Here is a 235412-nt window from a genome sequence, read left to right on the forward strand (position 1 = left end):
GCATGTGCAAAGGCCCTGAGGCAGCACCAGCTTGTACATTCAAGGACTGGGCCGAAGACCAGGAAGGTTGGACCCGTGCACATGGCACCTTTGCACCCACTCAGAGGAAGGCACCTACACCTCAAGGTGGGCCGACCGGTGCCCTTTCAGAAATGACACGATGTAGGGTGTCATTGCTCAGTTTCCCCAGCCATCCGGAAGTCTCTCGAGATCCAGGAATCTGGGAACACACCCCGCTTTGGAATATGCCACAGGTCTAGTGGAAGGAAACCCAAATCTGAGGGTAACCACTGGAGCCCCCTAATTTTACACATAAAGAAACTGAGGCCCCGAGAAGAGGACGCTTTTGTCTTGCTTTTGTTCCCCAAATCAAGTAGTTGGCAGGTCGCCTGGCTCCCCGTCTGGCATCCACCATGCTGGCATCCTGCACACTGAGCTGGTCGCATCCCTCAGCGCTGAGCACAGGCCAGGCATTCAGCAAACGCTTATTGGCTGACTGGCGAGCTTTGTGGGTGAAGATGATGCCGCTGCTTCGCCATCTGTAGAACATAAGGTCTCAGTTGTCCGGCCATACATTGCCCTGGACTACCCGGACCGTTCTCTCTCCTCCCAGCCCCTCGTGACCAAGGGCACACGTGTGTCGGGAAATGGGGAAAGTGAGAGGAAGCATTTCATGTTGTCTGCAAGTAAAAGTTTTCATCGAGTTCAACAGTTTTCTTCTTTGAATTTGTTATAGTTGGTTTTAAAAAAAAAAAGAAAAAAAGTGGCTTTGCCCCGGCCGTTGTGGCTCAGTTGGTTGGGTGCTGTCCCGTGCACTGAAAGGTTTCCGATTCCGTTCCCAGTCAGGGCACGTGCCTGGGTTGCAGGCTGGATCCCTGGTAGGGGGTGTGCAGGAGGCAGCCGAACAGGCAGCTGAAAAAAATCCAAGGGGCTGGGTAGAGAGGGGTTAAGGGGGGAAATGGGGGGCATCTGTAATACTGTCAACAATAACAAATAGACATTTAGTAATTTTAAAAAGAATCTTGAAAAAATAGTCAATAACCCTGGCCGGTAGCTCAGTAGTTAGCGCATTGGCCTGCACAGTGAAGGGAGTGCATTCAATTCCCCGGCAAGGCATGTATCTGGGTTGTGGATTCGCTCCCCACCCCTGGTCAGGGCGCAGGCAGGAGGCAACCAATTGATGTCTCTCTCACATCCCTACCTCTCTCTCTCTCTCTCTCTCTCTCCTCCTCCTCCTCCTCCTCCTCCCTCCCTCCCTCCGTCCCTCCCTCCCTCTCTTTCACTCTCTCTCTGAAAAGCAATGGAAAAAATATCCTCTGGTGAGGATTAACAACAACAACAACAAAGGAATAAATTTTTTTTTTAATTTAAAAATGTGGCTTTGAGAAAGAAAAGCCACAAAAAAAAAAAAAAAAAGAGGAAGGGGAAGTAGAAATTCAAATTTATGGTCAGGATGCTAGCTCAGTTTTTTTTTTTTTTTCTTTTTTTCTCTCCAGGAAAGGATCGGACCTGCCAAATTGAGACGAATAGTTGTGTTTTCCAGAAAATTCTCACTTGTGAAGCTTGAGATGTGCAGAATTTCCTCCCAACCCTCACAGAAGGTGAGAGGAAGGCGTCAATGTCCCAGAACACAAAGGGACGAAGCGCCTTCGCCGAGAACACCCACCGAGACCACGCGGGGCTCCGCACGGCCCGCCTGGGTTCGGGTGCTCAGTGAACACGGGCCTCTCCTCTGGGCCCTGCCCAGCCCTCCTCCAAACCTGCACGCTGCACCGACCTCTCCGCGCCACACACCGCTTCCTTTGTCAAACAGGGCAAACCGCAGGCCACGCCGTGTTTGCTGCTGCGCTAGAGACGTCTCGGTGTTTCTCGCAAGTGGTCGGAAAGAGAAAAGACACAGCCAACCCTTGAACTGGCGTCAGACCTGCCGACTGAAGGTGCGGGTGGACGTGAACATTTCCTGCTTCCTCTTCCGGCTGATGCTGCCTCTGCGGCTGCCGGCCACCTCGGCGGGTGAACTAAGGTCTCGCTCTGGCAAATCAAGGGCAGAATGAGCATGTGCCAGGGCTTGCGTCTCAATGGAACCCTTGTTACCCCAGCAGGGACTCTCTTGTTACACAACACCGGGGACTGTTTGGAAAGCACCCTTCCAGAAAAAAAAAAAAAAGTACATAACCTTCTCATAGCTGCGCCTTAAAATCCTCTAGCCTTGAGATTAGAATTCTTTCTCTCTGAGGCAAGGCAGGAGGACTGTTCGTGAACGTTTTCCAGTTGGAAGGGCTGGGAGGAAACGTAGGTTGACCTGATGACCAGGTATCCATGGCAGAGGCTACGCAGCGGTGGGTGGGGCCGGGGCGGGACTACCACCCCCTGAGGCGGCAGGTGGAGCAGCCATGCCCCTCTCGGGAGGCACAGCCTGACGTGGCCGCCCTGGTCATTGTCGTCTGCGAATGTCTAAATGCCCAGCATTACCCAAGCACCAGTCATCAAGAAGGACAAGGAAATCATTTTAGGCACAGTCCCTGCTTTTGGAGAAAGGAGATATAAAAATACTAGAGGCCTGCTGCATGAAAATTCATGCACTGGAGGGGGGCGTCCCTCAGCCGGGCCTGCCCCCTCTCACAGTCCAGGAGCCCTCAGGGGCGGGAGGCAACCTGGTGATCAGGGGAAGGCGACGCCCCATCACACCTCTGCTGCTGCCACTGCCAGCAGCGCAAGCCTCGGCCGGCCCGGGTTACCTGAGCCTCGGGCAGCCCTGGGCGGCTGGGCAGCCGCCATCCGAGGCTTGCCTGCGCCTCGGGCCGGCCCTGGGCGGCTGGGGGGCTGAGGGGACTGGGGGACTCCGGAGGCAGGTGCGCGGAGCAGCTGGGCACCGCCATCTTTGAGGGGGTAGCAGTCAATCAGCATATTCCCTCCTTATTGGCTGTGGGTGCAGGAAGCTTGATTGTTTTGAGTTGCGGTTCGGCCCTTTTGGTTTTTGGATTTTTTTAAAACTTTTTGCTCCCCCGGGGGGTTTAATAAACAGTCTCAGGCACACGGAAAAAGAGGCGGAAGATAACAAGCACTCATGTGCTCGCCAGGTTAAAGAACACACATCACAGACACCATGGGAACACCTCCTCAGCCCCATGTCTTTTCTCCCTCTCCAGGGGGTAGCCACTATCCTACGTAACTCTTTTACCATAGATACCCATAAACGCAATAAGAATGATACCTACTGATGTCTTTCTGCTGCTTGCTTTTTTGTTCCAACATTACCTCTCTGAAATGTATCCTTGCTGATTCATTTAGTTTGGAAACATTTTTTTTTCATAGCTGTAAAGCCTTCTGCTTCATACAAGTACTAGAGGCCCAGTGCATGATTGAATCATGCACGTGTAGGGTCCCCTACACGCTTTCCCTTTCGATCACGGGGAGCTGGGTGCCTGTCCACTGGTGCACCAGCGATCGAAAGGAAAGTGTGGGAGCTTCTGAAAGGCCTGGTGCCTGAGCGGACAGGCACCCAGCTCCCACACTTTTGCTTTCGATTGCGGGGGAGCTGAGTGCCTGTCCGCTCAGGCACCCCCGCTTTTGATGGTCCGCGCGGCGGGATGTCAGCTCGCTGCCCCAGAGGCCCCTTCTGTGCCGCAGCACAGCCATGGCGCAGACGCTGAGCTCGTGCCGCTGCTGGCGATGCAGCTCAGCGTCCTGCCGGCCCAATCAGCTACCCCGGCCACCCCGAGTCCCGCCCCCCCGCACCTCCTGGCCAATCATGGGCATAGTGAAGGTACGGTCAATTTGCATATTTGTCTATTATTAGGTAGGATGATCATTTTTTTAAATCCTTCCATTGACGGAGGTCAGGGAGGTGTACACTTCAACTTGACTGGCTGTTGTGCTCCAAAGCCGTCCCACGGTCGTTTTTGGTTGTTTTGTTGTGAGAAAATATACACAATGTAACATGTACCGTGTAAACCATGTTTAAGGGCACAGCACAGGGGCATGAAGTACATACACGTGTGGGCAGCCATCACCGAACTGGACCTCTGCGCTAAATGAAGCAGTAACTTCCATCCCCTCCCCTGCCCCCCGCCCCCCGCCCCCCGTGACCACTGTTCTACTTTCTGTCTCTGTGAATCTGACTCCCCTCGGGACCTCACCTACGTGGAATCATCCAGTATTTGTCCCTTTGTGACGGCTTCTTTCACTTCCCCGTCTTTAAGGTTCATCCATATGGTAGCATGTGTCAGAACTTCCTTCCTTTGAGGCAGGGGTGGGGAGCGTCCGGCCCAGGGGGCGTATGAGGCCCGAGAAATCCTGTGGTCTGGCCCTGCCAAGGCATCAGGGCTGAGTTAACGAAATGTTTGACCACATGTAGCAGGCTGATGTTTAAGTTGATAATTCCGTAGGGCCCTCGAGTGATGTTACAAATATCCACATGGCCCCCTTGCTTCAAAGGGTGGGTAATGTTCCATTGTACGGACCACATCTTCTTTATCCGCCCACGGGCCGATGGGCACGTGGGCTGTCTCCAACTTTTGGCTGCGCTGAGCGGTGCCGCCGTGAACACTGGTGTGCAAAGAGCGGTCTGAGCCCCTGTGATCGCACGGGGGACCCGCACAGGCCGTCCCTCGAGGGGACCCACATGCTTTCAAATCCCAGAGCTGGGTCTTCACCACCAGCGTGGCCTCCCGAAGTGACCCTTCGCTATGCGGACCTGGGGCTGGCCTGACCCTGCGGCAGTGCGCGGTCTGTTCTGCAATATGCCCGACAACTTCAGGTCGATGACGTTCACGCACCAAGAAATGAACTCGGCTCTAGATTTCGCCTCCAGCCCTGGCGAGACTAGAGGAAGCTGACGTCTGAGCGGCGGTTACGATGCTGGAGCAGACTTACCCCTAGGGCCAGCGAGAGACGGGTTTCCAGGCACTGCTCACTCTCGGGTGGGGGGGAACTGAAACTGTCTCAAGGTGGTATTTTATTTTATTTATTTTTTAATATATTTTTATTGATTTCAGAGAGGAAGGAAGAAGGAGAGATAGAAACATCAATGATGAGAGGGAATCATTGATCGGCTGCCTTCTGCACGCCCCACACTGGGGATCGAGCCTGCAACCAGGCATGTGCCCTTGATCGGAATCGAAAACCCGGGACCCTTCAGTCTGCAGGCCGACGCTCTATCCACTGAGCAACACCGGCTAGGGGGTCAAGGTGGTATTTTAAAAAGAACCTTTCTAGGTCCTCGGTTTTTCTTTCTTTTTTTTTTCAGTTCTAGAAATAATTTGCATCTTTCGTTTCTTAACTGGGTGATATGGCTCTCTCTCGCTTTCGGGGAAACCTGGCGTCTTTCATGACCAAATACACAAAGGGACCCAGGTGCCCTTACATCAGATCCCGTCAGAGGCATTCGCACCGTCAGCGTGACCTCGCCTCCGTCACCTGGGAGGCGTGTTTCTCAGGTGTCTCCACTGCGAAGCCACCCTTTCCCCCGCTTCCCACTCTCTCCTCTGTGGCGGGAGGTCGCTGGGCACAGCCCACACCTAGCGGGTGGGGAGTTATGCTCCCGTGCTTCTCAGTTTTTAAAGTTATAACATGAGCCCGGCCGCGTGGCCCCGTGGTTGAGCATCGACCCATGAACCAGGAGGTCACGGTTCGATTCCCGGTCAGGGCACCTGCCTGGGTTGCAGCTCCATCCCCAGTGTGGGGCGTGCAGGAGACGGCCGATCAATGATTCTCTCTCATCATCGGTGCTTCTGTTTTTCTCCCTCTCCCTTCCTCTCTGGAATCAATAAAAACACATATTTTTAAAAAGGCATAAAATGATATTGAGTCAGATCCAAACAGCAAAGAAAGGGGTCAAGGCCGTTGTGAGCAGCCTCTGGTGTCTCCTTCTGGGGATGTTTGTCACCGCGGGGCCCAGCCCCTGCGTGGTATCCACCCTCCACCGCTGGCGCCCGGGGGAGCGTGTCCAACCTGCACAGCATCTGTCACAGGGAAGTCGTTCGCCAAAGACACACGGACTTTTATTAATGCGATTCCTCCAGCACGTTGCCCGCCCCAGGACGGTTCCCACAGCACCCGGCGGGCACTGCCCACGGTAACAGTCCTCCCGGAGCACAGGAGAGTTCGAGCGGGGTGTGTGTGCGCGCTCGTGTGTTTAATTCCCTGCAGCTTTTTTTTTTTAATGAAGATTTTTCTCAGCGGCAGGTGTTAATTCAGGCACTAAATCGGGGACGCTGTGATCACTGTGAAATTCTGCACGTCTCCTCCGCGACAGATGGGGGTTCATGTGCTCACGCCTCCTGTCCTGATGGCTCTGCACGTGCTGTCTGACGTCACCTCCCCGTCCTCACGGCTCTGTACGCGCTAACGGTCTGACGTCACCTCCCCATCCTCATGGCTGTGCACGCGCTAACGGTCTGACGTCACCTCCCCGTCCTCATGGCTCTGTACGCGCTAACGGTCTGACGTCACCTCCCCGTCCTGATGGCTCTGTACGCGCTAACGGTCTGACGTCACCTCCCCGTCCTCACGGCTCTGCACGCGCTAACGGTCTGACGTCACCTCCCCGTCCTGACGGCTCTGCACGCGCTAACGGTCTGACGTCACCTCCCTGTCCTGATGGCTCTGCACGCGCTAACGGTCTGACGTCACCTCGCCTTCGGGTCACCTCCACTCCTGACCCCAGCCTCCTGCTGCTGTGTTTCCTGGTCACGCTCTTTTTCTTTTCTTTGATTTTTTTTTTTTTTTTAATAGAGTGGAAGGGAGGCAGGAGGGAGAGAGAGAGACATTCATAGGAGACACATCGATTGGTTTTCTCCCATAAGCCCCGCACTGGGGCCGGGAATCAAACCTGCAACCGAGCTACGTGCCCTTGACGGGGAATTGAGGCCGAGACCCTTCGGTCCACAGGCAGACGCTCTAACCCCTGGGCCACACCAGCCAGGGCTCACTCTCTGCTCTGAAGAGGGGCTGCCTTGTCTGACCCCTCAAGTCTGCCGCCCCCTCCCCAGGCTCTTGCCTTTTAGTTTCATCATCCGAGTCATGTTCCACCGCACCCGAACCCTGTGCACCCGCGTCTGCGGCTCCTGCGGCTGCGCTCACCCGCCACCCGCTGGAGTGCGTGTATCTCTTCTCGTCCGGAATCCAGGAGCCCTCCGGTGCGGGTGCCGGCAGGACCGGCTCCTCTGGCGGCTGCTTCCTTGCCTTCCGGGAGCTTCTGGGGGGGGGGGGGGGCGGCTCTCCTTAGCGGGGAGGTGGCCCCTTCCGTTTTCAGGGCGCACCACACAGCCCTGCCCCGCCCCTGCCGCCCTCTCAGAAGGGCTCTGGCCCCCTGGCCCCCAGGAGGCTGTCCCGCCGCGGGTCCCTGACCGCCTGGCCCCTGCCAGGCCCATCTGCTCCAGGAGGCGACGTGGCAGGTGCTGGGGGGTAGGATGTGGGTTTTCTCGGGGGATTGCTACTCAGCGCCACACCGACCTCCTGGAAAAAGAAATGAACCCGAGCTCAGACCTCCCTGGACCGCCTCGCTCGGCTCTGCGTCCTTTCTGCCGGCCACTAGGGCCGCGACCGGGGTGTGTTTTCACAGACCGTTTTTATCCTTTAACGTGTGAACACGTAGCATATTTCGTATCCTTTCCGGGGGGATTTTTTAAAAATACTTTTTAAAATATATTTTTATTAATTTCAGAGAGGAAGGGGGAGGAAGAGAGAGAAACATCAATGATGAGCCCAGCTGGAGTGGCTCAGTGGTTGAGTGTTGGCCTATGAACCAGGAGGTCACGGTTCGATTCCCGATCAGGGCACATGCCCGGGTTGTGGGCTCGATCCCCAGTAGGGGGTGTGCAGGAGGCAGCCGATCAATGATTCTCTCTCATCATTGATATTTCTGTCTCTCTCTCCCTCTCCCTTCTCTCTGGAATCAATAAAAATATATTAAAAGAAAACAATAGTAAGAAATAGCCCTAGCCAGTTTGGCTCAGTGGATAGAGTGTCGGCCTGTGGACTGAAGGGTCCTGGGTTCGATTCTGGTCAAGGGCATGTACCTTGGTTGCAGGCTCCTCCCCAGCCCAGGCCCTGGTCGGGGCTCGTGCAGGAGGCAACCAATCGACGTGTTTCTCTCACATGGATATTTCTGTCTTTCCCTCCCTCTTCCACTCTCTCCAAAAAAAATCAATGGAAAAATAGCCTCAGGTGAGGATTTAAAAAAATGGTAAAAAATGAAACAGTCACTGTGGCTATGATGTGGAGGCGAGGTGGGGTGGGGTGAGGGTGCAGGACCAGGCAGGGGTACGGCTATGATGCAAACAGTGGTAGCAGGTGCAGGCGACAGGAAGTGGCCCGACAAGGGCATAGGTCAAAGGGAGAGGCAACAGGACTCTGCGGAGGATTCCACGTGGAGTGTAGACCCTCTGCACGTAGCCAAGCCCGTCTCCGCTCGCCTTCCCACTGCCTCGTTTAACTTCCATCGCAAAGCACAGTGGAAGCGTCAGGAGATGAAAGAGGAGGACCTTCTAGTTTGTTCCTATCTCTCCCCCTCTCCCTTCCATTCTGAAATCAATAGAAATATATTTAAAAAAAGAAAGAAAGAAAGAAACAAAGAAAGAAAGAAAGAAAGATCAATGATGAGAGAGAATCATTGATTGGCTGCCACTGGGGATCAAGCCCACAAACAGGGCAGGTGCCCTGACCGGGAATGGCACTGTGACCTCCTGGTTCATAGGTCAACGCTCAACCACTGAGCCACAGTGGCCGGGCTTGGTGGATTTTTTGTTGTTGTTGTTAAAAAACACACAAGCATCCTAAAAGCCCAAATGACATCATGTTATGCGATATTCTCCCTTCTCTGCCTTGAGATCCATCTATGTTAATACCTAGAGAACTACTTCAGCTACTTCACCCTTTTAGAAATAGTCCTGTATCGTAGAAAAGTACACCTAACGTAAAATGCCCCGCTGTAGGCAGCTTGAAGTCGGCAGCTCAGCGGCGTTAAGCCCATTCACGTGGCTGCGCACCCGCGGCCACCACCGTCTCCGGGACACTGCGTCACCCGGACTGACCCCGTGCCCACGCACCTACGCCCGGTCGCCTGGCCCCAGCCCCGCAGCCTCCATCCGACGGTCTGTCTGTGAACTTGCCCGTTTGGTATTTCACACGAGAGGGATCACACCGTCCTGTGCTCGCGTGGCCGGCTTCTTTCGCTTTGCGTCATCTGTTCAAGGTTCACGCGTGCTGGGGCGTGTGATCGTCCGGCGGGCCTCGGCTTCGGTCCCAGGACACCCCAACCAAGCCAGGGTCACCTCCTGGCCGGGGAGGGTCTGGCCTTCGGCCACCTCTGTGGAGCCCAGTAACGCGAAGGGCTAGGAAGCGTGTGCCTAACTCCGTGTGGGGACCCCCGGCTTCGTTTGCTCCGTCGACCTGTACGTTCCGTGTTCTCTCTTGGGAGCTGCCTGAAACCCTTCCACCGTGTGCCTGTCCTCGACAATGAACTAACGGCACACCCCTGGGGTCAGGAACACCGGGCGGCTGCCCCTGCAGAGCCTGGTGGCACATTTCAGACGCAGCAGGCGCCTGGTTGGAGGTGGTAGGCGAAGAAACAGCTGGTCTGGGAACCCGAGAACTTGGGTTCTGGCAACTGGCGAGAAAAGACAATGACTTTGCTCCCGGGACCTCCGTTTTCCCATCTGGAGAATGGGGCTAATTCCTGTCTCCGTTCCTTTGCTGCAGAAATAAGGCATTAATTCTATTTCTAGAAAAGCATGGCTCCTTGACAGGTCAGCTGGGGGTGGGAGGTGGGGGGTGGGAGTGGGGGCCCATGGTCTGGGTGGTGGGCGGGTCCCCTGAGCCACAACAGAGGGAATGACATCATCGCAAGCCCTTTCTAACCGCCTTCCCTCTGGCTGGAAGGGTACTTGGGTGGTTTTCCTGGTGAGAAATGCTTCCCTTTGTTCCGAGAAAGAAAGGCGGCCAAGGAGGGTTAGAGGTTCCTGTTCCCCGAGGGGCAAGTTCTGGGCTGCAGGCTGGGCCGGTCACAGCACGGTAGCTGGGCTGCATTCCTGTCTGTTTTAAACCCGACGGCAACCAGGAGGCGAGGCCGCGAGGGCCGAGCAGCAGCGGGTGAAGGGCATCTGGCACCAGAAGGCACGGAGCCGGCAGGCCTCAGGGCCACGGACTGGCTCCCCCGGGCACCCAGCGCGGAGAGGAGGTGGGGGGCTCCCCACCCACGGAGGCCCACATCGGAGGCCCACATCGGAGGCCCACATCGGAGGGCGAGGCGGGGGCAGGGCACACGAATCGTGGAATCTCCCCTCCACTTACTCACTCGGCAAATATTTGGCCTCCTCAGGTCTGTAGGTTGACATCTTTTCATCAGTTCTGGATCGTTCCCAGGCAATTATCTCTTCGCACGATTCCTCCGCCCCACGCTCTCGGCGATTCTGTCCGCGATTCCAGACTGATGTGTAGGGAACCGTCCGGAGCCCCGCGCTCCTTTCTCTCCCGCTGTTTCCATCTCGTCCGTCTGTGCTGCGCTCCGCTCCGAGGTGCTGTTTCCTTCCCTCTCAAACCCGCTGTGCTGCCCTTCCCGGCCTCTCCTCCTTGTGAGCATTTTCAAGCTTGATGATGACTTTTTAATTTTTTTCTAAATCCTCGCCCGAGGCTATTCTTGCCCTTCATTTATTTATGTACTTTTTTTGGCTTAAAACAACAAGACAATTATTTCTCACAGTCCTGGGGGCGGGAAGTGCAGGATGGAGGTGCCGGTGGCCTCAGTGACTGACTGTGAGAGCCCTCTTCCGGCCACAGCCAGCGCCCTCTCACCGGGTCCTCCCCGGGCCTGGCCTTGGTGACAGGCTTTCCCTGGATTTTTTTTAGAGGGAGTGGAAGGGAGGGAGGGACGTGGGGCCCAGGATCCAACCTGCAACCCAGGTGCGTGCCCTTGACCAGCAATCGAACCCGAGACCCTTCCTTCGGTGTGTGGGCCGACGCCCTACCCACTGAGCCACACCAGCCAGGGCCGGGCGGTCAGCTTCATCCCGAGGGCAGGAGACGCTGTCGCGGGGTTTGACCGGGAGGGGCTGGCCCACAGTGTTGGGTGCAGGACGGTATGGAAGTGGGGAAGGAGTGTCACATGCAGACACCTGACAGACACGCCCCAGCGTGACAAATCGCGTTGGCAGGGTGTCCCTCCGCCGTGACGTGGTGAGAGTGGCACTCTGCCCAGCGCCTTCTTCCCCATGACCCACAGCCCCAGTCACGAGAAAAACATCAAATTCCCGCCCTCGGAGGCCAAGCCTCCACGCCCCCGCCCAGGCCTCCTCCGGGCACATCACCAAGACAGGGGACGTCTGCGAGCTGTCACTGCCCTGAGGGGACACGAGGGCCACAGGTCGCGAGGTGTCCCAGACGGGCTCCCAGGACAGAAGGAAGACAGGGGGGTCCCCAGGAAATCCTGAATAATGTATGGAATTCTGTTGATAATAATGTGTGATTGGGTGGTGGGCTCGGTCCCCAGTAGCGGGTGTGTGGGAGGCAGCCGATCAATTACGTTTCTCTCTCATCATTGATGTTTCTGTCTCTCTTCCTCTCTCTGAAATCAATAAAAATATTCAATATATATATTTTAAAAATAAAAGCTCTCCATGGCTGCTGTGGGAATGGATTATAAGGATGAGGCTAGTTGGGACCTGGGAGATGTGGGTGCAGCTTGCCCGGGAGACAGGGTCTCAGTGGGGCGGAGGAGATGGAGAAGGAGGGTCCGACTCAGCAGGTCGAGCTGCAGCCCCGGGGGTCTCGCCAAGGGGTGCATTGCGGGGGAACGAGGAGAGGGAAGCGTCAGGCGTGAGCCCAGCTGTGCGGGCCTGAGCAGCTGGCCGGGGCTGTGGCGGACTGAGCCGGACGTGGCTGCGAGAAGAACAGGTTTGGGAGGAGACTCTCCGGAGGCTGTGTTTCTGCCTCGATGAGCCTGAGGTGACCTTCGGACACCAGAAGGGGCCTTCCAGGGAGGCGGGGAGCTGTACGAATTCATCTGGCGGTTTGGGTTCGAGTGCCTACTATGAGCAAGGAGCACACCTACTATGTGGGAGCCTACGTGTGAAAAGGCACAGGTCCTGCCTTTCAGAAGCTTCTACTATGTTCAGAGAGCAAGCCACATGCCAGGTGAAATAAATGAGGACGGAAGAGACCAGCTGGGGCAGTGAGAAATCAGGGGAGACTGCCTGGAGGCGGCGGGGCACACCTGATGTCCCCAAATGGGCCACCTTCCTGTTCTGGGAAAGCCCATCCTTGACCAGCGCTACCACTTATCAGCCCTGACTTCCAGCCAGGCTCCCACTTGGAAAATTAGGCCGGTGTCCAGAAAAGCTAGATCATCGAGGGTCAGAGGTCGGGGAACACGTGGCAGCAGACCAGGCCTTGGTTATGTAACCGCCATGAGTCAGTTCTCGGGCCCTGGAGTCCCTGGCTGCCCCTGTGCTGTGCGGCCTGGGCTCCGGGGCCAGGCGAGGTGAAGGGCCTCTGTTGCTTATCTGTTTGGGGCTTGTATTGCTGCTCCGAGGCGCCTTTTGGCTGCATGCAGAGCAGAAAATTCCTTGAAGTGTTTCTCAGCTCCCAGGGCCCTTCAGTTATAAATAACAGCTGGATATCCTGAGTAAGGGCTGCGGAAGGCCCGATGATGAAACAATACCCCCCTCTCCGAGGCTGACTTTCCCCATCCACAGGCCCCCAGAGTGAGGTGCCTGCTGCCTCGCTTGGCCCTGGCCAGTCCAGTGAGCTCTCCATGCACAGCCAGGCGATCGGTCACGCCTCACCCGGATCAAAACCTTCCCATGAACCCTAATCAGCCGGTTTGGCTCAGTGGATAGAGCCTCGGGCTTCAGACAGAAGGGTGCCGGGTTTGATTCCGGTCAAGGGCACATGCCCGGGTTGCCAGCTTGATCCCCAATGGGGGGCGTGCAGGAGGCAGCCGATCAATGATTCTCTCTCGTCATTGATGTTCCTCTCTCTCTCCCTCTCCCTTCCTCTCTGAAATCAATAAAAATATGTTAAAACAACAGCCACCCTCCAGTGCTCCCCAGTCCTCATGGAAGGAGTGACACCTTCTTAGACGCCACTGATCCGTCCCTGTCCAAGCTTCTGCCTGGGTGTGGGCTTTATACTTGCCACTCCTTTGCCTGGATCAATCCCCCCCCCCAACACACACACCTCTTCCCTTTTTTTAAAAAATGAGGTGAGCCCGGCCATTGTGAGCAGGAACCCATGTACCAAAAGGTCGCTGGTTCGATTCCGGGCTCTTGGGCTCCAACCCCAGTAGGGGGCGTGCAGGAGGCAGCGATTGATTTTTCTATCTCCCTTCTCCCTCTCCCTTCCTCTCTCTCTAAAAAATCAATAAACACGTTTTTAAAATGAGGTGAAATTCACAGAGCGTGCAACTGAGCGCTTCCCCGTGGACACAGTCGTGGGTCTTAGCGGATTCACAAGGTCACACACCCACCGGTCTCTTGAGTTTGAAAAGGTTCTCGTCACCCCGCCCAACGCCTGTCGCCCATCAGAGCAGTGCCTTCCCAGCATCCCCTCCCCACGCCGTGCGAGCCCTGCGCCTGCTCTCTGGCTGGCTATCTGTGGGGGTGCGGAGGGGGGCCCCAATCTGAGCACATCCCGTGAAAGGAACCCCACAACACGGAGCCTTTTGTGCCTGGGTCTTCCACGGCCGCCACGTGTCCGAGGTTCACCCGGGTTGCAGCACACGCCCGAGCCCTTCCTGCTTATGGGGCGTCGGGACCGCAGCCTGTTCATCCACTCGCTGAGGGCCATTTGGGGGGTTCCCACCTTCAGGCTCTTGTGAACAGCGATGTTATAAAAATCCGGGTCAGGTTTCTGCGTGGACGGACGTGCTTTCATTTTTCGGGGTCTCCCCCAGGAGTGGGGGCGCTGGGCCCTGCGGTCACCCCAAGTTCACCTTTCTGAGGAAGCACTGCCCTGGTCTGGCTCATTCTCCTCCCCGCTCAGGCCACCGCGGCTCAAACACCGCCGCTCCCAAATCACTCTCCCGTCTTTTTCACCTGTTTGGGGTTCAGGATCCGTTAGAACGTCCGTGACCCGTACCTCTTAGTTCCCGTGGCGACCCACAGCCTAGCACGGCGCCTGGCCGCCCCCGGCAGGGGCTGGATGGAATCTCCGCTGAAGGGCTGGTCTCAGGTAAGGAGCTGCAAGGAAGCGGCATCTTCGGTGCCGTGGGCCCGCCCTGGGGTGACTCAGAGCGGGACGGGGAGGAGGCCGGGCTGAGGTTCTGTTTCTCCCGCTGCCCAGCATGACTCAGCGTCTCGATCCTGCCCCGAGTGACTCAGCAATCCCCAGCTCCTTGGGCTGGAACAAGGAACCCTGAGCGACTCATTGCAAAGGAGGGAAAAAAAACACACCCACGAAGGTGGAAAAGAATGTGGGTGGGGCGTCGGATGCACATGGCAGCCGGCTGGTCAGCCAGGGGCACTGGCTAAGGGCTCTAGGGTGGGGTTCAGGTGGTCAGGCTGCTGGGGTTCGAGGCCCAGCTTTGCCACTTCGCTGTCTGACTTTTTGCCGGCTACTCAAGCTCATTTTTTTTTTTTTAAGAAAAAATAGGGTTAATCGTGGTAGCGGCCTCTCGAGTTTGTGAGGATTAAAAGAGTTAATATTTACAGTGCTGAGTGCTCACTGGCGCTGGGGGCATTGAAAATGCTTTTTTTTTTTTTTTTTACCAGAATAATCATCGTCAGCAGCAGCATCTGCCCATCTCAGTGCTCATCTCTGCAGGCTGGGCATTCAGACGAAGGAGAGAATAAATGTGCTTGTAAATTTTTAAAAAGTTGGTTTGAGAGAGAGAGAGAGAGAAGGGGAGAGAGGAAGGGAGAGGAAGGGGGTGAGAGAGAGAGAGAGACATGGATTTGTAGTCCCACTTACTGATGAATTCATTGGTTGATTCTTGCACGTGCTCCGTTGGGCGGTTGAGCCCGCAACCTTAGCGAACTGTGAGGATGCTCGAACCAACCGAGACACCTGGCCAGGGCCCATCGTTTAAGGAACAAAACCCCAAAAACAAATAGCCCCGGCCAGCGTGGCTCAGATGGTTGAGCGTCGCCCCAAACACTGAGAAGCCGCAGGTTTGATTCCTGGTCAGTGCACATGCCTGGGTTTTGGGTTCCATCCCCAGTAGGGGGCAGGCAGGAGGCAGCCGATCATTCACTCTCATCAACGTTTCTCTCTCCCTCTCCCTCTCCCTCTCCCTCTCCCTCTCCCTTTCCCTCTCCCTCTCCCTCTCCCTCTCCCTCTCCCTCTCCCTCTCCCTTCCTCCTAAATCAATAAGAACTTGGTGTGTGTGTGTGTGCGTGTGTGTGTGTGTGTGTTTTTTAAAGAATCAAGTCCTGACAGCTCAATCCGAGTGAACCTTGAAGGCATGACGCCTGGGGAAAGAAGCCAGGCACAGAGGACAGTGTAGGATTCCGCTTACAGGAAACGTCCAGAATGTGCAAATCCGTGGGGACAGGAAGCAGGTGGGTGGTTGTGGGGGCTGGGGCAGGAGGACTGGGAATGACTGTGATGGGCAGTGACTCCCTGTCGGGGTGACGAGAACGTTCCGGAACGAGATGCGATGGTAGCTTCGTGACGTTGGGAATGTTCTGGAAGCCACTGCAGCCTATGCTTTGGAAGCTCTAAAAGGCGCGTTTTCTCTCTAAAACCAGCCACTCCCCTTGCTCAGGGCAGAGCATGAGGACTTCCGCCCACACCCACCCAACGCTTCGCACCCAGAGAGAAATAATCGCGAGGAAGATTATTTCTTCCTATATTATATCAGTTGTGGGTCTAAACCAGTGGTCACCATCCAGGGGCCCGAGGACTTGCTGGGTCTGGCCAGTTTGTGTTTTTAAAAGTTGGAACTAGGTGCCTCCAGTGAAAATCGGGCGATTTCCCCATGTGGTTGGCCAACTTCCCTTGAAAAACTGGGGAACCAGGCCCCGTGTGGTACACATTTCCTTGTGGTGAAAGTGGGCACAGCTGAGCAGCCGGCGGCCCCTTGAAAGGGGGAACGAGGTCTCCATTTCACCATAGTCCCCACCGCTCCCCAACGTCTTACAGCTGTGCCCCCCTCTGGCCTGTGTTCTCCTCTGGGTGCATCTGCCCCTGGTGCAGAGGGGTGCAGGTGGGGGCTCCGCCTCACAGCTGGGCACCCTGTGCAGCCCACCTACCTGTTCGGCTGTGCCAGGCAGCCTGGTGAAGAGGAGGCGGACAGGTGGAATCCGAGCCCATTAGCTCTGGATGCTCCCGGAGGCAGGGAAGGTCTCAGCCAGACTCGGAGAGAAAAGCAGATTTGGGGGGTAGGTGTGGACTGAGCCCTGGCATGGCTCCCGTGCAATGGATTATGGGAACACGCCGCGGAGGGACCAGCATTCCTGCCGCCCAGGTGCGGGTGCTCGGCCCCAGGCGCCCACCTGCAGCGTCCTCCCCAGCTCTGCAGCTGGGGAGCAGCACCCCGAGGCCCTGGGTTTCTGTCCCTGGGCTGTCAGCTCTGACTGTGACCCCAAACCAGATGGACAGCCTCCTCCCAACACACACGCTCTGGGTCAGAGTCTGCCGCAACCAGCCATTTGGAACAACCCACCTGCTGCCGCCCGAGGCTCCAATTCAGCGTCAGGGACCAGCTGGGAAGAGGAGGGGGAGGGGAAGGGGAGGGCATGGCCTGAGGAAGGCCCAGGGTGAGGACCTGGGGGTGGGGGCCAGAGTGCTGGTTCTAGAACTCTCTAAGGCCCCTCCCCAGATGCCAAAGACACAGCTTCCCCAGGCCCCTGCCTCCAGCTGAGACCACTACCCAGGACCGGCTACACAGTTTGCAGGGCCCGGTGCAGAATGAAACCGCGGAGGCCTCTGCAAACCTCAGGAAGAACTTGCAGGCGGCGGCGGCGGCAGCTGCAGGGCGTTAAGCATTAAGCATCAGGCCCTTCTGAGCGCGGGCCCCGCGCACCTGCGTGGGCTGCACACCGTGAGGCTGGTCTGTCCCTCCCTGCCCCTGGGTCCTCACACCAGGGCCGAGTCTGCTCGGGGTCCCCACAGCCCGTCCCCCCACCCCCTGGCCGTGCTCTGACTACAGTGATTGCCTGGCACGGTGCCTAGGACCGAGGAAGACAGCCATATCTGCTACATTCATCCTGACAGAGAAAGTCAAGCCCGGCCGGTGTGGCTCAGTGGTTGAGCATCGACCTATGAACCAGGAGGTCACGGTTCGATTCCCAGTTATGGGCTCGATCCCCAGTAGGCGGCGTACAGGAGGCAGCTGATCAATGATTCTCTCTCATCATTGATGTTCCTATCTCTCTCCCTCTCCCTTCCTCTCTAAAATCAATAAAAGTATTTTTTTTAAAAAATGAACAACAAAAAAAGAAAGGCTGCAGAAATACAACAGGAGTGTGGGGTCTCGTTGCCAGTGGGCGCCAGGGCCGTGACGCATGTCCCTGGGCCACGGGAGATGCTAACGTAGGGGCGGCTGGGTGAAGGCACAGCTGCAGGACACCTCTGGCTTCCGCTGGGGCTGGGCTGTCCATCTGGAATTACTCCAGAATAACAGGGTGGGCGGAAGTCTGGAAAAAGTGGTTCCTTATGGAAAAACATGCAGGTTACGATGAGACAGTAGCTCTGTTCATTCAAAAGAATGCCACTCACAGCTGTAAGCCTACGTGGCCACCCCAGCATGGAAAATCCGACCTGCCTTCTAATGGGGAGGGGGCTAGCGTGGTCTCTGGAACCACCCGGGGTTCGGGTTTGCACATTGGGGGTCTGGAGCTGATGCTGGCATGGGACAGGGAGGAGAACCTGGAATTGCCAGCCCGGGAGGGGACGGGCGGGGCGAAGAGATGGGCAGACGGCAGGACCGGACCGACGTACAGGCTGCAGCTGGTGACTCGGCCGAACATGGCCTGGAGGTGTGGTTTAGCGACCCTTGGTTTTGTAAAAATAACTTGAGCCCATCTATAAAAAGCCGCTGATCTCATATTGGAACGGAAATTTCCGACTCCTCTGGAAACGTCCTGAGATCTGCGAGCCGGCCTTCCCGCGGGGCCGGAGGCTGAGAGGGGAGTGAGAAGGAACCCGCCGGGAACCGAGGGGAAGGAACAGCGTGTGGGGCAGAAGGAACAGCCAGTGTGACGGCTCAGAGGCGAGAACGAGCCACGCTTGCTCAGGAGCAGAAGGAAGAAGGCCGGTGTGGCTGGGGCAGAGCAACGAGGACCAACGCCGAGGCCGAGAGGGAGCCGGCCCGTGCCACCGGGAGGTGTTGGCGTTTGAAGCGCTGAGAGGCGGCGGGAGGGTTCTCAGCAGCCAGAGGAAGATGACGGACAAGGGAGCAGAGGGACCTGACCGCCGTCCCGCAGCTCCAGGGGCTGGCGAGGGCGCGGGGCCTGGTCCCCGACGGAAAAGAGCAGGAGGCAGCGCTGGGTCTCGGCCTCCCTGGGAGGCTCAGGAGCCTCGGGGACTCAGAGGAGACAGGTCGCCATTACCCAGCCCAGCCCCGTGGAGACAGACAGGGACTGAATGTCAGCACTGGAGGTCCTGAGGGCGCCCAGACACCGGGGGGGGGGGGGGGGGGCCGGGGGCCCGGGACCCCCAAAGTCTCTCCACAATTACCCCAGGCAGGGCCCGGAGGAGAGCTGGGTCTGAAGGACAGACCTAACCAGGAAATGGGGCAGATGCCCCAGGAAGAGGTCAGGAGTCAGGGGTCAGAGGTCAGAGGTAGTACACTTTATTGACTGGGTTCTCCCAACATTTTGCAACTTCCCTGCAAAGCCAGACCCTGGACTTTGCCCCCATCCCATCCGCTGATCAGGGCAGAGAACGGGCCTCCTAAACAGCAAAGGGCCTGGGAGCAGCAGAGTGGCAGGTGGGGGCAGGTGGGGGCGGCCAGCGGAGGGGAGTGGGGGAGGGGCTAAAGCTGGGTGCTGGGCTGGGGTCACCCGAGGCTTCGCCAGGCCTGGCCAGCCCCTCGCTCCCCCAGTTAAGGTTCGCAGTGGTTCACAGTGAGACGGGCAGGACTGGGCAGGCGGCGTGCATCCTCCCACCCGCCCTGGGCCTGACTCACGAAGCTGGGAAGAGGGAGAGACGGGGGCAAAGGGTAGAGGCCCAGCTCCCCCGTGACCTCCCCCCGGCTATGAGGAAGGTCACTCATTCCTGGCTCAGAAGTTTCTAGAACATCTCAGTGACCTTGCCCACCACGACGCCCAGTGAGAAACTGTTTTTGAAATCTGGGAGTTGACCGGGGCCCATCCAACCAGGCAGTGACATCCCGGTGAGATCCTGGTGTGAAGCGGTGCCGCTGCCTTCGCCTCGGAGACCAGGAGGAGACCCCGCGCGGCCGCACCGCCCGGACGGGAGGGAGCGGCTGGCCGCCTGGGGCTGGCGGTGGCCGGGACCACGGGGACCAGGACGAGAAGCAGGAAGCAGTGACACGGGGCGTGGCCGGCCGCCCGCCGGGGCCGTGGGCCTGGGCTCCGAGGGCCGCCCTCCGTGGGCACGTCTGACAGGTGGGCGCGGGGCCTCTGCCCCACGGGACAGGCAGGGCGGACGGTCAGGCCTTGTGGCCGCCGCCGCCCGGCTCGCTGTGGCCGGCCGAGCAGTCCGGGGCGGGCTCGAGCCCCAGCATCTGCCGCTGCACCAGCTTGGCGTAGAGGCCGCCCTGGGCCAGCAGCTGCTGGTGGGTGCCCTGCTGCACCACGCGGCCCTTGTCCAGCACCACGATGCGGTGCGCCCGCTCCACCGTGCTCAGGCGGTGCGCGATGACGAGCACCGTGTGCTGCTGCAGGGTGCCGTGGATGGCGCGCTGGATCTGGGGAGACAGGAGGCGGCTGGCGGGGCAGGCGGCCGGCCACCCACCACCGCCTCCTCCCTCCTCCCCGGACCCCGACCCCCCCACCCGCTGGTATCCCAGCTCTACCGCCTCCTCCTGAGCTGGGTTCCTCTGTGAAGCCAGGACTTGGTTAAGACCTGCTTCAGGGCTTCTGCTCCCCGGGGACAGGCTCAGCGCCCAGCAGCAGGGGGAGCCGGTGAGTGACAGGTGGGCCCCACCTGGCCTTCCTGCTCTGTCCTCCGACCTCCGGCCGTGGTGGGTGGTCTCACCATCCGCCCCAGAGCTCATGCCAAGGGCACCATCCCCCTCCGCTCCTCAACCTCCCTCGTGGCCCGAATCCAACTCAGAGTGAGTGCTGTGGCCGCTGTCTCCCCAGTTATCTCGCTCTGCCCCGTCCCTCCACCTCCACCGCACCCGGCCCCTGTTCCGTTCCCCACACTGGTGTAAAGCGTCCAGTCAGGTCTTGTTGAACTCCGGCTCCAAGCCCTCCGCTGGCTTCCTGTCCCACTTAGGATAAAACCCAAACTCCGTGTCCGTGATGGTAGACACACAACGTTCTCCATTTGTCAAAATCCACAACACAAAATCCATAGAATCCATAGATCTCCAATGCAAAACCACGGACCCTAGTCAGTAATAATGCACTAATATTGGCTTGCCAATTGTAACAAACGTGCCACAATAATATGGGAATTCTCTGTATTTTCTGCTCAATTTTCTTGAGACTTAAAACTGCTCTAAAATATCAAATCTATTAATTTTTTAAAAAATACGTTATTTTAAAAAATTGATAACAGAGAGAGGAAGGGAGGGGGAGAGAGATAGAAACATCAATGATGAGAGAGAATCATGGATCGGCTGCTTCCTGCATGCCCTCTATTGGGAATCGAGCCTGAAACCCTGGCATGTGCCCTGACCGGGGATTGAACCGTGACCTCCTGGTTCATAGGTCGATGCGAAACCACTGAGCCATGCTGGGAAGGCTATTAATTTTTTTTTTCAAAGTGTGAACTCTTGACTATGGCGCTGGCATCTCCCTCTGACTCTGTCCTCACCTCACCCACCAGACACACTGGCCTTTTTTTTTTTTCTTCTTTCTTTATTTTTATTGATTTCAGAGAGGAAGGGAGAGGGAGAGAGAGATAGAGAAACATCAATGATGAGAGAGAATCGTTGATCAGCTGCCTCCCTCATGCCCCCAGTAGGGACCGAACCCACAACCCGGGCATGTGCTCTTGATCAGAATCGAACCCGGGACCCTTCAGTCCACTGATGCTCTATGCACTGAATCAAACCAGCTAGGGTAGTGGTCGGCAAACCGCGGCTCGCGAGCCACATGCGGCTCTTTGGCCCCTTGAGTGTGGCTCTTCCACAAAATACCACGTGCGGGCGCACACGTACAGTGCGATCGAAACTTCGTGGCCCGTGCGCAGAAGTCGGTTTTCGGCCTGGCGAGTCTATTTTGAAGAAGTGGCGTTAGGACACTCAAGGGGCCAAAGAGCCGCATGTGGCTCCCGAGCCGCGGTTTGCCGACCACGGGGCTAAGGCGACACACTGGCCTTTGGGCTCGGCTGTGAACCTGCTCCGGCCTTTGCACCTGCGGCCCCTCTTCCCGGAATGCTCTTACCCCTGAACTGCCCCGGCTCCCTCCTTTCCTTTCGGGTCCCGGCCCAAGTGGTACCTGAGGACCCTGGTCCCAGCTGCGGGCTCGGCTGACTCGGCGCCCGTCGGCTCCGTCGGAAGCGGCACTCTCACACGTGCCCGGTGCCCCTGAGATGGGTCTGGGCGCACCCTAACCCCAGGAGCGTCTTTCTCAAGGACCGGAGGGTGGACAGGGCCTCGGTCCCCGGTCTCCGGGGGAGGACAGGATCCCAGTTTCGACAGCTGCCGGCGGCAGGCCCCGCTGGCCTGACCGCACCCACACTGACCAGCCCTTTGTGGGCTCTCCCTGGAGCCCGGCTCTTCCCTGCGGACGGAGTCACTGATGAGATCTGTGTCTCCCGCCTTAGCTAACGCCCGGCAGTTTCTCTTTGACAACGGTGACCCCTCCCGATCTCTGGGTCACGTGACTGTTTCGTTTTCTACGGAGCCTGGGCCACAGGGTAAACTCATGCTTGGGTCCTTGTTTAGTATCTGTCTCGCCCCCCAAAATGGAAACACCGTGGGGCCCGGGTGTTCGGCCGGCCGGTCAGTCCGCCACTGTCACCCCAGTGCCGGGCGCGGTGCCTGGCGCCCGGGAGGAGCAGAGTGAATGCCGGCCCGGCCCACTCCGGTTTGGCTCAGTGGATAGAGCGTCGGCTCCTGGACTGAGGGGTCCCAGGTTCGATTCTGGTCAAGGGCACGTACTCCGGGTGCAGACTCGACCCCCAGCCGTGGTTGGGGCGCATGCAGGAGGCAACCGATGGATGTGTTTCTCTCACATGGATGTTTCTCTCTCTCTGTCTCTCCTCCTTTCCACTCTCTCTAAAAATCAATGGAAAAATATCCTCAGGTGAGGATTAAAAAAATAAAGAAATACTGGCTTAACAAGTTAACCGACCCATGGGGAGATGAGGGTCAAGTACTTGGGGCTCTCAAAACCGAAACGGCCCTGGCTGGTGTGGCCCAGGTGGCTGGGCGTTGTCCCCGCACGGACAGGCCCCCGGTTCGGTCTGGGCCAGAGCACACGCCTGAGCTGTGGCCTCCGTCCCCGGAGGGGGCGTGCAGGAGGCAGCCGATCGGTTTCCCTCTCACATCCATGTTTCTCTCTCCCTCCCTCTCCATTCCTCTCTCTCTAAAAATAAATATAAACGTTAAACAAAAACGAAACAAAAAACCAAATGCCCCCGTCTAGGAAGCTGATGGTCTGGGGGAGCCCCTGGGCACCCGCAAGCCCTTCCTAGCATCGCCCGCACCCCCCTCCCCCAACTCACCAGGAACTCGCTCTCGGCGTCCAGGGCACTGGTGGCTTCGTCCAGGATGAGCACCGGCGGCTTCCGCACCAGGGCCCGGGCCATGGCCACCCGCTGCTTCTGGCCCCCCGACAGCTGGGCGCCCTTCTCCCCCGTCTCTGTGTGGCAGAGGCACAGGGACAGGCGGGCGGAGGTGAGGCCAGGCGGCCCTGCGGGGGAGCGGGAAGGCCGGGCCTCCGCTTCCCCTGCTGCCGCGGGACCACACTCTCCGGGAAGAGGGTGGTGGCCAGGGCCACCGGCTGGGACCACCCGCAGTTCAAACTCACAAAAGGGCCCTCGCCAGTTTGGCTCAGTGGATAGAGCGTTGGCCTGTGGACCACAAGGTCCTGGGTTCGATTCCGGTCAAGGGCACGTGCCTCGGTTGCAGGCTCCTCCCTGGCCCGGGCCCTGGTCGGGGCTCCTGCACGAGGCAACCAATTGATGTGTTTCTCTCACATCGATGTTTCTCTCTGTCTCTCTCTCTCTCTCCCACTCTCTCTAAAAATCAATGGAAAAATATCCTTGGGTGAAGATGAACAAAACAAAACAAAAAAACAAACACACAAACTCACAAAAGGGTGCTCTCCCTCCTGTTCGTGAGAGGCAGGCAAATTCCGATGGCATGCAAATGGTACCAAGATAATAATTTTCACCCATCAATTTGGCAAAAATCCAAATGTTTGCTAGACCACTGTGCTGGTGTGGCCGTGGGGAAACAGGCACCCCCCCATCTTCCTGGGGGACCCCTATCGCTCCAGCAATGAGGCTGCAGGGCACACGTCTCTGTCTATCAGTTGGTACAGAGCAGGTGTGTGAGTCCCAACTACAGTGCACAACCCTCCTGTCAGCGAACCCCCCGAGAGCAGCGTGCCCAGGCCCAGGGCGCGGGCGCGGGCGCAGGTTGTGCGAGATCCACAGCACATGACTGCAAAAAGCCCACAAGGACCAAAGACCTAACTCAGGTGTCCATCAATAGGAAACGGAATAAATTACGTATTAAGTAAAATATTATAAAACTCATACACCGGAATACTATGCAGCTGTTTAAATAAAAACAACACAAAATCCAAAGGAAGAAGAAAGAAGGAAATAATAAAGATCGGAGTGGAAATAAACGAAATGGAGACTTAAAAAACAACAACAGCCGAAACCGGTTTGGCTCAGTGGATAGAGCGTCCGCCTGCGGACTGAAGGGTCCCAGGTTCGATCCCGGCCAAGGGCATGTACCTTGGTTGCGGGCTCGATCCCCAGTGGGGGGTGTGCAGGAAGCAGCCGATCCATGATTCTCTCTCCTCATTGATGTTTCTAACTCTCTATCCCTCTCCCTTCCTCTCTGTAAAAAAATAATAAAATATATTAAAAAAAAAAAAAAACAACAACAGCCGAAACCGGTTTGGCTCAGTGGATAGAGCGTCGGCCTGCAGACTGAAGGGTCCCAGGTTCGATCCCGGTCAAGGGCATATACCTTGGTTGCAGGCACATCCCCAGTAGGGGGTGTGCAGGAGGCAGCTGATCGATGTTTCTCTCTCATCGATGTTTCTAACTCTCTATCTCTCTCCCTTCCTCTCTGTAAAAAATCAATAAATATATTTAAAATAAAAAAACAACAACAACAGACAAGGTCAATGACATTAAGAGGTAGTTCTTGGAAAAGATAAACAAAATTGATAACCCTTTAGCCAGACTCATAAAGAAAAAGAGAGAGTGAGCCCAAGTAAATAAAATCAGAAGCGAAAGAGAAGTTACAACTGACATCACAGAAAAATGCAAAGGATCATTAAAGAATACTAGGAACAACCAGAAACCAATACAGAATTTAAAAAAAACACTATGCCCGGCTGGCATGGCTCAGTGGTTGAGTGTTGACCTATGAACCAGGAGATCAGAGTTCGATTCCCATTCAGGGCACAGGCCTGGGTTGCGGGCTTGATCCCCAGTGCAGGGGGCAGCCGATTCTCTCTCATCACTGATGTATCTATCTCTCTCTCCCCTCTCCCTTCCTCTCTAAAATAAATAAAAACATATTTTTTTAAAAAAGAAAGTGGTGGCACGTATGTGATGTGAATCTCACCTGCAATAATAAAGACAGCTGGCAGGGGCCCTGGGTAGCTCAGGGGTCACGCCCCGGGGGAGCCCCGCACAGTGGAGGTACCTGTATTGTAGCCGTCCTGGAGCTCCATGATGAAGCCGTGGGCGTTCGCCTTCTGCGCAGCCTCCACCACCATCTCGAAGGGCACGGTGGGCAGGCCGTAGGAGATGTTCTCCGTGATAGAGCGGGCGAACAGCACCGGCTCCTGGCTCACCAGGGAGATCTGCAAAAGAGGAGGAAGAGGAGAGGGAGGAGGAAGAGGAGGAGGAGGAGGAGGAGAGGGAGGAGGAAGACGAGGAAGAGGAGGAGGAGGGGGGACAAGGAGGAGGGGGAGGAGGAGGTGGGGGGACAAGGAGAGGAGGGGGGCAAGGAGGAGGAGGAGGGAGAGGAGGAGGATGAGGAGAGGGAGGAGGAAGATGAGGAAGAGGAGGAGGGGGGCAAGGAGGAGGGGGGGGACAAGGAGGAGGAGGAGGAGGAGGAGGAAGAGAAGAAGGGGGGACAAGCAGGAGGGGGAGGAGGAGGAGGGGGACAAGGAGGAGGAGGGGGAGGAAGAGGAGAGGGAGGAGGAAGATGAGGAAGAGGAGGAGGGGGGACAAGGAGGAGGAGGGGAGACAAGGAGGAGGAGGAGGAGGAGGAGGAGGAGAGGGAGGAGGAAGATGAGGAAGAGGAGGAGGGGGGACAAGGAGGAGGGGGAGGAGGAGGAGGAGGAGGAGAGGGAGGAGGAAGACGAGGAAGAGGAGGAGGAGGGGGGACAAGGAGGAGGAGGAGGAGGAGGAGGAGGAGGGAGGGGCCTGAGAAGCCGGGACCTTGCAGCCAGCTGTCACCAGCAGCCTCGCCGGCCCGGCCAGCTGGCTGACGCCAGGGGTCTCGGGTCTGAAATCTGATCGGGGCCTGCCCTGGCTCTGCACCCAGCTGCCTCTCTTCCTTCCCAACCATGGAGTCTGCCTTCTGCACAGCCTGGGCCTCCCGGGACCCACAGCCTGGGGCCCGTGGAGCTTGACGCTCTGGGCTGAGCCAGCTCCCTGACCTCCGGCCCAGTGCGCTGTCTGCGCTGCCCTGGGAGAAAGAGGGGAAGAAGGCAGAGAGCAGCTCTGTGCTGAGCCTGTTCCTGCGGGGAGGAGGGGGCAGCACGCCGCGGCCGCAGACCTCCCTCCCTTCCAGCAGCTGCCGCCTCCTGGTCCTCGTTTAGGAATTTGGTCCACAAAAGCGATAGCATGGCCCGGCCGGCGTGGCTCAGCGGTTGAGCGTCGACCTATGATTCCCGGTCAGGGCACACGCCTGGGGTGTGGGCTCGATCCCCAGTGAAGGACGTGCAGGAAGCAGCAGATCAATGATTCTCTCTCATCATTGATGTTTCTATCTCTCTCTCCCTCTCCCTCCCTCTCTGAAATAAACACACACACACACACACACACACATATATATATATATAAGTATGTGTCTATCATTAAAAAAATGATAGTATGGAGGATAGCATTGCAACATTGTAAATAGCACAATAAAATAATTTTAAAATGTAGTTGTCCATAAATTGGGGATTAAATAATTACAGTGTGCCCATAAAATCAAATTGTCCTGCGCACACACACGGCAGAGTCTATTTTTCTTTAAAAAACTACACGTGGGCCTTTACCCATCGACATATTCGCAAACGGACGGGAAGCAGGCAGGAAGGGCCGTTCACTAAGCTGCGAGCACCGGCTGCGCCCACGGGGTGGAACGGGAAAGGTGAGGTGGGAGGGGACGCCCGTGACCGAATTACAAAATTTCCCGAATAATCGGGACTGTGGTTAGACGGTTGTACTTTCTTGTTTGGGATTTATGAGAATTAAGATGTTAAATTTAAAGGAAAGAAAAGGTATTCACAAAGGAGGAAATCCAAGTGGTGAATACCCATATCCACCCACCGGAGGGCAGCGATCGAGGACGGACCAGGACGCCGCGTGTCTGGCGTAGCCGCCCCTGCAGACCTGAACAGCTCTGCCCGGGGACCCTTCCACAGCGCCGGCGGGCAGCAGCTGGTGGCCACACGCCTGAGACCACTCCTCAGCCACCCACCCCAAGCTCTGTGCACACGGGTGGGCAGCCTCCACGACCGATGGCCCCTGCCACCATCCAGGGCCTCTGTGCGCACCGCAGACCCGCCCGTGACCTAGTGTATGTTGGTGATGTACACGGTGCGTCCTGGACAGTGGGTGTTTCTCGTGCAGGGCGTGCCTGCTGTATGTCAGCACAGCGTCAGGCACAGCGGGTTCACCACAGCCTCCGTGAAGGGCTGGAGGCGAGGTCAGTGTGGGACCCTGGGACTCTCGTCCCTGCTGGTGGGTGTGAAGGGGTACGACCAGCCCAGTGGCAGGAACGAGGGACGGCATGCCTGTGTGCACCGGGACACGGACACGGCTGTCCACGTCAGTGCTGCTGGTATCAGTCAAACCAGGAAATAACCCCAATATCCTCTAAAGGCAGAATGCAGAAACCGATTGTGACATGTTTACACACGGATTATCATCCAGCCACCATAATGAATGAACTACAACCAGAGCCTCAATCTGATGACTCCCCTTAGCGTCGAGGGAAGAAGCAATACACGGATGAATGCACGCGCTGTGATCCCGGCCCCTCCCTCTCTCAGCTCCAAGGGCCCTTCTGCTGCCGCCGTAACTTGTTTCCTGAGCCCACGCAGCCCAGCTGGCTCACTTTTCCTATCTGGGTGGCTTTCTTCTTCTTCTTCTTCTTTTTAATAAATACGTTTTTATTGATTTTTAGAGAGGAAAGGAGCAGGATAGATAGAAACATTAATGAAACTTCAATATAGATCAGCTGCCTTTTGCACACCCCCCCACTGGGGCTCGAGCTCATAACCTGGACATGTGCCCTGACTGGGAATCAAACCCTGACCTCCTGCTTCATAGGTCAATGCTCAACCACGGCGCCACGCTGGCCAGGGCCTCTGTGGTTTTCTAAATAAACTTCCGCTCGTGTTTGAAAAAAAGAAAGACAATTATGATCCTACAGGCGGTGAGGTGTTGCTCCAAGGGGCCCTCTGGAGGGCGGGGTGTCCTAGTCTTGCCCTGGGCAGTGTTACGTTGATTAGTCCTTGAGCTGCACCCGTCGCCTCTCTGCTCACGAGAAAGCAGCTGGGACCCGGGGAGGGCGGAGGGGCCAGCAGACCCACCACCTACCACGCGGTGCAGGAACTTGTGGTCGTAGGCGCTGATGGGCTTCCCGTCCAGCAGCACGCGGCCCCCCTCCAGGGGGTAGAAGTTCTCCAGGATGTGGACGCAGGAGCTCTTCCCGCTGCCCGAGGGCCCCACGAGCGCCGTCACCTTTCCTGGGGACAGGCTGAAGGAGACGTCCTGCAAGGAACACGCAGACGTGGCGTGGGGCCCCTGGCTCAGGTGCTCGCGCCCCTGTGCCATGGTTGGGCACCGCGGGCGCCCGGAACGCTCTCCTCCCCAGGGCCTGGCACCACTTTCATAGTTGTCTCCTCTGCCTGGAATGTTCTTTCTGCAGAGAGCAACCTGGACTGGCTCCTGCGTCTTGTTCAGGTTTCAGCTCCAATGTCACCTCCTCCGAGAAGCCCTCCTTGACTGTTATGTTACATCATCCCTGCACGACTCCTATCGCACCACCCTTCTGCGAATGCTCAGTCCTTCCTGACGAGAGCCCAAACCGCAGGGGCGCAGGGACTCTGCCTGTCGTACTCCTGGCTGCGCTGCCGAGGCCCGGAGGCCTGGTGTGGGGGAGGCATGAGAGACGGGGTGCAGGAAAGGATGATTGGGGCAGGCCTGCACCCCCCCGCCTCACCTGCAGGACTTTGGTGTGGGGCCGAGTGCGGTAGGTGAAGGTCACGTTCTCAAAGTCCACGCGGCCCTCCACGTGGTCAGGGGCCAAGTTCCCATCGTGCACCATGGTTGGCTGCCGGTCAATGAACTCGAAGACCTTCTCGGCGGCCCCCACTCCTTGCATCAGGCCGCTGTAGACGGAGCCCACGGACTGCGGGGGGAGGAGATGCGTCCTGTCCCGCGGACCCCGCTCCTGGGACCCCCCCCCCGCCCACCCACGGTGCCAGGAGATGAAGGGGGCGCGAGAGAAGAGCAAGGACGCAGCATCCATCCCAGAGGGGCTGGGGAGGCCCCCCTGCTGGTTCATGACAACGGACAGGAGTAACCGATACTGATTCGTGAGGAGCCAGGCTTACGGCGGAACCTCAGCGCCAGCCCGCGGGGCGGGTGTGACCACCCCCAGAGGAGGAAAGGGAAGCAGAGAAGTTAAAGGGACCAAACCGCCAGGATGTGGCGGGCCGGGAATGAACCCTTCCTCCTTCAGCTGCCTCAGCGTCAGGAAAATTTCAATTAAAAAAAGGGGGGTCTTAATTTATGCTATACATCTCCTTGGGTAAAAAAAAATTTTTTTAAATATATACACTGAGCCCTGGCTGGTTTGGTTCAGTGGATAGAGCATCAGCCTTCGGACTGAAGCGTTCCGGGTTCGATTCCAGTCAAGGGCACGTGCCCAGGTTGTAGGCTCGATCCCCAGTGTGGGGCATGCAGGAGGCAGCCAAGCAATGATTCTCTCTCATTATTGATGTTTCTATCTCTCTCTCCCTCCCTTCCTCTCTGAAATCACTAAAAATATATTAAAAAATAAAAAAATAAATAAATATATATATATATATACACACACACACACACACACACACACTGAGTGGCCAGATTATTATTATCTCTGAACACATAATAATCTGGCCACTCAGTGTATATACACACACATATAAATGTAAATAATAATGACACAGTTTGTGGGGTGCTTTGGATATGCTACCATTATCTCCTTTGTGCTGAGGAGGAAACTGAGGCACAGAGACCTCAAGGGACTTCCCCCAGGTCACACAGCCCTCTCTCCCCGCTGCACCCCGACCCCAAGCCGGCCCCTCACCTCCATACAGTCTCCCAGGACGAACTCGTAGATGATGAAGGAGATGAGGTTGCCGCTGGTCATCTGCCCCGAGATGACGAGGTGGCCCCCGTAGTAGAGGATGCTGACCTGGACCACCAGCAGCGTGAGCTGGGGGCAGAGGAGGGGCGTTGGTCACGGGCGGCTCGGCTCACACTTCCCACGGCCCCAGTCCCCAGGCCCAGGCTGCAGGGGGAGGTGAGGGGTGCCGTGGGCCCTGCACTCCCACCTACGCCGAACCCCAGCCAGCAGTGCCCTCCCACAGGCTGGTGCCCGCCTGTCACTCACGCCCTCCCCCTCCCCCCGTGGAGTTTTCCCTGCAAAGGTCCCCAGCTGGGGCTGGCCGTGGGCCCGGCGGAGAACAGGGCTTTCTTTGTGAGTTCCTGGCACACACGCCAGACCCCAACCCTCAGCTCGGCCAAGCGGGAGCCGTCAGTCCTCGTCCTCACTGGGAAGAGCCAGGATCCGAGAGGCTGAGTCCCCTGGCCAGGGTCACGTAGCGAGCCAGGCCGCGCAGGGCAGTGAGGTCTGTGTTTCCTCACCCCCAACAGGTTCCCCAAAGGAGCTGTGTCCCAGCACCCTTGCCCCCACCCCCGCCCCGCCCAGCGCCTGGGGCGGTTTCTGGGGGAGGAGTGGAGACAGCAGCCCTGACCACCCATTCAAGCCCCACGGGCACCCTACCTCGGGGAGGCTTGGCTGAGCTGAGTTTCAGGCCCTTCCCTTCCTGGCTGGACATCAGCTCCTCCTTCCCCCGAACCCCAAACCCTCATCTTCCCTAGCCCAGCTGTTTCCCAATGAGCCCGCCATCCAGATGTGGCCGCAGACAGGACAGAGTCCAGGTGCCCCCATCGCCCAGGGAGGGGCTGTGACCCCCATCCCTGGAAGTGAGCCAGACCCTCTACCAGGCCTGTCTAGTGGTGGCCTCGGTCCTGCCAGAAAGGGGCTTAGGCTGGGCCCTGGCTGGCCTTGGGGTGACTCCGGCCTTGACAGGGTGCTCCCCCAGCTGAGAAGAGAGCTCAGCCCTGGACCCCACGGGCAGGGGCAGTGAGATCCCTGTGGGGACATCACCCGGAGGCTGCGTTCCTTCCTAGAAAGCGCCTCGTGCACAGGCAGAGAGCAGGGATGGGGAAAGTCACCTGCAGATGGCCTGCCACCCCTGCAGGGACCCAGCTAATGTCTCGAGCAAGGGACCCCCATCTTCGCGTCCGTCCGTCCCCGTGGTCGGACCTGCCCGGGGCCAGGGCCACGTACCCCGCTGCCCCAGACGTAGTACGTGTAGGCGGCCGCCTCCTTCCTGTTCAGCTTGTACACCTGCTGCAGCTTCTGCGAGTACACCTCCGCCTCCTCCTCCTCGTTGGCGAAGCTGCGGACCGTCTTCATGGCACTGATGGTCTCCTCGGCCGTGTTGCTGGCTCGGGCCAGGGCGTTCTGGACCTCCTTGGAGAGCCTCTGTGGACAGGGTGGGGGGGGGGGCGTGGAGGAGACCCCACACGGACAGTGTCACTCCCGACCAGAGCCCCAGGACTCTCTGGGCTTCTCTTCCCTTAGTTGGCGTGAGCGCTCTGCAGGGCGTCCCGGGACCCGGGACAGAAGGGTAAGATAAGACCGAGATCCCTCTCCCCCCACCTTCCAGCCTGATTGGATGGACCTAGAGAATAGACTGTGGCCCGGCCTGCAGGCGGGCTCAGTGGCTGAGCATAGAACCAGGAACCAGGAACCAGGAGGTCAAGGTCAGGGCACATGTCTGGGTTGCAGGTTCGATCCCCAGTAGGGGGTGTGCAGGAGGCAGCCAATCAATGATTTTTCTCTCATTGATGTTTCTCTCATTGATGTTTCTACCTCTTTCTCCCTCTCCCTTCCTCTTCTGAAATCAATAAAAATACATACTTTTTAAAATATGGGAGGCGCCATTTACATCATCAACATACAGTGAATCGTGTGAGAGCCTGAGGGTGGGCACAGCGGTTCCAGAACTGCCCGTGTGGTGTGTGGAGGGGACAGATGGCTGAGACGCGGTCCCAGGTGCATGACCCTGGGCAGGGCTGCTCGGGCTTCTCACCACACGGGGCTTCTCAACCCAGCCGGGACCCCGCACGGGCCTGTCGCGTGACCTCTGAGTCACGCCCAGCGGTCGGAACCCTGCAGTGTATCAGCGCTGGCCGGCGGTGCCCGAGTCACGTCCGGCTGTGGGCGGTGCGTGTGGCTTGTGGCGATGACTCGGAGGCTGTACTCAGCACGTTCAGGTACGGGGAGAAGGCCACAGACAAAGAGCGTCCTTGAGGCTCCGCGGACTGAACTTGGGCGAGGCCTGAGGTGTGCACGGAGGCAGGCGGCTGGGCGGCAGGGGGTGCCGGCCCTGTCCTAGGGGCTGGGGCAGGCGGGGAGGCAGGAAGGGCGGGGTGGGGAGCGCAGGAAGCAGCTGGCTCCAGCTCCAACCAACGGGTGTATTTACTTTTTCTACTCAGCGAGGGAAACAGGGAGGCCGCGACCCAGAACCGCAGGCGAAATGACCCAGAACGGCGGGCGCCAGGGCCCTCCCGGGTGACGTGACGTGGGTTCCGGGGAATGGACTCATGGTGGAGCTGGCCTCGGGTCACAGACGCCAGGGGTTCCTGCGAGCTGATCCGGGTCAGAGCCCTCTGCTCAGGAGAACCCCGCCCGCTCAGGCCTGGGTCCCTGGGGCAGGGCCCTCTGCTGCTGTCTGATCCCAGCCTGGGTCCCTGAGGGCTCGGGGCACCCACCAATGTGGAAAGCAGAGGAGCGGGAGCCAGGAGCCTGGCCCCCAAGCCCACCCTCCTGGCAGAGGCAGTGCCAAGGGCCGGCGGGAAGGGACCGCCGCCTGCCCGTACCTGCAGCGTGGGCAAGGGCCTCACTCAGGGAACCACGCCACCCCCACGGGCACCGATGCTCTACAGAAAGAGAGCGACCTTTGCACTCCGAGCGAGAACCGGGGTCCTCACAGAGGCCCACGCCGCTGGCCCAGCCCCTCCCGGCCCTCATTTCCCTCTCTCTCCCTCACTCACGCTCCAGCCTCCCTGCGGCTCCTCAGATGCCTGCTCCCACCCCGGGGCCTTTGCACAGGCCGTGCCCTCAGATGGCCGACTCTCTCTTTTTAATATTTATTTTTATTGATGTCTGAGAGTAAAGGAGAGGGGGAGAGAGAGATAGAAGCATCCATGATGAGAGAGCATCATTGATCAGCTGCCTCCTGCACGCCCCACACTGGGGATGGAGCCCGCAACCCGGGCCTGTGCCCTGACCGGGAATCGAACTGTGACCTCCCGGTTCACAGGCCGACACTCACCACTGAGCCATGCGGCCGGGCGAGATGGCCGACGCTTGACTCAGATGTCACCTTCTCAGAAAGATCTCTTTAAAGCTGCAGCTGCCCCAGCCCCTCTCTCCTCACTTCGCCGTTCTGAGCACTCACCACCTGTCACCACGTTGCCTGTTATTATGATGGCGGTCACGTACCCTCGGGGCCTCCCACTAGACTATAAGCGCCCTGAGGGTGGGCCGCATGTGCTCACCGATGCGTGTTGGTGCCTGGGACGCCGTGGGTGCTGGTTAAATATTCACTGGCCGACAAGTCCTTCGCTAGCCCCACCCCGGCGCCGCCGCGGCCGCCTACCTTGTAGTACTTGCCGTAGATGTCGGACACCATCATGATGATGGGGAAGCCCATGAAGGTGACCAGGGAGAGCTGCCACGAGAGGCTGAACATGAAGACCACCACGCCCGTGATCTTGACCGCGTTCCGCAGGAACACGTTGATGTTCTGCGAGACCAGGTCGCTGACCATGGTGGTGTCCGAGGTGAGGCGGGAGATGAGGTCGCCTGCAACACAGGCAGTCGGCACCGCGCAGGCCAGGGGGCCACCGTGGGCGGGGGGGGGGGGGGACACTGAGGGCAGGCGCCGGGGAGTCTGGGGGGGGAAGATGAGTCGATGCCCCCTCGAGGGCTGCTCTGAGCCCAGCCCTTGCCACCAGCATTTTGTGCCGTCAGACCCATAGCACAGAGGAGGGACTGAGACTCGGGGGGGAGGACGCTTGCTCAGCGGCACACGCACTGCCAGTCAAACCCGTGCCTCTCCCGTCCCAGGAGAGGGGGTGACTCCCCGCTTCCCTCAGACACAGAACTAACAAGCGGGGCTGCGGAGGAAGGAGCGGGGCCTTGTACCAGTGGCTGGGCTAAGGGCTTCATAGCCCCACGGGGTGGCTACTCCTATTGTTCCCATGTTAGAGATGAGACTACAGAGGCCCAGAGGTTGTTAGCGAGCCGTGGAACCAGGTCTTGGTCGTGGGCCGGTCCGTCTCAGAGACGGTGATCTGGGCCGGACGCTGCACTGCTCTGCCCCGCACCCCCACCTCACTCACCCCCGAGGGTCTGGGCCCTTTAGGCCGCAGGCGTGGGTAGTAGTGGGAAGCCAGGCCTTGGCTGCCGCAGGGACCTCGGGTGGCCTGGCCGGGGTCCTACAGTGGCCACAGCTCACACCAAAGCCTCAGCCAGCAGGCCAGCTCCCCGGGGCCTGAGCCCGCCTCCCGGGACGATTCCACCCGGAACTGGGCGACGGGAAAAGCCAGCATCGCCGAGACCACAGACGTGCCGGTCTGCTTTCTCAGCAGGAGGCAAGCCCACCCGGCTGAGCCCGGCCCCAGGCCCCCCCGGCCCGGCCGGCCCCCCCGGCCCCCGAGACCCCCGAGGCAGCCCACCTGTGCGGTTCTCGTCAAAGAAGCTCGTCTCCTGAGACACCAGGGAGCGGAAGAGGCAGTTCCGGAGGCGAATGTTCAGTCTGGCAAATATGAGGGTAAAAATGCCGCCCCGAATACCTGCGGCAAATGAGCTAATTGCAGATAAGAGATGTTATACATGGCACGCCGTCCTTCCGGCAACCGACCCACCCGCCGCCCCCCTGCTGCTGGCAGGCCCGGCCACTCGCGGGGCGGGGGCGGGGCGGGGCCCAACCCTGACCCCACTCCCAGGGCTCCATCCCCAACAGGAGCCCCCAAGGTGAGAGCGAAGAGGGGGCTGTGTTTACTGGGGGCAAGGACCCGACTTCGCCAGCCGGACCCCTCAAGGGCGCACAAGGCTGGCCCTGGAAAACCCGACGGGGAGCCCTGGAGGAGGGTGTGGCTCAACCACATGGACATGGGTGCTGAGCCATTCAGTTGTTGGTTACTATGGTGACCAGCTGAGGGACGGGCCCACCAGCAGCATTCCTGGGGCCCCTCTGGCTCATTCCCCACCCGCCCCCCCAGGAGCTGCCCGACCTCTGCCCCCTGCTGTGGCCTGGGGCGGCGTGGCGGGAGGGCTACCTGCCAAGGGCCAGCAGGCACATGACCACGATGGCCGTGCTGAACTGCTCCATGCTCTTCTGGATGACGATGCCGTCGATGGCGCGGCCGGTGTAGTAGGGCAGGAACGTCTCTCCTGCGGGAGACGGGGCTCAGGGGGCGTCTGCAGCGGGGAGCCCACACCCTTCCTCCCGAGCCCCCCACAAACTCTCCTCTCCCCATGGCGGGGGCTGGAGGGCCGTACATGCCGAATGCCCCCACTTTTCAGAGAAGAGCCACGGGAGGCACGGGGACTTCAATCTGAACCGAGTGCGTGAGGATTAATCACAGCTACCAGGCACCAGCCACGGAGCCACGGAGCCATGGAGCCACGGGGCCACGGAATCACAGAGCCACAGAGCCACCGAGGCCAGGCGGCATTGCATTCCCTCCGTGCAGACTCTGAGGGTGGCCGCTGTCACCCCACACCTTACAGCTGAGGAAAGTGACGCTGAGGAGCTGAGATGGCGCTCGCTCAGGCTCAGGGACGTCAAAGCTCACGGCTTTCTTGCTGGCGGGGTTCAGAGTCTGCATTCTAGAGCCTCGGCGATGCTGGTATCCTGGCTGGGAACTGCCCCCCCCCCCCTCGGTGGGGTACTTTAGTTTGCCCATTATTTCCTACCCATTTGTCTTGTGTCCTCACAACAACCCTGGGTGGATGTGGGGAGCGGGGATGTCACAGAGCTGGAATGGGAGACTCAGAGGGGCTGAGTAATTTGCCAGAAGTCACACAGCAATTAAGAGGAAGGGCCAGGACACAAATCCAAACCAGCTTCCAATTTGGGGGGGGGGATGTCTTTCCTCGTCCCTTCCCTCCCCCAAATTCGGAGGCCCACTCGCATACTATGGGAGTGATGGACAGGGAGTGGAGCGTGGTCAGACCAGGCTGGGTCCCCTGTCTTCATGGCAGGTCTTTCCAGAGGCCACAGCCTGGCTCGGGGCTGGGCATACAGCAGGCGCTCAATAAAGGTCAGTGAATGAATCCTGGGCAGCTCTACAGGACTGGCTCGGGCGGGACTGTGAGGCCTTCTGTGGGGTTCTGGCGCCCTCTGCTGGTGGTGGGACAGGGACCATAAGGTGGCAGCCGCCACGGAGTCTCCAGCCGCTGTGGATGGAGTTCTGCCTCAGCTCACCCACCGGGGAGAACGGGCATCGGCGAGCTCCAGCCGCAGGGACCGCGGCCAGCACCAGTGAATGCCAGTGATAAGCACACGTGCTCCCTGAGCCCTTACCGGGGGCGGGCGCCGTGCTGAGCAAACCCCCTTGTCCAATCTGCACAAGAACCACACGGAACTCTCCAGTCAGCAAGCCCCGCGGCTCTGCCTTCAGAACATTTCCAGAATCCGACCACTTTTACTGCCCCTACTGCCCCGCCGTGTCCAAGCTGCCGGCCTTGCCTGGGCCCCCTCGGCAGCAAAACTGGTTCTCCCTGCTCCGCCCTCGCTCCCGTCAGCCTCTCCACTCGGTGGACAGCGGGAGCTGGTGAAACCGAAATAAAACCTTGTCGCCCCTCATCTCAAAACAGTCCAACGGCTCCCATCGCATCCAGGATAACGGTCAAAGTCCTTACGGTGGCCACGGCGCCCTGCGCTTCGGGCCCCTGTGCCTGACCCGACTTCATCTTCCACTCTCCCCGCTCACTCCCTGCTCCAGCTACGCGGGCCTCTTTGCTGTCCCTTTAACAACCAGGACCTTCCTGCCTCAGGACCTTTGTCCAGGCTGTTCCTGCCTGGAGCACTGTCACCCCACACATCTGCTCCCTCGTCTCTTTCAAGTCTCAAACGCCTCCCAATAATCCTACAGGTGTGGCATTCTTCTTCCCATTTTACAGATGAGGAAACTGAGGCTCAGAGAGGCTAAGTCACTTGTCCAAGTTTATGTTGTTGGGTTGCCATGAAATTCATCTTCAAGAATCTCAATTTAGCCCTAGCTGGTTTGACTCAGTGGATAGAGAGTCGGCCTGTGGACTGAAGGGTCCCGGGTTCGATTCCGGTCAAGGGCACATGCCCAGGTTATGGGTTCGATCCCCAGTTAGGGACGTGCAGGAGGCAGATGATCAATGATTCTCTCTCATCGTTGATGTTTCTATCTCTCTTTCCCTCTCTGAAATCAATAAAAAAATATTTTTTAAAAAAGAATCTCAATTTAATAGGAGATATTCAAACGAACCTTTTTTCCCCCAATAGGCAGTTTTTCTTTTAGAATATGAGGTATCAGAAAAAGCTGGGCCCTCCTGGATGCTTGCTGATTGAAACATAGTTAATAATAATCACAGCACCTAACTTTTATGAAGTACCCACTTTTCCCAGCCTTGCTTCATCTCACTGAATTCTCTTAATAACTCAGTGAACCCTCATTTCTGGATGAGACACTGGAGCTTGGCCAGGTCACGCAAACCTGCCTGAAGTTAACAGGGGTGTCAGGGGCCTGATCAAGTGCGAGCCTTCACCTCCACCCAGTCCTGCAGGTGCCCAAATCCGCTCAGCTGTCCGAGGACATCTGTGACCCCGAGGTCACACCAGCTGACAACAGGGCCCTGGCAGGTGCAGGAAACGAGGTCCTGGGGTGGCCTCTGCCCACACGGGCAGGGTGGTCATTTGTTCATTCAGTCAGCGAGCCTGCCTCTGGGCCGGGCATCGGGGCGTTCGGGGTGAGCCAGGCCCGGTTCCTGCCCCCGAGGGGCTCAGAGTCTGGAGGGGAGGCAGCAGGTGGACTCCTGATTCTCACGTCACCAAATGCTGCTACTAAGGCGCAAAGGGCCACGGTCGGTAAAATCTGGGAAGGCTTCTCAGAGGAGGGGACAGCTGGGCCTCGAAGCACGAGGAGAGAAAACGGTCATCCCGCCCCGCCGGCAGGGCTCCGTGGTGCAGCGTGGACCTATGAACCAGGAAGTCACGGTTCGATTCCCCGTCAAGGGCACATGCCTGGGGTGTGGGCTTGATCCCCAGTTGGTGGGGGGGGGTGCAAGAGGCAGCTGATCAATGATTCTCTCTCATCACTGATGTTTCCATCTCTCCCTCTCCCTTCCTCTCTGAAATCCACAAAAATATATTTTAAAGTAAAAAGGGTGGTCCCAATACTCACAGGTGCTGATATTTCCTGGGAGCTTTCTCTGTGTCAGGAGCTGTCCGAGGTGTCTTAATCTGTTAACTCGCTGACCCTCACAAGCCCCAGTGTGATGGGTGCTGTCACCCCATTTTACAGAGGACGAGTCTGAGACAGAGAGGTGAAGTAACTTGCCTGACATCACACAGCGGTTAAGGGGCCGGGACGGAGAGGACGGAGGGTGGACAGTAAGGGGAAGGGGGGCTGCAGGACCGCGCCACCTCTGGGGTGTGCCTGTCCTCTTTGAGAACAGTCTGGCTTGTGGCCACTCCCAGACTTTGTCCCTGTGAGTTAAATGGGTAACGACCCGTCACAGCCAACATTCCTGAGCGCTTACCATGCCATACTGGGCTTTGAACTTGACCTTTTCCTGTTTTTATTCCAGCTTTACAACATGGTGAAATAGGGACACTAACAATCCCTACTCCAAACAAGAAGAAGGAGGGGGCTCTGACGTTCGATACTGTGCCCACAATCACAAAGCCAGGGAAGGAGCAAGACTGGGTAGCTCACGCCCCTGGGTCCGGGTGAAGCCGGATCCCGGGCCCGGGTGAGGCCGTGCACCCCTGGGTCTGGGAGAGGCCACGCGCCCCTGGGTCCGGGTGAGGCCACGCGCCCCTGGGTCTGGGTGAAGCTAGATCCCGGGTCTGGGTGAGGCCGTGTGCCCCTGGATCCGGGTGAGGCTGGGTACCTGGTCCGGGTGAGGCCGCGCGCACCTAGGTCCAGGTGAGGCCACGCGCCCCTGGGTCGGGGAGAGGCCATGTGCCCCTGGGTCCGGGTGAGGCCTTGCGCCCCTGGATCCGGGTGAGGCTGGGTCCCGGGCCCGGGTGAGGCCACGCGCCCCCTGGGTCTGGGTGAGGCCACGTGCCCCTGAGTCCGGGTGAAGCCGTGCCCCTGGATCTGGCCGAGACCAAACCAGAGGGAGTCGGCCCTCCGTTACCACCATTTGTCCACCATCCAGAGCTGAGGGGTCAGTGCTGACATGTACACATAAGGAACTGGTGGACATTGAAATTGGGTCTCAAAAGAACTGTTGGTCCAGAAAGAAACTCACTACAGACTGATTCATTTGCCTGTCAGCATAACTATTATTGCTCGTCTCACATTCAGTTCTTATAAGTATATTTCTAGTGACACATGATCTCGCTCATCTAGGGGAAATGATGAACAACATAGACTGAGGAACAAGAACAGAACCAGAAACAAGGAGGCATCGATCAGACTATCGGGCCTCAGAGGGAGGATAGGGGAGGGTGGGGGGAGGGGGGAGAGATCAACCAAAGGACTTGTGTGCATGCATATGAGCCTATCCAACGGTTAAGTTCAACACGGGGTTGGGGCATCCGTGGGGAGGGGTGTGGGATGGGAATGGGGGGATGAGGACAAATATGTGACACCTTAATCAATAAAGAAATTAAAAAAGAAAAAAAAGACTGGGTAGCTCAGTTGGTTAGAGCATCATCGCAATACAACCCCGTTGTGGGTTCAGTCCCCGGTCAGGGCACAGACACGAATCAACCAATGAATGATAAGTAAGTGGAACAAGAAATCAGTGTCTCTCTCTCTCTCTCTCTAATCAGCAAATAAAAACTAAAAACACTGGGCTTGTACCAGGCCTTGCTGGAGTGTGGCTTTCGAGCCGTTTGGACCGACAGTAGCAAATACATGTTACACCACGCGGGCACGCATAACTGAAACAAAAGTTCCACGAAACAATGCTTAATCTTACCGCAGACAACACCCTCGAATGGCCTTTTTTTCTATTCTGCTTCCTTACAAAAAATGCTTGGACTCAGGGCTCCCACTTCCAGGAATTTATCCTATTTATACCCACGGCTATAGGAAATGTGTATGAACAGGGTTACTTATTGTAAGAGAAAAAGACTCACAACCGCCCAAGAGTCCAACCGCAGGAGACTGAACTAAGTAATCGACGGTGTAACCACACAGTGGACTATTATGCAGCCGAATCAAAGAACGAGACGGTGATTGGAAAATTCCAGAATATATTGTTAAGTGAGAAAAGCAGGACACAAAACCTTGTAAGAGGTGGAGCGAGGACCGGGTTGGTGTTCCTGTCTGTCTGTAGCTGCATAAGGAAACCCTGGGAGCATATATGGGAAATGAGTCTGAGTTTTTCCTGCCCGCTTGGAAGATTCCGGAACCCTTTCCTGTAGTTAGCTCTGGGGCTCAGGGTAGTCAGAGGCAGAATTAGGAATGAAGCTCTGTGTTTACCTTCTCATGTCAGTTGGATGTTTGAACCATGTAAGCAAATGCTGACATGTAAGAGGGAAGAGGAGGCGTTCCAGCCCTAAAAAGCCGACTTCCTGGGTGCCCGCCGGGCCCCGAGGGGGCGCACTTACCCAGAGCCGCGATGATGAGGAAGAAGGAGGCGGCCACGAGGAAGGCCAGGTCGGGCTTGGTGTAGGACAGCAGCTTCTGCAGCGTGGCCCCCGACGCCTGCTCAGACGCCGCCGGCTGGTCCTCCGCGGGGAAGCCCGCGGCCTCGGCCTCGGCGCCCGCCCCCGGCTCCAGGGCCTTGGCGCTCGGCCGCACGGTGGACAGCAGCCGCCAGAGCAGGAAGGAGGCCGCGAGCGAGATGTAGGTCCACACGAAGAGGGCCCAGAACCAGGGGTCCCGGACCGGCTTGCGGACCTCGGAGAAGAGCAGCAGCTTCACCATGGCGTAGATGCCCACGAGGAGGCACACCAGGGCGATGACCACCCGCGAGGCCCGCAGCCGCCGCGGCCCCAGGGCGCTGTTCTTGGCCACGCCGAGGGTGGCCCCCAGCAGCAGGCAGCTGCGGTACAGGCAGGCCGCCCACAGGTCGAGCACCGAGTCGAAGACGTTGAAGTGGCGGATGTCCTCCAGCAGGCTGCGGTCCGGGTGGCTGAAGACGTAGATGGCCGTGGTCACGCCGACGTCCGTGGTCATGAAGGCCAGGGTCGCCGCCACCGCCTTCCACAGCTGCATCCTGCTGGCTGGCGGTGGGCCGGCGCGGCGGGGAGGGGGGCGGGCTCTAGGTCATGGCGGGCAAAGCCATTGCCTGCGGGGGGGAGGCCAGACCTGTTGGGGCAAAAGGGCGAGGGGTTCGAGTTGGCTGCCTCCTGGCTGTGTGACCTTGAGCGAGTCACTCGGCCCCTCTGAGCCTCAGTTTCCTCATCTGTAAAATGACAAGAGAAGGGGCGTTGTGAAGATTCCGTTCATTCAAGGACTAGTTACTGAGCGCACCCTGTGGGCCAGACTCTGTTCTTTGTGTTGGGGATTCAACAATGAACAAAAATAACAAAGACCCCTGCGCATGCTAGAAACAGATAATAGAGGAAGTAGATGATTTAGTATGTCAGGGATAGGGCTGGGTGGGGGGAGGAAGTGGGGTAGGGGATGGAGGGCCATGGGGCTGAGGGTGATTTTATACAGGGGTGCCAGGGAGGGCTGAGCTGTGAAGGTAATACTTGAGCAAGACTGAAAGGTGAGGGAGTCCACCATGTGGCGATCTGGGGAAGAGCATTGTGGGCGGGTGGAACAGACAGGGTCGGAGGCCTGAGGTAGGCCTGTGCGAATGTGCTTGCGGGAGGCAAGGAGGCCCCACGAGGTCAGAGAGGTGAGGGCCCAGGGGGCTAGGACTTTTCGGATGAAGTTGAGATAAGCAGAGAGTACAGTAAATGGCTGCTGTTTGACTACAACTGTTACTGCTGTTAATGTCTCTGGACCTGTTTCCTCGTTTGTAAGACGTTAGCATGAACATCTGGGCAGTGCCTGGAACGTAATAATTGCGGCTGGTTGTTATCACCGTATACAGTGGGTGCTTAATAAATGTCTGTTCACTTCCCTCCTCCCCAAATAAACTTTTATCTTCTTAGACCAAGAGGGGGTGGCTGGAGGCCCTAGAGCAACCCAGGGACTTTGACATCGGCCCGGAAGTTTCCAGAATCTTGGCCCTCACCCCCAGCCCTAGAGCTTGATGTCTGCTTTGTCTAAAGCACCCCCGACAGTGAGCCCCACAGGACGCAGCCAGGGCCTGGGAGGCCCCAGGAGCTGCAGGGACACCGTGGGACGCGGGCCTGGTGGCGTGAGTTCGGGAGTGGGGCTGGGCTGGGATGTGCCTCTGAATGCTGCCTCTTGACTTGGCTCTGCCCCTTTCTCTTGGGGTTTTTATTAGCCCGTCTGCAAAACGGGATAAGTAAAGGGGTGAGGCATGGGGCAACAGGAGGGGTGACCAGAGTGACAGAAACACCAGGCCGGTGTTTCCACACCCCCATTTACAGCTGGGTAAACCGAGGCACAGAAAGGCAAAAGCATATGCGCCATATCGCTCTGCCGGTAGAGGCCCAAGCCAGGACCTGCGCCTGCAGGTGAGGGTCCCAGCAGCTGACTCCAGCCCCCTGCCGCCTGCCGGGCACACAGCCGGTGCGCAGTCACTGCAGAACGGGTGTGCGGCACAGCCAGCGGCTCCCACGAGCCCGCCCCCCGTGTCACCCTGCGCTTTACATGCGTTTGCCTGTTTAATCCTCCCAACGACTTTGCGAGACGTGGGCTGACATCACCCCCATTAGCAGGTGGGGAAACTGAGGCCCAGAGAAGTTACTAACTTGCCGAGTTCACACAGCTGGGGAGCTGCAGAGCTGGGATTTGAACCCAGAAACTGTCTGGCTCCCAACGTGGGCTCCAAACCGCTAAGCTAGGACGCTCGTCGATACAGCAAGTGCTTGCAGGGAGCGCTCCTCCGAGGAACAGAGTCTGCATGAGCGGGGTCCTGCCAGACGGAGCTGGTGACAGTAATGACGACCACGACGACGGATGGCACTCACGGAAGTCAGCGTGTGCCTGGCACCGTTCTGAGTGAAGTGCACGCATGAATGCTCACGAGAATCCTAAGAGGTAGGCTCTATGATCCCCATTTTATAGAAAACTGAGACCAGAGAGGTTAAGTGACCTGTCTCAGGTCACACAGCTAAGAAGCGGCAGATCTGGAGGCGAACCCAGGCTGTAGATTTCCAAAGTTCTAATCCTTCAAAACACCCTCTCCCCGTGACAGAGGAGGGGTCTGGGGTGCAGAGAGGACCCAGGGGCGTGTTGGTCCCCAAGCCTGGGCCCTGCCTACACACCAGCGCACCAGCCAGACTCCAGTCTGCCCCAGGGAAGGCGGTTGCCTTGTCAGCAGCTGCCCCTCCCAAGGAAGCCAGGGCAGAGCGGGGATCAAAGGTGTGGGGGCAGGGAGACACCCCCTGCCAGGCCCTTGCTCCGCCCCCAGCCCTAGTGGGGCTGCCAGTTCAGCTCCTGCCTGCTGCAATGCAGAGGCCCCGGAGTGGGTGAGCGCGAGTCGGAGCCCAGGGCGGGGTGCTGTGGGCCTGGTGCGGCGGAGGGCCTCCTGGCCAAGCCATTGCTGGCGGCCCCGGCCCTGCAGCCACGTTGCTGCTGCTCCCCTCCTGGTGGCACAGGGAGTCCCTCAGCCCCCAGAAAGATTCTGGGGTTCAGCAGTGGGACCGGAGGAGATCTGCCAGAGACCAGCCCGTGGGCTTGCTAGCTCTCCCTGCCCCCACCCCCACCCCCACCCCCGCCCCCTCAGTCACTGGGGAACTTCCTTCCTGACACCTCTCTGCTTTGGGTGATGTCAACCCCATTGGACAGCCACTGTGGAGGCCCGGTTGTTTATCCGACACAAACAACATTTTGCATTCCAGCATCACACACTATCTGAACGGGTTTGACAGATGGAGAAACTGAGCTCCAGACGGGGAGGCAGCGAGGCGTGTCTAGGGTCACCCAGCAAGCGGGAGGCAGAGCAGCGACAGCACCGTGGCCCCCAGTTCCCAAGTGCCCGGTCCTCCTAGTCCCGGCTCAGATGGGGCCGAATCCAGCTCGGGTCGGGTTACAGCCCTCAGTGGGAACAGGCCACTCGGTTATTTTTCAAGTTCCTGAACAGCACGGGGAAGGGGACCAGACCACGAGCCGTGACCGTGACCGTGACCATGACCGTGATGGTGAGGAGGGGAGAATGAGGGCCACAGGACCGCCTGGAGGCATGTCCCTTCTCCTGCCTGAGCTGGAGGACTCGGCCAGGGGAAGCTGGAGGGCAAAGCGTGTGTGTGGCCCAAGGGACAAGCACCAGGCAGTGGCCAGAGGCCAGAACAGACACTGCCCAGGGCCTGACCTGGCCCAGGAAGAGGGGGGCAACTGGCCTTGACCCCAAATATTGGATGAGCCAGGGACCCTACCCCACGGGGGTCCTGTCAGTCAAAGGCTTTTCTTCCCAGAAGAAATGGAGGTCGGGGCGCCTCCAGCTGTCAGGACAGAACAAAAGGAAAGTCTGGAACAGCCAGGAGATAATTAATAATAATAATAATTACACTCACAACAGCTGCCCTTTATGGGGTGCTACTAAGTGCTGAGTGCCTGGCACCTTGCATCTCCGTTAATCCTCACCACCACCCCAGGGCGGGCGGGCGGGCGGGCGGGCGAGCCGTCATTCCTCACAGTTATCATCCCCATTTTACAGATGGGCACAGAGGCCTGAGGAAGTTAAGTGACAGGCAGAGAGCAGGCAAAGGCAGGACTGAAACCCAACCCTTCCCTCTCTGGGGGAGGCGGGGGGAGGGGCTTGTCCAGGGACCAAAAGAACGGGATCCTGAAGGACCTGGTGGCCCAAGGCCAGGTTCGTCCCTAACCTGGTGAACTTCTCACCCCCGTGGCCATGCATCACCCAGTGCAGGGAAGGCTGTTCGTGCTCAAGGGACCCTGGCTGACCGAGGCCAGGTCTATGGGATCGTGTCACCGTGGGGTCTCCAGCCGCATGGCCAGGACGGACGGACGGAGCTGGGTCCACCATCCTGGTTCCATCCTGGCTGCCAGCACTGCTGACCCCCACCTCCCATGCTCTCGCGGCTCCAGTGAGGCAAACAGGAGCTGCCGTGGCCCTCCTACAACCGTCCTCTTGCCACCTGGCACTGGTCCCACCTGAGAGGGGGATGGAAGCCAGCCTACCTCCAGGGGGTGGGGCAGTGGGCAGAGGGCAGGGAATCTTGTCAGACCAGCTTAAAGCTGCCTTGATGAAGATTGGGACTGGGATGGGGCACCCTGTTCTAACAGAGCCCCGGGAATAAGCGGGGGTGGGGGGGGGCGGGAACCTACAGGCCTAACTGCCAGGGTGAATGCCTGAGGCCATTGGCAAGCTGGGGGGACTGAGGGAAGGGGTTTGCTAAGGTGGGCAGACTCCGGAGACCCCCCCCAGGTGCTTAGGATGTGTGGGCAGGCCCCGCTGTGGGGGGCAGGGAGCCCTCAGAAGACAAGTCAGCCCCACCCTGGGGCGAGGACAGACATCCCAGGATCCTTCCAAAGGCATTCCCACCATTTTCCAAGAGGTGGTGGCGCCTGAGGGGTTAAAAAAAATGCAACGTTTACCCTGCGGGCGTGGAAAGGATGCTGCAGGCGTGGGGGGCTTGGACCAGCGGCCGCGGGCGCGGGGCACCGGGGCGGCGGCCAGGAAGACTCTCAGGAGGCTCCCACCTTCAACGGAGATGCCTACTCCACCCCCGGGGAAGGGGGACCCAGACGCCCCCCAGCCTGCGCCCCGCTTGGTACCTTGGCCTGGAAAGGACCCAGGTCGGGGGTCCCGGGCGCCGCGCCCTTACCTGTTACCTTAACTGGCACCAGGTAAGCCGTGAGGAGGGGGCGCAGCGAACTCGGATCGTCGGGGGCGCCTCCGCGCCGCTCATTGGAGACTGCACCCCGCGCAGCGCTGGCTCCCCCGAGCTAGCTCCGCTCCTCCCGCCTCCCGCCCGGGCTGCGCGGCGGCAAGGTCGGAGCCCAGCGGGGCGGGCCCCGGGCCGGCTGACAGGTGGGGCGGGGCCTCCGGCGGGAGGGGCGGGGCCACCGCTGGCCGCCCGCCCACCTGCGACGGGCCCCGCCCCATCCGCGCAGTCAGGCCCTCCAACCCAGGGAAAGGGCCTCATCTGCGGGAGGCGCCGGCTCTGGAACCGGCCTTTTTCTCTGGAGGGCGGGGTTATGGTCCTCATTCATTCAACACACACACGTCCAGCACCTACTGTGTGCCTTGCAGCATCCTAAGCCCTTGAGATACAGCAGTGAAGAAACAAGGTCCCTGCCCTTCCGGAACTGGACATTCTAGTGCGGGACTCCGGCGATACATATAATGAACAAGCCAATCATATATGTTGGAAGGGAATGCACTTTGTGGAGAAAAATACGTGGCTCAGTGGTTGAGCCTCGATCTATGAACCAGGAGGTCATGGTTCGGTTCCCAATCAGGGCACATGCCGGGGGTGGTGGGCTCGATCCCCAGTGTGGAGCGTGCAGGAGGCAGCTGGTCACTGATTCTATTTCATCATTGACATATATATATATATATATCTCCCCTTCCTCTCTGAAATCAATAAAAATATATTTTAAAAAATTAAAAAGAAAAGAAAAATAGGGCAGAGCAGCAGGGGACTGGGAGAGGGGAGGCAGCACTAACGTACTGAGTGCTGGGTGCTGGGTGCTGGGTGCTTGGAATCCAACTGAGTGTGAAAAAGAGACACCCTCCCCCGTTCCCCCCCTCCTTTGGGAAGCGGGGAGACAGGAAATCAAATAAATACACAGGATGATTTCGGATACTTTATTTGAAGGAAATAAAACGGGGTGCAGCAGGGGCTACTGTAACTGGGAAGGGCTCCCGGAGAAGGGTGAAAGGTGAGAAGGGGCGAGCCTGGGAGGGTCTGGAGGAAGCGCATCCCAGGCGCAGCTGAAAGGCTCTGGTCTGCCTGCCTGGCCACTTGAGGGACAGGAAGGGATCCGTGTGGCCTGAACCAAGAGCCGGGGAGGGTAGGTCAAGGCCCAGAGGGGCAGCGGGTGGGGCAAGGTGTCTCCACAGCCCTCCTCCTTCAGCCAGAGGCTTAAAACGCCCTCTGATTTATTTAGTTGTATTTCTTAAATATATTTTTATTGATTTCAGAGAGGAAGGGAGAGGGGGAGAGAGATAGAAACATCAGTGATGAGAGAGAATCGTTGATTAGTTGCCTCCTGCACACCCCGCACTGGGATCGAGCCCGCAACCTGGGTATGTGCCCTGACCGGGAATCAAACTGTGACCTCCCGGTTCACAGGTCGACATTCAACCACTGAGCCATCCCGGCTGGGCAAGCGCCCTCTGATTTAAAACAGCCCCCGATAGCCGGGCTGGCATGGCTCAGTGGTTGAGCATCGACCTATGACCCAGGAGGTCGAGGATTATTGATGTTTCTATCTCACTCTCCCTTCCTCTCTGAAATAAATAAAAATATATTAAAAAAAAATAAAACAGCCTCCGCTAGTCACATGGGAGAGCCTCTTTCAAGGGGAATTTGGAGAAGTTCAGAATTTAAAACGCACTTTTTTTTTTTTTAAACCCAGTAGGAATTTCTTCTATAGATAGACTTGTAGAGGGGAGCAAAGATATTGGCTGTGGACAGTTACTGGAGTAGCAAAGTCTGGAAGTAACCTAAATATCCTCCCAGACCATAGGGAACTGGCCGGATAATTACACAGCATCGCTCAACGGAATACCGCACAGCAGTGGAGACAAATCTATGAACCTACCTATACGTAGTTACGTAAAGGTATGGAATGACCTAAATGTACTGAGTCAAAACAAGGGACAGAGCCCTGGCTGGGTAGCTCAGTTGGTTAGAGCGTCACCAACTGACACACCAAGGTTGCAAGTTCGATTCCTGGTCAGGGCACATACAAGAATCAACCAACAAATGCATACATGTAACAAGAAATCAATGTGTGTGTTTTTTTTCACTCTCTCTCTCCTTCCCTCTCTCTCTCTCAAAAAATATTTTAAAAAGGACAGAATACAGTTGAAGTATCTTACTGTTTGTGCAAAAACAAAAGCAAATAGCCGAAACCGGTTTGGCTCAGTGGATGGAGCATCAGTCTGCGGACTGGGGGGTCCCAGGTTCGATTCCGGTCAGGGGCATGTGCATTGGTTGCGGGCACATCCCTGGTGGGAGGTGTGCAGGAGGCAGCTGGTTTCTCATCGATGTTTCTGGCTCTCTATCCCTCTCTCTTCCTCTCTGTAAAAAATCAATAAAATATTTTTTTTAAAAAAAGCAAATATATGATTGCACCTGAGAGCCTATCTTGGATGGAATACCTAAAAGTTAGAGTGACTCGGATCTGGGTCCAAATCTAGGCTCTGTCATTCTTGCTGTGTGAAAACAGCCAGCGCGATATCGAAGGAGAATAACAAAGCCATAGGACTGACACTCCCCAACGTGAAGACTTACTGTAAAGCTACAGAAGTGAACGCAATGTGGTCTGGAGCAAAAAATAGACAGATCAATGGAACAGAACAGAGAGCCCAGAAATAGACCCACAAAAAAATAGTCAACTGATCTTTGACGAAGAACCAAAGGCAATACAAGGGAGCAAAGGTAGTTTTTTTTTCAACAAACGGTGAAGAAAGCAGGTGAACAGACAAACAGGGCTCCATCCAGACGATGGAACGTTAGTCCCCGCTAAAAAGAAATGGGCTGTCCAGCCATGAAAATACATGAATGAACCTCGAATGTTTATTTCCCCAGTGGAAGAAGCCAGACTGGAAAGGCTACATACTGTGGAGACGGTAAAAAAGGTCAGACTTACGAGGGGTTAGGAGGAGGGAGCGGTGACTAGACAGAGCACAGAGGAATTTTTAAAATCAAATTTATTGTTTAGGAGAGAGGATTTTCAGGGCAGTGAAACAATGCTGTATGATACTGCAATGGTGGCCACACGTCATTATACAGGGACACAAACCAGAGACTCTAAAACCCCAAGAGGGAACCCTAATGTATACCATGGACTTTGGGTGAGGATGTGTCAATGGGACTTCACTGACTGTAACCAATGTGCACTCTGGTTCAGGGTGTTGAGAGTGGGGGAGCCTCTGGATGTGTGTGTGTGTGGGGGGGAGGGAGCAGAGAGTATGTGGGAAATCTCTTTCTGCTCAATTTTGCTGTGAACCTAAAACTGCTCTAAAAAAAAAAGTCTATTAAAAATGGTTAAAATGATAAATGTTCATCATGTCTATTTTACTGCAAAAAAAAAAAAAAAGAATGTTTCCCAACTGGAAACAATGCAAATGCCCATTAGCTCTAGAATGGCTCAGGGAATGGAAGAATGCTCACCCCCATGGAATACTATGCAACCAGGAAAAAGAATGAACTGCTGCTACTCACCCCACAGAAGCATCTCTAGAACATAATGCTGAGCGAAAGAAGCAGTACACAAAATACTACTCCTATATGGTTTTCTTTGTAGCAAATTCAAGAACAGATCTTTGCTCTTGAGACCCTTGGGAGATGGGTAGTGAGTGAGATGAGGGGGCATGGGGAGGGGTTTTCTGTGAAGCTACGATGTTCTGTTTTGGATCTGGGTGCTGATTACATGGGTGTCTAGTTTGTGAAAATTCACCAAACCGTACACTTATGATATGTACCCTTTTTGTGTGGGTACTCCATGTTAATTCAAAAGCATGTGCTATATGTACATACATACACACACCTATGCATATGCATATATACACAGACATACACACGTGTATACGCGCACACACACCACCCATGCCACGCTGGAACCACACAGGATGGGTGTTCTAATGAGCACTGGACAGGCCCCTGCACTTCCCTGAGCCTCAGTTTCCTCATCTGTAAAATGGAGGGAGTGGAGATACCTGCTGCAGTTAATAAAACGCGTCGTTGCTGGCTGGGAGTCACACTGATTTGGTGCTTGCTGTTATAGTCTTCTCGCTGCGGTTCTCTTTCGCGATTGAGCCCGGGCTGGGGGCTGGGACACTGTCTCTGAGGAGGGCCAGTCTACGCTGACAGGCAGAGCAGGCTCATCTTGCAAACTGCTGCGAAAGGGAGAAACCTGACCGGGCGGGGGAGGCTGCTCGTGCCAGGCCAGCTCCAGGCCAGCGCGGTGGAGGCTGGGGAGCTGGCCTGCCCGGGGCCTGCTGGGGAGAAGGCCGTGAGGGGGGTGCTGAACACCGAGCTGGGGAAATAGATCCTTTGCTGGCGAGTAGGGCCCTTCACTATCGCTGGGCAATCAAGATGCCTGTGAAACTTTAAACACCTTCTCAGGCCACACAGCTCTGGGCCGGGAGGTTGGGTCCTTGAGGAAGACTGGTAGCTTCAGAAGGCTTGGGCTGGAACTAAGGTCCCCGTGGCCCAGGGACCTTGATTTTATGCCTGAGGGGGGAGGGGCGCCCGTGCAGACCTTCATAAACAACCCCGCAGTCAGATTTGAGTTCCGTTCCGGCCTCTACCACTTATGAGCTGTGTGACTTTGGGTGGCTCATTGGGCCTCTCTGAGCCTCCTTGTCTACATCTGTAAAGTGAGGACAGTTCCTGTCTCATAGGGTTTGCTGTGAGGATTAAACAGCTTCCCTTTGCATGCAGGGTCAAATTCAAAATGTTAACCGTGGCCTCCTAGGCCCAGTGATTCGGCCCCAATACCACCCTGGTCCCATTGCCTCTGGCTTGCCCTCTCGTGATCCTTGCTGTTCAAGTAAAGTTCAGCCCACAGCAGACGTTAAGTGACCTGCACTCTGTTCCCCTGCCTACGACCCTTTTCTGCCAGATCCTGCTGCCGCAGTCAGGGCTCGGCTGGAATGTCACTCTTGTGAGGGCCTCCCTGGCCACCTGTCCGAAGAGGCCACTTCCAGGCACTGGGCGTCCCAGCCCCTCCCACTTTGTCTCCTGGCACTCGAAACCAAGGGAGAAGAACTTGATCATGTGATTGTTTCCTCGCTGGCCCGTCTCCCCTCACTTGACTGAGACCTTCAGAAGCGCAAGGACCTTGTCTGTCACTCAAAACACACTTCCACATGCACAGCTCACACAGGCGCAGACACACACTCACGGACATACACACTCAGGAAGGTCTGAAAGCCCCTGCCCAGCCAGTGTGAAAACCACTCAGGCTGTTGGTATAGGCTTTGCCCGGAGAGCGGGCGCCCTCTCCTGGTCCCCGGAGGTACTGGGGAAAGGCGGGGACACTTTGCTGGCTGGAGCCTTGGATCCCCAAAGGCGCTGATGGAGACAGCGGGGGAGGAATGCCGACACACGGTATCACAGAATCTGAAGGTCTCCCTCTCCCTTTTGGGCCCTGGGGCTTCAGTAGGAGCAACGGTTGGGTCTTAGAGCTTAAGTTGCCAGAGAGAAGAAAGGAACCGGGTTGTGCTGCCTGTGTGAGTGTGAGCAGGTGTGTGTGAGATGTGACTGTGGGTGAGTAGGTGTGTGAGGGTGTGCACGAGTGTGCAACCATCACTGTATGTGGAATGTGTTCATGAGGGTGAGTGTGTTGATGGTAGGTGTGGTTGCGTGTAAATGTTAGCATGGACGTATGTGCTGGAGTGCATGTGTTTATGGTGGCTCACACACATGTGTAAGAACAGGGGAAAGGAAAGGGGACTCATTAAGAAAATGCCAACAAGCACAAAGAGAAAACTCAAATTCCCTCCTCATCTCACCCTCACCACTGAACCCCTGTCGCGGCGAACAGGGAAGACAGAGAGCAGACTGCTGGGTTCAAACCTCATGGGTATCCCTTACTGGTGAGTGACCCGGGGCCGGTCACTGCACTTCGGAGCCTCAGTTTCCCCATCTGTATAACAGGAAGATGTAACAGTACCTAGCTCAAGGGTTTGCTGTAGGGATGAAAGGCGGGTGAGAGATCCAGAGGTCCAGGAGAGAGGAAGCTGGGACAACAGGCGCTGTCACTTGTAGTCACCGGTTAATCTGGGGTCTGGGCGGAAGTCCTGAAGCCCAGACTCTTCCTCCCCAGCCCCATTCCCGCACAACGCTGTCCTGGAGGAAACTCTAGGGCGGGGGTCAGGGACCAATTCCAGGGGAAGGGACTTCCTCCCCTGCTCCACGCCTTAGTTCTCCCATCTCAGTAACAGGTTTGCTATCCAATCCAAGCCACTTCATCCAGTTCTGCAGACCTGGCCTGGGGGCGGGGGTTGCACGGCGGACCAGGACGGGGTCCGGGTGTGCGGCGATGGGTCTCCCGCAGGTTGGGTGGCACGCTAAGAGCGCTAGTACTCATCTCGCACAGCGGCTGCGCAGAACTGGAACCGGTTTGTGCGGGGTGTGGCCGCGGGCAGACCACGCCCTATTCCCCCGCCCCACACCTGACTGCTACGGGAGCGCCACCGGAAGTCACGCGGGACGGAACGTTTTTGTGGAGACACGGTTGCAACCAGCGGTGAATCCTAGGAGACAGCGGGGGCCACGGGAGAGCGGGGACAGGGACCCGGAAAAAAAAAATGCTAAACCCAAGCTCAAACGCACAGAACTGGGTGGTTCATAGCATTTGGAGGAGACGCGGTAGAAACTCAGGGCGCCTTTAACTGTCCCCGTGGAGTTGGCTGGTTCTTCAAAAGCTCCGAGCAGAAAAGGGAGGTGGCAAGAGGTCTTGGGGGCCCCGAGAACATCTTTCTACACCGCAGACCGTTTTCGGGGGGCGGAGTCTCCGTTCTTCTCTGCGCTTGGGAATTTAGACCGGATCCTTGGCTGCCGGAAGTGGGCGTATCCGGAAGTGCTCCTACGGAATCCGCCGGGGCCGCGCGCGCCAGTTCACCATGGCGACGGCGGGCGTCCCGCAGCGCTTCTGCCGCTGCGCCTGCTTCTGCTCCGAGAACTTGTACGTGGCGCGCTACGGGCTGCACGTGCGTTTCCGGGGCGAGCAGCAGCTGCGCACGGACTACGGCCCCGTGAGTGGCCTTCATCGGCTCCGCAGAGGAATGCGCGGGAGGCTGGCGGAGGGGGGACCTTTGTGCCCGAGGTCGCTGGCTTTGCCCGCGTGCTCAGATCTGACCGCCACAGCGGCTCGGCCTCTCGGTGCCCCAGTTTTCTCTCCTTAACTGGGGACAAGCGTAGCTCCCGAGTGAGGCTGTCGTGTGGATGAACCAACATATATGTGCTTAGGGCAGGGCCTGGCTCAGGGTGGTTTGTCGGTCTCGTGAGAGCAGCTGGGAGCCCCGCTCTGGACTTGGCGCTTACCGTGTACTTCATCCTCACGATGGTCCTGTGAGGTCCGGGCTCTCATCTCCATTTTAGGAGGGGATTCTGAGGCTCCAGAGATGTTAAGTGCCTTTGCCCAGGGTCATGTAGTCGTGTCCATTGACCTTTTTGCTCCTAGATCCTGCGCAGCCGAGGCTGTGTCACCCCCAAGGACTTCCAGCAGCTGTTAGAAGAGGTAACACTCACCACCCTCCAGCACCCCTACACACCCGGCCTAGACCTTCCATTTTAGATTTGTGTCGGCGGTTTGAAGGGGTGCCCCAGCCTCAGGCCTGCCAGTCCCAGATCTCTGAAGGGCTCCTTAACCTCCTTTCCCCCTTCCTGTGCCCACTCATTGCAGCAGCTGGGGCCTAGCACCAGGAAAAGAGAAAGAGGGAGGGCTGCCAGGTTGTCTTACTTCATGCTCTTTTGAGATGAAAAAATTGGGCTCAACCAGGGGAGTCACTTGCTCAAGGTTTCACAGCACCTGGGGCTGAGGTCCTGCCAGGGCTGCCAGGCTCCTTGCTGTTCCTCCTCCGACCCTGCTTCCCCTGCCACCAGGGCTGCTCCCCATCTCGCCCCTCCTCCCTCACCTGGGGGTAATGGTGGGAAGCTTCCCGGGAGAGCCCTCTGCAGCTTCTGCTGGGACTTTGCTTCCCTCCCTGCGTGGCCCCAGCTGGCTGAGGGGCATCTCAGGGCTGTCATAGCCCAGGGTGGGCTTGGCCCCCTTCTGGAAGGAATCCCCTTCAGCTAACAGGGTGGCGCCTGCAGTCAACCCTGTCAGAGTCAGGAGCACAGGAAGACTTGGCTCCTGGCCTGGGCCCCGCTCTGGCCTTTCCTGAGCCTCAGTTTCCTCACCTGTACAATGGCCTCGAGGGGATGAGAGGCCCTGTCCTGGTAACCAGGCCCTGTGCCACCCCAGCTGGAGCAGGAGGTGGAGCGGCGGAAGCGCCTAGGGCAGGAGTCGGCTACCAGGAAAGCCCTCATCGCCAGCTCCTACCGCCCGGCACGGCCTGAACTCTACAGCTCACTGCAGGTACCCAGCAGGGGCAGGTTACCGGGAGGAGGAGGCATCCAGGCTGGGGAGGCTGCCTGCCTCACAGCGGGTGTGTGTTCTCCCCCAGGATGTGGCCCTGGCCCCCGAGTTTCTGGCCGCAGCCGAGTACAGCGCATTGCCAGGTGCAGACCTCAAGGGCCTCCTCCAGCGGCTGGAGACAGTGTCGGGTGAGGTCTTGCCCCCATGACCTGGCAGGACTAGGGGGTGGAAGACTGGGGTCCCCTCTGTCCATTATGTGCGCCTCCAAAACCAAACCAGCGGGGCCTGGAAGGCACAGGAGCAGGGCATCTAGATTCATCCCTGCACTCACCCCAGAGACACAGCTGTTCAGTGTCTTATCAGGCATGAGCCCGCCGGGGGACTGGAGAGCTTAAGGAAGGGATAGTGGAGACGGTGCCGGGTGGGCTGGGTTACAGGATCAGCAAGGGAGGTGAAGGGCCCCGGCAGGGCCAGCAATAGGGGGAGCGTTTCTGTCTCTGGACCTGAAGGAGTGGGAGGGGCTTCCAGACAACCAGCAGGAGCACACAGCCCACCTCCCAAACGCCCCATCTCTCTTCCTGCCCTCCTCCTCCTGCTGGGGTCTCCCACTGGCCAAACCCAGCAGCAGTCCCAGGCCAGGGAGCCTCGCACGTTCCTTAATCTGTCTGCCTTGGTTTCCTCATTTGTGAAATGGGAACGATAATACCACCCATCTCGAAAGGTGCTGTGATGATCGGGTGAGAGGTAATGCACTTAGAGGCTTGAGCATGGCATGTGTACAGAATTCTCCGGGTCTGACGGTTACTGTTACCCTGGGTCTGGGGGATACAGTGGGGTGACAGGGGTAAAAGCCACTCCCCTCCGGGCACCTGCATCCTGTTGGGGCACAGGGTAGAATGAAACTCCCCTTCCAGGCTGGGAGGGGCCTCATGACCACCCACTCCACAGCAGCTGAAGTTGTAAGGAGGCTGTTTGGGTGGCGCTGGGGCTGCTTGTGAGTTGGCCAGAATGTGTGTGTCTCCCAAGAATGCGCCAATTTCCATTCTGAGCCGGGCCTCTTCCCCGCCAGGGCCCTACCAAAAAGCAGCCCCTCTCAGCCTTCCTGGTGGGGGACAGAAACTCCAAGAAACCTCTGAGTTGGGGTGCAGACTTTGGTGGTTCACTGGGGCGAGGGGTGCAGAGAGAGCCTGAGCAGGCTCTGTGTCCTGGCTTGGCTCCGTGGCTGGCCTGCTGGGTGTCCTTGGGCTAATCCCTCCCCATCTCGGGGTCTGAGTCTGAAGGCTAGACCATGGGCACCCTTGGAAGCAGGATGAGAGGCTCCAGGGATGAGTGTGGGGGAGGAAGTGAGTTGGAGAACAGACCCCCCCCCCCGCCCCCGAGCTGATACCACACATCATTTAATCCTCATAATAGCCCCGAGAAGGGTGTAGAGTACCCGAGTTATCCCCATTATACAGATGAGGAAACTGAGACTGGGGAAGCGAAAAGGCATGCCCAGGCTCACACAACTCGGGGAGACGGAAACGCATCCCGAAGCTCCCGGCCAACCGGCTGTCCTCCCTGCAGAGGAGAAGCGGATCTACCGGCTGCCGGTGTTCACGGCGCCGTTCTGCCAGGCGCTGCTGGAGGAGCTGGAGCACTTCGAGCAGTCGGACATGCCCAAGGGAAGACCCAACACCATGAACACCTCTGGGGTGGGTGCGGCTCTGCGGGTGGGCTGAGGAGGCAGGGACACGTGGGTCTGGGGAGACTGACCTGCAGCGCTGTGGGCCAGCTGTGTAGCCTCTCTGCTCCTTGGTCTCCGTCTGTAAGATGGAATGGCAGGATTATGAAGTTAAACAAGGGACACCGCAGGGTGGGGCCGCACCAGCTTCCCTGCTGATCCTTCCCCGTGTCAGGGCCTCATTGGGACCCTCCTCCCAGGTGCTGCTCCATGAGCTGGGCCTGGACGAGCCGCTGGTGACGCCGCTGCGGGAGCGCTTCCTCCAGCCACTGATGGCCCTCCTTTACCCGGACTGTGGCGGAGGCTGGCTCGACAGCCACCGAGCCTTCGTGGTCAAGTATGCACCAGGCCAGGACCGAGAGCTGGGCTGCCACTATGACAATGCCGAGCTGACCATCAATGTGTCCCTGGGCAAGGCCTTCACCGGGGGCGCCCTATACTTTGGGGACCTCTTCCAGGTTAGTGTGTGTGACCCCCGGGGCAGGGCCTGGGGTAGATGGGGGTGCCCAGGCCTGACCCCAGCTGTCTGCAGGCGCCTTCGGCCCTGGCCACGCCCCTGGAGGTGGAGCACGTGGTGGGTCAGGGTGTGCTGCATCGGGGTGGCCAGCTGCACGGGGCCCGGCCCCTGGGCACCGGCGAGCGGTGGAACCTCATCGTCTGGCTCCGGGCCTCCGCTGTGCGCAACCGCCTCTGCCCCATGTGCTGCCGCAAGCCCGACCTGGTGGACGATGAGGGCTTCGGTGACGGCTTCACCCGAGAGGAGCCCACCACAGTGGACGTGTGTACGATGACTTGAGCCTGGTTGGGACCTGTGCCGGGGGTGGCATGACAGCAGAGGGCTCTGCCACCTCGGCTTGGGTTGGGCAGGGCAGAATAAAGTCCCTGTAGCCCTTGGCACTTGTTGGTTCAAAAGGACAAGCAGGCTCTGGGTCATTCTTTCTGCAGATGGGCTGCCTTAGGTCAGGTCTCTTAGGAGCAGAACCTGAGATGGGGATTCCTGCTTATCGACGGAGTACCCTCAGGAGAAGGGAGTCCAAGAAGCAGGAAAGGCAGGAAGGAGCTGGGCCGAGGGGCAGGTTCACATGGCATCTAAACTCAGGCCAATCCCCTGGAGCTCTGGAGCATGAATCCACCAGTTTGCCTCACATCAGTTATTGGCTGCAGGGTGTGTTGGGAGAGGGCGTGGCGGGGGGAGGGGATGTGTGTGAATAAGTTCCCAGAGGACCCACTCCAGCACAAGTGGCTCCCAGTGGCCAAGGGAATCTCCCAGAGAAACGCCCAGGTGTGGCTGTCAGCATCGGGCAGGACAGCTGGGGTGAGTGCCCCCTCTAAAGGGGGTTTGGGTGGGTCACCAGTAGCACCTTCTAGATGGTGTGGAGGGGTTAAGAGCAGGGCCTCTGGAGCCAGACCTTCTGGGTTCAGATTCTGATTCTGCCACTGCCAGCTCTGTGACTGGGTAAGCCCCTTGACCTCTTTGTGCCTCGGTTTCCTCATCTGGAAAGTGCCTATGTCTTAGAGCTGTTGTGAGAGTCAAATGATATGTAAACTTTATAAAGTGCTTTATAACAGCCCCCTGCGTTTGCTGGTGTCGTTATTGAAGTTTGCAACTTGGTGGCCTCCAAATTGGGTGAGGAGTGCAGCTGTGCACACGGAGCAGCACGTCTGAAAACCAGGCATTTCCACATGGAAATCGGGAGTTCTGGCTTCCCTGGGAAGGTGGGAAGGTCTGGAGACACCAGACGCCATTCCCACACTGCAGAAATCAGCTGGAGCGGAGTCTCCGCTGCCCGTGGCAAACACACCCGTGGTGCACCCCTCAGAGGAGTCCCTTCCTCATTCACTGCCATGATCTCTCTGGCCCCATATAGACATTTGAGTTGACCATCTCCACATGGGGACGCTGGGAGGACCAGGGCGTCTCAGCCCTGGAGCTCACGGAGTGGACAGGTGGGCAGACAACCCAGGTTGGGAAGCGAGCGCAGGGCGGGGGGAGGGGGTGTCACTTTCTCTGGGACGTCAGGGAGACGGGTGCTGCGGGGGCCCTGGAAGGGCAATCTTGGAAGAGGGCACAACTTCAGCAAAGGGCCTGCGAGCTCGGGGAGTGGCGCCAAGCTGCGGAGCACGTCTCTCGGCTGGGAGCTGAGGGAGCAGGCACGGCCTCGCACCGGCCTGGAGGTGAAATCTGGATCCCAGCTCGCCTCTGAAACCGAGGTGGGCGCGCCAGACTCCCGTTTCCTGAGTCGCCCCCGAGACGGAACTCAAGGCGGCACAGCCCCGCTTCGCAGCCGGACGGCTTCTCACAGTACCCACCAGGCCGGAAGTCACCTCGCCGCCACCGCTTCCTCACACGAGGGCGTGGTGCGGGGGCTGGGCCCGGTGGTCAGTTAAGGAGGGAACGGGCCACCCGGGGGACCTTCCTTGAGGCGGAGGGCGCGAGGGTGCGGGTAGGCGCGCTTGGAGAGGGATTCAGAACGCACCTGGCGGGTGTGGTCTCGGCCGTTCCCTGGGACGCCGGAGCCGCCTGCGCAGGCGTGGAGCCTCCCGGCGGGGGGCGGACCCTTAAAGGGGCCGCGGCGGTGGACCCGGTGTCCCCAGCAGGTAGTGGGTGGTTGAGCATCGTGAGGTGGCTGCGGGGTGGCTCACATCCCTGCCCCGGGGTGGAATGGGGGACGGGCCCCGAGGGCCTGGGCGCCCAGTCTGCGGGCTGAGAGCCTCCGATTGATCGCGTCTCCCTGTCTGCAGAGCGCGGCGCTATGGCTCCCGGCGGCTCTCGCAAGCGCTCGAGGAGTCGCAGCCGCTCGCGGGGGCGAGGGTCGGAAAAGAGAAGGAAGAAGAGCAGCAAGGACGCCCGGGGGAGCTGTTCGGCTTCTAGGTCCCACGGCCGCAAGGCCAGCACCACCTCCTCGGGGGCGGAGGGTGAGGCCGCGGGGAGTGGGAAGGTCAGCTGGGCGGGCTTCCTGGGGACGGTTGCAGGGAAATCGCCGGGGGCGGTGGTCAGAGGGGTGCAGAGTACAGCGTGGATGTCCGGATTGAAAAGACACCCCGGGTCCAGGGGCAGGGCCGGCCCATTGAGCATGCATCGCTTCGTGCGAGCGCTTAGTCGCGCTTTCTGTGCAGCGGGGCCTGAGCTCGGGGGTTGGGGCGCCCTGCACCTGGTCAGACAGTGCCTCTGGGGAGAGTGCTGATCCCTGCAGGAGGTCTCACTCTTTTACCCAGAGCCAGGGGGGCGGTTTACTCCCCTCCCGACCTTCCAGCCTCACCTTCTCCCTGCATCACAGAGAGAAGCAAACACCAGGCCCGGAGGAGACCACGGTCCAGCTCCTCCTCCTCCTCTTCCAGTTCTCCCAGCTCCTCTTCCTCCTCATCCTCCTCGTCCTCCAGCCATGGCCGGAAGAAGCGGGAGAAGCACAAGGACAAGAAGAGGAAGAAGAAGAAGAAGAAAAGGAAGAAGAAGCTGAAGAAGAAAGACAAGGAGAAGGCGAAGGTGCCGCCGCCGGAGGCTCTGCCAGGCCCCTCGCTGGACCAGTGGCACCGATCTGCCGGGGAGGAGGAGGACGGCCCAGGTACGGTGCTGCCGGGTGTGCGTGCTGCCGGGTGTGCGGGCCCGGGAGGGTCCCCTCCCTGCGGTCCGACCACCACCTCCCTGCCGTCGCCCCTTCCAGTCCTGACAGATGAGCAGAAATCGCGCATCCAGGCCATGAAGCCCATGACCAAGGAGGAGTGGGACGCGCGGCAGAGCATCATCCGCAAGGTGGTGGACCCGGAGACCGGCCGCACCAGGTGGGGAGTGGGCGGCGAAGCCCAGCCCCTGGCCCGCACTTGCAGGAGGAGGGGAGGTGGCTGCTGCTATAAAAAGGCCAAGGATGGGAAAGTCACGTGTTGAGGGACTCCTGACGCCATTCCTCCCCCGAGCCCGAAGCAGCTGCAGGGTCATCAGAGCCACTGTTGGCTGATCTGATGGCAGAGCCCACCCGGCCTCCTCTATCCCTGTCCCGAGGGTGGGAGAGACGGAGGGCTGGGGCCCGAGGCCCGGCACCCCTCTGCCGGGCACTTGCGGTTCTGTTGCTCTGGCATTAGAGGCTCAGCCCGCTCCCCTCCTCCCCAGGCTCATTAAGGGAGACGGCGAGGTCTTAGAGGAAATCGTAACCAAGGAACGGCACCGGGAGATCAACAAGGTGGGTGTCACCCCGCCGCCCGGGGCCCAGCCTCCGCTCTGTTTGTGACGTGCCCCCTCCTCTGTGCTTTCTTACCTAGCAAGCCACCCGAGGGGACGGCCTGGCCTTCCAGATGCGAGCGGGGCTGTTGCCCTGAGGCCCTGGCGGACCAAGGTCTGTGGGCGGTGTTGGTGGCATGACAGGGTGGGCAGCAGGAGGCCACCTGGGTGCTGTCTGTCCTCTCTCCTGTGGACCGGCCTCTGGTGCAGCCGCCTCCCAGCCGCAGGGATGGAGGACCGGGTCACTGTCCTCCTCAGCTCCCTTCTCCCGAAGGAGCACCACCGCCCCGGCATTAAACGTCCCCTGGCTGAGACGTCTCGTGTGGGTGCTTCTTGTGGTGAGAGGGAGGGAAGGTGCCGCCGACTGCGGGGAAGTGGGTGTGCCCTGGTGGTCGTGCGCTCGTCCTCAGTGAGCCCGCCTGGGTCACCCCCACCCCAGCCGCTTCCCAAACTGGAGACTTGGCTCTTTAACCCGATGGCCTCAGGCTGGGAGGGACACTGCTGCCCTTTGCGTCCAGCCCGAAGGTGACAACAGCCGGAGTCCCTGTGCTGGGCCGGGTGGTCCAGTGCTGCCATGGGTGCAGTTGGCGCTGAGTACGGCACAAGCCCTGTGCGGGCCCCCCCCCCCCCCCCCCCCCACTGCTCTGGTGGCCGGTGCAGTAACGAGACCCAGAAGGAAGCCTCCGAGCTTCTTTAATTGGTGTGACGGACAATGGCACTGGGTACAGAGCACACTCAGGCCCGATGGCGCGGGGACAGCAAGGGTGGGGGCCGGGGGAGTCAGGACACGGCTCACACATGGCCTGGACAGACAGACAGACAGGAGGGGGCTGAGACGTAGACCAACGTGGCTGGCGGGTGGGCAGCTCAGACGGAGCTGGGCAGGGTGTGGGTCTCTGCGGACTCCCTCTTTGAAGATCCAGGAGAAGGCAGGTGGGGCGGTGTGGGCCGAGGCTGGCTGGGGCGGGGCTGGGAGTGGGGCGAAGGCGGCTACCCTAACAGGCCCCGGTGGGGGGCAGTCAGCAAGGCCCGCCTCACCCTTTGGTAATGACCGGTCAGGCCTGAGCCCTGCAGCTCAGCACCCGACGCTGTAAACATTTTTGGTATTTTTTGAAGGACTCTGCTCTCCCCGTTTCTGAGAAACTGGTGCTTCCTCAGAGGAGACTGTGCCTAAGGGAAGGGTCAGGGGGGCAGGAAGCACACCTGGACGCAGGAGACGGCGGCGGGGAGGCTGGGCTGCCCGCCGCACCATCTATGGCTAAGGAGAGGCCCGGGGCTATTGCTGTTGTCCTTGGCATGGCTGGCGGCTGGGCAGGAAGGCGGGGAGCGCAGAGCTGTGGGGGGCTGCCCGCTGGGAGAGGCCAGCCCCCTGCCCACACGGCCTCCCCCGGCCAAGGAGCCTCAGCCTTTATTGCAGGCGGGCCGAGCTCTTCCAGGCGCTTCTCCGATGGCTAGTCATCCAGGCGTGGGCCAGACGGGCCAGGTGGGGCCGGCGGAGGCGGCGGCACTGGCCACAGGGCCCCTCGCGGGGCTGATTGTCAGCCGAGCAATTCCCCGCTGGGGAGCAGGGGGTCAGATATTGCACTTCCACTGCAACAGTTACATTAGGACTCGGTCTATAAAATAATCGGTGCTTTATACAGAACGCCCAAAACAACAAAAAAAGCTACATCTTAAATACGGATAAACCTGAAGGTCCCATCCCTCCATTTTTCTCTGCACAAAATAAATAGCTTTCACTCTGTATGGGCCCCCCTCGCAGAACATTTACACGACCCTTTGACTGTACATATCTACACACGGGGAAATGTTAACGGCGGTTGGGGCACCTCCACACCCCAGCCCGTGAGGCCCCGAGGCCATATCCAGGTTGGCAGCAGCTTCTCAGATATGGAGCCTCGGGCTGGATGGCCAGGGGGCCAGGGGGCCAGGCAGGCTCCCCGGCCTTTAAGAAGGTGGAGCCGCAGAGGGGCTGCCGGAACCGAGCGCCACGGCTGAGATCACAGCCGGGCCTGGGGCGGGAGGGCTGGCGCGCAGACCCGTGCAGGACAGCGTGGTCTGGACCAGGGAGGATGGGAAGCCGCAGCTGCCTGCACTCAAGCTAATGACAGAAGTTGTGGCTTCTTAGACTCGGCATGGGAACGGAATTGGCATTAAGAAAAACCTAAGTGTGTGCCCCACCCATCCGAGTAGAAATTCGGTGGGATTAACAGGTCGGGTGGGGCAGGAGCCCACAGCCCTCCGCGGGGGCAGGAGGCTGGGCCTGGGCCCCAGAGCCAGGCTGGACTCGCTCACAGTGCTGGGTGTCTCCATGGGGAGGGGCTGCGCTTGGTACTGAGAGAGTTAAGAAAAGGAAGCAGCCCAGGATTGCTCATTTAAAAAAACCTCGTAGAAATCAGATCGGAGAAGTAGAAAGGTGTAGAAACGCGGGCGGGCCGGGCCGAGGCCGAGGTGAGGAGTGGGAGAGGCGGTCAGGGCTTCATGGGCCTTGCCGCCCGGGCTGTGCCAGAGCCGGCGGTGATGCCAGGCCCACGGCCTCCCTGGGCTCCAGGCGGAGCTGCAGAAATTAAGATATGGCCGCTCTCCTGCTTGCACAGGGTTTGCTGCCCTGGGGCCTTCCGTGTGGCACGAGGTCCTGGATCCGCAGAAGTTGACTGTTCATGTGGGTGAATGCGTCTGTAGCCACAGGAGAGGACAATGGGTCTCTGCTCGCAAAAACCAGTGCAAAACCAGTGAGGCTGGAGAGTGAACTCGCATTAACAAGCAGCAGCTGCGACCCGGTGGGAGGCGACGTGGGGGTCGGGGCAAGCTAGTGGCCAGGGAGGTGGCAGGCTGGGCCCAGGCCTGGCGTCAGAACGCTGCGAGGTCAACGCAGGGCAGTTGTCCAGGAGAACCTTCAAGGCTGGGCCACATGGGGGGTCCTGGTCCCTCTGTCGTCTTGGGGCTGGCTGTCCTGCCAGCTTCCAACAGGAACCCCTGAAGACCCTAGGACACGAGGCAGGGCTGGGAGGGCTGTGTGTGGCACGGCCGGTGTCCTCTGCTGGGCCCTGGGACAAGTCTGTCCCCAGCCGCCGCATGTGCCCCGGCCAGGCCTCCTGGTGGGCGGCCGCCTGGCCTAGCACCATGGAGACCACAGCACCTCTCGAAGGGTCCCCTACTTGGGGCCCGCGGCTGCCCCTGGCTCGAGCCGGCCGGCCATGGTTCGGCCCCAGCAGCCAGCCGCCACACTCATGCTGCGCTGGCCTCGCTGCTCGCCGTCCGGCTGGCTCTGCGTCCGCTCGTGCCTGAGGCCGGGCCCACTGGGCTGGGCCGAGATGGTTCGGAGCAGGTGGTTCCGGGAGCGCAGGAAGTCGCCCTGGCCGGGCAGGCCGAAACTGCCCTTGCGCAGCGCCATGCGGGTGGCCGTGTTGCGGGCCGGCCGCGCCCGGTGGTTGTACTTGAGCTGGGCCAGGTGGGCCGCGTAGCCGTCGGTGATGAACTGCAGGGGAGGGGCAGTGAGGGCGGGGGCTGCCGCAGGGCAGGGCTCTCGTGGCTGCCCCCCTGTGCTGCCCACCACCACCCGCCCACTCACCTGGCACTGCTGCTGCAGCTTCTTGGTGGGCCGGCCCACGATGTAGATCTGCATGGGGGACAGGCTGATGGAGCTGTAGACCACCACGTCCTTGGTGGAGCCATAGGCCGCGTGCGCGCGCAGGTGCAGCTGAGGGTGAGACGGTGTGGGCACAGGCACGGCCTTCTACTCCCCGCTCCCCCCACTCCCCCCCCTTCTGCCCAGGACCCACCTCGGAGATGAGCAGCTTCAGGAAGTTGGCCTTGTGCCGCAGCGGGTCGTGCACCAGGCCATCACAGAAGGACACCACGCCGTGGGGGAAGTTGTGCTGGGCCAGCCACGCCACCACCCGCTGCTTCTGCATGTCGGGCCGGCCCGTCACATAGATGATGAGGTAGCCCAGGTCCTGCCAGTGCCTGGGGAGCGAGGGGCAGGCCTGGGTGTCCCACAGCCACCCCGTCCCCCTTCCTGGGCGACCCTGTCACCTTGCCCAGCCAGCCCCGACTTGGGCCACAGAAGAGGGCACCTCTGGCCCGGCTCCAACAATAACAGTAGCAACAACACGGTGGCGGCCCTTGTGTAGCACCCACGCCTAAGCCACACCGTCCCACAGTGTGCCTGGTCTGTGAGGGCCACTTCCCAGCGAGGGGCCTGAAGCACCAACATCAAGAGGTCAAATGAGCCCTCACTGGTTTGGCTCAGGGGATAGAGCGTCAGCCTGTGGACTGAAGGGTCCCGGGTTTGATTCCGGCCAAGGGCATGGGCCCAGGTTGCAGGCTCCATCCCTAGTAGGAGCGTGTGGGAGGCAGCCAATCAATGATTCTCCTATCATTGATGTTTCTATCTCTCACTTCCTCTCTGAAATCAATAAAAGTATATTAAAAAAAAAAAAAAAAAAGGTCAAATGAAGCCGGCTGGTGTGGCTCAGTAGTTGAGCGTTGACCTATGAACCAGGAGGTCACGGTTCCTGGTCAGGGCACATACCCAGGTTTCGGGCTCAATCCCCAGGGTGGGGCATGCAGAAGGCAGCCAATCAATGATTCTCATCATTGATGTTTCTATCTCTGTCCCTCTCCCTTCCTCTCTGAAATCAATAAAAAAAATATTTTTTAAAAAAGAGGTCAAGTGAAGGTCACACAGCTAATAAGTGCTGGTGCTAACTTCAAGTTCCCTGCCAAATGTCCCCTACTCTGGCACCCGGGCCCACCCACCACGCGCCTCGGGACCACTCACCGCACCACGTCCACGGCCCCGGCCCGCACTTTGGGGTCACTGCCCATGATGGACACGCTGGCGGCAAAGGAGCCGTCAATACTGAAGACCACGAACTCCGTGCCCCTGGGCAGCACGGTGATGTAGCTATCGGCAAACGTGTGGTCTCCCCTGGGGGGGAGGGGCGGCTCATCAGAACTCACCAGAGTCCCTTCCTCCTGTCCCAGAGGAGGACCCCACCCGCCTGCCCGCCCCAATGAGGCGCATACCTGACCACCATCTTCACGGGGTAGACGCCCACGCCCAGGCGGTGCGTCTCGGGGATGGTATAGGACACGCGCCCGCTGCTGTTGGTCACCAGCGTGTCCAGGTACAGCCACTCACCCGAGGGCGGCTGCGTCATGATGTGCACGTCCACCTGGAGCCGGGCAGGCTGGTCACGAGTGGGCTGTGCCCCTGGCCTCCCACCCCCACACCCGGCCACAGGGAGGCAGGCAGGGCTCCCGCCGTCTCCCCGTGTCCTTACCTTCTCCCCTGTCAGGGTGACCATGTCCAGGGGCCCGTACATGAACCGGCCCGTCAGAACCTGCGGGCCATCCTCGTTGGCAACGGCGTCATTGATCCGGTGGTTGGCTGTCACGTTCTGGGAAGGGGAGGGGCGAGGCTGGGTCAGGGTGGGGGATGGAGGGGCGGTTGGGGTCTCCTGGGCTCAGCTCAGGCCTCCTGTGGGCCTGTGGGGGGAGCTGGGCTTAAGACCAGAAAGCCCAGGTTCAAGTCCAGCTCAGCCACGGAGCCACGTGGCCGTGGGGAAATGAGGGAGCCTGCTGCGCTTCCCTGTCTGTAAGTGGGGTCCTGGCTCCGGTCTCACAGACGGAGGATAAAAGAGACAGCACGCTTCCTGGGACTCAGTCATTGCATCTGTGAGATGGGTCTCCTTGTGGGGATTCCACAGGACAACACGCCTGGAGCCCAGGCACCCAGAGGACCCTCACCCGCAGCTTCACGTGGGTTCTCTTGCGCTGCCACTTCTCCCTCGGCTTCGAGGGGGTGAACACCGAGACCTCCTTGCCGTCCAGCTCCAAGATGCTGGAGTTGTCGTGCCTCATGACCTGGGAGCGAGAGGGGGAGAAGGCACATGGAGCAGGCTCGAGCCTGGGCCTCCTGTTCTAGGATCCGAAAATAGGAAGCTGTTGCCCAGCCGGTGTGGCTCAGTGACCCATGAACCAGGAGGTCACAGTTCAAATACTGGTCAGGGCACATGCCAGCGCTGCCGGCTTGATCCCCAGTAGAGGGCATGCAGCAGGCAACCAATCAATGATTGTCTCTCATCATTGATGCTTCCTTCTCTCTCTCTCTCCCTTCCTCTCTCTGAAATCAATTAAAAAACAACAACATTGCCCTAGCCAGTTTGGCTCAGTGGATAGAGTATCGGCCTGTGGACTGAAGGGTCCCGGGTTCGATAATGGTCAAGGACACTACTTCGGTTGCAGGCTCCCAGCCCTGGTCGAGGCAACCAATCGATGTGTCTCTCTCACATCGGTGTTTCTCTCCGCCTCTCCCTCTCCCTCTCCCTCTCCCTTCCACTCTCTCTAAAAATCAATGGAAAAATATCCTCGGGTGAGGATTATAAAAAAACAAAACATTAAAAAAATAGGAAGCTGTGAGGGTTTGGGGGGCACTATTCAACCCACTAGGGCCCACGCTCTGGGCCCCCCAATTTTACACGTGTCCCACGACTGCAAATGCATTCACCCCATCTCAACTTCCCCACAGGTTCTTCCATCCTGCTTGCTCTTGTCCCATGGGGTCAGAGGGCAGGGTCCCCACTGTCCTCCTCGTCAGCAGCCCCTCTGGGTGCCCGGCAGTGGCCCCCGGTACCTGTCTCAGCAGGAAGGAGACCACATCGGTGGATTCCCAGTAGCTGGCGTGGAAGAGGTGTGGCAGGGCCACGGTGGGGAAGGCCGTCAGGGCATCGGGGCAGTACAGGGCGTAGTCGATCCGCTTCTGGCCCCACCACTTCGCAGCAACTGCCAGGAGGAGGCAGGGGCGGTGACGGGGCTGGGACCCCCGAGGGTCCCCTGACCCCTCAGTCCGGGCTCAGTCCAAAGGCGGAGACCCTCCTCCAACCAGGGAAAGGGCAGCAGCCGAAGCGAGAGTCCCCCTGCCAGGCTGGGTAACGGGGGCAGGGGAAGGGCCAGGGGGCAGGACAGGGGCAAGCAGGCAGGGCGCCAGGGGCAGGTGGGGGTGTGGGCTCAGAGGGGGAGGGGAAGAGCCTTTGGAGGCAGGACGCGCTATCCCTGGTCCTGTCGCCGATCCTGGTGACCCTGCCCTGGGCCCCACTGCTGTGCTCCCCTGGCCCCCGTCCCCCCCAGGCCTCAGGCTGTGAAAGGCTTCCCATCAGAGGTTATTAGAACCCTGGGCCAAGGGAGGGCCTGCGTCCCACTCAGCGCCTGGGAGCTGGTGAGGTCAGACCGGCCGAGCGAATCTCCACTCCCACTCGGGGCTGGCGACCACCCGGGCTAGAGAGATGAGGCTCATGCAGGAAATGCCCAGGAAACTCATAAAGGGGGTCCCCCTGCCCTCTGCCGGCAGCCTGCCTGACCACAGTCCTGGCCCCCCACCCCCTCATTCCAGCTCCATGGGTCCCCCCCAACTCCAGCTGCTCCTGCCTCCTCCCTGGATGTCCGAGGGCGCCCAGCCCAGCCTCGGGCTCCCCGGTTAGGCCTCAGCGGGCAGGTGAGCAGAGCCCAGCAGTGACATGTGCCTGGAAACAGCGGTGACCCCGGTGAGGAGGCGGCGAGTGGGTGGAGGGCATGTGACGCCCGGTACCTTCTCGGATGTCCAAGTCGGGGAGGTGGGGGCTCACCCGCCTGGCCTGCGGGCGGGGACCCGGGGTGGAGGGGGGTGGGGGGGGCAGGGCGAGCAGGGACAGGCGCCTGACGCTGGGGGTATGGCTGAGCGGCACTGGGGCCTCTGAGAACAAGAACAAGGGAGAGGCCTCAGCGCTGCCATCGCGGGCCAGGGAGGATGCTGGGAGAGTGCCAGGCCCCTCGGCCCTCCTCACAGGAGAGCACCGTACCAGCCTCTGCCCGGTGCCACGGCTCTGACAGGCAGCCTGAGAACTGTCATGAGGGCAGGGGGGGATGGCAGGGCAGCGGCTGGGGGCGCTGAGAAGGGGTGACCCGCACCCCGCCCAGCTGCAGAGAATCTTCTGAGATGGGCAGGAGCCCCCGAGCAAAGGCCGCCATGTCCTCTGCCCCCTGGGGCGGCAGGAGTAGCAGGGGCCACAGTGAGGCCTCACCTCCCTGGCTCCCTCAGCCAACCCTCCGGCTTGTCCAGCTCCCCTCACTTGCCCAGAAACACCCCCTCAGGGAGCACCCCACACTCCACGCTCCCCCCCACCCACCCAGGGCTAGGACCAGGCCCACCGCCTCCCATCTTTCTGAGCGGTGCCGCCAATCTCCACCCCCGGGAACTGGCCCCCTGGGCCGGCCCTTCTACCACTCCTTCCCGCCAGCGTCCTCGTGGACACCTGGGGCCGGATCGCTCCGTTGTGGGGCGTCCTGAGCATTACAGGGTGTCGAGCAGCATCCCTGGTCTCTGCTCACCAGGTGCCAGTGGCGCCCCCTCCCCAGCTGTGTCCAGACATTGCCACCTATTCCCTGGGGCGCACACTGCCCCCTGCAGGACAGAGGGGAGAGTGCAGGGCGGGAACTCACTCTGGGCAATGCTGGATGCGGTGTAGCTCTCAGCCATGCCCGACACCTGGCTGGCGATGCTGATCTCACTGGCTCGGCGGAAACCCCGGGTGCTGGAGGCTGCGCCGGGCGAGGAGGGCGCCGTGTGCTCTTGGAAGAGTGCGTTGTGCGTCTGGAGCGCCTCCGCTGCAGGTGGACAGGGACCAGAGACCCGGGGGTAAGAGAGGCCTCGCCCCGCCTGCAGCCCTGAGCAGTGGGAGGGAGGGTCCAGCATGGGCTGGGGGGCCAGGCTATGCCAGGCGAGGCTGACACCTCTAGCGGCAGACCAGAGTTGGCAGCGAGGAGGGGCCCAAGTGTGCCAGGGCCTGCCTGCTCAGGGCTGAGAGGGCAGGCACGGAGCTGAGGCAGGAAGGGAGGATGGACAGGGGACCGACACAGACACAGTGGACAGGGAGTCAATGCAGCCAGGCTCACGCCCCGCCCCCCCGCCGGGCATCCTTCTTACCCCTCACCCCCACCCCCTGCCCCTGATGTGGTCTAGTCTAGCCTTCTTGCCTTCAGGGCCCAGCCCGGCCTCACCCACAGCCCATGGCAGCTGGGTTTGAGGGGCGCTAACAACAGGGGCCTGGGGTGGCTTTCCAGGGACGCCCTATGCTGAGGCCTCACATGCACCCCTCACACAAGGGCCACACTGACCGAGGCAGGAGCGGAGGGCTTGGACCAGGCTCACCTGGGCCCGGGCTGAGGGCAGGGCAGAGCTGGGATAAGGGGCTCGGCTAAAGGACCCATATCTGGATGGATGGGGTGCAGGAGGTGCCTGGACCTTCTCAGGGAGGGAAGGAGGCCTGAGAATCCGGCCCCTCACTGGGACTGAAGGCTTCTCCCGGGGGAACAGGTGAGTCCCGGGGGCTTGAGGCCTCACCCCGTCTCCTGGCTGCCCTGCCAGCCTCACGCTGGGGGAAAGAGAACTCGGACTGGCACCCGGGCTCGGTGACCCTGGACAGCTGCTCCCCCCTCGGGGCTCCTGGGCCCCCTTGGCTTTGGCCCCCTCCTGGCTCTGCCCCGGTGTGCAGAGGGCGGGCACTGGGACCTGCTCTGCTGGACCTGTCCCGCCTGGCCCCGCTTCCTTCCACCTCAGTCCCACAAACTCCGAGTGGCCAGGAGCACGGGAGGGGTCCCCGAGGCCAGCGTCAGCCAGTGAAGCAGACAGCATCACGAACGGGGGTTACACACACTCAGCACAGCCCGGGCCCGGGCTCGGGCGGGGCCCGTCTTGCCAGGTGAGCTCGGGAACGGGGATACTGGTTTCCAGGAAGCTGTCCCCGGGGAGCGGGGTCAGGGGGCCGCCCTCCAGGACCAGCTCGGGGTTTCTCTGCACGGTCTCGACTGGAGGCAGACGGGGAGAGAACAGAGGACAAGAACAGACACTCATGTGGACCGTCCGGACAGGCTCCGACACAAGACACACGGGGCTTGAGGACCAGGTGACAGGACGACTGGGACACACGCCGGGGTGGGCGGGGCAGGGCCGTTCCCTGGGAGGGCAGCTCGCACACTCACTCCCTGCCCAGACCTACTCTGTGCCCCCCCATCCTGCGCCCCCATATCTGGGTTGGGCACCGGGGGCTCAGCACAGAGCCCCTCGGGTCCTCAGCTCTGCCTCCGCGGGCAGTTGGGACGCAGTCATGGGGCTGAAGACCCTGTCCTCATTCCTAACTCTGGGACCAGTGGGACCAGTGCGCCCTCACCTAGACAGGTGCCCAGGGTCTCAGGTGTTCCGTGTAGGCTGCCCTTCCCGGCACAGCAGGCCCACCCCGGCCTGGAGCACCGAGGAGCGGCACCCACCCACCCACCTTCCCTCCCCCAGCACCCCGCCGCCCGCGGGGTTCTCACCCAGCAGCGTGGAGCACCCGTCCCCCAGCGGGTAGCGCTGGTAGCGGGGGATGCTGAAGGGCGGCAGGGCGTAGAATCGCCGCTCCAGCAGGGGCTCCAGACGCGAGGCCGACGGGTCCGCGGGGTGGAACAGGTTGTACACTTGCTGGCAGGCCGGCCGCAGCTGGAAAACTGGGGGCGGGAAGGGGGTGGAGTCGCCCGACGGCCAGCTCCGCCCCGAGAAGGCGGGGCCTATAACAGGGCGGGGCTTATGACTGGGCGGGGCCTGGAGCTGGGCGGGGCTTATGACTGGGCGGGGCCTGGAGCAGGGCGGGGCTTATGACTGGGCGGGGCCTAGAGCAGGGCGGGGCCTAGAACTGAGCAGGGCCTGGAGCAGGGCGGGGCTTATGACTGGGCGGGGCCTGGAGCAGGGCGGGGCCTAGAACTGAGCAGGGCCTACAGCAGGGCGGGTGCGGTGGTGGTCCGGATACGGAAAACCTGAAAGTGTGTCTATGAATTTGGGATCTGTTTGGACCATCTTCCTTTGATTAACCTTTTCCTTTTCATTGCAAAGTTAGCCCTGGCAGTTTTTTCTCAGTAATTAGAGCGTTGGCTCTTGGACATAAGGATCGCGGGTTCGATTCCCGGTCAAGGGCACGTAACTGGGTTGGGGGAGGCAACCAGTCCATGTGTCTCTCACACTGATGTTGCTCTCTCTCTCTCTCTCCCCCTCCCTCCCTTCCACACTCTCTAAAAAAAAAAGCAAAGGGAAAAAAATCCTCAGGTGAGGACTAACAACAACAACAACATTGAAAACAAAATTGAAACGTTGTAATAACCATGGTAAAAACCGTTTTTCAAATACAAGAGTACATGAGAAAAGACTTCAATGGAAGGCTGCCTTCCACCTCCGAGCCCCGTGGCTGGAGTCCCACCAGCATCTTTAGGGAGCCTCTCACGCATGCCTAGTGGAGCAGGGCGCCTGCCTGCTGGGGTTGGAAATGTCTCCTAGGTTGTCAGAATGGGCTGCAAGTCCAACCACTTCACATGGATGTAAGAATGTTAAGTACAGCCCTAACCGGTGTGGCTCAGTGGATAGAGCGTCGGCCTGCGGACTCAAGGGTCCCAGGTTCGATTCTGGTCAAGGGCATGTACCTTGGTTGCAGGCACATCCCCAGTAGGGCGTGTGCAAGAAGCAACTGATCGATGTTTCTCTCTCATAGATGTTTCTAACTCTCTATCCTTCTCCCTTCCTCTCTGTAAAAAAATCAATAAAATATATTTTTTTAAAAAAAGAATGTAAGTATACACACACACACACACACACACACAGAATGTAAGCACAGGTATCCATCCTCTGCTTTTAGGAAAGACCTATGTTAATACAGACGCTCCTCGACTTACGACTTATGATGAGATTAGGTCCCAATAAACGCACTGTAAGTGGAAAGCATCATCAGTCGAAAATGCATTTGCTACACCTAACCTGCCGAACATCATGGCTTAGCCCAGCCCCCCTCAAACATGCTCAGAACACTTAGTTTGGTCTACGGTTGAGCAAAATCGTCTCCATAAAGCTTGTTTCACAATGCGCGGCATCATGAGAGAGTATCACACCACATACTGCTAGCCTGGGAAGATATCAGAATTCAAAATTTGAAGTTCAGTTTGTACTGACTGGGTATCGCTTTTGCACCACTGCAAAGTTGAAAAATCGAAAGTCACACCCATCATCAGTTGGGGGGACCGTCTGTACCCAATTTCGCTAACGAAAAGAAACCCCAAGGGCACGGTCACTTTCACAAAGAAAAGTAAAAGGAGGGGTCAGCATCTGTTTGTAAATCCTCACCCGAGAACAGGTTTTTATTATTTTGGAGAAAGAGGAAGGGGGGGGGGGGGAAGAGAGAAACATCGACTGGCTGCCTCCCGCCCGTACCCTGGCCAGGGATCGAACCCGCAACCTTTGGGTGTACGGGACGACGCTCCAACCGACGGAACCACCTGCACAGGTTTCAGCGTTCGTTTTGCATGAGCTGCTGTAGAGGCAGCCGAGCGGCCCTGCCAAGCTCCCTCCCTGGAACCAACCACACCCGGCGTGGCAGCACCCAGCCGCCAGAGCTCTGAACTGTCGGTGAGCATCTGCGCTTTATCTCCGTTTATTTTGTGCAGCTGTTAGCAAGACGCGTCCTAAGCTGTCGGAAGGCTAGGAGACCTCGTAAGGGTGTTATGCTTATTGTAAAAACTGGATGTAATTAAGCGTATTTGGTATCATTTGGAAGGTTATTTTCGGGTCTGGGAGCGCTCAAAAAAATGTCCCACATAAATTAATGGTAATTGCCTCTCTGATTTATGCCACGTTGGCGTATGAAATGTTTCAGAGGGATGCTCCACTGTCGGAGGGCGGGGGGGAGGGCTGGGGGGGTGGAGAACCTGTATAAGCTGTCGGTAGTGTGTGTTCACTTTTAAATCACACACATGAGCCCTGGCCGGTGTGGCTCAGTGGATAGAGCATCGGCCTGCGGACTGAAAGGTCCCAGGTCCGATTCCGGTCAAGGGCATGTACCTTGGTTGCGGGCACATCCCCAGTAGGAGGTGTGCAGGAGGCAGCTCATCGATGTTTCTAACTCTCCCTCTCCCTTCCTCTCTGTAAAACATCAATATAATATATTAAAAAAATAAAAATAAAAATAAATCACACACATGGATAGGAACATATGCTATACTTTTTGAACTTTGCCTTTTTTTTTTTTTTTTCATTTAACACACAGAATTTTGGCGTCTTTTACATCAGCACGTGTAGTTCTGCCACATTACCCTCCACATAACACCACTGTCCCTACGTCAGGCCCTGTCCACTTGCTCTTGGGCCCGTGTCTAACGCTCGCTGAGCCTGTTTCCTCTGTTACCTGGGGACTGTGACATGGGCCCCGCAGTGAGGATGGCAGGGCCACACTGGCTGATCCTGGGGGGCACCGGGCAGGGACCGCTGCTGACAGACTGCTCAGCCCCTACATCTCGCCTCTGTCTGTGTAGACGTGAGGAGGGTCCCTGGAGCAGCGTGGCTGTGGCAGCTCCGGGGCTGCAAGGCCACTGAACCAGGAAGGCTTTGGGGGTGCCTGGCTGCATCCTTCTTCCTTTCGGGAAGACCTAGGGCCTGGGAGACTGCGTCTATCCCCATCTGACCCCAGAAGGCTCCCTTTCCTATCCGGACCACAGCTCCCAGAGGCGGGGGGCGGGGGGGCAGGGACTTGGAGAAGAAATGAAACAGCAGGTGTTGGGACACAGGGGCCAGGGGCTGAGCTGCTGAAGCAGGAGCATGGGAGAGGGATGGGCCCCTGGTGCGGAGGACAAAAAAGAGGCTGATATGGACGTGACCATGGCCTAGAAGGGTCCACAGAGACCCTACGCTCTGATCATGTATCACCCGCCCCACCCCACCCCGGCAGGGCTCTCACCATCCAGGCTGGGGATGACCGTCTTCCTCAAGGCCAGGACCAGCCCCAGCGGGCACCCGAAGAGGAAGAGGTCGGCGACCTCAAAGTCGAACCTGCCCAGGGCCCCCGTGCCGTCCAGCATGGTGGAGCTGCTCGAGCGGCGGGAGCCGGGCTCGTTCCTCAGCACGCTCGCATGGAGGCTGCAGGGGGGCGCGCGCCAGGTCACACCGAGGCCCTTCTCGGGGCTGGCCTGCCCTCCGCGGCCCCCGAAGGAGGCCCCTGAGGGGTCATCAGGCCCAAAGAGGCTGCACCCCTGTGCTGCCTTCCAGGTGCAGCTGCCCCAGGGCGGCCAGGACACCTCTGAGGACAGAGGGTCCCGCCTCTCTAGGGGGTCCATCGCCTTTGGGACCGACATGACCGGGACCAGGCTGCCCTGGTCAGTTCTGCCCCTGCTTCCCCCCGACAATCTGTCCCCTCTGGTTCAGGATGGCCCTCAGCATGGACAGGACCACACTGTACCCTGCAACCCTCCTTCTCCTGCTGAAGAGCTGGGGGCCCCCGGGACCCTGGCACTGGCCGTCCCTCCCTCTGGGAGGCCCCGTCCCCCCCTGGCGGTGGGCCTCCTGATCTGACCCCCAGCCCCCCGCCAGCCCCGCCCACCTGGACAGGAAGGCCTGGTGCTGCTGGATGGTGTCCAGCTCGTAGGTGGACGAGTCGCTCCTCTTCCGGGGCAGCTGCCTTTTGGGGTCCTCGGTGCCATTGCTGCGGGGGATGTCGATGTTGCTGCGGCTCAGGTGCCTACTGCTCTCCAGGCTGCCGCCGCCGCCGCCGCCGCCGCCGCCACCGGCACTGTGCGACGAATTCACCAGGATGCCCGGGGACAGCAGGTCCGTGTCCTGGAACAGCCCACGCAGGCTCACTGCCAGGAGGCGACTGGCCTGGCCCCTTCGGGGTCGTCCCTCCTGACTGCAGGCCCACTGCCCGGCCAGGCTCTCACCCAAGCCAGAGAGAGGACAAGCCTGCCCCCCATGCCCCACTGTCCCCCGTCCCCCCAGCCCACTGGCCAGGGACTGAGCTTCTATCCCTGGTACCTGCACGCTGGCCACGCTGCCCCTGCGGCTGCTGCTCTGGCTCTCAGACACCGGCTGGCTGCTGTAGCATAAGGCGTCAAACGCCAGGATGCCCCCCACGCAGTCCCCGATCAGGCACACCTGGAGGGAGAGGGGCCTCGGGGCTGAGCGCCAGCCCTGCTCGCCGGGACGCAGGCTGGGGTCCACCGAAGCGCCTGCCACGGCTGGGCCGGGGGTCCAGGCAGGCCCCCCACCGGGGTGTTCGGCCTTGCCTCCCCTGACCCCACGACTCACCTGCCCATTGAAAGTCACGCCCTCCTGGGACTTGATGAAGTCCCCGTAGGCGAGGTTGGCCCGCTGGATCACCGTGGCAACCGCCTCCTGGTACTGGGGTGAGGAGGTGGCCAGCAGAGGCAGGGCGGCCAGGGGGATGTGGTCCTGGCTGCTGGACAGACAGCCTTCGTCGTGGCTGTAGGGGCTGAGGCTGGGGGAGGGGGCCCGGTCAGGGCAGAGCCGTGGCCTCGGGTCAGCCCCGGAGCCTCAGGTCAGCCCCGGAGCCCCTCTCCCCTGCCCTGAGCAGCAGGCCTGGAGCGCCTCCACCCGGAGAGCCTCAGCCTTGACTCAGCAGACCCGGTGGGGACGGGCAGGCGTGGGACAGGGCTGGGGAGTAAGGCCCCGAGTCTGGGCGCCAGGTGAGCATCCCCACGTGGGGACACAGAGGCTCGGCCCCAGCCCCGGCCCTCCTGACTCTGGGCCCAGCCATCTGCATAGATTTTGCCACCTCTGGGCAGAACGGACTGGATGGCCTGTCTGGACGTCCAGACAGGTGTCCCAACACGGGGGGGGGGGTCAGGGGGGAGTCAGCAGAGGGACAGGCGGCCGCAGACCTGCGCACTCACTTGGAGACCAGGGCGAAGACATCGGCGCAGACGGGCGGGCAGGGCACCAGGCGGATGGCGAGGCGGCCCAGGGCGCTGGGGTAGTGCACGCGCATGACGGTGTCGAACACGGCGGCGATGGTGTTGGTGTCGCCCTGCTTGGAGCTGGGGTCCCCGGCGCCCGTGTCCAGGATGGTGCCCCCGTGCAGCACCAGCAGCAGCACGTGGATCTTGGAGGGCGGCATGGCCAGCGGCGGGCTGGCCTCGTCCTGCGTGGGCGAGGGGCGGGTGTCAACTCCCCCGGGAACGGAGCCCCTTGCTCCCTCTGAGGACCCGACTCCAGGTCTTCAGCGGGTGCTGCTGGCCTCGGTGCGTCCGTCCGTGTCCGGGCACGGGTCCGTCTCGGGCCCCGCAGGCAGGGCGACGGCCGCTCCGAGTCACAGGGCTGCTTAAGGGGCTGGGGGCTGGGCCTCGGCCCGGCCGCTCTGCCAGCAGCTATGAGCTCGCCCCCATCTACATGGGGCCCCTCCCCTGGCCCCACAGCCCCCAAACCCTGCCATTTCTTGACTTTCCACGAGACCAAGGGCCCAGGAGCAGAGACGCCTGGACCGGAACCAGATCTGCCGCCACCCCAGGCTAGGACGCCATCCCCAGGCCTCTCCGGGCCCCAGCTCCCAGTGTGACGGGGACGGGTGGCCGAGGAGCCACTTGTGTGTCCTATTATGTCAGGGGGCGTGGGGGTGGGGGAGGGAGTTGAATGAGGAGAGCAGCTTGTCCCCAAGGAGCCAGGGGCCAGAACAGGAGTTGAAGCACGAAGGGGCGCGTGAGCTGGGCCACCGATGGCAGGAGGCGGGGCAGCTGCAGGACCTACGTGTCAGCATGGAGCCTGGAGGAGGGTTGGGCCCTGGCCCTGGCGAGGCTGCCAGGAAGGGAGAGGGGGTGTCACAGGCCAGCACAGGGCTCCGGGTAAGTGAGGAAGGACGGCTGGGCTGCCTCACCCCCAAGAGGGGACTGATCCATCGGCCAGTGTGGGCCACGGGGCCTGGACACAGTTTGGGGGCAACACCTGTCCCCACACAAGGACGGCCTGCTGCTGCCCGCCGGTGGGGCAGGAATGAATTCATGGCCCAGGGCAGGGTGGGACCAGCAGCTGCCCAGACCACAGGCCAGGACGGGACCGCCGCGCTCGGCCACGGGGCTGGGCAGGGCTGGGCGGTGGGGAGCCGAGGAATCCTGCCTGTGTGCCCTCTGCTGGGACTGTTCGGGGACCCCTGGGGGTCAGTCTCAGACACAGCTTCTCCCACGTGGGCCTGCGTTCCGTGGGGCACGCCCTGCCGGCGCCGTGAGCCCCGTGGGAACAGAACCCACAGTATGGGGGCGACAGGCCCTGAGAACCCCGGGGACCCGTCCGCGTCCCCGTAAAGCCACCTCCTCCCGCGACCGGGCGAGGAGGCTCCGGTTTGGGGGCTTTTGCCGGCAAGGGGATCTGGCTTTGGGTGGTGGTGCCGGCACCGTGCTGGGCCACCAGGCACACCCTCGGCCGATCTCGAGCACGGCCCCCTCTGCCCGTCCCGGGGCGTCAGAGCTGTGTGCCACGTGGTGGGGAGGGGGCTCCGTCTGCTTTATCGCCATGGACCAGCAATTGGAAATCAACACCCCAGTAACGTTTCTGGAAAAACCCATCGGACCTAAGACCTCAGAGCAGAAAACCCCAAAAGCGGGGGAGGGTTAGCATGGACGCTCCTTCCCCCCCACAAATCCATCCAACCTCCCCAGGGGTCCCCGTCCCCAGGGGCCGTCTGCACCTTGGGCAGCTTGCGGCCAGAGCAGGGTGGTGGCCGCCGTGAGTGACAGCCCCGCTGGGCGGGGCCCCTGCCCCGAGTGCAAACAGCTCTGACCACCCACGGGTGCAGCAGGAGGGGCCTGAGCTCCGTGCAAAGAACCCCCAAAGCAGACACAGGCACTCTGCGGACACGGCTTTATTGGGCACCGAGAGCGCCGCCCGTCCCCCGCGGGGTGGCGGCCGCCGGCCACATCACTTCTGCCTAGCCGGCTTTTGCTTCCTCCCCTTCCATCTTTTTTTCTTCAGGAAATGCAGGAAGGCTGAGCACAGGGTGGTCTTATGTTTGGTCTGGAATTTACAAGTTTCTCATTTTACTTTCCAGGGGAGGAGCTGGGTCAGGTCCTTCCTCAGAGGCTGCCTACCATCCCTGCCAGTTCCCGGGGACGTCGGCGGGGGCGGGGGCCCAGGCCAGGGGGGGGGCGTGAGTGAGGCTATGGGTGCCAGGTCCTGCCTCCACTCCTCCGAGCCCTGCGCCCCCACTCCCCCCGGCAGCTCTGGGGACCACCAGCAGCAGAGCCCCCACCCTCTGCCACCTGGGCACCCACCTCGATGGTGTTCAGCTGCTCCACGCTGGAGGCCACCCTGAACTCGGGGGCGGCCTGACGGAACAGCCCATCTGCAACACAGAAGCAGGGGGTCCGCTGAGCAGAGGGGCAACTGGCCAGCCCCAGGCCCCCCAGACAGAGGCTGTGAGGGCAACAGGCGGGGCCCAGGTTTCCCTCACCCCACCTTGCCCCCAGGCCCCGGAGCTGGGCCAGAGAGGAGGGCCTCCCCCCACCCTCCCAGGCCCTGCAGCACGCCAGCCAGCTACCCTGCGTGTCCTCCAGCTCGGGGCTTTCCATCTTGTCCATGAGGTCATTGGAGTTCCACTTGGTGATGTCCTTGGGGAAGGTTTCCTCTGAGTCGGATAGGTCCTCTGGGGAGGAGAGGGGGGCTTCAGCATGCTGTTGGGGAACAGGGGCTGGGGGGCGGGTGCTGGGAGGCCTGTTCCCGCAGGTGGGGGGCCTGGAGTGTTGGCTCTGGGGTCTCTCATGTTTCTCTGGCCCATGTGCGGCTCCGTGCTGGGCTCCGCTCTCCCCCTTAACAGACGGACACATGGCCGCACGCCCATCATGGGGCTGCTGCCTGACCTTTTTTAAAAATATATTTTTTTTATTGATTTCAGAGAGGAAGGGAGGAGAGAGAGATAGAAACATCAATGATGAGAATCACTGATCAGTTGCCTCCTGCACGCCCCCTACTGGGGATCGAGCCTGCAACCCAGGCATGTGCCCTTGACCGGAATCGAACCCAGGATCCTTCAGTCTGCAGGCCGACACTCTATCCACTGAGCCAAGCCGGCTAGGGCTGCCTGACCTTTTAAAAAAAATTGTGGTCAGCAGGAGCGGACTGGGAGAGGTCAATGGGGGGAAAAGAAGACATATGTAATACTTGCAACAATAAAGAATTAAAAAAAAAATTGTAACATTCACATATCGTAAAAGTCACCATTTAAGCCATTTTAAAAGTAGCATTTCGTACATTCACAGTGCTGTGCAACCACCATCTCGATCTAGTTCTAAAACATGTTCTCTTCTTTCTTTTTTTTATAAGGTGAGACCTTCTATTTAATCGTTAGTATGTTTTTATTGTTTTTAGAGAGAGGAAGGGAAAGGGATAAAGAGATAGGAACACTGATCCGCTGCCTCCTGCACGCCCCACACTGGGGATCGAGCCTGCAATCAGGGCATGTGCTCTGACCGGGAACCGAACCAGCGACCTCCTGGTTCATAGGCTGACACTCAACCACTGAGCCACCCTGGCCGGGCACCAGAACATTTTCATCACCCGAAAGGAAACCCTGTCCCCATTAACAGTCATCCCCCACTTTCTCCCTCCTCCAGCCCCCGGCCACCACCACCCCGCTTTCTGTCTCTGCGGACCTGCCGGCTCTGGACGAATCCTACAGGCCTCCCAGCACCCCGCCCCCCAGTCCCTGTTCCCCGTGGAGTGTGTGGCCTTTCTAGGCTGGTCTTTCCCTCGGCTCCCTGCTCTCAGAGTCCATGCACTTCATGCCTGGACCCCGGGCGCCGTCGGGAAGGGCCACTTTGTTCCTCTGCCCATCCGCTGGCGCTCCTGCCCGTTCCCGACCTCCACACGACACAGCTTCGGGAGAAGCGCAGCTGTGAGCGGCTCCATCCGAGACCCCCGCTCTGCCTTTCGGAGGACTCCCGCCCTGACCCTCCCCCAGCCACGCGACGGGTCACGTGGGGCCGGCCTCCCCAGGGCACCGCCACGCTGGCTTCCCCCGGCTTGACTGCCTCCTCTCTTCTCGGGCTTTTTCTGAAGTTTCTGTCGGAGTTGGGTGCTTTCCTCTGTCGGGGCACAGCCAGGCCAGGCTCAGGGATGAGACTCCCAAACACCCTGCCCCCCCCCCCTCGGGAGACCCTAGGCATCTCTTCTCAGCCCCCTCCCCCAAGGCCAAACCACACCCCCACACCCCTGCCTTTTGCCTGGACACCCCCTCTCCCCTCTCCCCAAGTCCCTTCTCTCGAGGCCAGTTAACTAAGATACCATAATTAGTCCAGCCAGCGTGGCTCAGTGGTTGAGCGTCACCCTATGAACCAGGAGGTCACGGTTGGATTCCCAGTCAGGGCATGTGCTGGGGCTGTGGGCTCAATCCCCAGTGCGGGGCATGCAGGCGGCAGCCAATCAATGATTCTCTCTCACCATTGATGTTTCTCTCTCTCTCCCCCTCTCCCTTTCTCTTTGAAATCAATAAAAAAAATACTTTTAAAAAAAGATGCCATAGCTCAGCCGGGTGTAGCTCAGCAGTTGAGCGTCGACCCAGGAACCAAAAGGTCACTGGTTCGATTCCTGGTCAGGGCACATTCCCAGGTTGCGGGCTCGATCCCCAGTGTGGGGCATGCAGGCAGCAATCAATGATTCTCTCTAATCATTGATGTTTCTCTCTCTCTCTCTCTTTCTCTCCTTCTCTCCCTTCCTCTCTGAAATCAATAAAAAAGTATTTTTTTAAAAAAATGCCATAATCAGATGGCTCCTCTGCCCGCGTCAAGCTGTGGAGGCGGCTGCACAAGGCTCTGGTCCTGCCTCCGCCCTGCTGTGTGTCTGGAGGCAAGTCCCTGTCCCTCTCTGAGCCTGTGTCCTGCTTGTCACCTGCACACTGGAAACCCGCCTCCCACACCTGTCCGCAGGCCCCTCTCATTTCCTCGGGAGGAGGGGCCGGGGCCGAAGCACGCGAGGGCTTTGTCTTGGCTTCTCCTGGCCCGGGGGGCTGCGTGCTCGCTGGGCTTATTTTAGGATTCGTGGGGAAATGGGCATTTCCCGTATTTTCTGCTTGTCTGCATTTTCTAAAGTATTTACATCAGATGAAAAAAAAAATCATTGCAAAAAAAATATCAGAAAATTTTAAGAAGGTATGCTTTTATGAAACTTCTTGTGGAAACAAATTCACACAAGGAAAAAAGCCTCCTTCTGATCCTAGGTCCATTGCTGGGGGGTCTGAGAGCATGGTCCCCACCTGCCAGGCCGCGGTACATGCTGCCCTCCGGTTGGGGTGAGCCTGAGCCCGCGGGTGACTTCACTCGGCCTCTCGCCTCTGTCCCATGCTGCTCACCCAGGACTGTGCATAGGTAACTGCCACTTCGACCCCCCACACCCCAACACTTTGACCCCCACACCGCAACGCTTTACTTCGACCCCCCACACCCCAACGCTCTCAGACCCCCAGAGCTCTCGTGGGAAGGTCCCCTGAGCCATCCTGGATCCCACCTACCGTGCGCATCGAAGAACTCATCCTCCGAGCTCTCGTCCGAGTCCCGGGCGATACTCTGCATCCTCCACTCCGAGATGCTGTGGCGGGAAGGGCTGGCTGGAAGGCAAAACCCCCGACTGACCGACCACCCAGCGGACGGGGCTGGGGACAGAGGCAGGCGGGTGTGAGGTGCGGAGCGAGGGCAGGAGGGCTCGGAGGGGAAGGACGTGAGAGAGGAGGGGCCGGCGGCCCTGACTCCTCTTGGTGGAAGCTCCTGGGACTTTGAAAACCGCCCCCTCCCAGCCCACCTGCCGCAATGCAGCCACGTCCCGTCTGGGGGCGGACATGGCGGTGGGAGGGTATCGGGGGTACGGCCGGGCGGGCAGTCACACGGGCCTGGGCCTCTGCCCTGGGCCGGCCCCGGTGCCGCTCCTTAAATTCTCCGGAGGCAGAGCCGACAGACGGGTACCAGGGCGGTGGCAGGAGGGGAGGACATAAGGGTGTCCCCGTGCACATTTCCACGGACCTGTCTGCACAGGGACGGGACACCCTGGCGTGGGAAGAGCCGCTCTGCAGAGGGGACTCCTGGCTTTACAGGAGATGCCTTGTTTTTCAAAACCGCCTCGGTATGCCCACCGTTCAAGCTCAGGCCTTTCTCAGGTCTGGAGCCGTTTTCTCGCTCCTCGGCCTGGCTCAGAACGTGGGGTCTGGTCCCTCAGGAGCAGAGCGCCCCCCTCCCCCACTGCCGTGTGCTGTGTGGGGCTCACCCAGGCCCCCTGTCTTCCTGGTACCTGGCTCCTCAGAGCTGCAGCCGCTGGGTCCCGGGAGAGGCTGGGAGGGGGTTCCCACATAACCAGCCTGTCTTGCGGAGGTGAGCCTGGGGGAACTGCTGGAGGGGAGTGGGGCGCCCTGGGCGTCTCCTACCAGGGGGCCATTGGTCCTACCTCCGGGCAGCTGTGGCCCACAAGGTCCGAAAGCAGGAGTCCGTTCCCAGAGCGGGCACTCCCTGCCTCGGGGGGCTGAGGGCTGTCACGGGGCACCAGCGAGGGCCGGGCCCCGCACGGGGGCCGGGGCGGCTCACCTCCCCGCTTGGACGACCGCGACGACTTGGAGGACGTGGACCACTGCTTCTTCAGGCCGCGGCCGGCCAGGGGCTCCCCGCTGCTGCTGGGCTGGGGGGGCTCCCCGGGGGGGTGGTCCTGGCCGGCTTCGCCCTTGGACAGCTCCTCCGCCTCCTCCTCGTGCTCCTTGAACTGCGCCATCTTCCGGGACAGCATGAGCTGCGCCTCCTTCTCCAGCTCCCGGATGTTCTCCATGCTCAGCCCGTACCACTCGTCCTGCCAGCACCAGGCCTGCCGGTGCGCCCGGACCATCACCTTCCGCAGGCCTGCGGGCGGGAAGGGGCAGAGACGGAGGCGGGAGGGGGACAGAGACGGAGGTGAGAGGGGACAGAGACGGAGGTGAGAGGGGGACAGAGACAGAGGTGAGAGGGGGACAGAGACGGAGGCAAGAGGGGGACAGAGACGGAGGTGAGAGGGGGACAGAGACGGAGGCGGGAGGGGGACAGAGACGGAAGTGAGAGGGGGCAGAGACGGAGGTGAGAGGGGGACAGAGACGGAGGTGAGAGGGGGACAGAGACGGAGGTGAGAGGGGGACAGAGACGGAGGCAAGAGGGGGACAGAGACGGAGGTGAGAGGGGGACAGAGACGGAGGCAAGAGGGGGACAGAGACGGAGGCGAGAGGGGGACAGAGACGGAGGTGAGAGGGGGACAGAGACGGAGGCGAGAGGGGGACAGAGACGGAGGCAAGAGGGGGACAGAGACGGAGGTGAGAGGGGGACAGAGACGGAGGTGAGAGGGGGACAGAGACGGAGGTGAGAGGGGGACAGAGACGGAGGTGAGAGGGGGACAGAGACGGAGGTGAGAGGGGGACAGAGACAGAGGTGGCATCAGTTGGTCCTCAGAGGCCCCACGGGCCGGGCTTGGGGCTGGGAGGTGCCCCATGTTGCAGGTCACAGTGTAGCCTTCAGCAAATCACTGTCCCGTGCCTCAGTTTCCCCCTTGTGAGTGTGGGGGTTGGCTCACAGAGGGCCTCCCACAGTAATGTGTCTGCTCAGAAGCCACTCTGAATTTGGGGGGATTTCTGCCCTGGAGGGTGTGGGGAACACTGGAAGAGGCCTTCCCGAGAGTCCAGGCTCAGGCGGGGTTGCAGGTAGGGACAGAAATGGGGCTGCAGGCGGAGACACAGGTGGGGACACAGGCGGGGACACAGGTGGGGACACAGGTGGGGACACAGGTGGGATTGTAGGTGGGGTTGCAGGTGGGGACACAGGTGGGGCTGCAGGTGGGGACACAGGTGGGATTGTAGGTGGGGTTGCAGGTGGGGACACAGGTGGGGCTGCAGGCGGGGACACAGGTGGGATTGTAGGTGGGGTTGCAGGTGGGGACACAGGTGGGGCTGCAGGCGGGGACACAGGTGGGATTGTAGGTGGGGTTGCAGGTGAGGACACAGGCGGGTAGGAGGGCGGCCGGCGCCCGGCGCTCACCGGTGTCGTGGATGAACCTCTCGATCTTGGACTGCATGCCCCAGTAGCGGAACTCCACCTTGCACAGCTTGTAGGCGCACATGATGGGGAACACCTGCTGCTTGTACTCCTGGATCCAGTTGTCCGACAGGGGCCCCCGCTGGGTCTTGATCGAGTGGAACAGCTTGGGGTCCTCTTCCGTCCTATACTCGTTGGGGGGCACGGGATCCTTGACGATGTCGATGAAGTCTGGGGGGGAGACCCGGAGAGTCAGTGGACACTTCCACCCTGACCTCCACCCTCTCCCGTCCCGTCGCCTCCCCGTGTCCCTGCCGCCTGCGAATCCTGCGGGCGCCGGCCTCGGTGGGCCAGAGTGAGCACGCTGCTCGGGCCACTCCGGCCTCGGGCTCTCCTGACGGCAAGGCCTATGGCTTTCCTTGTGGCCTTTTCAAATCATTTCAGCAACCCCCACGTTTCATGTGCCTTCTGTGCCTTCTACCAACTACCCAAGATGCACAGGGTGTGGGGTGGGGTGGGGTGTGGGGTGGGTAGAGAGGAGGCCAGGTAAAGCCTCCCAGAAAGGGGCATTTCAGCCACAGGAGCCCCGTGAGGCGGAGCCTGTCCCAGCAGCACTGACTTGACCGAGTGAGGGGGTGGGGGAGACGGGGGGTCCACGTGGGGAGAGGTGATGAGGGCTCGGTTGGATCTGAAGCATTACTGGCCAGGCTACGTGCGTGGACGGTGCCCGGAGGGACAGGTGGCACTGTAGACAGTCTGGAGGCAGGCTGGCCCGCAGAAACCCTCCCGACCGGAGGGAGGAGACAGCAAGAGCCAATTCATGGGCCCAGGGCAGTCCTGACGGGGGTAGCAGATGCCACAGGGCTGGGCGTCTGAGAAGTGGGACTGGGGGCTGGAGGGTGACAAGAGGAAGGGCAGTGACTCTGGGAAGGACATGAGCCATGCCGCCGCCTGTCACCGCCTCCTCCCCCCAAATCAAAACCACCCGCTGTGCTGGCTCCTGAGGCTCGTGGGTTAGCAGGGCTGGGACACAGGTGCTGAGAGGGAGCCCGGGACAGGCTGTGTGGCTCAGAGACGCGTGGGGAGGACGGCACGCGGGGGGCTCTCCCTGGCACGTTGGCACCGGGTCTGGGCTGTGGGATGCAGATGCAGACGTGAGCTCCACCAAAAGCAGTGAGGGGTCAGGAGCGCCAAGTGCTACAGCACAGGGGCCGGGGGAAGGGGATGAACGTCCGGTCCGGCCGGCGCGGCTCCGTGGTTGAGCGTCGACCTATGAACCAGGAGGTCACAGTTCGATTCCCAGTCAGGGCTCAGGCCTGGGTTGCGGGCTCCATCCCCAGTGGGGGGCATGCAGGAGGCAGCCCATCAATGATTCTCTCTCATCACTGATGTTTCTATCTCTCTCTCCCTCTCCCATCCTCTCTGAAATCAATAAAAATATTTTTTAAATATACATATAAATATTAAGAAAACAGTAACACACACACACACACAACTCCTGCCTGGATCAGACCGTATGCCCAGCCGGCTCAGGCAGAAAGGCCACAGGAGAGGGCTGGGAGCAGGAGCCGTGTGGGGGGCCTCGGAGGGAGCCCGCGGAGCTGCCAGAGGGCCCGCGTCGTGCTGGGGCCTTCCCTCCTGTTATGGGTATTTCTGGGTAGAACGCGCTCCCGCCCTCTCCCCCTCAAGTTCATGTGTTAGAGTCCTGACCCCCAGGAGCTCAGAATGTGGCCTTATTTGGACACAGGGCCTCCAGAGATGTAACCAAATGAAAATGAGGTCATTAGGGTGGCCCTGGTCCAACAGGACCAGTGTCCCATAAAACAGGGGACATTGGGGCCTGCCGCGCCGCGGGGAGAACGCCGTGCACAGATGAGAGCGGAGATTGGGGCGATGCGTTTACAAGCCAGGAACACCGGGGCCGCCAGCGGCAGAGAGGGCCTGGCGCAGGGCCCTCCTCGCTGACCCCCGAGCAACCAACCCCGGGCACACCTCGACCGTGGGCTTCTGGCCTCCGGGACGCGGAGGCCATCAACTTCCGGTGTGAGCCGCCGAGGTGTGTTTGGCCAGCGTGAGTTTATTTACAGAGGCTTTTCACTAGTTGCCAACACTGAGGAACTGGGAGATGTCCCATGAAAATTCTGATTTCTGGCCCCTCTTGGTTTTTTTTTTTTTTTTTTTACAGAGAGCAAGGGAGAGGGATAGAGAGTTAGAAACATCGATCAGCTGCCTCCTGCACACCCCCTGCTGGGGATGTGCCCGCAACCAAGGTACATGCCCTTGACCGGAATCGAACCTGGGACCCTTTAGTCCCCAGGCCGACGCTCTATCCACTGAGCCAAACAGGTTAGGGCTCTGGCCCCTCTTGGAAAAACAGATTGAACAAACGGGGCCCTTCGCTGCGTGGCCCAGTCACCTGGAGGGGAGAGGGGGAGAGGCCGCCTGCCATGAAGGGGACACGGCCCCGCCCCGCCCACTGAGCACACACGGGTGGGGACCCCTCGAAGGGAAGGAGGGACGGGGCTCAGCGTGTAAAAGGCACTAAGCCTCAGTGTACCTGTCAGAAAAATGGGGCCGAGAAGGCCTACCCTGTCTCCCCTGGCGCCCCCTCCCATGCTTGCTCAAGACCCAGGACAGGAGCGGGTCGGGAGCCTGCCCGGCCTGGAGACGGGGGGCCCACGGACAGGGAACCCCAACACGGCCCAGCAGGGCGCCGGCCCCCCCCCTCCAGCGTGGGAGTGTCGTGGTGGACGTTACCGATCACCAGCTGGCTCCTTTCCACGGGAGACAGGCTGAACACGTTGGGGTTTTCTCCAGCATCGGTTTTATAATAGGTTTCAATGTCGATGGAGAATTTCTCCACGAAAGGGCACGTGAACCTGTGGGGGAAGAAAAGCATCCATCAGGACCCGGGGGTGGAGGGTGCGGGCGTGGGGTGGCCAGGCCAGGGCCTGCCGGACCCGCGGGGCAGGACACCCAGGTGGAAGGAGGCTGGAGTGTGGACGAGACTCATCTGATTGTCCACCTCCTGGACCTTCCCCTCGTCCCAAGGAGGGCCCAGGCCAGGCGGGGGAAGGGGCGGGTGTAGGGGAAGAGGGAGATGTGGCAGGAAGCTGCTGGAAGCCCTGTGTCCAGGTGCCCGTGTGTAAGGCACGGTACAGACGCAGGTACCACTACCGCAGCCTACTGCTGAGTGGGCGGAAAGGGACAAGCACTCCGAGCCACATGCCACCCCTGCCCGCTGCCCCACAAGGAGTCAGGTCTGGTAACAAGGGAACAGGCCCCCCCCTCATCCCCCCTGTCTCCTGCTCTCCCTTTTTTTAAATGTTTTTATTGATTTCAGAGAGAGGAAGGGAGAGGGAGAGAGAGAGAAAGAGAGAGAGAGAGAGAGAGAGAGAGAGAGAGAGAGAGAGAGAAACAACAATGATGAGAATCACTGATCAGCTGCCTCCTGCACGCCCCCTTACTGGGGACCCAGCCTGTAACCCGGGTATGTGCCCTGACTGGGAATCGAACCCTGACCTCCTAGTTCATGGGTTGACGCTCAACCACTGAGCCACACAGGCCAGGCCAGCCCTTCTCTCTCGGCTGGAGTTGAGCGCAGAGGAGAGTGCTGTTGGGAGGAGGAATGGCCTCCAGGGACCCTCGGGCAGGCTCTGGGTCCTCACCCAGGGTGGGGAAGGGAGCCCGGGAGACTCCTGGGGACCCTGTCTGCATAGCAGGTGGGCAGCCAGCTGGGCGCACCCCGTCTGGTTTAACCCAGTGGTGCTCAGCTGCACTGGGCGAGGTGGGGGCACAGAGTGAAGAACCTCCTACCAGGGGATCTAAAGGAAACCCCAGGTCAACATGGCATGTGTCTGAGGGTCTCAGGGTGGGAGGGAATCTGGGCCATCTGGTCTACCCTCAGGTCATGCTTCTTCCTAGCTGCTGACTGTCCCCAATTCTCAGGTGAAGGTCAAAGTTTAGTTTGTATCCCCTGAGCGCCCAGAGGGCAAGGTGGTCTCAGCCAGACCTTGCTGAACTCATGCCTTCCAGGCCTCCCTCCCTGACACCCCTCTCCTGCAGGGAACCCTAGGGGACCTTCAGGGCGCCCCTACCTGGAACAAAGGCTCAGCTCCCGGGAAGCCTGGGGTGCAGGGGCTGAGCCTACCTGGAGGGCCGCTCCCTCCCGGGATCTATCTCCCTGCTCACCTGGTTCGCGTGTAGGGGTAGGCGTTCCAGGACTCCTCCACCACCCGCAGGGCCGCCTTGGGCAGGATGGAGCGGAACCAGCTGGGAATGTGCCTGCCCACGTGGTACACCTTGTGTGTGTACTGTCCGGAGCCGCCGGGGCCGTCCGTGTAGGGCCGGTTCTCCAGGATCTCCACGCCGCTGCCTTCGCCATAGGTCTCGTTGCGGCTCTTCTTCTGTGGGGACAAAGGCACCGTCCATGTGTGGGGGCCACAGTGCTCTGCAGAAGGGAAGGGGCTCAGCTGACCACGCCCCGGAGAGCTGAGTGGGAGGAGGAGCCTAGGATAGGCAGATCTGTGTAGGAGAGGCAGGAGTCTAGAAGGAAACCCATGTACCAATATCTGCAAACTACGCATATTAATTTTCAACCAGGATGCCAAGACCACTCCATGGGGAAAGAATAGTCTTTTCCAATGGTGCTCGGACAGCCGGCTCTCCACATGGAAAAGAATGAAGCTGGACCCCTCCCTCACACCACACACAAAGATGAACTCAAACGGATCCAAGACCTAAAATGATAAGAGTTTTAGAAGAAGACAGAGGGGGGGCAAGTCTTCATCATCCTGGATGTGACAATGGTTTCTTAAGCGCAAGCAACCCAAGGGGAAATAGATGAAATGGGTTCCATCAAACACGTAAAACTTTCTGTGCATCACAGGACACTAAGAAGAAAGAGGAAGGCAACCCACCGAATGGGAGGACGTTTTTGTAAATAATATACCTGATAAGGAATGCGTATCCAAAAGGTATTAAAAACTCTTATGGCTCAACAACTAAGAAGGAAATAACCCAGTTCAAAAACGCACAAAGGGCTTGAATAGTCATTTCTCCAAAAAAAAAAAAAAAAAAAAAGATACGCAGATGGCCAACAAGCGCACAAGAAGATGTTTCAGCCGCCCTAGTCATCAGGGAACGCCAATCAAATCGACAATGAGAGGCCCCTTCACGCCCGTTCGGATGGCTAAGAAGTCAAACGGTTAGCAAGTGCTGGTGGGGATGCGGCGACCCTGGAACCGTCCTGCACTGCTGCTGGGAAGGCGAAACCGTATCGTCGTCGTGGAAAACAGTGTGGCGGCTCCTCTAAAAGGTGGACGCTGCCCTGGCCGGTCTGGCTCAGTGGATGGAGCGTCGGCCTGGGGACTGAAGGGTCCCAGGTTCGATTCCGGTCAAGGCCATGTACCTTGGTTGCGGGCACATCCCCAGTGGGGGGCGTGCAGGAGGCAGCTGGTCGATGCTTCTCTCTCATCGATGTTTCTAACTCTCTGTCCCTCTCCCTTCCTCTCTGTAAAAGATCAATAAAAAATATATTTTTTTAAAAAGGTGGACATAGCCGAAACCGGTTTGGCTCAGTGGATAGAGCGTCAGCCTGTGGACTGAAGGGTCCCGGGTTCGATTCTGGTCAAGGGCACGTACGTGGGTTGCGGGCACATCCCCAGTGGGGGGCGTGCAGGAGGCGGCTGATCGATGTTTCTCTCTCATCGATGTTTCTGGCTCTCTATTCCCTCTCCCTTCCTCTCTGTAAAAAATCAATAAAATATATTAAAAAAAAAAAAAAGGTGGACATAGAGTTCCCACATGGCTCAGCAGTTCCACTCCTAGGTATACTTCCGAGGACATGAAAACATAGGTCCGCACACGAACTTGTACACCCGTGTGCCGAGCAGCACTAGTCACAACAGCCAGGGGGCGGGACCAACCCAGATCTCCACGAACTGAAAAAAAGGGTCAACGGCTCTGGTCAGTGTGGTGCACCGAAGGGTCATGGGTTCGATTCCCAGTCAAGGGCACGTACCTGGGTTGCAGGTTTGATCCCTTGTTCCGGTCAGGGCACGTGCTGGAGGCAACCAATCGATGTGTCTCTCTCCCGTCGATGTTTCTCTCTCTCTCCCCCTTCCTCCCTTCCTTCCACTCACTCTTTCTAAAAATCAATGGGAAAAAAATATCCTCAGATGAGGATTAACAGCAACAACAAAAGGTAAACAGATTATATCCACACAATGGACTGTAATTCAGCCGTAAAAATGAAATACCGGCACCTGCGACAGCATGGAGGAACCTTGAAAACATGATGCCGAGTGAGAGAAGCCGGACACAAAAGGCCACATGCTGTGTGATCCTATTTCTGCGAAATATCCGGAATAGGCAAATCCACAGTCGGGAAGCAGATTATTGGTTGCCCAGGGATGAGGGGCTGGGAACGGAAAATGACTTCTTTTTGAGGAGATGAAAGTGCTCTCAATTGATTGTGGTTTCATAACATAATGAAAACCACTAAACTGTACACGGCAAACATGTGAATTGCTTGGTGCGTGACTTACATCTCAACGAAGCTAGTATATGACGAAACACACGCACACGCCAAAACCAATCCTGTCTCCTGCTCTCTCCCCCAGACTTCAGAAAGAAGATCAACTGTGGGGAGTGGGGAGTGGGGAGGGGCCCCGGGACCCCCCGCCTGGGCTGGGCAGGACGCCTGGGTCACCTCTGAGCGTCTCTCGGCCACCAACACCCTTGCCGGTGCTCAAACGCTCAGGTTTCTGCTTATGCAGAAAACCTCGCGGTTGAGATGCTGGTGACTTTAAGCCCAGCATCTGTTTCCATGGTGACGTGACGGCACCGCCAAGGCTACCTTCGGTCAGTTTCCTGAACAGCAGGTGTGCGCATGCTCACATGCACGCACCTGTGACCCCGGCCTGCTCTGCCGGAGCAGCTGGGTGGAGAAGCCTGCCCTCGCCCTCCCCGGGGCCTGAGGCCGCACAGGAGGGGCTGAGCCACGTGGGCCTGGTTCGGGCAAAGCTCAGACCCCAGGAGGCCAGGATCCTTCAGTGTTAAACGGGAGGCTCGCCGGTGGTGGCTAATGAAGGGGGTGGGAAGCTGCGAAGAGCAAGAAGCCCCCCAGGCAGCGGCTCCCGGCGCTGTCCAGGGTCCTGGCCGAGCGCCGCCCAGGGTTTGCTGGGAGCTAAGCCTTTGGCTGGCCTCTCCCAGGAGAGCAGTCTCTCTCCCAGACAGGCCAACGTTTCCTTTGTTTTCAAAACCTCCAACACGTGCCCGGCCGGCGTGGCTCAGTGGTTGAGGTCACGGTTCGATTCCCGGTCCAGGCACATGCCCCAGTTGTGGTCTCAATCCCCAGTACATCTCTGTCACCCAGCCTTCGGCCCAGGCTGGGCACAGAGAAGTCTAACGTATCTTGTTAACGGCTTTACTGAGGTCTGACTATGTTCACACCCGTGAAACCTGCACACAGTGGAGATAATGGCTTGTCTGTCTCCCCCATGGTGGATGGAGACCCTGGGGACTCGGGGCCTGATGCAGGTGAGACAAATGTGGGAGCAGGAGGAGTGGGGCTCGGAAGAGGGAGAGTGTGTGAGCAGCCCCCAGGCCATAGGAGACATCACATGGGAGGCAGAAGAATAGATGTTTCTGTCAGGCCAATGAGGCTCAGTGGTTGAGCACCGGCCTACGAACTGGGAGGTCCCAGTTCGATTCCCAGTCAGGGCACATGCCCAGTTTGTGAGCTCGATCCCCAGTGGGGGGCCTGCAGGAGGCAGCGATCAATGATTCTCTCCCATTGTTGATGTTTTTGTCTCTCTCTCTCTTTCCCTTCTTCTCTGAAATCCATTATATATATGTATAGTGATTTTTTTTTTAATCTCAAAAGAGGGGTGAAGATGGCAGGTGTTTTTGAGGGGCCCAGAGGCAGAGGGGGTTAAATGTGTGAAAGAGCTTTGGATATTCTAGAAGCTGAACGTCCGTCCCCAGGGGTCTGCATGCAGCAGGCCACACCGAGCCCGGGGTGGGGGCGGCTGTAGTCTGGGGCTCCCCTGGTGGGGGCGGGGATGACGGAGCCGCAGGACAAAGAGCGGCTGTGGCGGACCAGCCGGGGCCTTGCACAGGCTGAGCGATTTCCAGGGTACCCAGGACTGGGGTGCTGATGAGCCTCTTCCTCGCTCCCTGCTCTTGAGGAATAATTGCGGGGTAAGTGGCTCAAGAGGGAATTGAGTGGCGCGTCTGAAGCAGTTTGGAGCAAACAGCCCCCCAGAGAGGCCGAGTTCGCCTCTGTCTTCTTCCCAGTCAAGCTCCCCTCGCTGGGAGCCGCTCACACTCCCGCAGCCCCATCGAGCTCCTCCCAGGGGGGACCTGGGGGTCGGGCTCTGCAGGGAGCTCCTAACTAACTCCCCAGACCTGGGCTGAAGGGTGGGAGCCACCAAGCAAAGCCAGGGGTGGAGGTGGTGGCCCTGCCGGTCCGGGCTCCCCTCCCTGACTCCTGTATGATGGTTCTGTGACTGGGGGGTGGGGGGGGGAGGGCGGGGAGGAGGGGAACAGCATGGCCAGAGGCTGGACCGGAGGCATCCACACGCCCAGAGGAGCCCAGAGCTGGGCCCACAGCCGGTTTATAATCAGACCCTCAACTGGGAGGGAAGCTGTCGGCTGGGCCAAGAGGCTGGCAGGGATGCTGGGATGGGGACGGCCACAGAGCAGGACCCGTGAAAATGGGAGCTGTGGTCCCGTCTGGGCCGTGAGCGGCGGGTCCCGTGTTCCAGGTTGCTCAGGCGCCGAGGAGGGAGGCCAGAGCCGTCGGGGCTGGGGTGGCATTCTCTGGCTCGTCACAGGGAGCTGTCATCCTCACCCTCATTTGCGACTGTAAATCAGCCATGTGGCATCACCCCGGTTTCGCAGGCGGCCCAGGGGAGTAAGAAAAGCATGCACCTGGGAGGTGGGAGGTGGGGCCTTGTACCTTCCTGTCTGTCGAATGGGTTGCTTGGGACTGAATGTCTGTGCCCCGCCCCCTCAGAATTCATATGCTGAAGCTGACCCTCCAATGTGGCCAGGCTTTCGGGAGATGATTAGATCATCAGGGTGGCGTCCCCACTAGGGATTAGCGTTCATATAAAAAGAGGGGGTAGAGGTGAGGGATTAACGGGGGAATTTATATGCATATATGCATAGCCCATGGACAGAGACAATAACTTGGCGAAGGCCTGGGAGGGGCGGGTGTGGGGTGGAGGGGGGTCAATGGGAAAAAAACAACCACCACCACAACAAGGGGGGCATCTGTAATACTTTCAACAATAAAGTTTAACAAAAAAGCCTTCAGAGAGCCCCTCCCCTCTCTGCCATGTAAGGCACAGCAGGAAGGTGGCCGTCTGCAAGCCAAGAAGAGAGCCCTCCCCAGACACCCAGTCTGTCAGCACCTTGACCTTGGACGTCCCGGCCTCCAGAATGGTGACAAGTCAATGTTGCTTGTTCCAGCCCCCCAGTCTGGGGTCTTTTGTTCCAGCAGCTGAGCTGACTAAACGTGAGAATAATATCTGGGATCAGTGAGATGACGGGTGTTATATGTCGTGAATACAGCGCTGGCCAGACGATCCATGCCACAGGCATCCCATGGCACGCCGTGGTGTATCCGGCACCGTGCTTGGCGGCCAGACACTTACCAGGAGCCCAGCGGGCAGGCACGGTGCGCGAAGGCCACACCGCCACCCAGTGCCCAGGAGCGGGGGGCTGCGTGTGCGCCCCGCGTGGCCAGCCCTGGCCCCCGACCCACCTGTATCATGTAGAGCTGGGCGATGCGGTACTCCTCCACGGTCATCGGCAGAGGGATTCGATACTCCTTTATAATCATCTTGGAGGCCACGCCTTCCCGGCGACGGGGAACTGCGTGTTGGGACTTCTAGGTGACGAGGTTCCTTAAATCGCCATGACAGAGCTCACCAAGGACCCCTGAGGGAGAGAGAAAGGACGGGTGAGTCGCCTTCTGCCAAGACTGATGGGTACAAGAACACAGAGGAAGGGCGGGGCCTACGCCTGAGGCTGGGGTTCTGGTCCCCATTCTGCCGTGAGCCCACCACGTGACCTTGAACAAGTCCCCTGCCCCAGCCTCCAGTGGGGCTCAGTTGGCGGTGTGTCATTCCGTGTGCCAGGAGGTCGTTGATTCCTGGTCAGGGCATATGCCTGGGTTGCAGGCTTGATCCCCAGTAGGGGGCGAGCAGGAGGCAGCCAACTGATGTTTCTCTCTCATTGATGCTTCTCTCTCTCTCTCTCTCTCTCAAATCAATTTAAAAAAAAAAACACACATAAAAAAGAAATCATAGCCTTTGAGTCAGCCAATTCTTTCACCACCTCCCAGCTATGTCCGTGAGCAAATTCCCTAATCTCTTTGATCTTTCCTTTTATCTCCCACAAAGTTCTCCCATCCTGCCCATAATGCTCAGTCCAGTTCCGACCAGCCCTGGGCTGGCAGTCAGGGTCTGAGCAGGGGCTGGAAGGCAGGCGTCCAGGCCTGTGTGTGGCCCAGCTTCCGGCCTGCGCTGCCGACCTCAAACCACCGCCGTCAGGGAAACGCAGCCGAGCACTTGGGGCACGCACATCCCAAGGACACATGGCCCCTTGCCAGGCCCTGGTGGGCACAGTGGGGTCCCCTTGCTATCTTCCTGGCTGAGCCCGAAGCACGGGGCCCCGGGCAGACGGCAGCCCCCTCATGAAAGACGGCGGAGCGGCTTGTGTGTCTGCCCGTCCCCCGAGCCCTCCTCCCTGCCCGGCAGCTGAACCCTCAGACAATCTCATTACGCCTATTCCGCTGCCCGGGCGCACGAGGCAGACACACATTTCATCGTCCCCGCTGGAGTCGGGGTGGGCTAGACAGAACGATATTTTACTGCTTCGCACCGGGCAGCCTGGGGGCCTGGCACAGGGAGGGGAAGAAGGAAACGGGAAGTCTTTCGATGAGGGAAGCCAGGCAAGGAATCGGGGGGACCCGTGCGCACCCCGCCCCAGGAGCACGGCCCAGGCCCCTCCCTCGGAGGACGGGGACGGACGCTCCATGGAGCCTCAGTGACGGCCCCTGGCCCTCGGTCTCTAGGGGAGCCTGGGGCTCCCCGAAGCCCTGGCTTCATGACCCCAGGAAGGACCCCGGTTCATCAGTGTCTTTGAGGGAACAGCAGGGCCAGACAACGTCAGAGTGAAGGCCACTGGGCATGGCCACCAGGGCCGTCCTGGGGGGAGGGATCTGCCCTGGGCAAGGTGCATCTGGAGCCCTGGCCTGGATCTGGGGTGGGGGTCACCCTCCTGGTCCTCAGGCAGCCAGTGTGTCCAGCCAGAGCCCACACAGGGAGGAGAGGGGACAGGCCTGCAGCTGGCCGAGAACGCGGGGTGCCATCCACGGAATCGAGGGCAGGAGCCCAAGGCCGTCAGGGACCCTCCGGGCATCGTAGGAAAAAGGCGACGTCCAGCTCAGCTGGTGTGGCTCCGTGGTTAGGCGTGACCTATGAACCAGGAGGTTACGGTTCCATTCCTGCTCCCCACATGCCGGGACTGAGGGCTCGATCCCCAGTGGGGGGCGTGTAGGAGGCAGCCCATCAATGATTCTCTCTCATCATCGATGTCTCTTTCTCCCTCTCCCTTCCTCTCTGAAATCAACACAAATATATTTAACAAAAAAATATTTAAGAAAGAAAAAGGCAATGTCCAGGCAGCAGAAACAGCTTCGGGCTCAAAGGGGCGGGGGCCAGGCTGGCGGGGCTGCGGTGAAGACGGGTCGGTTACAGGGTGAGGCTCGAAGCGGGGCGCACGGAGCCGGCAGGAAGGGCGGACATGTCCTTCCAGGGGAGGCCACCGCGAGGCGCCCCACCTGGGAGGGAAGCACAGGAATCGAGGGCACAGAACCGAGTCCGTGAGCCGCGACCGGCGGGGTCTGACGTCACAGGCGGACTTTAGGAGGGAGGCTGTGCGGGGACAACGCGGGCAGAATGCTGCGTCCGAACGCGACTCGGCTGCGTTCTGCCCATTGGGTCTGGAGCGGCTCCAAGGCGGGCCAGCGGCTCCATGGCAGGGGGGGATGTGGGGGGGGAGGGCTGGCAGGGAAGCCGGGGCCACACGCAGCTCCTGGGGACCTGGGGCGCCTGGGACGCCTCTTCTGCCTTTCTGTGGTCTCTCCTCCGCTTCCCCCGGCCCCTGCTTCCAAAACCTGCTGGTCCCCAATCAGGGGCCAGAGTGGGTGATAGGAAAAGGACTTCACCTGCCCCCCTCCATCCAGGAGGCAGGGCTCCAGATGAACGAAGGGGGCCGCAGGTCCGTGGGAGGGGAAGGGGCAGTTTTTTGTACCCCGGGGCCCAGCTGCCAGGCCTGGGGTGGGGCAGGAGAGTGTGTGTATGAAGTTAACCCATCCGCCGCCTCTCTGTCCCCTGAGGGTACAAGCAGGACCAGGCATATCCCCAGAGAAAGTCTGAGCTGGGAGGAGCTGGGGATCCCTGCCCTCAGGGTAGCTTCACCCTCATCTTCTTTAAAAACATCTATTTTTATTGATTTTAGAGAAGAAGGAAGAGATAGAAACATCAATGGTGAGAGAGAATCATGGATCGCCTGCCTCCTGCACACCGTGCACTGGGGATCGAGCCCGCAACCCGGGCATGTGCCCTGACCTGGAATCAAACCGCGACCTCCTGGTTCATAGGTCGACGCTCAACCACTGAGCCACGCCGGCCAGGCTCACCTTTCTCTTTAAGACAGTGGACGTCCACCTGGCGGCTGGCTCCTGAGGACCCCACTCCAGTCCAAACATCAACTTATAAAGGAGGAGAAGACGCCTGGATTTCGCAGGTGTGATGAGCTGCAGGGTGTAGCGCCCCCTCCCCTCCTGCTGGGAACACCCCAACCAAACAGCACCAGGGAGGAGGGTGGGGGGCTTTTTATCGCTAAGGTGCAGAGAGCAAAGCATCCCATCCTGCTCCAGGGCGGCCTCGAGCCCAGGGCGATCGGCACCCCAATTTCGTGACTTGTACACCCGTATCAGGCTCGCCAGCTCTGGCCTCGCTTATCAGGGAAAGGGAGAGGAGATCTGTATGTGAGGCTCCACTCCATAACCAGGCAAATAAAGTCCTTAAATTACAGTCTGAACAAGAAATCTTATTATCCGGGTGCCGGATGTCGGGCGCTGGGGGGTCCCTGTGGCTCAAACGGCGCCTGGGCCCCTGGAATGACAGCCCAGTTGTCCGACTCCGAGTCCTCCTCAGCAGGCACCTGGGAGCGGGGACCTGGCACTGAGTAGGGACGCAGGAAGGTCTGCTTGGCAAACGGTCCCCAAGCCCATCTCCAGGCGAACGACGCCACCGAGCAGCCAGCGTGCTGACGGCAAACTGCTCCGTTAGCTGCTCCTCGGAGCAGAGGCGCCGCCAAGAACAGTGCACCCTCCCTGCCGCGTCCCCGGAACAACCGCCGGCTCCTTGACAGCGTCTGTGACTCAAACTGTTCGCAGAGCCAGACGGCCCCCCCGCTACTCCCCCCTCCCCCTGAGAGTGTGTGCAGGGGCACAAGCCCAGCCAGATAGACAGACAGACAGACAGACAGACAGAGGCTGTGCCCTGTTACCCACGGCGGGGCGGGGCCCTGATGAGATAGGGGCGTGCGCGGTGGCCCAGATGACCTTGGCGTGGCCGCCAGCCCCTCTCAGATGCTCACGGTTTACCGTGTATCGCACTTGGAAAGGCAGGACTGGGAAGCCGCGGGGCCAGGCGGGAGGAGAAGGCCGGAGGGGCTGAGTCACTGACAAAGCCACCCAGAGTCCAGGGCAGAAGGCAGACAGTGGGCGTTTTACGGCCTGCGATCCGGGCCTGATCGCTGCGCCCTGGGGTGAGCGGGTGCAGGTGGCTCAGGCCACCCACGTTAGGTCCAAATGCTCTACTCAGAAGGCAACACGCAGGCCAAGCTGCATCCTGGGCCAGAAGGCCGGGCCAGGGTCCCCAGGGGGCGGTGCGCACACGCATGTGTGCGCCCAAGCAAACGCGTGCCCGCCCAGCTCTGCCCGGGTCTCGCCCAACCCCAGCGAGCGAGCGAGCGGCCAGCGCGGCCTTTACGGCCAGGCTCCCAGGGTGGCCGAGAACACCGCATGCCTGGACCGTTTCCCAGGGAACTGGCTCTGCTTTTCAGAATTATTAGCGTCCCTTCAGTGCCCCGTAAAAACCCTCCCGCGGATGATGGATGCCAGCCTCGTCCAGGGCGGGAGCCGGGGGGCGGGGGGAGGGGAAGCACAGAGGAAAAACAAACACTGGTCAAGCCTGGAGGCCCCGTGGGCAGAACGTGGGAGCAGGAGGCACCAGAGGAGCTGGGCTGCCTATGAGCTGCACAGACTGGGCACTGCCCAGCGCCCAGCGGGGTCGTTCTCACGGACGACAATGGGACTGGCACTCCCTACAGCTGGGCAGTGCGGGCAAAGGGCCCCGCCCGCTCTGGGGCAATGTTTCCCATAGCCTCCAGGCCCGCCCCGCACGGTCACCTTATCCTGGCGTGAGGACCCCTCCCTTCTCAGGAGCTGCCCATCGGTACCTCGTGGGCAGGGGGACCTGACCAAGGCTGGACAGGAGTCCAGGGGAAGGGCTGGGCTCTCTCTCGGGGCCCTGTGGGGGCGGGGCAGGAATCTAGCACTCAGCCAGGGGACCCCAGAGAATCGGGCCTCTCTCATGAGCTGAATCGCAATGATTCAGCCCTCTCTCCCCTTCTCCAAACCACTCTCCATGCCTGCCTCTTGACTGATTGATTGATTTGAGAGAGAGGGAGAGACATCCATGTGTTGCTCCACTGATTCATGCATTCATCGGTTGCTTCTTGCACGTGTCCTGACCGGGGACCGAACCCACCACCTTGGTGTCTGGGGACGACGCTCTAACCAAGTGCGCTACCGGGCCAGGGCCCTGCCTCTGCCTTTCGCCAGGTCCGGCAAACTCCCAGCGACGATCTCTCCACACTCGGCCTCCGGCTTATCTGTCTCTTTCCTTTCCGGAAATCTCCTTAGAGGGATGCTCAGTACTGTCCTCGGTGCGGCCCGTCCTCTCTGCCGCCGCCCCGCCCCGCCCCCCTGTCTCCAGGGCTGAGTTCCAGGCGGCGTCCTCTCCGCTGGCTCCCAGTTACTGTCCTCTCTTCAGCTCTGACTGTTCTGTGAACAGCCTCGGCGCTTGTTTCTCAAATCTGCTTCGTCGTTTTCCATGCCTTTTTGGTTCCCTGCGTGTATTTGCAACCTTGCCTCTCATCAGTCTCAACGCAGCGAGCGTGGCTGTGGGGTCCACGGCGCCTACACGCGGCCGCACCCGAAGGCCCGCGGGCTGCCCCTGCCGTGGCCGTGCGGCCTGGCCCCGGGGGCTCGGGCCGCGGATCTGCTCCTCCGCCCACTTAGTTATTTTTGACTCGGAACGGCTCGTGTCCCGCGGAGGTTATTTGCAGAAATCCTGGGAGACGCAGGACAGGGTCTGTTTTTCTGAGAAAATCTCTCCTTGCTTCCCCGCAAGCCTGGTTCCCACCCCTCTGAGACCCTCGCGTCCCGGCTCGCGGTCCTCCGGCCACCTTTCTCGTGCCTGTTCTTCCTCCCAATCGGGGAGCGTGCACTTGCTCCCCGGGCTGCCCTCACCAAGCCCCACCCCCCCTCCCCCGCCCCCCGGGTGGCTTCACACAACACAAACGGGTCCTCTCGAAGTTCTGGGGCCAGGAGTGCAAATGCGGTGCCTTGGTGAGGTTGGCGCCTTGTGCCACGGCTGGGGGGGGGGGGGGGGGGCGCGGAGGGGCGGCAGGCAAGTCCTCGTGGCAGTTGGATCTGCAGCTCCGGCCGCTGCTGGGGCTGCTGCCCCGTCCCTCCTCCTATAGTGATACGAGCACCCGGGCGGGTCCCCTTCTCCCCAAGCACAGACAGGACGTCTGTCACTCACACCCCAGGACACTCTGACTACTTGTAGGGCGACGCCCCTTCCTTCCACCTTCTGCGTGCCGTTCCCTTGCTGAGCGAGCGTTTTTCTCCTAAAGGGCATGAAGATCAATGTCACTCGACCCCGAGATCACACACGGTGGAGAGGTTCCAATCCCAGGAGGTGATTTTCCTCTCGCTCGCTCGTCGTCCTGACACCCGACCGTCTGCCTTCTGAGACCACGGGCGCCGAGGGGAGTCGGTCCGGTCGGGGAAGGACGCGGCTGTGGAGGGCAGGCGCGGGTGGCACGAAGCCCAGGGTCCTGGACACACGCCATCCCTTTCCCACGCGGGGACTTTACCGTGACACACGGGCGCTTTCTGCGAATGTGGGGGGTGCCCCGGGCTTCCGGCCAACCTGAGTGCGCCTGCCGGGGGCCCGGAGCGACCGACCTCGAAGGCTTCTCCCGGCAGGAGGCGGGGACTCGCCGCTCGGCCCACCGGCCTGCACAGCGCCAGGCGGGCGGGGTGCTAAACAGACACCATCCTTGGGACAAAAATAAAAGCCGGCTCGGTGACATCTTGCCGCCGCTTCGCAGGAACAGCAGGCTCCTGTGTACACACTGTCCCGCGCTGCGCGCCTGTTTGCAAATCCATCACACACATCAGCCGGCTGCTCCGAGGGGAGCTCAGGCCACGGGGTCCTCTGATCAACCTCAAAACCAGACCGCCCCCTCCAGCAGGCCCCGGGCGGGGACTCCCCTCCTGCCAGACTCCTAAGCCCCCGCTTGCTGCCCTCCCCACAGAAACACTCAGGCCGGGGGGATGGGGCTGGTGCCAGGGGCTCCCCAGGTGCCTGTCCACAAGTGTCCCCAATATACTAGTAATACGATGGGGGTGTTTTTGTTGGTTTTAAAAATATATATATTTCCCTAACCGGTTTGGCTCAGTGGATAGAGCATCGGCCTGCAGACTGAAGGGTCCCAGGTTCGATTCCGGTCAAGGGCATGTACCTTGGTTGCGGGCACATCCCCAGTGGGGGGTGTGCAGGAGGCAGCTGATCGATGTTTCTCTCTCTCTCTCGTTGATATTTCTAACTCTCTATCCCTTTCCCTTCCTCTCTGTAAAAAATTAATAAAATATATTTTAAAAACATATATATATATTTTTATTGACTTCAGAGAGGAAGAGAGAGGGAGAGGGAGATAGAAACATCAACGATGAGAGAGAATCATTGATCGTCTGCCTCCTGCATGCCCCACACGGGGGATCGAGCCCGCAACCCGGGCATTTGCTCCGACCGGGAATCGAACCGGTGACGTCCCGGTTCATAGGTCGATGCTCAACCACTGAGCCAGGCCGGCCGGGCCATAGTACAAAGGTTTTAAGACAGATGCGCACACATTTGTAACACGTCAGTGGAAACTATGCGAAAGCAAAATGAAAAGAGATGTAGAGGAGGTCGAGAGTGATGCCTTTTAATTACAGGGTCACCCCCCCACCCCCAGCCACCGGCGCAGCCCCGCCTCTCTGGGGCTCTTCCTGAATATGTCCACCTCTCCCCACCTGCGCTCCCAGGTCCACCCGGCTCCTGGGACACTCCTGGTCCCAAGCCCCATGCAGCTTCATGAGCCAGCTCTGAGGGTCCCAGGACGGAGTCCCCGATCCCGGCCCTGAGCTCAGGGCGGAGGTGGAGGGTCAGTGGGAGACGCATCAGGCTGGGCTGGGCCACTTGTATGTCTCCTGGCTCTGGCCTCCGACGGGAGGGAGGGCGAACACCTGAACTTCGCGGGAGCTCTCAGGCAGCGCGGGCCCACGTGGAGGCGCGGGGGCTGAGAGCTCACGCTCACGTTGCCTGGGAGACAAACTCCTCTTCTATTTAGGGCCACCCCCCCAGAGCTCTGTGCCAGCTCCCCACTCCCCCCACCCCGCCCCGAAGGCTTCACCTGAGCAGACAGACGTGGGGACAGTGCCCCCTTGGCCACCACCCCGGAGGGTGCCTTGGCCGGCCTGGGCCAGGTTCTCGGTGTCAGCGCTCCTGACAACACCAGGAGGTGCTGCCTCCTTCCACAGACCTAATTGCACGGTCCTGCCTCCTCTTCCAGGAAGCCCCCCTGGGTTGACAGAGAAAGGCTCGCAGTCTTTCTGCTCTCTCCAGCCCTGTGTGATGGACACTGCCCTCCCCAGCCTGGGCCTGAGCCTGGGGATCTGGTTCTCTTCACATTCAGCCCAATTAGGGGGTCACCTGCCCTTGGCACTTCCCCAGGATTTCATTAAGAAGGAGGCCAATGCCCTAACTGGTTTGGCTCAGTGGATAGAGCATCGGGCTGCGGACCCAAGGGTCCAGGGTTTGATTCCAGTCAAGGGCATGTACCTTGGTTGCGGGCACATACCCAGTAGGGAGTGTGCAGGAGGCAGCTGATCCATGTTTCTCTCTCATCGATATTTCTAACTCTCTGTCCCTCTCCCTTCCTCTCTGTAAAAAATCAGTAAAGTATATATATATATAAAGAAGGAGGCCAATGAGGCCTGGCCGGGGTGGCTCAGTGGTTGAGCGTTGACCCATGAACCAGGAGGTCACGGTTCGATTCCCGGTTGGGGCACATGCCTGGGTTGTGGGCTTGATCGCCAGTAGGGGGCGTGCAGGAGGCAGCCGATCCATACCTATCGATGATTCTCCCTCATCATTGATGTTTCTACCTCTCCCTTCCTCTCTGAAATCAATGAAAGTCTGTGTGTTAGAGAAGAAGAAGGAAGAAGGAGGGCAATGGCCAGAGAGTGGAACACGCCCAGTTTCCCTGTCCACTGAGGTCCGGCCCTTGGCCTTGCCCGGGGAAGGGGCAGGTGTGCACTGAAGTCACTGCCCGCCTGGGCGCGTCGAGTGCTCTCAGCACCAGCTGCTGAGCGTGGACGAGGGCGGGATGACACGGGCGCTCATGCAGAAGGGACTGAGAGGCAGGAGCTACCGCGGGAGGTGGGCCCCAGGAGGCCCTGCAACGGGGAGGGCTCCCGCTTCCCTCCTCCCCGCCACGCTGCCCTCCCCGCGCACCTGGTGCCCACATGCTTCCTCCCGCCCGACTTCAGCGTGCAGAGCCTGCAGACCCAGGAGACAGGTCCCCGTGCCCCCAGAGCCGCCTCCTGGAGAGGCAGCAGGATGCACCTGCCCTGCTCGCCTCTCTGTCCTTAGAAAGAAAACGTAAAACCCTGAGCCTCAGTTTACTCATCTGTAAAGGGGGGCTGTCAATACATCCAACGAGGGGGGTCAGGCATGCGTGTGCAGGGCACCCCACGCTGTGCCTGGCAGCGGAGATGTGTTCTAGCGCCCACGGGGATATTAAAAATAGCCGACCGCTGGGTACTGCCAGGGGCTGGGGGCTGGAGGCCCTGTGGGTGGCATCGCCCCTTCAGCTCCCGGAGCCTCGGGGGAGGGGCGCTGGGGCGGGTGGGGGGCAGGTGCTATTGGTAACGGGTACAAAGCAGAGGCCTTCCCCTGGGGCCCAGCGGCGTTTAAGAATTCAGAACTCGCCCCACACTTTCGATGGCAATAGCGCATTTTCCAGCAGCATCCAGTCACCAAATTGGACATTTCTGCAGTGAAGTGTGTGAACGGAGAACGCGGAGAGGCTATAGATAGCCTCCCCGGCTATAAATAGCCTCACCTCGGTTCAGATGCGATTTGGCTGCCAAATGAGTTATGAAAAAGCGTTTGGTTTTCGGAGCTCGCCAGATTTTGGAAGCGAGGATCGGGGACCGGCCGTGGCTCGGCGCGTCAGCGGTTTTTCACCACAGACCGGGAAACAGCCGTGCGTCCGCCCCGGTTCACCCCACAGCCGGCGCGGTCCAGATGGGGGCATCACACACACCCGCCCTGACCCGGGGGACACAACAACGAGACCCATGGGTCCCGCAGCCGAACCCAGCAAAACACACACAGACGCAGACAGCAACGCGTGTGGATGCACTCACACCGGCCCGGGCACAGAGGCCGGCGGGGGCGGCGGCCCAGCTCTGGGGACGGAGCCCAGCCCCGTGCAGCCCCGGGGTACGGGGACACCTGCTCAGGTGGACTCCCGCCCTCATGCCCGCCCAGGCTGCACCCGGACGAGGACGGGACAGGAGTGAGGGGCGGGATGGGGCTCGGCAGCCAGTGGCTTCCTGCTTTCTGGACCCTGGAGGGGCCAGGAGAACGCCAGGCAGACAGGGACAGCGGCTGGCGCTGCCCTCAGGAGCTGGGGCCTCGGGCGCGTGGCCTGACCGCCTCGCGCAGCTTCGTCCCTTCCCCTCGAAGTCTGAATAACGTTAGTGAGGAGCGCGATCACGGCCCCTCACCAGGCCCGGAGCGTGGGAAACGCTGACGTCTGTGATGTTGTTTCAATGCACAATACAAAATGGGGGGGTTAGGGGTGGAAAGGGGCAGCCCCTTCCATCCCAGAAATGCCCTCCTGCCCCCAAGACTCCCTCCTGAGGCAGGGCCTTCCTGGGTCCTGAGCCGGGTCCCCCGTGAGCACGCAGACAGGATGCGGACAGAACCTCCCGCCGCTCTGGCTGCCACCGGCAGCTCCCAGGAGAACGGGTTCGGAGTCCGGAGGGAAGAGCCGAGAGCCGAGAGCGGAGACGGGCTCACCCTGGAGGCGGCGGCACGACAGGGAAGGCAGGGCGCGAGCTTGGAAGCGGGAACAGGTTCCACCCCGGCCTCGGTCCGGGCAAGTGACACTCTCGGAGCCTGAGTTCTGTGTGTGTAAAAGTAGGTCCCGCCCGGCTGGCATGGCTCCGGGATTGAGCGTCGACCTATGAACCAGGAGGTCACGTTTCGATTCCGGGTCAGGGCACAGGCCCCGGTTGTGGGCTCGATCCCCAGTGCGGGGCGTGCAGGAGGCAGCCGATCAATACTGATCGGTGATTCTCTCTCATCACGGATGCTTCTCTTTCTCTCTCCCTCTCCCTTCCTCTCTGAAATAAGTTAAAAACACATTTTTTAAAAGCAGGTCCAATGCCACATCAGGGTGCACCCCACAGGGTGTCCGGGGGACAAGTGAAGAGGCAATGAGCGTGTAACGTGCCCAGCAAACGAGACCCAAGAAACGGCCGCGCTGCCGTTACCATCGTGACGATGACGACGGGGATGGTGGCACAGCCCCGCCAACCGGCGTCCCTTGGAGCGGTATCCTCACACTCCGACCAGCCAGGGTTCGGAGAAATACCCCGGCGGTCCTGTTACCAACCTCCCCACCGCCCGTGTGGGACCTCTGTCCCCACCATCACACAAGGCAGACGCTGTTCCCGTCTCCAACTGGAACACAGAAGCCAAGAGAACAACAGGGCCTTGGTCAAGGTCACCGGGGCCTCCGTCAAGGTCGTCTGGTAAGTCAGTCCCAGGGAGGGAATGAGAACCCTTGATGCTGGGGCCAGGGCTACCCTAAACCCACCCCACAGCTGGCACCCGGAAGCCGGCAGCCCCAGGCACCCTCTTGGCATTCTCTGGGGCGTCAGGTGGGCCCGGCTGGGAGCAGCTCGGGCAGAAGAACTCGAGGGGAGGGCACGAGGAGGGGGTGGCTGGGGTGCGGGGAACTGAGTCATGCTCGAGGCCCCAGCCCACCGCGCACAGCCGGGCTCTCCTATCTCTGGCGGGGAGCCTGGGCTATTTCGGGAGGCTCTGCACACAGCCTGCCACTTCCCTGCCGGGCTGACGGTCAAAAACAAAACCAGCCCGGCAACAGCCCCGAGCAGGCGGGTGGGAAGCGAGCAGGCGCCGAGCAGCCCCGCTGAACAGCAGGATGGGGGCAGGCGGGGGCGGCAGGGGCACGCGCAATCCCCCACCCGGCACCCAACACAGAGAGGCCGTGAGACAAACAGAACCAGCGGAGGCCGCGAGGCGCCCTGGGAAAGACCCGCCTCAGAGCCAGACAGACCTACGTTCGCATTCACGCTTTTCTTGAGCGCATCACCTACCCACTCCGGGCCTCGGTTTACCCGTCTCCCACAGGTGCGGGGCATTCGGTGAGATAACCCCGAGGCCCTGGGCTCGTATACAAAGGGGGAGGCCTGTCCTTGGCCTCCAGCCACCTCTGTCCCCACCCGTGGGTGCCCTATGGGGACACAGGGCCCTGGGAGGGACAGAGACTCGCCCGGGGTCCCCAGCAGGTCACGGCAGGGCTGGGCTCCAGTCTGGTGTCGGTGTGACTGCGGAGGCCGAGGTCAGCGTCCCACGGAGGTGTGTTCAGGGACACGCAGACACAAAGGCTCTTGCAGGAGCCAAGTGTCGCGGGGACAACTCTAGCACGTGCCCCGGGGTGAAGCGTGCAGTGAGGCGGGGCAGAGCGGAGCAGGGGTGGGGTGCCCGGCCCCCCGGAAGGGTTCCTGGGCGAGGTGGGCAGGATGCCGAGCTATCAGACAGGCGAGGGGAGGAGACCCAGCTCCAGAGTCCGACAGGGCAGAGGGGCAGAGAAAGGGGTCGGGTTTGCTGACCTGCAACCCCAGGAGCCAGCCGGAGGGGGCGCTGGCGTCTGGGACCGGCCTTGCCATATCACCTAGGCTGCCCTGAGAGGAGGGTCCCCCAGCTCCTCGATGGCTGTCACAGGGGACCGTCCACCCCTGAGACAAGCACAGGCCCAGACCTCTCGGGGCTGGCAATGCTGTCTGCAACTCCGACCCTGCAAGGGCCGCTGGGCTACCTCCCAGGACGGGAGGCTCACTACCTACAAGGCCCTGCTAGGAAGTCCTCCCAGGAGTGGTCTGCCTCCCAGGGACTCAACCTGGGGTCGTGGCTGGCTCTGCTCCAGGTCCCCTTAAGGTAGAGTCCAAGTGAATCCCCCCCCCCACCCCCCCCGCCGCCCAAGGTGGCTGCCCCGGCACCCGCCGCCTCCTCTGCTCTGGGCGCGCTCAGCCTATTAACAGAGGCAAAGCCGCCCTCTCGGACGACAGAGCCTGAGGCTGCACAAGCCCCAGATCTGTCTCCTGGGGACCCACTGCCAGCCCCCTGCACCCCGGCCTGCCCTTCACATGGTGGCCTTCTGAGTGCTGGGTGTAGAAGGTGGAAGACTGTCCCCCATATTCCCTCCACCTGGAACCTCAGAATGTGCTCTTCATTGGAACAGGGTCTGTGCAGGTGTGATTAGCTAAGGCTCTAGAGACACCATCCTGGATCCAGGATGGACGTGAGCCCGTGACGGGCGTCCTGATAAGAGGAGCCACTCGGAGAGACACGCAGAGGGGACGGCCACGGGGAGACGGAGGCAGAGATCGGAGTGACGCAGCCCCGAGAAACCAGGACGTCGGGAGGCAGGACGTACCCCGCGCTGACCACCTGGATCTTACCCAGTGTCCCCTGCAGGGGCGCCTAAGGGAGAACAGCCTGCTGGCCGGGAAGGGGACACTGGGACCCGGGCAGGACGGAGCAAGCCTGTCACAGGGCCGCAGCCCAGCTGGCCCAGGGAGGTCCGCTATGAAGACACTCGAGGGGACGTGGCCACTGGGCCTGCCCTCCCCACGCCCTCCCCACGCCCAGCGGCCAGCCCAGCCCTGCAGGTCCTCGGGGCTGAAACACTCCCTGGGTAAGGTCCTAACCCAGGGTCTTCAGGTCTCCCTGATGAGAAATGTTTGACCCCACCCCGACCTCTGCCTCAGCATCCTCCCCCCCGCCACCCCCCTCCGCGTCGGAGAACCTTTCCCTGGCGAAGGAGAGCTGGCCAAGGCACCTGGAAACGGCGGGACTGACACCAGGGTCTCCCGGTCCCTGCAGCTCCGACAGCTCAGCATCTGCAAACCCTGGCGCTCCCCGGCCCGGCTCCGCAGGCGCTGCCGCACCAAGGGACGAGGCTAGGGGCGTGGGAGGTGACGCTGGAGCGCCGAGGTCTCACACAGGCACAGAAACGAGCGGCTTCAGAATCGCCCAGTGAGCTTCTTCTAGGGCAGGCTCCTGGCCCTGCCTCCCCGGGCTCCGGAAGAGAGGAGGCCCAGGTCCCCGTGCTTCACATGCACTCCCTAACCCCAGGAAGTCCCCCAGAGAGGGCGAACAATGGCCTGGATCAACCCCTCCCTGCAGGTGGAGAACTCGGACGGCTTGCTGAGGTCGCACGCCCGGTGGAGCCAAGACTGGAATCTCCGTCTCCTGGCCCTGCTGGTGGGGGCGGCTGGAGTCAGGTGACGGAGACCCCTTTGCTCCAAGAGCCCTGCTCCCAGGTAAAGCTTCTCCCAGGTAAAGCTTCTCCCAGGTAAACCTTCTCCCACGTACACCTTCGCTGTGGGCCCGGCCAGCCCCCGCCCCTGGCCGACGGTTCTCCAGGCCTCCCCCAGACCGCGATGTCGCCGCGGGCTCGCCTTGGGGCGTCCTATGCCCGGTGGCTCCGCAGGGCCGGCCCTAGTGGTTGCTCCACAAAGACAGGCTCCTGGCCAATATTTGTTTTAAATGATGGACGTCCACACTCCGGCCCAGAGCAGCCGCCTGACCTTGGACAGCTCGCTCAAGTCCTCTACGTGGAAAAGATCCGGGCCCTCCCTGACATTCCACAGGGCCACGGGGAGACCGCCACGCAGCCGGACCCCGGGCGTGAGCTCTGAGCCGGTGCTAACACCACCCCCACGTTTGCACCGAGGGCTGGGAGTGAGCAGGAGACCATCCCTGGGCTGGGCGGGGCCAGGGAGGCCCCTCGGTGAGGCAGGCGGGTCCCAGAGGCTCCGCCCGCCTCCTCCTCTGTACGGGGCCCGGCTGGGGGGAGGGGGTAACAAATCCTGCCCCAGTGCCAACTGACAGCCCAGAGGAGCCCTGGGAGCGAGCGCCTGGGCCGTCTCTGTGCGTCTTCCGCCCTCAGGGGCACACCCGCCCGCTGGGGAGAGGAGAGGAGGAAGCCGGCTAGTTGTGGGGGACGCCCCTCCAGGCCCTGAATCGACATGCCCCTTCATGTGCCGGCCCAACCCGGGCGGAGTGTGGGTGAGAGCCGGCCCCGAGAATGCCGAGGCCGTGCCAGCGCTGCCGGGCGGGACGTCCCAATGCCAGGAGGGCCCCTCCCCAGCAGAAAATGGGGGGCAGAGGGGCAGGGGAGACCCACATAAATCCTGGCCCTGCTCTCTTTCTGGGTCCAGGGGACGCCCCTCCTTGGCGCCTGGGCCCCACCCCGCTCTGACAGTGAGACACGCCCTGTGCCTCCCTTTCCCCACCAGCACCACGGCCACGTGCCCGCGGGCGGCCGGCGGAGCCGCAGGCAGCTCAGTGACCCTGCCTCCTGACAGGAGGTCCCCCGAGCACCTGGGGATGAGGAGCCGCAGCCGGCCTGGCCCTGAGGCTAGGACAGCAGGGTACGCGGTGGCCATTTGAAACCAACCCTTTGTTTAAAGTCCTACACTGGACGAGAGCCCCGTAGAGCGACCGCCCTGGCACCTTGCTCTTCCTGGGGCCAGGCGAGGGACCCAGGCTCACGGCTGACAGCCAGCGCCCCGAGCGGGAGGACGGCCCCCCATTCCACGCCAGGAAACGCAGGCTCCTGGATTAAGCGACTTCTGCAGGTCCCGTGGCTGGGACTCGAACCCGGGTCCTGTGGCGGACAAGGTCTGTTTTTCCTGCCACCCCGGAGCTCCCCCTTTCTCCTCCCCCCTTTTCTCCCCTCCCCCCGCCTCCCCATCTCCCATCCCAGGAGCCCACAGTCCTGGAGAAGGACCGGCCGGCCATCCAGGGCCCAGCAGGCCCAGCAGGTCCCCCGGCAGGGCTTTCGCAGGAGCTCCCGGCCCCGTCTGCGCAGCCTGACAGCCACTGGCAGTCGCAGGCGGTGCTCGCGCCGTGCCCACACCTAGAAAGCTGTGAAGTGCTTCGCCAGGCGCCAGGCGAGGTGAGGGCGCCGGGCGAACAAATGTGCTGCACGCACTGCACCGTCCCCTCTGTCCCCCGAGGTACCCTCCTTAACCCTGTTGTGCAAACCGGGAACCTGAGGTTCCGAGAGGCCCGGGAATGCTCCGAGGGCTCACACCGCCGCTGACGGCAGAGGGGGGCGAGGACGAGGTCCCCACTGCCTTTCGCCCTCTGCTCTCCCAAGCGGGTGGGTGCCCCCGAGGGTGTGAGGCGGACAGAGGCGGCACAGGCGCTCCCAGCATGCCTCTGGGGTGTCACCTCTGTCCTCCCGGCCGCCCCCGAGCTGCTTCAGGGAGGCCATGGGACCTGGTGAGGAACGTTCCCCTCGCTGTGGCAACAAAGGGGGGACACTGAGGCACAGGGTGGGCAGCGGCTGCAAGGTCGGACGGAACAGAGCACGTTGGGGTGTGCGGTCCGGTCCGTTCCTTCCCACCGAGCTCGGCTCTGCTCGGGGAGGTCTGCACGGGGCTGAGCGGGCTGGGTCCGGCCCTCCCTCCAACCACTGCTCAGGGACCAGGGCTGGCCACGCACCGGAGGGGCTCTCAGGCCCGGCCGCCGTGGCTCAGTGGCTGAGCATCAACCTACGAACCCGGTCAGGACACATGCCCAGGCTGCGGGCTCAATCCCCGGGGCGGGGGGCCGTGCAGGAGGCAGCTGATCCACGATTCTCTCTCATCATGGATGCTTCTATCTCTCTCTCCCTCTTCCTTCCTCTCCAAAATCAATAAAAATATATTTTTTAAAATCATATTTAAAAAAAGAAAGAAAGAAAACGATTTTGCCAAACCGAAGGCCAAGCTGAGTGTCTGAGCCCGTGGAAGGGGGCTGGCCTCAGCTATGGCGTCGGGCGGTTCGGTGCAGCAAATGCACTTCCACTCACGACACTGAACTCAGGAAGGGTTTGTGGGGACGTAACCCGCCGTCACTCAGGAGCCTCTGGGCGACGCTAAATGCTTAACGACAATCCTATCATGGCCCCCCTCCCCGTGCCAATCATGGGGTTCGCTGCCAAGCGCCCTCACACCTGCTTCCTTCACGCTGAGGGGTGTGAAGCAGGCGGTGCTGTCGGCAGGTTACAGACGTGGAAACTGAGGCCGGGCCTACGACGGGACCTCCCGCTGCACCCAGCCACCACCCCGAAGTCCTCGGCTCAGAACAGAGAGCCCCGCTCTGCAGGCTGTCTTTCTGATGACAGGACGCTGTCGTAACAAGTTTTAAAACGAAGAGAGCCAGGCTGCCTCCCCGCCACCCCCAGCAGAAGGAGCAGATCGGACCCAGGCGATCGAGATTCTACAGAGCAGCGCTGACTCACACCCCCCGGGCTGCAGCAGTGGGCTGGGGGGGCCACGAGGGGCTCCCCCTCAGGCCCGGGCTGCCCCCTCGTCTCGGCCTGCTTTACTTTTCTCTCCTCAGACAACTGGATGGAGGGACTCCTCCCTGGGCCCAGTGCAGAGCAGGCTGCATGTCTGATAGATAGATAGTGAGTGAGTGAATGAATGAATGAATGAATGAGTCAGCGATCTGAGTTCTGGCTCTGCCTTCCCAGGGTGGCCACTCAACCATTCAGAGACTCAGTTTGCTCATATGCAAAACGGGACAACAGCAAGCACTTCCAGGTGGCTGCAGACTGACAAATGAGGTGATGTGTACGAAGGTGCCTATGAGGTGAGTGTTAAGATCCTGGTTCAGCCCTAGCCGGTTTGGCTCAGTGGATAGAGCGTCGGCCTGTGGACCAAAGGGTCCCGGGTTCGATGCTGGTCAAGGGCACATACCTTGGTGGCAGGTTCCTCCCCGGCCTGGGCCTTGTCGGGGCTCGTGCAGGAGACAACCAATCGATGTGTTTCTCTCACATTGATGTTTCTCTCTGTCTTTCCCTCTCTCCCACTCTCCCTAAAAATCAATGGAAAAATGTCCTCGGGTGAGGATTAACAAAAAAAAAAGAAGAAGATGATGATGATGATCCTGCTTCAGTGTTTGCTAAGCCTTGCTCTGGGCAATAAGCCAAAAAATGGGGAGAAATGGAGAGCAAAGTGAAGATGCCGAACTATGCACAATGTGGGGAGGGTGGACATACACACACACTCCCAGGCACATGGCCTTGTCGCTCAGCACATCTTTCTTTTTTATTGACTTCAGAGAGGAAGGGAGAGGGAGAGAGAGAAACATCCATGATGAGAGAGAATCATGGATCAGCTGCCTCCTGCACGCCCCACACTGGGGATTGAGCCCACAACCTGGGCATGTTCCCTTGACCAGAATCGAACCCGGGACCCTTCAGTCCGCAGGCCTTCGCTCTATCCACCGAATCAGCTAGGGCGTCAGGCCATCTTAAGCTCAGCCTCTCTGGGATCTGACAACGCCCCTTCCTTTTGCCCCGAGGCCCTCGGAGGCCAGGCTGCTGAGCTGGCGTCCCCCGAAGTCACAGACACAGACACAGACGTGCAGATCTCCGTGACACACCTGAGAGCTCAGCATGCCCGGGGGACGTGGAAGAGAGAAAGAGAGAGAGGCCGCTCTTTCCAGAGCCAACGGGAACGGTCTGTGTTACTCAGGTAAGACACGGAGCTGAAAGCAACCGACAGAAAGGGCAGGCGTGAGGTCTCATCAGCACCGAGAGCCGTTTGTGGGGGACGGAGCCGTCAGGAGCCGAATGCAACTGGTGCGTGTGGCCAATGGCGGGAGGGAAACGTGTGTGTGTGTGCGTGTGTGTGTGTGTGTGTGAGAGAGAGAGAGAGAGAGAGAGAGAGAAAGCACATGTGTGTGGCTGCGTGCATGTGTGTGTTCAGGGACATCCCAGGACAGACCGGGGAGAGTTGGATGCTCATGAGCATCCTCCTCCTGCACACTCTCCTAGCCATTCCCGTAGGACACTGACGGACCACCTCTCACAGGTTTCCTCAAAGCCGGGCATGGGCCGGGCGGGCACTGGGCACTGGCTGGGCCTCCCGGGGAGGTGGTTCCGGGCCCTGCAATCCCTGTCCCGCCCGGCACAGCCTGGGAGGTGGACTCCGCGCAGGGCCCGCCAGCACGCAGGGGGCAAGAAGCCACTTCCCCGCGGAGCTGCCCGAACCCCGTGCGGTCTGTCGGAACCACAGGCTGCCCCCCTCACCGTCCCTGAACCCCAGAGCTCCTCCGAGGGAACGCACAGAACCACTCACCGCCTGGAAGCCGCCAACACGGCGATGACCCCCCTTTTCCTGGAATGAGCTGCCCACTCGGAGCCAGGAGCAGCCGGCCCACCTCTGACCTGCTCTCGCACCCTCGCAGCTGCGGGCGAGGCTTCCAGGTGAGTCCCGCTCTGGGGGATCCCCCGAGGAAGGACGGGGAGGGCGGGGCTGCACGGAGCACCCGCAGTCAGTCCCGGGATGGAAGCAGGAAGGTTGTGGCGCGAGCCTCCCTCCCCCTCCAAGGCCAGCCTCGCTCTGCCTTCCTTCCGACTTCAGGTCTGCTGCCGGAACGCACAGGGGTGTCATCCAAGCCACCCCTCCCGGCCGCCCAGGAGAGACTCCGGAGCAGAGGAACCCCAGCAGCGGGGGGTGGGGGGGGGGGCACGGGGCTAGCCCCCCACGGAGGCTGCGAGCCCCGGGCACAGAGCGCCACCACTCACGGGACTGACCTTTTCCGTGTCACATCAGATTTTCCGTTCGCCAGCAAACCAAACAAAACCGGCACACCGCCTTCCCCACCCACCGCGGCGCGTAAACCCGTCAGAATTTACGGCGGGCGGGCCGGCAGGCCAGACGCGGGTAATGTCATTAAGAAGCCTGCACAGCGTCCGGATGCCGGGAGGGTCTGGGTGACGACTCCAGGCTCCCGGCGGAGGGAAAACAAGCCCTCCCGCCCCGCCCAACAGGAACTGGCCGCTTATCGGAGGGAAGCAGGGAGAATCCCCGGGTCCGGGTCCGGGTCCGAGGAGGCGGCTTCAGGGACGGAACAAACCCAGTTTAAAGAGGCGCGGCCACAGCAGCCGCGGGGAGCCCCCTGGGGCCCCGCTCCTGCCGTTCTGTTATCAGAGCGACCCGATCCGGCAGAGGCCACGCCCAGGCGGCCCCCCAGCAGCCTGACTCCGGGACACACACCTGAGTGTCCAGAACCCACCCCCCGCCCCCCGTCATTTCTGTCCCCCAGGCTGGGTCCGCGCTCGGCGCTGAGAGCCGTTTCTGACAACCTGTGAGTCAGACGGGCCGCTCGCGCGCTCTGTTTAAAGACCACACAGGCTTCCTCTCTCACCGAGCAAACCTCGGCTTCTAAGAAGTGGATGCTCACCCTTCCCTTCGGGCCTCACTTTCCGTCTGCACGGGGGTGCTTTTTCCATCCTCGCCGCCGCCGCCGCCGCTGCACACGGGGCAGAGGTAACGGGGAGAGAATGCGCCCCCCTCCCCCTGGGAGGGGCACCCAGTTAACTTCATCAGTTCCCTCCTGAGCGCCGGCCTTGCTGGGAGACAGGGAGGAGGCGATGGGCAATGTCGACCCACTGGGCAGCGGCCTTCAAATCCTGCCTGAACCAGCTCCGCGGAGGGCCTGTCCCCAGCAGACCCTGCTGGCAGGACCGCCCCCCCCCCCCCCCCCCACTCAGCCCGCCCGAGACTCTCCTGCACCATCTGCTCGGAAAGTCGTGGTTACGAGACCAAACATTCTCCCCCCCCCTCGCCCCCCGAACTGCACCGTCAGGTGAGGGAGGATGAACAGGGAGCCCTGCGCCCCCGTGGCCCCAGGTGGGGTGCACCCCCCCTCCCCGCAGAGCGCGGTCCCGGAAGGCAGACGGTCCTCACAGAGTAGCAATGACATGGGGAAACGCACAGCACAGACACCAGGAGGCCAGAGCCCAGCTATTCACACTGCCTGGAGGGGTCCCTGGGCCCCCAAACTCAGCCTCCCCCCGCTGCCTCTCCCTGCATCCCAGCTCCTCGGAGGAGACAAGCAGCCACGTGACCAGGAGAGAGCTGCCTGCCGGATCAGCGGTGAGAGGTGACAGCGAGGGCGGAATATTACCTTCAGGAAGGAAACGCACGTGGGGGACGAGGTGGACGCTGTTAGAGCCGCTGGGAGCCCCACGCCGCGGGAGCCAGGCCGCCCCCCAGGCCCCTGGAGGTCCTCCGCCGCCGCGCTCCCCATGCCCACGGCCTCAGGGCGCCGCCCATGCTGGAGCGGGAGGGCGCCTCGAAGCCCAGAGGTCCCCGGGCCGGACTGACGGACAGCCAGCGGCGGACGGGAGAGCCTGGAGCAGGGCTGAGGGAGGAAGGGCCCAGAGGAAGGGTGGGGAGGCGGAGGGAGGGAGGGAAGAGGGAGAATTGATTCTGTCTCCTCCACTGGGACCACTGCGCTAAGTTGCCATGGAGAAGGGGGAGCCGCTGGCACCGCCTGAGGCGGGCGGAGGAGCCATATGCCAGGGGGAAGGCGGCAGAAGAGCGGGTCCCCACCCTCAGTGCAGCTTCCCCCAGACCAGGCCTCCGGGCCAGGGCCAGGCTGGGTAAAGAGCAGCTCCCTGCCCCGGGGAGGGGAGGGGGGGAGAGGGCAGGAACCGCAGGGCTGTGCCCCTGGCTGGGATGCTCCCTCCATCGCCTCCCGGAGGCAGCCTGAGACCAGAGCCCCTCCCGGAGGCGGCATGCAGCCGGGCCCGTGTCCGTGTCCGTGTCCGTGTCCGGGGGCAGGCATCTCTGACGTCCACCTGCCTCCCCACGTCTGACCATCAGCGTGGCCAAACCCTGAGTCCCAATTCCCCACGAGGCTCAGCCACACCTGCCACCTCGGGAGTGCGGGGTGTCCACCCACACGAGGGCTTCATGCCCAGAGCCGCCCCTGCAGGGTGCGGGGGAGGGTGGCGTGAGCTCTCCGGGCCACACCCGGTCCCCCAGGTGGATGGCGCCCCAGGCTGCTATGGGCCAGGCCTCCGGGCAGTCCCACCTGCTGCAGAGGCTGCTGACTGGGCTGTGCCACCAGGCCCCGCCCACATGCCAAGCAGCGCGGGGGGCGGGGGGTGGAGGGGGGGAGGGGGGGAGCTGGGAAGAGAGCCAGTGGCCTGGGTTGGGGCCTCCGTTTCTCCTCTCAGAGGGGCAGGTCGGATCACATCTCTGCACCCCCACTGCTCATCTGGGGTAAACCCGTCTCCCAGCCGGCACCCGGGCACGGACATTGAAACAGCCAGGCACAGGAGGGCACGGGCACAGGAGGGCACGGGCACAGGAGGGCACGGGGACAGGAGGGCACGGGCACAGGAGGGCACGGGCACAGGAGGGCACGGGCACAGGAGGGCACGGGGACAGGAGGGCACGGGCACAGGAGGGCACGGGCACAGGAGGGCACGGGCACAGGAGGGCACGGGACCAGGAGGGCACGGGCACAGGAGGGCACGGGCACAGGAGGGCACGGGGACAGGAGGGCACGGGCACAGGAAGGCACGGGCACAGGAGGGCACGGGGCCAGGAGGGCACGGGGACAGGAGGGCACGGGGACAGGAGGGCACGGGCACAGGAGGGCACGGGCACAGGAGGGCACGGGGACAGGAGGGCACGGGCACAGGAAGGCACGGGGACAGGAGGGCACGGGGACAGGAGGGCACGGGCACAGGAGGGCATGGGGACAGGAGGGCACGGGGACAGGAGGGCACGGGCACAGGAGGGCACGGGCACAGGAAGGCACGGGCACAGGAAGGCACGGGGACAGGAGGGCACGGGCACAGGAGGGCACGGGCACAGGAGGGCACGGGCACAGGAGGGCACGGGCACAGGAGGGCACGGGGACAGGAAGGCACGGGGACAGGAAGGGACGGGGACGGACGGGCGTGGATGTGGGCGCGCTGTCTCCCTCGGGACAGAGCACAGCGGGCAGCGCCGCCCAGCTCCCGCCCCTCCTGCCTGGCTCACCCAGCACCAGGGCAGAGGCTCGGGGCCTGAAGCCGGCGGCTGCGGCGAGGGGGCCCTGGCCGAATCCCGTCTCCCACGGCCTTGGGAACACGGTCACCACAGGCCTCTCCCTCGCTCCCCTCACACGTCACGGCGAAAACGCGCAGGCACGTGGCCAACGTGAAGACACTGTGAGGAACATCCCTCCGCGCTCACCTGGACGGCAGCTCCCTCTCGCGTTCTCCGTGCGGCAAACTCGGGCACGAAACCTGCTGCTGCCACCGTGTCGAGGCGCACCATGCGGCGGCAGGCGGTACAGCCGCAAGGCCACGCCACCGGCACCTCGACCTGGTTCCAGTTCATCACCCCAGGAGCCCCGTCCCGTGAGCAGCCACTCCCACACCACCCATCTGCCCGTTTCTATGGATGTGCCTCCTCTGGGCACTTCCTGTCGATGGGATCTCCCACCGCGTGGCCTGTGGGTCTGGCTTCTCCCACCCAGCACCCCGCACCGGAGGCTCACGCACACGGGAGCAGGTGCCAGCGCTTCCGCCTTTCTGTGGCCGAAGAACGTGCCATCGCGGGGACAGGCCACATGCACTCCCCGCTGATGGACATGTGGGCTGTTCCTACCTGTTCGCTCTCTCTCTCTCACTTTTCTTTTTTTAAAAAATATATTTTATTGATTTTTTACAGAGAGGAAGGGAGAGGGACATAGAGCTAGAAACATCGACGAGAGAGAAATACCTGGGACCCTTCAGTCCGCAGGCCGACGCTCTATCCACTGAGCCACACCGGTCTCGGCTCACTCTCTCACTTTTAAAATGAGTGTCTCAGCGGCCGGCGTGGCTCAGTGGTTGAACAACGACCTATGAACCAGGAGGTCACAGTTCGATTCCCGGCCAGGGCATAAGCCTGGGTTGCGGGCTCCGAGCAATGATTCTCTCTCCTCATTGATGTTTCTCTCTCCCTCTCCCTTCCTCTCTGAAGTCCATAAAAATATGGTCTTAATAATAATAATAAGCCCTATCCGGTTTGGCTCAGTGGATAGAGCATCGGCCTGCGGACTCAAGGGTCCCAGGTTCGATTCTGGTCAAGGGCATGTACCTTGGTTGCGGGCACATCCCCAGTGGGGGGTGTGCAGGAGGCAGCTGAACGATGTTTCTCTCTCATCGATGTTTCTAACTCTCTATCCCTCTCCCTTCCGCTCTGTAAAAAATCAATAAAATATATTTAATAATAATAATAATAAGATGGGTGTTTCAGAGCACGGTGACGTTTCCCAGAGCCCCTCCCTTCGAAGGGATTTGGTCTCCAAGGTGCAGGTCCCGGAGGCCCCAAATGGAATGTGAACCCCAGTTCTGCCTTTCCCCTAAAGCGTCGCTCCCCACGGGGTGCCCGAGCACAGGAGGGCTCCAGAAGGAGGCAGAGGCCCCAGAGCGTGTGTGTGGCCAACGACTGGGCCTCGGTCCCCCTGGCCCTCAGAAGCAGCCCGCTGGCCGCCGGACACGTGTGCACGCCAGCCCCACGTCCACGCTCTGAGGCCCACCCGACCTGCGTCCTCGCGCCTTCTGACACTCACTGGCTGCATGACGAGCCAGCCGTTTCCAGCTCTCTGAGCCTCAGAGCCTCAGCTTGTTCATCTGTAAAATGGGGCAACAGTCTCAGCCCCGTGGGGCTGCTCGAGAGCGAGGACCAACGCGACCCAATAGAACTTGGTGAGACGACAGACGTTTCTACGCCTGCTCTGCCCAGCGCGGCCACGGAGCCCCTGAAAGGGGACTGGTGTGACTGGGAGACCCAATTATTAACTTTATTCCGCTTTGATTTAAAAGTAAACAGTCGTGTGGGGTTAGTGGTGATCGACCCGGCCAGAGCAGCTCTGAGGACTGGATGAGACGGGAACGTAGGACGCAGGCCCCGGCCACGTACCAAGCGCCTCCGTCCTCTTCCCTCCCCCTTCCTCTCCCCACTTACCCCCCGGTGTCCGCGTGGTGGAGCAGCCTGGCCTCCAGGCCCCTTTCTAAGAGGACAGAGGGCAGGGGGCCGGGCTCTCGGGGAACAGAGCCAGCTCCAGCTGGGGAGTGGGCTCAGCGGACGCCATGATGACGGGGTCCCCAAACCGCTGACCGCTCCTCCCGCCCCGACCGGCCCCCGGCACCCGTTCTAGAACCCCATCTCTTGCCGTTTCCCCCAGCAACTCCTGAGGTCACCCCTGGAATGTCTGGGCGGGAGCTACAGGGTTGGAACAGACCCTCCCCACCTTTCTGAAGTGGCACTGGGCCCGGCGTGGCCCAGTGGTTGAGGTCGACCTATGAACCAGGAGGTCACAGTTCGATTCCCGGTGAGGGCACATGCCCGGGTTGTGGGCTCGATCCCCAGTGTGGGGTGTGCAGGAGGCGGCCGATCGATGATTCTCTCTCATCATTGATGTTTCTAGCCCTCTCTCCCTCTCCCTTCCTCTCCGAAAGCAATAAAAATATGTTTAAAAAAGAAATAGATGAAGTGGCAGCAGGGGTGGGAGTGGGGGACGTGCAGAGGGCCATCGGGCCCAGGCTGGGTTGTGGGAGGCACACAGGGCGACCTTCACTCACACACACGCACGCACACACGTGTACACACACACGCACACACGCACACACATGCACATGCTCCGGCAGAGGGTCTGCACTGGAGCCGGGACCAGGGGCTGCCCCCCGCCCTGCAGGTGCACAGGCAGCAGACACAGGTGGGGCTGAAGCCGGCCTGACCCCGCCTGGCCTGCTGGGGCCCTGGAAGCCACTCTGGGACAGGCCCAGGTGGGGGTGGGGGGGACGCCTCAGCACCCAACCCCCGGCCAGGGCGGGCCAGGGCCCAGCGACGGCTTCGTGCTTCCAGGCAGCTGTGTGGCTTCCGAGCACGCATGGCAGGAACCGAATCCTGGCCCAGCCTCGCCGCCCAGTCACGCCCCCACCCCCGAGTGGCAGAGGGCGAAGTGACAGCTGTAGCCTCGGGGAGTGGCAGCCGAGGCCTCCAGAAAAACTGACACCACCGACCACAGAGAGCCGCCCCGTCGGCTCTGCGCTGAAGAACAGGTGGGGGCACCCCCGCGGGAGCTGCGCCCAGCCCCGGACCCGCCCCACCCTGCACCGCTCGTCCTCGTTTCCCGTGGCCCCTGCCGCCCTCCACGGAGCGGCCGGAGGGGCCCTCGCACACCCACGAGGTGTCCTGCCTTGCTCGGCTCGGAGCCCCCAGGAGGCCTGGTCGCACCCACTCAGCGTGAAGGCCCGGAAGCCCGCCCCGCCCGCCTGGGCATCTGTCCCCGCGTCCCCTCTGCCCGGAGGCACCTCCCCTTCCCGCAGCCGGGCCCCTTCTCACGGCCCCTTCCTCCCGCCCTGACCTCAGGCTTCACCCCAGCCCTGCCCTCCCAGACCCTCTCATCCTCTCACGACACGGAGCTTGAGACGCTGCGTGCTTTTCTTTCTCCTTCTGTGTTTTTTATTTTAAAAGTGGGGGTACAGGACACTCAACAGCCAACGTGCCGCCGTGGCCATGGGTAAGGGCCCCGCCTGGAGGCGCGGAGCACTTTCCCGCTGTTGTGCAACCCCAGCCAGCGCGGGCGAGGGCACCCGTCCCTGTCCAGGCGGCTTCCTCTTCCCACACGGCGGCTCTGCCCGCGTCAGACACCAGCCCCCGGGCCCCCCGGCCCCCCGCACCCGCCACTCCATCCTCCGCCTCTACGACCTGCCCTCCGGGATCCTCGTGGGAGTGGCATCACACAGTGCCTGTCTGTCTGAGTTTGGCTTAACTCACGCGGCCTGATGTCTTCCAGGTTCATCCATGGTTTTTATTTGGGTGTTTTTTTAAGTGTCTCTCCCACGGGAATGGGGTTCTGTGTAGGCAGGGGTCTGGGTTGGTGGTATTCACTGCTGTATCCCCAGGGGCCGGGAGAGCTCCTGGCACCCAGCAGACACGGAAAGCCATCTTTTGAATGAATGAATGAACATATGAAGGAACGAATGAATCTATACTAATAAAAGGGTAATATGCTAATTAGACCAAACATCTTCCAGACGTCCTTCTGGACAAAGCCACGGTAGCGGGGGCTGAGGCAGAGGTGGTTAGGGGAGATCAGGCCGGCAGGGGAGGGCAGTTAGGGGTGATCAGGCTGGCAGGCAGGTGAGCAGTTAGGAGCCAGCAATCCCTGTGGGATCGGGCCTAAACCGGCAGTCAGACATCCCCTGAGGGGTCCCAGATTGGAGAGTGTGCAGCCCGGGCTGAGGGATGCCCCTCCTCGGTGCACGAATTTCGTGCACCGGGCCTCTAGTGAACTCATAAATGAAGAGTCTGTAGAGGTTAGTATCCCAGGGTCTGGGCCTGCACCTCCCAAAGATGGTGGTGATGGTCCCCCAATGCTTTAGAAGCCTGCCCTGGAGTCCCAGGCCCACCGTCCGGAGGGGTGACCACACTCAGCCCCCCACTTGGTGGTGGACGTCCCCCCCAAGACGTGGCGCATCCGTGGAAGGATTATCACATGGACACAGAGTCCCCAGCAGTGACGTAGCAGCGTGCCCAGGAGCCTCGGGGTGGCCCGGCACAGGGCATGGCCGGGAGGACAGCCTAGGGGGACCCAGGGCTCTGCCTGCGGAGTGGGGCGACCAGCACCCAGCAGGCGGGGTGGGTCCCGGGGCGGCCCCTGCTCAAGCGGGCCCACAACCTTGGCGGTCCCCTGCCTGTCACCTCTCCACATCCTGCCTGGCTATTTATAGCCTCCTCCTCTCCGAAGCTCCTTTACTCATGTTTCTGGGCCAGATGCGCTTGGAAAATCAAAGTGAGGCGGGCCCTCGGCACACACAGCGGGCCTGAAGGGGCGCCGGCACCCCAGCCCGGCCACCCCGCCCGAGTCAGGGGCACTCGGGGCCACCCGGGGTGCCCTGGGGCAGGAGGCGTCCCCGGAGAGGGCAGAAACCCAGCCAGACCTCCGCTGGGGTGCCGGACGACGGTGACCCCAGAAGAGCCCAGGTCACCCCGGGCCCCTCCCGGCTCCGGGAAAACGGGCTGGGGCAGTGGGGAGGACAGCTGCACCTTTAAGGAGCGTGGCCTATAGATTCGAAAACCATTTGCGTGTCGGGGCTGTTTGCGAGTTTGGTTATTTTTAGGGTGAACCCAGTTGCCTCCTCTTGGAACCGGATGAAGTCCAAGAGGCACGTAGTCCGTTTTCCCAGACCGGGCCTGGTCCCGTGTCCCTGTGTCCCTGGGAATGAGGGCTCGTGCGTGAGATCCCGGCTCCTGGGCAGCAGGGCCCCCCCAGCGCGCCCCCCCCCCCAGGGGCCACGGCAGGTCTGCTGGCTTCTCTAAGCTGCTGCTGACATCACGGCGGCCGCCCCGCTGGGTCCAGAAAGAGCCCCCCGCCCCCACCCGGCTCCCCGGGCTGCCTCCTCCCATGCCAGGCCCGGCTAATGGGACGCTCTGGCTGACATATTTCTAGAACGAGCGAGCGGCAATTAGAGCCGGCGTTCGCTTCCCCTCCCCCGCCCCCTCCCCCAAACAGGAATAAATCAGTTCTACCAATTTCCCAGCTAATGATTTCCTCCATTAAATTAAAAAGAAGAAGAAAATGTTTTTTTAAATGGATTACCAGCCCTGTGCTTTCGGAGACCATGTGACCTGTCAGCTCCTCTAGCGTCCTGATACATCAACGTCTCGTAGTTAATGAATAAATAAAAAGTCACAGGCTGAGAGCCGCTCCCTCCCTCCCACACCCCCGCCCCCGCGGGGCTGGCACAAGGTGCATAAGCCAGCCTGGCGGGGCCGGAGGGAGCCTGAGAGTCCGTGTGTGAGATCCATCCCACAGGTGAGCAAACCGAGGCTGAGAGGGGACGCACCTAAGCACGCAGCCCAGGACCCTCGGGGGACCTGTGTCGGAGAGGACTGGATGGGGCGGGGCCTGGATGGGAAGGGAAGGCGCGCCCACCTGGAGAAACGCAAGCCGGTGAAGCCAGGTGGGCAGCCCAGCCCCAGGACACAGGGAGGGCTGAGGTCCCGCCGCCAGGAACCGGGCTCCTCTCCCTCTTTTTTTTTTTTTTATAATTTTTTATTTTTTAAATATATTTTATTGATTTTTTACAGAGAGGAAGAGAGAGGGATAGAGAGTTAGAAACATCGATGAGAGAGAAACATCGATCAGCTGCCTCTTGCACACCCCCTACTGGGGATGTGCCTGCAACCCAGGTACATGCCCTTTACCGGAATCGAACCCGGGACCCTTGAGTCCGCAGGCCGACGCTCTATCCACTGAGCCAAACCGGTTTCGGCTCCTCTCCCTCTTTGTTCCCCGTGCAGCTCCGGGGACGGGGACCGGCCTGCAGGGCTAACACCCAGCGTTTCTAAAATGTCCACACCCCTCCCCCCGCCATTGGCAGACACTGTCACACGTTGAAGAGACGTATTCCTAAAAGCGTAACCGTGTCAAGCGTATTTTCTAGCTTTTCTGCAGTAAAAGGCCCAAAGGAGGTGGACGTGAGACCTGTCTAGCAATCAGTGTTGAACGGCTGAAATGCGTTCACGTGACCCTCTCACCTCGCTAAGGTTTTTCTCCTTTCAATAAGCGTTACCTCCCAGAAAGTGGCATTTTAAAAGATGGCCGACAGGAGAGTTTTCGAAGACGACCGGGTACTTGTATTTTAAACAAATAATAAAATAAAGCAATAAAATAAAAACAAACTTAAAAAATAAAAATAATGAAATGTCCACCCCGCTGCCCGGCTGTGGTGGGTCAGTGGTTGAGCATCAGCCTATGAACCAGGAGATGCTGGTTCGATTCCCGGTCAGGGCACATGCCAGGGATGCAGGCTCGATCCCCGGTGGGGGGATGTGCAGGAGGCAGCTAATCGATGTTTCTCTCTCGTCAATGATGTTTCTCTCTCTCTCTCCCTCTCCCTTCCTCTCTGAAATCAATAAAATCGTATTTTTTTTTAAATGTTAATGTCCACCCCCCACAGCAGGAAGGAACCTGGAAAGCATGATGCTGAGAGAAGGCAGGCACAAAAGGACCCATGTTGTGTGAGTCCACTCACACGTGGTCCCCAGAACAGGCAAATCCAGAGACAGAAAGAGCAGAGGTTCCCAGAGATGGGGGAGGGGCAATGGGAATTTGTTATTAATGGGAAGGGGAGGGGGGGAGTCCATTCTGCAAAAGGCTAGTTGAAACTCCAGGAAGGGCTGGCAACATCCCAGACACACCGGTTCCTGACGGGCAGCGCAGGAGCCCGCGGCCCCGCGTGCAGGAACGCCAGGGGCCTCTGCACCGGCTGTTACAGGACGCTTCCTCCATTTAAGTTCCTCTGACCACCCCACAGTCAGGAACATGCAGGGAGGCCGTGTGTAGTCATGGTAAGCCAGCACCTCCCTGCCGTTCTGGGCTGCAGAGAGGCAGCTCGTGGGAGGGCGGACAGAGCCCGGCTCCGTCATTATCAGAGGGGGCGAGGGGGGGGGCCTGGGCAAGTCCCCTCACCCCTCCAAGCCCCAGTTCTCCCCCACAAAACGGGGGTGACATAGGCTCTTTGGAGGATGGTATGAGACGAGGAACGTACGGGGTGAGCGTGTGGCTGGGACGCGGTCAAAGTGGCCAAAGGCTAACGAATGGACTTAATCGTCCCCCAAACACGCAGGCACATTCCTCCAAAGAGGACCCGCGGTCAGTGATCCCCGGCCGCTCCCCGAAGGACAGGCAGCCCCAATCACCGCCCAGGCCCCAAGGTCCCGGGAAGAGGCCGGGCATCAGGCCTGCAGGCTGAGAGGGAATTAACCGAGTTCAGCCTTTTTGTCCCTAATGTGCATATGAGGAAACTGAAGCACAGAGAGGTAGGTGACTTGCTCCAGGTCACACAGCCCCGAGGGGACTCAAACCTTGGTCATGTGGCTCCAGGGTCTGAGCCTGTCCTCACTGTTTCATAAAGTGTCTCAACAGAAATGAGGAAAGAAGGAAGGAAGGAAGGAAGAGGGAGGGAGGGAGGTGGGGAGGAAGTCAGGCACGGAGAGGGCCATGAGCACGCACTGGGAAGGGCAGATCCCCAGCTTCTGCAGCTCCAACATCTGGATGACGTGAGCCTCTGGAAGCCGGGGGGAGGCTCGGAGCAGGGCCCCGGGGAAGCCCACGGCACAGCTGGATCTGCCGGTTCCTCTCAAAAGCCTCGAGGTCAGGCCCGAGATCTCAGTTCCGTTCAGCCCAGCTGTGCTGGTCAGCACCCGCGTGTGCAGTTAACTCCCTCAGAGTCGGAACCGGGCTGGGGTGCAGGAGGGGGTACAACGCCTTCCCAGGGGACACCTGGAGGCCACACCCACCCAGGGTCAGACCTGGGGATTCTGTGTGACGGCTAAAGAGCTAGTGACCCCGCCCTAGCCCATTTGGCTCAGTGGATAGAGCGTCGGCCTGCAGACCGAAGGGTCCCGGGTTCGATTCCGGTCCAGGGCACGTACCTCGGTTGCAGGCTCCTGCCTGGTCCAGGTCCTGGGTTAGGCTCATGCAGGAGGCAACCAATCAATGTTTTCTCTCACATCGATGCTTCTCTCTGTCTTCCCCTCTCTCTTCCACTCTCTCTAAAAATCAACGGAAAAATATCCTCTGGTGATAAAAAGAGTAAGCGACTCCCTCTCAAGGACGACCATCTCTCTCTACACGAGCACCTGAGGAAATCTACAAAGCTCCTAATTAACGACCCTCTGAGACCACTGCACACAGATTTCTAACCGGCTGTCTGCTTCCACGCCAGCCCCCGCGGGCAGACAGGGGGCATTTAAAATGTAAATGCAGCCCGGCAGGTGTGGCTCAGTGTGGGACATCGACCTACAAACCAGGTCACGGTTCGATTCCTAGTCGGGACCTGATCCCCAGTGTGGGGTGTGCAGGAGGCAGCTGATCAATGATTCTCATTGTTGATGTTTCTCTCTCTCTCTCTCTCTCTCCTCTCTCCCTCCCTCCTTCTGCCTTCCTCTCTGAAATCAATAAAAATGTGTGTTTTTTAAAAAAGATAGCTGGTGGGTGTCCACAGAGAACTGGAGACTGGCTGTGGGGCTGGGGGGGGGAACCCCGGCTTTGGGTCAGCGTGTTCTGTGAGTGGAGAAACGGTTCCCTTTATTCCCCACCGAGAACGGAAGGACTTGGGCCTGAAGGCCTTTATGGGGCTCCTGGCTCCGACCCTCTCAGCGATGCAGCGCCCCAACTTGAGAGCCGTGTTGGACTTCTCACTCACATGATTCTTGTTTTTATGTTTTGTTAATCCTCGCCGAGGATATTTTTCCATTGATTTTTAGATAGAGTGGAAGGGAGAGGGAGAGGAAGAGAGAGAGAGAGAGAGAGAGAGAGAGAGAGAGAGAGAGAGAGAGAGAGAGATCAACCTGAGAGAGACACATCCATCAGTTGCCTCCCCCATGCGCCCCACCAGGTAGGGCTGGGGGTTGAACCTGCACCCAGGTTCAGTGCTCTTGACCTGGAATCGAACCCTGGACCCTTCAGTCCGTGGGCCAACACTCTAACTACTGAGATACACAGGTTAGAGGGTGATTTACATAATTCTTTTTTTTATATATATTTTTATTGATTTCTGAGAGGAAGGGAGAGGGACAGAGATAGAAGCATCAATGATGAGAGAGAATCATCGATTGGCACCTCCTGCACACCCCACGCTGGGGATGGAGCCCACAACCCGGGCATGTGCCCTGACCTGGAATCGAACCGTGACCTCCTGGTTCATAGGTTGATGCTCAACCACTGAGCCACACCAGCCGGGCAATCCTTTCCCGGAAGGCATGATCAGGGCCACGCACTCTCCCTTCGTTCTAGTTACCAATACACCCCACAGACGTGTCCGCACATGACAATGCTCACGTGGCCAGGTTAGCTCCTGTGCGTCACGTGACAAACGTGGCTCATCTTTCATCACAGGACACGTTCCCAGTCACGTCTTTTTCGGGTCTGGAGCTCACAGCACCAGCATTGGGGTGAGGCGGGGGAGCAGCTGAGAACAACACAGCCACCCCTTTCGCAGCCTGCTGGTTCGGGGGCTTGGAGAGGGAACCCCGGGTCACGGGCTAAGCCCCTTGGGAGTCAGTTATCTCCACTGCAGACCCCGCTACCCCCCTGGCCAAGCTTGCTGGACAAGGTCGCCCCTCTGGTGACCAGGGGAACCGAGCCGGTCAGAAGCCCTGCCAGGCACTGCCATCCAGCAGCTCCCAGGCTCAGTGAGGAACAAAGAACACCCTCAGGTGCTCAACCCAGCAAGACCCGCGATGCCGCCGCCAGCCGGCCCCTCCGCCTGCCTCCGGCCTGCCCTCCGCACTGAGACGCACGTCCCAGCCCTGACATCGCTCTGATTAAAGGCCCCTCGTGCTCTCCCCATCCCCCGGCTCCCAAGACGTCATCCACGCTCCTTCAGGGGCGCACAGGGCACCCCCAACCTGGCTCCTGGCCTGGGCTCCGCCTGTCCCCCCAGCTCAGCCCCTAACCTGGCGGACAGGATCCTCCCGCCTCTGTGCCTTTGCACGGGCTGTTCCCCACGCCCGGAAGGCCCCTCCCCTTTAACCCCATCCCCACCGCTCCGCCGAGTGAACTGGGCGTTCTACAGGGTCCAGCTCAACTGTCAGGCCCCTGAGACCTCCCTCCATGGGCTCCTGGCCCCGGAGACGTCCGCCCCCCTCCCCATCCCCCAGGGCTTGGCACGTGCCTTGGGCACCACAACTGCCTACTGACTCTGTCCCCTCCGGGACCAACGAGATCCTGAGAGCGGGGCCGGCTGCTGGGGGGGGGGGGGGGAGCGGGGGGGGAGCGCTGAGTGACGACCCCCACACGGGCCGCCTGCTCCAGGAGCCGAGGTTCCCTTTGTCCCTGCAGCCCCAAAGCCTACGTCCGAGGGGCTGGCCGAGTTCCCACAGCACGGCTGCCGCTCCCGCCCGCCCGCAGACGGCAGGCGCCCAGGCATCGCTCGTGCAGGCGATACGAGTGAGTGTCTCTCCCTGCCCGGCCGTGCACGCTCCAGTCCTGGCCTTTGTTAATGAGGCTGCGGGAGGGACCGCAGGGACACGCTTCCCGCGACACGACGGCGACAATGATTCGCGGGGAGGTTCTCGCCAGCTCAGACTTCTATCCTTTTCCTCCAAACAGGCCCTCGCTCCACGCCAGCCCAGGTGTCCGCTCCCGCCGGGGAGGAGGCAGTCGGGCAGGAAGGGGTGAGAGGGAAAGGCAGGCACGGAGAAGGTTCCGGAAGGCAAGGCTCCCTCCCTGCCGCTCCGGCCTAAACAAGGGCCACTCTGCAGCCCGCCTTGCTGAGCAGTGAGGACCGGGGACCCGCAGGTAAATTCAGCTGCGCTTTGGCCCGGGGTGGATCCGGGCAGCGTGGGAGCAGAACAAGGAGACAGGCGTGGACACAGCTGCCCGCAGGCCGAGGCCTGGGCCCCCCACCATCACCCCGGCCCCGCCCTTGTCTGCGGCCCCCTCTGCAGCAGAAGCCCGGCCTGGGGGGGCTGGGCGCTGAGGATGGTGGACGGGGGCCATGGTCTCGACACGGGACGCCGTCCCTCCGCGCAGCTGCCCCCAGGACTCCGGCTGGGGCCATGGGTGTCCCCTTTAAAAACTGCTCACAGGGCAACGGGGGAGTCCCTCCCAGCATCCTGTGCAAGGTCCGACGGCTCAGCTTCCTCCGTCCCCCTCTCTCCGCAGCCCCTGCTCGGCCAGCCGCCCCCAGGCACGGCGCGTGGCGAGGAAATCTGTCCTTCTGCACTCGGCATGGCTGGGCAGACTTTTTCAGGCCACACGCCCGTCCGGTGCTGCCCGCCTGCTGCCCCTGGGGCTTCTCAATCGTGTCTATATTTATCCCCGAAGCCGCACGGATCACGGCGAGGCCAGAAATAGCCTTGGAGACATTTCACGTGAGGATGACGGACAGGCCCCCAGCGCCTGGCAGGCCTCACCCCTGCACCTGCCGCCTGGCAGTGGGTAACGGGGAACAGCTGGATGGGGCCGGGAAGGCGCCGGAGCCAGATGGGAACAACATAATCCCTCTCCCCCCACTGGCCGCGGCCTCTGCAGTGACGCAGCTGACAAGTCCCGGACACGTGTGCCAGCTGCCGGCTGCGGGGACGCCGAGGGGACATGGCCGCCTGAGGGCGTCGGCGTGCTAGCCAGCTGGGAGACAGAGCAGAGACTCAAAGGGAGCGGGCACGAGGGCTCCCCGATTCCCGGGGACACGCTCACACAAAGCAGGTCGCTGGCCCCAAGGCTGAGCCCCTGGGGGAGGGGGAGGTGCAGGCGCGGCGGAGTGCACACTCGGTCTCAGCTTACCCGGCCACGTCCCACCTCCTGGAAGGACGGACGACCCGGCGGTCACCTGGCTGGTCAGGGACCTTGGGGAGCGGGTGCCGCTCCCGCTCCTCAGTGGCCTGGACGGGAGCTCACCGTCGGGGACGGGGCAGACAATTAGAGCACCTAGTGCATTCGTAGAGGGAGGCACGGGGTGCGGCTGGAGCCGGGAGAAGGCAGCAGCCGACTGCCTGATGGGGAAGATTTCACAGAAAATGGGCCATTTATATTGGGCTTTGAAGGATGTGTAGGAGTTTACCAGGAGAGAAGCAGGGCGGGGCGGGGGAGCTCTGGACACTGTCTCCAGGAACCAAAGGGCTGTTCTGGGCAGGCTTATGGCTCAGGAAGTGTGAGGAGGAGCCGAGCAATCAAGCAATGAAATGACCCAGGGACACTAATGGGCTGGGCTGTTCATTAGAAAAGGCAGACATGGGGGCAGAGGGAGCTGAAGGCGGGGTGGGGGGAGGGGTGGTAGACCTGCCAGTGGGCAGAGCTCCAGAGGAGCCCCGCCCAACCACCCTGGCTGAGACAGCGCCGCCCCCTTGCGGCCTCACAGAGCTCCACCCCGCCAAGCCCGGAGTGTGCAAGCTGGGCACCGTGGAGCCACGTGTGCGAACCCCAACAAGTGCCCAGGGCAGGGACCAGAAACAAGGGCAGAGACACACAGCTCCCGCCACCGGATGAAAACCAGGGACGAGGGCGCCACCTAAGCCAACGCGCAAGTCCAGGGCGTGGGCACGGGGGCTCCTGAGAAGGGAGACAGAAGGGCCGGGGTTCCTCAGAGGGAGGCCCTGAGGCTCCCGTCATCAGAGAGGTCACAGGGGCCGGGGCACCGCAGGGGACCAGCTCCACGCAGGACGGCCCCGCGCGTGTGCGCCCTGGGCTGGCTGCGGGGTGTAGCCTGCGCGTCATCACAGGTCGGAGCCCAGAGGGGACCGCCGGCCGCTCTGCCCCGGGCCCAGCGCCCGAGGAGGGAGTCGGGCTTCGGCAGGGGAAGGAGGCCCCACAGACAAGGGGCTGGGTGGAAAGTGTGTGTCAGCGGCTGCTGTGGTCTGAGGTCCCGCCCGAGCCGCCGGCGCTTCCTCCCTGGGAGACAGTGACCTTGAGGAGGCAGTGACCTTGAGGAGGCCGCCCGCGGAGACAATGGCAGGAAATGCCCCTTCCTGCGAGGGCTGGGAAGTCAGGAAGGGAATGACCCCTCTGAGCCTCGGACCCTCCCCACGGCAAAGCTGGACGCTCTGCTCACCCACCCACTCAGAAAGCAACCCTCTCCGACGGCGGGAGCCAGAACCCCTCTTTGTGGCAGACCCTCTCTGCGCTGGGCTGGCCATGCCTCTCACAGAGCAACTGCGGGGAAGCCGGACGGAGCTGAGAAAGGAACCCCAGCGTCCGGCCCTGCACCCCCGCCCCCCCTCCCCCCGCGGGAAGGAAGGGCTCTGAGCTGCATTGGAGCAAGAACCCCTTAAAAATAAACCCGCTCCTTCCGCCGTCTCCTCCCTCAGCCCTGCAGAGGCGATGGTGGGATAATCCCACGCTCAGCCTCTCTGCGCTGCGTGAGTCTCGCCATCGGGGCCCTGCGCGGCCCCCACCTCCTAGGAGGAGCTCAGAGGCATTTCGGGGTGACCCTGACTTCCCCACTGGGGCCCGCAGTGCTCCGGGGCTGGGCAGAGGTGAGAAGAGGGAAGCGGGGGCTCTGGAACGGCCTAGGCCAAGCGCAGAGGTGAGAGGAGGTGGAGAGAGCGCCAGGACTTCCGTCTGTCGGGTCCACAGCTGCGTCCCAGCTCCTGGGACCCGCCCGGCAGGGACTGAGGGGTCCGTGAACATCTGCTGGGTCAGCGCGTGCAGCTGAGGAATGCTGGGGGAGGACCCCTCCGTCCCCCAGGAAGATGGGTAGCCAGGCCCCCCTCTGTGCCCCCCGGACCCCCGATCCCGGGAGGCAGCTGCGAGGGAGGAAAGAACCTCCCCCACAGAAGAGGGAGCCGGAAGCAAAGGCTCGGCAGGAGGAGGGCCCTCGGAGCAACACGCTGGTGCCGGGCTCGGGCCGGGGCTCGGGCCGTGGGCAGAGCGGTGCTCCCCGCCCAGCAGGTGCCCTCGGAGGGGCTGAGGCTCGGGCCCAGCCGCCGCCCCCACACCGCCCCTCTCCGCCGAGACACCGCCTTGGAGAGCAGATGAAAACAAAACGCAAAAGTACCGGCAGCCCCGTCCCTCCTTCGCACCCGGAGGCCTTTTTGTGGCGACTGAAGAGAATGAGCAATCAGACGAAGGCAGCCTTCCGTGCCAGCGGGAAGCAAGGCGGTGAGCAGGGCGGAGAGGCCCAGGTGCCAGCTGACTCCCGGGAGGGAGGGAGGGAGGGAGGGAAGGAGGGAGGGGAGGCCGGAGCAGGCACCGGACCCCCCTGGAGCCCGACCACCAGGAGGCTGGGCCCGCCCTCCCCCCCCCACGGGGAAGTCCACGCTGGGTCAGTAAACCAGGCCACGCGCATCTGCGTCCAGTTCTGGGGGCCAGTCCCCAGCCCAGCACTGACCCGCCTGTGACCCCGAGCCAGGTCCTTGGCATCTCTGAGCCTCGGCTCCCTCGTGTGGAACGGGACCGTCATGGCTCCCACCCGGGGTGCTGCGCGCTCAGCCCAGCCGGCGCGTCCCCACCCCCGCCTCGGCGCCCTGCTGGCTCGTTTCCCAGGTGGATCCCCCTCCTGGGTCCCCACAGCTCAGTCTAGCCCGTCAGCCACAGGGAGAGGTTCCTCGGGGTTTGGGAAGAAAAAGCATCACCCGCGCTGCTCTACCCGCCCGAGGCCCTGGTGACGCGGGCCAGGGCGCGGCCTGGGCCTGAGACGCGGGAGGTGAGATGGACCGGGATGGACGAGGGGGGCCCGGGGCTCCCGCTCTTCCCTCGGGGCAGAGGGAGAGAAAGAGCAAATAAGCCCCCGAGATCCCACCTCTAGTCCTCGAGGCCCCGGGACCCCCCCAAGGACCTCCGCCTCGTCCCCTCAGCTCCTCCTCTGGGGAGCGGGTCACATGAAAACACGCACGGCCTTTCCGTGTCGCCGAGCACGCCTGCCACGCTCGGTCACAGCCAGCTCCCGCCCACGGCGGAGGTTGGGGAGCCCCCACTCCTGTCCTGCCCCGTTGGCTGGGGTGGGGAGGCGAGGCTGAGCCAGGGGAGCCGAGATGAGGGAGGCCCCGGGCGCCCTGGACAGAGCAGAGACGGAACGTGGGAGCGACCACTGCCGGACGGAACGTCCGACCCCCCTGCTTCATGAGGAGCCGCCAGCATCTGCCAGAAGGCGGATGGACGAACCCGCTCCACCCCGCGGTAACCAGAGGAAGTCAGACGGAGGAAGGAAGCACACGGCAACAGGGCCCGTGCGCCCCCAAACTCCAAAGCCGGGGCGGTCCTTACCTGCAGGTCTGCGTGAGAAGGCTCCCTCGACGTCCCCCGCAGGACGGCTCGCTGACGAGGCCCACAGAAGCGTGTCGGGGACCGGGACGCACGGCCAGCATCCTGCAGGGAGAAGCCCGAGGGGAGGGGGTGAGACTCCTGGTCGCTCTGACCACGTGGCGCCAACCCCACCCGGAAACCGCCGAAGCCGGGCCTCGTCCTGAGCAACGCCAGGGCCTGGGGACACGGATGTGCCCAGAGCACAGGGCAGGGGACCCCAGGCCCACACCTCCGACACCCGGCGCAGGCGGGAGGTGTCTGACGGCAAGAGGCCCAGCTCCCAGCGCTCGGCCTCAACCCGAGGCTCCCCCATCGCCCCTCGGGGACTGCAGGGCTCGGGCTGCCTCGGGGAGGCAGGTGGAAGAGGGGGGGAAGCAGCCCAGCGTGGGGGTCAGCAGCTGGGGTGCCCAGGGCAGGTCACGGTCAGCATCGTGGGGTGAAGCAAATGACGGACTCCCGCCTTCCCATCGACCCCTGCACCCAGGCAGTGCGCGCCTGCAGACCCGGAGCCAGAGGAGCACCCACAACCGAGGAAAAGGTCCAGGCGTGGGTCTCCAGGGAGTCCCGGGTGGATCAGCCTCAGACGGCAGGAGGCCCGCCGCCCCGGGCTCCCACAGAGACGCCCGGGCCCACGTCGGCAGCTCCACACACATCCTTGTCTGTCTGACCATGTGCGAGCCCCTGTTCCTGTCCCGGGAAGCAGGCAGCCACCCGGGAGGCCCTTCCAGGGACCAGGACCAGAAGGCAGCCCCTTCGAGCTGCAGGAGCAGGGATTGTTCCAGAAACTCCCAACTCCAGGGCGGAGGCCAGCTGCCGGGGTCCGGGGACCGGCCCGTGCCCGCCAGGGGCCAGCAGTCCCCACCGGGTGAAAGAGGAGGACCGACCGGTGGCTGCAGACTACAGCAGCGATGAACCGCGAGCGAGGACAGACGGCGCGAGTTCAGGGGAGGGAGCGTCTAATTGGGGAGGTGAGAAGGGAGGCCGTGGGAGGTGTGGCTGGAGCACCGCGCCGCGGAGCACAGGGACGGCTTTCACAGGCCGCCCACCACCCGGCGCAGCCCACGCGCCCACGCCCGGGAGTCACCGCCAATTCTGCAAACTCCTCGATGGGACGGGACAGGACGGGCCTGCAGGGATCCAGCCCCCACCTCGGCCCTGCACCTGCCCCTCCCGGCCACGGCCACGGCCACGGCCACGGCCGCAACAACAGCCCCGACACACGCGGATCCACATGAACAGAAAGTCCCGCGCCTCTCCCTCCACGCCGAAATCCACAGCTACACACACACACACACACACACACACACACACACACACACGCCCTGCTCTGCCCAGCTTCTCCAAGCGGTTTCTTAGCTTCGACACAACCCCCCGCTCCAGACCCCTCTGAGAGGCCCCTGCAAGTCTCCCCACGTTAGAGGTTAGGGTTGGCCCCGGTAACACACCAACCAAGGCGGCCCGCCGGCGCCGCTCCCGGGGTGAGAAGGTCCACGCTGACTCGCTGACTCGCTGACTCACGGCCGCAGAATGAGATGGGCAGGGCCGAGGGAAAAGGCAGACCCCTGCGGCGAGGTAGAGGTGCACACTGGGGAGCGATGGTTCTGATAAAAGCGTTTCCAGTACAAAAAGTGAGCGAGGAGCCCGCTGAGGGAGGGAGCAGCTCCCCGGGGGCAGGCGGGGGGCGGGCGGAACACGGCTGGAATAAAATAGGAGACACTGCCAGGTGACCCCACACACAAGGGGCCAGAAGCAAATCAGCCGCTCCCTGCAGGGGACGTGAGACAAAGCAGAACACGGTTCTGTACTGAGGTTTGTGCTCGCTGGGGAGTCGTGGGGGGGGGGGGGGGTGTCCTGATACTAAATAACACACGTGTTTTGCTGTTTACTGGGAACCAAAAAAAAAACACCACATTTTATTCCTTCACGCCCCCCCCCCATTGTATTGAAGTATAATTGTAATATTGTACTATCTATAAGAATGAAAGCATGATATGCTAATTAGACCAGGCGTCCTTCCGGATGACCTTCCGATGAAGCCGGGGCTGCGAGGGAAGCCTGGGTCCCGGTGCCAGAGGGAAGCCGGTGCCGGCAGCCGTGGGAAGGAAGGCCTACTCGAAGAAATGTCATGCATCGGGCCTCTGGTATTGTAATAAAATCATAATAGATAGGGTGTCCCAGAAAATGTTTACACTACTTCGAGGAATCTCAAAGGCAGTGTTCATTAAAACGAATTTCAGCCCTAACCGGTTTGGCTCGGTGGATAGAGCGTCGGCCTGCGGACTCAAGGGTCCCGGGTTCGATTCCAGTCAAGGGCATGTGCCTTGGTTGCAGGCACATCCCCAGTGGGGGGTGTGCAGGAGGCAGCTGATCCATGTTTCTCTCTCATCGATGTTTCTAACTCTCTCTCCTTCCCCCTTCCTCTCTGTAAAAAGTCAATAAAATATTTTTTAAAAAAAAAAAACCAACGCATTTCATTGTCAGAATTGGGCTGTCAGCTGTTCCAGTGTGCGTGCATTCCGGGGGGACGCCCTGCAGTTTGACGTGCCTCCTGTGACCACTTGCCATCCATACACGTCCTGAAGAGACTCCTCTGATCCTGAGCAGCACATCCATCACCCCCATATTTACCTTTTGTGGGGGGCAAGGAAGGGTTGAGGCAAGTTCTGCCATCGGCAAATTTCACTTCCCCAGCACAGCGCCCCCACTGGAGTTACGTCACACACGAGACCCTCTCCTTCGAGCTTCCAGCCTCCATCTTGCACGTGGATTGGGAAACGGCAGGGCGCAAACCAACCACCCGACGGCGACAAAAATCCAACGGACCTCTGGCGACGGGACGCCGACTTCCTTCCCGAGGATCCTGCCGCGACTCTGTTCCGACCGGCAGACGTGAGCGGGTCCAGGGCGTCTGTTTCTCGTGCCGCTTCCATGAATAGGATATCGGCCTCTGCCCAGCCCCCCTAAATAAACGCCAAACGCACCCTGAGTGAATGCCGTCCTGACGGGGCGCCAGTCCCCTGGCGTGCCCAGACGTGCGCGCGTCTCAGGCTGGTGGAAGGCCCGCGTTCCAAGCGAGCGGGTGGTGTGCCCGCAGTCAGACGTTTGTTTCCTTCTCCGTTGGCATGGAGACCGGGAGGCAGGTGGCGAAAGCCTGGGCAGAGAGGGACGGAGGCCAATGCCCGTGGTCACCCCGCCAGCAACCGTAGGGCTGCTGCCGACAGCGGGGGGGGGGGGGGGGGGGGGGGGAGGGGAGCCGGCCGTACCGCCCGGAAGGCCCGGCTCCTCGCTGTTTGACGGCGATGTTTCGTGTCATGCCGTTCACCGTCCTGCAGGCTGCTGTTCAGAGGCATTTCGTCCATTCGTCAAGTCGTCCAGCCATCACCACCATCCAGTCCCAGCCCATGTCCCTCACCCCCGAAAAGAAACCCCACCCCCATCAGCACCATTAGGCAGTCCCTTCCCACGCCCCCTGCCCCCACGCCCCTGGCGACCCCTAACCTGCTTTCTGTCTCTGAGGGTTACCTGTTCTAGACATTTTTTAAAAATATATTTTTTATTGACTTTTAACAGAGAGGAAAGGGGAGGAATAGAGTTAGAAACATCGATGAGAGAGAAACATCGATCAGCTGCCTCCTGCACACACCTCCTACTGGGGATGCGCCCGCAACCAAGGTACATGCCCTTGACCGGAATCGAACCTGGGACCTTTCAGTCCGCAGTCCGACGCTCTATCCCAGGCGTCCTCAAACTACGGCCCGCGGGCCACATGCGGGTGTTTTTGCCGTTTTGTTTTTTACTTCAAAATAAGATATGTGCAGTGTGCATAGGAATTTGTTCATAGTTTCTTTTAAACTATAGTCCAGCCCTCCAACGGTCTGAGGGACAGTGAACTGGCCCCCTGTTTAAAAAGTTTGAGGACCCCTGCTCTACCCACTGAGCCACACCGGTGAGGGCTGGACGTTTCTCATCAATGGGATCAGACACGTGTCCGCTCTGCGTCCGGCGTCTCTCACTCAGCATCATGTCCTCAAGGTTCATCCACGCCGAAGCCGGGGTCAGGGTCCCGTTCCTTTTCACGGCTGCGTCGTCCTCCTCTGTGTGGACGGACCCCCTTATCGCGTCATCCGTGGGTGCAGACGGGGGCTGTTTCCACTTGGGGCTGTTGTGGATAATGCTGCTGTAAACGTGTATGTGCAAGGCCCGTGTGTCCTTATTCACCCTCACCCAAGGATACTGTTTCCGCTGATTTTCAGAGAGTGGAAGGGAGGAGGCCAGAGAAAGAGGAACATGGATGTGATAGAGACGCGTCGATGGGCTGCCTCCCACGCGCACCCGGACTGGGGCCAGGGATCGACCCTGCCACCCAGGTAAGTGCCCTTGACCAGGAATTGAACCCAAGACCCTTCGGTGCACGGGCCGGCGCGCTAACCACTGAGCACACCGGCCAGGGCTGTGGACACATTTTTTTGTGTGGACGTAATGCTTTCAATTACTTGGGGTACAGACCTAGGCGTTCCTAATTTTTCAATGAGATAACAGACGAGTAATACACCTGTATTTTTAAAAAGGCGAAAGGGCGCACACACCACACACACAGCAACAGCCACACCTGCTTTATCCTGAGACAGCCTGCGGGAGGAGGCCGGGAGCAGGGGCCTGGGGGTGGACAGGGTTTGACGTGTGCTGTGGCCTCGGGCAACGTCCCGTGTGCTGGGACTCCGTTTCCTGTCCTGTCACAGAGCACGGTCACGCATCCCTGCTCCACGGAAGGGCCACGGAGAGCCCACGAGCCGGTGGGCGTGAGCGCCCGCACCCGGCCAGGTGCACGGTGAGCACTCAATGGTTGCTGCTGCCTCGGCCCTCGGTTTCCCCCCAGGTGCGGCGGAGAACACCGGGGACCCCTGGGTGACACCCCGAGGGCTACCATTTCTGAGCAGCTGGGAGGAAGGGGGAATGGCTGCTCCAGGCCCCCCACCCCCACCCCACGGAGAGGCCAGATCTCTGCACTCCGCCCGCAGCCCGGAGTCCCCTGCACCTGCCCCCCACGGGCATCTTGGACCCCACGCCGTGGGCTGGCTGGCTGCATTTATTTCTTGTTCCTTTCCTGCCAACGCGTCGTCCCCCCCCCCCCCCCCCGCCCCTTCCAGATCCTTCTCTCTGCTTTCTCGACAGACACTCTCCACGGACTCGCTCCTGCTCTCTCGGAGCCGGCTGGAGGCAGCGGGAAGCCCAGGAGACCAGCGTGGAGAGCCGCTGGCGAGGAAGGCAGCATTAGCCGGGCCATTAGAGGCTGCCACAGCGAAGTTTCCTCCCCGCGGGCTGGCGAGCGGCAAAGCAGAGCCCGAGGGAGCTGACGGCCCGGCCTCGGCGCGCGGGACGGGAAGCGAACGGAGCCACGCTCCCCTGTGCGGGCAGCAGTTCCCGGGGGAGACACCCCCCACACAGGCACACACACGCCTAACAGCACGGAGAAACGCGCCGCCCGCAGCAGTTGGTAGCATTATGTAAAACCCTAAGCGCACAAAAATATCATTTGGATGATAAAAAGTTAAATTTAGCCGAGTACAGAGTGACTAATACTATGAGGGAGAGGCAGGCCCCCACCCCCCAGTTGCCTGGAGCTCCTACAGCTGGCTTCCAGAAACTTCTGACAAGTGACGGGCCTGGTGCGGCGCAGAATAACAGATTATGTAACGGGAGGCGCAGCCCGCCATCGCGCAGCCTCCCCCAGGGAGGGCCCGGGGCGCTGGATGGGGCTGGTCCCGGGGGCCCTGGCGTCCCGGGCACCCGGAGGCGGGGCCGGGCCTCGGATGGGCTGGTGCGAGGGTCCGCCCGGGCGCGGCTGCGGAGATCTCCCGGCCTGGCTGGCCGCGTTTTGTGGAATTTCTCCGCCTCAGGTGACACGGACCGAGAACTTGCACACGCCCCGTGCGAGCCACCAAGCGAAGGCGGTGCCCGAGTGAGCCCGAAGCATCGTCTTCCGCACCCCAAATCCCGGCGGAATAAACGCCGACATCAAGCCTTGTGTCCTGAAGGCTGGGGGCGTTTCTCCCCGACCCAACCGGGCCATCGGGGGACGGACCCGAGCTGTCAATCACTGGACTTGCCATCGTCCCCTCCAGGGTGGGGCGTGGACGCGTGGGCGCGGGTGCCCCCGGGGCTCCGCGTGCGGTGAGACGATCCAGGTGTGGGGCCGAGGCCGGGGCTCCAGCCGGCTGACGCTGAGCAGGCTCGCCTCTCGGGCCTCAGTGTCCCCACCTGTACACGGAGGTCGGCCTTCCGAGAGCCTCGGCAGTCACCGCCGACACCCTGCAATCCTGTGGTTTTGAACGACGTCCGAATGCCGTGCTGCAGAGCCACGAGGCAGACCCACACCTGGGATCCCCCACCTTTGTCCCTTGGGAGCCCCCTCTCCTCTCCCTGTCCTTCCTACACTGTCCACTCGTTCCTCACCTGCCCTGGGGCGGTCTGGCTTGGTCTAAGGTCCTCTTCCTACATGACACGTGAGCCCCCGGGTTCCGGGAGGGGCTGTGTGACCAGTGCACACCCCTTCCAGGCCTGGCCCCTCCCTAAACGCCCCAAATAACCCTCCACAGCCCAGATCCAGTGCGGGACCCCGAGGGAGCCCCAGGGAGGGCAGATCCACGAAAGGAAAGGATCCGGGATCCGTGAGTCACCGTGTGGAGGCCACGGCCGGAGCACCCAATGACAAGAGTGACAACAAGTCTTCATTGCCATGAGCCACTGCGAAGAGGGGACTGTTTGTTACAGCAGCTAGCACTGCCTGTCCTAACACATTCACCAAACTGTTACTACGTGCCGGGTGTTGAGGGAACACATGGGAGAATTAGGCCTAGACCTAATCTTGGCCCTGCTAGCACCCTGTCTACGTGGTAATTCCAGGACGTCGGCTAGAGACCAGTCCTGCATCCTGCAATCACACACGAAGCTCATGATAGGAGCTTCTTCATGTCATTCACCCTACCTGCTTCCAGAAACCTTACAACACAGCTTCACCTCCCAAGAAGCGAGATGAGTAAAGAAAGAACGAACCCACAAAGGCAGATGGAAGCCTAGACAACGCTCCTGAGGACAATCGACAAGCAAATGAGTTTAAAAAATTACATGTGAAAGTCTCAGCTGTGTGCTTCCTGGTAGGCAAAGCAAAAAGGGAAATATGGGGGGCGGGCGGCAAAGAGCTCTCACCAAGAGTGGAAAACATCACCTTGGTTCATGACGAGCAGCACATGCTGTCCTTGCTAAGAGCTCGCGGGAATGCTCTCCGGGGTCACTGTGTGAGGGAGGCCGTGTCCAGGCGGGAGGCCGTGTCCAGGCAGGAGGCGGTGTCCGGGCAGGAGGCGGCCAACCGTGCCCCGAACACTGTCCCCTCCACGACGCAGGGCCAGCTTTGCAGCCCTGCCTGCGCCCCGACTGGCTCTTGATGGCGAGATGCTCCGAGTAATTCCTCATCCTCGTTCATGTCAACACGGCAGCACCGTGATAATGACGGGAAATATTTGCATACCATACCGCTGACGGGTTGTTTAGACCATCTGCTGACTGGATGCGGGGAGGACTGTCAGACACATGGCCCGTCCACAAACTCTGTGCCTCGGCGCCGATGGGGGCAGCGCCCTCGGCCCGTCTCTGTCATGCTCTGGACCACGGGGACCCCGAGAGCCCATCGGCTGCCCGTGGCTCCGCCGGCCTGGGCGCCGCGTCAGCATCGGGCCCCTGCCGGTGGGAGCAGAGCTTCCGCCTCCCACCTCTGCTCTGAGCGGGCTGCGCATCCGTGATAACAGCCTCACCCTCCTCGACCGAGGACCTCTTCGGGACGGAGTTCGGAGCACGACTCCACCCCGTGAGGCGGCTCCGAGTCCCCGGGGCCTGGGATGTCCCCGGTGAGCTCGCGGCACCGCTGGGAGTTCTCGGAGGCGCATTCAGCACCGTCCAAATATGTGGGAAGCCGCGTCCGCCCAGGCTCTGCCAGGGTCAGGAGGCGGCAAGACAAGGATCGGGTACCGGGTACCACAGCCCCTGGAAGATGGAGGACACCTGGCCTTGCCCAAGGGAGGTGCCGGCTTCCTCCTGTCCGCCTGGCGCTGCCGCATCCTGGTCCCAGGCTGGACACACAGACTTTGTGTGGGTTGATGTTAGACTCTTTTCCTTTAAGTAGCAATATTTTTTAATTTTATTGACTTGAGAGAGAGGGAGAGACAGAGAGAGAAACATCAATCTGTGGTTCCCCTTATTGATGCACTCATTGGTTGTGCCCTGACTGGGGATCGAACCCACAACCGTGGCACACTGGGACGGCGCTCTCACCGACTGAGCTACCCGGCCAGGGGTCCTTTCTTTCTTTCTTTTTTTTAAGTTGGGTGTTGGGTGTTGGGTGAGTTATTATTTTCTTAACTTTAGTGAAAGCAAGAAAGTTCCGTTCAGAGTCTGTTCAAAAGCAGCGGTTTCTTCGGGGGAAGCCCACGCCCGCCGCCCACGCAGGGAGCGGCACCGGCCCGGCGGTCGTGGTGCCCTGAGAACACGGCGGGTCCTGTCCCTTCTCGACAAAGTGAGTCAGATGGAAACTCTCCGCAGGCGCCGGCCGGCTGGCGCTGTGACCCGGCCCGCAGAGGCCCACACCTGGGGGCAGGTGGGCTGCGCCTCCCTCACCGGGAACCACAGCCAGGCCGTCTCTCTATCACTGAATGCCCCGACGGAGCGTCCGGCGCCCGGGCAGCACACGGGTCGGATGCCAGGGCGGGCCAGCCTCCTCGCCCCCGGAGCCTGGGTTCCGGCTGTGAAATGAGAGGGGAGAGGCCACGTGGCTGGACGCAGCTCCTAGCAGCCACAAGCTCCCGGGATGCTCTGGCCCAAGTCAGGGGTCTCCCTGGGGCCTCGGAACATCTTTCCTGAGACCAGTGTCTCTCTCTGCGAGCAGCGTGAGGACCACAGACCCTGCACGTGGCGGGGGGGGGGGGGGGGGGGGGGGGGGGGCGGGGGGGGGGCGGGGGGGCGGGCGGGGGGCGCGTGAGAAAGTCAGACCCAGGCAGACACCCCCGGGGCCTCCCGCCTGCACGAGGTGGGCGTGCGTGCACAGCCACCCCAGAGGCACCGACAGCGGCCTGGGGTTGCTGGCCACGGTTAGAGTTTGGGAAGCCGGGTGAGCGTGCAGGGGCCCAGGACGCACCTCCGGGCAGCCCTCCCTGGCCGGTCAGCCCCCGCAGCCGTACGGGCAGCGCGGTCCACGCCGAGGGCCTGTCAGACACCTGCTCCCTCACCCGCTTCCCGCCGGGGCGGGCAAAGGCTCCGCCTGCAGGCGTTATCCGATCACGGGGTCACAGGAACACAGAGACCCGCTCGTGTCACACGTGCCGGGCTCAGAAACATCCGGCCGGAGACGCGACTCTCGTTTCCACACGGAGAGGTGAGACGGCCAGGGCGGCCCGGCCGCTGGGACGGGGTCAGCCCGGCCTCCGGGGACAGAGACGGGACCTTTCCTGGGACCACGAGGCCCTGAAGGCCCAGCCCCAGCTCCTTCCTGGGAACCACTGCGCCACCAGCCCGCCGTCTCCCCCTCCCCCGTGAGCAGGTCACCGCCAGGCCCTCTCAGGTTCAAGGCGCAATGACAGCCACGTGGTGACTGGGGGCAGCCGTTCAACAGCCCCATTCATTCTCGTTTCATTCTTAGATGAGACCCTTCTTGCTTCTTAGGGTCGCTTTGTTCACGAGGGGATGGCTATCCTGAATGGCAGCCCTTCTGTGTGTGTGGTCAGGTAACACGTAACATAAATGTTCCTGACCATGTTTAAGGGCTCAGCTTGCACGCTGATGGGAACTCAGGTATGGCTGCCAGTCAGCTCTGTGGTGGGGGAGGTCCCAGCACAGGAACAATGACCCCTGCGAGCACCCCTGTCTGGGAGAAAGCGGCCCCCGAGTTCCTGCCCAGACGCCAGGCAATCCAGTTCCTCCCCCTAGGTCCCTGGATTCCCCCAAAGCCACTGCCCGGCGCCGGAGCTCAGAGGAAGTGAGGCTGTGTAAATTCATGGGCTGGCCCTTTAAGAGGAACACCTGGGACTCCAGCAGCCTGCGTGTCCCTCAGCCACCACCCCTGCTGGTTTTTACAGCCCGAAGCTACAGGGGGGACTTCTCTTCCCCGCTCTGGAACCCTGGGCGGGGGGGGGGGCTGGTGTGCGGCTGGGACCCCCTGCCTCTCATGGGAGGCCTTGGAGATATCGCTCCCGATTTAAAAAACCGTGGGTGGAGCCCGTTCCGCGCCTCCACCCCTCAAAAAAAAAAAAGTGCACAGCTCGGTGGCATGAAGCGCATTCACGCTGTTGTGCAACCATCAGCGCCCTCTGCGTGCAGAACTTCTTCATCTTCCCAAACTGCAACTCTGTCACCATGAAGCACGCCCGCCCCGCCCGCTCCGCCACCAGCCCCGGGAACATCTGTGAATGGTGACTCTTTAGAAATAACGTCCTCACTCGGCAACGTTATTTCCCAATTTTACAAGTCCTGGCGTAACGGTGATGGACAGGCGGGTGGCGGAGGGCAAGGCAGCGGCCACCCCCACCCCCACCAGCAAGGAATCTTCCAGCCGCATCGCAGCCTGGCGTCCTCACCCAGCTGTGCCAGGAACCGGCCGGAGCCAGCCGCCTTTGCGGTAGGAAAAGGCTCTCACAGGGTTTTCTCCTGATTTTCCTTTTACTTAAAAGCTCTCCCTTGCCTGGGGTTTTGAGGTTAAAAACCGCGGCCTCGCACTCACGTCCTAAGCGGGCGTGTGAACCGGCCCTACCTGGATGGAGATGGATTTAGCCGCAGCCGCTGACATCGAAGGAGAGCAGCCCTCGACCAGCGGCGCCAGTTCCGGGAACTATCCCACGGGTGCGAGAGCGTATTTGCACGGAAACCTACGTCCCAGGGTGCCCTCCACAGCACTGTTTGCTCCCAACGCTCTGCTGTTCAAATCAAAAACGCCAGGCAAAAGGGAGCCACTGGATAAGCGATGGGGCTTCCGGCAGCCGAATGCTAATAAGCCCATCGTGAAAGAGACCGGGCGAGCGACAGGGACCGACGGAGGACCCCCTCCGGGACTCGCGAATTCTTAAGTCAAAAAAGCAGACGCAGCCCCGGCCTGTGTGGCTCCGTGGCCGGAGCACCGGCCCTCGCCCTGCGGGTCTCTCTCGGGTTTGATTCCCAGTCGAGGGCATGGACCTGGGCTGCACACGTTTGTTCCCCGTCCTGGTTGAGGAGAATCGATGTGTGTGTGTCTCTCTCCCCCCTCCCCCCCCCGCCTCCCTTCCACTCTCTCTGAAAATCAATGGGAAAAAAAAAAAATCCTCGGGTGAGGATTAACGCCAACAGCAAAACAAGCAGGTGCACAAGGTGGCAGCTATTCACGGGTTTTCTTTGCAAGAATACAGGCTCGTCTCTGCAGAGAAGCGGAAGCACAGACAGACACAAACACCCGCAGCGGTGGTTGTCCGTAGGGAGCAGCGTGCAGACAAGGGTCTGCAAAGTGGGGTGTGTTTGCCGCCGACCCTGGGCCGCTCGGTACCAAGTGTGTGATCACACAAACGCTGCCGGTGCCATTACCCAAGCGGCGCGATCATTTTGTGTCCACAACTCACTCTGTATTTACAGCGTTTTCCTGGCTTACACGGCACATCTACCCGTAAAGCACACTTAACACTGAGATGCAATCTAGTGTCCATATTGTTGTCTGACGTTTTGCAGATAGTAGTGTCGAGAGATGCATTTTTAAAACGATGTTTCTATTGATCTCAGAGGGAGGATGGGAAAGGGAGAGAGAGACAGAAACATCAATGATGACAGAGAACCACGGACGGGCCGTTTTCCTGCACGCTCCGCGCTGGGGATCGAGACCGCAACCCGGGCACGTGCCCTGGCCGGGAATCGAACCGTGACCTCCTGGTTCACAGGTCGCTGCCCAACCAGGGAGGGACACCGGCCGGGCGAGAGGTGTATTTTTTTTAAAATATATTTTATTGATTTTTTACAGAGAGGAAGGGAGAGGGATAGAGAGTTAGAAACACCGATCAGCTGCCCCCTGCACACTCCCCACTGGGGATGTGCCCGCAACCAAGGTACATGCCCTTGACCGAATCGAACCTGGGACCCTTGAGTGCAGGCCGACGCTCTATCCACTGAGCCAAACCGGTTTCGGCGAGAGGTGTATTTTCAATCACTGTTTCATGTGAATCACCTCAGGTAAAAAAAATAAACCAACCACTTTAGGCCCGTGGTCGGCAAACTGCGGTTCGCGAGCCACATGCGGCTCTATGGCCGCTTGAGTGTGGCTCTTCCACAAAATACCACGGCCTGGGCGAGTCTATGTTGAAGAAGTGGCGTTAGAAGAAGTTTAAGTTTAAAAAATGTGGCTCTCAAAAGAAATCTCAATCGTTGTACTGCTGATCTTTGGCTCTGTTGACTAATGAGTTTGCCGACCACTGCCTCAGGCGCTCTCAACCTCTCACGGAGGTTTTCCAGTGCGCTCGCAGGAACGGTTCAGCAGTTACGACTTCCACGTCCACATCCTCTTGCAGTTTCCGGACGGCTGTGTGTTCTGGCGGCTTCCTTCGCAGAGGGGCCCGGAGGTGTGTGTTTGCTGGACTCGGACGCCCTGAGCTTTCTGTCGTTCTTTATCGTTCTCCCGCCTGCTCATCACACATTTAGCTCGACGCATTTAAATGAGCTCTCCACCGGGAGGGCTTCTGCGGCCGGGCTGCTCGAGGGCACGCGCCGGTCCGCCTGACCTCGCGCCTCTCCGTCAGGTTCCTCCCGGCACTTGGACGGACAGGACCTGAACGCCTTGCCATCCTTGGGGGCGAACCTCGTGCCGTGGCCGGGGTCCCCGGGCCCGAACAGAAATAACAGCTCTCCACCCGCATGTTGCACGCCATGTGGGGACCCCCCCCACCCCCCGCTTGTTACTTCTCAGGGCGCCTCTCTGGGAACCTAAGACGAACGCGATTCCACTTGAAGACGTTAGTGCGCGCCCTCCTTTCCGTGAGCCGTGCTCCGGCCCGGCCCGGCTCCTGCCCTCGCCGAGCGCTGCTTCACAGCGATGAGCGAGCGGTATCCTCGCCGAGCCGCCGGCATTAAAGGGAGGCCTCCCAGAGCCATGTCTTCCTGATGCTGTCGGATCCGTAATCCCTTTCTGACCGAGCCGCGGGAGCACGGGGCTCCGCAGACTCCCTTTGAAAGCCGCTGCTGGAGTGTTTCCCTGTGACACTAGGATGACGCCCCGCTGATGGGGGATGCTCGTTATCGGGTGACAGCCGAGCCTCGCCCTCCGTCGCTGGGTTTTTAAGAGAAATGGATGTGGGTTGGACTTTATCAAATGCTTTTCTGGCATCTGTTGAAAGAATACAGCCCTTTTTTTCTTTTTCTCTTTTTTCTTTTTTTGCTTTTAGTAGTTCGCCTGGTGTTTAATCCTCTGCTTATGTTTTTGAGGCTGGTCCACACCCGGTGTCATGAGCCCTGTGCTGGGTGCTGTACTGGGGGAGCACAGAGAGATACCCCAACCACGTAGCTCCTGCCTGTTCAGAAAGGGAGAGGAAAGGCAGACAGAGAAAACACACACACACACACACACACACACACGCACACCCCGGTCCCTGTCCTCCCCCCCACACACACATAACTATGCACCATCTGAACAGCAGGCTAGTATTTGTGAATTCATGTCACACCCAAGGCACAGTAAAGACGCAAGGAACCACACGATTCAGGTGAATCACAGAGGACTTCCTGCAGGAGGTGGCAGAGGCCTGACGGACAGGCTGGGAAGGTGGGCACCTGGATTTGAGTCCCGCCTCCGGGGCGCTTTCCCGGCCCCTCATTTTCTCAGCAGTAAATTGGAAATAATCTCGACCAACAGAGACCTGCAGGGCACCCCCTGGGCCTCCTTCACTGGCACACGGAGGCTAGGGTTCGACAAAGAGCTGACTTGCCCAAGGCCACCGAGCCACCTCCACCTCCTCTCCTGGCTCGAGGGAAGGGAGGAAGTGAAGGGAGCCCTGAGACCCTGGGCAGAAAGGAAGCAGAGAGCGCCCTGGCGTGACGTGGCTTTCCCTGAAGTCAACGTCACGTTGCCACCGAAAGCCGGCCGGGTCAGGAGATGGGCAGGGCGCGGGGCGCAGGCACAGAGGCCAGTGGCCTGGCAGGGAAGAGGAAATGACCCCAGAGCCCCCATGAGTCGTCCCCCCACCCCAGGTGTTCTGCACCCACACACAAGGATGGCTTTTCCCAGTCCTCGCTCCCTCCCTCATTCCCGCAGCAAGCATGGACGCTGACGGGGTGGAAGGCTGTGCCCCTCCCCACATTCAGGTCCTTCTTGGAACCTCAAAATGTGACCTGATTGGGAAACAGGTCTTTGCGGATGTAATGAGCGAAGATGAGGTCCTGCTGGCGTCGGGTGGGGCCTGGATCCAAGGCCTGGTGTCCGTTCGGAAGCGAGGAGACGCAGACGCGTGCACACAGAGAGGACAGAGGCGGGGCGGAGGCCGGCGCCCACACGTCTCCGCACGAGAGGGAGGCGGCCGCCACCAGAGCTGGGGAGGGCTGGTTCTCCCTCAGCCCCGGGAGGAGCGCCCCCTGAATGCGGGCTTCTGGCCTCCTGAACCTGAGAAAACACCACACCGGCCCAGGAGGCAGAATCCCTCCAATCACATCACCACCACCACCACCCCAGCCCCAGCCGTACCTTCCACGCTTCCGGGACCCTCGGGGAGCCCGGGGCCTCGCCACCGCCCACGGGCCAGAGGCAGATGAGTCTAAGCGTGGCATCAGCCCCTCGAGGCACCAGGGCCTTCACACTCGGTCTCCGTCAAACCTCAGGGCCGGGTGAGCAAGCAGGGGCTCCGGGAGGGTCCGCGACCTGCTGGCTCCCGCGACAGGACCCCGCTCCGAGCCCGTGCTGTGGGCGAGGCCCATCCTCTGGCAAACCCGGGCGCAGCACCTGCCCGCGGCAGAGCCGTCTCCCACGCGCCTCGCAGCTGTGAACGCCGGGACCCGGGGCAGTTGGCATCTGCTCTTTGAAAAGGTATTTATCTTTCCACCCGCCCAGAGCAGCGAGCGCCATAAAAGGACATGCCCCAGGTCAGGTGCACGGCGCTCCATAGAGACACACGGCCGCCCGCGTCGTTAACGGTCAGGAACGCCCTCCCCGTGAGCGAGAGCGGCGGGGTGCACGCAGGTGGCCTCGGCCGGGCCCGGGGGTGCGGGCGCCTCTCCCGAAGCCGGGGGCAGCCAGCCTCTCCCGAAGCCGGGGGCAGCCAGACGCTCTGCAGATGCACAGGCAACGGCCACCCGCCCAGACCCCCTGAGGTTCCAAGATGAGCCTGAGATTTTTTTTAATCTTCACCCAAGGAGTGAGGTTGTTTTTTTTTCATTTATGTTTTTTTTAGAGGAAGGGAGGGAGGGGGGAGAGAGAGAGAAACATCAGTGAGAGACACACACATTGATTGGGTCCCTCCTGCACGTGCCCTGACTGGGGGTGAGGATGGAACCTGCAACCCAGGTACGTGTCCTTGACCGGGAATCGAACCAGACACCCTCCAGTGTACAGGCTGATGCTCTAACCAATGAGCAACACTGGCCAGTGAGGGCCTGAGAGTTCTTTTCTCGCCATTTTTTTTAAGTGTACACTTCAGGGGCATGAAGGCTATTCTCGATGCTGTGCCACTATTTCCAGAACGTTTTCATCATCCCAAACAGAAGCTCTGTACCCGCCCCCCGCCCCCAGGCCCTGCTCACCCACCGCCCTCCCCTTTCTGTCTCTACGGGTTTCCCTTCCCCAGGCCCCTCGTCCACGTGGAATCACACAGCACTGTCCTTTGTGCCGGCTTTGTTCCCTCGGCACGTTTTTGAGGTTCACCCACGGCGTGGCCTGTGCCAGAACCCCCTTCCTTTTCGTGGCCGAATGATATTCCACGACAGGGACAGACCACATCCTGCTTCTCCATCAGGGTCCGTTGGTAACCCTGTCTTTAACCTGAGCTTCACATTCCCACCATCCGTGCACAAGGGCTGCCATTTCTCCACACCCTCGCCAACACTTGTCGTTTTCCGTTCTGGGGGTAACGGCCGTTTTGGAGATGTGAGAGGGAGGGTGGAGACAAGGGCCACGGGCAGTGGCTGACCCCTGGCGTCCACCCCTTCCCACCCCCATTCTGTACAGAGCCCCGGAAAAAGAATGCTGGCTGCAGAGTCTAGAAAGTTCCGTGTGGTCCCAGCTCCGGAGCGTACGGCTGGGCGGCCCTGGACGAATACCTGAACCGCTCTGAGCCTCAGCTGTGTCCGCTGCAGGAACGGGGCTACGGTGCCCAGGGCCGCTGCCTGCGGGGGTGGGGCAGTGAGTCCACTGCCTGCGGGGGTGGGGCAGTGAGTCCACAGCGGGGACGGAAGAGAGAGCATGTTCATCAGCCCCACGGGCGACACATGGGTGGTGGGAGGGAGGCCCTTTCCACCTCCCTGGATAATACCTTTCGTGATAATGTATGGCAAGGACTCGAACACGTTTCCCTCCAACCTCCTCGTTCGCTGCCTTCGAATGGAGAAGCCAAAATACAGGAAAAAGCAGCAAGACAAGAAGGAATGGAAAGTTCCTGAACGATCTACTGAGGGCCCCGCGGAGCAGAGTAACGCACGTGGGCGCGCACAGCACTCAAACCTCGCTGTAGACCCCAAGACTGCCCGAAGCAGCTGATCCAGAGAGGAGGTGGGGGAGGCAATGAAGGCAGGCCCAGAGAGGTGAAGCAACCTGCCCAAGGTCACACAGCACAGCTTCCATCAGCATCTCAGACTCTCTCTGACTCTGTTTCTCTTACACACACACACACACACACACACACACACACACACACACACACACACACACCCCGACTGAGGTCCTGGGCCCTAACCGAGACCCACTTCCCTCACCGGCAGGAAAAGCCTGGAGCCTGGTGGCCCCGAGCCTGGGATCTCCATAGAGACAGAATCACAGAGGCCGTGCGGCTAAAAATAAAACCTCTACCTCCCGAAGCCCCGTCTGTGCAGCTCCAGCTGTGCTGAGCCGGGCCGGGAGGACGGTGAAAACACACCCAGGCACCACCTGTGCCCGGCAGGGGAGCTGGCGGGACGGTCACCACGGGGCCTGGACCACGGGCTCCCGGCGGGTAAGTACCAACACGGGCGGGGCGCCCGGCCTCCGGGCACGGATGTTCCCGCACACGGAGCTCCTTGGCAAGGGGAGGCCGTTCTTCAGCCCGGAGGGGAGGAAGTGTCCCTTCTCCCGCTCCGCCCGGGGACACGCTTCCACACCGACAGGAGTTTTCCATAATGGGCTCTCAGAAGCCTCCTGGACTCCAAACCCGCCCTGCGTCAGGTGATCTGTCTGAAACAGCAGTTTCGCCTCCAGCTCCAGAGCCAGAGTCCGGGCCTGAAGCCACCCGTCGTCCCTTTCCGCTCAGTTTGTCCCCTCCGGGCCTCAGTTTTCTCTTCTGTAAAATGGGGTTGCTGCAGAGGGCAGGTGAGGGCCTGGCACAGAGTAAGGGCCCTAAAAGCTACTCCTTCAGCCGCCTGGTGGGTGTGTTTTGGGTGGTGGACTAGCCTGAGACCCTAGAGCGGACAGCCATGCCTCCGAAAATCACCAGCACTTTGCCCACGCCGAACCCCCCTTGCTCTCAATCCCCATGACCTTCTACAACTCTGCCCTCCGTCTCCGCTTATCTCCTCAGTAACCTACGGCCGACTTACACTCCTGGTACATACCAGTACATGTATGAACTGCATCACGGTTCACTTGGAGCGGCCTTAAATTTCGCAAATAAGGCACGAAGCATGCGACCCAGTATCCGCCACCCCGACCGGAGGTCGTAATTAGGCCCCTTCCTTGGTGGAGAGGAAGCGGCCCGACAGCCCCACGCGGCACTCGCCTGCCCGAGAAGGCGTTTCCCAGGCCGGCTCCCGGAGCCACTTCACAGCGAACGGTAATTAGCCTAATGAAGGCAAGTGTGACTTAGCGAATTGCGGATGACAACGTCCCGCTCTGACTCAGCCGCCCGCCTGGCTTCCAGTTCCCGGAGCATCGAGCCAACCAACCCGAGTCCGCGCAGCAGGAGGCCCTGTGCCCCCCGGCCCCTCCCCCGCAGCCACACGGGCTGGAAGTCAGCAAGTGCTCAGGCCCCCGAGAGGCAGGACACACGCCTGCCACCTTCTCCGGGAGCCGCACCTCGGAGAGAGGGGACCTGGCAGGTGGAAGTCACTCGGAGCCCCAGGCGGGTGGAAGGCCGGGTGCCCCCCCACACACACGCCTGCCTGTGAGTGGTGAAATCCCAGGCAGCCCCTGACCGCGGTGCAGGGCAGGCACAGACAGTTCCCACAGCCACCTCCCCCGGCCTCTTGCTGCATCTGCACAGCATCCCTGGAGTTAGGATGAACCACCCCTAATCTCTGCTGCTTGGACATGTTTTCTGAAATATATCCTATATAATAAAAGCCTAATATGCAAATCGACCAAACAGCAGAACGACCGGTCACTATGACGCTCACTGACCACCAGGGGGCAGGCGCTCAACGCAGGAGCTGCCCACAGCCCACAGGCCCCAGACCAGCCAAGGCGGGTGCCAGCGGGAGCCCCCTGATCACCCCGCCGGTCGCCCCACAGATGGGCCCTGATCGCTGGCCAGGCCTAGGGACCCTACCCGTGCACAAATTTCATGCACCGGGCCTCTAGTATTGTTATAAGGTCCCATAGCTTGGGGCAGACGGCCAGAGCCTGCAAAAGCAAGATAAGAAGAACTCCCCTCCGCCTGACCCACCCGTGCACTCTCCTCTGCTTGACCGGCTTGCGCACCCACACCCTGACCCTATATTGCACACTTCTACCCCACGTAAGGGGCCCTCACCACCCTCGGGGCTCACACCGACACACTGATCCCCTATGAGAGAGTGCAGTAACATTTCTTAAACGCTCACAACCTCTCCTGTCGGCGTGGACCAAACACCTGGGAGGGAGCACCGCTGCCCCTGCTGATGGATACAGAAACCAGGGCCCCAGAGGGACGCGGGAGTCCAGGGTCTCCTCACACCTGTGGACCCTACGCCCTCTCAGCCCAAGTTGTCTTTCACTGTCCCTAGGCAGAGGTAAGCCAAAGCGAGCAGAAGCACTGAGGGAGGGTTTCTACAAAAACTGGGGCCTTGCCAGTGTGGCTCAGGGGTTGAGCATTGACCTATGAACCAGGAGGTCACAGTTAGATTCCTAGTCAGAGCACATGCCCGGGTTGTGGGCTCGATCCCCAGTGTGGGGCGTGCAGGAGGCAGCTGACCAATGATTCTCTCTCATCATTGATGTTTCTCTCTCTCTCCCTCCCTCTCTCTTCCTCTCTGAAATCAATAAAAATATATTAAAAAAAAAAAAAAACTCTCTGGGGGTAAGTCCCAAACATTAGGGTTTTAAAATAAACAAATAAGTAAATACATAAGTAAATAATTATTTTTTTTAAAGCTGGGTAGACAAGACCCCTCCACCTCTGGGCCTCTGCCACTGCCTCCTCCAAATGGTCACCAGGCCACTGTGCTGGGCACCGGTGACTCAAAGACCCATCAGCCAGGGTCCCTCCGCGCACAGGGCCGCTGGGCCAGGCTCGGGCCCCCGAGGTCTGACGTGGGAAGAGCTGCCTTCTCCTAGAGCAGGAATCTCAGCAGCCGGAAAGGTCCAGCGTCAAGGTCACCTGCGTGGGTGACACGATGAGCCTAGAACCCTCCGAACGCCAGCCCTGCAGCCAGCAGGCCACCTGGACACCCAGAGTCTGGGAGCCAGCCTCCCGCTCACCGCCGGGGTCCGAGTCCTCGCGTCTCGTGCCCTCAGCGCACAGCCCCGGGATGGACGCTAAGCTTACAGGGAAACGGAAAGCCGTTCCTCTGGGTGGAAAGAAAGGTCACACCCTTGGACTTGGATTTTTCCAATGCTCCTTCCGGCTTGCCTTCGCCTAAGCTTCTGAATTCCTTTCTCTCCCCCCTGCTGGAAAGTCAGCCGGACACTCCTCAGGACCAGGCCCTTTCAGGGAGTGGGGGGTGAATAACAGAGGTGAAAAGAAAGAGGGGCCCAGCCCGTGTGGCTCAGTGGTTGAGCATCATCCCATGCCCCACAAGGTCACCAGTTCGATTCCCGGTCAGGGCACAAGTGTGGGTTGGAGGCTCCATCCCCAGGAGGGGATGAGCAGGAGGCAGCCGATCGGTGTTTCTCTCATCAATGTTTCTATCTCTGTCTCCCTCTCCTTTCTTCTCTAAAAGGAGAGGGGAGAGGGGAGAGGGGAGAGAAAGAAAGAGAAAAATAAATAAAAACATATTAAAAAAGAAAAGAAAAATGGATGTCATCGGGGCTCTGCACCTCGGCCCCCAGGAGGGCAGGACAGACTGTGCCCGTGAGCGGCCATTCGCGTGAACTCGGACGCTGCAGTGAGTCACCCCGGCTGGGAACCAAAATGAAAGCGGCCGTTCTCCTCGGACCAGGCGGGCACTCGGCCACATACTAATGCCCGCATCTGGCAACCAGGCCCTGGCGACTCCCGCCCCCCGCCCCCCCCCCCCCCCCCAGGACAAATGAATGAGCTCCCTCCCGAGCTGGGTTCGCACAGACCGTGGTCCCGACGGAAACACGGCTCGCTGGGGGAACTGTCCCAGGGAGGGGAAAACGGGGCCTCGGGGGGCCTGTCCAACGGGTGGCCAACACGGAGAGCTCCGGGCTCCCCAGGTCCTTACCCACGGGGTCTCCCTGTCGGGTTCTTAAGACACACCCAACAAGGCCCCGGACACCGCGGGGCCCACGGCTGCTGGGGGGAAGGCTGCAGGTCGCCCCGCTCCCCGGAGGCTCAGCCGCACCGTCACCTGGGGCGCGTCAGACACGCAGCACCCATCGGCCCGCAGCACCCATCGGCCCGCGGAAATGGGCTCCCAGGAGCAAACCCGAAGTAAAGGTGCCATCGCTGTGTCCTCGCCCCGCGGCCCCGCGGCCCCGGGGCCCCCGTGGGGGCCGGCCCTGCTGGCCGAATGCTCCCCCACCCGCGCGCCTCGCGTGTGTGCTTGTGTGTGGTTTCCAAAGGGCTTCGAAACGGAGCCATTGCGATTGCCCAAGAGGGAAATATTCTAATTGCACAAAGTGTTTGGTTTTTCTCCCTCTTTATGAAAAACACACACACACACAAAACCGCAAGTGAAAAGTTAACTCTCACAAAGTGCCGAGAAAAGCAATTACCGGGCCCTTCAGCCGGGCCCCAGGGGCCGGACGGGCTGGGCTGAGCCGGCCTTGATGCCTGCCAGGCCTGCCTCCGGGTGGACGGGTGGACGGGAGCTGTCCCCTGTTGAAATGGGAACGGTCATCTATTTCTACCCTAACACCCACACCCCTGTCCCTAGCCCCCCATCCCCCCACCCCCTTTCAGACGGCTTTTAAAGAGGCGGAAGGGGACAGTACCTGCTGAGCTGGCCCTTCCTCCACGGGCCTCACCCAGGACACTGGGGCCTGGTGGGCCTCCCCGGGGCCGGATCCCGCTGTGACCCGAGGGGAGGCCCGGTGAGGCCAGCAGGCTGCAGGCCCTGACTCCCACTCCCCAGGGCGGCAATGGGAAAGAGCTCACAGCCAGCCAGACCCTCAGGAGACCGAGGTGAGGTGGGGGCAGCCCAGCTGTCAGAAGAGAAAACGCCACCCTTGGCTGAGGAGGGCACCGGAGCCTGGGAGAGACCAGCGAGCAGGCCCGTGCCTTCTCCCGCAGCGGCTCCGCCCAGGGCACCGAGCACAGCGATTCTGGAAAGGTTCCCAGGAGGAAGGAGGCCAGGACTGGAGGCCCCAGGAAGCTGCAGGTTGGCCTGAAACGCCGCCTTCGGGGACCAGTGCTGTTGGAGGGGCCGATGCGGGTGGCGGACCCTCTGCCACGGGCACCTCCCGCCCGGGGCTCGTGGAGAGGAGAGGTGGCGGCCTTCCCGAGGGAGGGAGCGCATGCCTGGATGCTTCTCCTTTTCCTGGAACCTCCAGCCGAGCAAACCCGACCATCTGCAGCCCGGGGCCTCCACAGCATCAATGAGGTGCCCTGCTCTAGACGCCGGAGTTACCCGAAGGGGCAGACCCCAGACCCGAACACAAAGGAGGCAGCCGCGTCCCTGGCGCAAGGGGAGACAGGAGGAGGGAAGAATCTACCACAAGCGCGCTGCCGGGAGAGCTCAGGCGTTAGAGCCACGCCTGGAACCCACCAGCGACGGGGGCAAGTGGCTCGGCCCGGTCCCGGTGCCAGCGCAGGTCACTAAACCCCTCGGAGCTGCGCCCTGGCCTCCGCCTTAGGAGGGCTGCGTGCACGAGGGAGCTCTGTGTATGGCCAGTGCCCATGACTCAGATCCCAGTTACCAATTCGCTGACTCACTGAAACGGTCTGTAACCCCCAAGTCCAGGCTCCGGGCGCTTTTGAGGTCATCTGCGGACGCGTGCACAGAGGCAGAGATGTTGAGTCACCTCAGGTACATGTTCCCAGCTGAGGCAGGACCAGGGGACCCTGCTTGTTCCAGCTCAAACTGTCTGTTGAGTGCCACGATTTTCACACTTTTGTGGGTTTTTGCTGGTAGTTTCACAGTTTAAAATGGCCCTCATGCTCGGCCGGTGTGGCTCAGTGTTCGAGCGTTGACCCATGAACCAGGAGATCAGGGTTCAATTCCGGGTCAGCGTTGACCCATGAACCAGGAGATCAGGGTTCAATTCCGGGTCAGGGCACATGCCCAGGTTGCAGGCTCAATCCCCAGTCGGGGGCGTGCAGGAGGCAGCCGATCGATGCTTCTCTCTCATCATTGATGTTTCTCTCTCTCTCTCTCTCTCTTTCTCTCTCCCTTCCTCTGTCTGAAATCAATAAAAATAAATTTAAAATGGCCCCAAGTGCTATCGGGTGTCCCTGAGCACAGGATGGCTGTGCTGTGCCTTTTGGAGAAAACGTGCATGTGCGACGAGCTTCGCTCAGCTGCGTGAGTGATGGCGCTGTTGGCCGAGACCAATGTTTGTGAATCAACAGTGTCTATTAAGAAAGGCGTCTTTAAACAGGAACGCAGCACACGAGGTTAGGTAGCGACTGGCTGACAAACACGGTGTGCCGAAGCTCACAGGACCGCACCCCGAGTTCCCGCCGGGAGCGCGGGCTCAGTGTTCACTCATTCGGGGTTCGTGGCCCTTTTCGGAACAGAGCTGCCGTGAGTAACAAGGCTGGCTGTCCTACCTGGAGGTCTGCTCTGGGGGCCCCCGGCTGCCCGACTCCCGGCCCCTCCCACGGGGAAAGGCGGGGGGAAGGGTGCAGGACTCCGAGGGGGAGCCGGCTGGCGGACACTCTCCTCCAAGGCTGTGGCTAGCGCCTGGATTGTCTGTTACCGGAACCTGCCTGCCCGTGGGCTCATTTCCTTCCCGGCTCCTGGCGAAGGCTAACGTCAGTAACTGAGCAAACGCCAGCTCTCCTCCCGACAAGCAGGGGTTCGTCATCGTGTTTGCCGGGCTGAGCGTGAGGAAGTCAGGACCCCAAACCCATTTTACAGGGGGTTGGCGGTGGGGGGCAATGGACAGGGCTACTGCCCCCCTCGGCCTGAGCTGGCAATTAGGGACCCGGGTTCCAGGCCGAAGGGTGAGTCCCTCCTCCTCCGCTGGCCTCAGCTTCTCATCCTCCCCAACGGGGTGCAGCCCTCCCGCTCCAGTGCCTCCAGGCCCTCCCTCATGACAGCAGAGGATCCGAGAAGGCATCGCCAGGCCTCCCACTTTACCCCCCGGACCAGTTCTCTCCTTTCCCCAAAACAAGACCTGTTCTGATGGGGGGACTTGGCCATAAACTCAGACTTTAGACTCTAACTCCCACACCCTTTCCAGGAGCTCTGGCTGTCACAAGTCCACCCATTCCTCGAGGCCTCTTCAAATCCCACCTCTTCCAGGAAGTCAACCCTGACTGCCTTTCCCAGAAAGGGTGTCTCCTCTTCTGGACTCCGCCTGCCGTGGGAGCAACACTTTAGCGCACACACGCCGTGCCCGTCGCCGGTGGGGACGCACCTGCCTGACCACGCGGCGAGCCGGCCTGACTTGTCGGTGCAATGGTACTGGATTTAACGCGCGCGTCGGTCCAGTTTTCCAGAAATCTTCTGTGAGGACTTGTAAAGAATACAGGCAGGCAGATTTACACATAAGCACACACGCCCACACAGACAGACAGTGCAGGGAAGTAGCAATGGGCGGGCTGGCCATGAGGGTAAGTGAATACAGTTGCTAGATGGAATATTTGGCTGGACACTGAGCAGCCTGCCCGCCTGGGGGAGGAGGTGACCGAGAGGTCGGAAGAGAGCGTGGGGTGGGGCGGGGTAGGGTGGGGTGGGGTGGGGTGGGTACAAACCCAGACAGCTTTTGGGGGAATCAGTTCACCTCCCTGTGTGTCTCAACTTCCTTCTCGGGGAGCACGAGGGAAGACTCCTACCTACCCCGCAGGGCACGGGGGCAGGCCATACACGTATGCCATGTGCACAGGACACGCATAATACATGGTTTTCTTTCGTCCTCCCAGGAGGAAGCAGCCTAGCTCCCCTAAATTCCAAAGTAAGTTTTTCACAGGAGACTCTGGAAGAAGCCTCGCCCACAGGGGCCCAATGCCCAGGTGTCAGAGCAAACCCCGAGGACTGGTTCTCCTGATGGCATCCCCAGGTGCCCAGGAAGCACGTAACAAACGGCCCGGGACCACCACCACCACGGAGCCGCGGAGCAAACGCCACTTCGGGGGCGGGTGCCGTGGCAGGGGGTCCGATAGGCAGATTTCTGCAAAGGGCTGATGGCGGGGGAGCGAGGCTGAGACGTGGCGGGCCAGCGTGTGGCACTGACGGCCTCGCCTGCCCACGGCTACGCGGGAGCGAGAGGGCTGCCCCTGCCCCACAGGACGTGCGGCCCCGAAAGCAGGATCTTGAAGCAGCAGAAGCTTCCTCTTCTAATCTCCTCGAGGCCAAGTCAGGGGCCTCCCCGGATGCGAGGGTTCGGGGACCATCTGCCTGGTGTTAACACAGGCCCCCAGATCGGGAGGAAGGGAAGGGAGGGGGGCCCCGCCCTCCCACCATGTAGCTGGCAGACACTTTCCTGAGCGCCCACCACGGGCCAGGCCACAGCGGGTACAGAAAAACGTGACTCGGCGCCGACCCCCGGGGTCCCAGTCTCATGGCGTGGCCCCTAACTGCCATTCTGCTTGGAAATGGAATTAGGGGCAAAGGGTGGAGGGATGCACTCTCCCCGGGAAGGCCAGCCGGGTCTTGATGATGAAGCGCTGATAAGGGGGAGGAGGTGGGGCCCAGATCCTGAAGGGCCAACCAAGACCAAGAGAAACCAAGTGGCCTTGGCTGGCGTGCTCAGTGGTTAGGGCACTGCCCCAGGCACCAAAGGGTCATGGGTTCAATTCCCGGTCAAGGGCATGGACCAGGGTTGCAAGTTCATTCCCAGCCCTGGTCGGGGTGCGTGTGGGAAGCAACCAATCCATATGTCTCTCTCACATCAATGTTTCTCTCTCTCTCTCTCTCTCTCTCTCTCTCTCTCCCCCCTCCTCCTCCCTCCCTTTCACTCTCAGGTGAGGATTAACAACAAAAAAATAAAAAATAAAAAAGAGGAGAGAGAAAGCAAGTGACTTAGTTCAGCTTGTACAGATGTTATGGAACAGCCAGGCCTGGAACCCTGACTCCCACAGTCCAGGCCTCTCCCCTCCCGCCTCCCGCGCAGACAGTGCGGCCAGAGAGAAGGCCCGCTCCACACGCACCACCCTGGGGACCCAGGGCCTGTGCCTGCCTCCGCGCAGAGCATGTCCTGTCCCCGTCCTTCGGCAAGTGGCTCCCTACAGGAAAAACAGCCCTGCCCCACTCGCTGCCGTCCCCCTGCGAAGGGAGGGAGAGGGCTGCGCATCTTCCCAGCACAGCACCCAGGCTCCTCGCAGAACGACGGGGACAGCGTCTAAGCCGGGGAGGGGCCCCCCTCCATCTGGCCGCTGGCTGGGCACAGGGCGCTGGCCCAGGGCGGGGACGGGGATGAATGAAACACCTGGCCCGGGGGAGCTCACAGTCCATCCAGCAGGAAGACAAACCAGCCACCAAAGTCCCCATCAAACCAGGAGGGCGGGTGCCGATCAGAGAAACAATGGCCTGGGACACAGCCCGGAGGGAGTGAGGGCAGACAGGGGTTGAGGGGAGATGCAGACCCGAAGGGGAGCGTTTACCACCTTCCCCCCCTCCAGAAAAGGGCCGGTGACTCCCAGTGGGGGTGGGGAGAGTGGGGAGTGGGCCGAGGAAGATGCTCACAGGAGGCCCTGAGGAACCGGGGTGGGGAGAGGAAGCAGGCCGGAGGCTGGGGGACCGCCCAGCCCTCACCTCAGAGGAAGGGGCAGGGGTGCAGCGGAGGGGTGCAGCGGAGAGGCCCAGCACGCCTATGCAGGGAGCCCCATCGCTGAGAAGGGGCCAGAGCTGGGGAACTTGGGGAGCGAGGTGTGGGCAGCAAGCCCGCCGTGTTTACTGGGAGGTCCGGTGGGTGTCTCCGGGGATCAGCGCGCCTCGTGGGAGGGGGCGCCAAAGTCCCCCCCCCTGTCCCCCCCCCCGGGGGGGGGGGCCCGGGTAGGAAAGGGCGAGGGCTGGGTGGGCGAGCAGCAGGGGCTCTAGCAGCTCGGGTTCCAGCAGGGATGGGGATGGGGCACACTGTCCTCCAGCCCCGGGGGGAGGGGGTCCACGGGGGGGCGCTCAGCTAAGTCCAGGCCCCACACCACCCGCCGAGGCCCGGGCGGAAGGAGGGGGGAGCGGGGGAGCTGGGCGGGGGTTCTGCCCGCCGCTTCCTCCAGGCAGGCCCCGCGCTGCACGCACACCTGCCCCGGCCGCGGCGACACTCGTCGCTGGGGGAGGGGAGTCCTCGGCACCCCAGCCGCCCCCGACGGGAAGGGGCACAGGAGCCCGGGGGGGCCGGAATCCGGGGGGCCTGGCGACCCGCGGGCCGGGCTCGGGACGACGCGCTGAGCCGGGGTCCCCCGCGCCCGCCACACCCTCCCGCGCGGGCGGCCGGGCCGGGCCTCTCCCCGCGCAGCCGGCGCTCGGGGGTCCTCGCGGGCCGGGGACGCGCCTCCCTCCTGCTGGGCCGCGGAGACACTCACCCGCTCGGCCGGCGTCGCTCCGTCCTCTCCGGCCGCGCTGGGCCGCTCACGCCGCCGGGGAGGCGTCGGCCCCGCGGCCCCGGCCCCGGCCGGGCCGCCTGCGCCCCGCGGCCCCGCGCGCCTTCGCCGCCGCCAGCTGCCCCCGCGCGAGCGGCCGGGCCCCCGCGGGCATCTCCCGCCGGCGGGGCGGGGGCGGCGCACGTGCGGGCGGCCGGGGTCTGCGCGCTGCGGCCGGGCGGCTGGACAGCTCTCGGCGCGCCGCTCCCCGCGCGCCCCAGCGGCCGCTGTGCCCGAGCGCGCCCGGCCGCGGCGCATTCCCTCACTCGGCGGCGCTGCGCCTCCGTCAGGCCGCGCGGGGAGCGGCGCCGGGCCGGGCAGGGCCGCCTCCGCCGGAAGGACCCGGCCGCGTGGGCTCCCGCGCGGGCTAAGCCGGCGCTGCCCGCGGTCCCCGTCCCCAGGGCCCGGCTGGCGGGGACGCCTCGAGCGCAGGACTCACACCGTCAGCCGGGTCTGCCCGGGCCTTGCCAAGTGCACCGGGGAAGGAACAGATCTGCGGGCATTGTCACTCCATAGCTGGAATAACGAGGGTCATAGCAACCATGTTCCACCGGAGTAAAAGGACAAACCTAGGGGCACAAACGGCCCGGACTCCACAGGCAGCAGGGACGCTGCGGGCGAGCTAGATCGAAGCCGGGACCTAGAGGTGGGGCAGCTGTCAGCCGCAGACCCCACTTAGACAGGCATCAAGTGTGTTCCAGACCAAAGAAGGGAAAATGCAGGAGCAGCGGGGGGCCGGGGGCGGAGGGTAGCAGGAGGCTCAGCCCCGGCTCCAGAAGGAAATGGGAACGGATCAGAAATGGCTTCATCGCCAGGCTCCCTCCTGGTTGGACCCTCAATTGGAAAAGAAAACGCTGGGGAGGGGACCTGGTGGTGTGGGACTTGGCAGGGAGGGCCTGGTGGCCAAGAGCTGAGGTAATGGCATTGGGCAGGACACACCTACAGCCCAACAGCACGGGGCCTGCGTGGGGGCCTGCGTGGTGGCCTTGCAAACTCAGAGACCTAAAGTAACCACAAAGGATGGTGTGAGATTAAAACTTTTTAAAATATATATATATATAATTGATTTCGAAGAGGAAGGTGAGAGGGGTAGAAACATCAATGATGAGAATCATGGATCGGCTGCCTCCTGCACGACTCACACTGAGGATCGGCCCACAACCCGGGCATGTGCCCTGACAGGGAATTGAACAGTGACCTCCTGGTTCATAGGTTGACACAACCACTTTTTTAACTAAAAGCAGTTTATAGCCGAAACCGGTTTGGCTCGGTGGATAGAGTGTCGGCCTGCGGACTGAAGGGTCCCCGGTTCGATTCCCGGGCAAGGGCATGTACCTTGGTTGCGGGCACATTCCCACTGGGGGGTGTGCAGGAGGTGGCTGATTGATGTTTCTCTCTCACCGGTGTTTCTAACTCTCTATCCCTCTACCTTCCTCTCTGTAAAAAATCAATAAAATATGTTTAAAAAAAAACAAAACAGTTTATAGTTGTGTCCTAGGCCGGTATCTTCCCTGATGGTCTATCTTTACCTTATCTGAGCCTGACTGTTGTCTTTTTGCATCTACAGTAACATTTCGTTGGAATGTCAACGTAATTTTCCTTTTCCTGGACCCCTCCAAACACAGGCAATGCTCTGGGGAGACTCCAAAGCCCCTCACTGTCATTGAGTTCATCGTTGACTGTGAACTATCTTGCACCCACCTAGTAAAAGAAGTGTGTCTACCATTTTACTTTTTATCCAATCCCAGAGGTTTCACATTTTGCTTTCTCCCTCCTCCCTAATCTATCACCAATGGATTTCATGTAGCCCACATACGCCTCCTCTTTTGATTATAAAGTGTACAACAAGGTGCAAAACTACCCTTCTCCGGAGTATTATCTCAACCCGTTGCGTTTTTGCTTCCCAGCAGTTGTTGACAGGCCCAAATAAACTCACAAAAATCCTTCACAGGTTTGCATGTTTCTGACGTTGGCATCTGTCCCTATCAGGCTAGAGTTCAAGGAGGCCAAGGTGAGTTCGGATGAAGGCGGCCAGGGCAAACCAAGGCTCTTCATCCGCCCGGTGACTGCATTGGAATTGGAGACGAGCGGGCCAGGAAAGCCACTGTGACACAACGTGGCCCAAAACTCTGGGGTGAAGAAGACCAGAGACAAGTGAAGGTGTCCCAGCAAATCCTAAACCCTCAGCTCCTTCCGGCTACCAAGAGGGGCCCGGAGGCCCAGGAAGAGCTTCCGGAGCGCACACGGGTCTGCGTGAGGCCTCTGCCCGTCTGCCCGTCGGAACTGAGCACCGGGACAAGTGTCACCCTGACCCTGCCATGATTGCTCTCTCACCGGCAGTAACTCAGAGAACTTAACACCGTTAAAAACCAGACCTTGGGCTCAGCTGGTGTAGCCAAGTGGTTGAGTGTCAACCTACGAACCAGGAGGCCGGGGTTCGTATTCCCAGTCAGGGCACATGCCTGGGTTGCAGGAGGCAGCCAATCAATGATTCTCTCATCATTGATATTTCTCTTCCTCTTCCTCTCCCTCTCCCTTTCTCTCTGAAATCTATATTTTAAAAAACACCCTATAGCCGAAACCGGTTTGGCTCAGTGGATAGAGCGTCGGCCTGCGGACTCAAGGGTCCCAGGTTCGATTCCGGTCAAGGGCATGTACCTTGGTTGCGGGCACATCCCCAGTAGGGGGTGTGCAAGAGGCAGCTGATCGATGTTTCTCTCTCATCGATGTTTCTAACTCTCTATCCCTCTCTCTTCCTCTCAGTGAAAAATCAATAAAATATATTTAAAAAAAACAAAAACAAAAACAAAACACCCTATAGTTAGCTGATGTGAATAAATACAGTAATATCACCAGACAGTTCATTTCCACAAATATTTATTGAGTGCCTGTTTGCAAGAATGAAGAGATGGTGCCTGCTCTCGCGGAGCTTACAATTTCATCCCTCCAATGTTGGATGACATTTAACAGCAGCTACAATGAGCACTTGGCTTTGTCTGTCAGTGGCACTGTGTGAAGAGAGTCTTCCTCATTATTCATCACTGTTACAGTGAAATTGTGAGTAAAACATAATTGTCTCTGAAGTCTGCAGTCAAAGTGGTGACACGGTACATAATGTCCAGCCAGTGCAAACTTATGGCTTGATTCCTCCTCTTTGAGAGGGGTCTACTGAAATAAAAACACAAACCAGAAGGGAAGAGCTTGGAAACGCAGGGCCTACGGACACTGGTGTGGTTCAATGTGTTCTCAAACGCCTGCAAAACCTGTTTGCACAATCGGTTCCTTCGGATCCTGCGAATCTCACGACCCCTTGAGAGCCCCTGAGCGGGATTTACCTCTGACCCCTAAAGAGCTCTGGGTACACATTTATTTTTTAAAGCTTCTTAAAGACTCACAGCATGTCAAAATTTAATGAAAAATATTTCAAATATCTAAAATGTTGAATTTTATTACATACATCAGTGCAGAGTTCAGAATTCAAACAACATTCAGCAAAGCACCTGGCTTTTCTACTTTAAAAAGGGGAGTGTAAATAAATCTTCATTCATTCATCTGACGCGCAGTGGCCCTGCCTTACTGGCCATCACCTTGAGATGTCGCATTATGGAACACTCCAAGGACCGTGAGTTTCATTACATTGGCATTTTTTTTTTAAGAACAGCCTATATTTATATCAAATAACCCTCAAGGCACCAAAGAAAAAGTGCTTTCTTTAATCTTACACTCAACAGCTTATCAAGTTTTTTATTAGTCATTAAAAAAACATCACATACCAAAGGAAAGCTCATTTAAACTCCATGAAACCTCTTTTTTTTTTTTTTGCTAAGAGGTCGAAAGAACATCTTGGACCACCTCATGGAGATGTCAACCAATCCAAGGTAGTTTTTAAGTCAAATGCTTAGAACACAATCTACTTTCTATTTTAAAACGTACCCAATAGCCACTTGAAAGACCTATTTCATTCCGGACGAAGCTGAAATGTGCTATTTACTGAAAACACACTAAGCACCAGGCACTTGACAGAAATCTCCCGGAACGGAAGTTTCATTCCACCACCAGCTGCTGAGGCAAGCACCCGGGTGTGGCCCCGGTCTGCCAGGCTCCGTCCCCTGCTGCCCGGTCCTACAGCTACTGAAGGGATAGGAGGGGCGAGCCCACGTAGAGCTAATGATTTGCTTTTCAAAAGGCACTTGATTCTGTTACTGAGGGATTCTGAGTAGCTGGTCTTTACCTGGTGCAGGAGTGGGTGCTCAAAGGGAACTTGAGATCCTTGCCCGAGGGCAGCCATACACCCTAGCGGAGGGACGGCTGGCTTGGTGCTTTATAACTAATTGCTACCAAGAGCCACGTGAGGCGGAGAAGCTCAGAAGTAAACCAGAGTCTAATACCTGAGCATTTTAAGGGGACTCGACTGTGAAAGCTTGGAGTGAGTCTGTGTACAGACAAGAACCGAGTGTGAACATGTGGGCATGGGGTTGACTGGCCACCGAAAAGCGGGCAGCTGAGCAGCCTGGACTTGACCAGCCGTCAGGACGCCCAGTGCTCCTGGGCGCCAGGTCCTGCCTGGCGGAGCTGGAGCTATTCACACACTCCCTTCCGCTACCAGACGCTGCTCTGACTAGCCTGGCACCCTCACAGCAGCCACTAGGGGAGTCCTTTTTCTTTTTGGCAGGGATGGGGTGGAGGGGTCAAATCTATGCAGGATGACTGGCAGCTGCGCCCGGGGAATGGAGGAAAGGGGCTCCCTGTACAGCCTCACTGGGTGGTCCCTGAACTTCATCAAAGCTTATCTATCACTGACCGTCAAGGGCGGGACACAAGTTACATTCAGAATGATGGGCAGAGAGCTACAGCCCTCCAATTGTTTCACTTTCTCTGAAAAGCATTATATATGACAAAATGAGAAAATTACATCTCTGTTTTCTTTCCTTACAAATAATAGAGTTTAAGGGAAACAAAATGAGTGAGTTATCCATGCAGTTTTGAAAGCTTTCCAGCGTTCCATTATTGCTGATATTGCCGTTATGACTAATCTAATATTCACTCTAAGACAAATGTGTCAGACAGGAATTGCATTAGTGCTTTTAAAAGCTCAGAACAACTAAATCCAGGGTGTGCTGTAATTTTTTTGCATTCAGCGTGGATTAGCCTACCATGATGAAAACTGTTCTGAAGCATTTATTTAAAATTAAAAAAAGAATCATATTCACAATGTTGAACAAATTTACAAAACTGGTGCGCAGGTACCTGTGAAAGGATGAACACTATTTGTTTAGAGACCAGCTGCCTCCCACGGCCACACTTCCTTATTCCTGATATAAACTGGAGACATATACTATTTAAAAATAACACTTTTTAAATAGTAAAATATACAAGATTCCTGAGCATAACAAAAATATCTTGGGAATATGTGGCCATCAGAATATAAAAGAGCGAGTGTCATGATTGTAAAACTACGGTGGGCAGGGCTAGAAACAGTAGAAAACGCTCCGCCTTCCCGAGGACGTAATTACACGTCAATGCAATCGAAGCGGCTCGTTTAATGGCTACACGGGGCGGAGGTGCGCGGAGGAGCGCAGGACGTGGAACTTCTTCAGCGTCATGCGCACGGAGCCCAGCTCGCGGTTAATCCGCTCCAGACGGTCCTCTAGGGCTTCCTAGGCAGAAAGACGGGAAAAGTGTCATGAGAATCTACCCTAGGTTCACTGGCTCGTTACCATGAGATGGGCCTTCCTTTTGGCAAAAGAACAATCCTATATGATAAAAGGCTAATATGCAAATCAACCGAACAGCAGAACAACCGGTTGCTATGATGCACACTGACCACCAGGGGGCAGACGCTCAATGCAGGAGCTGCCCCCTGGTGGTCAGTGCGCTCCCACAGGGGCCTTACCACTCAGCCAGAAGCCGGGCTCAAGGCTGGCGAGCACAGCAGTGGTGGCAGCGGCAGTCGGACATCCCCCCGAGGGCTCCTGGACTGCAAGAGGGTGCAGGCCAGGCTGAGGGACCCCCCTGGAGTGCACGAATTTCATGCACTGAGCCTCTCGTATAAACATAAAACTGACTATTTTGTTAACATCTTTATGTCACTTTTTTTTTTAATATATTTTATTGATTTTTTAGAGAGAGGAAGAGAGAGGGATAGAGAGTTAGAAACATCGATGAGAAAGAAACATCGATCAGCTGCCTCCTGCACACGCCTCACTGGGGATGTGCCCGCAACCAAGGTACATGCCCTTGACCGGAATCGAACCTGGGACCCTTGAGTCCACAGGCCGACGCTCTATCCACTGAGCCAAACCGGTTTTGGCTGTCACTTCTTTTAAACTGCACAATGTGAATCAACTTTTCCACCACCCAAGTAACTTCGGCACCGTACCCTCAGCATGGTCACGAAGTGGGGGTTCTAGCAACAGTGACACAGGGACGGGAGGGAGCCCTAACCTAACCATGCTGAGCTGAGAAAGCACAGCCCTCCCCGAGTTAACAGACACCCGGCGGACGGGTGCCGGGTTCCAGGTGCTCACACAAACAGGTAACTTTCTTCTGACAAAAATGTCCAAGTTAAAAGGAAAAACAACATCTGGAGGAGACTTTTCCAAGGAACAGATTTCACAATGAGTCGATGAAACAACTGTGATTATTAAAAGTACCTGGAATATATAGGGTGTTCCCCCAAAATGTATCCACACTTTAGCAGTGGATAGCTCAATCCTGAAAAGGAAATATATTTTAATAAACACTGCCTTTAGAATTATTCAAAGTGTGGGTCTACATTTTGGGGGGGACACCTATGTACTTATTATTTTCAATACTTTATTCAGTATTAACTCCAATGGTATCCTGCAATAAAACTTTAGGATTTCCTCCTTAACGACTTTAATTATAAAAGGACCACATGTTCCTTATAGAGTATTTAGCAGACAGATGAGCAAAAAGCAAGAAGTGACTACTGTTCTCTTTACTCTTTTCCTGCAGATGTGCTCCCATCTTTAAGAAAATTTTAAAAAGAATTCATCTACTTCCAAATGTTTTTCAATCGAACTGGTCTTGTTATATCTTTCTACAACACTGTTTTAAATTAAGTGCAACATCCCATCAGATGGACCATATTTAACCTAGGATCTCTAGTAGAGATGTAGGTGGCTTCTAATTTTAGCTATCACAAATAAGGCTGCCGTAAATACCCTTAAGCACATCTCCTTGCGTGTACCTGTGAGTACTGCCTTAGGAACCATCCCCGACATAAAAGCGCGGGGTCCAAAGGGAGGCAGAGTCCTACCACGTGGGACAGCAGTCAGCCGGGCTCCGGGGAGGGTGGCGCCTCCACTGCACCTGCAGGGTGTGCCCACACGCTTTTCCCCCACCCAGGTACTGTTCTTAAAAAATACCTGCCAATGTTGATGCTTTGGTTTCAATGTGTGGTTTTTTATTCATTGCTGAGGCTGACTACTTTTCACATATTTTATTTTGTTGCCCAATTTAACTTTTTCACTTACGAATCAGATACAAGCACCCTCAGCCCCTTTTTGCTGCCATTTGCCTTCACATGGAACTGAAAGAGCTTTGACATACAGGGTGGGCAAAAGGAGGCTTACAGTTGCTCAAATGGAAAATACAATAATAATAATAATAGAATAAGCTGCTCCGCATACCACCCAGTATATGAACAGAAACTAGAGCCCTTCGAGTCTCACTTGAAGAGCTCACGACCATTGTATAAAAATATATTAAGCAAATGTTTCAGACAGATTTAGGATCAGAGCACCAACATTTCTCCTGCCTTCCCAGTAAACTATTTTAAGAAGAGTTTTGTGTGTTGCGTCTTACAAATTGTTTAATAAGAACTTTCAGAACAGCAAAACCAATAAAAAGACTTAAAAGACAGGTAAAAAGAGAAGTTAGGGCTCCAGGCCCTGGAAAGAGCCTGAGACTGTACTGTGTCCGATTTTCCTTCTGGTGTCGCAGTGCAATCTCGTGATGAGCTTCCCCTGAAGCCAAAGCCCGGAGAAGCCGACAGGCCGCTCCATAAGGGACACACGGTGCCGTTATCTTTAGATGTTACAACATGAACAGTTTGACTGTCCTGTGGCTTCATGCACTTCCATTCTTGGCCACGCGCCTGCCCCACCGCCTGCTCAGTGATGGAACCACACCTTCCTCTGCGGCTAGGCCATGTGCTCCCACATTCGTTTCTCAAAAACATACTTGTGTGTTTTTCTTTCTTTCTTTCTTTTTTTTTTTAAATATATTTCTTTATTGATTTCAGAGAGGAAGGGAGAGGGAGAGAGAGATAGAAACATCAATGGTGAGAGAGAATCACTGACCGGCTGCCTCCTGCACATCCCCTACTGGGGATCGAGCCTGCAACCCAGGCATGTGCCCCTGGCTGGAACCGAACCCGGGACCCTTCAGTCCGCAGGCTGATGCTCTATCCACTGAGCCAAACCAGCTAGGGCGCGTGTGTGTTTTTCTTGAAATGCAAAGGTAAAATCAGTTTTTAATACAGAAAGCTAGCATGCAGTTATGAAATATGCTATGATCACCAAACACTTCCTGCAGAGGCTGAGTTCTGACCACCTGTGCCCACGTGCCTAAAAGCAAGATTTACAACCATCTGGTCAATGGGGGGCCAGGCTCCGAAGCAGGCTTAAGCTGAGACACCTCACCTGATTTAATCTCGTCTGCAAAGTGACTCGTCCTCCCACCGAAGGCATCCGACTGAGGGCAGCCTCAATCTGTCAACACAAAAGGCTTAACTAAGACCAGGAGAACTCGCATTGCTGCAGGGGTTTATCACAGAGCGAAGGGCAAGACCTCAGGCTCCTACGTCCTTGTCCGTCTCTTCCCTAAGTCCCCCTGTCATGATGCGCAGCGTCAGCTCGGCTCACAGGTGTGGCTTTGGTGTGAAATGCCCAGCAACTTCCTGGGGTGGGTGTCACTCACCGACTCCTCTGACTAGACCTTAGCCACAAGCCTTAAGTTCAGAAAAAGAGGTAAACAATTTTTTGTTGCTTTTACCTGGTCTTTTTCTTTTGTAAGTTCATCAAAAAACCGTTCTGTTTCCGCCAGGGTCCTGATTTTCGCGGTGTACTCGAAGTCGTGGGTGCGCGCTCCGGCAGCCGGACACTGCGCACTACCCAACTCGCCGGAGGCCGCGGCGCTCCCCGAGGCGCCCTTCGCTCCGCTCGGCGGCAGTTCGGGGGAAGAGCTATGACTTGCATGGGTGCCGGTGGCTTTTTCTGAATATTTTTTTTCTGTCAGAGAGAAAAAGAAATGCCTTTGATTTCTTACCAAGTTTTCGAATAGCTCGTATACACACTAGATACGTTACCCCCTTCATTTTCTGGAAAGAGCTGCTACGGGGCCAAACAGCAATGAGGAACAAAACCCTCCACCATGGTTACTCAGAGCTGCTGCTCCACAGAAGCCAGAAGCTCTGCCCTCGGTGGGACAGGCCTCCCTGTAAACCTAATTAGCTTCAGTGCACTTCAGAAAAAGTGTAAAACTAAACAGCACATGTATGGCAACATGAAAGGGCTAACCTCTCAGGGGCCTACCCACGTGACTTCATCTACACTATCTTACACCTTTATTCCAAACTTAAGATATAAATGAGGAAAAGAAAAGGATCACCCAAAGCCAAAGCGGCCTTAAAAACCAGACTACACGTGGAGAGGAAGTGACGACAGTTAACAGCCCCGTCCCTCCGTTTCCCAGCTCCTCACAGAGGACAGACACCCACACGGACACAGCTGAGCGCTGGGAACGCTTCTCTTGACCACAATACTTAAAGGCAGGGTATTATCACATTTAGAACCTTGGGAAGATACCAGACACGCACAGGATGAATGGCTAAAACCAAAACTGAGAATTTTGTAGGAAAAGATACCTTCCGAGTCATCTAGAGGAAGAAACTGGAGTTGTTTTCTTGGATTGGTACGTGGTAACGTAGACACGGGAACAGTATCTAAATCATCCAAAAGTATATCAAATCTATTGAATGAAGCAAGTTACTTGTGAGAAAACACTGTCAACTGATGTTCCCTATCGCCACTAGAGAGACGAGCTGGCATCCAGGTAACTCACACACTGACATATTTTTAGAAAGAAACTGGTCATACAATTTTTCAAAACTGAAATCTAGTTTGTTTTCTAATACAAATCCTAGCTACATACTAGAGACTTCCAGTATGGGTCTCCTGTCTGATCTTTCTAACCCCCCACGGAACCAGCAGGGCAGCTATTACCATCCCTGTTCTACAGAAGAAGAAGCAGGCCCACTGCGCTCGAGGAATTTCTCCAGGAGCCTCTGGGGCTGGCTCAGCAGGAGCCAGTGGCCGCCCCCGGAGCGCACCTGCTGACCACATCAGTGAGGTCACTTCTCAGGGGCCCAGGTAAGCTGACGCCCAGTGCCAGGGCCACACCAGGACAGCCCACGATCTTGTACCATAAACCTTCTCAAGAAAACAAAGAAGTATCGTTCTACAGCCAAAGCCAGGAGGAAGGGGCTGTGAGACGGTGCTGAACTTAGGAGTAGCCAGTTCACACCGTTACCAACTGTTTTCATGTATTATAGTATTTTTAATTTTTAGTATGACATTCATTGATATGATTTAAAGCCAGAGAGTTCCCATTAACTGAAAAATTAATGATAGCTAGAGGTATAAGTTGACATTTAAAAAAAAATTAATAACATACATATTTTATGCTACAATTTTAGAGAACTTACCGAATTGGACTGCTTTCGGTTTTGCTAAGCAGATGGCTAAATCCTGGGGACAAATTTTCTTTAGGGGATCGCTTTGGACTATAAGCCACAGTCACTGGTGTTAACATAATCTCTCTTTTCGCTATAGAAGAAAACGAAGAGGAAATATTCTTTTCCTTCTCTATAATACATGTGTTATATTGGCAGAACATATTCTTCAAAGAAATATAATTTCACTGAAAGCTTTTTGAAAGACAAATAAGAGTACAAAGAATAAAAATAAAATAACTCCTAACCCTGACACCAAGAGGGGACCACAGCCAACATTTTATACAGCAGACTGTAGCTGCGGCACGGGCTCAGAACTGGTTTTTCAGGATTTTAGAAGTGGACTGGAAATAAGATGGAAACGCCAGAGCCCCAGTGGACTTCCCTATAGCATAGTCATATAGGACTCTTCTCAGCTGTTATGAAAGTGAAAATTGAGGACACAGAAATCCAGTGTTCAGACTTGAAAACCATCCCTGCCATTGGCTGAAGAGAAAGGTGACTAGTGTGAGTAACCTTAGGTAAGTGCACGCAAAGAAGCATCGCTCTGCAGGCTGGCTTCCGTTCATGTTTGAGCTAAAGTTTAATTAGATATTTATCAACTCTCTCAAACACTGTGCAGTGGTATTAGTTGCAAAAAATTTGCTGGACACACCAACAATCTCACGCAATAAACTTATCATTTTTTCAGTTACAGTCCGAGCATCTGTGCAGTCAGATCTGTTATTCTTGGAAAAGGTCACAGGTCATATTTAGGGACCTGTATTCAGAGATCTCCGGTGCAAGGGAGAGTGTAAAGGAGACGGGGAGTGTGTCTGAGTGTGCGGCTCGAGTGGCACCCGAGCCCGGAGGCGTGACGCTAGCTCTTACTTGGAGTGCTGGGCTTGCGGTTGGAAGGCGGCAGGGAGGACGACCTCTGCGCGGCACCGTGAAGCCTCCTGTGTCTCTGCTGGGCGCATTTCTCTGGGGACCGACTGGCACCGACAGTCGTTTCAGTTTGCCGAGGATTCGCTAGTTCTGAGACAAGTGTAAAAAAAATCAGCAAGACAAACCCAGCTTCACTCATCTGCCTTTATTAACAGATGTTCACCGGCAAGCAATTCTTCTCACTGTGTAGGTTACAATGATTATTTGCAAAAGCACCACGTTATTGATAACAATGCCTGATGAAGAAAAATGTGGGAGTTTATAATGCATTCATTCTGGTTCCCTGTTTACAATTCAAGGTGATTTTTCAAGAGTTTATTTTTAGAAAGCAGGTCACTAATTTATTTACAAGGAGATACAGTTTTGGATGCTACACCGAAGATGTCAATGATGTGGTTACCAGGCCTGACCAAGTGAGCAGAGAGGAAGTATGAGAGGAGCTGCAAGTACCTGGACCCATGAAAACCAGCATGAAGATGCTCTAGCCCCTCTGCTGGGTGCTCGGGAGCCTAGAAAGGCAGAGCAGGAATGGCCCCGCTCACTATGAACATCAGGCGTCTGTCACAGCTTCCTGACGTGTGCAAGTAAGACAAACTGATGCAGAAATTTTCCACATATCACTAAGAATGCCACAGAAATCTTTAATAATCAGAATGTAACACGTAATCTGCTTTTATAAAAGGCACATGTTATGCCATGACTGTGATAAATTATTCACTAGGGATTTGATTATCTATGAAATGGGGCTGAAGCAGCAATAAACTAAACCAGTGGTCGGCAAACTCATTAGTTAACAGAGCAGCAAACCGTGGCTCACGAGCCGCAGTTTGCCGACCACTGAACTAAACTAACCTTTTATTTCATCACTGGGGGAATTCCATTTTAAAGAGAAAGTAATATAGTTATTAGGAAAGGGAAAAATCCTATATCTCTACAATCCTATCTAATCTAATCTAATAATAGACAAATATGCAAATTGACCACACCTCCGACACACTCAGAAGCCACGCCCACAAGCCACACCCACCATCCAATCAGAGTGAGTATGCAAATTAACCCAAACCAAGATGGCTACAGTCACAGAGAGCAAGGTTCCCTAGGTAACAGGAAGCCAAGCTTTCTGCCAGCCGTTGCAGGCCTAAGCCTCCACTCAAGCTACAAAGTTTCAATTATAGAAGGTAAACAAATTCAAACAAATGGCAGCAGAATGGAGCTTGAGAGAGCAGGACAGGGTTGCCGCCAGCAACAGGGGTAGCAAAGCTTTCCGAACACCCTGGCCGGGCCCACCCGCTTAAGGCAACAAAGTTTCAATTATAACCCCAACACTAATGGATTCAGGCCTCGGAGGGAGCCCCAGGCTTGGCTCTGCTCCAGGCTACAAAGTTTCAATTGTAGAAGGAAAATAAATTCCAGATACCAGGGTCTCCGCTTGCATCCCAGGGGGCGTGGCCGGCCTGTAAACCACCACAGGCCCCTCGCTCAGGCTGCCCCACGCCCCAAGGGAACCCCACCCTGATCAGGGACACCCTTCAGGGCAAACCAGCTGGCCCCCACCCCTGTACCAGGCCTCTATCCTATCTAATAAAAGAGAACTATGCAGATTGATCATCACTGCAACACACAATATAGCTGCCCCCATGTGGTCAAAGATCCTGCCCCCATGTGGACACAAGATGGCCACCACAAGATGGCCAGCAGGAGAGGGCAGTTGGGAGGCACCCGGCCTGCAAGGGAGGGCAGTTGGGAGGCACCCTGCCTGCAAGGGAGGGCAGTTGAGAGGGACCAGGCTTGCAAGGGAGGGCAGTTGAGAGGGATCAGGCCTGCAAGGAAGGGCAGTTGGAGGTGATCAACCCTGCAGGAGAGGGCAGTTAGGGGTGACCAGGCCAGCAGAGGAGGGAAGTTGGGGGCAAACAGGCTGGCATGGGAGTGATTAGGGGGTGATCAGGCAGGCAGAAGCAGTTAGGGGCAATCAGGAAGGCAGGCAGGCAAGCAGTTGGGAGCCAGCAATCCTGGATTATGAGAGGGATGTCCGACTGCCCGTTTAGGCCCGATCCCAGGGATCGGGCCTAAACGGGCAGTCGGACATCCTTTGAGGGGGTCCGAGATTGGAGAGGGTACAGGCTGGGCTGAGGGACAACCCCCCTCCGTGCACGAATTTCGTGCACCGGGCCTCTAGTAAAAGAGTAATATGCAAATTAACCATCACTCTGCTATACCCACAAGCCATGCCCACAAGCCAATCAGGAGTGAGTATGCAAATTAAACCCAACCAAGATGGCTACGGCCATGGAGCAAGCAGGAGGCTTGGGTTTCCCCGGCAATGGAGGAACCCAAGCTTTCCACACACCCTGGCCGGCCTAAGCCTCCACTCAAGGCTACAAAGTTTCAATTATAGAAGATAAATAAATCCCAGATCCAAGGGACTCTGCTTGGGTCACTGGGGGGCGTGGCCAGCCTGCAAACCACCACAGGCCCCTCACCCAGGCCGCCCCATGCCCCAAGGGAACCCCCACCCTGATCGGGGACACACTTCAGGGCAAACCAGCTGACCCCCACCCGTGCACCAGGCCACTATCCTATCTAATAAAAGAGTAATATGCAAATTGACCATCACTCCAACACACAAGATGGCAGCCCCCATGTGGACACAAGATGGCCGCCACAAGATGGCCAGCAGGGGAGGGCAGTTGGGAGGGACCAGGCTTGCAAGGGAGGGCAGTTAGGGGTGACCAGGCCTGCAATAGAGGGCAGTTAGGGGCAAACAGGCTGGCAGGGGAGCAGTTAGGCATCAATCAGGATGGCAGGGGAGTGGTTAAGGGTGATCAGGCTGGCAGGCAGAAGTGGTTAGGGACAATCAGGAAGGCAGGCAGGCGAGCAGTTGGGAGCCAGCAGTCCTGGATTGTGAGAGGGATGTCCAATTGCCCGTTTAGGTCTGATCCTACTGGGATCGGGCCTAAATGGGCAGTCAGACATCCCTCGAGGGGTGCCAGATTGGAGAGGGTGCAGGCTGGGCTGAGGGACACCCCCCCCCCATGCACGAATTTCATGCACTGGGCCTCTAGTCTATCTATATATATAAAAGCCTAAGCAACCATTACGACCAGTCAACTGCTCAACTAATCGCTATGGTGATGCACTGACCACCAGGAGGCAGACACTCAATGCAGGAGCTGCCCCCTAGTGGTCAGTGTGCTCCCCCAGCCAACCTCCCATGGCCCACCAACCTCCTGCAGTCCCTCCCCCACACTGGCCAGCCCTGATCGGCCCCAATCACTGGCCAGGCCAAGGGACCCCACCCATGCACAAATTTGTGCTCTGGGCCTCTAGTATTAAATAAGAAATAAAATACTTACTATTTGAAGTGTCCTCTCTCTCTGTCTGTGTGCCCCAATTTTTAAATATTTTTTCTTCCTCAAGTTCTTTTAAAGCTCTCATGACTGGTGTGTCTGAAGTCTCTCTTTGTTTTTTTACCAGTATGTTTGTTGGTGAACTTCCAGGTGAAGAATCCTTTTCTGGAGGAGACTGGTACCTTAAATAATAATTATAAGACACATAGTGCTATGGACAGAATATTGTGCCCCTTCCCCCCAATTCATATAGAAGCCTCAGTCCTCAGTGTGATGCTATTTGGAGGTGGGGCCTTTGGGAGTTAACTGAGTTTAGATGAGACCAAGAGGGGGTTAGTGCCCCAATAAAAAGAGGAAGAGACAAAATCCCTCTCTCTCATGTGCCAGGAGCACAAGAGGGGAAGCTCTTCACAGCCTACAAAAATGAACTGTCCAGAGAGCACTAGTCTCTCAAAGTAAAATAAAAAATCAGGTCCTTAAAATTGAGACATTAGGAGACAAGGAGATAGCTCTAGGAAAACACCGCAGTCCCTAAACATGACCTTCGACAGTCATCTCACCCAGGAACGCCTGTTTCCTCCACTGCCGTCCTGTCAGGCACGTCCAGGGGCTGGCCGGTGAAGATCGAATACTCCGCCCCCGGGATCAGCCACTTCCGCCTGCTGACATCAGAGGTGGCGAGTGTGCTGTGAGGGTGAGGAGTGTTGTGGGCGTTACAAGGTTTGTGCTTCCATTTAAGCTGAGCACAGATGAAAACACCTGGCTTCAAAAGAGTACCCCCATGCTTCCATGGAAACTTAAAAACCGCAGGTAGCATCTCTCAATACGTGACTTCTACATCACGGTTCTAAGATCATTTCACGTTTCTGTTATTGCTGATCATAACTGAGCCTCAGTTGAGACTCAGGGACTGGTACACCCACACAGCTCCATACACCCCCAGCGGAGAGCGCCCTCTGCATCCCACCAGCCCCGGGACAGAATTTTCTGCTCATCACACACTGCTACTGAACACTCGAAACAGAGCTACTACGACTGAAGAACCAACTTTTAAATGTGTCTTCATTTTAATGAAGTAAGTGGTCTCCTTTTCTCCACACCTCCTCCGCCCTCGTGCTGGGAAGGCCACACGCACAGGCTGTCCTGGCCTCTCCGCGGACCTGCTCTGCTCCTCCAGCACCACCGGCCTGGTCTCAGCAGGAACCAATCCTCCAAAGACTCCTCTGGCGCCCTGCGCAAGCTCGGCCTCCCCTCTCCTGCGTCTCAACCCCTCCCAGATTCTCTAGTCCCGCTCTACCTACCCTGGGGTACACCCCGACTCCCTTCCCAGCTCGCCCTCAGTCACAGCTGACGGGCAGCCAGCACCTCGGCCTGGGCGACGACACTGACTTCTCGATACGTGATATGTCGCTACAAAATCACTCTCGCCATCTCAGCCGGACACCCAACACGGCTGGCAACAGAGCTCTCTGTAATGGGCGACTGTCTCCTGCCTTCTCCTCTCTCCTCTAACTGCTCAGCCCAGCCTAGACCACCAGAGAGAACCTCGCATGACACTCCAGAGAGAACCCGAAACCAGGAGACCACGCCTGCCTTCCCCTCTCTGCTCGCTTCCCTGCCAACACTTTTTAGGAGTTGCCTCTTCTACCTATTTACATTTTAACCCCAGTCACTCCTTTTCCTCAACTTTTTAATATAGATATTTTTTATTGATTTCAGAAAGAGAGGGGAACATCAAATGATGAGAGAGAATCATTGATCCGCTGCTTCCTGCACGCCCCACACTGGGGATCGAGCCCATAACCCGGGCATTTGTCCTGACTGGGAATCAAACTGTGTCCTCCTGGTTCATAGGTCCATGCTCAACCACTGAGCCATGCCAGCTGGGCATCAACTTTTAAAATAAAAAACATGTCAAACAGTCTTAGAAGATTACAAAGAATACTATAACAAGCACCCGCCCACACTCAGTTTTAACAAAAGCTAACATCTTACCCTACTTGTTTGTAGTTGTAAAACATAGATACATGGTATGCTTGTATTTTTTAGGTTACATCCAAGTTTTAATGCACACATCCCTGAGTGCTGCTGTTTCTACTCAGCATCACCTCTGAGGCTGATCCCTGTGATTCAGAAGGCACTACCGTCTTATTTACCCACGGTGTGAATGAACCACCAGTCACGCATCACCCTTCCTGGTGGTGGGTGCTTCCCTTCTAATGGGCTGCCCTTCAACAACGCTACAGTTAACAGGTGTAAGGATTCCTCTCGGGTAAGTCTGTAAGAGTGGAACGTGGAGTTGGGGGTATGTACACCCTCAGTCTCACTGGAGACTGACAAATCACCACCCCCTTCTGGCTGTACCAATGGTCAGCCCAGCCAGCAGTGTGGTTCCTATTTCTTCACATCTTGGCCCAACTTCGCCATGATTAGATCTGAAGGCTGGCTCGTCTGAGGGTGTGAGTGGCCTTCCATTGTTGTTCTCGTTTGCATTTTTCGGATTACCAGTGAAATGAGCACTTTTTAGTTTTTATTAGTCATTTAGGTTTCTTTTCTGTGAGCTGCTTGCTCATATTCTGTGATTGCTTTTCTACTGAGGAAGTTGTCTTTTTCCCATTGATTTGTAGGAGTTCTTTATATTCCGGATGCTAATCCTTCATTGGTTCCTATTCTCTTTAAAAACATAAACAATTTCCAGCCTGCAGACAGCACTCAGGCACCAACCATCCGCATTAGAAAACCTTGCTTCTTCACTTCATCTCGCTCAGATTTTCAGAGTGGACACTCCAGATACAAGTGGGGTCCTCTGGTGCCTCTTCCGTCTCACTCTCCCCAAAGCTACTGTTTGTTCTCTCTCAATGTTCAATTTCAGTTATTTACATAATTTTTCTTTGATAATTCACTATGTTCTACCAGCAAAGATCTAGGAAAAGTTTCTCATCTGACAATTGACTTAGGTTAAAATTCACAATTTAACAATCTTTTTCAAGTAACCATAGTTACAAAGTTATGATCTACTCATTAATACTCTTTATTTACCCCAAAATCATAAAAACCAATTCTAACATGGGAAGCGTATTCCGTAAATGTATCATCAAGACAATGCTGAGATGACAGCAAAGCTAATTTTGAAAAACAAAGAAGAAAAATTCACACAAGCTAATGAAAATCTACAGTCACAGGTCTCTCCACTAACGTGGGAAGAAAATACCTGGTCTTTTAGGGCTAAAAGACGGTTTGAGATACTTTAGTCCAATGTCCTTGTTTCTACAGATAATAAAACTGGGCTCCAAAAAAACTCAGAGATTTGCCTAAGGTAACGCAGCTGGGCAGAGTGAAAAACAAGAACACCCTCCTCTCCTCGCTCCCAGTCAGACTCTCCTCCTTCCTCCTTCCGGGAAATGCCTCTGCAGGCGCTTGTGCGCTGGCTGAGAACGAGATGTTTTTACACATCAAATTCTCTGTGACATTAGCCCCGACGTTCTCATGATTCAGACAGAGGAGCTTCTGAGTTTGACAGAAGGGCTCACCTGTTTCTAGCTTTGCGGAGATTAAACAAAGTCACTTACTTGGCACGTGAGGGTCCCATGGGAGCTCTAGAAGTGTGACGAAGACTTAACATATTTTCATGCTCCACTTGCTTGACCTGAGCTTCAAGTTTTGAGATCGTTCTGATTCAAAGCAATAAAATAAATGTAAGTACATTTCAACAAATTTAAACAGCTCAATTACAAATTACTGATTTAACAGATCCTTCTAGAAAAGGGAAGAAAAGGAGCTGCAAGTCCATAAACCTTTTCCCAGTAAAATTCCATTGTTTAACTTTACAAAGCTGACAAAGTAAGGAAGAGTAAGTAGAAAGGCAAGTGCATTCAACTCTACAGAGGAGCACTCATCCTACAACTGAAGGAAAAGGAACAAAATAGATGGACTTAATCTAGCAAGTTAAAAAAAATTATAAATTTGACTATAGATCAAAATATACAACATATAAATTAAATATAAATTCAAATGTTCAAATAAACTGCAATTCTAACATGTTTAATATGTACACATCCAAGCACATGAAATATAGATAGGTAACACTTCCACAGAAGAGGAAGCAGGCTTAATTCCCAATAACATAGGCACTAAAAAGAACTCCTAGTTTTAACTATGCACCTCATTGAATTTGTGCCATGTTCAGAATAAAAGCCCATTTTCTTGTGTGTTTTTTTTATATTTTATTGATTTTTTACAGAGAGGAAGAGAGAGGGATAGAGAGTTAGAAACATCGATGATAGAGAAACATCGATCAGCCGCCTCCTGCACAATCCCCACTGGGGATGTGCCCGCAACCAAGGTACATGCCCTTGACCGGAATCGAAGCTGGGACCCTTCAGTCCGCACGCTGATGCTCTATCCACTGAGCCAAACCGGTTTCGGCTTGTGTGTTTTTTTTTTAAATCGATTTTATTGATTTTTTACAGAGAGGAAGAGAGAGGGATAGAGAGTTAGAAACATCGATGAGAGAGAAACATCGATCAGCTGCTTCTTGCACACCCCCTAATGGGGATGTGCCCACAATCAAGGTACATGCCCTTTGACCGGAATCAAACCTGGGACCCTTAAGTCCGCAGGCCGACGTTCTATCCATTGAGCCAAACCGGTTTCGGCTAAAAGCCCATTTTCAAGTTACCACCAGAAAATAAGTACTGTGGCCAATTAATTGTTTTGAACATGTCTTGCAGTCTTTGTTCTTTTAAACTTTGCACATGTCCTCATCTAATCTTTTTTTAATCCTCACCCAAGGATATTTTTCCATTGATTTTTAGAGAGAATGGAAGAGAGGGAAAGACAGAGGGAAATATGTTTCTCTCACATCGATTGGTTGCCTCCTGCACATGCCCTGACCAGGGCCCGGGCCAGGGAGGAGCCTGCAACAGAGGTACGTGCCCTTGACCTGAATCAAGCATGGGATCCTTCAGTCCACAGGCCAACGCTCTTTTTTTTTTTCCCTTAAATAACAAATTTTGCTCAAGAGCTTTTATTTTATTTATTTTTATTGATTTTAGAGCGAAAGAGAGATGGAGAGATAGATAGAAACATCAATGATGAGACTCATTGATCAGCTGCCTTCTGCAAGCCCATTGGGGATCGAGCCCACAACCCAGGCATGTGCCCTTGACTGGAACCGAACCTCAGAACCTTTAGTCCGAAGGCGGACACTCTATCCACTGAGCCAAACCAGCTAGGGCTGATCTTTTTTTTGAAGGTAAGAGTTCCGTACTTTTTTAAAATGTTTTTTTATTGATTTTTAGAGATAGAGGAATGAGAGGGAGAGAGATAGAAACATCGATGATGAGAGAGAAACATCAATCACCTGCCTCCTGCACACCCCCTATTGGAGATCGAGCCCCAAACCCAGGCATGTGCCCTGACTGGGAATTAAACCAGCGACCTCTTGGTGCATGGGTCGAAGCTCAACCACTGAGCCACACCGCCCGGCCTCATCTCATCTTTTAAACTCAAATTCTTACCTTTCCCATTTCAAGGAAGGTTTGAAAAAATTTCAGATAAGGCTGCTAACACTGGAACTGAATGAGCAGAGAAAGTCAGCATTCCTGTCCTCCCTACGGGAAGTCCTGAAGAGTGCGGTAAAAATCTCCAAATGAGGGACATTACTATCCCCAAATATAGAAACATGCTTAAAAGCCAATTAGAAATATGGAATCATTTGCCACTGGGACAATTTGACTCTATTCCTACCTAATTAAGCAAATCAGATCATGAATATAGTCCTCAAGACAGGTCTCTAAGAAAGCAGAAGACCACAAACAGGTGGGAATGCTGTTTTGGGGGGAGCATAAAAATATTCAGAGAACTAGACTGCTTCTTAAAATTCTTTTCAATGTTTTAATATCATGTGGATGTTACCTATCCTGAGAAAATACATAATGTTTGGGGAAATGCGCCCTCTCAGGACCAACCACTGATATATTCTAATCATTTAAATATCTTCAGCTACCTCGGCCAGTGTGGCTTAGTGGTTGAGTGTTAACCTATGAACTAGGAGGTCACAGTTCGATTCCCAGTCTGGGCACGTGCCCAGGATGTGGGCTCCATCCCCGGTAGGGGGCGTGTAGGAGGCAGCCAATCCATGATTCTCTCTCCTCATTGATGTTTCTATCTCTCTCTCCATCTTTCTTCCTCTCTGAAATCAATTTTTTTTAAAAGTTTAAAAATCTTTGGCTAATATCAAATGTATTTCTATGTCAGAAAGATTAGGATAAGATCTAATCTCAAAATGTTTGCAAATCCTCAAGAAAAACTTTCTTTTCATCACTTTCAATATAGACACTTATTTAAGTGCTAAAAAACAATTAGAGGTGTTTGATTAGTAAGACAATGCATTTACCTTTTCAAATCAGAAATCTGAGTCTGTGCATCAAGCAATTTGTTCTCGGTTGTATTTAATGTATCCTATGAAAATAAAGGAAAAGTTCAGAAAACTGAAGTATTCAAATGTAGTCCTTTTATTTAAAAATGCAAAATACAAAACTAGCCTAAGGCTGCACCAGAGAGCTACAAAGAAAATCATGCAGATGCTCAGCACGTATGGCCTCCACCAAGCCACAGACAGAACTCCCGGAAGAGGATGGCTGAATGGATGCTGGTTCACAGACAGCTGTGGGGCCCGGAGGGCCATGTGCCCTGCTTGACTGGAAACGGTCCAGTGTTAAATGGACACATTTTAACCACAAACCTGACTGAAGTCTCAGTAAGTGGCAAAAAATCTCTGTGATGATGAGGTTTCCAAAGTAAGGCCTGGCCCCTGACCCCCAGAATTCCTGGTGGCCGGGCTGGGCAGGCCCTTTCACTAACCTTCAATAATCTCAAGCCGCACTTTACGCAGCAGAAATACTTGGCTCCCACTTACAGCATCATTGTGGGTTTCACTGCATGCAAAAGGTAGTTTCCCAGCAGAGCTTTAATCAAGAGTTCAAACATAATAAGTTCAACCCCACAAAAAGCCAATGCTTTGAGAAACAAAACTTTATATTTAAATAGTATTAATTATTTGCATCTGCATGGTCTCTTACTCTTCTAAAAATTTCATCTCACCTCAAATGCAACAGCCATTCAATAAATATTTGTTAAATGAACAAATCTACCAGACTGTGAGTTACAGGTAGATATCTAAAAATAAGCCTACTGACCCAGAGAGGGTAAGTCAGCGCCAACAGCTACGGGGGACAGGGCGAGGGGGCAGGGGGAGGCCAGGGCCCTCGGCTTCCAGCCCAGTGCTCTGCCTCCACCGCAGCCCAGAACATGAGCAACGAACCGCTATTACCTTCACTCTTTCGTGTTCTCTTCCCAGGGACTCATACTCTCCTAAGAGCTGCAGGAAAAAGAAAGAATTGCACCAGAAAATTAAACATAATATCCACCGAAGGATACGCTCTAACAGTGGCTCCCAATGTGGGATACACGCCCCACAGGGGGACAATTTGATTTTTAAGGGGGACAATTAGAGAATGAGTTATTAACAGTGATTTTTTTTGCATTTCTTATGATTCTAGGGGCCTCATATAGAGTATATCTCTATATATATACTAGTAAAAGGCTAAGCAACCATCTGACCGGTAGCTTTGACGTGCAATGACCACCAGGGGGCAGACGCTCAACACAGAAGCTACTGAGCTACGGTGCCTTGGCAGTGGTGGTTCTTGGGTGACGCACCCCAGAACCAGAGAGGAGGGAGCCTAATTCCGGAGGCGATACCCGAGAACCGCCCTCTCGCAATCCGGGACCCCTCAGGGGATGTCAGAGAGCCGGTTTCGGCCTGATCCCCAAAGGCCAGGGCAAGGGACCCCACCTGCCAGAGGGACCCCACTCACTCTGCAGACGCCCTTCGAGCCGCAGCACCGCCCCAGATGCCCATGGGAGGTTGGCTCCGGGGCCCATCTCTCCCGGTCCCACCCCGCCAGCCACCTTCTAATTAGTTTCCTTTCAATGTGCATGAATCCGTGCACCAGGGCACTAATAAATATATATTGTGACATATTTATGCATTTCAGTTCTCTATTATGTTTTGAAACTTCATTTGGTATTTTTTCATATCACTTCATATTATTGTTTAAATATGTGTTTATCGATTTCAGAGAGAGGAAGGGAGAGGGAGAGAGACAGAAACTTCAATGATGAGAATCACTGATCAGCTGCCTCCTGCACGCCCCAACCTGGGGATTGAGCCCACAACCCAGCCATGTGCCCTTGACCAGAATCAAACCCGGGACCCTTTGGTCTGCAGGCCGACGCTCTATCCACTGAGTCAAACTGGCCAGGGCCATATTACTATTGTTTTAACAATTTCTTAGTGATTTTTTCCTCAATACTTCAACTGTCCTTTCGTTCTTTTATTTCTCTCTTTCATGGATGCCGTGTTCTCTGGAAGCTTGGTTAGACCAAGTTAATGGCCTTTTAGGCTTCCTCCATGTGAATAGGAGTTCACTTTTTGAATAATAAGAATTATATGTCACAGGGGGGCACCAGGATTTTAGAGGTGCTTAGGTGGGGCATGGCAAAAAAAAAAAAAAAAAAGGTTGGGAACCACTGGTCTATAAAATAACTGCCCATACTCTTCAAAAATGACAAGTTACGCCCCAGCCAGTTTGGCTCAGTAGATAGAGGGTGGGCCTGCGGACTGAAGGATCCCAGGTTCGATTCTGGTCAAGGGCAGGAACCTCAATTGCAGGCTCCTCCCCAGCCTGGGCCCTGGTCGGGGCTTGTGCAGGAGGCAACCAATCAATGTATTTTTCTCACATTGATATTTCTCTCTGACTTTCCTTTCCCTCTCTCTTCCACTCTCCCTAAAAATCAATGGGAAAATGTCCTTGAGTGAGGGTTAAAAAAAAAAAAAAAAAGCCAAGTCACGACAGGAGAAGGTTAACACAAAGTTTCAGATCAAAGGCAAGTGAAAATCCAGGAGAAGTGAAGACAAGGCGTGGCCCTGGGCTGGGAAGAAGGCCATGAAGGAACAGTCGGACGCGCCTGCAGCATCTGGATTTCTGCGTTGTGATGACTGCTCTGTGGCTATGAATGAGAAGCCCTCATTCTCAGGAAATACACTCCAAAAGCTAGAGGCAAAGGGGCGTGATGTCTACGACCTACTCTCCAATGGCCTGAGAGAAAAAAGATTATGTGCGAATGGCAAAGTAGAAATGGAAACATGTTAACATCTGATCCTAGGTGAAAGGAATGACAGTTCTTGCAAGTTTTCTGTAAGCTTAAATTTATTTCAAAATAAAAAGTAAAAAAAAGTAGTATCAGTCAATACCCATTGATCAAAAGATTAAAGTGTATTTGTATTGTTCTGTCTCAAACTGCTGCATAGTATTCCTTGCTAAATTAGTTCCACAGAGTAAGGTACCATCCTGAAAGTATAATATAATTAGGTAACTTAAAAAATAGCTATGTGAGCCTCCTGGTTAAAGAAGACAGATTTGTCACAGTTTCCTTTTTATCCTGGTTCCACTATTAACAATGGAGCCAGTAAAGAGAACACAGAGGTAACAGCTCAGTGGAAGGTTCAAATGAAGCCGTAGCAGGGCCTGAATAAGAGAAGCAAATGGCAAGTAGGTGACCTCCTCACAACCCTGGGAGGAGCAGACTGAATCCCATGGGGGTCAGTGGTGGACAGGGCGGAAGCACAGGGCAGACACACGGACCTGGCCACAGTCCTCGGGTAGAGTGGTCAGAGTCCAGATCCCTGCACATCCCATACAGCGGCCGGCTGTCCAGCCTGGACACTGGACACAGGTGACAAGAACAGGAGAAAAATGCAACTCTGGAAACCCAAGTCTGACAGGGAAGGAGAGGCGACGGGGTGAAGAGAAAATGACTGAAGAAAAGTCTTTAAAAAACCCAACCTGACTCCTCCCCCCACTGCCCCGGAGCCCACTGCTCACAGTTTTTGGTAAATCCAGACTATTCTAAAAACTAAGTAAAATGTGACTAGAAACTGAAGTTTTCAGATACAGAAGGTCTCCAAAGGTATCTCACATGCATTTTCTTTCTCAGATGTGCTCTAGCAAAACAAGGATTTCACCCATGAGGGTCACGCAGGACCCATACAGCAGGGCGGATCCAAGGAAGGAAAGAAGCCAGGACCCGTCCCAGGAGGAGGCGGGGCCAGGCAGGAACCCTGCACTCAGACCTCACAGGCACCAGTTCAGTCTGAAGTGAGGGTTGTGTGTGTGCAAGTGGTAGGCATATGGAAAAGTGGGCAGACAGAAAAAGAGGGCAACTATCACTCCTAGGAAAAAGAAAGATTGTAAGAGAAAGGAAATGTAACCACTGCACACTGCAGCTTAGTTCTGAACAGTATTTACAAAGATGTAGAAATGCTGAATACTGATCTAACTACAAACAACACACATATTTCACATTGAAGACAGCTAACTAGAAACCATACCATCACTTTGTTTACTACAGGAGGAAAAATGCTGCTGCCGATTAAAATGCAACACTGAGGTGTAAAGCGGCCCCAATTCCAGAGCCGTTACAATGGGAAAGAGAAGGCGCCTTAGCATCAGTTCAATATGTGAACCACATTGGGAGCAAATGGTGTAAGAAAGCTAAACTTAACGGTGCACAGAAGGAAGTCATATACTGTCTGATTTGACAGGGGAAAAAGCAAGAATAATGTAACTTTCCTATTTAGAAACATGGAGGAAAGTGCTGGAAGAAACAGCTAAAAGAGCTGACGGTAATGGCCTCCAGGGGAGGGAACTCGAAGGTACAGAAAGGGGGGAGGACTTGTTTTTCATTTCCAATTTCGCTATTTAAACCATTTACCTGTGTTTCATGAAAATAAAATTTAAACCAATTTGCCACAGCATGGATGGACCTGGAGAGCATTATGCTAAGCGAAGTAAGTCAGTTGGAGAAAGATAAATATCACATGATCTCACTCATTTGTGGACTATAATGAACAACATAAACTGATCCAGAGACAGAGAAGCATCGATCAGACCGTCAAACCTCAGAGGGAAGGCAGGGGAGGGTGGGGGTAAGGGGGCGAGATCAACCAAAGGACTTGTATGCATGCATATAAGCCTAACCAATGGACACAGAGACCAGGGGGGTGAGGGCATGAACTGGGGGAGAGGGAGGGGAATGGGGAGATAAGGACACATATGTAATACTTCAATCAATAAAGAAAAAAAAAATTTTTTTAAACCAAAGCAACAAGCATCAAACCTAAAGCTACCAGGATGAAGCTTTCAACAGTCAAAATACTTTTAGCCGAAACCGGTTTGGCTCAGTGGATAGAGCATCGGTCTGCGGACTGAAAGGTCCCAGGTTCGATTCCGGTCAAGGGCATGTACATTGGTTGCGGGCACGTCCCCAGTGGAGGATGTGCAGGAGGCAGCTGGTCGATGTATCTCTCTCATCGATGTTTCTAACTTTCTATCCCTCTCCCTTTCTCTCTGTAAAAAATCAATAAAATATATTTAAAAAAAAATACTTTTAGATTTTTAGGAACCATGACAAGGGATATTAAGAAAAACTTAGGGGGGGGGGGGAAATACAACCTGAAACCTACTCCCACATCAGTGCCACACAAATCCAATTTTAAGTGAAATCAGAGTGAAGAAGTTTCAGCAAACCGGTTCTCAATCTTTACCCTGCTAGACAAACAGATGTTGGTTTCAGACCGCTCCCAAGTGGGCCTGCCAGAGACAAAGGCATGCGTGGGAGGGAGTGACAGCATGGTCTCAGAGCTTACTTCCTGCTTCAAGAAAGACCCACCCTATACCGTGGGAAGGTATATATTTGCAGCTACAGCAAAGTTATGTAAAATAAACTAAAATCAAAAGAGCTTGTAAAAGTACACAACCTAGTTACTTTAACTGAGCATATCACCAAGTCGCTTACATCTTGAAACATTTTGTTTTCCTGTTTCAGTCTGGAGTCTTTGTCATCTGAGAGTTTGTACGCATTCTCAAACGCTTCCTCCAGATCCTGCAGCCTACACTTCAGTCGAACAATGGTGTTGTCTTTTTCTCTGTTACTTGTTCTCATTTCCTCGATGCGTTCCTGCAGAATTTTAGAGGCACTGCTGGCTGCACTGAGGCGCTCTCTGAAATCACTCTACAAAACAGACAGGATAACCAATTGTCTTTAATAAGAAATAGATGTCTCACCCGCCGGCGTGGCTCAGTGGCTGAATGTCGACCTATGAACCAGGAGGTCACGGTTCCATTCCTGGTCAGGGCACATATGCCCAGGTTGTGGGCTCAATCCCCAGTGTGAGGCATACAGGAGGCAGCCGATCAATGATTCTCTTTCATCATTAATGCTTCTATCTCTCCCTCCCTCTTCCTTTTTCTCTGAAATATATATATATATATACACACACATACATACATATATATGTCACTAAAAGAAAAAGAAATAGATGTTTCACTAGCAGCTAATAAAACTGTGGGCATTAAAATATAATAAAGCAAAACATAAAATGGAAATCAGCAAATTTAATTTTTAAAATATTTTTATTAATTTTAGAGAGGAAGGGAGAGGGGAGAGAGATATAAACATTAATGAGAGAGAACCGTTGATCGGCTGCCTCCTGGATGCCCACCACTGGGGATCAAGCAAGCAACCTGGGCATGTGCCCTGACCGGGAATGGAACCTGACCCTCTGGTACACAGTTTGACGCTCAACCACTGAGCCACGCTGGCTGGGCAGTAAATTTACTATTTTGCTATAGCCTGGGGTGGAGACCAGAAAGAATTACGCTACCATGAGTTGATCATAAAATGTGAACTGAAAACCACTGTTCAAGGCATTCAGACTGTAGAACTCACCTGTGGATTGCTTTAGAGAAGAAAAATAACCATGGCTATAAGAGAAATGATTCTGAAAGTATAGCTTGAATTTGTTGCCCTACATTCACATTTAAAGGTTAAAAAAATGCATTCCTTAATAGGAAAATAAAATTCAAGATGTATGTTAATATTCACTCAATCATTTCTTAAATATCCACTAGGTACTTCGCACTAGCGTGGCTAGAAATGAAGATTAACATGAAGGACAAGTTCTGAGTGTAGGAGGAGACAAAGATGACTAAAAAACATCAAAAACAAAGAAACAGCATATAAAACATAACCGACACTTTCCACCAAAACATTGTTTATAAGGTTGTGTGCAGAAGAACAGAACTTGGCACTATATGAAAAAAAAATTTATATAGTTAAAAGCAAAAGTTTATGCATTTCTTATTATTTATATAAGAAAATGGAACCCTGGACGGGTGGCTCAGTTGGTTGGAGCATCGACCCTGTACATAAAAAAAAAAAAAAGGCTATGGATTTGATCTCGGGTCAGGGCACATACCCAGGTTGCAGGTTAGATCCCTGGTCGGGAGAGTACAGAACACAACCAATCGATGCTTCTCTCTCACACTGTCTGTCTGTCTGTCTGTGTGTCTGTCTCTGTCTTTCTCTCTCCCCACCCCTCCTCTAAGCATGTCCTTAGATGAGGATTAAAAAAAAACCAACAACAGCCCTAGCCTATTTGGCTTTGTGGATAGAGCATCAGCCTGCGGTTGCTCTGGTTTTGGGACTCAATCCCCAGTAGGGGGCGTGCAGGAGGCAGCCAATCAATGATTTTCTTTCATCATTGATGTTTCTATCTCTCTCTCCCTCTCCCTCCCTCTCTGAAAGCAATAAAAATATATTTTAAAAAAAAGACACGAGAACAACAAAAAATAGAATACTTACTTACCACTTCTCTTTCTAGTAGGTTATTCTTATTTTCAAGTGTCCTCACACGGCTAGTGGCTTCATTCAGAGCACCATCTAATTGACCGCATCTGAGACCATAAATTGAAATGGAACAATTGGAAGGTCAAGGCCGCTCCCTGACAAGTGTTCTATAACCCTAACCGACTCCCTAGTACAGCACGTAACAAACACCAGCTCTCCAAGACTCAGGATGCCGCTTTAGTAAAATGCATCTGGACCTGATGACAGCATAGTGTCAGAGAAAATAATGATGTAAAAAGACCCCTAAGAAATATTAAATCAACAAAGCAAGACATGAACAGATACCTCCTTGCACACCCCTGTTCACAGCAGCATCATTCACAGTACCAACAGGAGGAAGCAGCCCAAGTGTCCATCAGGGGACAGATGTAAAACTATCCCTAGTGCAGGGCCATTCTCCCCTGTGTTCCTACAGCAGTTTTAACAGGATAATTGTCTGCGTACAAAAATGGGTTGAGCACTGCCCAAGGGCACTAGTCATCCATCACATTCTCATCAGGGGTCCATGTGTAGCACTAATCTCCCATAGTGACATTCCTTGACACACACAAGGTCTGCTCAACTGTTTCAGCATTCAGCCCATAGGAAGCACCTGCGTGCATGTCAGTTATTAGTGTGTTCTAAGAGGATGGTTCAAATCTGTAAAAATAATTACTTAGGAAAACATGTTTTTGGTATTAAATTTTTTAAATCTGCCTGGCCAGTGTGGTTCAGTGGTTGAACGTTGACCCATGAACCAAGAGGTCACTGGTTTGATTCCAGGTCAGGGCACATGCCCGGTTGCGAGCTCAATCCCCAGTAAGGGGTGTGCAAGAGGCAGCCAATAGATGATTCTTTCTCATCAGTGATGTTTTGATCTCTCTCTCCCTCTCCCTTTTTCTCTGAAATCAATAAAAATAAATTATTTTCAAACCTGAGGCATATGATTTAGAAGTGCTTTATCATCACAATGTATTATACTTTGAGGAAAATAATATATCCAAGTTGGAGAAGCACTAACAGTTAAATTATATTTTTAAAACTATAGTTAAACTAAGTTTTACCTGTCTACAAGAATTTGATTGGATTTCTTCCAATCTTCAACTGCAGACATTTCTTTTGCCTCCAGCTTCTGTTTCAAGCTACTTATTTCTGATTCATAATAAGCTCGAAGATCTGCTATGTGCCGGGCCTGCTTTTCCTTCAGGTTCTGCCTGACGCTGTCGGCAGGAGGGAAAGGCTTGTTAGGAGAGTGTCTCCTCACTCTCTGTCCCAAAAGAGGAGCAAGAACAGTCATTCTCATGAGCAAAAACATAGCCTTTTCCCTTTGCACTCAGAAAATATAGACAATACACAAGTTGACCACTAACAAAGTAAAGAAGAAAACAGACATGGATTATTTAATTCTTAGATGGTCTACCTTAGAAATTCTATCTCTCTTTTTTTAACTTAAGATTTTATACATTACTGAAATTCAATAAAAGTCACTTTCATCATTTAAGCAGACACTACAGAAAATCGAGTAGCATTACAGGCCATCCACTGAAATACATACTTAGACAATAGCACAGGATCTTCCAGGGAAGCCAATGAAATGCATTCTGGGACACTGTTGGCTGTACCTGGAAGCTGGGACTGACTGACTGAGGCTGCAGTTACCATGACAGTGTTTTCTTCTTCCACGGTGTTGACCGAGAGGTCGTTACTAGTGACAGTATAGACTGAGGGGAACGTGGAGCTGGTCCTGCTTTCGTTTGGGAATGTGTGATTTTTCCAAGAGGCCACTGGCGAAGCTTTTGCACGTGAAGGGCATTTGGGGAACCCAGACAACTGAGAGGTGGCATTACTTGCTTGTGAGAACGAGTCTATGTCAGAGTGACTGGACACACTGGGCTCCAGAACAGAGTCTGGCGAGAAGGAGATCCTGTCCTGGAGGGCATTCAGAAAGCCCGGCGGCTGAGTCCCCGCCCTCTGCTCACTTGGCTTCATGTGTAACGTTGGGTCCAGAGTCAGCACCTGGAAATAGGCAGATAGATAGCGTGGTTCTCCCTCCGCACGGGCTGCTGTGGAGGTGAGCGGTCAGACCTCCCGGGGAAACGCACTAAAGCCCAGGCAGGGTCGGAAGCAGCTTCGCTCCACCCCGCAGAGTGCCGACCACGTTACCTCGGGCGGATGGTTTGGGCTGGAAGAAGTGAGATGCCTCTCGGGTAACTGCTTGTTTTCCCTTTGCTTTTTATGGTAAATATCCTTCAGTGACGGAAGCTTCATCTCATTACTAGCATTAGACTTAAAGACACGAAACAAAATTATTTCAATGCTATTAGCAAGGAAGGAAAAGTTTTCTGAAATCAAGATCAGCACCATATGAGATTTTTTAAAGATTGTCAATAAATTGAGCTTTGTGCCGTCAGATTTATAATAAAGGTTTGGAAGTCAAAACCTATTACAATGAGTCTCCCTCACAATGAGAAAGTTTTCCTATCCCCCCAACAATAAATATTAAGGGAATCATCTGAACCTAATTACTTAATGGCCTAGAATACTTTCAAAGAATAAAATCATTGGAAGTCCCCTCTCAAAATGAGAACGAGGTTCTGAGATAAGACAAGACTTCAGAAAGAAGGAATGAAGCAGGACAAGGACACTTCTCTCCAGACTGATTTCCTGTGACGCACGGGGACAGCTGTCAAGAGGTACAGCTCCTCATCTATGTGGTTATGTCACGTTAGGAGCTGGCAGACAAGAAAAGGGTGTTTCTACAGCTTGACATCGGGGCTCCGCTGCGCTGGAAATAATGCACTGCTGTCTAAGCTCCAAGTGGAAAAACTTGGCGCTCAAATTATTTTGAGGTGGGAGCTACTGTGGGGTGTGACAGGGGTACCATTTAACCTTGTCAAGTTTGAACTGTGGCCATTCTGTCAAATGAGACTAAATTCCAGGAGGGACACAATGCCAGGCAGTTCATCCTACAACCTTAACTCACATCCCATTTCCAGGCCCAACGTGGCTGCAAGGCACCATGAATTATATTTTTTAATCAACTCTGTTACTAGCTTGTGAAAAAGAATTCATTATACTGTTGTGTGTGTATTGAAGGTATTAATTTGTAAAACGTAAACCCTAAAAATTCCCCCTAATCCTGTTTTAAAACTTGATGGTTTATATACCAATGGCCTAGAGGCCCTCAATCATGCCTTGCAGCCCATGACAAGCAGCAGCGCTCTGGCTCCAGCCTGAGCCCTGCCCGGTGGCTGCAGCTATTCTACTCAGAGCTCACGGTGGTACAAGCTCCCATGTGCCACCACCTTGATGATTTCTCTTCTCTTCATATTGTAACATCTCTGATATGAGGTCTTGTAACTGGCATCTTGTAACTACTGCCAGTCAAGTAGCAGTTGTGATATGTCATTGCCTGCTCATAAGCAAATATCAAAGCCATCAACATGGCCACATAGGTGTGCTGAGACTACAAGGAAGCCTGGGAGCCACTATGAAGGGACGGGAGCAGGCGTGCACAGCAGCAGTGCCATCTGGGAGTCAGAAGCAGGCCAGCCCTCACAACTGCTAAGCCAGGTCCCCGCAACATCAAGGCCTCCCGCCCCCTTTTAAAGGAATGCCATGTCACGAAGGAAACGGTAGGTGGGAAAACAGAAACCATGCTGGGATGAAAAAGGAGGGTGAGCCTCTGCAGGTGAGGAAATTTGAATCAATTTATTTCCCTTACATTTCCTTTCTAAATATGTATAAGGCTTACATAATAAAAATCTATGTTTAGCCCTAACTGGTTTGGCTCAATGGATAGAGCGTTGGCCTGGGGACTGAAGGGTCCTGGGTTTGATTCCAGTCAAGGGCACATGCCCGGGTTGCAGGCTCGATCCCCAGTGGGGGGCGTGCAGGAGGCAGCTGATCAATGATTCTCTCTCATTACTGATGTTTCTAGCTCTCTCTCCCTCTCCCTTCCTCTCTGAAATCAATAAAAATATGTTTTTTTTTTAAATCTATGTTTAATCACAAGCTCTTTCTGTAAGAAAACAATAGAAATTCTAAGTGATAAGAAAGCATTGCAGCCCTGGCTTGTTTGGCTCAGTAGATAGAGTGTTGGCCTGCAGACTAAAGGTTCCCGGGTTCGATTCTGGTCAAGGGCACATGCCCAGGTTGTGGGCTCGATGCCCAGGATTCTGGCTCCATTCACAGTAGGGGGCATACAGGAAGCAGCCAATCAATAATTCTTTCTCATCTTTGATGTTTCTCTCTCTCTCCCCTCTCCCTTCCTCTCTGAAATCAATAAAAATATGTTTTTAAAAAAGAGTTGTTGTTTTTTTAAAAGAAAGCATTGCATCAGTCTAATTGATAAATTCTTTTCTTGATAGCCTATCACACAGAAAATCTTCAAATGGGTGGCATCTTAAAGAGTCAACAAATACAGTGTTAATTACTGAGGTTGCAGATCGAGGAACACACAGGCAGCCCTGTGAGCAGAGCCCACTCGGCCTCCCAGCCCCTCACAGTCACAAGTTCCCACCCTTCCTTCCTCCCTGGGGTATCTGGCTTTTTTGCTCCTTCCTCTGAAGATCCGGTCTGCCACAACTGTCTATGGCTGTCACTCAGGCTCACAGCTCTCCTGGTTACTTTATTGGTATCTCTCCTTTTCCCAACCTACTCTTCTCTCATCACCCAATCAAGACAAGAAGTGAGGTATGTACCTCGTTGTGCACATATTGGAGAGTTGTATTTCTTTGCTCTGAAATAAACAAAGTACTTACATTTCTTACTCAAAGAAAATTAATACCAATTAAATTGTTCAGAATTAGAATACAAATAGATTAGTGGGAGGATGTAATAGGGTACAAAGTCAAACCAGGCCTGAGAGCAGGAGAAGTTTATGGACCTACTGTATTTAAATAGGCACAAAACCACTTCATTTAATTTCACAAAGCACTCACTGGGCTTTTTTTTTTTTTTTAATCCTCACCTGAGGACATGTTTTATTGGTTTTGAGAGAGAGGAAGAGAGAGAGAAACATCAATTGGTTGCCTCCCACACGTGTCCCTACTAGGGATCAAACCCAAAACCTAGGTATATGCCCTGACCTGGAATTGAACCCAAGACCCTTTGGTGCACCTGATGATGCCCAACCAACTGAGCCACACCAACCCGGGTCACTGGGCATTTTTCATCCCACTCTTAAGTAACTTTCCTAAGATCACACAGGCAATGACAGACAGAATCTGAGAGCAGATGACTGTGATTTAATGCCCATGCTTTCTTCTCTGCATCGGACAGTGAAAAACACAAAGCGTATAATGAAACCGAGTACTTATCTACCATGTGACAATGCACACACACACGTTTTGACTTACCGGGCTGGCTGACACTTGGGGGGAGGAGGACGGGGCAAAGGGCTTGTCTGTGACCTCGGGCAGAGAGTGGTACGTGTCCTTCTCCTCCAGTCTCCAGTGCGTCAGGCCTGCGCAGGCACACAGAAGAGAAGCGAGAAGAGAGAGAACAAAAGTGTTTCTAGAGTAACATTTCTACCTCAAGAAAATGAAACGCGGGAAGTAACTAGCCTTTGACGGAAACGGTTCACATGAATGCCTTACCATGTGAGAGTCCTGCCTTCATGATCCAAGTATTTAAAGTTGAAATATATTACAAGTCAAGATCAACTAGCATAATTTTAAAAAATTAAAGACAACAATTTCTTTGTGACTAGTACAGGCTTATATGAAAGCAATGTAAAGAATTCAGTAACTTATGTATTTATTGAGCACCTACTGTGCCAGGCTGCGCACAGGGAGACTGAGACCCAAACAACAGGAAATCAAAGGAAGTTAGAGGGTGGTGAGCCTCTAACTGGAAAATTTAAAAATCAGATAGAAGGGAATATGCCATTGGGGGAAGGGCAGGTGCTGGTTTGGGACAGGGTAGTCAGGGTTGGCTCACTTCAGAGTAACAATTAAGAAGGAGTTGGCGCCGAGACCGGTTTGGCTCAGTGGATAGAGCGTCGGCCTGCGGACTGAGGGGTCCCGGGTTCGATTCCGGTCAGGGGCATGTACCTTGGTTGCGGCCACATCCCCGGTGGGGGGTGTGCAGGAGGCAGCTGGTCGATGTTTCTCTCTCATCGATGTTTCTGGCTCTCTGTCCCTCTCCCTTCCTCTCTGTAAAAAATCAATAAAATATATTTATTTTAAAAAAAAAAAAAAAAAAAAAAAAAAAGAAGGAGTTGGCCATTTTAGCCACATATGAGGCAGTTTCCTTACAGGGGGCAGAACATTCCAAGTTCAGGAAGCAGCCCATGCAAAAAGCCCTCCAATGAGAACTTTGTGGACCAACAGCCTCCCTGCCCAAACAGAGAAAGGCAAAGAGCGGCAGAGCGTGAGGTGAGGTCGGAGCGTGAGGTCAGAGTGTGCAGGACAGGCTCTCGCAGGCCTCCATAGGCCTCACAGACACTCCAAGGCCTAACAGAGGTTAGAGCCAAGGAGTCACGTGCTCTGACCCACCTCTAACAAGGAGCAGGTGGCTGGCTACTGTGCTGAGCAGATGGAAAGGTAAGTGCAGGGAGGCTGGGAAGAAGTTGCAGGAGCCCAGGTGACAGGTGATGGGGCTCCACTAGGGTGACAGCATGAAGGTGGTTGGGGTAGCACAATTTTCAGAAGACAAAGCTAATTCCTCCGATGAACTGATGTAGGAGTGTGGAAACGGAGCCACTGTGTAAAACCATTAGAACTAAAGTAAGGCTACCACAGCCAGTGGAGAATGGCTCCCAGAGAGTTCGCATTTCATTCATTTTGAGGCACCGGGAAAACACTGAGGTCATTTCTGCGCTATTTGCAATACCTGCAGGCACTTCCCCCGGCCCCAGGCACACATGGCGTGTGTGGGAGGCAACCAATCCATGTGTGTCTCTCCCCTTCCCTTCCACTCTCTCTGAAAATCAATGGAAAAATATCCTCTAGTTAGGATTAACAACAAAACAACAAAAGAAAGAAATACCTGCAGAAACACATCTATCCTAACAGCATGCAACCAAGTAAGGAAGCTACAGCTACCATGTGTTCACTTACAAAAACCACTCTAACCCACTGCACATGAGTCTCCCCGCCGGGAAATGCAGTTGTTATTAAAAAGAAAAGAAACTCTTTAAAGAGGGTGGGGAAGGGGGGAAGAGATCAACCAAAGGACTTGTGTGCATGCATATGAGCCTAACCAATGGTTAAGTTCAACAGGGGGTTGGGGCATCCGTGGGGAGGTGTGTGGGATGGGAATGGGGGGATGAGGACAAATATGTGACACCTTAATCAATAAAGAAATTAAAAAAAAAAAAACTCTTTAAAAATGTAAGTTTCATACCTGTTCCTGAATCAGACATCCAAAAATTTGGGCTCTCGTCTGGCTTACTGAGGTAAAAAGCACGAGGTGTTGTAGCAGCAGCGAACTCCAACTGCAATTCAAGAGGACAACTGTGAGCTGACAGCTAAACACCCCAGGCACACACTGCTGACCAAGGTCACAGGGCACAGAGACCTGCCAGGGGTCCGTGCACAACGCCTGGCTGGCCCTCTGGTTGCAAGAATGCAAAAAAATGAGAATTAAACAGCAAATAATTCTCTTTTCCTACATAATTTACAAACGTTAATTTGGGTTTTCTGTGGAGATGAGAGGAGAAAACTGGGAGCAGGTGTTATTCAATGAGTTTGGAACGAAAATGTGTTAATAATTTGCCGTCTACTTGCAAAAGAAATGTGAGGTGCCTAGAATTAAAGTCCTTTGGTATAAAAATGAATGTAAAAGCTATAATAATTTGTCTTATCATTCAAACTACATTAAATCAAATCAACTCTGAAAACCACAATAATTAATATGAACTTTAAATAGTAGACTACATCTTTTTTTAAAATATATTTTTATTTATTTCAGAGAGGAAGGGTGAGGGAAAGAGAGATAGAAACACCCCTACTGGGGGACTGAGCCCACCAACTAGGTATGTGCCCTGACAGGGAATCAAACCGTGACCTCCAGGTTCATAGGTCGACGCTCAACCACTGAGCTCACTGACCTGGCTAAGGGTTTTTGAAAAACAATTAAATGAATTACTCTCTGTTTAAATGTGACATTTGCAGTTGAAAAAGAATTAGGGCCTTTACAAAACAGTTCATTTTTTCTAGTATTTTCTCCCTCATTAGTTTTGATTTCTGGGAAAGAAGCAAGACTTGGGGCCAATCCCTGTTTCCACTCCTCTGTGCCACCAAAAGGCAGAGATGTCAATGGAACAAGCTGACCATGACATTTGTGCAGATGAACAGGTAGGAAACCTGGAGCGACGTGACGCGTCACCCACCTTCTCCACCGGCACTCTCTGGGGCTGCTCGGTTCCTTGCGTGGATCTGGGACACCCCTCTTCGGCATGGGCTCCCTTTGGGTGGTTCTGCTTCAGCTTCTGTGCCCATGATGTTATCGCTTTACTACTTAAAAAGAGAAAACCAAAATGACTCTTTAGATGTCGTCCTTCCCATGTGAAACTAAATACACGCCAACACCGCATCAGTGGAAAGGGCTTTGAGTTGTTTTCTAAGAGCAAAGAGCGGAGGGACATTATGGATTCACCTACATTTCTTTTTCCAGTTTCTCATTCCCAAAGGCAAAATGAACTAAAAGACCAACAGCAATCAGCAGTACGTACAGTCTACAGCCGTCAACCAAAGCAAAACCACGCAGCGACGCTTCAAGCTCTAAATCTATCTCTAGAGTGAGCACATTTATTCCCGTGGACTAATAACTAACTGTGTGTGCACAAGACTGGCTGCTATGGCTGCACACCTTACTTTGTGGCACATTTCAGACATACAAAACTGGAAATTGAGGGGAATCTACATAATTTTAAATGATTTTTTGTTTTACAAACACTCAGCTATAGTTTCCTTAACTAAAAAAAAAGTCCCTGGGTCGCCCTAACTGGTTTGGCTCAGTGGATAGAGCGTCGGCCTGCGGACTGAAGGGTCCCAGGTTCGATTCTCGTCAAGGGCATGTACCTTGGTTGCAGGCACTTCCCCCAAGGGGGTATGCAAGAGGCAACTGATCTATGTTTCTCTCTCATTGATGTTTCTAACTCTCTATCCCTCTCCCTTTCTCTCTGTAAAAAAACAATAAAATAAAGTTAATTAATTAATTAATTAATAAAAAGTCCCTGGGTCAATCAAAATGTTGTTAAAACTTACAAATCTCTTCTTATATATAAAAAGACACACAAAAGCAAGTACGCTTGTCTATAGTTTTTTTAATAAGATATAAACTTTATATCTTATATCATGCCTGGAAGCAAGATCTCAACAGACTGAGAAAAATGCTTCTTGCTTGTGTATAATTTCTGATTTCCAATTACATGAACACGTGTAACAAAATCCCACTGTGGACAGAGTCCTATCCTGCCATTCTGAGCAAGTTTATAGTGACTAGAAACCCTAGAAGGCATTTTTCTGGCAAGGCCTCCCTCCCACCTTAAGAGTTTAGTCGTCTTATAACATTGCAAATGGGAAGAGCCCAGCCCGGGTGGCTCAGTGGTTGAGCATCAACCTATGAACCAGGAGGTCAGGGTTCGGTTCCCAGTCAGGGCACATGCCTGGGTTGTGGGCTCAATCCCCAGTGTGGGGCGTGCAGGAGGCAGCCGATCAATGATTCTCTCTCATTATTGATGTTTCTATCTCTCTCTCTCCCTCTCCCTTCCTCTCTGAAAGCAATAAAAATATGCTTTAAAAAAAAAGGAAATCTTTAGTATATAGTATGCTTTGTTTATTCCAACTTCCACAGGCACTAAATGAAAGACTTTGGTAAAACAGATAAATGTTCAAATGCATCTCATTCTATTACAGTCCAATTAAAAGGAGCTTTATCTGCTAGATTCTAAGTGTATTAAACAAGTAAACGCCCCTCAAATGATGCAGAAACTCTACTTACCTATTTGTTTTTCCACTGTATACTTCCAAAATCTTACTTTCACCAAGAAACTTGTGTTCAAAATCACCAGGAAAAACGGAAATGTCTTCCTTCAACGGGTCACTGAACTCTTGGGGAGAATGGATGTAGAAACGCTTGTGTTTTCCAGCATCCACAGGAGACGAGGTCTGCAGGGCTGGCGCCCCGCACTGCCCCGCCGAAGCCTCCGTGTGCTCCATGAACTCCTGGGGGCCCTTAGACGTGTAGGTATTTAACTCGGAGACACAAAAGGTCCCATAGCCACTGCTCACTGAGCTGCTGTCCACATTGCAGTCTGGCTGTGACGGGGATGTTTCCTGCTGCATGTCAGGTTCTTTAGACTTGGGGTAAGTGAGGACAGACTCATTTCTGTCACTGTTTTCAGAAAAGAACCCCATCTGCCTTTCTGAAGGTCGGTGTTCACTTAGAGAACTTCTGCCATAGGAAGCCCACGAAGCACTGCTGCTCTGGAACTTGACTAAATTCTTTATTTCCTCCTGTACCCGCTAAAAATAAAAAGTAACAGGTTCAGGTAAGAAAGTATATTAAACATCGCACTTTTATAAACGGTATGAAAATAGTGTTCAAAATACGTTATTACTCTCAAGATAATCCATATGTTTTATCTTGTTTATAAACAAAGTTGATATAAAGTACTAATTGGTTCTATAGATCTTACATCTAACGGGACACCCGGTGTAAATAACAACTTACTTGGACTTGGTTGTGGAACTGTTCCTGCTGGGCCGCTATCTGTTCTTGGCACTGTTTTTCCACCAAGTTGAATAGTTGTAACCACCTGGCCTAATAATTACACAATATTTTAGTTAAAGATCATTTTTAACCTAATATTTCACAGAAGAATTCCTCCAGTAGGAAAGGGTCTTTTTTTTTAATGTAAAATTTGTAAGTGGAATTAAATAGTTGTAAAACCATATTTAATGCAAAAATACAAGTTCATAGGCTTGGGGACCCCTTTCTTATGGGGTAAACCTTAGTTTTCCAACTGGCATCTTAATCTGATGTTCTCTGTTATCATTTTGGATTAAACAAGAATGGGTAGGGGCACCTTACAGTTGTCTCATAACAACTACTGATTTTCTTAAACAGTGACTTATACCCCAAAAAATGAATCCAACATCTTAAAACAATAAATTGTTTGGTATTATGAGATTTTAACCCCTAATTTATTTGTTCTTAAAGTAAAAACACTTTCTTCAAGTCAGGTATTGAAGAGTTTAAAGCTGTACAGCTGAAACAGGACTAAAAACCCCCGAGCTGGCCTGCGACTCCTTCCCAGTCCTGACCCACCCACCTCCGCAAGCAATTAGTGCTCCTGTAACTGACCGGCCGCTGTGCTTTCAGTCACGGACGACACGCAATAACCTACAATGTCACAGGAGCGGCCATGAACGCGGCTGCCCTGGGTACAGCCTCCCAATGTCTTTCCTACCATTCCTTCCCGGCCCTGCACGATCTGGCTCTCACACCTGCAACCTCCTCTCCTCCTCTCTGCCCCTTGCTCAATACACACCAAAGTCGCTGGCTTTTCTGTCTAATCACGAATATGTTGTTAAGACACACTTCTGGCCCTAGCTGGTTTGGCTCAGTGGAGAGAGCATCGGCCTGCAGACTGAAGGGTCCCAGGTTCGATTCAGGTCAAGGGCATATGCCTGGGTTGTGGGCTCGATCCCCCGTGGGAGGCGTGCAGGAGGCAGCCGATCGATGATTCTCTCTCATCACTGATGTTTCTCTCTCTCTCTCTTCCTCTCTGAAATCAACAAAAATATATTTTAAAAAAAGACACATTTCTGACCATCTTTTTCACGTTCATTCAATATCCGGTTAATATGTCCAGTCACTTTACTTTAGCACTAACTTCAGTGTCATGCTCTACAGGATATCTATTTCTAACAATTCAGACTTAAGTAGAGGCATGTTTATAGTTATTTTAAATTTCCAAAAAATAAAACAAAACTAGATACCTCGCAGTTCTTCCAAAGTTCCGAATCAGTCCTGCTGTGCTGTAGCTCTTGCATGAAAGAGGTGAGGGCTTCAGCTGTGCCTTGAATTACAGCTGGTCTGGTCTTCCCTGAGAAAGAGGATACCCCATTTGTACTAAGGTGGGGGCTACTTCTGTTGAAACATAAATAATTCAAATGGTTTTCCTCATTCTACCAGAGTGTTGAATAATTCAGCAATTCAAGATTTAGCAGAGCAGTACAAACCACTGATATTTAATCCTTCTTAATGGCACTTCATTTGTTGCAAATCTGATCACAAGTTTGCCCATGAAAGAAAAATAGCAGTAAAAAGACAGACAGCATTTAATTTTTTTAAAAGAACACAACAAAAAAGCCTTTTTCAAAAGTGAGAGGATACTCGGAAGTCCCAGCAGAAAACAAAAGTTTCTGCTAAACAATAATAAGCAACACCTCCAGCCCCTCTGATCTAAATTATTGCAGAGGACGGTTTGCCCCCTTTAAGAACAGCCCTTTAGTGTAATGAAATTCTTTCCCCGCTGTCCAGAATGACAGTGGAGTCTTGTTCATTGGATCCTTCTAATTTGGCGTGATAAGCTGATGCTTATCTTTGCACATCTTTGAATAAAAGTTGTGCCAAGCAAATTAGCACCCAATATTGAGGACGAATTTAGCCTATTCAGTGTGTAAAATACCACTGATTCTCTTCCAGGAGGAATGCCTTTCCAAACTGGAGATGAGTTCATTTCAGATTTGTTTCAAACACAAAAAGCATAATTAAAGACATTAACATTTATTTAAATTCCAATCGCTGAAAGGCCATTTTCATTTCTTCATTGGTACTCTGCTTTGTTTCACAAGAATGTGTGAGAGAGAGGACACTAATGAAAATAACAGCAAAACAGAATTAGAAGCAGAGAAAATATTAATAAAAATTCAAAGGATAGAAGGACAGAATCTGCTGTCCATATATAGTAACCCAATTTAAATTTGGCCAGTTGAGCTGCAGTCACAGTGAAGAGAGGCAAGCGCGGCTGCGTAATTTTCACCAGAAAGGCACATGTAGGTTCCTGCAGCAAATCCAACACTAGGTTCTGGAAGGGGGCTTCCCAGGGCCCGGCGGCACAGGAAACCAGCACAGAGCCAGCTTTTGGCAGTGGGTCTAGATTATCAGGCAGACATCTCTCTGGACCACCTCCCACGCCTGGTCTGTTTCCTTTCGCCCTCCTTTAACTTATGCTTCCTCCTATTGTGCGTAAAGGCATTTGCCCCTTTAACAGCAGGCACCAGACTGCCTTTTACACTTTATTGTGCCTGCCTTTTATAGCTGACCTCCTCTAACAGTCCCTGCCTCTTTATTAGTTTTCAGCTACTGTGAATTTAGAAACCAAGTAATCAAGCTTGTCAGACTATGTACACAATCAGAGCGAACAGGCTCTGATTAAAAACAAACCAAACATGAGATTGTTTTAAAAATAAAATGCATTGTTTGACGGACTCTATTTTGTCAGCTTGGTATGAGGTGTTGGTTTTTTTTTTTTACTTCCTAGTATTCAACTTTAATTGCTATTTCCAGATTGGTGAGCTATTTCTGCAATATTAAACATTATTGATCATGTTAACTTAAAAATGTAGAAATAGCCCAGCCAGCATGGCTCAATGGTTTGAGCGTCAACCTATAAACCAGGAGATCACAGTTCGATTCCTGGTCCGGGCACATGCCTGGGTTGAGGGTTTGATTCCCAGTGGGGGTCGTGCAGAAGGCAGCTGATCAATGATTCTCTCTTGTCATTGATGTTTCTCTCTCTTCCTTCCTCTCTGAAATCAATTTTTTTTAAAAATTGAAATAATATTTAGGCAACTAAATTTTAAAGATATTCTTGTAATTTACTGAAAACCAAAAAACGGTATAAAGACCACTGCAACTAGCAAAAACAAGTTCTTTCTCACAGTTCCCCATGCAAAAGTACATACCTACCTCTGGCAAAAATAAAAAACATGGAAGTGCTAAAACTATTATCTGTCCCTGAACAGTTACTGATCATAATTTTATTTTTTAGTGCAAATCAGTAACTATGATACTGTTTGAATAAATTGATAATCTATGCAAATAAGTTTATTATTTGTTAATACATGTTTAAAAAATCTATCTATCCCATTCTTACCTATTAGTACTTAAGTTCAGTCCAAGAGAGTAGGGAGAATTTTTTATATCAGATTCTACAGAAGATGAAGTTTTTTGTAAGGGTTTCACCAGGTCAACATCTTCCATAGTGTACAGAAACTGTTATGCTCTCTCATTTGAAAGTGTAGGTTCTTTCACTGTCTGAAGAAACTGAATCCGGGTCATCTTCAGAAGCTTCATCGTCTACAGGCATTTTCAGTTGCTAACATTCAGAACTGTGAAATATCCTAAGTTCCCAAGACTCTGAAAATGAATGGGGGGAAAAATACTACTAAAAAGCCACTAAACCTATCAACTATCTCTTCATGACTTTGGCAACTGTGATCCTTTTATACAGTTCTACATTAAGGAGAGCAACATCATTTCCAATAGCCAAAATGCAGAAACAACTCAAATACCCGTCAACTGATGAATGCATAAACAAATGTGCTATATCCATATAAAGGAATCTTTGCAGCCATAAAAAGGAAGGAAGTACTAAAAAGAGGAATGAAGTATGGAGATATGCTACAATGTGGATGAACATGCTACAATGCAGATGAACATCCTACAATGTAAACAATGAAAACATTATGATAAGAAGCTCAGTAAAAGACCACATATTGTATGATTCCATTTATACAAAATATCTAGAATAGTCAAATCTACAGAGACAGAAAATAGATGAATGTTTGCCAGGAGCTGAGGAAAGAGGAGAATGGGAGTGACCAAAACAGGTATGGGTGTCTTTTGGGGGCAATGAAAAGTTCTGGGATTAGATAGTGGTGATAGTTACACAACTCTATGAATATACTAAAACCCAATGAATTGTATACTTTAAAAGAACAAACGTCATAATCTGAAGGTCGTGAGTTCGTTCCTCACACGGGGCACCAAAAAAAAAAAAAAAAAGAACAAACGTTATGGTATGTGAATTATATCTCAATAAAAATTTACAATAGGGGAGGATTTGCAAAATAGCATCATCTTTTCCAGGTAAAATTTCAGAATTGTATGTGTTTAATAATCAAGGTTCTAGACACAATGCTACTAGGTAACAACTTAACATGTCCATTTGTTTAATAAATTCTACAAAGTATCCATGTTTATTGATTTACACAATGAGTAGATGAAAAAGAACTGCTTAGTATGTGACTTGGTATTAAAAACAGCTGATTAAACGGCTCACCATGGTTGTTTCCCTCCAGCTGGAAGGTGAGGTGGAAGGAATGCATTTTGCACTCCACAGCCTCTTGTACCCTGTGCATGCATTACTTCTTTAAAAATAAACTAATTGCCGGGTCAACTAAAACTGAGCTGATACTAGGTATACAGAGTCAAACAATATGCCTCCTTCTTGGGAAATTCACCTATTTTAAAAACACACACACACAAGACAAAAAGAAAACCTTGCTGCTTACAAAAGGTTAAGTTGAGGGAGTGAAATAGAGAAAAATGATCTAGGACTCTGGTTCCTCTAGGTTCCCACTTCCTAGGGCCTAGTGTTTACAAAACATCATCTCATCGAGGAACCCTGTCCTTCAGGGACAGGTGGGGAAGCCAAGGGTAACCGGACCCAACTCGGTGGATTTCTCCCCAGTGGCTTCGGCCCATCACCAACGACAAATGGGGTATTGAAAACGTCAGGGGCCGCACCTTCCAACTGGCAACGAAAATACCTGGATTCAAATCACCTCGCTCTTCTACCAGGAAGAACCACAAGCTCTCTAGGGACGAGGACCTGCAACCCATCTATTCTTCCCCGGCTGAGATCATCCGGATGCAGGAGATCCAGATGGAAAACCACTTTAAATGCGACGATGCTTCGCCACCAGCGGGGTGAGGGGTGAAGGTTAAAAGGGGGGAGGGGGGGAGATACCCCGATATACAATGCAAAAAAAAAATTTTTTTTAAGAAAACGTCATGGGGAATAGATAGTACAAAGACAGTTTTATATTTCACAGCAACAAAATATCATGCTTTTGGTCCTCCCCCCGCCCCGACCCCTAAGCAAAAAAAAGGAAAAAAAAGAGTTGGGGGAGAAGCGAACGGCTGATGGGGGTCTGATGCTGCTATAAAAGTTAACGTGCAGTTTTGCTTTGCTGGGAGGCCGACGGGGGGAAGGAAGGGGTGATTACAGAGGTCGGGAGGCCAGACCCCCATGGCTGGTGCGGGCTCTCGGGTCAACGTGAGAAGGCGAGGGGGGACGCACGCAGTCAGTCGCCTGAATGCAAGACCATGGTCCCATCCGCTACGACCGTGATTCCTCAAGTGAGCGAAGCCAAGGAGAGGAGGAATTCCCCAAGCCCCCCGCCCCGCCCCTTGGGGAGAGGCACTCTGCAATTGGGTCGCGCGGGTGTCACTCAAGGGCACCGAAGCTAGAATGGGCGCCCGGCCGCAGGCAAAGCCCCCACACGCCCGAGGGCTGGGGAAAGGCTGCGGCGTGTGGCCGTCGTCTCCCTGGCCCCTAGCCCCTCAGCACGCGCAGGGCTCCTCTAAGGCTGTGTCTTCTAAGGCTCGTCCCCCCTGTCCCCCGAGACCGGCAGCTCCCTGCAGGCGGACGGCCGCTTACCTGGCCGCCGACTCAATTCAGCGTCGGGCGAGCGGCCTCTCGCGACCGTTAAACTTCAGGGAGCGTGCGCGCGCCCGGCGCCTCGCCGGCGATTGGCCGCTCGGGAGGGGGCGGAGACACGGCAGCTGCGCGCGCCGCGACCTCCCACTTCCCTTCCCGCAGCTCGCGCGGAAAGCGGTGGTCCAACGCCTGGGAACTGGTGCGGGGCGTGGTCGTCTTCAAGCCCTCTCGTCTGATTGGTTCTCTCGCAGCTTTACCGCGGCCTCAACTTCCCGCATGCGCAGTTGGTAAGAAGGCGGCTGGGAGCCTCGGCTGAAGCATGGCGCATGCGCAGACGCGAGATCGCCGTTGCGATCCTCTGCTCGGCGGTGACACTCGGGTTCCCACCAGAACTTTGGGGGCGGAGGCCAATCGTGGGGTCGGGTAAGTGTGCGCGGAGAAATCAGGCACCCACACGGTCACCCACGATTGTCAAGGGCTCTGGAAAGGGGACGGGGAGCCCGGACGCCTTGAGTTTTCCGGTTTGCGACCCTGAGTCGCGCAACCTGTTGACCTGAGGCCCTGCTGGCGGTGCGGTGGAGCCGGTCCAGACACCTGAGCTGTTTTCCCTGGACCTGGTGTACCCTGGGCTGCGGGGGGTCGGCCTTGGCGCTCTTCAAGGACCAGAGGCGGGGGAGGCGGGGGAGGAGAGGAGAGGAAAGCCCACGCCCTGGAGAAAACAGGACAAATGGACCGATCCCCGTGGACTTGTTCAGCAGAGCCTTATAGCGCCCGTAGCACGCAGCAGGGCTGTTTTAGGCCTGGCACATAGTAGGTGTCCGCGTCGCTCTTGTCTGATCTTTCAAAGGACTAGACTAAGATACCGCGTCCCTCGCCGTGGGCCCCAAGCCCCTCTCATTCGCTCTGCTCCGTCCATGTTCTTCAAGCTAGTTAACCTTTCAGGAACTTGCAGCTTTGAGATTTCCCTCCAGGTGTCCCGAGAACTGTACACAGTACAGGGACTTTGGCTGTCACTTAGAGGTGCCTGGAGCAGGCAGGACTTCGGAGATGTGCTTGCCCTTGGCATGGGGCAGCCCATCGCATCCGAGCCTCCCAAGAATCCCTAGCAATAATGTTTCAACTGTAAAAGCATCAGTCTCTCTCCAAGACCTCATGCGTGCCTGGAAGATGTCAAGCTTAAATAAATCGAGCCCACCCACCCCAAATTGTGTTAATCCACATGTCGATATTATGCTCATGTGATACCTAACCAAAGTCCAATTATTTTTTTAACTAGAGGCCTGTTGCACGATAATCGTGCAAGAATAGACCTTCCTTCCCCTAGCTTCACCGCCAGGGAGCCTGCAAGTCCTTGCTCCGGGTGGAGCACCACTCCTGTAGCTCCCTCCACCGCCTCCCCCTCCTCATAGCAGGCATCCAGCCCCTCCCGGCACCTCTGCGCCTGTATATGCAAATTAACCTGCCATCTTTGGTTAATTTGCATACTCACTCCTGATTGGCTGTAGGTATAGCACAGGTATGGTCAGTTTACATGTTTGTCTAATATGGTGCTTTTATTTCATTCTTTTTTTTTTTTTTTTTTTTTTTTTTAATATATTTTATTGACTTTTTACAGAGAGGAAAGGAGAGGGACAGAGAGCTAGAAACATCGATGAGAGAGAAACATCGACCAGCTGCCTCTTGCACACCCCCCACCGGGGATGTGCCCGCAACCAATGTACATGCCCTTGACCGGAATCGAACCTGGGACCCCTCAGTCCGCAGGCCGACGCTCTATCCACTGAGCCAAACCGGTTTCGGCTTATTTCATTCTTTTAACTATGTTTTTCTTGATTTGGGAGAGAGAGGAAGGGAAAGGGAGAGATAGAAACATCGAGAGAGTAACATGGATCAGCTGCCTCCTGCACACCCCCCAGATATGTGTGGGACTAGGAATGGAACCAGCAACCTCCTGCTTCATGGGCCCATGCTCAACCGCTGAGCCACACTGGCAGGGCGAAGTCTTTAAATTGACAGCTTTATAGCGGAGATCTTTCCATCTTTTACATTGACTGGGATAAGATCAGGCTATTCAGTAACAGTGGCTGCTAATAGCTTGAAAAACTTAGTGCCTGTTAACCAGGGGGTTATTTTGTGTCGTTGGTTTTTATATAGAGTTTGTCATCGGGGGACCAGTTCTCCACAGCAAAAGAGGAGGAACTCTAAAACTTTAAATCTAAAGTTTATCCATTAAATATGGAAGGAAGTGATAAGGTATACATTTAAATATGGATTTTTTTCATCTTTCCCGAGCTTTGTGACTTTTCTTACCATATTAGGCAATCCCTGAAGATCTCTAAGTTTGAAGCAGGACTTGTTTGATGAAGGTGGGTTTTTATCTTTCCATTTGAACCTGCTGGGAAGTCCAGCTGTGCTGTTGGCATCATAATTTGTTCCTTGGCACCTGCTTTCATAGACCACAATTATGACCTCACCAAACAGTATGTCTTTGGTACTTTCAAGGTTTCCAAGTACTTCTTGAATGGGACCATCCCCAGTAAAATAATTAGCAGGTCACTGTTCTAGAAGCCTTTTCACTCTGAGCTCTAATCAAATAAACGCCCATGAAATCGTAAGTTTGCAGAGTGGGTCTGAGCTCTGAGATCACAGTGTGTGTGGTGTGTCAGAGGTTCCTGAGCTCCGTAGTTTAGAGATCCGAAGTGCTCACTGCTTCACATATGTGGCAACATGGGATTTTTCTCACCCCAGCTGGTATTACTACCTCCGTTTTACAGATGAGCAAATGTGGCCAGAGTTGCATAGAGAGTTGAGACATTGACACAGGTCTCATTGACTACAAAGCAATATAGCCTTTCAGGGGCCAAAAAAATGAGAGGAAGAGTCAAGAAGAGAAAGTTGAGGAAAATGAGCTAACACTTTAAGGAGCTGGGGAAAGGACGGGTCTGCAGATGTTACGAAAGGTAAAGAAACAAGCTGTAGGAAGGACCGATTTAGTTTTAAAAATGGACCAGCTGCCCTGGCTGGTGTGCTCAGTGGTTAGAGTGTTGGCCTTCGAGCCCACTCAGGGTCGGGAGTTCGATTCCTGGTCAAGGGCAAGTACCTGGGTTGCAGGTTCGATCTCCAGCCCTAGTCAGGGTTTGTGCAGGAGGCAACCAATCAATGTGTTTCTCTCACATTGATGTTTCTCTCTCTCTCTTCCTCCTCCCTCCCTTCCACTCTCTCTACAAAATCAATGGGAAAAGTATCCTCAGGTGAGGATTGAAAAAAAAGGCGGGGGGGAGGAGGACCAGCTAATGTTCTTCCAAGATAAGTCTGAAATAACCCACATAGTAGGCATCACTTTATTGGTATCAAGTACACTCCTACTTGAAAGTGCTTTGAAGACATTTGAGTCCCAAACAGAAGCCATCATTATGGATGTTATGGGATGAATGGAAAGCTTTTCTCTTTATCTGCTTCATTGTTGCCTCTTGAACTGAGCAGCAAGAAGCCTATTAAGCTTCCACGGGACCTCTTTCCCCCCCAAATCCAAGATAACAACTCTGCATTTCCTGCTCAACCCATTATGCTTGTCTTCTTGGAGAACCGAGTCTCTGTGAGCACTTCCTGTGGGAGAGCTGCTTCATCCTCAGGGTAAGCCGAGCCGAGGACAGGCCAGGGTCTGTTTCGGGCCTGAGCCAGCCCAGTGGCTCCATTTGGGAGGGTTCGCTCTCAGAAGGGTTCCAGGCAACTAGAACAGGAGGATGAGCGCGGTGGGAAAGGCAGAGGGAGGCTCCCTTTCTGCAGGGAGCACAACACACCTTTGCCACATGAATGAGTATTAAGCATTTCTCAGAATCCTCCTCCTCTCACGGAGCCTCTGGTGCCATCAGCTGGCCGTTTTGACGTTTTAAAGCTGCAAGGTTGCAATCAGCCTTTTCAAGCTCACTGGGCTTGGTCTTTGCCCATTGTTCTGAGACCTGACTTCTTTTTCTTTTTTTTTTTTTTTCTTCTTCTTCATTGATTTCAGAGAGGAAGGGAGAGAAATAGAGCGATAGAAACGTCAATGATGAGAGAATCAATGATCGGCTGCCTCCTGCATGCCCCCTACTGGGGATTGAGCCTGCAACCTGGGTATGTGACCCAATGGGAAACCAAATGGCAACCTCCCAACTCGGGCTATTTTACTGTTTTTAATGGGACTACTAGAAAATTTAGAATTTCACACGTGGCTTGCATTCTGTTTGTATCAGGCAACGCTGTTCTAGCACATGAATGCAATGGGAGCCATCGGCCCTAATCCAGCTTCTTCATCCCCTTGTTCCCATTTCACCTTCTCTGTGAACTCAAATCAATATTTCATTTCTTTCTTTTCTCTAAGTAGCTTCACCCAGCTCTTTCCTTTCCACCTCCTCCATCTCTTTAACATCCTGATCCTGGGATTTGCACCCCGCAAGTGGGACACTCTGACAAGCCTTGCTCAAAGCCCTTAGCCGGGCCCTCGAAGTGGCCAGCAGTACAGCCTCCCCTGGGAGCTGGTTAGAAAGGCAGAGCCTCGCCCGGCCAGAGTGGCTCAGTAGTTGAGCATCAACCTATGAACCAAGAGATCACGGTTTGATTCCCAGTCAGGGTACATGCCCTGGCTGTGGACTCAGTCCCCACTGTGGGATCAATGATTATCTCTCATCGTTGATGTTTCTATCTCTCTCTCTCCCTCTCCTTTCCTCTCTGAAATCAAATTAAAAAAAATTTTTTTAATGCAGAGCCTCAAGCCCTGGTGACCAGCATCTCCTCTAACAAGGTCCCCGGGGAGTGTGTGCCCCCGACAGGTTGAGTGGTGAGAACCGTAACCACCGTCTTTCCTAAAGCTCCCGTCTTGGGTCCTCTCCACATCTGCTCCTCCAGTTCGATTTGAGGACACTTCTGTGAGGTCAGGCCAAGGGGCACCTAATAGAAGCAGGTTCCAAGGCCCCATCGCAGGCCCTGCAGGTGACTTGGGCCGTAGAAAACGCGTGAGAACCACAGCTCCGCAGCAGGTCATCCATTCCGGCCCACCCAGATGGACATCTTACCTTATCTTTTATGCTACAGGCCCCTTGGGCTCCCAGGCCCATGCCTGGCTCCTGGTAGACATTGAAACTATTATTGAACAAATTACCATTCCCTCTGTAAAGGCCCGGCACCTCTTGTCTCTAACTTGGCCAAGTGGGAAGGGGCTGGGACAATGAGAGGCTTTAACCTAAACTGCAATCAGCAGTTGTGCGCTGAAGCTGCCGGAAGTGAGGGTGGGCGCCAGCCCCGAACTGAAGCTGCCACTCCCAGGAAGGAATCGGAGCTAAGCTCTCCCCACCCTGGTGTCCCCTTACTGGCACTTCTGTCACCTTTTTTCTTCTTTTTTAATGTCACGATGAGCTCTAATTTCAGCTGCTCTTATTGTTCCCTGAAGATTGGGAGTTGCTCTGCGGTATCACAAACACTGAAACCCAATCCCTGATCGTCGCTGAGCTTTGGGGAAGTGGAACCATGGGTGTGTTTGTCATTTACAGCTGTCCTTGGAGCAGCGCCAGAGCCCCAGGAGATACCAGAAGGATTCGGGCTCGCCGATTGGCTGCTGGGATTGGCTGTTAGACAAAGCAGCCAGTCACCGGGCGCTGGGCACCTTCCTGAGCTCCAGTTGGTGGGAGCCTCCAGTGTGCGAGTCGGCTCTGAAAGTGGGACAGAAAGGTAGAGATGTGAACCACACTGCGTGACAAAGCAGCCCAGGAAAGCACCCCCCCCACACACCCCCCCTTTGTCTGGGGGTTTCGCCTCATCTCCCACTCGCTTCCTTTCTTTGTCATCGGCCCTACCCCAGTGCTGTCCCACCCGGTCACATTCACTCACTCACGGAAGAGAAACCCCAAGAGACGCGCTGGGCTCGTGTTCCGTGAGGAATCTAATCCAGGGACCAGCCGCTGTCTGAGGCACAAAGGAATCCTGTCCTGCGGGTTGAAAGCAGAAAGGAGGAAGGAAGGGGGAGTCTGGACAGGGACGTGGTCTCGAATCGTTTCTAGGAGGTGGGTTCTTTGTTCCGCGATGTCGGGCAGAGTGCCCGGTGTACGGTCTGTCGTGTTCGTTCCTGAGGAGACTCCTGAAATGTCGCACACGCGACAGACACAGGAGCATTTGGTGGGCACACTGCTTCTAAACAAACCTCTTCCCAGCTCTGGACCCTCACCACCACGCCTTCCTGTCCCCGACGGCGGACCGCACTGAGCGCAGGCTTCTCACACGGTTCGAGGTGGACCACGCACAGTCATGGAAGTGAAAACTAGCACTGGCCTAAGGCTTGCAAAGTGTTCTCTGTAGAAATAGTAGAGATAGAAAAGAAGACTATCCCCCAACACTGGCCGGGTAGCTCAGTTGGCTAGAGCATCATCCCGATGCACCAAGGTTGCGGGTTCGATCCCCAGTCAGTACGTAGAGGTATCAACAATGAATGCATCAGTAAGTGAACCACAATGGATGCTTCTCTGTGTGCGTCTCATCAGATTTTTTATTTGTTTTTTTTTCTTTTTCTACTCATCAATTTTTAAAATATATATTTTTTTATTGATTTCAGAGAGGAGGGGAGAGGGGGAGGTAGAAACATTAATGATGAGAGAGAACCACCGACCGGCTGCCCCCCACACGCCCCCAACCGGGGATCAAGCCCAAAACCCGGGCATGTGCCGCGATGGGGAACCAAACCTTGACCTCCCAGCTCATAGGTCAATGCTCAAACACTGAGCCATGCCGGTCAGGCTCAAATCAAGTGGCACAATCGTAGTTCTCATACTCCGCTGGGCAACAGGGGTTGTGCTAGAAACCAATCTCATGCCTTCAAAGGAACCACAAAAGCGCCCCCCCCCCCCCCGCCCCCAGCACTCTTCCTCTGGCTCTGCGCCTGCCTGGGCTGCCTGGATGGGGGCGAAGGCTTGTTCCCCCATTCTCCAGATGAGAAGGCCGCCCGCCCAGGTTGTGACTTGCCCCTGTCCACACGTAGATCTTTGAAGAGGTGACACCTTTCAGGTTCCTGCCTCCCTAGCCCTCGAAAGAAAAAGAAACCGGAGCCTGTGGGCTCACCGTCCTCAAATCTTACTCTCAGTACCGCTTTCTTTTTACTGCGTTCCCCCTCCAGCTAGACTGAGCTCCATGAAGACAGCCTAGCTCTTTTTCACCGCCCGTGGCTCACAGAGCACCTCGCGTGGTGTTTTGAACCTGCCAGGCGCCTTCATGCAAGTCGGCTGGTTCGGTTGGATCACGTCATTGGCCGTGCGTCTGAGGCACAGGTGTTCCTATTCAGACCCAAGAAACTGGAAACATTGAAAAACAACCACCATGACGTTGATGGATAGTGAGTTACTGTGTCCCACTGTCTAGGCTCAGCCATTCACAGGCGACTGCTCACTGTCCTATGTTTGGATTTCAGAGACTCCCCAACGTTGACATAATGTCACCAGACTCAGCTCCCACTTCTGCCTTGATGTGCTGGTTAACACTTCATCAAATCACAGCCCTGTTCTTCTGAGCTTCACACTCAAACCCTCTCCTTCCTGAGAAAACAGCACCTCTGGGGGCCTTGAAGATATTTCTGGTCCAGCCCGGCCGGCGTGGCTCAGTAGTTGAGCATCAACCTATAAACCAGGAGGTCACAGTTTTATTTCCAGTTAGGGCACCTGCCTGAGTTGTGGGCTCCATCCCCAGTGGGAGGTGTGCAGGAGGCACCTGATTGATGATTCTCATCACTGATGTTTCTCTTCCTCTCCTTTCCTCTCTAAAATCAATATATATGTTTATATGTATGTATGTGTATATATATATATATATATATATATGTATATATACACACACACACACACACACACACACTCTGAGTGGCCCAGATTATTATGATCTCTGAACACATAATAATCTGGCCACTCAGTGTATATCCTATATAATAAAAGACCATTATGCAAATTGTCCCCTCAACCAGGAGTTCAACCAGCAGGCAGGCCGGCCAACTGCCCATGTCGCTCCCCCTGGTCAGGCTGGCTGGACCCCACCCATGCACGAATTCATGCACCAGGCCTCTAATATATATATATATGTATACACACTGAGTGGCCAGATTATTATGCATTCAGAGATCATCATAATCTGGCCATTCGGGGTGTGTGTGTGTGTGTGTGTGTGTTTACGTCCATTAAAAGGTATTTCTGGTCTGTTACAAGAAATATTTACCGCTGGGCAGGGTACGGTCAAGTTGTGTGTCTTCACTCACTTCCTAATACCCTCCCTACGAGATGGGTGCTCATCGTCTGAACTGGTTTGTCAGAGTTGCCCTGGGACCTGAAGTGGACGTGGGAGCAGGGCCTCTCCCTGAAGGGCTGTCTCCTTGTCTGATCCAGGTCTTCGGCTGCCCATGGGCACCTTGGGATCATTTCGCTTTCCTGGCCCGCTGACCAGAATGTGCCCCATGCCTTGGGCACGCCAGCCCCGGGAGAAGCCGTCATTGCTGTCCCTGGTAGCAAGAGTCCCTCCGGTCCAGGTGGCGGGCAAGAAGGACCAGCCTGCCCAGCTCTCCCTGGAAGAGAGTGACCTTGAAGAGCAGTTTGTGAAAGGACATGGTCCAGGGGGCCAGGCAACCAACAAGACCAGCAACTGCGTGGTGCTGAAGCATGTGCCCTCGGGCCTAGTCGTCAAGGTAGGGGCAGAAGCGGGGTGGGGTTTTCTGAGTTCACTAGAGGGCCTTGCACATCTCCTCCCCTGCTCTGAGCCCTCCCTCCCCGAGGCAGAGCCTCCTGTGCAGCCTCAGCAGCCTCCTCCCAGCCCCTCTGGAGCCAGGTGCTTGCTGCCCTCCTTGAACTTGGCAGGCAGCAGAGTTCTCGTAAAGCCACGGCTGCCGATGGCTGCAGCACTGCTGTGGGCGCCACCTCCCTGAGCAGCCAGCAGGCCTGGAGGTCTGCGAGCATCCTCTGTCTTAGGGGCCCGGCTGCTGCCCTCCATCTCCTTGGAGGCCAGTGACGCCCACCCTTCTGAGCATGAGATCAGACCAGCCATTCTCGGCGCTCAGGAGCATGTACGGCTGCCTGTGGGAATCTCCCTTCCCTATAAAAACCAAGCTCCCGTATCCCCAGCTGTCAGCACACCTGACCTTCTAGTTCCGTGGTCGGCAGACTGTGGCTCGCGAGCCACATGCTGCTCTTTGGCCCCTTGAGTGTGGCTCTTCCACAAAATACCACGGCCTGGGCGAGTCTATTTTGAAGAAGTGGCGTTAGAAGAAGTTTAAGTTTAAAAAATTTGACTCTCAAAAGAAATTTCAATCGTTGTACTGTTGATATTTGGCTCTGTTGACTAATGAGTTTGCCGACCACTGTTCTAGGAAATGGTGGCCTCGGGGCAGGGGGACTCCACGCTGCGTGTCCAGAGGCCCGAAAGGCAGCCGAGCCTTGAGATACAGCCCAGCTGAGGGCCTCGCGTGCTTTAGCTCAGTCCTCACAAGCCCCTCCGCCCCTTCCTCCTGGCAGGACAGGTAAGGACGGGAGGCACGGAGAGGCTAATGCCCTGCCAGGCCCTGCCAGCTCTCCCCGCCGAGCACATGGCTTAGTCTTAATCACTTCTCTTCCCCCTTGACGACCTGTCATTCAGGAGCCACAGGGAACCTCCTGAAACCTGACATCGTTTTTGTTTAACCTGTTTTATATCACTTACTCCAAATCCTCTCCGTGCCATTCTCTCACCGACATCTCAGAATGCCTATCGGCAGCCTCGCCAGCCTGGCCCCACGCTCAGGCATCACGTGCGAATGCTGTGGCTGATGGTAAAGAGCCCTTTCCCTCTGGGACAGACGCTGACCTTTGCACACAAAGTGCTCGTGCCCTGCCCACAGCTAGACATTTCAGCTTGTCTTCAAAATTATTTTGGGACTGAAAGTTATTTAAAGGCTACCGTGGCTTCTAAACAAAACACTCCCAATATGAAACAGGCGCTGTGAAAGCCACCTCAGACATGGGTGTGGGCCAGGGACACGCCCTTGCTTTGTCACCCCTTCGCTGGGATTCTTGCCGGGTGTCCTTGCCCCCTGGGCCCGCCCCCTGTGCTGAGTCCTGGGGTCCCGAGAACCAGCCTGCGGGCCTCAGGTCACGAACCTCCTCTCCCTCCCGCAGTGCCATCAGACGAGGTCCGTCGAACAGAACAGGAAGCTGGCTCGGAAAATCATGCAAGAGAAACTGGACATTTTCTACCACGGGGAAGAGAGTCTCGCCTACAGAGAAAGACGCGCAGCAGAGAAGAAGAAGCAGGAAAGGAAAAAGAGAGCGAAGGAAACCCTGGAAAAGAAGAGACAGCTGAAGCAACTCTGGGAGTCAAGTAAGAACTCCATGGCGGAAACAGCAGGCTCTGAGTGAGGAGCCGCCGGAGCCTTTCAAGGAAGAACAGGGGGGTCCCTCCCCCGCGTGGCTACAGGGCTTCCAAAGCAGTGTTTGATGCGTTTAAAGTGTCAAATTGTTTTACGTGGCAGACTGAATAAACTGGATAGAGATGTTCTTAAATAAACCTGAGAGAAACGCAGGCGGTCCTTGCGGGAGGACAGTTGCTGTTTGGGGGAGCGATGGGGGGCGGGACTGCATCATCATCCTGAGAAGCAGCTCCGAGGGGCTGCAGGTGGCAGGCAGTTCAATTTCAGGGCCTGGGCTGGAGCAGGAAGGGTGTCGCCTTTTGTCTTTATGCTCTACATTTGGGTACCTTATTTATTATCAAAGGTTAGAAATATAAAGGAGGACTATTTTTTTAAAGTATGACTATTAAAAAGGTCCATTTCTATGGAAAACTGTGAAATTGAGACAAAGATTAATGACCTGTAGGGTAACCTCCTCATCCACTGGGAGGTCACTGCTCAGTGATACTTAGAGGTCAGCTTAATGTCAGTTAAGAGAATAAAAAACAAGACGGCGCCCTAGCCCAGTGGTCGGCAAACCGCAGCTCGCGAGCCACATGCGGCTCTTTGGCCCCTTGAGTGTGGCTCTTCCACAAAATACCACGTGTGGGCGCGCACATACAGTGCGATTGAAACTTCGTGGCCCATGCACAGAAGTCGGTTTTCAGCTCTCAAAAGAAATTTCAGTCGTTGTACTGTTGATATTTGGCTCTGTTGACTAATGAGTTTGCCGACCACTGCCATAGCCGGTTTGGCTCAGTGGATAGAGCGTCGGCCTGCAAACTGAAAGGTCCCAGGTTCGATTCCAGTCAAGGGCACATGCCCAGGTTGTGGGCTCGATCCCCAGTGGGGGACGTGCAGGAGGCAGATGATCAATGATTCTCTCTCATCATGGATGTTTCTATTTCTCTCCCTCTTCCTCTCTGAAGTCATTAAAAATATATTTTTTAAAAAAAGCAAGACTTCAGCCGAAACCGGTTTGGCTCAGTGGATAGAGCGTCGGCCTGTGGACTCAAGGGTCCCAGGTTCGATTCCGGTCAAGGGCATGTACCTTGGTTGCGGGCACATCCCCAGTAGGGGGTGTGCAAGAGGCAGCTGATCGATGTTTCTCTCTCATCGATGTTTCTAACTCTCTATCCCCCTCTCTTCCTCTCTGTAAGAAATCAATAAAATATATTTAAAAAAAAAAAAAAAAAGCAATACTTCAAAGATGTGCAGGTTAGTAAGTCACTGGCCCCACTCGCTGGTTACACCACGTGACCAAGTAACCTCCGATGTGGAAGTGGGCGCATCGTCCCGTGTGGATTTACAGGTAGGCCTATAAGGGATGAGCTTCCCGAAACCTGATTTGCTTGGGAGTTTGTTCGACACCATGAAACAGTCGCTATGAAAGCGACTTTGTCCTTTGCCCTTAACGTTGTTGGGGCTGTTCAGGCAGGTCCATAGCCTGGCTTGTTGGAACGCTTCTCAGGTTCCCGTAGAAAACTAGCAGGGGAAAGACCCGTGAGGGGAAAGACCCATCAGAGCCTCCCTCACTTCTGCATCCAAAGAAACTGACCTCTAAGGCAGTGACCTCGTGCAGAAGCTCAAGTGTCCTACACGAGGCTCTCTAGACCTCTGGGTGCAGTGGGCAGACCCTTCCCCACTCCAGCTTCCACCCAAAGGTCGCCAGGTCAGGCACGAACAGTGCACAAGAAGCCGTAAGGGCGGGAGCTGCAGACAGGAGCTTCCATTTCCATGGCCTGTCTCCTGGCATGTGCGAACAGAGGTGCAGACAACTCACTCCCCAAAACCCTTCCTAGGGCTCAGACCTGTAAGGGCCGGACTGCCTCGAGCCTGCAAAACTGCCCATACCCCTGGCCAAAGAGTGTGTTCCCCCCTCCCCCCGTGGGGATTCCTAGTTCAAACTGCCTCCACCACTCGGATTCTCACACGTCCAGCACCTCCTGGCACTCTCCCACATCAGAGCAGCATGTGAAGTGGCCACGGTGCATGGAAAACAGGTTCCTGTAGCACCCAGGAAATGCTCACAGGATTAGCACCTAAAAACAGAAAAGGTACTAATTGCAGGGACGGGAGGGTAAAGGGCAGAGTGAGGAACTGCTCTCACCGCTATTCATGCGTTCTCTCCTGGCACCGCCTGAAGTCCACTGCAGTTAAAATGCACCACAGCGCTGAAACTGGTGTGGCTCAGTGGATAGAGCGTCGGCCTGCGGACTGAGGGGTCCCGGGCTCGATTCCGGTTGAGGGCACGTACCTTGGTTTCGGGCACATTCCCAGTGGGGGGTGTGCAGGAGGCAGCTGATCGATGTTGATCTCTCATCGATGTTTCTAACTATCCCTCTCCCTTCCTCTCTGTAAAAAAACAATAAAATTTATTTTTTTAAAATAATAAAATCACCACAGCTCACCTGTGCAGCTTCACTGTGTCCCTGCCTTGTGACCACAGCAAACGCTCCCCCAGCCCACTGTGCTAATCATAGTCCCATCCGCCCGTGACGCTCTGGGTCAGGCGGGAAAATGCCACCTTTGGCAGGTCTCTCTCACCTCCCCTTGAGGAGCTGTTTTTAAAAATGCCACTTGAGCCTGGCTGGTGTGCTCAGTGGTTGAGCACTGACCTAGTAACCAGGAGGTCACAGTTCAATTCCCTCACAGGGCACATGCCCAGGTTGTGAGCTCGATCCCCAGCAGGGGGCGTGCAGAAGGCAGCTGAACCATGATTCTCTCTCATCATTGATGTTTCTCTATCCCTTCTCTGAAATCAATAAACAAAACGAAAACCCTTTTTTTAAATGCCACTTGATTCAAGGAACCCACATCTTGATACCAGTTGTTAATGAAAATAAGCTTTATTACATCAAGTAATAAATACATACAAAGATGCAAACAGTATTAGTCACTTTCTTCCAGATGTTTGGATCCACTGATGGGAAAGGCGGAATTGAAATCTACATACATCCTTAGGGAAAATTTCAGGGGTCCTTGTCAGGCGAGGTTCGAGGTTCAGTAAGTTGCTCTTTCTTCTGTATTTATAACTTGTGCATTTTAAAGATTGACTTCAAAGTACTAATAGTCATGCAAATGCTTAAGCAAAAAAAAAAAAAAAAAGTTACACTGAGCAGAATTTATACTCTGTGGCGAACGGGCACTGGCTACTAAAGCGCTGCCTTAGGACTCGCTGAAACAAACCCTCAGAGTTGGATCAGCTCAGAAGAGAAACAGAGAACCACGTGAGTAACAGAAATGTATCCAGAAGAGACACACCGGTATCCGGAGGCCAACTAGTTAGCTGTGATAGGTAACTGACGTGCATCATGTAAATCAATGCTTAGAAAAACACAAAACGCCCTGGGTAGTTCCTAACTAATATGTAAACCTAATAACTGCAAAACCTCTTCTCCATCTCAGCGACAGGAGGTTCGGAGCCTGACGAACCACGGGAGGGGCAGGGGGAGGAGAAACCAAGCTGTTACCATTTTGAAAACGAGTTTCATCTGAACGGGGGGCATGAGCTGTCACTTCTTGGCAGAAGATGGAAAGCCTTCCGCGCTGACTCGGAGGCTAGGACCTGGCGTTCCGCTCCGTCTCGGCCAAGCACTCCCGAACCAGCCCTCTCGCGTGGATGATGCCTGGAAGAGAAGAGGCAGGGGCTGGGACCGTCCGCCGGACCCGGTCCGGGAGAGGAATCCGGTCCAGGAGAGGAATCCGGTCCAGGAGAGGAATCCGGTCCGGGAGAGGAAGAGGACTTCCAAGGAGGAAGAGGGTCCTTTCACCACCAGCCAGAGAACCCTCGCACTGAACTGGGACCCGCATCCAACCACCCAGGCCTCCACATGGTTTAAAAGGCACTAACGCCCTAGCCAGTTTGGCTCAGTGGATAGAGGGTTGGCCTGCAGACCAAAGGGTCCTGGGTTCGATTCCAATTAAGGCACATACCTCGGTTGCTGCCTGAGCCCTGGTTGGGGTGCGTGCAGAAGGCAACCAATCGATGTGTTTCTCTCACATCAATGTTTCTCTGTCTTTCCCTCTCTCTTCCACTCTCTCTCTCTCAAAGATCAATAGGAAAATAACAAAAAAATGAAATATATATATAAGGCACTAACATTCCCTCCCCCCTCTCTTCTTTAATGTTTTCATTAATTTCAGAGAGGGAGAGAGAGATAGAAACATCAATGATGAGAAAGAATCATTGATCGGCTGCCTCCTACACGCCCCACGCGGGATCAAGCCTGCACCCCGGGCATGGCCCTGAACGGGAATTGAACTGTAACCTCCTGATTCATAGGTTGATGCTCAACCACTGAGCCACGCCTGCCCGGGCTCCTTCCTCCTCTCAAAGCCCTTCCCTACTGGGGTCTCCCTAACCCCTTCCTTCTCACTCAAGGTGCCGGCCAGCCAGCTCTTCAAGACGGGACTCCACACCACTGCGTTCCCTAGTGGCACAAGTACCATCTTTAAGCCTGACTCACTTTGAAGATCCCACACGTTAAAGTTGTTGTTTTTCTCTTCTTTTTTTTTTTTTTTAAATATATTGATCTTAGGAAGAGAGAAAGGGAGAGACATAGAAACATCAATGATGAGAGTCTTCATACATCAAAAGGTTTTGGGTTGGAATGCTGATCAGGGCACATACCTAGGTTGTAGATTCAATCCTCAGTTGGGGCGTGTATGGGAAGCAACCGATAGATGTTTTTCTCCCTCTCTCTCCCCCCTCCCTCCCCTTCCTCTGACAATTAATGAAAACATGTCCTTGGGTAAGGATTTTTAAAAATTCCATAAAACATTCTGGGCTCACTGGCTGTTGATCACCGACCTATGGACAGTGTGCCGCATTCCCTCGTACCCACTGTGGCCCTCTCACCTGCTCCCACATGAACTGGCCGCTGGGCAGGACCGCTGCTCGCCCAGGCTGTGCCCAGAGTGGTCACTGGGTGTGTCCACACCCTGACTTCACCACGGCTCCCGATTCTCGGCCAGAAGCTCAGGCCCAGCATTGTCCCGGGGATCCCCATTCAGGTAACCAGTGCCTCTGTCGGACTAACCGAGGCCCCAGGCTGGATCGGGGTTCAGCTCCACACCCGCCCAAACCCTCTCCGGTTCCAGCCTCTGACCGCCAGTCCCCTTCCCACAATGCCGTGCCTGTGCTCACCAGCCCGGCCCTGCCATCGGTCCTCACAAGGCTCCCAAGCACCAGGCGCCCTCAGCGGCCCTGCCTGTCCCCGCGGAGCCGCGACCCCGACAGTGGCCCCCGCGGATGCCTGTCCGTAACCCGGCTGCTCCTCTTTTCCTCCAAGGTGCTTCCCGAACCCTCTGAAGATCCCAAATCCCTCCTGAAATGAACTTCACTCCAGACCACTGGGCTCTGCCTGCCACCTTCTAAAACAGAAGTCCTCCCTCCTCTCACGTCACAGGGCCTCTTCCCTGTGCTGTTACCTCCGTCACAAAAGCACTCAATGCACTCCCGTCGCCTGCCCGGGACTTGCACAGACACACTCCGCCCCCCCCCTCCCCCCCGACTCCATGGCCGCAGGAGGGCAGCAGGGAGGAGGCAGAGCTCCCGAGTCCTTTTCAAAGCAGAGGGACCCTCCTGGCAGCCACAGGTGGGCAAGGCTCACGGCTGAGCTGCCCCTCTTAGAAGCCCCTTCCCATCAAACCCCAAGCCCACAACCCAGAGCCGCTCGCCCTGCCCGATGCCTCCCCATTCCCACGGCAACTCTAACAAACCAGGAGCCCCTGTGGCTCGGCGACCCCCCCCCACCCTCCCTTGAACCCCTAGAAAACTTTCACAGCAGTAATGGGCCGGTGCCTTGGGGTCCCCTGCTGGACGCACCTCGTTTTAGTCTCTCCATCGCGCTCTTGCTGCCCGCATACGTGGGTCGGATCTCTTTCCCCAGCTCTTCGATGATGGCCAGCAGCTCAGCATATTTGCTCTGGGGCACCTGGCTGTTCCCTGTTCCCTAGAATCAGAGAGCAGGTTCAGATGGACTGAAACCCACCTGGCTCCGGCGCCAGTCAGGGCCGCCACGTGCCTGCGGCAGTCAGGACCTTGCAGCAGCCAGGACGGGATGTGGAGGGCAGGCGGCGGGCCGGAGCGGCTGTCCCCGCTGAGGGACACCTAGAGAGCAGGGAGGTGGCCCGACTGGCCTCACACTCCAGGATCCCACCCGGCAGCGCCCAGAAAGCTTCCTACATCTCCACGGCCTGTCTCACAGCAAAGGCTTCACTGAGAACGTCCTAGGGCCCAGGGGGACGAGCAAGTATGACCCAGGGGCTGAGGGTGCAGAGCGAGTGGGCGAGACGGAGGCCACGCCTGGGGTGGGCAGGACCAGAAAAGTCACCAAGGCCATCCGGACGGAGCCCTCCTTCCCCACTGGCAGGGCTTGCCCCACAGAAACCCTTTTCTCCAGACACCTCAACAGCCCCAAGCAGCACCCAGACCATGAGGCTGGGTTCCCCATGGGCCTCTTCCTCCTCCTCCTCCTCCTCCTCCTCCATCTCCATCTCCTCCTCCTCCTCCATCTCCATCTCCTCCTCCTCCATCTCCATCTCCTCCTGCTCCATCTCCATCTCCTCCTGCTCCTCCTCCATCTCCATCTCCTCCTCCTCCTCCATCTCCATCTCCTCCTCCTCCTCCATCTCCATCTCCTCCTCCTCCATCTCCATCTCCTCCTCCATCTCCTCCTCCTCCTCCATCTCCATCTCCTCCATCTCCTCCTCCTCCTCCTCCTCCATCTCCTCCTCCTCCTCCTCCTCCTCCTCCATCTCCATCTCCTCCTCCTCCTCCATCTTCATCTCCTCCTGCTCCATCTCCATCTCCTCCTCCTCCTCCATCTTCATCTCCTCCTGCTCCATCTCCATCTCCTCCTCCTCCTTCATCTCCATATCCATCTCTTCCTCCTCCTCCTCCTCCTCCTCCATCTCCATCTCCTCCTCCTCCTGCACTTCCACCTCCTCCTCCCCAGTGGCACCAGGACCGGCCTTCCCTCCTGGAGGCCCTCGCCTGCTCCTCCCTCCTTCTCTGCTGCCTCTGCTGCTTAGTCTCGAGGTCCTTCCTCTTCTCCTGGTCCAGGTCCTCAGCATCCTGCCGGCGCCTCCTTGTGGCCCCGCACTCCTCCTTCCGCTGCTCCCGCCACCGCCTCATGGCCAGGGCGTTGCGCTGCCTCTCCAGGCTGCGCTTCAGCCCATCCTCCCGCCGCCGCCGCTTCTTCAGGCGGTCCCTTTCCCGAGCCCGGGCCCGCTTCTCCTCCTGGGACAGGACGGCCTGGCGGGGCATGGCCGGGGAGCCGCCACCTCATGCCCAAGGACAGTGTCCATGGCGACCTCAGAATGTGGCAAGTTCTGGCCATGAGAGAGAATCTTGCAGCTGGCAACCGTGGGTCCCTCCACAGGCCGCGTTTCCCTGGCAGGTGCCACGGTGGCTGCCTCCACTATGCTCCTACCAGCCCGGGGACCCCCACTTGACAGTGAGAATACCAAGTCTCAGCAAGATTGCCAGGTGGGGGTCCTGTTTTCAGAAGGCAGAACCAGAGCCCGGCCAGCATGGCTCAGTGGTTGAGTGTCGACCCATGAACCAGGTCATGGTTCAATTCTAGGTCAGGGCACATGCCCGGGTTGTGGGCTTGATCCCCAGTGTGGGGCGTGCAAGAGGCAGCCAATCAATGATTCTCTCTCATCATCGATATTCCTATCTCTCCTTCTCCCTTCCTCTCTGAAATCAATTAAATATATATATATTTTTTTTTTTATTAAAATATATTTTATTGATTTTTTACAGAGAGGAAGAGAGAGGGATAGTTAGAAACATCGATGAGAGAGAAACATCGATCAGCTGCCTCTTGCACACCCCGCACTGGGGATGTGCCCACAACCAAGGTACATGCCCTTGACCGGAATCGAACCTGGGACCCTTGAGTCCGAAGGCCGACGCTCTATCCACTGAGCCAAACCGGTTTCGGCTAAAAATATATATTTTTTAAAGTGGCAGAACCAGGTGTAAATCCAAGTAGCCTCGCTCAGGAGCCACCAGCTCCTCACCACATGCATCTCGAGTCCTCTTTGCTGGGGCTGCGACCTCGTGGGGTGGGCGTGGGCACCGGACCTCTCCTCTCTGTTCCAGGTCAGACCCAGAGTCAGGTCAGGCCTTCTTCCCCAGGCATCAGGCACAAGAAGACCCACTGGGGACATACATGGGGTGGCGGCCCCCCAACAGAACCGCAGCCCCCAGGGCTTCCATCTTTCCCTGCGCTCCCCATCGCCCATCCCAGCTCAGTGTCCCCATGAAACACCTTGCCACCCTCTGAGATGCCTCAGGTCCTGAACATGAGTCCAGAAGGGTCCTTGACCTGAGGAAGCTCTGATGACGTCCATCCATCCTTTCTCCTCCTTCGTCCCTCCCACCGAGTCCCCGGCCCCGCCCGCTGCGCATCACCCCCGCCGCCATACCTGCGTGTAGCCTAGAGATGGTGGTCCGTAGTCACTCAACAGCTGGCGGTACTGGGAGGACGTCGCCATGCTGGTGGAAGGCGGGTGGACGCTCCCAGCTAGGGCGGAGGAGAGAGCAATCGGAATCCCGTAGCTGTGACCAGCCGTCCCCGAGGCGAGGATCGGGGTCTGCCACAGGCCCCCTGCCCGGGACCCATGCTATCAACAGGGGCCTACCATCTCCGCAGGGCAGAGAACCCTGCTCCTGTCCTCTAGTTTGGCCTTGGCCGACCCCTGGCCTCGACAACTGATCGTAAAATGTAACTAACAGGCCGCTGGGCTTGGCACCCACCGCAGCAGCAGACACCGCTCCTGAGGTCCGTGACCTCCTTCCCATCCCTGCCGTCGGGAGTGGTACCAAAGACGACAGGTGCTGCGATGCTCAGCCTAGTCTCCCTGTTCCCCAGGGGCCGATCACCTCGAGCCACATCACGGCCACAACTGCCCTCTGCACCCGAGGCTGGCCCACACCTGGGCTGCGACATCCCCTGGGCAGGGAGACGGGGCAGGGTTTGGATCTGAGCCCCACCCCTGGCTGGAGATGGGTGCACGGGCCACCAAGTCAGGAATCTGGAGTGTACCACGGCCTGTGTGTCCTCAGACAAGCCCTCACCCTCTGAGCCCATCACCCCCTCCCCACAGAGGGGACAGGACTCTGGAGAGTCTGAGTCTACGCCCAGATGACTTGCACCCAAAGAAGGGAGGGGTGGCCCCACGTAGGGACTGCAACTCTCGGAGACACTGTCCCTCGGCAGCGAGGGGATCCCTGGGCCAGGGCCCAGCGCAGGAGGGCGTCTCCTGAGCGGGGTGGGCCGCCAGCGGGGAATTCCCCAGCTCCCGCTCAGGAGCCGGAAGCATGCAGACCTGTAATGGCGTCCGAGTGGCCATTAGCGGGGAAAGGATGTCCTGTGGAATTACAAACAGCGGTAACCATGGAGAATTTACCTAGCCCTCCTCGGCAGCTGCCCGCCTGCCTCCACGCCCGGCCAAGGAACAGCTCCCCCCGGCCTGCCGCCTGCAGAGCCAAACGGTCTCTCTCACACGCAACACGGCGGGCTCTGCAGACTTGGCCCCGGGGAGGGACAGCTGGTGCCAGGCTGGCCAAAGCGACCAGCTGCTCATCTAGTGTGGGCAAGGGGAGGGGCCGGGAGGGGGAAGTTCAGGAGCTCAGGCTGATGGGGCTGGAAGGGGCCCTCGAGAACCCGGGAGCTCCTCGCTGGAGAGAGAAACAGGCCAGAGAGGGTGGGCCCAGGCCACACAGCACAGGGGAGGCTGACCCCAATGCCGGTCCCTCTGTCCAGGAGCGAGGGACAGCTCTATACGTTCACGCTCAGGCCTGCCCTGGATTTACCCACCGGGAGCCCAGGATGATGCTCAAGCACGGGACACCGGGCTGCCGGCAGGCTCAGTGGTTGAGCGTTGACCCATGAACCAGGAGGTCACGGTTCGATTCCCAGTCAGGGCACATGCCTGGGTTGCGGGCTCGATCCCCAGTGTGGGGCATGCAGGAGGCAGCTGATCGACGATTCTCTCTCATCATTGGTGTTTCTCTCTGTCTCTCCCCCTTCCTCTAAAATCAATAAAAAGATTTTTTTAAAGCATGGGATGCCCAGTCAGGACCCATGGATACTGCCACTCCAAGAGGGCATCTGGGCACATCTGGGCAGCTCTGAGCCTCTAAAGCGGGGAGGATAACGCACTGTGGGACCGTGCTGCTCAGCAGGAGGGCTCCCTCCCAACCAGGGCCCAGGATTGGGGCAGGATGGCTGCCCTGAGCTCCCCTCACCCTATCAGCCAAACCCCAATTTCCTGCACTTTCTGATGTGGGCACCGAGTGTGGGCTGGTTAGCTCAGGCTCTGCAGCTCCAGAACTGGATTCTAAGCCCGGCCGCTACAGGTTGTGACACCTCCCAGGATGCTCAGGGTGAGGGTGAGGCTGGGGCTGGGCGTGGATCATCCCACAGCACTTGAAGGCATCCGGAAGATGCCAGCGCCCTGGCAGAGGTGGGCTGGCATCCCCGGGCATCCTCCTGGTCTTCTTTCCTGGCCAAGTTGCCAGCCCAGCTGTCCACACCTGGCTGTGTGACCTCAGACAAGCCTCTTCCCCCTCTAGGCCTCGGTTTCCCCATCTGTTTGAGGCAATGGTTCCCACCAGAAGGTCCAATGGCTCTAGGTTGGGTATTAGGGGCTGAGGGAGGAGGGAGGAGAAAGTGCTCGGTTTGGGTTGGGCGGGAGGGGAGTCAGGCAGCAGCTCAGGGCAGGTGACCCCCACTGGGTGCCGTGCACCCCTTTACTCTGTGTTGAAGAGGGGGGTGTCTGTGGCCCTGGGGAGTTGGCAAATGGCCCCGAGTTCCACTCATGCCCACTGCTTCCCGCAGACCCCCGGTGGGGCCGCACGAGGCCAGGGAGAAAAGCTGACTGGGTGTGAGCGCTGGTCTCGGAGCCGCAGACAATGCGCGCAGTGTGCGGGGACCAGGGAGGCCGAGGCGGGGAGGGACTCGGAGGCCAGCAGCTCCTGGGGCCAGGCGCGCCTCCCCGCCCCCACGCCAGACAAAGAGCGGCCTGGGCCTGGGGAGCTGGCGGCCTTCCCGCCACTTGGGGCGCCTGGGGGGGGGGGGGCTCTCCGGCGGGGAGGCGGAGGCTTTGTCTAACTCCGCCACTGCCACCGCGGGCCAGGCCGTGGCTTGGCAACCCGCGCGCAGGAGGCAGGGCTGGAGGGCATGAGGGATGATGACAAGGAAGCCAGAGGAGCGCCAGCGGAGAGTCCATCTTGGATGCGAATGGCAGGGGGAGATGGGGCTCCGTGAAGGGGTCCACGGGCAGGGGGTGGCCCCCACCGGAACCCCAGGGACCCGGGGACCTCGGCACTCCTCCTGGATCTCGCCAGAGAAGAAGAAAACCCGCGCACAGGTGCCGGCAGCCCAGCACCGGCTGCAGGGCTCCCGAGTGGGTGCCTGTCACTCATGACCCCAGACCCCAAAGGTCCCAGTGTAGGGTGAGCCCTCCCTCACCCTCCCCACCCCAGGATGACATGGGGGGGAGGGGAGGAGGGAGGGGGGGAGGGAGGAAGCCTGCCTGGCCCACAAAGCCTGTCTCTTTGAGGTTTGAGACCCCAGAGCAGGTGAGGACATTTGAGAAAATAGTACTGTTTGCTCTTGGGGCTCAGAACCCACATTCAACTACACCCCCCCCCCCCCCCAATCCATACCTGAATCTTAACCCTTGTTCATCCCCAAGTCTGTATCCAAAAAGTTAAATACAAATGTGTTCACCTGTATGTGTGTATGACTGCGTATTGCTGTTTGGGGTCCCTCTGCAGGTTTTTGGAGTTAAGGAGTCGACATTTGGAGACAAGGCCCGAACCTGCGGCCAACTGCCAGCGCCAGCGTGGCATTTCTGACCGGGAGGCCAATCCCCTCCCCGCGGGCCTCTGCCCCCGCCCCCGCCCCCCGAATGCGCCTAGCTTTTGGGGAAGTCCGTTTCCAACCAACTGTCTGAAGGAGAAGGACCGGGGGCGACGACACAGCCCGCCCCCTCCAGACTCCACCATTTCCCAGGCCCCCTCCCTGTCTCCCCCGGCCCCTGGGGCGAGGCCCTGGGCGCAGCCTCAAGCTGCCTGACAACTTCTGGAGGAGTTTCCTGGGACCTCCGGGCTGCGGCCCCAGGGGAGGGGAGAGGATGGCCCTTCCCGACTGGGGCTGGAGGAGGCCTTCTAGGTGCAGACTTGGGGCCCCCCCCGAGATGTGAAGCCCGGCTCCGATGCACCCCCCCCCCCCCCGAAACACACACACCGCCTGCAAGCACGCAGGGACGCCCGCTCCTCTCCAACTTCCTTCACACCGCGCACACCAGAGGGGACCTCCCACGTGCCCCGTTCTGAGGACCCTGCTCCCGCGCGCCAGGCTGAGCCCCCATTCATTGAGTCCCCTGCACCGCGGGGGACCCCCGCCCCTGCCCAGCTGCCCTGCGCCCTCCCGGGCGGCTGCACCTGGCACGCCGCCGCCCCCGGCCCTGCCCCAGCCCGGTCTGGCCTCGCACGTGCGCCTCTGCAGCCCGGGCCCCCCAGCCCCGGCCTGCAACCCCGCTCCCCACCGGCGGCCCGGGCCCCGCGCCCCGCGCCCCGCTCCCGAAGCGGCCCGGCCGCTCCCGACTCCCGCCGGCAGGGGCCCTCGCCGAGCCGCCCAAAAGCTGGAGGAAAAAGGAGCCGAGGAAGCTTCCCCCGCCCTCGCCCGCCACGCTCCCCGCGAGCCCTCGGCCGCCGGCGTGGGGGGGACCGCGGCGGCCGCCCGCGCCCCGAGCCCCAGCCCGGCCCCGGCCCGAGGCCCGGCCCCGCGCGGGGCGCACCCGCCAACTTTGGCAGCGCGGGCGCCGGAATCATGGCGGCGGCGGCGGCCGCGCTGCCCCGGGCCGGGACCCGGTGCCCGGTCGCCCCCGGCCTCGCGGGGCCCCGGGGACCGTGCCCGGGCGCGCGGGCCCCCAACTTGGCGGCACTTGGGGGCGCGGCGCGCGCGGCCCGCGGGGCGCACTCACCGGCGTTGAGGGAGGCGGCGGGCATGTGCGCGGCCAAGTTCGGTTTGTAAGACATCCCCCCGGGCGGCGGGGCGCGGCGGGGCCCGGCCCGCGAGGCGGCGGCGGCGGCGAGGCCGGGCGGCGGCGAGGCGGGCCCGGCGTCCGTGCGCCCGTCCGTGCGCCCGCCGAGCTCCCGCGCACTTTTTGTTGTTGACGGCTCGGGCCGCACCGGCAAATATGGCCGTCCCTCACCCTGACACCGCCGCAGTATATCACCCATACATCGGGCGGGCGCAGGGGCGGCCGCAAACTTTGAGCCGAGCCAGCGGGGCCGGCCCGGGCCGGGAGGGGGCGGCCCGGCGTCAGGGGGCGGCTCCGCCCGCGGCCGCGCCCCGCGCCTCCCCGCGCGCTCGGCGCCCGCAACTTGGCAAAGTTTGGGGGGCTGGGGTCCGGGCGGCGCCGGTGGCCCGCGTGGGTTCCTTTCTTCTTCTTCGCGTCCAGCGCCTGGAGGTTTCTTATTTTACCGCTTAAGGAGAAAAAAAAAAAAAAAAAAAACCCTTTCATTTTAAATAGCAAGGTTGGATTTCGGCATTACTTTTCGTCCCCTTGCCTGTGGGGGCAGGCATGGAAAATTACCTGGAGAAAATGGTGGCGAATGGTATTTTTAAAGCACGTAGGATCCTTCCAGACGCCGAGGTCTGGCTCTTCCCCAGAATCAGAACAACCGATTCTTGACATTGATTTCAAATAAATCCCGCATCCCTGTCTGTAGTAAGTGGTTTTTAACCCTTTGGGGGCCTGCGACTCCTTGACAAAAGCCAGGAATTTCCCCCCTGGAAGATTCACCCTTGCATTTACATAATTGTGCATCTGAACTCATTCAAATATTGCAGGAGCGCCTACTCCGCGCCGGACACGGTTCCAGGCGCCGAGGGTACAAGAATGAACGTGGCCACGTCTCTCCTCCCCTGGAGTTTACCTGACAGTTTGGGGCCCTCGGTGGACCCCAGCCCAGCCCAGCCCAGCCCATCCTCAAGTCTGCCGGCATCAGAGGTAGTTGAGATTAGGCGGTCAAGCTCTTGAAGGTGCTCTTTCCTAGGGTTGTGCTTCAATAGTGAAGCTCATCAAAACACACAACATGCCCATCCTTGGCCATCCCTGTGGGTAACAGTGGTTTGCAAATCTTTAAATTAGTCACAGACTTTCGGACATCTGGATCTGGTGAGGAAGGGTTATCACCCACGCCTGCCTTCCTCCCCAGCTTCACCTGCACCCCTTGTGTCCAGCCAAGGATGCTCTGCGCAATTTTATTTCATCAACCCATGAATGACACCTTCTCCTACCCTCCTTCCCGCCCCCCTTACAGGGATCCAATACTCAAAAGTAGCACAATCCATTCCTAGCCACAATTCAATTTGTTTCAGTAGTCACATTTTAGAAAGTAAGAAGAAACGGATGAAATGTGAATACATTTAATACATTTTAACACAATATATCCAGGACACTGTGTTTTCCATGTGTAATGAATGTAAAGAAGTTAAGATACTTTGTATCATTTTTATCATACAAAGTCTTCAAAACGCAGCAGTGTATTTTACACTCACAGTGTGTCAGAATTCAGACCGGCCCCATTTCAAGCTCGTGTTAACCACAAGGGCCGGCGGCTTTCCTATTTGGACGGCGGTGCGGGGTGAGAGGCTACAAGCAGAGGGCTCCTAGGGCAGGCACACCTGGGCAGAAATCCTGGCTCCACTGCCCGGGAGATGTTTGTGCCTCCAAGTCCTTGGGGCGAGAATCCAGATCTCAGGGCATGGCTCTGCTCTCTCCATATTGTTGTGTTTTTACTGGGATGCCCACCCCCTCACTCTAAATCCTGATCGATGGTCATCGAAAAATATTTCTTCCTTTTGTTTTTGAGATTCAATTCACTTAGCATAACATTCACCTGTTTTAAAAAATATATTTTATTGATTTTTTTACCGAGAGGAAGGGAGAGGGATAGAGAGTTAGAAACATCGATGAGAGAGAAACATCCATCAGCTGCCTCCTGCACACCCCCTACTGAGGATGTGCCCACAACCAAAGGTACATGCCCTTGACCAGAATCGAACCCGGGACCCTCCAGTCCGCAGGCCGACGCTCTATCCACGGAGCCAAACCAGTTAGGGTAAAATTCACCCTTTTAAAGCATACAACCTACTGGCTTTTAGTGCATTCACAGAGTTGTGCAAGCATCACCACCATCTGATTCTAGGTCAACCCAGACAGAACCTCCATACCCAATACCGTCACTGCCCTTTCCCCACTACCCTTACTTTACGCCACCTCCAACCCACTTTCTGTTTCTATGGATGTACCTGCTCTGGGCATTTCATATAAATGGAATGATGCAATATGTGACCTTCTGTGCAGCTTCTTTCATTTAGCATCATGTTTTGTTTTGGTGTTGTTGTTTTAGTCTTTTTACTTATTTTATTATGTGTTTTAAATTAATTTATTTGTTTTAGGGAGAGTGGAAGAGAAAGGGAGAGACAGAGAGAAATATCAGTGTGAGAGAAACACATCCATCGATTGGTTGCCTTCTGCTCACGCCCTGACCAGGGCCCGGGGCAGGGAGGAGCCTGCAACCCAGGTATGTGCCCTTGACTGGAATTGAACCCAGGACCCTTCAGTTCGCAGGCCAATGCTCTATCCACTAAGCCAAACCCGGTAGGGCTTTATTTATTTTTAGAGAAAGAAGGAGGGAGAAAGAGAAAAACATGGATGTGAAAGAGAAACATCCATCAAGTGGCTGCCTCCTGCACGCCCCTACCAGGGGTCTAGCCCGCAACCCAGGCATGTGCTCTGACCCGGAATCGAACCAGCAACCCTTCAGTGCATGGGAGGACATCCAACCATCTGAGCCACACCGGCCAGGGCCATTTAGTATCATATTTTCAAGGTTCATCCACATTGTAACATGTATCAGTATTTTGCTACTCTCTTAGTCATGGCAAATACTATTCCATTGGAGGGATGGGACACATCACATCACCAGTTGACGGATAGTTGGATTGTTTCCACTTTTTGGCTGTTATAAGTACGGCTGCTATAAACATTTGTATACAATTTTTTTCTATGGACAACAGCTTTCAATTCTTTGGGGTCTATACCCAGGAATGGAATGGCTGAGTCTTAGGTTTCACTTTTTGGGGAACCACCGAACTGCTTTCCATAGTGGCTTCACCATGGCACATTCCCACTAGCAATGCATGAGGCTTCCAGTTTCTCCATATCTTCACCGACACTTGCTATTATCTGACTTTTTTTATTTTCCTAATGGGTGTGAACTAGTATTTCCTGGTTTTGATTTGCATTTTCCTAATGAGCAGTGATGTTGAGCATCTTTTTATGTATTTACTGGTCATTAGCATATATTCTTTAGAGAAATATCTATTATAATGTTTGCCTACTTTTAAATTGATTTTTCTTTTTATATAAAATTGTGCGGGTTTTTTTTTATATATATATTCAGGATACTGGTTCCTTCTCAGATATATACAGGGTGTCCCAAAAAACTGTATATGGACTTTGAATGATTATAAAGTCAGTGTTTCTTAACACACAGTTAATTATTAAAATGTAGAAGAACCTACAGAAATGAGTAAATGTTTTGGTCAATGCCTGCTTTCAAACTGATGACTGTTCTGGTCCACGCACTGCTGTGGACTCCAGGCAATGGAATCGCGAACATCAAGGATCATTTCGCTCAGTATTTGTGTGCCCTCAATGCATCAACTGTTGGTTGCCGGTTCTGTGCCGTAAACTTTATCTTTTATGTGTCCCCATAAAAAGAAAGTCTAGTGGCACTTTAGGATAAATTTTCTTTGTTCAAAGCTTAGTCTGACTTCACTTATTATTCAAAGCAGTTAAACCTGAGAGGGAGTGAAAATTAAGTGAATTATCAGCTGTTACATCGTATATACGTTATTGGGGGACAACCTATTTTTTGCAAATAATTTCTCCCATTCTTTGATCTTTTCATTTTTATGATGGGGCACTTGGACACACCCAAGTTTTTAATTTTCACAAAGTCCAATATTTCTCTTTTTTTCTCTGATTTGCTGTGCTTTTGGTAGCATACATACCTAGTCCAAGGTCACGATAATTTTCACCTATGTTTTTGTTGAAGATTTTTTATTCTTACATTTAAGTCTTTGATTGGCTTTTCCTTAACTTTTGTGTATGATGTGAGGTAGGCCCAAATTCATTCTTTGCACATGGACGTCCAATTGTTGAAAAGACTATTCTTTCTCCATGTAATTGTCTTGACACCCTTGTTGAAAATCAATTGAGGATAAATATGAGGGTGTATTCCTGGACTCAGTTCTATTCCACTGATCTATATGTAGGTCCTTTGCCAATACCACACTGCTTTGATTACTGTAGCTTTGATTACTTTGTAGTAATAAACTTTGAAAGTAGGAAGTGTGAGTGCTCCAATTTTGTTTTTCTCTCTCAAGGTTGTTTTGGCTATTCTGGGTCCCATGAATTTCCATATGAGTTTTAGAATCTGCTTGTCCATTTTTAAATTTTATTTATTTATTTATTTATTTTAATATATTTTATTGATTTTCTACAGAGAGGAAGGGAGAGGGACAGAGAGCCAGAAACATCGATGAGAGAGAAACATCGATCAGCTGCCTCCTGCACACCTCCCACTGGGGATGTGCCCGCAATCAAGGTACATGTCCTTGACTGGAATCAAACCTGGGACCTCTCAGTCCGCAGGCTGACGCTCTATCCATTGAGCCAAACCAGTCAGGGCAAGTTTTATTTATATTTGGTCACACAAGAAAAGGCAATTGGGATTTTTTTTTATAGGATTTGTATTATATTTGTGTATCAATTTTAGGCTCCCCAATTCACGAACCCAGGATAGCTTTCAATTTATATAGGTTTTCGTGTGGGGTTTTTGTTGTTGGTTTTTTGTGTGTTTTTTTTTTTTTTTCTTAATCCTCACCCGAGGACATTTTTCCATTGATTTTTAGAAGACAGAGAAATATTGATGTGAGACACACTGATTGGTTGCCTCCAGCATGTGCCCCGACTGGGGCAGGTATCCAGCGTGCAACCCAGGTATGTGCCCTTGACTGGAATCGAACCCCGGACCCTTCAGTACACAGGCTGATGCTGTATCCAATGAACCAAACCAGCTAGGGCTAGGTCTTCTTTCTTTTTAAAAATATATATTTTTATTGATTTCAGAAAGGGAGAGAGAGAGAGAGAGAGAGAGGCAGAAACATCAATGATGAGAGAAAATATTGATCGTCTGCCTCCTACATGCCCCACACAGGCCCCATACTGGGATGGAGCCCGAAACCCAGGCATATACCCCGACCAGGAATCGAACCTTGACCTCCTGGTTCATAGGTTGACATTCAACCACTGAGCCACACCAGCTGGGCGGGCTAGTTCTTATTTCTTAAATTTCAACAACGTTTTCTAGTTTGCAGTGTGCAAGTCTTGTATTTCTTTTAGTTAAATTTATTCCTAAGCATTTCATTATCTTTGATGCTATTGTAAATAAAATTGTTTTCTTTTTAAATTTATTTATTGATTTTTAGAGAGAGAGAGAAAACATCAATTTGTTATTCCACTTGTTTTTGCATTCATTGGTTGATTCTTGTATGTGCCCTGACCGGGGATCAAACCCACAACCATAAAAAACATAAAAATGAAGTATTGCAAACTCCTGTAGCATCCACCCAGCTCTTTGCCTAACCCTCGCTGGTAATGCTTCACAACAGCGATTTGGGAGCGATAGTGTGTCACGTGCGTCTCCTAACCCAACGGTGCACTTGCCACCCAGGGTGGGCAGCTTTCGGAGGACAAAGCCAACTTCCCGAGAATTGGACTCTAAAAATAAGCATTTTTGCACATTTTTAAAGCCTCCTTTCTCTCCCTACAGGCCTCCCCAGATGGCTTCTTTACATCCTGCTCTCAAATGACTAGCTGATAAATATTCATATGTATGAAAATCGCACCCACTCCAAACCCCCAGCCAATTAACATTTGTGCTTTCCGCACCTCAGGGGTGGTGCCCCCTGTCCCCGGGCCGTGTCCTGTCTCACACACACACACACACACACACACACACACGTGTGTGCAGGGGCCCGTTCTTTGGCCGCTTTATGGCTAACTTGCCGAGGGCAGTGGTTCCGTACCAGGGGCGAGTTTGCTCCTTAGGAGAGAGTTGGTCCAGCTCGGGGGCGGTGTAGTGTGCCCTCCTGGCATCTTGTGGGCACAGGCCAGGGGTACTGCTAAATGCCCTCCAATGGCACCGGACGGACAGCCCCACCCTGCACAGAATGGCCCGGCCCAAGTGTCAATCGTGCGGGGATCCAGGGCACATGTGGCGGGGCTGACAGCAGACTTGAATACACAAAAAAAAAACAGGAACAGAACAACTCAGGATGTGCAGGGTCTACAGGAAGTCTGGTCTCTCGTGTCTTATTCAAATTACTACTCAACTTGTTAAAGTTATACATTTAAAAACAAGTTTCCCTTCAGTCTTCAAGCTCGAGGTACAAATATTTTAGTCAAAATGCAAAACACTCCCTTTTCACTTGCTCTTCAATTAATGCTCAATTATCTTATGTATTTGACAAGATTAAATCCCCCTAAACGTTAACACCATTTACAAATGTGATTAAATTCCCTTAAGTGTTGCGTGCTACAAATAGGATTCGCTGGAGCGTTTCAAACCCCGCAGAGAGGACTCATACACAAGCCAAACTCCGAACATTTCAGAAAACCCTCCCTCCCTCCCTCCCCCTG

The 235412-nt window shown here is 56.9% G+C and overlaps 7 protein-coding genes and 1 long non-coding RNA gene across 26 annotated transcripts; 4 read left to right on the forward strand and 4 right to left on the reverse strand.

Moving 5' to 3' along the window:
* Positions 1–18717: 18717 nt before the first annotated feature.
* On the reverse strand, positions 18718–46031 carry ABCB9 (ATP binding cassette subfamily B member 9). Its single transcript, XM_054712744.1, has 12 exons — positions 45879–46031; positions 40611–41410; positions 35125–35239; positions 34522–34601; positions 33441–33646; positions 31061–31258; positions 29792–29920; positions 28661–28849; positions 28036–28209; positions 24917–25076; positions 22747–22883; positions 18718–19813 (listed from the first exon to the last, which is right to left on the reverse strand). The coding sequence occupies exons 2-12, from the start codon at positions 41218–41220 to the stop codon at positions 19556–19558; spliced, it is 2256 nt and encodes a 751-aa protein (XP_054568719.1). The 5' UTR covers positions 41221–41410; positions 45879–46031; the 3' UTR covers positions 18718–19555.
* Positions 46032–52784: 6753 nt separating this feature from the next.
* On the forward strand, positions 52785–56976 carry OGFOD2 (2-oxoglutarate and iron dependent oxygenase domain containing 2). 2 transcript variants are annotated; one of them, XM_008142664.3, is made up of 7 exons: positions 52785–52990; positions 53419–53475; positions 54202–54315; positions 54404–54503; positions 55882–56009; positions 56239–56496; positions 56571–56976. In XM_008142664.3, the coding sequence occupies exons 1-7, from the start codon at positions 52859–52861 to the stop codon at positions 56832–56834; spliced, it is 1053 nt and encodes a 350-aa protein (XP_008140886.1). In that variant the 5' UTR covers positions 52785–52858; the 3' UTR covers positions 56835–56976. The 2 variants fall into 2 exon arrangements, with proteins under 2 accessions (XP_008140886.1, XP_054568764.1); XM_054712789.1 differs by lacking the exons at positions 52785–52990; positions 53419–53475 and having other exon boundaries at positions 54243–54315; positions 55773–56009.
* Positions 56977–58357: 1381 nt separating this feature from the next.
* Positions 58358–60565, forward strand: ARL6IP4 (ADP ribosylation factor like GTPase 6 interacting protein 4). Of its 7 annotated transcripts, none has more exons than XM_008142661.3 (6): positions 58358–58522; positions 58781–58954; positions 59317–59601; positions 59701–59818; positions 60144–60213; positions 60293–60565. In XM_008142661.3, the coding sequence occupies exons 2-6, from the start codon at positions 58792–58794 to the stop codon at positions 60347–60349; spliced, it is 693 nt and encodes a 230-aa protein (XP_008140883.2). In that variant the 5' UTR covers positions 58358–58522; positions 58781–58791; the 3' UTR covers positions 60350–60565. The 7 variants fall into 7 exon arrangements, with proteins under 7 accessions (XP_008140883.2, XP_054568483.1, XP_054568485.1 ...); XM_054712508.1 differs by having other exon boundaries at positions 58358–58482; XM_054712510.1 differs by having other exon boundaries at positions 58358–58476.
* A 362-nt stretch (positions 60566–60927) lies between these two features.
* PITPNM2 (phosphatidylinositol transfer protein membrane associated 2) lies at positions 60928–159884 on the reverse strand. Of its 2 annotated transcripts, XM_054712589.1 has the most exons (27): positions 159616–159884; positions 132407–132508; positions 93880–94055; positions 88296–88510; positions 86862–86983; positions 84108–84335; positions 82644–82949; positions 81584–81679; positions 78620–78724; positions 78354–78424; positions 75987–76234; positions 75382–75571; positions 75109–75228; positions 74678–74913; positions 74039–74217; positions 70605–70775; positions 69945–70097; positions 68733–68897; positions 67843–67986; positions 66892–67040; positions 66006–66122; positions 65540–65656; positions 65283–65431; positions 65035–65184; positions 64034–64217; positions 63823–63951; positions 60928–63729 (listed from the first exon to the last, which is right to left on the reverse strand). In XM_054712589.1, the coding sequence occupies exons 3-27, from the start codon at positions 93955–93957 to the stop codon at positions 63406–63408; spliced, it is 4146 nt and encodes a 1381-aa protein (XP_054568564.1). In that variant the 5' UTR covers positions 93958–94055; positions 132407–132508; positions 159616–159884; the 3' UTR covers positions 60928–63405. The 2 variants fall into 2 exon arrangements, with proteins under 2 accessions (XP_054568564.1, XP_054568565.1); XM_054712590.1 differs by lacking the exons at positions 60928–63729; positions 63823–63951; positions 64034–64217; ... (12 more) ...; positions 75382–75571; positions 75987–76234 and adding an exon at positions 77929–78096 and having other exon boundaries at positions 159616–159881.
* Positions 137086–138002, forward strand: LOC129148093 (uncharacterized). Its single transcript, XR_008555270.1, has 2 exons — positions 137086–137273; positions 137593–138002. It is a non-coding gene; the product is annotated as an uncharacterized LOC129148093 (long non-coding RNA).
* A 4334-nt stretch (positions 159885–164218) lies between the features above and the next one.
* Positions 164219–207604, reverse strand: MPHOSPH9 (M-phase phosphoprotein 9). Of its 7 annotated transcripts, none has more exons than XM_008142896.3 (24): positions 205187–205228; positions 202616–202878; positions 200454–200604; positions 199183–199272; positions 198451–198974; positions 196838–196961; positions 195850–195940; positions 193860–193966; positions 190663–190785; positions 190055–190515; positions 189564–189719; positions 188480–188567; positions 186628–186843; positions 182039–182086; positions 181103–181167; positions 178275–178376; positions 175266–175391; positions 174712–174887; positions 171302–171448; positions 170405–170525; positions 169565–169668; positions 168694–168929; positions 168342–168410; positions 164219–165329 (listed from the first exon to the last, which is right to left on the reverse strand). In XM_008142896.3, the coding sequence occupies exons 2-24, from the start codon at positions 202720–202722 to the stop codon at positions 165219–165221; spliced, it is 3543 nt and encodes a 1180-aa protein (XP_008141118.2). In that variant the 5' UTR covers positions 202723–202878; positions 205187–205228; the 3' UTR covers positions 164219–165218. The 7 variants fall into 7 exon arrangements, with proteins under 7 accessions (XP_008141118.2, XP_028002907.2, XP_054568568.1 ...); XM_028147106.2 differs by having other exon boundaries at positions 196838–196964; XM_054712593.1 differs by lacking the exons at positions 202616–202878; positions 205187–205228 and adding an exon at positions 207497–207604 and having other exon boundaries at positions 196838–196964.
* On the forward strand, positions 205340–215738 carry MTRFR (mitochondrial translation release factor in rescue). Of its 4 annotated transcripts, none has more exons than XM_054712602.1 (3): positions 205340–205473; positions 213577–213872; positions 215335–215738. In XM_054712602.1, the coding sequence occupies exons 2-3, from the start codon at positions 213591–213593 to the stop codon at positions 215572–215574; spliced, it is 522 nt and encodes a 173-aa protein (XP_054568577.1). In that variant the 5' UTR covers positions 205340–205473; positions 213577–213590; the 3' UTR covers positions 215575–215738. The 4 variants fall into 4 exon arrangements, with proteins under 4 accessions (XP_054568577.1, XP_028002916.2, XP_028002917.2 ...); XM_028147115.2 differs by lacking the exon at positions 205340–205473 and adding an exon at positions 205480–205609; XM_028147116.2 differs by lacking the exon at positions 205340–205473 and adding an exon at positions 210712–210889.
* A 2689-nt stretch (positions 215739–218427) lies between these two features.
* CDK2AP1 (cyclin dependent kinase 2 associated protein 1) lies at positions 218428–228953 on the reverse strand. 2 transcript variants are annotated; one of them, XR_008555269.1, is made up of 5 exons: positions 228615–228953; positions 224046–224143; positions 221434–221560; positions 219077–219232; positions 218428–218687 (listed from the first exon to the last, which is right to left on the reverse strand). XR_008555269.1 is itself a non-coding variant. In XM_054712605.1 (4 exons), exons 1-4 carry the CDS (start codon positions 228871–228873, stop codon positions 219165–219167), a joined length of 552 nt encoding a protein of 183 aa, XP_054568580.1. In that variant the 5' UTR covers positions 228874–228953; the 3' UTR covers positions 218428–219164. The 2 variants fall into 2 exon arrangements, 1 of the variants encoding a protein (XP_054568580.1); XM_054712605.1 differs by having other exon boundaries at positions 218428–219232.
* Positions 228954–235412: the final 6459 nt, after the last annotated feature.

The sequence above is a fragment of the Eptesicus fuscus genome, chromosome 23 (assembly GCF_027574615.1).
Source record: "Eptesicus fuscus isolate TK198812 chromosome 23, DD_ASM_mEF_20220401, whole genome shotgun sequence".
In the NCBI taxonomy this organism is placed as follows: Eukaryota; Metazoa; Chordata; class Mammalia; order Chiroptera; family Vespertilionidae; genus Eptesicus; species Eptesicus fuscus.

Coding starts and splice junctions, on each gene's coding strand:
- ABCB9 (XM_054712744.1), bottom strand. CDS start 41,220: ATGCAGCTGTGGAAGGCGGTGGCGGCGACCCTGGCCTTCATGACCACG. Junction 33,647..34,521: donor CTTTGACGAGAACCGCACAG/GTGGGCTGCCTC, acceptor CCTGTGTTGCAG/GCGACCTCATCTCCCGCCTC. Junction 25,077..28,035: donor ACAAGTTCCTGCACCGCGTG/GTAGGTGGTGGG, acceptor CCTCTTTTGCAG/ATCTCCCTGGTGAGCCAGGA.
- OGFOD2 (XM_008142664.3), top strand. CDS start 52,859: ATGGCGACGGCGGGCGTCCCGCAGCGCTTCTGCCGCTGCGCCTGCTTC. Junction 54,504..55,881: donor GCGGCTGGAGACAGTGTCGG/GTGAGGTCTTGC, acceptor TCCTCCCTGCAG/AGGAGAAGCGGATCTACCGG. Junction 56,010..56,238: donor ACACCATGAACACCTCTGGG/GTGGGTGCGGCT, acceptor CCCTCCTCCCAG/GTGCTGCTCCATGAGCTGGG.
- ARL6IP4 (XM_008142661.3), top strand. CDS start 58,792: ATGGCTCCCGGCGGCTCTCGCAAGCGCTCGAGGAGTCGCAGCCGCTCG. Junction 58,955..59,316: donor CACCTCCTCGGGGGCGGAGG/GTGAGGCCGCGG, acceptor CCTGCATCACAG/AGAGAAGCAAACACCAGGCC. Junction 60,214..60,292: donor GGCACCGGGAGATCAACAAG/GTGGGTGTCACC, acceptor TTTCTTACCTAG/CAAGCCACCCGAGGGGACGG.
- PITPNM2 (XM_054712589.1), bottom strand. CDS start 93,957: ATGATTATAAAGGAGTATCGAATCCCTCTGCCGATGACCGTGGAGGAG. Junction 84,336..86,861: donor AAGGAGCCAGCTGGTGATCG/GTAACGTCCACC, acceptor TCTCCCCCCCAG/ACTTCATCGACATCGTCAAG. Junction 75,229..75,381: donor GCGTGACTTTCAATGGGCAG/GTGAGTCGTGGG, acceptor CTCTCCCTCCAG/GTGTGCCTGATCGGGGACTG.
- MPHOSPH9 (XM_028147106.2), bottom strand. CDS start 202,722: ATGGAAGATGTTGACCTGGTGAAACCCTTACAAAAAACTTCATCTTCT. Junction 169,669..170,404: donor ACCGAAAGCAGTCCAATTCG/GTAAGTTCTCTA, acceptor TTCATTCAATAG/ATTTGATATACTTTTGGATG. Junction 168,411..168,693: donor TTACAAAAGAAAAAGACCAG/GTAAAAGCAACA, acceptor TTGTGTTGACAG/ATTGAGGCTGCCCTCAGTCG.
- MTRFR (XM_028147115.2), top strand. CDS start 205,513: ATGCGCAGACGCGAGATCGCCGTTGCGATCCTCTGCTCGGCGGTGACA. Junction 205,610..213,576: donor GAGGCCAATCGTGGGGTCGG/GTAAGTGTGCGC, acceptor TGTCTGATCCAG/GTCTTCGGCTGCCCATGGGC. Junction 213,873..215,334: donor CCTCGGGCCTAGTCGTCAAG/GTAGGGGCAGAA, acceptor TCCCTCCCGCAG/TGCCATCAGACGAGGTCCGT.
- CDK2AP1 (XM_054712605.1), bottom strand. CDS start 228,873: ATGGGTGATATACTGCGGCGGTGTCAGGGTGAGGGACGGCCATATTTG. Junction 221,561..224,045: donor CATCTCTAGGCTACACGCAG/GTATGGCGGCGG, acceptor CTCTGATTCTAG/GGAACAGGGAACAGCCAGGT. Junction 219,233..221,433: donor GATGGAGAGACTAAAACGAG/GTGCGTCCAGCA, acceptor CTTCTCTTCCAG/GCATCATCCACGCGAGAGGG.